The sequence below is a fragment of the Pipistrellus kuhlii genome, unplaced genomic scaffold (assembly GCF_014108245.1).
Source record: "Pipistrellus kuhlii isolate mPipKuh1 unplaced genomic scaffold, mPipKuh1.p scaffold_m20_p_101, whole genome shotgun sequence".
In the NCBI taxonomy this organism is placed as follows: domain Eukaryota; kingdom Metazoa; phylum Chordata; class Mammalia; order Chiroptera; family Vespertilionidae; genus Pipistrellus; species Pipistrellus kuhlii.
Window position 1 is genome coordinate 79,988 of NW_023425407.1, and position 264,721 is coordinate 344,708.

General features: G+C 63.4%; 17 protein-coding genes and 3 long non-coding RNA genes across 51 annotated transcripts in view; 11 read left to right on the forward strand and 9 right to left on the reverse strand.

The window, feature by feature from the left end:
* The first annotated feature begins 15,994 nt into the window (after window positions 1-15,994).
* Window positions 15,995-28,383, forward strand: ZBED4 (zinc finger BED-type containing 4). 3 transcript variants are annotated; one of them, XM_036430073.2, is made up of 3 exons: window positions 15,995-16,182; window positions 19,087-19,168; window positions 23,255-28,383. In XM_036430073.2, exon 3 carries the CDS (start codon window positions 23,584-23,586, stop codon window positions 27,106-27,108), a length of 3,525 nt encoding a protein of 1,174 aa, XP_036285966.1. In that variant the 5' UTR covers window positions 15,995-16,182; window positions 19,087-19,168; window positions 23,255-23,583; the 3' UTR covers window positions 27,109-28,383. The 3 variants fall into 3 exon arrangements, with proteins under 3 accessions (XP_036285966.1, XP_045434662.1, XP_045434663.1); XM_045578706.1 differs by lacking the exon at window positions 19,087-19,168; XM_045578707.1 differs by lacking the exons at window positions 15,995-16,182; window positions 19,087-19,168 and adding an exon at window positions 19,246-19,263.
* A 3,903-nt stretch (window positions 28,384-32,286) lies between these two features.
* ALG12 (ALG12 alpha-1,6-mannosyltransferase) lies at window positions 32,287-67,996 on the reverse strand. 3 transcript variants are annotated; one of them, XM_036430074.2, is made up of 10 exons: window positions 67,981-67,996; window positions 40,517-40,713; window positions 40,014-40,146; window positions 37,939-38,112; window positions 36,266-36,460; window positions 35,142-35,245; window positions 34,376-34,599; window positions 33,108-33,277; window positions 32,957-33,032; window positions 32,287-32,873 (listed from the first exon to the last, which is right to left on the reverse strand). In XM_036430074.2, the coding sequence occupies exons 2-10, from the start codon at window positions 40,682-40,684 to the stop codon at window positions 32,642-32,644; spliced, it is 1,476 nt and encodes a 491-aa protein (XP_036285967.1). In that variant the 5' UTR covers window positions 40,685-40,713; window positions 67,981-67,996; the 3' UTR covers window positions 32,287-32,641. The 3 variants fall into 3 exon arrangements, with proteins under 3 accessions (XP_036285967.1, XP_045434665.1, XP_045434664.1); XM_045578709.1 differs by lacking the exon at window positions 67,981-67,996 and adding an exon at window positions 56,005-56,008; XM_045578708.1 differs by lacking the exon at window positions 67,981-67,996 and having other exon boundaries at window positions 40,517-40,791.
* CRELD2 (cysteine rich with EGF like domains 2) lies at window positions 41,152-47,917 on the forward strand. The gene is made up of 10 exons (XM_036430075.2): window positions 41,152-41,378; window positions 41,743-41,825; window positions 42,292-42,402; window positions 42,668-42,759; window positions 43,910-44,086; window positions 44,738-44,833; window positions 45,096-45,179; window positions 45,762-45,857; window positions 46,798-46,947; window positions 47,645-47,917. Exons 1-10 carry the CDS (start codon window positions 41,253-41,255, stop codon window positions 47,692-47,694), a joined length of 1,065 nt encoding a protein of 354 aa, XP_036285968.1. The 5' UTR covers window positions 41,152-41,252; the 3' UTR covers window positions 47,695-47,917.
* On the forward strand, window positions 57,223-71,779 carry PIM3 (Pim-3 proto-oncogene, serine/threonine kinase). 3 transcript variants are annotated; one of them, XM_045578710.1, is made up of 8 exons: window positions 57,223-57,246; window positions 59,083-59,094; window positions 68,339-68,457; window positions 68,744-68,853; window positions 68,934-68,984; window positions 69,150-69,516; window positions 70,492-70,662; window positions 70,740-71,779. In XM_045578710.1, exons 3-8 carry the CDS (start codon window positions 68,373-68,375, stop codon window positions 70,928-70,930), a joined length of 975 nt encoding a protein of 324 aa, XP_045434666.1. In that variant the 5' UTR covers window positions 57,223-57,246; window positions 59,083-59,094; window positions 68,339-68,372; the 3' UTR covers window positions 70,931-71,779. The 3 variants fall into 3 exon arrangements, with proteins under 3 accessions (XP_045434666.1, XP_045434667.1, XP_036285969.1); XM_036430076.2 differs by having other exon boundaries at window positions 57,227-57,246; window positions 70,492-70,668; window positions 70,746-71,779; XM_045578711.1 differs by lacking the exon at window positions 70,492-70,662 and having other exon boundaries at window positions 70,746-71,779.
* Window positions 71,780-79,259: 7,480 nt separating this feature from the next.
* IL17REL (interleukin 17 receptor E like) lies at window positions 79,260-92,289 on the reverse strand. The gene is made up of 16 exons (XM_036430077.2): window positions 92,179-92,289; window positions 88,163-88,190; window positions 86,970-87,119; window positions 86,753-86,862; window positions 86,204-86,318; window positions 85,961-86,005; window positions 85,637-85,776; window positions 85,206-85,277; window positions 83,339-83,393; window positions 82,510-82,673; window positions 81,274-81,318; window positions 80,877-80,934; window positions 80,075-80,238; window positions 79,691-79,765; window positions 79,483-79,540; window positions 79,260-79,277 (listed from the first exon to the last, which is right to left on the reverse strand). Coding segments are annotated over exons 1-16 (1,389 nt in total). The 5' UTR covers window positions 92,287-92,289; the 3' UTR covers window positions 79,260-79,275.
* A 4,150-nt stretch (window positions 92,290-96,439) lies between these two features.
* Window positions 96,440-113,887, reverse strand: TTLL8 (tubulin tyrosine ligase like 8). The gene is made up of 13 exons (XM_036430063.2): window positions 113,726-113,887; window positions 109,678-109,757; window positions 107,014-107,152; window positions 106,546-106,619; window positions 106,215-106,343; window positions 105,939-106,053; window positions 104,101-104,226; window positions 102,904-103,087; window positions 102,419-102,567; window positions 100,407-100,647; window positions 99,052-99,487; window positions 98,471-98,674; window positions 96,440-96,663 (listed from the first exon to the last, which is right to left on the reverse strand). Exons 1-13 carry the CDS (start codon window positions 113,790-113,792, stop codon window positions 96,658-96,660), a joined length of 1,950 nt encoding a protein of 649 aa, XP_036285956.1. The 5' UTR covers window positions 113,793-113,887; the 3' UTR covers window positions 96,440-96,657.
* Window positions 113,888-116,967: 3,080 nt separating this feature from the next.
* MLC1 (modulator of VRAC current 1) lies at window positions 116,968-127,685 on the reverse strand. The gene is made up of 12 exons (XM_036430091.2): window positions 127,533-127,685; window positions 126,913-127,093; window positions 125,849-125,938; window positions 124,800-124,853; window positions 124,366-124,467; window positions 122,574-122,669; window positions 122,212-122,289; window positions 121,018-121,134; window positions 120,795-120,851; window positions 120,298-120,420; window positions 118,453-118,578; window positions 116,968-117,239 (listed from the first exon to the last, which is right to left on the reverse strand). Exons 2-12 carry the CDS (start codon window positions 127,087-127,089, stop codon window positions 117,165-117,167), a joined length of 1,095 nt encoding a protein of 364 aa, XP_036285984.1. The 5' UTR covers window positions 127,090-127,093; window positions 127,533-127,685; the 3' UTR covers window positions 116,968-117,164.
* On the forward strand, window positions 117,595-121,503 carry LOC123652012. Its single transcript, XR_006741030.1, has 3 exons — window positions 117,595-117,606; window positions 120,018-120,022; window positions 121,254-121,503. It is a non-coding gene; the product is annotated as an uncharacterized LOC123652012 (long non-coding RNA).
* Window positions 127,686-129,471: 1,786 nt separating the features above from the next.
* LOC123652016 (RNA helicase Mov10l1-like) lies at window positions 129,472-138,784 on the forward strand. The gene is made up of 6 exons (XM_045578746.1): window positions 129,472-129,582; window positions 130,325-130,622; window positions 134,444-134,701; window positions 136,182-136,294; window positions 136,634-136,821; window positions 138,640-138,784. Exons 1-6 carry the CDS (start codon window positions 129,472-129,474, stop codon window positions 138,782-138,784), a joined length of 1,113 nt encoding a protein of 370 aa, XP_045434702.1.
* Window positions 138,785-138,919: 135 nt separating this feature from the next.
* LOC118714723 (RNA helicase Mov10l1) lies at window positions 138,920-156,757 on the forward strand. Its single transcript, XM_045578748.1, has 19 exons — window positions 138,920-138,965; window positions 139,431-139,563; window positions 140,282-140,530; window positions 141,251-141,365; window positions 142,880-143,057; window positions 143,221-143,291; window positions 144,244-144,335; window positions 144,634-144,692; window positions 145,605-145,736; window positions 147,713-147,909; window positions 148,257-148,403; window positions 148,763-148,884; window positions 149,917-150,016; window positions 150,540-150,704; window positions 151,297-151,470; window positions 153,466-153,615; window positions 155,700-155,807; window positions 156,339-156,476; window positions 156,568-156,757. The coding sequence occupies exons 1-19, from the start codon at window positions 138,920-138,922 to the stop codon at window positions 156,661-156,663; spliced, it is 2,472 nt and encodes an 823-aa protein (XP_045434704.1). The 3' UTR covers window positions 156,664-156,757.
* Window positions 156,758-159,733: 2,976 nt separating this feature from the next.
* On the forward strand, window positions 159,734-166,858 carry PANX2 (pannexin 2). Of its 2 annotated transcripts, XM_045578721.1 has the most exons (4): window positions 159,736-160,024; window positions 163,548-164,796; window positions 164,842-165,029; window positions 165,669-166,858. In XM_045578721.1, the coding sequence occupies exons 1-4, from the start codon at window positions 159,799-159,801 to the stop codon at window positions 166,010-166,012; spliced, it is 2,007 nt and encodes a 668-aa protein (XP_045434677.1). In that variant the 5' UTR covers window positions 159,736-159,798; the 3' UTR covers window positions 166,013-166,858. The 2 variants fall into 2 exon arrangements, with proteins under 2 accessions (XP_036285978.1, XP_045434677.1); XM_036430085.2 differs by having other exon boundaries at window positions 159,734-160,024; window positions 163,548-165,029.
* A 3,414-nt stretch (window positions 166,859-170,272) lies between these two features.
* On the forward strand, window positions 170,273-179,066 carry TRABD (TraB domain containing). 3 transcript variants are annotated; one of them, XM_036430088.2, is made up of 9 exons: window positions 170,273-170,415; window positions 174,414-174,477; window positions 174,694-174,826; window positions 175,293-175,459; window positions 176,129-176,269; window positions 177,059-177,169; window positions 177,243-177,382; window positions 177,573-177,857; window positions 177,961-179,066. In XM_036430088.2, exons 1-9 carry the CDS (start codon window positions 170,288-170,290, stop codon window positions 178,136-178,138), a joined length of 1,347 nt encoding a protein of 448 aa, XP_036285981.2. In that variant the 5' UTR covers window positions 170,273-170,287; the 3' UTR covers window positions 178,139-179,066. The 3 variants fall into 3 exon arrangements, with proteins under 3 accessions (XP_036285981.2, XP_036285982.2, XP_036285983.2); XM_036430089.2 differs by having other exon boundaries at window positions 174,694-174,811; XM_036430090.2 differs by having other exon boundaries at window positions 174,694-174,772.
* Window positions 179,067-182,741: 3,675 nt separating this feature from the next.
* SELENOO (selenoprotein O) lies at window positions 182,742-193,566 on the forward strand. 3 transcript variants are annotated; one of them, XM_036430079.2, is made up of 9 exons: window positions 182,742-183,359; window positions 185,025-185,228; window positions 186,235-186,415; window positions 187,192-187,322; window positions 187,732-188,012; window positions 191,640-191,790; window positions 192,529-192,714; window positions 192,831-192,987; window positions 193,082-193,426. In XM_036430079.2, exons 1-9 carry the CDS (start codon window positions 182,791-182,793, stop codon window positions 193,253-193,255), a joined length of 2,034 nt encoding a protein of 677 aa, XP_036285972.1. In that variant the 5' UTR covers window positions 182,742-182,790; the 3' UTR covers window positions 193,256-193,426. The 3 variants fall into 3 exon arrangements, with proteins under 3 accessions (XP_036285972.1, XP_036285971.1, XP_045434676.1); XM_036430078.2 differs by having other exon boundaries at window positions 192,831-193,566; XM_045578720.1 differs by lacking the exon at window positions 187,192-187,322 and having other exon boundaries at window positions 182,744-183,359; window positions 185,029-185,228; window positions 192,831-193,566.
* Window positions 192,085-210,331, reverse strand: TUBGCP6 (tubulin gamma complex associated protein 6). Of its 5 annotated transcripts, none has more exons than XM_036430093.2 (25): window positions 209,306-210,319; window positions 207,899-208,062; window positions 204,989-205,196; window positions 203,347-203,520; window positions 202,250-202,371; window positions 201,242-201,305; window positions 201,023-201,132; window positions 200,680-200,771; window positions 200,451-200,590; window positions 199,686-199,835; window positions 199,200-199,281; window positions 199,027-199,115; window positions 198,829-198,944; window positions 197,779-197,917; window positions 197,450-197,521; window positions 195,907-197,281; window positions 195,698-195,756; window positions 195,454-195,592; window positions 195,197-195,377; window positions 194,980-195,121; window positions 194,712-194,906; window positions 194,501-194,633; window positions 194,208-194,421; window positions 193,864-194,063; window positions 192,085-193,744 (listed from the first exon to the last, which is right to left on the reverse strand). In XM_036430093.2, exons 1-25 carry the CDS (start codon window positions 210,044-210,046, stop codon window positions 193,653-193,655), a joined length of 5,193 nt encoding a protein of 1,730 aa, XP_036285986.1. In that variant the 5' UTR covers window positions 210,047-210,319; the 3' UTR covers window positions 192,085-193,652. The 5 variants fall into 5 exon arrangements, 4 of the variants coding, with proteins under 4 accessions (XP_036285986.1, XP_045434673.1, XP_045434674.1 ...); XM_045578717.1 differs by having other exon boundaries at window positions 204,989-205,225; window positions 209,306-209,442; XM_045578718.1 differs by lacking the exon at window positions 207,899-208,062 and having other exon boundaries at window positions 209,306-209,519.
* A 141-nt stretch (window positions 210,332-210,472) lies between these two features.
* On the reverse strand, window positions 210,473-215,880 carry HDAC10 (histone deacetylase 10). Of its 2 annotated transcripts, XM_036430084.2 has the most exons (20): window positions 215,621-215,878; window positions 215,412-215,546; window positions 215,157-215,253; window positions 214,828-214,925; window positions 214,635-214,739; window positions 214,442-214,510; window positions 214,138-214,264; window positions 213,602-213,667; window positions 213,430-213,489; window positions 213,266-213,355; window positions 213,058-213,164; window positions 212,917-212,984; window positions 212,593-212,839; window positions 212,394-212,478; window positions 211,958-212,049; window positions 211,761-211,817; window positions 211,440-211,518; window positions 211,102-211,284; window positions 210,856-211,015; window positions 210,473-210,710 (listed from the first exon to the last, which is right to left on the reverse strand). In XM_036430084.2, exons 1-20 carry the CDS (start codon window positions 215,677-215,679, stop codon window positions 210,700-210,702), a joined length of 1,995 nt encoding a protein of 664 aa, XP_036285977.1. In that variant the 5' UTR covers window positions 215,680-215,878; the 3' UTR covers window positions 210,473-210,699. The 2 variants fall into 2 exon arrangements, with proteins under 2 accessions (XP_036285977.1, XP_045434675.1); XM_045578719.1 differs by lacking the exon at window positions 213,602-213,667 and having other exon boundaries at window positions 215,621-215,880.
* On the forward strand, window positions 213,801-231,671 carry LOC123652013. Its single transcript, XR_006741035.1, has 5 exons — window positions 213,801-213,816; window positions 217,314-217,319; window positions 219,120-219,127; window positions 227,811-227,817; window positions 231,552-231,671. It is a non-coding gene; the product is annotated as an uncharacterized LOC123652013 (long non-coding RNA).
* Window positions 217,943-228,679, reverse strand: MAPK12 (mitogen-activated protein kinase 12). Of its 2 annotated transcripts, none has more exons than XM_036430101.2 (12): window positions 228,450-228,679; window positions 227,953-228,082; window positions 225,356-225,414; window positions 224,519-224,630; window positions 224,394-224,423; window positions 223,913-223,960; window positions 223,133-223,247; window positions 222,856-222,927; window positions 222,627-222,706; window positions 222,468-222,546; window positions 221,574-221,747; window positions 217,943-218,497 (listed from the first exon to the last, which is right to left on the reverse strand). In XM_036430101.2, the coding sequence occupies exons 1-12, from the start codon at window positions 228,572-228,574 to the stop codon at window positions 218,418-218,420; spliced, it is 1,104 nt and encodes a 367-aa protein (XP_036285994.1). In that variant the 5' UTR covers window positions 228,575-228,679; the 3' UTR covers window positions 217,943-218,417. The 2 variants fall into 2 exon arrangements, with proteins under 2 accessions (XP_036285994.1, XP_045434684.1); XM_045578728.1 differs by having other exon boundaries at window positions 228,509-228,658.
* On the reverse strand, window positions 230,670-237,209 carry MAPK11 (mitogen-activated protein kinase 11). 8 transcript variants are annotated; one of them, XM_036430103.2, is made up of 12 exons: window positions 237,016-237,203; window positions 234,618-234,747; window positions 234,265-234,323; window positions 234,075-234,186; window positions 233,629-233,658; window positions 233,509-233,556; window positions 233,307-233,421; window positions 233,021-233,092; window positions 232,710-232,789; window positions 232,350-232,428; window positions 232,080-232,253; window positions 230,670-231,832 (listed from the first exon to the last, which is right to left on the reverse strand). In XM_036430103.2, the coding sequence occupies exons 1-12, from the start codon at window positions 237,129-237,131 to the stop codon at window positions 231,753-231,755; spliced, it is 1,095 nt and encodes a 364-aa protein (XP_036285996.1). In that variant the 5' UTR covers window positions 237,132-237,203; the 3' UTR covers window positions 230,670-231,752. The 8 variants fall into 8 exon arrangements, with proteins under 8 accessions (XP_036285996.1, XP_045434682.1, XP_045434683.1 ...); XM_045578726.1 differs by lacking the exon at window positions 232,350-232,428 and having other exon boundaries at window positions 233,021-233,095; window positions 237,016-237,209; XM_045578727.1 differs by lacking the exon at window positions 232,350-232,428 and having other exon boundaries at window positions 237,016-237,208.
* A 6,244-nt stretch (window positions 237,210-243,453) lies between these two features.
* PLXNB2 (plexin B2) overlaps window positions 243,454-264,721 on the reverse strand; it is a 31,455-nt gene continuing 10,187 nt past the window's right edge. The window contains exons 2-39 of one of the 8 annotated variants that reach the window (XM_045578715.1): window positions 262,667-262,719; window positions 257,631-258,717; window positions 257,189-257,371; window positions 256,893-257,021; window positions 255,820-255,920; window positions 255,596-255,722; window positions 254,920-255,070; window positions 254,013-254,127; window positions 253,481-253,589; window positions 253,298-253,408; window positions 252,752-252,844; window positions 252,489-252,570; window positions 251,960-252,120; window positions 251,698-251,846; window positions 251,419-251,527; window positions 251,126-251,262; window positions 250,502-250,672; window positions 249,933-250,062; window positions 249,614-249,841; window positions 249,330-249,506; window positions 249,089-249,228; window positions 248,836-248,936; window positions 248,515-248,744; window positions 248,250-248,431; window positions 247,874-247,940; window positions 247,630-247,776; window positions 247,228-247,305; window positions 246,966-247,044; window positions 246,727-246,827; window positions 246,555-246,639; window positions 246,087-246,241; window positions 245,711-245,871; window positions 245,466-245,613; window positions 244,929-244,993; window positions 244,736-244,811; window positions 244,380-244,454; window positions 244,139-244,277; window positions 243,454-243,988 (exon numbers count right to left, since the gene is read on the reverse strand). In XM_045578715.1, the coding sequence (XP_045434671.1) occupies window positions 244,173-244,277; window positions 244,380-244,454; window positions 244,736-244,811; window positions 244,929-244,993; window positions 245,466-245,613; window positions 245,711-245,871; window positions 246,087-246,241; window positions 246,555-246,639; window positions 246,727-246,827; window positions 246,966-247,044; window positions 247,228-247,305; window positions 247,630-247,776; window positions 247,874-247,940; window positions 248,250-248,431; window positions 248,515-248,744; window positions 248,836-248,936; window positions 249,089-249,228; window positions 249,330-249,506; window positions 249,614-249,841; window positions 249,933-250,062; window positions 250,502-250,672; window positions 251,126-251,262; window positions 251,419-251,527; window positions 251,698-251,846; window positions 251,960-252,120; window positions 252,489-252,570; window positions 252,752-252,844; window positions 253,298-253,408; window positions 253,481-253,589; window positions 254,013-254,127; window positions 254,920-255,070; window positions 255,596-255,722; window positions 255,820-255,920; window positions 256,893-257,021; window positions 257,189-257,371; window positions 257,631-258,704 (5,532 nt within the window). In that variant the 5' untranslated portion in view covers window positions 258,705-258,717; window positions 262,667-262,719 and the 3' untranslated portion in view covers window positions 243,454-243,988; window positions 244,139-244,172. Of the gene's footprint in view, window positions 244,278-244,379; window positions 244,455-244,735; window positions 244,812-244,928; window positions 244,994-245,465; window positions 245,614-245,710; window positions 245,872-246,086; window positions 246,242-246,554; window positions 246,640-246,726; window positions 246,828-246,965; window positions 247,045-247,227; window positions 247,306-247,629; window positions 247,777-247,873; window positions 247,941-248,249; window positions 248,432-248,514; window positions 248,745-248,835; window positions 248,937-249,088; window positions 249,229-249,329; window positions 249,507-249,613; window positions 249,842-249,932; window positions 250,094-250,501; window positions 250,673-251,125; window positions 251,263-251,418; window positions 251,528-251,697; window positions 251,850-251,959; window positions 252,121-252,488; window positions 252,571-252,751; window positions 252,845-253,297; window positions 253,409-253,480; window positions 253,590-254,012; window positions 254,128-254,919; window positions 255,071-255,595; window positions 255,723-255,819; window positions 255,921-256,892; window positions 257,022-257,188; window positions 257,372-257,630; window positions 258,718-262,666; window positions 262,720-264,721 lie in introns of those variants that run through there. The other 7 variants (XM_036430094.2, XM_045578714.1, XM_045578712.1 and 4 more) reach the window with 7 other exon arrangements.
* LOC123652014 overlaps window positions 260,910-264,721 on the forward strand; it is a 9,601-nt gene continuing 5,789 nt past the window's right edge. Inside the window, exon 1 of the long non-coding RNA XR_006741036.1 lies at window positions 260,910-261,340. This is a non-coding gene — a long non-coding RNA (uncharacterized LOC123652014). The remainder of the gene's footprint in view (window positions 261,341-264,721) is intronic.

A 264,721-nucleotide genomic window follows, 5' to 3' on the forward strand; every position in this document is an offset into this window, starting at 1 on the left:
TCCTGGTGAGTTTCTTGTGACTCCATTTCTTTCAGAATCAATGGACCAAATCTCTCATGTTTAGCCTAGGGGGGCCTTATTTTCGGAGGGATGCCTTATATTTCACTCAGAAGGAAACCTGTAAGTAGGTCTTATTTTGGGGGAAACACAGTAAGTAAATACTAGAGGCCGTGCATGGTGGGGTCCCTCGGCTTGGCCTGCGGGGATCAGACAGAAACTGGCTCTCTGACATCCCCAAAGGGGGTCCCAGAGTATCACCTGAGAACTGGCAGCGCCGCAGCCCCTGCGTTGTCTGCCCCCTGGCAGTCAGCGCGTGCCATAGTTCTTGGCTGGACTATTCCTTAGGCTTTTTTTTTTTTAATTAATTTCTTTATTGATTAAGGTATTCCTTAGGCTTTTATATATATTTATTTTTTTAATATACTGATTTCAGAGAGGAAGAGAGAGGGATAGAGAGATATAAACATCAATGATGAGAGAGAATCATTGATTGGCTGCCTCCTACACACCCCCTATTGAGGATTGAGCCCACAACCTGGGCATGTGCCCTTGGCTAGAATCGAACCTGGGACCCTTCAGTCCGCAGGCGGACACTCTTATCCACTGAGCCAAAACGGTTAGGACTATATTTATTTTTATTGATTTCAGAGAGGAAGGGAAAGGGAGAGAGGGATAGAAACATCAATAATGAGAGTCATTGGTTGGCTGCCTCCCGCATGCCCCTCACTGGGGATCAAGCCCACAACCCCAGCAGGTGCCCTGACTAGAAATCAAACTGTTCATGGGTCGACACTCAACTACTGAGCCACACTGGCCAGGCTCCTTGGTTTTCTTGGAGGATTTGTTAGTGCAGAACTGGCTGTTTGGGCCGCCCAGACCCAGCCAGGGGAAAGGTGCCAAAAGGTGGACCCCCAGCCTGTGACATCAGGGAGGCTGCTCAGGAAGAGAATGGACATCCCCACACACACCCAAGGTCCTGAGCTGGTCAGACCTTACCCCACGACAGGCAAGGCAAAGTCATCTTAGGATTTTCCAACAAATGCCAGATTGGGATTGGCTTACCCCTGCCCACCAAGTGTCCTAAGTGGGGGATGGGGCCCCACAGGCCTTTTGCTGACCAGCACTTGTGCCCCACTGCACCCAGCGTATGAATGGAGTAGTGAGGCATGGAGGGAGGCTTAGGAATGCAGATAACACCACCCAGTGGTCAGTCCTGAGCTAGACCCAACCTCAAAGCTGGTGTCCCTCCAAACACGTCCTTGGGCCAACATGGGGCAGGCCCAGCACATTTGCACCAGACACAGGAGCTGCAAGCACCTCCTCTGCTCTAAATATGCCTGCTTCTCTGCATCCAGATGGGCCTGGGACAGCCAGCAATGGGGAGCAAGCAAGCAGGGGCTGCATCTTTCTTCCACCTTTTGCAAGCCTGATGCCCACCAACAAGCTGGAGAGTCTCACAACACAGAGCACAAGAGACAGTATCATAGAGAAAAGGGAGGACAGCAGCCCTTCACCATAGAGCAGGAGAAAAAATGGAAGAATGGCTTCTCAGGATAGAAGTTTGTCCAGGGAGTTTAAAAAAAGGCCTGTCACAATGACATTCTGGAATTCTAAGGATAAAGAGCTGAGCCCAGACACCTTCCTAAGGAAAGGTCTTTAATCAGACTGAACCTGATGGTCAGTTTTTTTGAGAGGAGAGAGAAACCTGGATGGTTCCTTGGCAAAGAAGCAATTGACTAAATTCTAAGGGAATTAAGCCTTAAATTCAATACCCAGTGAAACTAGCCTTAAAGTGAAACAGCAAAATTCAGGGTATTTCATAGCCTGTAAACACCTCACACAAAGTTTCTAAAAAAATTAATGAAAGATATACCCTAGCAAAATGAAAGGTGAATCTCAGAGTAAGATATGTATGACAGCAAAGAAACCAGTTCAGACTGTTAAAAGAAAATCAATCCAAAACCGGTTTGGCTCGGTGGATAGAGCGTCAGTCTATGGACTAAAAGGTCCCAGGTTCGATTCTGGTCAAGGGCATGTACCTTGGTTGTGGGCAAGAAGCAGCTGATCGATGATTCTCTCTCATTGATGTTTCTAACTCTCTATCCCTCTTTCTTCCTCTCTGTAAAAAATAAATAAAATATATTTTTTTAAAAAAAGAAAATCAAATAACTTGAGAGAAAATCCCAGATGAGCTGAACATGGCTATGACAAAAGGAGAAGGGAGCGGGAAGTAAAAGAGTACTAAAGTTCTTGTATTGTCAAAGGATATTAGGATATACAGAAAAAGGTTTAAAATATTAAAATATCCAAGTTTCCACTAAAAAAATGGAAACAGGATTTATAGACTTTAAGACAGCTGGGGAAAACTGAAATGAAAAATTGATAGTGCCAACAAAAACAAGATAAATACATCCTATAAAATAAAAGGCTAATATGGAAATCAAACGGTGGAACACTGGTTCCTCTGACATGCACTGAACACCAGGGGCAAATACTCAACATAGAAACTGCCCCCTGGTGGTCAGTGCACTCCCATAGGAGAACACTGCTCAGCCAAAGGCTGGACTCAGCTGGCGAGTGCAGCAGCAGGAGCCTCTCCCACCTCCGAGGCAGTGATAAGAACCCCCTCAGGGGATGTCCTACTGCCACAGGCCTAAGCTGGCAGTTGGACATCCCGCAAAGGGTACCAGACTGTAAGGGCACAGACCGGGCTGAGGGACCCGAATGTCGTGCTAGTAGTAAATTGGGAACATAATATGAGAAAACAGAAATATTGGGTCGGCAGCTAAGTAATTGCGGGTTTCACACATATATGGCTTCAGTTGAATTTTTAGGTTTGCAGGCGTAGTACAAATGTAAAACACATTTTGTTATTTGATAGTTGGCTATTCAGCTGTTAATCAGTAAAAAAAGTTTTTTGATCTGTTTTGTAGTTTTTGTTTGGCGTTCGTTGAAAAATGGAAAATCAAAAGGAACATTTTTGTCATATTTTGCTTTTTTATTTCCGCAAAGGGAAAAACGCATCCCAAGCTCATAAAAAGTTATGTGCTGTTTATGGTGACGAAGCCTTAAAAGAACGGCAGTGTCAAAATTGGTTTGCCAAATTTCGTTCTGGTGATTTTTCACTCAAAGATGAAAAACGCTCTGGTCGTCCAGTTGAAGTTGATGACGCCCTAATCAAAGCAATAATCAATTCGGACTGTCACAGTACAACACGTGAGATTGCAGAGAAGCTTCATGTATCACATACATGCATTGAAAATCACTTAAAACAACTTGGCTATGTTCAAAAACTCGATACATGGGTTCCTCACGAACTGAAAGAATCACAGTTAACGCAACGCATTAGCAGCTGCGATTTGCTAAAGAAACGTAATGAAAATGATCCATTTTTAAAACGACTGATAACTGGCGATGAAAAATGGGTTGTTTACAACAATATCAAGCGGAAAAGATCGTGGAGCAGGCCAGGTGAACCAACTCAAACAACATCAAAAGCTGATATTCATCAAAAGAAGGTTTTGTTATCAGTTTAGTGGGATTATAAAGGAATTATCTACTTTGAACTCTTACCACCCAACCGAACGATCAATTCTGATGTCTACATTGAACAACTAACGAAATTAAACAATGCAGTTGAAGAAAAGTGGCCCGAATTGACAAATCGAAAAGGTGTTGTATTCCATCATGACAATGCAAGGCCACACACATCTTTGGTCACTCGGCAAAAATTAATGGAGCTTGGTTGGGATGTTTTGCCACATCCACCATATAGTCCTGACCTTGCACCATCTGATTACTTTTTGTTTCGATCTTTACAAAACTCCTTGAATGGTAAAAATTTCAATAATGATGATGATGTCAAATCGTACCTGATTCAGTTTTTTGCTAATAAAAACCAGAAGTTTTTTGAACGTGGGATTATGATGCTGCCTGAAAAATGGCAAAAGGTCATTGATCAAAATGGGCAATACATTACAGAATAAAGTTATTTAGTTCCATAAAAAAATTGTCTTTGATTTTTTTAAAATACGCAATTACTTAGTTGCCGACTCAAATGTTTGAGTAATGGGAGGCATGATTGAATTAAAGTCATCTATTAAAAGTCTGAGACTCAAATTGAAATATACTATTACTGTTTACAAGAAATATGCCTAAAAATGTCACAGAGATTGAAAACAAAAGAATGGAAAGCATATATCATACAATTTCTGCTCCTCAAAAGACCATAAAAAGAATGAAAAACAAAAGACTAAAAGTTAAAAGATATTTGCAACAAATGTACTTTGAAAATGATTAGTATCCAGCCGAAACCGGTTTGGCTCAGCGGATAGAGCGTCTACCTGCAGACTGAAAGGTCCCAGGTTCGAATCCGGTCAAGGGCATGTACCTTGGTTGCGGGCACATCCCCGGTGGAGGGTGTGCAGGAGGCAGCTGGTCGATGTATCTCTCTCATCGATGTTTCTAGCTCTCTATCTCTCTCCCTTCCTCTCTGTGAAAAATCAATAAAATATATTTTTTAAAAAAAAGAAAAGAAAAGAAAATGATTAGTATCCAGAACATAAAAAGAATTGCCAAACCCGGTTTGACTCAGTCCATAGAGCATTGGCCTGTGGACTGAGGGGTCCTGGGTTTGATTCCAGTCAGGGCCATGTACCTTGGTTATGGGCGCATCCCCAGTGAGGGGTGTGCAGGAAGCAGCTGATCTATGTTTCTCTCATTGATGTTACTATCCCTCTCCCTTCCTCTCTCTAAAAAATCAATAAAATCTATTTTTTTAAATCATTTCAAATCCACTAGAAAAAGACAAGCCAATAGAATGATGAACACAACATATAATCAGACTCCTTACAGAGAAGAATATGGAAAGGACCAATAACTTTACTAGTAATTTAATAAAGACAAACTGAAACCACTCCAAATAGCACAAATGTTAAAGTCTGGCAATACCTAGTGGTGGCAAGAAGTTAGGTCAACTGAACCCTACTGGCCAGAATGTTAGGTGGTGCAATTATCTTGGTAAATATGAAATTACTGAATGAAGTTCGACATGTGTATCACTTACCATTACATAGCAAAACGCCCCAAAACTTTAGTCAGCTCAAAACAACAATCATTCCCTTTGCTCACAGATCTGCTATATCAGCAGGATTAGCATTCTCAGCTGTTCTGCTCCATGCAGTGCCAGCTAAAGCATCTTCACTAATGGCTGGAGGGGCTATGTCCAAGATGGTGCACTCAGGCTATGGGTTCTGGGCCTTGGGGATTTCCTTGTGGGATGGTGGTCAGGTTCCAAGAGTAAGAATCCCAAGGGAACCAGATGGGACCTGTATCACTTTTATTTGTACTTTTATTTATTTTACAAGGTGGCACAGTGGGCTTCCAGATCTGTATCACTTTTCATATTGTTACCCCAGAAGTCACATAGCATCACTTCTGCCCAAGTCTGTCCAGATTCAAGATTTGGGGAGGACGCCAGCCCCTACTTCCTGTGGAGAGAAGTGTTGATCGATCACATTTTAAGAGGAGCATGAGGTATAGGAGAAGTTGCTGTGGACACTTTGGGAAAATGCAAGCTGCCACAATGTGCACACCCATTCCCAGCTGTGGGGTTAAATCGATTCCTAGACAAAAATTTCATGCCTAGATGTAAGCTAGAGAAACCTGCATTTGTTCATCAGGGGACACATTCATTAAAGCAGCACTGTCCTTATTACCAAAAATTTTGGATAATCAAATGAGGTGTGTCCATACAATGAATGAATTGCAACACTTTGAGCCAGGTGCTGAATCTCAAACAGTAATACTGAATGGGAGAGACAGCTCACAGAAGACTGTAATGTGAAGTGTGCGTCCATTTACACTCAGCAGAGAGAGCTAGGAAAGAGATGTGTAAGTACACACACACCCACACACACACACACCCTTACCTCCTTCAATATCTATTACCAAACCTTGAGTTCATACTGATAGTTCCAATTCCAACCCAGCAAAGTTCATTCTCTCCATCCCCCTTTCTGTATAACTCTCAGCAGTGAGAAACCTCTTTGAGTTCACCAAAGGGCTCAGTTGACTGTGTATTGGGGCCATAACAACCAGAAATTTGTCCCCAGACACATCAAACCTTCCCCTCCATCAGATGCACCAACCAAAAGTTCAGCTCCACACCATTAAATCTTCTGCTGAAAGCTTGGGCCCAACAAAGGCCTGGAGAAGGGCACTGTGTTATTTTTTTAATGTCCTATTTCCTGACTCTTCGCTTTTAATATACACTGAGTGGCCAGATTATTATAATCTCTGAAAGCATAATAATCTGGCCACTGTGTGTGTGTGTGTGTGTGTGTGTGTGTGTGTGTGTGTTAATTAGAGGCCCGGTGCATGAATCCGTGCATTGGTGGGGTCTGGCCAGGGGGAGGGGACATGGGCAGTTAGCCACCCTACCTTCTGGTTGAACTCCTGGTCGAGGGGACAATTTGTATATTAGCCTTTTATTATATAGGATATACACTGAGTGTATATGATTATTATGCGTTCAGAGATCATCATCATCTGGCCACTCAGTGTAAATCTAGTTATTGGCACAGTTTCAATAAAAACCAGTCCTTTTTAACAGCATGTAATTAGACAAATCAATTGTGCAACCAAGGCCTTACATGGCTGTAGTATTTGAAATATGAAATCTCGTGATTTCATATGGCCATCTCAGCTTCAGAACAAGGGATGTGGCATCTGTGTTGAACCAACGTTCACACAGCCCTCAGACCCACATTGGTCTTACAAGTGGTAAGGGAGACAGGACCTGCGGCAGACAGAAACACGCCTGCAGTCACACGCACCGCAGGCGAACCTGAAGAAGGTTGGTTTGGTTCGGCTTTGTAACCTGGGAAGAGAAGAGCAAACAAGAGACGTTAAAATCTCAGGCATCACAGAGGCCGAGTCCTACATTCCTTATGATGACATCTCCAGACAGAAGTTGAATTTCCGGCCTCTGTGTTGGGCAACACCATGTGGCTTAGACGTGCTGGCCCAACCGGAGGCCCCTGCATCTTAATTACCACTTCTAGGGCACCTGTGTGGATGAGTCAGGTCCAAACACAATAAGCCGAGCTTTCTGTGCTCAGAAGGAACCTTTGGAGATCATCATGGGGGCGGGGGTGGGGGCGCGATAAAAATGTTCCAGAACATGAAAAGGCAGCAGGATGGCAGTGGGTCCTTGGGGCAGGAGGCTGAGAGCTGTGCAGCAGACCTGCCTGGGAAGTCTTCTGATTCTCTGAGGCGCACTGAATGTGTTACTTCCTATTGATGGTGATTTCTTTTCAGCTCAGGGAGGGGAGATTTGTAGAAAACGATGGCTTGGGAAAGTGATTCCTGTCTGGAAGCAATGCCCAGCAGTAAATGGTACAAATGATTTCTGTCTGCAGAAAAGATTGCAGTCAGGAGAGGTTGCTGTTTTATGGCCCTGCGGAACAGTGGCTGGTTCTTAAACTAAATTAGCAAGTTTACTCAAGCAAGCTTTTTCATTTGCTACACACACTTCCCTCTCTCTCTCTCTCTCTCCAACCTTTTGAAGCAGCCTCGCCTTCATGCTGGTTTCCTCGTGAATGATTTGAATAAATCTTTGACACAGCCTTACTTTAGAGCCAGAGAGTCATATTTTTAACTTCTTGGAAATTGTGCTTTGACAGCTCCCGTGTCTAGCTGCCTCCTCGGCATCTCCTCTGGGACATCTAGGAGGCGTCTCACACTTGACATGCCAGAGATCTAGCACCTCCAAACTTCATCTCCAAACTTCTCCTCGCCTGTCTTCCCCATCTGTTATGGGTTGAATTGTGTCCCCCGAAAGATATGTGGACACCCTAACCCCCAGAACCTGTGAATGTGACCCCCTTTGGGAATAGGGGCCGTACCTATTAAATAAAACAAAGTCATTCGTGACGGTTGTCCTGAGAAGAAAAGGGGAATGTGGACACAGACATACAAGGAGGAGGACATGCGATAACAGAGGCAGGGACCGGCAGGATGCAGCTCTAAGCCAAGGACCACCAGCCACCAGGAGCTGGGAGGGGCAGGAAGACCCTCCCATTCAGGTTTCAGAGGGGATGCAGCCCCGAGGACATCTGAGTCTCAGACTACCACCCCCCAGGACCATGAGACAAAAAAAATCTGTTTTGTTTTTTAACCACCCAGTCTGTGGTTCTTGGTTATGACAGTTACACCTTCTCAGTAGGTGGTGACTTCATGCTTCCTGAATGAGAGAGAATGCTTCCTGATCGTATCTGATGCAACAGCAAACCCTGTGGGCTCCCCTTGAAAATGTGTCCGAACCAGCCCCATGTCACCCCCTCCTCTGTTACTCCCTCAGGGTCAGTCAGTCCCCACCTCTCCCACCTGGCTATCTCAGTATTCTGACTAGTCTCTGTGCTTCACCAGGCACCTCTATGTTTTTTCTAGTCACAACAGCCCGAGGGATACCACCACTCCTGTTTTTAGAAGCTCCTTCAACTCAGCAACTGAAATAAACAACCAGCTTAAAAAAAAAAAATGAGTAAGGACTTGAATAGACACTTCTCCAAAGATATAAAATGGCCAATAATGCCCAGCCGATGTGGCTTAGTTGGTTGAGTATTGTCCCATGCACAGAGAGGTCACCAGTTCTATTTCTGATCAGGGTACATGTCTGGGTTGCATGCTCCATCCCCAGTGGGGGACATGCAGGAGGCAGCCAATTGATGTTTCTCTTTCATCAGTGTTTCTGTCTCTCTGTCCTTCTCCCTTCCTCTCTCCCTAAAAATCAACATAAACTTACTTTAAAATAAAATTACTGTCATAACAAGAACCAGGAAATTCAAAAGGAGAAAAAAAAACACAGATACCAACACTGAGATGAATCGGATGTTAGAACTATCTGACAGAGATTTTAAAACAACCATCAAAAAAAATTATCTGGAAACAAATTTTAAAAAAGAAAATTTTAGCAAAGAAACAAGTTATTAAAAAAAATGGAAATTATAGAACTGAAAAATACAATATACACCAAAATAAAAATTTTAAAAAAACTCCATGGCCTCCATAGAACACTTGATATGACAGCATAAAAATTCCATGAACTAGACGAAACCAGTTTGGCTCAGTGGATAGAGCGTCAGTCTGCAGACTCAAGGGTCCCAGGTTCGATTCTAGTCAAGGACATGTACATTGGTTACGGGCACATCTCCTCCAGTGGGGGGTGTGCAGGAGGCAACTGGTCGATGTTTCTCTCTCATTGATGTTTCTAGCTCTCTATCCTTCTCCCTTCCTCTCTGTGAAAAATCAATAAAATATATTTTTAAAAAAAAAGATTCCATGAATTAGAAAATAGAACAATAGTATTTCCCCAATCAGAAAAACAGAGATAAAATAAACTGAAAACATAAAATAACAAAGCTTCAGGAAACCGTGGGACTATAAAAAGAAAATTAACATTTGTATCGTTGGATCCTAGAAGGAGAGAAGAAAGCTTAAAACTGAAAAAGATATTTGAAGAACTAATGCCAGAAACAAATTTGGCAAAATACATAAACCTACACATTGAAGAAACCGAGCAAATCCCAAGCAAGATAAACTCAAATCTATGGCATGCATATAACCAACTTCTGAAAACTAGTGAAAAGGAAAACATCTTGAAAATGAACATAGAGAAGCAACACATTGCCTATAAGGGAAAAACCATTGGGATAACAGTGGATTTTTCATCAGAAACCACAAGGCCAAAAGGAAGTGACACATTTTTGAAGTGCTGAAAGGAAAGAACTGTCGACCATGAATTCTATATCTAGTGAAAATATGCTTCAGGCCAAAACTGGTTTGGCTCAGCGGTAGAGCGTCGGTCTGCGGCCTATAAGGTCCTGGGTTCGATTCCAGTCAAGGGCATGTACCTTGATTGCAGGCACATCCCCGGTAGGGGATGGGCAAGAGGCAGCTGGTCGATGTTTCTCTCTCATCGATGTTTCTAGCTCTCTATCTCTCTCCCTTCCTCTCTGTAAAAAATCAATTTAAAAAATATGTTAAAAAGAAAATATGCTTCAGGAACGAGGGGATGGGAATAAAAACACTCATAGACAAAAACAAAAACAAAAAACAAAAAAAAAAACCACACTAAAATAATTTATCACTAGCCGAACTTCCTATAAAGAATAGCTGAAGGAAACCCAGCCCATGTGGCTCAGTGGTTGGGTGTCAGCCTGTGAACTAGGAGATCGTGCAGGGTTCAATTCCCGGTCTGAGCACATGCCCATGGTTGCAGGCTCGATCCCCGATGCGGGGTATGCAGGAGGCAGCTGATGAATGATTCTCATCATTGATGTTTTTACTTCTCTCTCCCTTCCTCTCTGAAATCAATAAAAAATATATTTTAAAAATAGCTAAAAGAAGTTCTCAAACAGAAAAGAAAATATAACAGAAAACTTACAGCTTCAGGGAGTAAAGAAAAATGCTGGAATGGGTTAAAATAGGGGTAAATATAATAGATTATCCTTTTTATTTCAACTTTCTTAAATCATGTTGGATTATTGAAGCAAAACTCATAACTACCTAATATAAAATGAAATATATAAATAGAAAATATTTTAGATATCCATATTTTTTAAATGGGGGTGGGAAAGGAAACTAAGTGGAAGTAAGATTTCTACACTTTGCTCAAAGTGCTAAACTGAAATCTGTAGAATTTGATAACTTGTGCATGTATACTGCAATACCCAGAGAACTACTGAGAAAACTATTCAAAATGTTATACTCAAAAGCAGTATGAAAAAAATCAAAATAGAATTTTAAATAATGTTCAAGTATCCCACAGAAAGGCAAAGGAGGAGGAGGAGGAAGAGGACGAGGAGGAGGAGAAGGAGGGAATCAACAGAAAACAATAAAATGGCTGGCTAAAGTCCTAATATATCAAAACATGTAATGTCAATGTCCTAAATATACTGATTAAAACATAGATTGCCAGCCCTAGCTGGTTTGGCTCAGTGGATTGAGTGTCAGCCTGTGGACCGAAGGGTCCCAGGTTCAATTCCAGTTAAGGGCACATGCCTGGGTTGTGGCTTGATCCCCAGTGGGGGTTGTACAGAAGATAGCCGATAAATTATTCTCTCTCATCATTGTCTCTATTTCTTTCTACCTCTCCCTTCCTCTCTGAAATCAATTATATGGCAATTTGTGTGTGATATATATATATATCACACACAAATTGCCATAGTGGATTACAAAAAAACACGCAGCCCAACACATGCTATCTACAGGAAACTCACTTCATACATAATGACATAGGTAGGTTAAAATAAAATAATAGGAACTCACACAACTTAACAAAAGGGAGATAAACAATCCAATCAAATCTATCCCTCTCCCTTCCTCTCTGTAAAAAATCAATAATATATATGTATGTGTGTGTGTGTGTGTGTGTGTGTATATATATATATATATATATATATATATATATATATATATTTAAAAATGGGCAAAGTCCTAAATAGACACTTTTCAAAAGAGGACATACAGAAGGCCGAGAGACATAAAAAAATGCTCAAAGTCACTAATCACCCAAGAGAAGCAAATCAAAACAACAATGAGGTACCATCTCACACCTGTCAGAACGGCTATCGCCAACAAATCAACAAACAAGTGCTGGCGAGGATGCGGAGAATAAGGAACCCTCATGCAATGCTGGTGGGAATGCAGACTGGTGCAGCCACTGTGGAGAACAGCATGGAGTTTCCTCAAAAAATTAAAAATGGAACTCCCATTTTACCCAATAATCCCACTTCTAGGAATATATCCTGAGAAATCAGAAACACCAATCAGAAAGGATATATATACCCCTATGTTCATAGCAGCACAATTTACAATAGCTAAGATCTGGAAACAGCCCATATGCCTACCAGCGATGAGTGGATTAGAAAACTGGTACATCTACACGATGGAATACTACATTGATTTAAAAAAAAACAAAAAAACAAAAAACTCTTACCCTTTGCAACATCATGGATAGAACTGGAGAGCATCATACTAAGCTAAATAAGCCAGTTGGAGAACAATAAATATCACATGATCTCACTCATTTGTGGAATATAATGAACATAAACTGATGAAAATAGAGCCAAAGAAAAAAATATTTTAGAATATAATAGAAGTAATCTTTTATTTGCAGATTTTTAATATTTCCTACAACTTTTGGGCTATCATGCTGCATTAGTACAATTTTGATAATATTATTATACTTAGAATCCTTTTTTCTTGAAATATACATGTTTAATGCATGCAATATAATATTAAGATAGTTTTCTTGAGTAATTGGTGTTTATTGTATGTAACATTTTTATATTTAAAATTATTTGAAGTATTAAGGTTTATTGCATGTGACATTATTATATTAAAGATGGTCTTTCTTGAAATAATAAAAATAAGAATAAATAGTTGCAGGCACATCCCCAGCAGGGGGTGTGCAAGAGGCAGCTAATTGATGACTCTCTCATTGATGTTTCTAACTCTCTATTTCTCTCTCTTCCTCTCTGTAAAAAATCAATAAAATATATTAAAAAATAAGAATAAAAATAATAAATAAACAAACAAATAAATAAATAAGTTATAAGAAATACACATAACCTATATAATAAAAGAGTAATATGTAAATTAGCCATCACTCCACGGCAAAAATGGCGGCGCCCATAGCAGACGCTGGCTGCATCGCCCAGGCAACAGGAGCCCAGTATCTGCTGCTTGGCCAGAGGACTGTGAGCCGGACACTGCGCTCGCGTTGCCCGTGGTGTGAGCTCAGCGTCCAAGTCAAGGCTGTGCTCCGGGAGAGGAGGAGCCTGTGGAGCCGCGAGCCCAGAGTTTCTGGCCTGGCTTGCCGTGCTACGAGAAGGAAGAGGCATGTGGGGTGGCGAGCCCAGAGACTCAGTGCCCAGAGTCCACTTCCCGGCCGGCCCTGCAGCGGGAGGGGAGAAGCCTGTGGGGCCCCGAGCAGCGGCAGCCTGTGCCGGGGTCTCAGGCCGGCAGGGCCTTGCAGCTGAGCTGCACGATCCCCTGGCCACAGCAGCGGCCTGGGCTGGGGCCATGCACCAGCACCATGCGATCTCCCAGCGGCAGCTTGGGCTCTGGGGTCTTAGACCAGCAGGGCCTTGCATCCAAGTCGCTGGATCCCACAGCCGTGGCTGCAGCCTGGGCTGGGGTCTCAGGCTGGCAGGGCCTTGCAGCTAAGCCGCTCCATCCCCTGGCCACAGAGGCAGCCTGGGCTGGGGTCTCAGGCCGGCAGTGCCACGCACTCCCCGCCATGCGATCTTCAAAGCAGCGGTGGCAGCCTGGGCTGGGGCCGTGCACACTCACCTCGCGATGCCTGGCCAGGCTGAGGGGGCAGCCTGGGCTGGGGTCTCAGCTGGCCGGGGTTCGATCCCCTTCCAGCGGTGGCAGCCTGGGGTCACAACCATTGAGTCACACCAGCCAGGCAGATATAGAGGAATCTTAAATGTTTCTTTAAAAACTATATATATATTTTATTGACTTTTTATAGAGAGGAAGGGAGCGGGATAGAGAGCTAGAAACATCTGTGAGAGGGAAACATTGATCAGCTGCCTCCTGCACACTCCCCACTGGGTATGTGCCCCCAACCAAGGTACATGTTCGTGACCGGAACTGAACCGGGAACCCTTGAGTCTGCAGGCCAATACTCCATCTACTGAGCCAAACCAGTTAGGACTGCCCAATATGCTAAAGAAAAAAACCCTATCTAATAAAGAGGGAATATGCAAGGAAGGGCAGTTGGGAATGATCGGGATGGCAGGGAAGCGGTTAGGCATTGATCAGGCTGGCAGGCAGAAGCGGTTAGGGGCAATCAGGAAGGCAGGTAGGCAAGTAGTTGGGAGCCAATAGTCCTAGATTGTGAAAGGGATGTCTGACTGCCCCCCAGGGGTCCCAGATTGGAGAGGGTGCAGGTTGGGCTGAGGGACACCCCCCCCCCATGCATGAATTTCGTGCACTGGGCTTCTAGTTTAATATGTATAGGAATACAGGTAAAACTGGGAAGTGGGAACAAGATGAAGGCTTGTATCAATGTCAATGTCCTGGCCGTGATCTTCTACTGTTTTATAAAAGCTTACCTCTGAGGAAGTAGCCAACATGCACGAGGGTGCTTTCTGTGTTATGTCTTAGAATTGCATGTTTCTCCATAAAATTTCCAATTAGCCCTGGCTGGTCTGGCTCAGTGGATATAGCCTTGGCCTTGGATTGAAGGGTCCTGGGGCCGATTCTGGTCAGGGCACACGCCCGGGTTGTGAGCTCAATTCCTCTGTGAGGGGTGTGCAGAAGGCAGCCAATCAATGATTCTCTTTCATCATTAATGTTTCTCTTCCCCCCTTCCTCTCTGAAATCAATAAAAACATATTTAAAATTTTCTTTCAATTAAAAAAATTCTACAGCTAGGAATTATTTCTTTTTTGTTGTTATTATTATTGGTTTTAGTTTTTTTGTTACTCACCAGAGGTTATTTTTTCTATAGCTTTTCAGAGAGAGTGGAAGGGAGAGAGGAGAGAGACACATCAATGTGTCTCACCTTGATTAGTTGCCTCCCATACTCTCCCCAACCAGGGTGGGGATCAGACCTGCAACTCAGGTACGTGCCCTTAACTGGAATGGAACCCACAATCCTCCTGTGCTCAGGCAGAGGCTCTAACCACTGAGCACACTGGCCAGGGCAGAAATTATTATTTTTAAAAATATATATATTTTATTGATTTTTCACAGAGAGGGAGAGGGATAGAGTTAGAAACATCTATCAGCTGCCTCCTGCACACCCCCTACTGGGGATGTGCCCACAACCAAGGTACATGCCCTTGACCGGAATCGAACCTTTCAGTCCACAGGCCCACACTTTATCCTCTGAGACAATGCGGTTAGGGTCAGGTAGGTGTTTTACGGGAAAACGGCAGATTAGAAGAGATTACACACTAACATCTTTTCTGTAATCCACCAGCTTGTCTATGAAACCTGGGAGAGCTTTTATGGAAACATCGAATGTGTTCCCTGCGATCCTCCCGCTGAGGCGAGTGAGCGAATTCTAATCATCACAAGGACGTGTAACATGAGCACATTCACCCTATTTCATACAACGTGAGCTGTAGTCCAACCAGGAAGCCAAAACGGGTCTCTGAGGCGAGGTCCGCCTGGAGAACGTCTCTGGCCCCACAGACACGTGCACCAAGGATGGCACATCCCACGTCGACTTCTGACCCGCCCTGACGGACTGGCTGGGGTCCTGGCGGCCAGCACCTGGGGCTCCCCCTGAGGGGCTGCTCAGGAGCAACCCACCGCTCCAAAGCCTCGCGTGGGGGTCTTTCCATCGCAGTCCCCGCGAACGAGGCCGCGCATGGGAGCCCCTGATCGCCTTTAGACGGAAAGGCTCAGGTGCCCCCAGCACATGGCACCCAGCACCTGATCGCCCTGGAGGGAAAGGTTCAGGTGCCCCCAGCACGTGATCGCCTTCGATGGAAAGACTTAGGTGCCCCCAGCACGTGGCACCCAGCACCTGATCGCCCTGGAGGGAAAGGCTCAGGTGCCCCCAGCACGTGGCTGCCAGGCCTCGGAGCTCCGGTGCCAGAGGCGGGATGCTGAGCGCCGTTTCCAGGTGAGTGGCCTCCGGGCGCAGCGTCACCGGCGGAGGGCACGCGGGGCAGGTCTCCCGCGGGTGGGCGTCGCGTCCCCAAGGCCCGCCGGCTGGGTGCGGGCCGGCAGCCGGGAACCCGCCAAAGGGCCGCGGCGAGAGCACAGCTGCCCGGCCCGCGCTGGGTCCTCCAGGAACATTGCGGACTGCGCCTGCGCGGCCGGCCGCCAACCGAGACGGGGCTGAGCGCCTGCGCAGTCCGCCCTGGGCCCTCCTGTCAGCGGCACCCGGAGCGCGTCGCGGAGCAGGGTCCCCGTGCGCACTGCGCCTGCGCGCCACGGCCCCGCCCCCGGCCCCGCCCCGCGCCGCGCGGGGCCCTGGGAGGGAGCAGCGTCCGGCGGCGTCGCGGCGGGCGGGTGGCGGGCGGCGGCGGCGGCGGCGGCGGCGGGAGGGCCGCGGGGCAGACAAAGCCGCGGCCAATGAATGGGAGCGCGTCCGCCTGCGCGTCCGCGGCCCGCAGACCGCGGGGCCCGCCGCCCAGCCCTGCGCCCGCGGTGAGTGCGCGGACCGAGCCGGCCCCGCCTCAGCCGCGAGCTCGCGCCCCGCACGGCCGTCGTGGCGCCGTCGGGGCCGGGCTGGGGTCGGGGCGGGGGTCGGGGCGGGGGTCGGAGGTCGGGCCGGGCCGCGCCGCCGCGATGCTGTGTGCGCCGGGCGGGGCCGGGCGGGGCCGGGCGGGGGCCGGGGGACGCGGCTGTCGGGGCCTGGACCCCGCCCGGCCGCCACTGGGCCGCGGTCCTCAGCCCCGCCCGCCCGCCCGGCCCCGCTGACAGCGGGCGGCGCGGAGACCGGGGCCGCACGGCCGCCGGGGCGCGGGTCCCGGGCCGGGCGGTGTGGACGGGCCCCTGAGGGGTGAGGTGGGGCCGCCGCCCCGCGGGAGCGGACGCCGGTGGCCGGTGCGGACCGCGGGCCGCGGGGCGGCGCCTCCGCAGATGTGCCCGCGGGGCCGCGGGGACGGTGCCCCCGCGCGGCTCAGCGCCGACGCGAGTGTCGTTTGTGCGGGTCCGGCCGCCGGGGCCACGGGGACGGAAGTCACCGAGCGGAGGGCGCGCGGGTGGGCGGGCGGCTGTCCCGGGCCGGCGGCTGGGCGGCTCCGCCCGCGGGGACAGGTGTGATCCGGGTCTTTGGAGGCACCGGCCCGTCAGCGCCGCCAGCGCCGGACACACTGAGTTTTGGGGACTTTTCTGCAGATATTTCACTTCCACCGGCATTTCCAGGACCGTGATCGGCAAACCCCGGCTCGCGAGCCACATGCGGCTCTTTGGCCCCTTGAGTGTGGCTCTTCCACAAAATACCACGGCCTGGGCGAGTCTATGTTGAAGAAGTGGCGTTAGGAGCAGTTTAAGTTTAAAAAACGTGGCTCTCAAAAGGAATTTCAATCGTCCTGGTGATATTTGGCTCTGTGGACTGATGAGTTTGCCGACCACTGTAGGAAGCAGAGGCGATGAGGGCATTGCTGGGACATGCTTAAGCTTTCCAGCGTCCTGTGTGTTTCTAGGTATGACCATTCACGTTAATTAATAAAAATATGAATCAGCGCTGGCTGGTGTGGCTCAGTGTTTAGAGCATGGCCCAGGCACCAAAGGGTCCCAGGTTTGATTCCCCATTTGATCCCCAGCTCTGATCAGGGGTCAGGGAGATCTCAGGGTGCATATGGGAGGCAACCAATCCAGGAGTCTCACATGGATGTTTCTCTCTCTCTCTCTTTCTCTCTCTCTCTCTCTCTCTCTCTCTCTCTCTCTCTCTCTCTCTCTCTTTCTTTCTCCCTCTTTCTCCCTCTCTCTCCCTCCCTCCCTCCTTCCCTCCCTGCCTCCCTCCACTTCATTCCCCCTCTCCCTCCCTTCCAGTCTCTCTAAAAGAATCAATGGGGAAAAGTATCCTTTGGTGAGGAATAAACAACAAAATTATGCATCTATATAAACCAAATCGCTAAGCATAGTTTCAGATGTGTTTCCCATCGCTGCTGTTTACTAGGCCTGAATCAGCTCAAAGTCATTCGTGTGCCCCTTTCCTCCTCTGTGACCTCACCACCTCCATCGCCGAGCCCCACGCTCCCTCCCTGTGCCGTCTTCCCATTCTGGGGAGCACAGGCACCTCTGGGAGCCGCGCCCACCTCACCGGGCCTTCGGGAGAAGCTGCTTTTTAACGCGTTCTCCTGCCTGTAAAAAGGGGAAGTTGTTTGTTTAGAAGTTGGCTGGTCAGATCCAGTGCACAGTTTTCAATAATCCTTTAGACTTTAATGAGGCCAGTGTGCTAAATAAAGCAAGGACATCTCTGTGACTTGTACTATAGAAACACTAATGTTTGATGTTTTCTCAGTCCCAGTGATAAAAGGAGGGCACTAGGAAGGACTTAGTAGGACTTTCATTCTAGTGCCATGAATGAGCCAGATTCCAATGACGCATTAATTTTGGTGATGAAACAAAGTTGTCTGGGAGAGGAATCTGCTTAGGGGTTTGGCAGAGGCTCGGAGGGTTCCCACTGGGCTGTCCACGGGGATGTGCCAGCTGTAGCTTTAGGTTTTGTCTGCTTGTCATGATGGACATTTTCTCGGGGAAAGCTCTAGGACAAGTTAGAGATGGTCCACATAGCTTCACAAAGTTTCAAAGGACACAGTTCATCTGCATTGGAAGGAAGCTCAGACTTTTAGCCCACTGACTATTTGTCACTAGTTCAGTTATACTCTGTTCTTTAATGCACATGAGGAGGTTCGAATGCAACTCAAGCTGTGCAAAGAATATTCTTAGCACCTTGGAGAAAGATTTTTTAGTAAATTATCAGGGTTGACTGAACGCTATGCAAAGCAGGTGCTCTGCAGTATTTGCTCTGTGAAGGAAGTGTGTTGGCCCTCGGGGGATTCCACATCTGCTGACGGGTGAGAAAACACGTTCCTGCCAACGTACACTCTGGACTTGGGCCTGTGATGCCGCGTGTGCCTGGCTGGACATGTCACCGTCCCAAACAATGCATTGTAGCTACCGTTGGCATCGCATTAGCTGGAGTAAGGTGCTTTACAGGCTGATTCTTCAACAACAGGGCTTTGGACTGTGAGGGCTCACTTATATGTGGATTTTCCCCAGTAAATACTATCAATGTATTTTCTCAAGTTTTTCTTAACATTTTCTCTATTGTAAGAAAACAATGTACAAATACATGGATAGACTGTGTGAGTGGGCTATTTCTGTTACTGGTAAGGTTTCCAGGCAATAGTAGGCTACTAATAGTTAACTTGGCAGAGTCAGAAGTCATATGTGATTTTTGACTGCTGGGTGGGGATGGGAGTCAGCAGTACTATGCCCTTACTGTAAGGGACGTGAGCATGCTGGAGTTTGGTACCCGAGGTGGGTCCTGGCACCCATCCCCCATGGGCATCAAGGGGTGATTGTGTGTATCTGTTTCAGGTCCCTGCCCCTCGGGGCTGTCGGAGAGGGACCACCCCGATGGGGAAGTGGAGCTGTGGGCGCGTGAAGAGCAGTGATCATGGTCAGTGTGGTCCCTGACGTGGTACTCGCTGGGCTGCAGCCCCCGCAGTCTGGCCTCTTCTGTGTGAGGATTGCCTGGTGGGGGAACCAGAGTGGGTGAGTGACATGGGCCCCGAGGTGGCACAGACCAAGAGCCCCCCATGTTGGGTAGGCGCTCGTTCACTCTGCCTGTTCTGGGTTTCCTTGTGAGTTTCTTTGCCCAAAACAAGTAGTTTCAGAGTCAGCAGCTGTCAGTATTCCAATTGCTCTTGGATTTTTAAGGCACTTCTTACCTGTCAGGAGTTGGCTTGAGCCACTGGAATCTATTGTTCCTATTTAGGTTTTGCGTTCTTTCTGAATCTGGCTGCCCCTGTATGTGCCCCGAAAAGTGGCACAGCTCCACGTGGTGATGCTGAGTGCTCCCCACGGTCCTCAGCGGCCGTCCTCTGCGCTGATGCCAGCTTTCTAATGCTGCCGCTCTGCTTCCTCTGTTCCTCATTCGTTATGTCCCTAAGACGGGACGTGGTGAAAGCTCTCCCTTTGTGACCACTTTTCAGGGGAAGCAATTGGCTGGAATATTCAGCTCCACGTTTTTATTCTTCCTTTTTCATTTCTTTCTTCTTCTTTTTGTATATATTTTATTGATTTTTTTTTTACAGAGAGGAAGAGAGAGAGTTAGAAACATCAATGAGAGAGAATCATCGATCGGCTGCCTCTTGCACACCCCCCACTGGGTATGTGCCTGCAACCAAGGTACATGCCCTTGACTGGAATCGAACCCAGGACCTTTCAGTCCGCAGGCCGACGCTCTATCCACTGAGCCAAACCGGTTTCAGCTAGTCTTCCTTTTTCTTTGAATATTAGTGCAAGCTAAGGATTTATTCATTATATTGTAATCTGTTAAAGTGTGTTTTTGATTTTGATTATAACTCGAATGAGTTGAGATCCCCTTCCCACCCAGCATCCTCTGGGAGCACTTCCTTTTGGACCTTGCCTTCCTTTCCCACACTTGGGAGCCATTCCTCCAGAGGCGTTGGCTCCTTTCAGTGCATAAAGGTGCATCAGACCAAGCTCTGGTGTCAGATGTGTCACTATGTTCGTCTGTGAGCACTTCTCTGCTGTGAGCACCTCTCTGGTGGACAGAGCTAGGAAACATATTTTATTTTATTTTTTAAATATATTTTATTGATTTTTTACAGAGAGGAAGAGAGAGGGATAGAGAGTTAGAAACATCGATCAGCTGCCTCTTGCACACCCCCTACTGGGGATGTGCCCGAAACCAAGGTACATGCCCTTGACCGGAATCAAACCCGGGACCTTTCAGTCCGCAGGCCGACGCTCTATCCACTGAGCCAAACTGGTTTCGGCTAGGAAACATATTTTAAACATCATGAGTTCATACTGATATTTTTAGTACACATTTAAAATCAGTTTTACTTAAATTCTTTGATTTTTTTGTTTGTTTTTTTGTTAATCTTCACCTGAGGATTTTTTTTTTTTTTTTTTTTTTTTTTTTTGCTTCTTAGAGAGCCTGAAAGGGAGGAAGGAATGAAGGGAGAGGAGAGAAAATGAGAGCGAGAGAGAAATATCGATGTGAGAGAGACACATTGATTTGCTGCTTTCCCACCCGCCCCCACTGGGACCAGAGTTCAAACCTGCAACTGAGGTACATGATCTTGACGGGGAATCAAACCCAGGACCCTTTGGTACAAGGGCTGATGTTCTAACCACTGACCAACACCAGCAAGAACAATTTCTTGAATTTGTAAAATTTGTACCATTTTTCTATTCTGAAAATCTTGATTCTTCATACCATTGACATAATTACTTCTTTTATGCTAAAATGTACATAAAATTGCTAACTTATAATACTGTGTTACCTCTACTACTACTAGGAAAGTGTTAAGTGTTTTTGTTTTAAAGTTCTTTTTGTCCTTAATATACACAGTTGACTGTGAGTAATATAGGGGTTGGGAGCAACGACCCCATGCAGTTGAAAATCCACGGATAACATTGGATTCCCCCAAAACTTAGTTGGCTCTTGGTATCCATAGGGAGTCTGTTCCAGAACACACACACACACACACACACACACACACACGAATGCTCTCAGGTTCCCTGTATAAAATGGTGTAGATCAACACATACAGTGGCCCTTTGTATTCATGGACTCCCAACTACAGATCAGAAATACGACTATAGCTATTTATTGATTAAAAATCCACTTATAAGTGGACCTGTGCAGTTCAAATCTGTATTTAGTCACCTGTGTCCTCCTTAGGATGAATAAAGTACCATGTTTAAAAGCCCTTCATGGCCCTAACCGGTTTGGCTCAGTGGATAGAGCATCGGCCTGTGGACTGAAGAGTCCCAGGTTCAATTCCCATCAAGGGCATGTACCTTGGTTGTGGGCACATCCCTAGTAGGGGGTGTGCAGGAGGCAGCTGATTAATGTTTCTAACTGTGTATCCCTCTCCCTCTCTGTAAAAAATCGATAAAATATATGTATATATTTTTAAAAAGCCCTTCATGAATATTCTTTTGTTATTGTTACTAATCTTCACCAGAGGATAGTTTTTCCATTGCTTTTCAGAGAGAGTGGAAGCGGGGGTGAGGGTAGAGGGTGGGGGGGAAACAAACAATGAAGTGAGAGAGTTAAATCAATTGCCTCTCGAACTTGCCCTGACCAGGGAGCAGGGAACAAATCTGAAATCCAGGTACATGCTGTTGACCTGGAATCAAACCCACTAGCCTTTGGTACATGGGCCAACGCTGTAACCACTGAACCACCAGCCAGGGTGATGAATACTCTGTGTGTGGTTTCTCCCTCTGCCTTCCCCTCTCTCTCAAATTAATAGCATATCCTCAGGATAGGATAAAAAATAAAGATTTTGCTGGCTCCCCAGAATTCTGCAATGTGTCCTGTCCGTCACATCTCCCTCCCTCCTTCCTGACAAAAGTAACTGCTGACCTCACTTTATGGCAGTTACCCGCTTCTTCAGAGTCTCTTGGGTGAAGAGTGCACGTCCACGTAGTAAAGAGTTGCCTGGTCACATGATACTTAAGTCTCTATCATCTTTCACCTCCACGGACATGATTTGGGGAGGAGGCCTGTGGTTGGACCCATATTCCTCACTCTAGATTTTGCTGGTCGTGGTCCTCGGGTGAGTGTTCTTGTGTCCTTGGTTCCCTGCAAGTCTGTAGTTGCTCTAGAAGCTTAACCATATTCAGGTGTGACCTCTGGTGAGTCTCCTTCATGAGGGTGTGATGTGGTTCTGTGTGGAGGCTCTGAGGTGGGCATCTCGTTTGGATGTTGGCAGGCAGTGAAGCACATGCCTGTGTGCTCTCTGCCATGAGAAGGTGTGAAACGAGATGTTGGGCTCAGTCCCTGAGGGTGCCTGGTTCATGAGCTGGACTTCCAGCAAGAGAAGTCTGTCCTTCCCCATATCTGGTTATCTAATGTCAATGCTCACATCTCAAACTGAAGATCAGTGTGTAATCCTGTCTCTCCTTCAATTTTCAAAATAATGAATCATTTTTCTATCATCTTCCAAAGGTGGCCATTTGATTTTATTTTGGTATTATAAACTCATAGATTTAAACATATTGGGTGAGTTTTAAGCAGGGACCTCCTTGTCTGCATGACATTCAGTGTTTAGTCTGTGAATTGGTTGTTTCAGAGTTTAGCTGCAGGCTTCTTAGCTCCTAATTGATGTGTCCTTTCTGATAGCAAAGGGGAATGAAATTGATTTCAGAGAGTTCAGCTTTGCTGATTATAGGAGCAGCAGGTGCCTCCAATACATGGCTGGAGGGTGAAGCATCAACTCTAGCCCAAACCAACCTCTGTATGACATGGAGGGTTTTTTCTGTGTTGCCCCAATCCTTTATTAATAGATTGTTCGATTTTAAATTCCTGCTTTCATTTTCTTTTCTAGTTTTAAAGCATTTTGAAAAAGCGGCTTTTAAAAAGTTAAAGAATGAGCTTTTTTATTTTAATTTACCATTATAGGATTTTTTTTCTATGCAGATTGAGACTGATAGGTCCCTGGCACTACAGGGCTTGAAATGTGTAAATTAGTTGTGTTTGACCTGATTTCATCTTTTGTAGGTAATGCTGGACCATCAAGATGACGGCAATCCTGTTTCCAAGGCAACAAGCAGGTCTGCACAGCATGAATTTGCACCTGCACCAAGAAGTACTTCATATAACTCCTGGAAAGCAGTGGTCTGCACCCTGAGGTGATGTGCTCCTGAGTTACATATTCTGTTTTCCAGTAAAATGTAGGATTAGCCGTATACATGAACATCCTGAAAGATATAATTATTTTGAAAACACTGAAGATAATGCATGTCTGGGGGCAAATGGAGAACTTGGATCATTTTCTTACCAACCTAAGATAGCAACAGATGACAAAGCCAGAATAGTTATGGTGAGTCATGGAGAAGAACCAGGAAACCCATCCCCCCAAAGGGGATGGTGACTTTGTGTCTGATAAAATAAATTTTAAAATAGAAGAGGAAAATGATGGAATTCCAAATCACAGTCTGGAAAGCGTGGCATTTAAGATTGAACAAGAGGACAGGAAAGCAGCTGGCAGTGGTGATGAGCAGGCAGAGATCAGAGAAGCAAGCTACAGCTGTAAGCCCCCGGGAAAGTGTTTCCCTGCTGACCAGGAGGACGACTACGGGGCCCTGTTCTCACAGTACAGCAGCACGCTGTACGATGTTGCCATGGAAGCTGTGACGCAGAGCCTCCTATCCAGCCGCAGCATGAACTCCAGGAAGAAGTCTCCGGCCTGGAAACATTTCTTCATCTCTCCTCGGGACAGCACAAAGGCAGTGTGTGTGTACTGCATGAAAGAGTTCAGCCGCGGCAAAAACGAGAAGGACCTGAGCACAAGCTGTCTCATGCGGCACGTGAGGAGGGCGCACCCCACAGCACTCATCCAGGAGGAAGGCAGTGTGTCTACCCTGGCCTCCCTCTCCTCCCCTGCACTGGTGTTCCCTCCTCAGCCCATACCCCTGGGAGACCTGGGCACCGTACTGTCACCCATCAAACTTGTCCAGAAAATAGCCTCCAATGTCTCGTCTTCTGAGCAGGTGGCAGAGGAATCTGGATCTGCCCTATCTTCTGAAGAGGTCTCCTCTGATGTGTCCACCTCTGAGAAGTACAGGCAGGAAGAAGCCCTGATGGAGCCACCCCAAGCCCTCCCCACTCCCCAGCATGACGACTCCGCAGAGAGCGGGCCAGAAAAGAGCCTTCCACTTCCAAAGAGCACCTCTGGATCGCGCAGGTGGTCCGCAGTCTGGAAGCACTTCTACCTGTCACCTCTGGACAGCTCCAAGGCCGTGTGCATCCACTGCATGAGTGAGTTCAGCAGAGGGAAAAACGGGAAGGACCTGGGCACCAGCTGCCTCATCCGGCACATGTGGCGGGCACACCGCGCCATCGTGCTGCAGGAGAAGAGCAGGGGAGCATCCATGCCCCCACCCTACTCCACGCCCCCAACACTGCTGCCTGCCCTCCTGCCTCCTGAGAGAGATCCAAGCTTGGTGTCCTCATCACCAGGCAACGAAGTTCAAGAGCTCCCCTCGGCGTCCTCCTCCCCTGACCAGCTGACTGAGCAACTGCAAGCATATCTGAAGCCTAGGGATTCGCCAGTGGAAGATGCACCAGTGCTTTCATCCTCTGATGATGTGGGCGAGGCCTCGTTGGTGTCCTCCCCGGAGAAGCAGCAGGGTGATGGGTCGAGCCCTCACATGGGGGAATCTGGTGTTGTCTTCCAACAGAACCAAAAGGTGATGAAGAGACTGAAGTCGGAGGTCTGGCATCACTTTTCCCTCGCCCCCACGGACAGTCTGAAGGCAGTGTGCAGACACTGCGCCTGCGTCATCAGTCGAGGAAAGAAGGGTGATGTGGGCACCAGCTGTTTGATGAGACATCTCTACAGGCGCCACCCAGACGTTGTTGGGAACCAAAAGGGCCTCCTGGAGGCTGGTTTGGCCAATCCTCCGTACAACACCTCGGCCTCCACAGAAACTCCCTCCAGATTAACTGACCTTCCATCCGTGGTTACCAAAAGCAGTCCAGTTCTGTTTCCCGTTCACAGCAAAAAGACCTCCAAGCTGTGGAATCACTTTTCTGTCTGCTCTGCAGACCCCACTAAGGTCGTGTGCTTGCACTGTGGCCGGACGATAAGCAGGGGCAAGAAGCCCACTAACCTGGGCACCAGCTGTCTTCTGAGGCATCTGCAAAGGTTCCACGGCAGCGAGCTGAAGACCGATGGCCCCAAGACCGTGCTGCCCTCTTCTCCAGGCGTCAGTGTGCCCCTGAGTGCAAAACTGTCAGGAGCTTCCTCCTTTGACGACACTGGTGAGAAGTTGTATGATTCTCATCCAGTTGCCAAAAAGATAACAAGTCTCATAGCTGAAATGATTGCACTTGACCTTCAGCCATATTCTTTTGTTGATAATGTTGGCTTTAACAGGCTGCTCGAATACTTGAAACCTCAGTACTCTCTGCCCTCCCCTTCCTACTTTTCCAGGACAGCTATCCCCGGAATGTACGATAATGTGAAACAGATCATTATGTCACACCTTAAGGAGGCTGAGAGTGGTGTGGTCCACTTCACGTCTGGAATATGGATGAGTAACCAGACCCGGGAGTACCTGACACTCACTGCTCACTGGGTCTCCTTTGAGTCATCAGTCCGACCTCACTGTGAGGACCACCACTGCTCAGCACTGTTAGACGTGTCACAGATTGACTGCGACTATAGCGGCAACAGCATTCAGAAGCAGCTGGAATGTTGGTGGGAGGCCTGGGTGACCTCCACTGGCCTTCAGGTTGGCATTACAGTGACTGACAATCCCAGCATAGGAAAGACGCTGAATGAAGGGGAGCACTCCAGCGTGCAGTGCTTCAGTCACACGGTGAACCTCATTGTCCACGAGGCCATTAAAAGCCAGAGAATGGTGCAGAACTTACTGAGCATCGCTCGGAAGATATGTGAGCGGGTGCTGCGCTCTCACGCAGCAAAAGAGAAGTTGGCAGAGCTGCAGAAGGAGTATGAGTTGCCGCCCCACCATCTTATTCAGGATGTCCCGTCCAGATGGAACACGTCGTTCCACATGCTCGAGCGGCTCATTGAGCAGAAGAGAGCCATTAACGAGATGTCCATCGAGTGTAACTTCAGGGAACTGATCAGTTGCGACCAGTGGGAGGTCATGAAATCTGTGTGTCATGCGCTGAAGCCCTTTGACGCTGCGAGTCGGGAGATGAGCAGCCACATGTCCACCCTCAGCCAGGTCATCCCCATGATCCACATTCTGAACAGGAAAATTGAGATGCTGTTTGAGGAGACCATGGGCATCGACACCATGCTGAAGTCTCTGAAGGAAGCCATGGTGAGCCGACTGTCCGCCACCCTCCACGATCCCAGGTACATCTTTGCTACGCTGTTGGACCCTCGTTACAAAGCCACCCTGTTCTCCGAGGAGGAGGCGGAGCAGTACAAGCAGGATTTAATCAGGGAACTAGAAATGCTGAATTCTACCTCAGAGGACATACCTGTCTCCAATGGGTGTGCTCCAGGCTCCCCATCGACAGACTGCAGTGGGGACGAGAGCCTGTGGTCACTCATGGCCAAGATAAAAAAGAAAGGCCCAAGAGAAAAGATGAAGCTTCCTGAGGCCATGGTGCTTTCTTACCTGGAGGAGGAGGTGCTTGAACACAGCTGTGACCCACTTACCTACTGGAACCTAAAGAAGTCTGCCTGGCCAGGACTCTCAGCCTTGGCCGTCAGGTTTTTGGGTTGTCCCCCGAGTATTGTCCCTTCAGAAAGGCTGTTCAGCACTCCCACTGAGAACGGTAGCTTTGGCCAGTCCAGGTTCATGATGGAACATTTTGAAAAACTTATCTTTTTGAAAGTGAATCTTCCATTAATATATTTTCAGTATTGAAATCACAGTGGAGCCACCAGGCTACAGATGTTGTTGCTCTTTAGGCACCAGCTGTTTGGCACGGGCTGTTGGTTCGCACCAGTCGGTGCCAAGGAGGACATCAGACCAGGCACTCTCAGGTCCACACTGAGTTTCTCTGCAGTCTCACCGTAATGTCTCTATGTGCCTTACTCCTAGTCCTTCAAGCCAGGTACCGTGGTGTGTGTTTTTCGAAGCCACTAGAAATAGCCTGTCTTGTCAATTATGAGATATGGTGTTTAGGTTTTAATCCATAACTGTAATTGTTTTTAAAAGCTGGGGGTTAGTTATTTGTTTTACTAGAAAGACAGAAGATGTAAACAGTTTTATTCCACAGGCTTTTTATCCAGTTATGTAAGAACAACAAATCAGGTACTGTATTTTAGTTAAAAATTACTTTAATTGCAAGAAAGCAGCCTTTGTGGCTGTCAGATAAAATATGGAAATAGATGGAGTAGGAGCCATCCTGACTGAGTGGTTTTTACCTGCATCTCTGACATAATGTGAGGAGTGCAGAGAATATTGTGGAAGATGCTGTTCACTACAACAGAGATGTGGCATTTGAAGACAATACTAAACTTAAATGTATCATGGAATGTCAGTCACATAGTGCTGGTAAGAACTTCCCCATGTTGTGTTCGTGTTGAGGTTTCACTGGTCAGTTACATGGGAGACATCCTGACTCTTTAGAACGTGCTCCTTGCTACCTGTTGTCCAACACGTTTACAGCAGTTCTGGTGATTGAACCTCCAAGCTTCTGACTTAGTGTCTCTACTTTGAAACTATAGACTTCAAAATAGTGTCTCTATTTTGAAATGTGTGTAGTGCCCCCCCCCCCCATTGGTCAAATCACGTGTAAAATTCTTTTTAGAGGAGGTGGCTTGTTAACAGGGAAGAAGACTGTCACATGACAGTTGTAAGAGCAGCCTTCAGTGTTTCGTGACAATACGGAAGACTCAGTCATCACGGGTATTTTGGAATCCCAGGGACATCAGAATGAAATGCCAGTTGTCAGATTCTTTTAACAGTATGTCCTCAGTTTTTGCTTCAACATGTAGAAAAGGATCCCTTTTCTTATTTCATACCAATTAAATATTCTGGGTGAAACAAGTCACTCATTGCCTGTGCCCTTTTAGAAAAGTTGTTTCCTCAAAATACTGTACCTGTTATTATTCTCACTTTGCATTGACTATGTTTTGGTATATTTATAAATGGGGAACTCAGTTTCTAAAATTAAACTTTTTATTTGCAATTTTCCACTGTTGGAGTAGCTGGCTTTTTCTTCTTGGGATGATAAAGCAGTCATATCCTTTGGGTGCCAATGCACAGGGAAACCTCGTTCATGCAGCCCTTGAATTTGTACCTTAGTTCCAGATAGGACATAGGGAGGTGATGAAGTGGTCCTTCCAACAGTTTTCTGAGATGATGCTGACTTGTGTTGAGAATGATCGGTACGGACAGCTCCTAATGGTTGTCACGGAGACAGGCCCAGTGCCCATGCATAGTGCCTAAACAGAAGAGCCCATGGGCAGCCTCGTAATCGCCTTGTCCATGTAGCCTCTCCCGAGATGCTACGCGCAAATTCCCGAATCCAGCCTCTGTTCCGGGAGCACCAATTGGTGAGCCATGCTCATGTGATTTCTCCACAACTTACATGAGAATCCCTGTAAATGTGTGCTCAAAGCAATACTGTGTGTAAAGACGTCACCAGTTTGAGATCCAGGCTGTCATCAGTCTTCCCTGTGCTGGGTCTAACCAGATCCAGGTGAGTCCAGAAGGCCAGAATAAATTTCCTGGAGATTCAGTGTTGGACCCACAGCTTTCCTCATGGAAGAGTCCCTCAGCTTTTTATCTGGGTTGGTAGTGCCCTGCCTCACAAGGTGGAGGTCATGGGTGGCTCCTGGCTGGGGGCCCTGGCTCTTGAGTGCTCAGGTGAATTTGATATGGGAAACGTTTCCTTGAAGGATCTGTATACCTGGTGCCAGACTGATGGTCTCAGTCGTTCAGGTCTGTAAACTGCTCCTGTGCCTCCAGTTCACCAGTCACAAGCTAGGGCTCCCGACCCTCAGGAGCCTGTGGACCGTATGAGGCTCTGTGCCTGCTGAGCACCATTTGTCTCGGTTGCCCAGCTCACGTCAGGGATAAGCACTGATGTATCTCCTTTCGTACTCATGCTCCAATGGTTCAACGTGGGTTTCCACTATAGGGGAGGGTTCATCGTGTACGGACAGCTCCTAATGGTTGTCACGGAGACAGGCGCACAGCCGGATGTTTGCTGTTGGGTCCGTTACAGGACAAGCTTGCTCACTTCAGAGGACAGAGAACATGGCCCAAGGGATGGACCTCAAGTGATGGGCTGGCAGCGGTTCTTTGCGCATTCGCTCATGTTGACTAGAAACAGGTCCTGTGAGCGCTGCAGAAACAGTCAAACCTGTGTTCCTGTGCTGCTGACCAGGCTGCTGTGACAGGCCCAGTGCCAACAGCTGTCTGGTGTTGCTCATAGCTGGTCCTGATACCGATGTTTTCCTATAGAGCAGTGTTTCCCAAACTTTTGACATATGTGTACCCCTTCTATCATTTTTGTAACGCTGAGTACCCCTCATACTCATGAGAACGTAGAATTAGGCGCAGCTAAGCACGGTGCAGTGCATATTCCCACCAAACTCCGGTGCAACGTGTACCCCCACCAAACTCTTCCCGTACCCCTGGGGGTATGCGTACCACACTTTGGGAAACACTGCTATAGAGGAATGCAACTGGAAATGCGACTGCTCTTGGCCATCCCGCTATAGCTTGCTCAGACCGAGTACCAAGCTGTTCCCTTCCCTGCTGTAGGTGATATCTGGTCACTCCTAATAAAAAGCTTAGTCTTGGGAACTGTCTCATCTCAGTGAATGAATGCTGTTATATGTTAATAAAACGTTGGTGCCAAAACCAGTTTGGCTCAGTGGATGGAGCATTGGCCTGTGGACTGAAGGGTCCCGGGTTCGATTCCGGTTAAGAGCATGTACCTTGGTTGTGCGCACACAGCACCCTGGCCTGCCCAGCTCCATCCACAGAAGGGACCTAGAAGCAGACCTCCCGATAGCAGTGAGCATATTTTGTACCAGATCTTGGTTTCTAAAACCATTTCCTGCCAAATGGTGCCCTCAGAGAAATGGATGGTTCCAGAATGTAGACAGAGGCCTGGAAGAGCCAGAATGCACACCTTATGCCATGAAGTAGGACAGTGCTCCAGAAGTTACCATGATGGGGCATAGTGTGAATCCTGCACAATCTGAACACAAGAGGAGTAGACAGGGTGACTCAGACCATCAAGCCCAGCAACAACTCGCTCACACATGCCAATAACTGACACATATTTGAATGCTGAGAAATTATCCATGAGTTGACAAATGCCAATCATAGATAAATAAGTACTGAAAAATGGGCAAGGACTCACACACAGTGCCCAATGCTGACTGGCAGAGGTGGAGGCCCTGCAGACTGCTGGCCTCATGGTCAGCAGGTGCCACGTGTGGCACAGCTGCAGGAGGTCCTGGTCTCAAGGGTCTGAAGGCTGCCAGTCAGCTGCTGTGGAGCAAACAGTGACTGCAGTGCCTTTCCTGGACACATGGGGGTAGTCAAGGGTCCAGGCCTTGCGGTAGGCAACTCACTCTCGAATGCTCAGATGATAGCTTGTCTTTATGCACTTGTGTGTATGTGCATGTGGTATGTGTGTGCACACATGTGCAGTGACACCCCATTCTTTATATTAACTTTGATGTCAGACACTTTGGCTAATTAAAAATGTGGTTCAGTAAAGCATAAATGTGCCCAATCTATATATATAAAAGGCCAATATGTTAAGTGTCTGACCAATCGCTATGACGTGCACTGAGCACCAGGGGGCAGACGTTCAATGCAGGAGCTGCTGTGACATGCTCCAGCCATTTACAGAGAAATGGCATTGTGGACTTGGCGCTGACAAAGCAACACTCAGCTTCCCCCAAGTGGGACACAGGCCTTGCCACCACCCCAGAGCAACAGCCCACCAAATCGCAGCCGAAGCTGCCATGGTGCAAAATGTGGCCCACAGCCCAGCCCAGCCTGGAAACGGTGGCTGTGAGCACTGGGTGACATGTAGCAACGCCTGGCTTCCTCTCCATAGTGACCAGCCTCCTTGGAGTTTCTTCAGCCCAGGAATACAACTTGCTTTATAGCCAGGTGCAAACATTTTACACTGTAACCAAATGTTTGTGAAGCATTTTCCTGTGCCTCATCTCATTTGATCTTCACAGAAGTCCTGGAGTAGGCAGATAGGAGACTTGGGGGAATCCTATTTTCTTTTCATTAGCCAGAACATGGAGATTTAGAAAGTTTAGATACTTGACCTGACTGAAAAGTAAGAAATGGTGGACCTTAAAAATGACTTCAGGTTTTCTCACTGCGCAGAATATAGTCAGACACTGCTGCAGTTAAATGGTTTACCCTTTGTTTTTTCTGCACGATCTACAATAATAACCTGCTTTGTGTTGATATTTACTGATGTGTTGCTAACAATTACCTAAAAGAGAAGTTAGGGTGCTTCACTGGGCTGGAAAAAGTTTGGCTAATTCAGATAGCAGGTCTAATTAAGCAAGTTTATTCTATATATATAAAAGACTAAATTGGCTCGCACATATGCAATACATAAAAAGCTCTCACTGGTGCCAGTTGCAAACACATGTGTTGATCTGTCATAGTTGATCGTTAATTTGGTTGATGCTTCTATTACAGAGAAAGGGTGAATAGCGATATTAAAATATTTCTTATAGTTTCCTTTCAATATGCAAGAATCCATGCACTGTGCCGTAGTTCACATAAAAATAAAACCTAGCCCTAGCTGGTTTGGCTCAGTGGATAGAGTGTCAGCCTATGGACTGAAGGGTCCCAGGGTCGATTCCAGTCAAGGGCACATGCCCAGATTGCAGGCTTGATTCCCAGTAAGGGGCGTGCAGGAGGCAGCCGATCAATGATTCTCTCTTATCATTGATGTTTCTATCTCCCTCTTCCTCTCCCTTCCTCTCTGAAATAAGAAAACACACACACACACACACACACACACACACACATATTTTTTTTTTTAATAAAAAATAAAACCTAGGGGAAGGCACTCTCTGGAAACATCACATGTAAGACTGCTAAGAGGAAGATGTACAAACTTTAATTCTCATTCTCCTTGAACGTGTATGTCTGAAATATCCTCGCATGGAACTGTCCCTGGGAGGGTGGGATTAAGGGGGCACTCCATCCAGCAGGTGCAGAGGCTCCGACGTCACAGCCAGACACGCAACCTTCCCCCGGCTGCTCCTGTTAGGTGCCAGGCCCCAAAGCGGCTTCCAGGGCAGCCAGCAGCTTGGCCACCGCTCCGTGTGCAGGGCCCACGTGGGGCCCTCCTCGGGTGGCGGGTGGCGGGTGGCTTCGGGCCCGTGTAGGAGGCACGGTGCACGTGAGGCTGTGCCTGTGCTGTTCCTGTCGGCCGCTGGGCGTTCCCTCAGGAGGGCCCGCGCCGTCTCTCCAGAAGCACCAGCTTTGTCTGCAGGTTGACGCTGAAGGGAGGCAGCGCGGTCAGGTTCAGACTGACCCCCGTGGTGCCCACGACGCTGGCCAGCACCCGGTGTGTGTCCCGGTAGAGGGCCAGGTGCCCCGGGGCCGCCTCCATGAGCAGGTGCGTGTAGGCCAGCATGTGCTCCGACCCGGGCTGCACGTCCTCCCTCTTCTCGTATCTGCAGACAGAGCGGTGACCTGGCGCGGCCCCACGCCGGCCCACCCCCCCGTCCCCACCGCCGTCACCCTCGGCAGGACAGACCTCCAGCCGCCGTTGACCTCCAAGAACCGGGACACACCCGTCTGGGCAGCAGCCACGTCGATGTGCAGGACGACGTCTGGGGAAGACGAGTGGTTAGAGCCGGGCCGGCCGCCTGCGCCGGGGCCGGGGGGCCGGGGGGCCGGGCACCCACCTGTCTGGGGCGGCACCAGCTCATGCAGCCGCTGCATGGCCCGGCCGCCGGGGTAGTTGAAGTGGGACACGTACAGGGCCGTGGCCGAGTGGGCGGCGTTCAGCACCAGGTGCCCCAGCACCAGGAGGGAGCCTGCGCGGTGCAGCCAGGACTTCCTGCCGTTGTTCAGCCTGCGGAGAGCGTTGTGGAGTGAGCGACAGCAGCGGGTGGAGCAATGTCCCCACGAAGGTGAACTTGGCGTCCCCTCCGCTGAGTCCTAACGAGTTCATCCCCAGGTAGGTACGTGAATTACTAACGGAAGTTGCAGCTTTTCTCTGTGAAATTCCACCCAAAATGACAATCTAAAATCGCCATCAAAATGTGAGCACCCGGAGTTATGACTTGGATTCGAGCACAGCCCGAGGCCAAACACTGAATGCCGCATGGCCTGTAAGGCAGCCGGCGGGCGTGGCGGGCGGAGGCCACAGGGACCTGAGCCACGGAGAACACTGTCGCCTGGGCCGTCAGATGTGCCGGCCGGAGTCACCTCGGGGCCTGACCTGACTCCGCTCAGGCCCTGCCCAGCCTTTCGCACCAGGCGCTGGCCAGCGGCCTGCAGTCGGTGTGAACCATGTCACCGCACCGTCTTCACGGTTCCAGCCCGGCCTGGGGGGACGGGGCCCTGGGCCGCTCACAGGCTGTGACTGCAGAGCTTGTGAGTCTGAGTCCTGTTTCTGCCTTTTGAGGTGCAAACCTACCACCCACACCTTCCCCCTGGTCCCCGGGTCCATGTCCAGGGGGGGGGGGGGGGGCCAGTGCACCGCTGCCTCCTGCCAGACACACAGCTTGACCCTCTCCAGTCCCCACCCACCTGCTCTGCCCCCGACGCCAGACTATTGGTCAGGGAGGGTGAGTTCAGTGCGTGGAACCCTCCCCACCACTGCAGGGCGCCACGGAGGACTCCACGCTCACAAGGGGCTGGCTGGGGCCCGATGAACCGGGGCCCCTTTCTCAGCCCGGAGGCCAGCCAGCCTGCCGCTCTGAGCATCCGCCTTCACCGACCCGCCTCACACCCTCCCTGCCTGGCCACGCTCTCCTGCGCCCACGTGGCTGAGCCTGGACGCTTAGCACAGCCAGGCAGACAGGCCTGGGACACGCGTCCGGGTTAACCGGACAGACGGACGGAGCAGTGCCACTGGCCAGTGTGTGGCCCAAAGGCTGCTGGGCAGAGCAGGCTGCCGTTCCCCCGTGAGCCTCAGCGGCCGTGGCAGGAGCCCGGGGGCACTCACAGGCGGGCGCAGCCCCGGGCGGCCACGGCGTTCAGCAGGGGGAAGGTGTAGATGATGAAGCGCAGCTCCTTGTGGGGGAGCAGCGAGTACAGGGCCACGAAGCCCAGAGCCGGCAGGAGCAGCGCCCAGGCCCTCCTGTCCACGAGGCCCAGCGGCACGAACAGCAGGCTGCTGCCCAGGCCCCGTGGCAGAGCCGAGTAGAAGTACCACAGCAGCGGGGAGGTCTGCGTGGGAGGTCAAGGAGGCCACGTGTCAGCGACGGCCACGCACCCGTCAGCCAGGTTCAGGCCAGGAGCACAGAAGACACAGCTGGACAGTGTCTGTCTGGGGCGCCTGCAGCCCTGGGCCCCAGGGCACCACGGGGTCCCCTTCCCTCGGGGACGAGGCCAGGCCTGGGCCTGGGCAGCAGCAGCATGTCCAGGTGACCAGGCTGTGGGACCTTCCCCTCCCGTCCTCCTTCTCCGTGGAAACCGCTGTCCGGGTGATGGGTGCGCTGGGGACTCGGCCGTTTTCTTCCTGTGGGTTCAGATCCCACAACGAAGCACCAGGAAGCAGAGTCGCAGGGCTGAGGGGGAAGCTGGGCCCCGAACGCAGGCGGTTTCCACAGGGCGGGAAGCCGGAGCACACCCAGCCCCCTGCAGGGTCTCCTGGGCGGACAGGGTGGAGGTGCTGCCACACCCTCCTCAGGTGCCCCGTCGGGTGAGACGGCCCCTCGCCTGGCCTGAGCGAGGCCCCGGGCCGTCCCACAGCGACAGGTAAAGGATACGCCCCAGTTGGAGCTCTTGTTCTGGACGGTGTTGTACCAGAGCACGGTGCCTTCAGGCCACACGAGGTAGCGCCAAAACCAGGAGTCCACAGCCACCGTCAGTCCTGGCAAAGCAACGGGCTCCTCAGGACAGCGCCGGGCTCAGCGGGCGGCCAGGCTGCGGGGGAGGGTGTGTGTGTGTGTGTGTGTGTGTGTGTGCCGGGCTCAGCGGGCGGCCAGGCTGCCGGTGGGGTGTGTGTGTGTGTGTGTGTGTGTGCGCGCGCCGGGCTCAGCGGGCGGCCAGGCTGCCGGTGGGGTGTGTGTGTGTGTGTGTGTGTGTGTGTGTGTGTGCGTGCGCGCGCCGGGCTCAGCGGGCGGCCAGGCTGCCAGTGGGGTGTGTGTGCGTGTGTGTGTGTGTGTGTGTGTGTGTGTGCGCGCCGGGCTCAGCGGGCGGCCAGGCTGCCGGTGGGGTGTGTGTGTGTGTGTGTGTGTGTGTGTGTGTGTGTGTGCGCGCCGGGCTCAGCGGGCGGCCAGGCTGCCGGTGGGGGGTGTGTGTGTGTGTGTGTGTGTGTGTGTGTGTGTGCGTGCCGGGCTCAGCGGGCGGCCAGGCTGCCGGTGGGGGGTGTGTGCGTGTGTGTGTGTGTGTGTGTGTGTGTGCGCGCGCCGGGCTCAGCGGGCGGCCAGGCTGCCGGTGGGGTGTGTGTGCGTGTGTGTGTGTGTGTGTGTGCGCGCCGGGCTCAGCGGGCGGCCAGGCTGCCGGTGGGGTGTGTGTGTGTGTGTGTGTGTGTGTGCGTGCCGGGCTCAGCGGGCGGCCAGGCTGCCGGTGGGGGGTGTGTGTGTGTGTGTGTGTGCGCGCGCGCGCCGGGCTCAGCGGGCGGCCAGGCTGCGGGGGAGGGCAGCCGGTGTGCCAGGCCCGGGGCCCACTGGCGCGGGGCCTCAGTTCTCCAGGGGTCTTCCTCGGCCACATGACCTGGGCGCAGCGGAGGCGAGCGCCTTAGGGGGTGCCCAGGCAGCGTGGCAAGGGCTTTCTGATGCTGCTTAGGTTTCAAAGGAGTCACGTCTAGTGACAAAGCCCAACCCTCCCACCTTCTTCGTTTCTGCAGCGAGAGCAAGTCCTGCCTGGGGCGGAGGCGGCGCCCACTCACCGAGGCAGAGCAGGCCGGCGGGCACGGCGTGGCGCAGGGCCCTGGCCACGGACAGCCGCCGGGTGCAGAGCAGCAGCAGCAGCACGAGGCCCAGGAGCAGGCTCAGCTCGGCCCGGAAGACCAGGATGGCGAGCGCCGAGAGCCGGATGAAGCGTGCCCAGCGCTGCTGCAGCCAGGCCGCCAGGGCCAGCAGCACTGTGGACCCAAGAGCAGCCGTTACCCTCGTGAGAGCCACGCAGAACAGCAGACACGGCTCAGGACAGGCCCCCGGCCGGCCGGGCCCCCGGACCTGCCGCCCCTGCCCCAACCCCGCATCCTGCACCGTCTCACAGCCCGGACCCCGGGCATCTCCAGAGCCTGGGGCTGCGTGTGCAGCGCCCCCGAGGCCGTCCTCCCGCCCTCCCGTCCTCCCGTCCTCCACTCCATCCTGCTGCTGGCTCCGCCCGCGGTTCACGGGGAATGGCGCCCTGCTCACCCCTCCCCGAGTGTTCAGCCAAGGACCCCTCCCCAGGGCCAGGCCACACTCTACCGGGTCAGCACAGACCCCCAAACACACGCACCCATGGCCTCTCTGTGGCCCCCCAATCTGCCTGGAGCATCGCCAGAACACCCAGAGCGAGCTGCCACCTGCCCCAGTCCCTGCACAGGGAGCCGTCCCAGGTGCGCCCTCTCCTGGAAGTGCACCGCCACCAGCTGAGAGCAGACGCCACTGCCCTCCCGGCTGTCCTGTCCCTGTCCTGTCACTGTTCCCTCACAGGGCTGTCCCGTCCCCTCACAGGGCTGTCCCCTCACAGGGCTGTCCAGTCCCGTCACAGGGCTGTCCCGTCCCCTCACAGGGCTGTCCCCTCACAGGGCTGTCCCCTCACAGGGCTGTCCAGTCCCGTCACAGGGCTGTCCCGTCACAGAGCTGTCCAGTCCCCTCACAGGGCTGTCCTGTCACTGTCCCCTCACAGGGCTGTCCCCTCACAGGGCTGTCCAGTCCCCTCACAGGGCTGTCCTGTCACTGTCCCCTCACAGGGCTGTCCAGTCCCCTCACAGGGCTGTCCCGTCACAGGGCTGTCCTGTCACTGTCCCCTCACAGGGCTGTCCAGTCTCCTCACAGGGCTGTCCAGTCCACTCACAGGGCTGTCCAGTCCCCTCACAGGGCTGTCCCGTCCCCTCACAGGGCTGTCCCCTCACAGGGCTGTCCCCTCACAGGGCTGTCCAGTCCCGTCACAGGGCCGTCCCGTCACAGGGCTGTCCAGTCCCCTCACAGGGCTGTCCTGTCACTGTCCCCTCACAGGGCTGTCCCCTCACAGGGCTGTCCAGTCCCCTCACAGGGCTGTCCTGTCACTGTCCCCTCACAGGGCTGTCCAGTCCCCTCACAGGGCTGTCCTGTCACTGTCCCCTCACAGGGCTGTCCAGTCCCCTCACAGGGCTGTCCTGTCACTGTCCCCTCACAGGGCTGTCCCGTCCCCTCACAGGGCTGTCCCCTCACAGGGCTGTCCCCTCACAGGGCTGTCCCCTCACAGGGCTGTCCCGTCACAGGGTGTCCGTCACTGACGCCCACAGGGAGCAGCGAGCGCCTGGCAGGCGCGCCTCAGCGGACACTCACCTGTCACCCACAGGTGTGCCCGAGCCCAGCGAGAGGAGAGGCGTGGGAGCCATGGGGCCCGACGGTGTCAGCTACGTACCCACGGGCAGCGCCAGCACGTTGGGCAGCGTCCGCGTGCAGTAGAACATCAGGTGGAACTGCGAGGCCGTCATCCAGCAGAACAGGGAGGCCGCCGTGGCCCCGAAGTGCCGCCGCACTTCCTTCTGCCAAGTCCAGAGTCCAAACATCACCCCGAGTCCAAGGACGGCTCTGACTGGACAGAGGCGACAGGCGTGGGACCGGCCACGCGGTCTTCCACGCCGACGTGGCCGGTCAGGGACGCTGACAGGGCAACACCGGAGGGGAGGGTCTTCGGTGTTACTAAGGTGACCGGATGTCCCGGTCTTTGACAATTTGTCCCGTGGCGTTTTAAAAATCGGGACTTTTTTAAAACGCCACGGGACGCAGGACAAATTGCTAAAAATCGGGACTGTCCCACCAATCTTTCCAAAAATCGGGACTGCCCGCCAAAAGCGGGACGTCTGGTCACCTTATGTTAGACATGACTGCATGTGGGGAACAGATGGCCTGGCCCCTGCACCCGGGCCCGAGGCCTCACTGTGACTGAGACGCGGGCAGGGCAGGCAGGGTCTGTACCAGGGTGCCGCGCCCAAAACTGGCACCAGGAGCCCCCTCCTGGCCGGGACACTCCAGTGCCGCATGCTCAGAAGGTCCCCACCCTCCCGCCTGAGCTCCCAGGTGCCCAGGGACCAGCCGCAGCGGGTGTGACTGCAGGCTGCGGCCTCCCAGGCTGTCTCCGGAGAGCCAGCGGCTGCCCCCCAGGGTTCTGGCCCCTCGGGGTCCTGGCCCCTCGGGGACCTGCTCCTCGGGGACCTGCTCCTCGGGGACCTGCTCCTCGGGGTCCTGGCTCCTCGGGGACCTGGCTCCTCGGGGACCTGCTCCTCGGGGTCCTGGCTCCGGGGTCCTGGCTCCTCGGGGACCTGCTCCTCGGGGACCTGGCTCCTCGGGGACCTGCTCCTTGGGGATCTGGCCCCTCGGGGACCTGCTCCTCGGGGTCCTGGCTCCTCGGGGTCCTGGCTCCGGGGACCTGCTCCTCGGGGACCTGGCTCCTCGGGGTCCTGGCCCCTCGGGGTCCTGCTCCTCGGGGACCTGCTCCTCGGGGTCCTGGCTCCTCGGGGTCCTGGCCCCTCGGGGACCTGCTCCTCGGGGACCTGGCTCCTCGGGGTCCTGCTCCTCGGGGTCCTGGCTCCGGGGTCCTGGCTCCTCGGGGACCTGCTCCTCGGGGACCTGGCTCCTCGGGGACCTGCTCCTTGGGGATCTGGCCCCTCGGGGACCTGCTCCTCGGGGTCCTGGCTCCTCGGGGTCCTGGCTCCGGGGACCTGCTCCTCGGGGACCTGGCTCCTCGGGGTCCTGGCCCCTCGGGGTCCTGCTCCTCGGGGACCTGCTCCTCGGGGTCCTGGCTCCTCGGGGTCCTGGCCCCTCGGGGGCCTGCTCCTCGGGGACCTGGCTCCTCGGGGTCCTGGCCCCTCGGGGACCTGCTCCTCGGGGACCTGGCTCCTCGGGGACCTGGCTCCTCGGGGACCTGGCCCCTCGGGGTCCTGGCCCCTCGGGGTCCTGGCTCCTCGGGGCTCTGCTCCTCGGGGACCTGCTCCTCGGGGACCTGGCTCCTCGGGGACCTGGCCCCTCGGGGACCTGCTCCTCGGGAACCTGCTCCTCGGGGACCTGGCCCCTCGGGGACCTGCTCCTCGGGTTCCTGGCCCCTCGGGGTCCTGCTCCTCGGGGACCTGCTCCTCGGGGTCCTGGCTCCGGCCAATGAGCCGTGAGGACGTGCTTGTGTCCTGGGGGAACGTGAACACGGTCCGGGCTTGGACTGGACGATGGTGCTCCTGGCGGGAACGGAGGCTGCAGGGCTCGGGGCAGACAAAGCACCAGGCTCTGCACTGCAGCCTCGGGCGGCGGGAAGGGGCAGACACCGCAGGGCACGGTCGCGAGGGGTGCTCGGCTGGGCTCCCTGTCCTGGTCGCACCCGGAGAGGGCTGACGTCCGACCTCGCCCTGCTCTGAAGCGCCTGCTGTGTGGCCGAGGGCGCCGGGCCCAGGTGGACACAGCGGGGTGGCCTCGGCTGGCCTGGCCCCGGTCCCGGGCGGCCCTTACCTGCCAGCTGAGAGTAGAACTTGGACGAGCCCAGCAGAGAGAGCACGCACACCGCGGGGCTGGACAGCGCGGCGAGGACCAGCGGCCCCAGGAAGGTCCGGGGCACCACGCCTGGGAACTCCAGGTGGTCGTACTGTGGGGGGAGGGGGGGCCAGGGTCAGCGGCGGGGGGTCAGGGTCGGCGGGGGGGGGTCAGGGTCAGGGTCAGCGGCGGGGGGGTCAGGGTCAGGGTCAGCGGCGGGGGGGGGGGGGAGGTCAGGGTCAAGGTCAGCGGCGGGGGGTCAGGGTCAGGGTCGGCGGCGGGGGGGGGTGTCAGGGTCAGCGGCCGGGGGGTCAGGGTCAGCGGCGGGAGGTCAGGGTCAGGGTCAGCGGCGGGGGAGTCAGGGTCAGGGTCAGCGGCGGCGGGGGGTCAGGGTCAAGGTCAGCGGCGGGGGGGTCAGGGTCAGGGTCGGCGGCGGGGGGTCAGGGTCAGGGCCAGCGGCGGCGGGGCCAGGCCGGCCTCACCTGCTGCAGGTCCAGCCGGTGGTAGAGCAGGTCGTGCGCCGCCTGCAGGCTGAAGCTCTCCTCCACCTTGGTGTAGGGGCAGGCGGCCAGGTGCGCGGCGGCCACGGCCACCAGCAGCCCCAGCAGCCGGCGCTGGCGGCCCGCGTCCCGCGGCCTCTTCCCCGCCATCGGCGGCAGCGCCCGCGCCCCTCGGGGGCCTCCGCGGCGGCTCCGGGGGAAACGGGGGCGCCTTGAGCGAACCCGCGGCGCGGGCGCCGGGGGAATGCGGGTTCCGGGCCGCGGAGGAGGGAGGAGGCCGGCGGCGTCCCACGTGGACACGCGCGGAGGCCGCGGGAGCTTCGGCTCGGACCCCGCCGCCCACCCGCGTCCCGGAGCGCGGCCGGCCCTCCCGGCGGAACGCGGCGGCGGAAGCCGGGGAGCGGGCGGGGGAGCCCTTGCCCGACTCCAATATGGCCGCGGGCCCGGCCGGCGCCGCGGGCGCCCTGTCCGCCCTGAGTAAAGATGGCGCCGGGGGCGGTCCACTTGGACGCTGACCCGGGGCCTTCCTATTGGCCACCTCGTGGCGAGCCCTGATTGGGCCACATGCGGACGGGGCGGACGCTTCCGGCCAATGGCGTGGCGCGGGCTGGCAGGGGGCGGGCCCAGCCCGGCGCCGTCAAGTAGCCCCGGGAACCGCGGAGCCGGTGGGCGGCGGAGCCGGAGCGCGTTTCCCCCTCGGCCGCTGCCCTCGGCCGCCATGCGCCCCCCGGCCCGGGCCGCGCTGGGGCTGCTGCTGGGGCTGCTGCTGGGGCTGCCCCGCGAGGCCTCCCCGAGGCCGACGCCCTGCAGGCGCTGCCGGGAGCTGGTGGACAAATTCAACCAGGTGGGCCGCCCCCTCCTCTCACCCCGGCCCCCCGACCCCGGGGGACCGGGAACCCGCCATGGGCCGGGCCCCCCGCTATGGGCCGGGACACCCCACATGGGCCGGGACACCCCAGATGGGCCGGGACACTCCATATGGGCCCAGGTCACCCCCCAGATGGGCCGGGACACCCCACACGGGCCGGGACACCCTAGATGGGCCGGGGACACCCCGTTTGGGCCCAGGTCACCCCCCAGATGGGCCGGGACACCCCACATGGGCCGGGGACACCCCGTATGGGCCCAGGTTACCCCCCAGGTGGCCCGGGCCACCCCCGCGGTGCACAGGGCCCCCAGGGACGGGAGCCTGAGCCGCGCCCCCGCAGGGAATGGTGGACACGGCCAAGAAGAACTTCGGCGGCGGGAACACGGCCTGGGAGGAGAAGTCGCTGTCCAAGTACGAGTCCAGGTGGGTGCCCGCTCCGAGCGCCGCTGTCCTGAGCGCGGCGCCCCCTGGCGGCGTGCAGGGTCCCTGCAGCGCGGTCACTGCTCTGGCCGGAGCTGACCCCTGGCCGCCGCAGGCCCTGTGGCTCCCGTCCTCACAGCAGACTCGCCGGCCTCTGCCAGGCGCAGGGACAGAGTCCATCCCACGAGCTGTCAGCGCTGGCCTCCCCTCTGCCAGAGCTCCCACCCCCAGCTCCAGGTTCCCCTGGGGACCCCCTGACTGCCCATCACCCTGAAGAAGGAGAGGCCTCCCTGACACTCACCCCCTCCAGTTCATTCCTCTGCATAGCACCGCGCGTGGCCCCTGGTGAGGCCTCAGCAGTGCCCTGTAGGAGGGCTGACCGGGTGCCAGGCTGACCTGACCGAGTGCCGGGCTGATGGGTGCCAGGCTGATGGGTGCTGGGTTGACGGGTGCCGGCACTCCCTTGCAGCGAGGTCCGCCTGCTGGAGATCGTGGAGGGCCTGTGCGGGAGCAGCGACTTCGAGTGCAACCGCCTGGTGGAGGAGCACGAGGAGCAGCTGGAGGCCTGGTGGCTGCGGCTGTGAGTGTCCGCTCTGGTCACGGAGCCACACGCTCCCTTTTCGGTGACTCTGAAGTCACGTCACCCTCAGGGGAGTTATGGCGGCCGGTCAGAGGGCGTCCGCACCCCGGCTTCCCACCCCCCGGCCGGGACCCAGCGACCCAGTGGGGAGGGAGGGTGGCCGCCTGCGCCCTCGGGTTGCGAGAGGCCGCAGCGTGTTCGCGGTGACCTGCGGTTTTCTCTGAGACACGCGTGTGAGGCTTAACGGACACTCTTAACTCCCCAGGAAGAAGAAGCACCCTGACTTGTTTGAGTGGTTTTGTGTGAAAACGCTGAAAGTTTGCTGTCCTCCGGGAACCTATGGCCCCGACTGCCTCGGTACGGCTCCTGGCGAGACCCCGAGTTACCACGGCGATCCCGGGGCGGGACCTGGGTGCTGCCTCCTCCGAGCCCACCGGAGGGTCCGGCTGGCCCTGCCGGGGCCGGCACGCGTGGGAGGCGGCTCCGCAGCCCAGGCCAGCTCTTCGCACAGCAGAGGCCGTCTGAGGGCGCGGCCATGGGCGGCTGTGCCTCGGTGGGTCAGGGCTGAGCCCCCTCGGTTGGCATCACTCACGTCACTCACGTGGCCGGCGGGCAGTGCGGCGCGGTGTTCACGGTCAGGCCCTCGCTGACCGGAGCCGCTCCCGCCTGCCTTTCCCGCTTCTGGTGGCGTGTGGCCTCCTCCGGCCGGTCTAGCTGTCCATCGGCTCCACGCCCGCCCCCCACCTGAGCCTCCTCGTGCTGAGCTGCAGTGAGGCTGCCCCACGCCCTCTCCACGCTCAGGCCCAGGTGGCTCCAGGGTCTTGGCAGAAGGCTGCTCGGAGTGTGGCCTGATGGCTCTGTCCCACAGCGTGCCCGGGTGCCCTGGTGCCCTGATGGCTCTGTGAGAGTGTGCCCTGGTGCCCTGATGGCTCTGTCCCACACGTGCCCGTGTGCCCTGCGTGCCTTGATGGCTCTGTCCCACACGTGCCCTGGTGCCCCTGGTGCCCTGATGGCTCTGTCCCACAGCGTGCCCGTGTGCCCTGATGGCTCTGTGAGGGCGTGCCCATGTGCCCTGGTGCCCTGATGGCTCTGTGAGAGTGTGCCCGTGTGCCCTGGTGCCCTGATGGCTCTGTGAGAGTGTGCCCGTGTGCCCTGATGGCTCTGAGGGCTCTGTCCCACACATGCCCATGTGCCCTGGTGCCCTGATGGCTCTGAGAGTGTGCCCTGGTGCCCTGGTGCCCTGATGGCTCTGTCCCACACGTGCCCGTGTGCCCCTGCATGCCCTGATGGTTCTGTGAGGGCGTGCCCGTGTGCCCTGCGTGCCCTGATGGCTCTGTGAGAGTGTGCCCGTGTGCCCTGCATGCCTTGATGGCTCTGTCTCACACGTGCCCATGTGCCCCTGGTGCCCTGATGGCTCTGTGAGGGCGTGCCCATGTGCCCTGCGTGCCCTGATGGCTCTGAGGGCGTGCCCGTGTGCCCTGTGTGCCCTGATGGCTCTGTCCCACAGCGTGCCAGGGTGGGTCCGAGCGGCCCTGCAGCGGGAACGGGCGCTGCAGCGGAGACGGCAGCCGGGAGGGCGACGGGTCCTGCCAGTGCCACCCGGGCTACCGCGGGGCCCTGTGCACCGACTGCATGGACGGCTACTTCAGCGCGCTGCGGAACGAGACGCACAGCGTCTGCACAGGTACCGGCACCCAGGCGTGCAGGGCAGGGGAGAGGAGGGGCGGGACAGGACCAAGGCGCCGGGGAGTCGCACTTCCTGTCCCTACACAACCCCCAGGGAAGTGTCCCTCCCCCCTGACCCCCGGGGCAGCTCGGGGCAGTTCTGTGGCTCCCACGGGGCCTTTTCTCGTGACCGGCGGGCGCCTGGCGTGTCCTAGTGCAGGGCCTGCCCCTGCGCCTGGGTCCCTGCTGAGTGGCCCAGTGCATGGGGCGTGGGGTGCAGAGGCCAGGGGGGGGGGGCCTGCTGTCACTCAGGCGGAGCCCCGCCATGTCACTGAGGAGACGGTGGGAGGGCTGGGGCCGCATGGAGGACCTCCTGGTCCAGGTCCCTCTGCAAGGACACGCCATCTGCTCATGGGGTGCTGGAGGTGGGCCTTTGGGCCGTTACCTGGGCCCCCTCAGTGCCTTACAGGCAGACAGACCCTCCGCTGTGCTCGGCCCCACGGACCCCTCGGTGCCGTGGGCGGGCGCCCTCTCGGCAGCACGCCGGCTGGCTGCTGGGGGGCTGTTCGTCCACGGCTGGTGGCGTGTCAGCGCGCGTCCTCCTCGGAGGGAGACCCTGGCGTGCAGGAAGCCACCTGGTCCCCTCCTGACGGCTCCCCCTGCCCTTCAGCCTGCCACGAGTCCTGCAAGCTGTGCACCGGCCCCACCAGCAGAGACTGCACCCAGTGCCAGGCCGGCTGGGCCTCCGAGGACGGCGCCTGCGTGGGTGAGGCTGCTGGCCGCCCTGCCCTCCCCACCTGCCCGGGGGTTCTGCCCTCCCACCGCCCGGCCCTGCCCTCCCGCTGCCTGGGGGGTCTGCCCTCCCGCCACCCGGGAGGTCTGCCCTCCCACCGCCCGGCTCTGCCCTCCCCCTGCCCGGGGGGGCTGCCTGGCTCTGCCCTCCCCCTGCCCGGGGGGGCTGCCCTCCCCCTGCCCGGGGCCCCACTGCCCACAGCGGGAGGCCCTGGCTCACGGCGTGTCGGTTGCAGACGTGGACGAGTGCGCGGCGGAGACGCCCCCCTGCAGCGAGCAGCAGTTCTGCCAGAACGTGGGCGGCTCCTTCCAGTGCGAAGGTGAGGCGGCCGCCGCCTCTGACCGCTCCGGTTCTCAGCCCCGGCGCACTCCTCCTTTACAAGCCGGGGGCGGGGGGCAGTGCAGGAAGGTTCCAGAAGGCGTTCCACAGAGAGGGAGTCCCCACGGCCTCCTGGGGGCACGGGCTGCGGGGGACCGTCTCCGCGTCAGTCACCCCCTCCTCGGCCGACGTGGCCGTCACTGCCCAGCTGTCCGCTGTAGCCCCGTCGGTAGTTCTCACGCTCCCCCTGCTGTGGGGCCGCTTCCCAGAGCACTCCGTCAGGGACGGGGGTGCTGGGGCCTCGGGCTGAGGCTGGGCCGGGGGAGGCTGCCTGTCCCTGTCGGAGGGACCGTCAGCCCTGCTGCCCGAGCAGGCGAGCCGAGAGCCCCGAGGCTGTGAGACCACTGCCCCCGGGTCCCGTCCTGCCCCCTGGGCCTGAGCTGCAGGCCCATCGGCATAGATCCCCTCGCCCGTCCTCTGCGGGAGACGGGCGGATGTGGGCCCCTGTTCTCGGCTCGGGGGTTCAGACCCGGCTGCCCCGGAGGCGGGCGGCTGCTGTCCTCACTGTCTCTCCTGTTTCCAGAATGTGACCCCACCTGTGCGGGCTGCACAGGGAAGGGCCCGGGACAGTGCAAGGAGTGCATCGCCGGCTACACAAAGGAGAGCGGCCAGTGTGCAGGTCAGCGCGTGTCCGCGGGGCCCGGCCGAGGGGCCCCCAGGGACGGCCAGCGCCGGGGGCGGACCGGCTCAGGCTCCCTGCAGCCCCAGAGGCGGGGAGGGGGGCACGGCGACATCAGGGCTGCCCCGGTGCCCACACGGCCCTGCCCTCGTGCTGTCCGGCCTCGCACCCACATTGGCCGGCAGCTCCTGGGGCGTCCCCAAGGCCAGACGGCGGGGCCTCGGGTTCCAGGCTCCTGCCCGCAGCTCCCCTGGTGCCGCCTCTGCTTCCTCCCGGGAGCCCAGCATGGAGCTGCGTGTTACTGCTCTCCCCTCGCTCCCCTGCTGGCGTTTCCGAGTCCTGGGCGCGCACGTGCATGTGTGCGTGCGTGTGTGTGTGTGTGTGTGTGTGTGACACAAACATCACCTGTGGTGTGTCCGTGTATGTGTGTGCGTGATGGACCCTGTCACCTGTGGTGTGTCCGTGTATGTGTGTGCGTGACGAACCCCATCACCTGTGGTGTGTTCATGTATGTGTGTCCGTGTATGTGTGTGTGATGAACCGTCACCTGTGGTGTGTTCATGTATGTGTGTCCGTGTATGTGTGTGCGTGACAAACCCCGTCACCTGCGGTGTGTCCGTGTATGTGTGTGCGTGATGAATCCTGTCACCTGTGGTGTGTTCATGTATGTGTGTCCGTGTATGTGTGTGCGTGATGGACCCCGTCACCTGTGGTGTGTTCGTGTATGTGTGTGCGTGACGAACCCCGTCACCTGCGGTGCGTCCGTGTATGTGTGTGTGATGAACCGTCATATGTGGTGTGTTCATGTATGTGTGTGCGTGATGAACCGTCACCTGTGGTGTGTTCATGTATGTGTGTCCGTGTATGTGTGTGCGTGACGAACCCCGTCATCTGCGGTGCGTCCGCGCAGAGCACTGGCTTATCAGGGACTTGCTTCCAGACGTGGACGAGTGCTCGCTGCCGGAGAAGCCCTGCCTGAGGAAACACGAGAACTGCTACAACACGCCTGGCAGCTACGTGTGCGTGTGCCCCGAAGGCTTCGAGGAGACGGAGGACGCCTGTGTGCAGGCAGCGCAGCCAGCGGGGGAGGGTGAGTGGGGAGGTCTCCCTGCGGCTGCCCGCTGCCCGCTGCCCGCTGCCCCCTGCCCGCTGCCCGCTGCCCCCTGCCCCCTGCCCCCTGCCCCCTGCCTGGGGGTCACGGGCCGCACGAGCTCCCGGTTAAATCCACACGGAAAGCGTCTGGCGGTGGCGGCGGGGCTCCTGGCAGACGAGGGGCTTCTCTGTGGGGACAGAGCTCCCTGCAGACACGAGGTGGGCGATGCCAAAGGAAGCCCTGGACCATGACGTCAGGAGATGCTGCAGAGAGATGGGCTAGGGAGGAGGGGCGGGGCCTGGGGAGGAGGGCGGGGCCTGGGGAGGGATCTGGAGAGGGCGAGGAGGCTGGGGAGGAGGGGAGGAGCAGATCAGACCAGGGCTCTGCCCCCTCCGAATCCTTGGCTGCAGCTGTGTGTGTGTGTGTGTGTGTGTGTGTGTGTGTGGCGGGGGGGGGGGGGCGGCACAGAGGGTTTGGACGGCACCGTCTTTTGGGGCACAGTTCCTCCCGGGACGTCTAGAAGCCCTAGGAGCAGGTGGGGGTGAAGAGCAGTGTCCACAGGGATGCTGATGGGTGTCCAGCCTGAATCCGCCGTGTCGGACTCGCCCAAGTCCCAGCAGGACGCAGGAGCGAGCAGGGGCCCCCTCCCCGCCCTGCTGACGGTTTTCCCGGCATCCTGTTTGCTTCCTGGCAGAAGTCACAGCGGAGACCCCCACACCGCCGCCCTCCCGCGAGGACCTGTGACTGAGGAGCCCCGAAGCCAGACCCCTAAGTTATTAGCCGACGCCTGGACGGCCGCCCGCCCCAGCCGCCCGCCCTGGCCTCCCCAGGCCCCAGACCCCAGAGACGCTGCCTTCAAACGGTTGATGCCACTGGCCCTTCAAAAAGCTGCATTTCTGGTTCTTACACAGATTGTCTATTTTGATACCGTTCTTTATAATAAAACTCACCACTGAAGGTAGGCCTACAACACGTGTGCGTTGTCTCCTTGGGAAGTGTGTGCGCTGAGGCTGGCGTTGCCGTGCGGCTGCACCTGTCCTGCGGGAGCCGTGGCTGCGGGGCACAGGCAGGAGCAGCCTGCAGCTTCGGGGTCCCCTGACCCTCCCCGGGCCTCCGCGGTGCGCCCCTCACCCTCACATTCAGTCAGAATCTTAACTGGGTGCTGTCAGGGTCCAGCCTGTGGGCCCCTCGGGTGAGTGGTTGAGGGGTCCAGAGAGTGGGGCCCTCGGGCGGGGCAGCCAGCATTGGGGTTCTCAGAACCCCTGAGGAAGGGCAGGCTGTGGGATGGGGGGCTGGACGGGAGACCGCCCCCATGTTCTCAGGCCATTGGCAGGTGGGCTCGGCCTCTGCTCCGGCCCCAGCTTGGACACCCCGAGTGACGCAGTCTGTCCCCTGGGCAGCTTGCCTCTGGCTCTCCCTCTCCGAGTCTCAGTTCCGTGCCCTGCATGTCTGTGTGTCTGTGTGTGTGGGGGACACGGAGCTGTGTGTCTGTCTGTGGGGGGGGCGTGAAGCTGCGTGTCTTTGTGTCTGTGTGTGTGGGGGGACACGGAGCTGCATGTCTTTGTGTCTGTGTGGGGGGGGGACACGGAGCTGCATGTCTGTGTGTCTGTGTGTGTGGGGGACACGGAGCTGCATGTCTGTGTGTCTGTGTGTGGGGGGGACATGGAGCTGCATGTCTGTGTGTCTGTGTGTGTGTCGGGGGACACAGAGCTGTGTGTCTGTCTGTGGGGGGGGACACGGAGCTGCATGTCTGTGTGTCTGTGTATGTGTGGGACACGGAGCTGCGTGTCTGTGTGTGGGGGGGGGGACACGGAGCTGTGTGTCTGTGTGTGTGGGGGGACACGGAGCTGCATGTCTGTGTGTCTGTGTGTGTGGGGGGGGACACGGAGCTGCATGTCTGTGTGTCTGTGTGTGTGGGGGGGGACACGGAGCTGCATGTCTGTGTGTCTGTGTATGTGTGGGACACGGAGCTGCGTGTCTGTGTGTGTGGGGGGGGGGGACACGGAGCTGTGTGTCTGTCTGTGTGGGGGGACACGGAGCTGCATGTCTGTGTGTCTGTGTGTGGGGGGGGGACACGGAGCTGCATGTCTGTGTGTCTGTGTGTGTGGGGGGACACAGAGCTGCATGTCTGTGTGTCTGTGTGTGGGGGGGGGGACACGGAGCTGCATGTCTGTGTGTCTGTGTGTGGGGGGCACACAGAGCTGTGTGTCTGTGGGGGGGGGACACGGAGCTGCATGTCTGTGTGTCTGTGTGTGGGGGCCACACGGAGCTGTGTGTCTGTGTGTCTGTGTGTGTGGGGCACACAGAGCTGTGTGTCTGTGTGTGTGGGGGGGGGACACGGAGCTGCATGTCTGTGTGTCTGTGTGTGGGGGCCACACGGAGCTGTGTGTCTGTGTGTCTGTGTGTGGGGGGCACACAGAGCTGTGTGTCTGTGTGTCTGTGTCTGTGTGTGGGGGGGACACGGAGCTGCATGTCTGTGTGTCTGTGTGTGGGGGGGACACGGAGCTGCGTGTCTGTCTGTGGGGGGGGGGACACGGAGCTGCGTGTCTGTGGGGGACATGGAGTTGTGTCTGTGGGGGGGGGCGTGTAGCTGTGGGGGGGGCGTGGAGCTGCGTGTCTTTGTGTCTGTGTGTGGGGGGGGACACGGAGCTGCGTGTCTGTGGGGGACATGGAGTTGTGTCTGTGTGTGTGGGGGACACGGAGCTGCGTGTCTGTGGGGGACATGGAGTTGTGTCTGTGTGTGGGGGGGACGGAGCTGCGTGTCTGTGGGGGACATGGAGTTGTGTCTGTGTGTGGGGGGGCGTGTAGCTGCGGGTGGGGGGGGGCGTGGAGCTGCGTGTCTTTGTGTGTGTGTGTGGGGGGGGGACACGGAGCTGCGTGTCTGTGTGTCTGTGTGTGGGGGGGACACGGAGCTGCGTGTCTGTGTGTCTGTGTGTGTGTGTGTCTGTGGGGGGGACGCAGAGCTGCCAGCCCTGGGCTGGGGACCCTGAGCTCCTAGAGGGACCTGGAGTCTGGTGGGCTCAGCAGGGGACCGACTGGGAGCCCACGGGCATTCACCACCGATGCCATGGTGCCAGCTGAGGGGCGTGGCTGGGTCGGCCAGAGGCGGTGGGAGAGGTCCGAGGAGTGATGGTCAAGGGTGTGGAGGGGCGGGTCCGGCTGTGGGACCCTGGGGGGGGGAGGGGGGGAGCCTGTGGGCAGGAGGAGCTGGAGGAGGGAGATCAGGTGAGCGCTGGGGCAGGCGAGGGAGCCAGGGGGTGGCGGTGGGTGGATACGGAGGCCCCGGAATGCTCTGAGGAGGAGGGTGGGACAGGAAATTCTCTGGAGGGAGATGGGTGGGAGGGGAGGCGGGGCGGTGACTCAGGCCGGCTCCCAGGAGGGACAGGCCATGCTGGACACTCTGGTCAGCCAACCCCCCGCGGGCCTCATGGTCCGGGAAGCAGAACTGACCCCCCATTCCAGCCGGAACCAGGGAATCGCAGGCCTGGGGGACTGGACCTGTGGCCGCTGGGTGGTGCTGACGGCCCACCCTGGCCTGTGGGCACCGGTGTCCCCTCCGCCCGAGGCCTGGGGCGTCCTGAGGAGCTGGCAGCGCCGGGCAGTGGAGAGGGGCCTGTGTCCCCCCGCGGCGCCCCCTCCTGGCCTGTGTCTGGGCCCCTGAGGGCAGCAGCCCTCCCTCCTGCTGGGACCACCTCAGGCCTGTGGGGTCTGGGGAGGCACACACCAGGCTGGCCCTCACCGGCTCTGCTCTGGGTCCCCCATGCGGGGCCCCGGGGCCCCTCCCCTCCCCCCCCCTGGGCTCTGCCCAGCGGCCCCCTAGACCACTGCCCTGGCCCCTCGAGGCCCATCCTCTGTGCGGCCCCATGTCCTCCGGCCTCAGCGGGGACGGCTCCTCGGAGAGACCCCGCCTCAGGCCTGTCGCCTGGACGCAGAGGGAGGGACCCCGGCCTGTGGGGGGCTGGGGGGCACCTGACCCCACAGGACCTGGCAGGCTAGGCCAGGGGTGAGGGGCGCAGGCAGGGCCCTGGGACCACGGTGGTTGAGGGTCCGTGGGCTGCGGTGCAGGGACGTGAGTTCTGGGGGCTGGGATGTTGGGGCCCGGGTGTGGGGTCTGGCCCTGCCTGGGGTGTTTAGCGGGGGAATCCCCCCTCTGGCAGCGACCCCAGCTGGCCTTGCAGCCTCCCCTCCAGCCCTGGGGTCCGGGGGGCAGTGGGGACCCCAGCGGGGACCACACCACCTGGCCCTCCGGCTCCTGGGCCAGAGGGCGACGTGGCCAGCAGGTGGCGCCGCGGAGCCACGCGGGCAGCCCCTCGCCGGAGCGGGGAGCGGGGAGCGGGGAGCGGGGAGCGGGGAGCGGGGAGCGGGGAGCTGGGCCCGGCCGCAGGAGCGGTGGAGGGGAGGGTGCTGCGGGCGCTGCCCGGGTTCAGGGGCCCATCCCTTGGGGGGACCGGGCCGGGAGGGCTGCTGACCTGCTTCCGGCCTGGGCTCCGGAGGGGCCTCCTGGTCACCGTGGGGACTTCTCCTCGGAGCCCCCCGCCCCCCGTGTTCTGCTCCCCGCAACCCGGGCCCGGCCCTGGCCCGGCTGAACCTCACTGCTTTTAAAAAATACTTTATTGGTTTTTTACAGAGAAGAGGAGAGAGGGACAGAGAGCTGAACCGTCGATGAGAGAAACATCGACCAGCTGCCTCCTGCACCCCCCACTGGGGATGTGCCCGCAACCAAGGCACATGCCCTTGGCCGGAGTCGAACCCGGGACATTCCAGTCACTCCTCCCGGGCCGGGTCCGCCTGTGCCCCGCCCCCCCCCATCCCGCGGGGGTCCCCCCCCCACAGCGGAGGGAGGAGTGACGCGGGGTGACGCGGCCGCACTTCCGGGAAAGCGGGGGGCGGGGCCTGCGCACTCGTGACGTCACGGGAGCGCCCCGCGGAGGTGGCGAATGGGATGCCAGTTTGGGGGCTGGAGCACTGGGGCCCCCAGACCCCCCACCATGGGCTCAGCCCCTTCCCTGCTGGCTGAGGGCATTGGGGTCCCAATTCCTGCCTAATGTGACACGGCCCCCCCATACTCCAGGGGACCCCCATTCTCCACGGGGACCCCCACATTATCCATGGGGCCCCCCATTCTCCAGGGGGACCCCCATACTCCAGGGGGACCCCCACATTATCCATGGGGCCCCCCATTCTCCAGGGGGACCCCCCATACTCCAGGGGCCCCCCCATTCTCCGCGGGGACCTTCATTCTCCGCGGGACCCCCCATACTCCAGAGGGACCCCCCATTCTCCGCGGGGCCCCCCATTCTCCGCGGGGACCCTCATTCTCCGCGGGGACCCCCCCATTCTCCGCGGGGACCCTCATTCTCCGCGGGACCCCCCATACTCCAGGGGGAACCCCCATTCTCTACGGGGACCCCCATTCTCCAGGGGGACCCCCCATACTCCAGGGGGCCCCCCATTCTCCGCGGGGGCCCCCCATTCTCCAAGGGGCCCCCCATTCTCCACGGGATCCCACATTCTCCACGGGATCCCACATTCTCCCTGGGGCCTGATGAAGGTGTCCAGCACCGCCCTGCCCAGCCTGCCCGCCCCCCACTGCGACCTCAGGCCCTGCCTCCGGGATGTGGGGGGATGGAGGTGGGGGTGGAGGGGTGGGGTGTGGGGGGTTGGGAGGGAGCAGGGAGGCAGCCCTGCCAGGTGGGTCTCCGACTCAGCCCTCCCCCTCCCCCCGGCACCAGATGGGACCTCCCAGGCTAGGGTCGCGCAGGGAGCACCCCCTCCTGATGGATCTGGGGAGCAGGAAGGGGTGAAAACCTGGAGGGGTGTCCCCATTGCACCTGCACCCTGTGGTGCCCCCAGCTGGTACCCCGGGAATGAGGGCAGTCAGCAGGGGACGGCCACCCACACCCTCCACACCGACCTGGGTGCCGCCCAGCGGAGCCCCATTTACTGCGGGGCCACCTCGCTGTCCTGGCTGCCAGGACCCTCAGCCAGGTCGCTCCTGACCTCAGACGAGAAATGGGGCGCTCCCCAAGGTCCCCACGCCGCCACCCTCCCTGGGAACCCTCCCTGGGACCCTGCCTCAGGGCAGCGTGGCTGGGAGGGTGGGGGCACCCGCTGGAGACGCCCCAGCTGGTGAACCCCACACCCGCCTCCGCTGCCGCCAGAAAACAGGGGCCCTTGTCTGGCTGCGGGGGGAGGGCTGGTGCCAGCCTCCGGCATCCCGGCGAGAACGGCCCCATTAAGAGACGTTTGTCCATTCACCCTCCGGCCTCGCTATTAATAGCCGCGTCCGCTATAAATAGCCCCAGCCCCTTGCTCTGGCCGATGCTCACAGTCCCCCCACACACACCCCGCGCCCCGCGCCCCGCACCCCGGCCAGGGCCGGCCGCACCCCCACGCCCAGGGCCGCGCTCCATCCCCGCTGGTCCCTGGTGGCCGCGGGGGGGAGCAGGCCCGTGGCCCTCACTTCCTCTCTGCGGTCCGGCCGCCCCCTCCCCGGGTCCAGGCACACTCGCCTGCGCCTGGGGTCCCTGCAGGGGTCGCCTGGGGGCCGTTCCCTCCTTCCCGGCCCCTGGCCCCTCAGGGATCCCCTGGTGTCTGTCTGATTGAACACCAGGGCCCTCCGCCATGCTGGCGGGAGAGCCACCGAGGGAGGCCCTGGCCCCTCTGCCCACTCCCGGGAGGCCAGCCTCCGAGCCATCCCTGGGCGCTAAGGGTCGAGCCTGAGGGTCCCAGGCCCGGCCAAGCCCCAAGGGGCCCCGCTCCGCACGGCCTGCCCACTCTGGCTCTGGGGACCAGCCCCGGGCTGGGCGGGGGCCCTGACTGCCTGGCCCGCTTGCCCTCGGGATGGACCTGCAGGCTGGTGCCGGGCGGGCGGGGCTGGAGGGCTGTGCCCGTGCCAGGAGCAGAAGCGGCAAAGAGCCCTGTTTACGGAGACGGCGGAAAGGCGCGCCGCGCTGGCCGCGGCCTTCCCGGGGGACAGAGGCCTTTTGTTGGGAAAGCAGGAAGTGAGGATTTCCAGGACCCGCGGCCGCCCCCGCTTCCGCCCATTCTCAGCAGCGCGGGCGGCCGGCCGCCTGGTGTCCGTCCCCGGCCGCGTCCCTCTGACTGGCCGCTGGCCCGGGCCTCAGCTTCAGGGCGGAGCCGGTCCGTGCTGAGGCCTCGCCTCGGGGTCCCCAGAGGCCGGCCCGGAACCCGGGCACACGGGGCGAACACCTGCCCGCACCTGCAGGCCCCGCCTCCTGCCGGAGCCCGAATCCACGGACAGACCAGCCCCGGCCAGGAGCACAGGGGTGGCGGGCTCTGTCCATCACAGCCGGCCTCGGACCCGAGATGCCGGGCGCACAGAGGGCAGTGCCCGGCAGGGGAGGGCAGAGCGGGCTCAGGGGGAGGCGGAGACAGTCTGGGCCTCTCCCACCCCCATGCCCTCCCTCCGCCCCCTTCCCCCTGAGGGCACCTGTGGTCACATCACTGCTGCCCAGGCCGGCGTCCAGCCTGTGGCCCACACACTGCTCACCAGCTAACCCGCCACCGTGCAGCCACGTGTACACGGGCATGTGCTCACGTGCATGCACACACATGCAGCATTGTACATGCGTGTGCAATCACACACACACACACACAACCCCCAAGCAGACACAGGGACTCCCATGCCAGCCCCGGCTCCGTGTGCAGGGTAGATCCCCCCGCCCCCCGTCTCCCTCCGCTCCCCCCACCCTGGGGGCCGCCGGGAGGTGCCACGGGGCGCCTGGCACAGGATGCAGCTGGCCGGCCCCGGGCGGGTGGCATTGCCTCCCGGACCCAGGGCTTCTCTGACTCTGAGTGGCCGCCACCTGCGGCGCCCGGTATGGCTCCCCTGTGACCTCAGGGCCAGACCCCGGGTGTGGGTCAGGAACGGCTCCCTGCCCGCGGTGCGCTGCGGGGGGACCCGTTCCTGACCCACACCCGGGGTCTGGCCCTGAGGCCCATCCTCCTGGCCTCCGGGGCCTGGGCGAGGCCGCCCCACCCCCGCGGGTCCGGCTGGCCACTCCGCTGACCATGTTCTGTGCAGCTCGCTGAGCTCTGTGCTGTGCCCAGGAGACGGGCCCCAGGGACCCCGGCCTGCAGAACCCCCGCCCCCCGTCCCTGAGGGCGACCCCTTCCGCCCCCCCCTGCCCTGTGCACGGCCGCCCGGCCCCTGCTGGAGGCGCAGAGCCAGCGAGACGGTCGTGCGTGCGCGCGCGCGTGTCTGTGTGTGATGTGTGTGTCTGTGTGTGTCTATGTGTGTATGTGCATGTGTGTGTGTGTCTATGTGCCTGTGTCTGTGTGTGGTGTGTGTCTCTGTGTGTGTGTCTCTGTGTGTGTCTCTGTGTGTGTCTGTGTGTCTCTCTGTGTGTATGTGCGTGCGTGTGTGCATGTTTGTATGTGTGTGTGAGTGTGTGTGTCTCTGTGTGTGTCTGTGTGTCTGTGTGTGTCTCTGTGCGTGTATGTGCGTGCGTGTGTGTGTGTCTGTGTGTGTGAGTGTGTCTGTGTGTGTGGTGTGTGTGCGTGTGTCTGTGTGTGTGTCTGTGTGTGTGAGTGTGTGTGTGTCTGTGTGTCTGTGTGTATGTGTGTGTGTGTGTGTGTGTCTGTGTCTCTGTGTGTGTGTGAGTGTGTGTGTGTGTGTCTCTGTGTGTGTATGTCTGTGTCTTTGTGTGTGTGTATGTGTGTGTGAGTGTCTCTCTGTGTGCGTGTGTGTATGTGTGTGTGTGTGTGTGTGTGTGTGTGTGTGTGTTTCCCGGTGCTGTGCATGGCTGCAGGCTGAGATGATTGTATTTTGGAGATTTCAGTCAGACACCACCAGCCAGTGACAGGAATGTCACTGCTTTTTGCTGCTGTCGATCTCCCGTGCTGCCTGCACGGGGCTGTGCTGGTCCGAGGCCCCAGTGAGGACCACAGTCCGTCCCTTCGGGCTGGGCGGTGCCCTCCTCCCAGAACTCAGCCAGGCCTCCACCCCCACAGTCCTCCCCCCACCTCCCGCCTCTCCCCTCCCTGTCCTGCCCTCTGACCACCCCCTGCAGCCAGACCCCTCCCAGTGACACCCTCCGGGCTCACCGCCCCTCCCCTGCACCCAGCCAGGCCCGTCCCCCCTCCCCCGCTTTGTCTCCCGGTCCTGCCTGCCCCTCCTTCCCAGCCTGGCCAGTCTGCCGCCTCCCCGGCCCAGAAACTGGGGTCTGAGCACCCGGGGGTCTCAGAATCCCCCTGACCTGGCGGGGTGCAGGGTGGGGGGGGGGCCTTCACGCTGCCAGCAGGCCCAGGACTGGGATGGGAACGGGGGAAGGTGTTGTGGTGGGGGTGGCCCTGAGGGCAGCCTGGCCAGTCGCTGACCAACAGAACCACCTCCGGGACGCGAGGACCTGGGGGCGCTGGGCAGGACGCCCTGGCTGGTGAGGTCTCTGACAGGAGATTCTCTGAGGCCTGCAGCTGAGGGCCCGGGGCCGGGGGCCGGGTGTGGGGGGCCCGGGGCCGGGGGCCGGGTGTGGGGGGCCGCCTGCGGATGGCCGTGCAGGGGGCGGCTGCACAGCCTGGAGCAGGTGGGTGTGCCCTGCAGGGCGGGGTCAGGCCCGGTGCCCGCAGACCCGCACGGGCACACCCTGGCACCCACACGCAGTGGTCGGCTTCTAGGGAACCCATTTGTTATGCAAATGCCCCTCCCGGGTCCACGCCCTCCTGAGCCGGTGCTGGCTCCAGCCTGCGCCTGCTGGGCCCGTGACCCTGACCCGGAACGAACCCAGCGGGTCGCGCCCCTCCCTGCAGTGGTGGCAGCCGAGAGAGCCCCTTCTGCAGAGGTGCCACCTCGGCCCGGCCCGCCTCCCCACCCCCAGGCCCGCCAGCCGCGGTCCCTGTGGCTCCTGCACCTCCCTGGGTGGGCGGGTGGGCCAGGCCTCTCTCCCGCTGCCTCTTGGAGCCCGTGCCCACCCCACCCCCAGGGCCAGTCTGTCCACCGGCCCCGCTGGTCCAGGGCACCGCCTGGTAGGCCCCAGCGGGGTGCTCGCCTCCGTGTCTGACCGCCGTGGGGGCCGATGGCCAGGCCCCGCACACGGCCGTGGTGCAGCCTGCGGTGGAGCCCACGGTGGGGCCCGCGGTGCAGCCCGCGGTGGAGCCTGAGCCCGCGGTGGAGCCTGAGCCCCCGGTGGAGCCCGGAGCCCGCGGTGGAGCCCACGGTGGAGCCGTGGTGGAGCGGTGGGGCCCGCGGTGCAGCCCGTGGTGGGGCCCGCGGTGGAGCCCGCGGTGGGGCCCGCGGGGGAACGTGGTGGAGCCCGGAGCCGCGGTGGAGCCGTGGTGGAGCGGTGGGGCCCGCGGGGGAACGTGGTGGGGCCCGGAGCCCGCGGTGGGGCCCGTGGTGGAGCGGTGGGGCCCGCGGTGCAGCCCGGAGCCCGCGGTGGAGCCCGTGGTGGAGCGGTGGGGCCCACGGTGGGGCCCGCGGGGGAACGTGGTGGGGCCCGCGGTGGGGCGTGGCCGTCCTGGGAACGGCCCCCGCAGGGCCACGGCCTTGGACACCCTCGGACACCCGGCCGGCGGAGCAGTGGGAGCCCAGCGGGCACACACGGGCCCCGGGCCCCAGGCAGGGCCGCTCTGCCCTGGCCCCGCGCCCGGCCTCCAGGCCCAGGACACACTGTGCCGCCGGGCGGAGCGTGTGTTTGCTCAGGGCGCCTGGCAGCTGGACAAGGGCCCATTGTGTCCCAGGTGACCCTGCCCCTGACGGCCTACCCCTCCACACCCCGGCCGGGACCCTCACCCACACCCCACCCTGGCACCCTCCTCCACACCCCACCCCACCCCACCCTGGCACCCTCCTCCACACCCCACCCGGGACCCTCCTCCACACCCCACCCGGGACCCTCCTCCACACCCCACCCCAATGCCACACCTCACCCCCTTCCACACCCCCACCCCATCCACCATCCACGCCCCTGCTCTCCGGCCTTCTTGCCCCTTTCCTCGCCCCTCACCTGTGCCACCCCTGTCCCTCCTCCACACCCCACGCCCGGGTCTCCCCAGCCCACTGCCTCCTGGCCCCAGCCGTCCTCGGGCCCGGTCCCTCCCCAGAGCTGAGGAACGGGGTTTCCCACGCCCCCTGGGCCTGCCCGATCCACTGGCCAGAGCAGGTGTCCCTCCAGGTCAGGCAGGAGGGGTGTGGATGGTGGATGAGAAGAGAGCCCCCAGGGCCGCAGGGGGCAGGCCTCCCTCAGAGGGGACTGTGAGGGTGCTCGCACCCCGAATAGCTGGAGGGGTCAGGCCTCCCAGGCAGGTGCAGGCCCTGGGCACCGCTGTCAGGCCCCAGGCTGTCCATGGGGGCCCAGCCACACCGGCCGGGGGCGGGCCTGGGGGAGGTCACACCGGCCGGGGGCGGGCCGGGGGGAGGTCACACCGGCCGGGGGCGGGCCGGGGGGGAGGTAGGGGCCGGGCCTGGGGGAGGTCACACCGGCCGGGGGGGCGGGCCTGGGGGAGGTCACACCGGGCGGGGGGCGGGCCTGGGGGAGGTCACACCGGGCGGGGGGCGAGCCTGGGGGAGGTCACACCGGCCGGGGGGGGCGAGCCTGGGGGAGGTCACACCGGCCGGGGGGCGGGCCTGGGGGAGGTCACACCGGGCGGGGGGCGGGCCTGGGGAAGGTCACACCGGCCGGGGGCGGGCCGGGGGGAGGTCACACCGGCCGGGGGCGGGCCGGGGGGAGGTAGGGGCCGGGCCTGGGGAAGGTCACACTGGCCGGGGGCGGGCCGGGGGGAGGTAGGGGCCGGGCCTGGTGGGGGACCAGGCCTGCGGGGAGGCCAGTCCGGCCACGAGAGCCGCTGTCTGGTGTCCCGGCCCCTGGACCTCCCGGTGGAGAGCCGGGCGCGGTGGCCACAGCCTCCAGCTGGGGATGGCGCTCAGGCTGCTGGTCAGGCAGGACACAGGCCGCTGGCCCAGGCCCATGGCTCCACACGGGCCTCCCAGTCACGACTCAGCACCCCGGGGCCCCCAGGGTCCTCACGCACCGGCCCACACAGGCACCTGGGGCACCCCCCACGCTGTCACTCAGCGGCTGCGCACACGGACGCACACACTCCAGCTCCCACACGGAGGCCTCGGCGCCCGGCCTGGAGCACGGAGCTCGCCCGGAGCGGGGACAGGGACAGCCCAGCGGGCGGGGTCACCTCCGGCCACAGGGACTCGGGGGGCAGGGCAAGACGCGGGCTCCGGGCTGTGGGCACCGGGTTGTGGGGGCTCCGGGCTGTGGGCACCGGGTTGTGGGGGCTCCGGGCTGTGGGCACCGGGTTGTGGGGGCTCCGGGCTGTGGGCGCTCTGGGCTGTGGGCACCGGGCTGTGGGGGCTCCGGGTTGCGGGCACCGGGCTGTGGGGGCTCCGGGCTGTGGGCACCGGGCTGTGGGCACCGGGCTGTGGGGGCTCCGGGTTGCGGGCACCGGGCTGTGGGGGCTCCGGGCTGTGGGCACCAGGCTGTGGGGGCACCGGGCTGCGGGCACCGGGCTGTGTGGGCACTGGGCTGTGAGGGCACCAGGCTGCGGGCACCGGGCTGTGGGGGCTCCGGGCTGTGGGCACCGGGCCTCTCACTGCTCCTCCCGCCCCGGCTCAGGCTCCTCCTGGGCCCGGCCCTGAAAGGGCCTCAGATGGGGAAACTGAGGCAGGGCCCGGGGGAGGGGCCCTGCACAGGCCTGAGGCCGGCTGGCTAGGCAGAACCGGTCTGACCAGGTGCGTGTGCGTGTGCTCGTGCGTGTGTGCGTGTGCGTGTGCGTGTGCGTGTGTGTGTGTGTGTGTGTGTGTGGTGCGTAGGCACACGCGCAGGAGGCCTGGGGCCTTGCCAGGAGCAGGCGGCTGAGGTCACAGCCTGCGTCATGGGCAGTGCCCGGGGCGCTGGCCAGCGGGGTTGGCAGAGCCGGACCTGGCCGAGCCCGGAGGCCAGTCACGGGGTGGGGCTGGCAGACTGCGGGCCGAGGCCCAGCTCGGGGTCCTGCCGGCTCTGCCCGCCCACCCTCCTCACCCAGCAGCCTGGCTGGGGGCCGCTGCTCCCACCTCCGGCCATCCCCCCCAGAGGCTCCGCCCGGCAGCTGTCAGTCTGCAGGAGCCCGGGGCCCCTCGCCCTGTGCAACCACCTCCCCTTCCCCCCCTGCCCACCCCAGGGGGCTCCTTCTGCCCGCTGGGTCCCGCCCCAGCAGGCCCACCTCTCCGAGGCCGCCTGCTCCCAGCACCCTGGCCTGGCCTGGTCCCTCTATCCCAGCCTCCACTCCCCACTCTCCTGACCCCCTGTCCTCCCCATGAGACACCCCAACTTCTGTCCTGATGTGCCTCACTGCGGAACGAGCACAGGGCCGGTTCAGGGGGCGCCCCAGCGTCCTGGCCTTGGGCTCTGGACCCCACGTCTCCGCCTCAGCCCGTTAGCTACCCGGGCCCAGCTTCCTGCCTGTGTGCTGGCAGCACTGCCCAGCGGGCTGGCAGCTGGAGCCTGTTCCCCGTCTGTGAATGGGCTCAGGAAAGGGCCTCAGCAGACGCCTCAGGAGGGTGCGGGGGCTGGGACCCAGGACCTGGAAGGGTGCCCAGCCTGACCCCGAGGCCAGTCCAGCAGCCCTGCCGCCCCGGCCTGGCCCAGTGGGTGCTGGTCTGGAGGTAGAGAGGCTGGCAGAGGGCTTCTCCGCCGGGAGGGGCTGGAGAGGCAGGAGCGGGTCCCCCTCAGGAGCCACCACCTGCCCAGCACACAGGCACCGCCCCGCCACCCACACCTCCCCCCGAGTCCTGGTGCTCCCCGAGTCCTGGTGCTCCCCGAGACCTGGTGCTCCCCGAGTCCTGGTGCTCCCCGAGTCCTAGATCCCCCCGAGGACCTAGTGCTCCCTGAGACCTGGTGCTCCCCAAGACCCATTTTACAGTTGCAAAAACTGAGGCCCACACACAGCTCTGCCTTTCCTCCCCAGGAGAGAGGGACCCAGGGCGGGTTCTGAGCTGGGGAAGGGGGGGTGTTCAGAGCTGCTCCAGACTCTAGAAGAGGGAACATAGGATGGGGTGGGGGGGCTGGAAGTGCTGTGGCTGTGGCCGGGACCGTGGCCGTGGCTGGGGCTGGGGCTGGGGCTGGGGCTGGGCTGTGGCTGTGGCTGTGGCTGTGGCTGGGCTGGGGCTGTGGTTGGGGCTGTGGCTGTGGCTGTGCCTGAGCCTGTGGCTGTGGCTGTGGCTGTGGCTGTGGCTGTGGCTGTGGCTGGGCTGTGGCTGGGCCGGGGCCGGGGCTGGGGGCTGGGGCTGGGGCTGGGGCTGTAGCTGTGGCTGGGGGCCACAAAGGTGGGGCTGGGGCTGGGGCTGTGGATGTGGCTGGGGCTGTGGTCGTGGCTGGGGCTGGGGCTGTGGTCATGGCTGGGGCTGGGGCTGAGGGCCATACAGGTGGGGCTGGGGCTGTGGTCGTGGCTGGGTTGGGCTGTGGATGTGGCTGGGGCTGTGGTCGTGGCTGGGGCTGGGGCTGGGGGCTGGGGCTGGGGCTGTGGTCATGGCTGGGGCTGGGGCTGGGGGCCATACAGGTGGGGCTGTGGCTGTGGCTGTGGCTGGGGCTGTGGTCATGGCTGGGGCTGGGGCTGGGGGCCATACAGGTGGGGCTGTGGCTGGGCTGTGGCTGGGGCTGTGGCTGTGGATGTGGCTGGGGCTGTGGTCGTGGCTGGGGCTGGGGCTGGGGGCCATACAGGTGGGGCAGGCGGATTCAGGGTCAGTGTTGTGGGCGGTGGCACCTCAGTCCCAGGTCACAGAGGCGCTGACTCGCCTGCCGGGGAGTGAGGGAGGGACTGCAGGTCGAAACCCCGAAGCTGTGTCCCAGAAACCAGGAGTCAGCCTCCCCCGGCCCGGCCACCCACGGGAGCCTCTGAGGGAACCGCGCAGGGTGGGGCCAGACCCAGCGAAGGATGTGTGTGTGTGTGTGTGTGTGTGTGTGTGTGTGTGTGTGGCACTGCCTCCAGCTGTGCGGGGAGTGGCTGCAGACCGACCTGGCGCCAACGGGAGGGTGCCCCGTGTGGACCCCAGGGCCCCGCATTGCTGTGCGGCGATGGGGGAACCAGAGGCACCGAGCCCTGCCTCCCAGCACAGCTCCCCGGGCCCTGCCCTGAGTGGGCCCAGCAGAGAGGCTGAGGGGTGGTGGCCCAGGTGGGCCGGGCAGTGCCAGGCTGTCCCAGCAGCTGGGCACACCCCCAGGCTGTGGGGCCGACTCGGGGGCTGCTGTGGGGACGCTGCCCTGGGGCTGGGGCCGGGCCGGGAGGGTGGCCTGCAGCACTGGCCGGCCTGCAGGGCCCTGACACTCCACCTCCAGGGGCAGGAGGCAGGAGGGTCTGGGCAGGGGAGGGGCGGGGGCGGGGAGCCTGAGTTCCTGCCATAGTTCTCATTCCTCTGTCCTCGGGGTGACTCGGCCGCTCTGCACCAGCGGCAGCACCCCCACCCGCCCGCAGTCCCACCACGAATGCACTGCTGTGTGTGTGCGTGTCCGTCTGTGTGCGTGTCCGTGTGCGTACATGTGTGTGTGCGCGCGCACCTGTGCATGCCCTGCCCCCACGCCCCCTCCCTCAGGGGGGCCCCCGCCCTGCCCGGCCCCGTCCGCGCTCCGGGCTCCTCTGGGGAGTTGGTCCAGCTGCGCTGACAGGGTCCGGCCCTGGGTCCCGGGTGGCCCTTGGGCCTGCCCACGACCCCACCGGGGCCGGGCCTCAGTTCCCCATCTGGACGGCGGGCAGGTGGCCAGACGCCGTGTCCAGCCCTCGGCCACACCCAGCACAGCTACATCCCCTCTGCCAGAGGGGCTGGGAGGACCCCCTGCCCTGGGGGAGGGGAGCCAGGAGGCCTGACCGGCGGGAGGACTGGAGAGGGCAGGTGACCAGGTGTGAGCGCAGGCCCTGCCATCCTCGTGGCCAGCTGGCAGCCTCTGCCCACACCGAGTGCTCACCTGCTCTAAGGTGAGGGCACAGGTGTCCTGCCTGGGCCCTGGGCCCGGCTGGCCAGCCCCGGGGTTCTGGGTGTCCTCCCAGCTCCTGGCTCCGGAATCCCACGCCACTGCCACCCCCTGCAGGAGGCCGGCAGCGTCCCGTCCTGCGTGGGGGGCACCTCGCCGTGCGCTGGGGCACCTCCTCGTTGGGGTCCATGTGGCCTCTGGCCTGGCCGGGGGCTCCCACTCTCACTCCCCAGGATGGGGGAGCCCTGAGGCCGGAAGGAGCCCGGCCACGGCCCAGCAGGCTCTTTCCTGGTCACAACCCCGGGGTCAGGGCGCCTGAGGAAACCGGAGGCCCAGCGAGGGCAGCGCCCAGGTCCCCGGGGGCCCTCGAGACTGCCGGTCCCGCTGGAGCCTAAACTCGGGTGGTGGGGGGCTGGCCAGCATCCCCACTCCTCCTCCTCCTCCTCCAGGGGCTCCCCTAGGACAGCAGGCTGAGGCGGGAAAGCCTGCAGCGGGGTGTGGCTGGGTCCCCAGCCTCCACACACACACACACACACACCCCGTCCCACACCGGCCGGGCCGGTAGCCGCGGAATACGGGCGTCCTCGGTGGTCACTGCTCCCCCATCCGGCTCTGCCCCACTGCATCCTGGGATCTCAATGCCCAGTGGGCGCGGGGGAGGTCCCCAGGAGCCGGACTGGTCCTTTTCCCAAACCCACAGCCAGGGTTGTGGGAGGTGGTGCAGCCGGGCAGCTCGGCCTCCCACAGCTGGCCGGGGTGGGGCAGGGGAGGGGGGCGTGCCCCCCCCTGGCTGGGCTCCACGTCCAGGACCTGCCCCTGCCCCCCCGGCTGCTGGCTCCTGCAGACGGGACGGGAGAGGGCGCGTGGGGCAGGCCCAGGGAGCTCGCATGCCAGGGCCGCCTCCGGGTGCTGGGTGCCACTCAGGCCCTGCCCCCTCGCTCAGGAGTGGGGCCCCTCCCCTCCCCTGGCTCTCCTGAACCATCGAAGGAGGGGACCATCGAGGGCGTGTGGGCTCCGAGCTTGCGGGTGCTGCCTGGGGCTGCGGGCGGGGACAGATCGAGCCTGACCTGAAGCCGCCTTCCATCTGCCGAGCTTCTCTCCCACACAGCTGTCCGACCGGCCGTCCGGCCGTCCGGAGTGGGCTCCTGCCTGGCGCTGACCCTCTCCCCCAGGCTGTGCCCGAGGGGCGGACGGGGCACCAGGGCGCTGGGCGCAGGCAGGGTGCCGGCTCACTGAGGGCGCCTCTCCGAGGCCATCGGGGGCTCCCGGCCCGTCTCTAAGGGGTGGCTCCTCCGTGGCCGAGGTCAGCGTGGCCGGTGGGGCTGAGCAAAGCCCCTCGGAGCCCCCGCGGTGCCCGCACAGAGCGGCCCTTTCTGCTTTTTTTTAACTTTAAAAACATATTTTTATTGATTTTGGAGAAGGGAGGGGAGAGGGAGAGAGAAACATCAATGATGAGAATCGTGATCAGCTGCTTCCTGCACACCCCTCACTGGGGATGGAGCCCACAACCCCGGCCTGTGCCCTGACCGGGATCGAACCGTGATCTCCTGGTTCAGAGGTTAAAGCTCCACCACGGAGCCACGCTGGCCAGGCCAGAGCACCCCCTCAGAGAGGAGACCTGGCTGGCTCCAGCTCGGACCCAAACCCTGGCCCCGGGCAGTCGCAGGTGCCGCCTCCAGAGTCCGCTGAGCAGTGCCCGGGGGAGGGGGGTCCTCCCCTCAAGGCCTTCTCCTCATCCTCACCCGGGCCTGTGCCCACAACAGCCAGAGCCCCCAGGGCTGCATCCACCAGGCGCCCACTGTGTGCTGGGAGCCACCTCCAGGCCCCTCCTCCGGGCTGCACGGGGTGACCGAGCCCCCACGGACAGGCAGGGGGGCCAGGCGGGCATGGCCAGTCAGTGCCGGGGGGCGGAGAGACCGGCTGGCACTGAGGCTGGGCCGGGGTCCGGGGGAGGCTGAGGAGGGAGAGACCGAGGTCTGAGGCACCAGAAGCGTTGCCAGGGACGAGGCCGGTGCAGACGCGGTGCCCAGTGTGGCCTGGCCTGTCCCAGGGCAGAGTTCAGCAGGCTCTGTCCACCAGCTCCCACGGACGCACCCCCAGCCCCGGCCCCGCCCGGCCGCCTGTGGGGAGCATTGCAAAACCCCGGCGGGGCCCCTGGCTGCCCTCCCGGCGGGTGAGAGGCTGCAGTGCGGATGTGAGGCCAGTGGAGGCCAGTGGAGGCCAGTGGAGACCGGGGGGCGGGGGGGTTTGCAATGAGGGGGGGGAACCTGGTGTGATTGTGTGTGTGTGTGACTGTGTGTCCCTGTGTGGTGTGTCTGTGTGTGTGATGTGTGTATGTGTGTGTGTGTGGTGTGAGGTGTGTGGCTATGTGTGTCTCTGTGTCTCTATGTGTGTGGTGTGTGTGGGTGTGTGTCTGTGTGGTGTGTCTGTGTGTGTGGTGTGTGTGGGTGTCTGTGTGCATATGTGGGGGGGGGCTGTAGCTGTGAGAGACAGTGTGAGTGGCCTGGGCCCTTTGTCCACTCTCCTCTTCCTCCCTAATCCAGGGCGGCCAGCCCGGCCGTCACCATGGGGACAGGGCCGCTCCTCCCCTGCAGGACGGGATGGCCTGGGGGCTGGCCGTTTCTGGGGTCCCTTCCACAGCCTCTCCGTCACCCTCACCCCACGGGGGACGGGGTGCAGCCTGCGGTGGGATCCAGCCTGCTCCCCTCGGAGGAGGGGAACGTGAGGAGGGCGGCCCGGTCAGGGTGTGACCCGGGGTGGGCAGGGTCCTGGGGCGCTGTCACTGTGGGGGCACCTTGGTGGGGGTGGAGGCCAGCCCTCCTGTCAGCGGGGCTGCAGGGTCAGGGTGCCTCCACCCTGGCCTCCCGCCGCCTGCTGCCATGGAGGAGGGAAAAAGGGCCAGGCCTTCCTGCACTATTTTTTTTTTAAATAAATTTTTATTGTTCATATTATTACAAATGTTCCTTCTCACCCCTCCCCCCCCCATTGCTCTCCTCTTCCTGGACTATTTTTAAGGCCCAACGGACGGACGGGCCTTCCAGGAACCAGGAAAAAAACAGATGACCAGCGTCCGGTGCGGCAAAGGGCGTGGCTCAAGCCTGCGGGCAGGGGGGTGGGGGCCGGTGGTCACTCACCAAGGGCCATGCCCAGGGCAGAGAGCAAAAGGCTCTTGGGTCTCAGACTTGGCTCCACCCCAGCTGGGCTCTGCAGCTGGGGAACCGCTCCGGCCTCCGGCCTGCCCCCCTGCAGGGTAGGGGGCCGGGTGAGGCGGGCACTCACCGGGCAGGGTTGTCTGGCACACCAGGGCCCCCAATATCCTGGACATGAGGCCCCTGTGGCTGCACCAGCAGAGAGATGCCAGGCCCCCTGCCCAGCCCCCTCCTTGGGCCCTGGAGGGCACAGGCCGACTGACCCGTCATGGAGCTCACAGCTGGTGCAGGATGCTCACACACGCGCTCTCTCTCTCACACACACACACACACACACACACACGCTCTCACACACGCAGACAACAGCGTGCCTGCAACACACACAACTGACTGGGGAGAGGAGGAAGGCTCTAAGGCACATGTGTCAAACACAAGGCCCGCGGGCCAAATCCGTCCCGCCAGGCCTTGCAATGTGGCCCGCACCGCGCTGTCATCACTGCACTCCGCTGCGTTTCCATCACAATGACAGTTTATGACTGTTCAGTAAACCATTCGGCCCGCGATTTAGGCTGGATTTTAGATTTTGGCCCCTTCTCTGATTGAGTTCGACACCCCTACTCTAAGGGATTCACTCAGGAGAGAGGCTGCCTCCTGCTGTCCAGGCCGGGGTCCCGCCCACTCAGGAGGCCCCGTGGGGCTGGGAGGGAGGAGGGCAGAGGAGCGGGCACGCACACCGCCCCTCCCGGCCGCTGAGTGAGTGCCCGCTGCTGAGCGGGGGAGACTCCAGGTCTTCAGGTCAAGCTGGTAGGGTTCACGGAGTGCTGGCTTCCGAAGGTGGACTCCAAGGCCAGAGGCCAGTTGGGCGGGGCCACTGGGGAGGCCCCGGGGCCCTCGGCCCCTTTCCAGGACCCACACTCTGCCCCGAGCTCCCTTAGGTCCGGGCCCTCAGGGCTGGAGGGAGCTGGGCAGGTGCCGCTCCAGGAAGACAAGAATCTAAGCTGTGCGGGGGAGGGGTGCACGCGGGGGAGGCTGCAGTGGTTGGTGGAGCCTGTGGGCGGCCCTGTGCACACTGGGGGTCCCCCGGGCCGTCCCCGGGGCCTCTTGGCTCCCCCAACCCTCAACCTTCTTTGGGGCCCGCGTGGAGGCATGGTCGTCCGGCTCCGACCCCGGGCTGGCACAGGATGCCCACACCGAGCCCCGAGCCGCTCAGGACAGTGGCCTTGGCGGGCAGCCGTGGGGCCGGGTCGCACCGCCGCCCAGGCGAGTGGCCGTGTAGGAGGTTCGGGTGGGTCTGGCTGGCCGGGCGCTGACCGCGGTGGTCAGGGGGCCTGTGGGCGCGATGGCCAGCCCCGGGCCCGGGGGCAGCCAGGTGGGTGCAGACCGAGGATGGCGCACAGAATGGAGGGGGGGGGGAGGCGGGGGTCAGCAGGGCTGAGGTCCCAGGAAGACGCGGGAGGACCAGCCCGGCTAGGAATGAGCCCCGAGGGTGGGCAGGGTCCGGGGCGCTGCCGCGGAGCCGGTTCCGGGAGGGGCAACGCCGCCTCCCCGCGCGGACTGCCGGCCACGCACACGTACGGGCGTGGGGCAGCGCGGGAGGCGCCCTGGGGACCCCGTGCGTCCTGGGACCCCCGTCCGCTCGCAGCAACGGACGCCCCAGCCTCCCTCCCGGTCGCGAAGGCGCGCGTGTCGCCGGTGACCTTCCCGGCGCAGCCTGGGTGGACCCACGGGAGGCCACGCCCCTCCCACGCGCCACGATTGGCCGAGGCCGCGGTGCCCTTTGAAAACAGAGGCTCCCATTGGCTCCCGCGGCCCCGCCCTACGCGCCTGGGCACCGCCCGCGCGAAGCTGCGCGTGCGCCGAGCTGTATGTGCGCGCGAGGCGGATCCCTCCGCGCCCGGCGCCTCCGCGGTCCACTGAGCGAGGTAGTCCCGGCGGCCGCCGCGCCCCCGCCGCCGCGCCCCGCCCGCCCGCCGCGCCGGCCCCGAGGCGCCGCCCGGGCGCTCGCCGCCGTCCCCGCAGCGGCTCCGGCGGGCTCCCGGGGGCGGCCGCCGCGCGGACCCGGCGGAGGAGGGCGGTGTCCCGCTCGCCCCGCCCCCGCGGAGGGATACGCGCGTCCGTGGACCAAAAGCCCGGACGAGGCGGCGGGAGTGCGAGCCGCTCAGTCTGCCGCGCGCCCACGCGGTCCACGCAGCTCGCCGGCCGCTGCACCGCGTGACGGCCTCGCCCGCGCGCGTCTCGGCCGCTGCGCCAGGGACCGGCGCTCCCGCCGCGCCCGCCGCCCGGGGCTCGGGGTCCGCGCGGCCGCGGAGGCCGCCCTCCCGCGTCCGGAGCCGCGCCCGCGCCCCCGCCCGCCGCCGCGATGCTGCTGTCCAAGTTCGGGTCGCTGGCGCACCTGTGCGGGCCGGGCGGCGCGGACCTCCTCCCGGGGAAGACCCTGCCGCCGGGTACGCGGGGGCCGGGGGCCGGGGGCCGGGGGCCGGGGGGCCGGGGGGCCGGGGGCCGGGGAGCGAAGGGGCCGGGGGCCGGGGGCCGGGGAGCGAAGGGGCCGGGGGGCCGGTCGGGGCTCCGGGGGGGCGGAGGTGCCGGGGGGCTGGGGCTCCGGGGCTCCGGGGTCGGAGGGGCCGGGGGGCTGGGGCTCCGGGGGGCGGAGGGACCGGGGGGCTGGGGCTCCGGGGGGCGGAGGTGCTGGGGGACCGGGGCCGCACCAACCCCGCCCTCGCGGCCCCGCAGGCAAGGCGGACAAGGAGAGCTTCGAGAAGGTGTACCAGGTGGGCGCCGTGCTGGGCAGCGGCGGCTTCGGCACCGTCTACGCGGGCACCCGCATCGCCGACGGGCTCCCGGTGAGTGGCCGCCGGGCGGGCAGGGTGTTCCGCCCCGCGCGGCGTGGCCGGGCCTGGCCTCACCCCCGCCTCCCCCGCAGGTGGCCGTGAAGCACGTGGTGAAGGAGCGGGTGACGGAGTGGGGCAGCATCGTGAGTGCGGGCGGCGGGGCGGGGGCCGGGCCGGGCCGGGCGCTGACCGCCGTCCGCCGTCCCCCCCACCCCCAGGGCGGCGTGGCGGTGCCGCTGGAGGTGGTGCTGCTGCGGGCGGCGGGCCGGGCCGGGCCGGGCGCTGACCGCCGCCCCCCCCCCCCCCAGGGCGGCGTGGCGGTGCCGCTGGAGGTGGTGCTGCTGCGGAAGGTGGGCGCGGCGGGCGCGCGCGGCGTCATCCGCCTGCTGGACTGGTGCGAGCGGCCGGACGGCTTCGTGCTGGTGCTGGAGCGGCCCGAGCCGGCGCAGGACCTGTTCGACTTCATCACGGAGCGCGGCGCCCTGGCCGAGCCGCTGGCGCGCCGCCTGTTCGCGCAGGTGCTGGCGGCCGTGCGCCACTGCCACGCGTGCGGCGTGCTGCACCGCGACATCAAGGACGAGAACCTGCTGGTGGACCTGCGCTCCGGCGAGCTCAAGCTCATCGACTTCGGCTCCGGCGCGCTGCTCCGGGACACGGTCTACACCGACTTCGACGGTGAGCGGCGCGGGCGCGTTCCAACGGCCGTAACGGCCGCGGGGGTGGGGGGGCGTTCACACGCAGCCCCCGGCGGATCCCGAGCCGGTTCGGTTCAGTTTGGTTTGGTTCGTGGGGGGGGGCGGGGGCGGGGAGGGGAGAGGTGGGCTCAGACCGCTCCCTCTGGCCGTGTTAGGGCGCACGGGTAAGGGGGGGGTGGCTGGAGGGTCGCGGTGTCTGCGTGTGTGTGTCTGTGTGTGTGCCTGTATGTGTGTGTGTGCGCCTGTATGTCTGTGTGTGTGTCTGCGTGTGTGTGTGTGTCTGTGTGTGTATGTGCCTGTATGTGTGTGTGTGTGCCTGTATGTATGTGTGTGTGTCTGCGTGTGTGTCTGTGTGTGTGCCTGTATGTGTGTGTGTGTGTCTGCGTGTGTGTGTCTGTGTGTGTGCCTGTATGTGTGTGTGTGTGCCTGTATGTATGTGTGTGTGTCTGCGTGTGTGTGTGTGTGTGTGTGTGTGTGCCTGTATGTATGTGTGTGTGTGTGTGTGTCTGTCTGTCTGTCTGCGTCTGCGTAGGGAGTGCCGGGCCCCGCGGCGCTGCGTGGGCTCCCCTTCCTGCGGGCGCTGCGTGCGGGGAGCGGGGGGAGCGGGGCGCCGGCAGAAATCCCCGCATTGCGGCGCCGGGGAAGCCGGGGCTCCCCGCCCGCCCACGCCTCCGCCCTCCTCCCCTCCCTCCCCCCTCCCCGCTCCTCCGCAGTCCCCCCTCCCCTCCGCCCACAGCTGTTTGTTGTGAAACCCGAGCCGGCGCCCACGTGACCGCCGCGCCGCCCCCTGCGCCGCCGCCTTCCCAGCCGTCCGGCCCCGCCTCTCCGCCCGCGGGTTTTTCCCGGCGGAGACTCCCTCTCCTGGCACCGGCCGCACCGGGCTCTGCGGGCGGAGCGGAGAGGAGCGGGGGCCGGGGGGCCGGGGTGGGCGTCCTGACCGCGTGTCCCCCCCCAGGCACCCGCGTGTACAGCCCCCCCGAGTGGATCCGCTACCACCGCTACCACGGCCGCTCGGCCACCGTGTGGTCGCTGGGCGTGCTGCTCTACGACATGGTGTGCGGCGACATCCCCTTCGAGCAGGACGAGGAGATCCTGCGGGGCCGCCTCTTCTTCCGCCGGAGGGTCTCCCCGGGTGCGTGCGGGGCGGGCCGAGGGGGGGCCGGGCGGGGGACACCCGGGGCCGGCCCGCTGACCCCCCTCCCCCCGCAGAGTGCCAGCAGCTCATCCAGTGGTGCCTGTCGCTGCGGCCCTCGGAGCGGCCCTCGCTGGACCAGATCGCCGCGCACCCCTGGATGCTGAGGGCGGACGGGGCCGCCGAGAGCTGTGACCTGCGGCTCTGCGCCCTGGACGCGGACGACAGCGCCAGCACCACCTCGAGCAGCGAGAGCCTGTGAGGAGGGACGGCGTCTGCCCAGCCGGCCGCAGGGCTCCTCCGGCCGTCTGCCCGGACAGCAGTGACCTCTGACCCGGTGACCGTCACCTTGGCACTGGGCGGCTCCTTTGCTTTGAGTGCCTTTCGAACGCTGCTCTCACGGGACTGGGTTTGCTCAGCTGTCTGTCCAAAGACCCCAGGGCGGTCCGTCTGTCCAGGCGGTGCTGGACCCGAGCCTGTCCCTGTCCTGTGCTTCCGGAGGCGCCCGGGCCAGGCTGGACCAGGAGCACGTGTGCCCCATGGCCTTGTCTGGACCACGAGCACGCGTGTCCCGTGGCCTCCTCACAGCCCAGGGTCCTCGTGCCCACCTCCCGCACCGCCTCCGGGTGTCTGCGGGCGTCTGTGCACAAGCAATGCAACGCGCAGGCTCTGCGCCGGCACAGCGCCCCGTCTGTGTGCGGCAAGCCTGCGAGCGTCTATTTATGGTGACCCCGCGGAGGGCTATTTATTGTTAATTTATTTGTCGGGGTCCTCCCTCTGCGGGGCCCCTGGGGCGGGTGGCTGTGTGGACCCCAGCCGGCCCCACCTGCCTCTGGCGGGTGGGCTTGTACAGTGGCTAATTTAAGGGGTGGGTGACCCCCGTGGGGCTCTGCACCCGGGAGTGGGTTTAAATTATTGACCTGTACAGTCTGCTTGTTGCTCGGAGGGCGGGGGCGGGGGGCGGGGGCGGGGGCGGCAGAGTCTCAGGCCGTTAATTTATTTTAGCAGCTGTTTGTGGTCCTGGGCACCGGGACGGGGTTCTTCCGTTTAAAAGCAAGATGTCTGGAAATGGTATTTTTTATACAAGCATTTCATTAAATTGTTTTGTATAGAAGGACGTCCTGTGTGTATGGGGCTGGGGAGGGCGTCCTGTGAGGAGTGGCAGTGGGGTCCAGGCCGGTTCCCCCTCCCGGGAGGCCTGGTGTCGCTGCCCCGGTTGCAGCTGAGGGGGTGGCATTGCCTGGCTGAGCCGGCCGGCCTGTGGGGGTCAGGTAGCAGGCAGGCCTGGGGGGGCGTGGGGGTGACATGGGGCGGCCAGCTGGGCGGGCAGAGGGCCCTCGCTCAGACCACGCAGGTTGGGGGGGGTCATGCCCTCGGCCCCTGGGAGGTCAGGGTAGCAGGAGACCAGGGGGACAGGCGAGGCCTGGGTGCAGAGTGGGTGATGGGTGTGACGGGGGGGTAAGGCAGTGTGGGAGGCTGGCTGGGGAGGGTCTGGGTGTGTCCCCCCCCCCGCCGGAGGTCCCCATGCCAGGCTGCCTGTTTGCTCTCGAAGTCGGACTGGACGGAGGAGTGTCCGGGGGCCACATGGGAAGCAGGGCAGGGAGTTTGGTGAAGTAAAGCGGGCAGGCAGGGCGAGGGTGCTGCTCCTGGCATGGTCTGTCTGGGGGGCCTGGTGCACCCCCGTCCCAGGAGGAGCCACTGTGGCCCAGGAATTCCCAGCAGAGCCGAGTGGATGGAGGGAGATGGGGTGCCAGTTCCCACGGCCCTGCCGGCCCACCTGCTGCTGGGGGTGCTCCCGGCCGCCAGCTCCTCCCGGCTCACCCGCTGCTCCCAGGAGGGGGACCCAGGGGAGGCGAGAACAGCTCCCCTCCACTCCCCCCACCACCCTGTGACAGCCACCCACCCCAAACCAGGATCCTGGCTCCCCACTGGCCAGCCCAGGGTCCTGGGCACCAACCATGCACCTACCTCCACAGTCCATGATCCATCTGTCTGTCCGTCCACCCGCCCACTGCACAGCCAACAACCAGCCACCCACTGAGCTCGTCTCCGGGGGATCCTGAGTCAGGCCCTGGGGCGGCCAAGGCGCCCACTTAGTCACCAAGTGCCGAGAGCTGGTTCATAGCAAGACATCTTTATTTTTTAAAACATTTTTACTAGTTTCAGAGAGGAAAGGAGAGGGGGAGAGAGAGAAACATCCATGATGAGAATCTTTGATCGGCGGCCTTCTGCACACCCCCTCCTGGGGATCGAACCCACAACCCAGGCTTGTGTCCTTACTGGAATGGAACCTGGGACCCATCAGTCCCCAGGCTGATGCTCTACCCACTGAGCAACACCAGCCAGGGCTCAAGGCTCCTTTAGAGCCACTGGCTCGGGTTTTACACGGCACCTGTGGCTGTGGGACTTTCCCCGGGGACTACACACAACCCCGAGATCCTGGTGGAAAGAACCGAGTTCTGCTTGGCACCAGCCTCGGCTCCAACGCCCGGCGGCCGGCCAGCTCGTATCTCTGCTCTGGCCCCTGCCCGGCCGGCAGCGCGGGTTCACACCTGTGGGGCCTGACCTCTGAGCGGCCAGCGCCCAGCTGGCCCCCTCCCAGCCTCCTCACCCCGAGGCCCGCGGCAGCCCGGCCAGAAGAGAGGCCGGGGCGACGAGAACTGCTGCTCCCCTCCCTCTGGCAGCCTGAAACGGAACCTCAGCGGCTGCTTCTAGGAAAAGGGAAGTAACCACAGGAGCCCGGCCCCCACGCCTGCAGCCGGCAGACCCCGGGGCCCGGCCCCCACGCCTGCAGCCGGCAGACCCCGGGGCCCGGAGAGGACTCGGAGGGACGGGCGGGTCCCCGAGGCGGCCAGGGGGCTCGACAGCGGGGCCGAGGGGTCCTCCTGCCCGGGAGCCGCAGCCACGGCGCCGTGGCCGGGAAGAGGGCAGCCAAGCCTGGCACCTGCCCGCAGAGCCCCTCCACCTCGGACCGGGCCGGGGCTGAGCGGGTGAGGCGCAGCCAAGCGGCTGGCTCGGGCACCTCGATGGCCCGCCCTCCCCACGGCGGCCTCGGACGGGGCGTCGGCACGGGTTTCCAGGCCGCTGGCTTTCCAGGCAGACGTGGCAAGGCCTGAGCGTGGAGCTCCCATTACACACTGACCCCCTGTCCAGGCCGCTGGACCGTCTGGGCAGGGCCCGCCTCTCAGCACTGACCACTGCCCTCCCCAGCCTGGTCCCCACAGGAGAGCTGTTCCTGGAACCAGGCCCAGTGCCAGGCGGTGGCCGGGTGGGGAGGCGTGAGAGCCCCCTGGGGGGAGGGGTACCGGTCCCTGCACTGACTGGGCCTGGCAGGTGTGGAAATGGGTATGGGGGCCCCCCAGAGGGCCAGGGCATCTGTAGCTGAGGGGCTCCCATCCCGAGAGGAGGAGGGTCCCATCTCCCTGACCTGGGGCTCAAGGAGTGAGCTGACTGGTCTCTGGCCCCTGCCACACCCCTTCCGCCAGGAATCTGCCTGCCCAGACCCTCAGCGGGCTGGCACCCTACTGTCACTGGCACCATCCACTCCTAGGGGAGGCAGGCACCTGCCCTGCCCCAGGGTCTCAGACCCCGGCCCCAGGCCCCGGCCCCAGGTGCTGCTGCTGAGCAGGAACCGGTGCTTAGTGACGGCTGGTTCCTCCAGCCTTGGGAAGGGGGGCAGAGGAGAGGTGGGCAGGTGCAGAGGAGAGGGGGGCGGGGTGCAGAGGAGAGGCCAGACCCCCTCCCTGTGCCCAGAAGGAGGCCCCAGCTAGGCCTGGGCGGGGAGGGGAATGGGGGGACAGGGCTGGGCCAGGAGACGGAGAAAGCACCCCCATGTCCCTCAGCGAGGCCCTCTGGTGAAGATGCCTGCAGTGTGGAGGGCATGGAGGGCATTGTGGGGGGCAGTGTGGAGGGCTGGAAAAGGGCGGGGTGATGTGTGGGCCAGTGGCTGGCAGGGGGGCCCGGGCCCAGGAAGGAGGGGTCCTGAGACCAGGAGGGGTGCGGTCTGGGAGGTGGGGTTCATTTGGATGCAGGAGTGGAGCCCGAGGGTGCGGGGATGGAGATGGGGGTGCATGTGCTCAGTGAGCCCCCCAAGGTGAGAGCGTGAGAGCAGGCGGGCGGTGCCGACCCCCTGGCCCCGTTGGCTCCGTGCTGTGCCCCGTCCCCGGCCACCCAGCCCGGCGCTGGGACTGCCTGTCCCGTCCGCACACACAGGACCAGCACCGGCCTGCCAGCTCCCTCCACGCCTGGGGCTGCCCGCCCGCCGTGGCCGCCGTGCCCTACGGCCAGCCAGTGTGGGCGCCCGGAGCCTGCCCGCTGGGCACTGCCCCAGGCCCCGGCCCAGGTCCCATGCCCACAGCACAGCCCATCTGGGGGGCCTCTGGGCACCCACAGCCGACCAGCTCCCGGCTCCTGGCCCGGGAGCCCAGGCTGGGGTTCCATCTCGGGGCCGCGGTTCCCCACTGGGCGCCTCCCCGTCCAAAAGGAGCTGAGACGGCGTCCCCGGGCAGCGGGTCCCTCTGTGGGAGGAGGCAGCGCTGGGTGGGGCCGGCACACAGAGGTGCGCCCAGCGGGACGAGTGCCCGTGTCACCCACGCCTCTCCTGCGGAGCCAGGGCGCCTGGAGGAGCAGAGCCTGGCGGGGGCGGGGGGCAGCCTTGGGGAGCCTGCCCCTCAGGAACAGCTCTGCTGACTGCTCCCCCACCCCCGCCCTCCCAGAGCTCGGCTTAAACTCATACCCGGAGCCACTTTAAACATCTCTCAGAAAGTGAAATCGAGCTGATACCGGTCTGGCTCAGTGGATAGAGTGTTGGCCTGCAGATTGAAAGGTCCCAGGTTCGATTCCCATCAAGGGCATGTACCCTGGTTGCAGGCACATCCCCAGTAGGGGGTGTGCAGGAGGCAGCTGATCCATGTTTCTCTCTCATCGATGTTTCTAGCTTTCTATCCCTCTCCCTTCCTCTCTGTAAAAACTCAATAATATAGTTTATTTTATTTTATTTTTTTAAGGAAGAAAGTGAAAGGGAGGTCTGAGGGAATTCATGAAAAGTATTTTTAGAAAATAATTTTTAAAAAGAAATTTCAGAGGAAAAAAGAGATGGAAACATCAGTGATGAGAGAGAATCACTGCCCCACTCTGGGGATGGAGCCTGCGATCTGGGCCTGTGCCCTCAAACCTGAGTCACACGGTGACCTGCTGCACAGGTCAGCGCTCAGCCCGGGGCCACGCGGGCCACGGGGAGTATTTTTGGAACCGCTTCATGGAGGGACATTCATGAGCCATAAAGTCACCACTTCCCACCCACAGCCAGGACGGAGCGAAGCCCCGGGGTGCGCCGCCCCAGCCCTAGGCTGATGTCAGGGCATTCCGGCCCCCGCCTGGCCTTCGTTCCCATTAGCGGCTCCCCGCCCCCGCCTTCGCCCTGGTCCCCTAGTCCCCCCGCCCCCTCCTCCGCTGCTGAACGCGCGTCCCTGCTGGCCTCGCCCTCCCGCCGCCAGGCCTCGCTCAGGCCTCCCCAGTTCAGCTGGGAGGGGTCCCCGCACCTCCAGGGGCCCCCTGGCCTGGCCCCTCAGCGCCCCCCTCCTGGGCACTCGCCCCGCCCCATCCTCCCTAAGCCCCGCCCCGCCCTAAGCCCCGCCCCTGGACACCCGCCCTTCCTTTCCTAAGCCTCACCGTCTCCTAAGCCCCGCCCCTCCGCCCTAAGCCCCGCCTCCCCTTCTCCCCCTCCCTCCCCATCCTCTGCTGGTGCCCCCGGTGCCCAGCGGCCTCTCCATGGTGGAGACAGGAAAAGGCTGGAGCCTGGGGCACCGCCCCCTTCCTCCCCTCCCTCCTCCTCCCTTCTCCCCCCCTCCCTCCCCCTCCCTCCCACCTGCATCTCCGAGGCGCCAGGCCCAGCGCCCCGGGGCTCAGATCAAACAGCAGAGCATCCCTGGCTGCTCTCCAGCCCTCAGCCTCCTCCAGGAAATCCTGTTGGCGCCAACATGGCACACTCCAGTCCGCCGCCTCCAGGCTGCCGCCCTGCCCCCCTCTCTCCTTCCCTCCCTGAGGGGACCCTCCACCTGCACCCCTGTTCTCACCCGCTGGGGGTCATTTACAGTGACGTCAGAGAGGAAGGGAGAGGGAGAGAGAGAGAGAAGCATCGAGGATGAGACTCATGGATTGGCTGCCTCCTGCACGCCCCCTGGGGATGTGCCGGTGACCAGAACTGAACCCCGGCCCCTTCTGGCCCCCCTGCCTCCCCACCTCCTGTCCCTTCCCCCCTCCACTCACGCACCTGCCCCAGGGCCTTCGCATGGCCCCCCCCCCTGCCTTCAGGTGCTCTAAGGACAGATCTGAACTTTCCCTGGTGCCCCTGAGGAGGCTAAGAGCCAATCCCACTGGAACCCTGATATTCAGGGCTAGTTATCTGAATCCACGCCAGCAAGCTCAGTGCACATTCCAGATAACCTGTAAGTAATTAAGTCCCTCTCTCCGTCCCAGACACTGGTCCTGCAGAACCTGTCACTGTGGACAGTGCCTGCCTGGAGGGAGGGGAGAGTTATCAACGCGGGCACCAGGCCAGACCCTCAGATACGCCTGGAGACCCCAGTGGCCTTCTTGCAGGCCCGAGAAAGGACTAGAAGCACAATCCATCTTTGCAGGACGAGGACCACAGGGAGATTGGGGTTTGGAAGGCTGTCCCCCGAGCCGGCCGGGGTGTTAAACAGTGTCCCTCCGCTCCTCTGAGGCGTCCTTGGTTTTCCTTTGGTCTTCGGCAGCACCCAGTGGAAACAGGTCCCCTCCCCTCCCTTGGCTTAGAACCTTCTTCAGAAACCTGTGTGTTCTTTCCGTCCCTGTGACGTGCCTGCAAACCTGAAAAGCTCCTTTCTGGGCATTTTCCTGGAACACCGGGAATGTTTCTCTTCGGCGTCCCAGCCGTCTCTGAAACGTGAACCAGAATGGCGCCCCTCTCTCCATCTCTCTCTCTCTTTTTTTTAAAAAAATATATATTTTATTGATTTTTTACAGAGAGGAAGAGAGAGGAATAGAGAGTTAGAAACATCGATGAGAGAGAAACATCGATCAGCTGCCTCCTGCACGCCCCCAACTGGGGATGTGCCTGCCACCAAGGTGCATGCCCTTGATCGGAATCGAACCCGGGATCTTTCAGTCACAGGCTGATGTTCTACCCACTGAGCTAGACAGGTTAGGGCTGCTTCTCTTCTTGGTTTGCAGATGGCTGCACTCTCGCTGTGTCCGAGTGGGGGCCAGGGAGGAGGGAGAGAGATTCTCTGTTCTTTTTTTTTAATTGATTTTTTACAGAGAGGAGGGTAGAGAGATAGAGAGTTAGAAACATCGATGAGAGAGAAACATCAATCAGCTGCCTCCTGCACACTCCCTACTGGGGATGTGCCTGCAACCAAGGTACATGCCCTTGACAGGAATCGAACCTGGGACCCTTCAGTCCGCAGACTGATGCTCTATCCACTGAGCGACACTGGTCAGGGCGAGGGGGGGTGTTATTTCTTGACCCTTCACTCTCTTCTGTTGGCCTCCATGTCTGTTCTCAGGCCGGGACCACCCTCCGTCGGTCACTGCTGCTTTGTAATAAATTTTGAACTCGGAAGGTGTGAGTCCAACTTTGTTCTTTTATTTTTTAAAAAATATTTGTATTGGTTTCAGAGAGAAAGGGAGAGGGAGAGGCAGAAACATTAATGACGAGAGAGAATCCTGGATCGGCTGCCTCCCACCCTGGGGATCGAGCCTGCAACCTCTGCCTGTGCCCTGGATGGGAATGGAACCGTGACCTCCTGGTTCATAGGTCAAAGCTCAACCCCGGAGTCACGCCAGCCGGGCCCGGCTTTGTTCTTTTCCGAGATGATGCATCCGTTCAGGTCCTCTGTCACCCGCCTGCATTCAGGGTTTCTGAGGGAGACGGCGTGAGGTCTGGATGCCGCATCGGCGGGTTAATTACACCGTCTTCCCGGAGCGCCAATGCCTCCTCCGCGGAGATGGTCTCCCCGTCCTCCCGGGGCTGGGCCCCGTGCACACGCCCCGCCCCCGGGAGGCGTGCGCCTCAGCCTGGCGCTCCCTCAGGGCTTTTGCACGCGGCGCCGTTTCCGTGGCCGCCCGTGGGCTCGCTCCGTGGGCTGGAGGTGCCCGGGGCCGCGGGGTTCGCAGGCCCCGCCCCGTCTCCTGTGTGGTGCACCCACACCCATCCCCACTGGGAGACGGGGGGTGGGTGGGGGGCAGGGGCCAGGCCGCTGGGCGTGCTCGGAGCTCCGCGTTCTTCGTGGGTTCCTGAGCGTTTCCTATGCCGGAGCCACGGCGTCTGCAGAGGCTCCTCGCTCCTGTCCGGTTTGGGTAAAGGTGGGCAGAGGCCCCAGAGGAGGCGTGGTGAGTACGGGCCGCAGCCCCCGGGGCCACCTCCCCCTCCCACCCCCTCCAGCCCGGCCCCTCTACGAGGACGGGGTGTGCAGGGCCTCCAGAGGGCCACACTCTCCCTCCCCCACACGGGGGGCGTGTGGAGGCTGGGAGGGTGCTGGCACCCAGCTGTGGTGTCCGGACGCAGAGCCTGGGGGGGGGGGGGGGGCGGAGGTCTCCGGAGTCTGGCCTGAGGCACCTCCCGGCTCCTGGACAGAAGGAGGCAGCGCCCGATCAGGGTGGTGGACACTCGGGAGGGGCCGGGCACCCAGGGGGCCCAGGCCTTGCCTCTGTCTGGCCTGACTGGGTGGTGACCCCCCACCCCATCTCCTGTGTGGTGCACCCCACACCCATCCCGACGGAGACGGGGGCAGGGCCAGGCCCCCATGCCCCGCGGAGCAGGTGGGCACTCACAGCACCGGGCGCCGCACAGCTGCTGGGGGGCTGAGAAGTGCAGGTCGGCTCTCCAGCCCTGCAGAGGGGGGTGGCAGCTGGTCAGTGTGGCCCGGGCCCTGCTGTGCCCCCCGCCCCGTGCCCAGAGGGGGGCCGCAGAGGCTGCTGGGGCAGCGGGGGGGGGGGGTTGCAGAGACAGGCTGGAGTGGGGGCTGGGCAGGCACCGCACCTGGATGCACGTGTCAGGCCCACAGGCCTCGTCCCTGGGAACGTCCACAAAGGCAGGGTCCTCCGTGCCGTCAGCCTGGGAGGGGACAGGCGTGGGGACAGTGCAGGGCCCTATCCCTGACCCTCATGCACACCTGTGTGTCTGTGCGTGTCTGTGTGTCCATGTGTGCATGTGCGCGCCTATGTCCGCATGTGTGTGTGCATGTATGTCTGTGCGTGTGCGTATGTGCGCGCGCGCACGCGCGTGTGTGTGTGTGTGTGTGTGTGTGTGTGTAGCATGGGGTCAGCCCCCTGCTCACTCCCCCGCAGGCGGCCCTGGCCTGGCAGAGGGCGGGGTTGGAGGAGGACTGGGGTCAGGGGTCAGGGGTCAGGGGTCGACGCTCACCGAGGCTGCGGGGAGGGTGGGGGCCTGCAGGGCTTGGTGGCAGGCCGGGGGCCACGTCTCCCGCCCACGGCACAGGCTCACTCGGAAGCGGGCGGGGCCGGGCGAGGAGAAGGCGACGCGGAGGTGGGTCCCGGACGGTGCTGGGCCGACGGTCATCTTCCAGGCTGAGGGTGGAGGGCTGAGGCCTGCCGCCCCTTCCTCCCTCCCCTGTCCTCCCTCCTGCTGTCCTCCCTCCCCTGTCCTCCCTCCCACTCCTCCCTCCCCTGTCCTCCCTCCTGCTGTCCTCCCTCCCACTCCTCCCTCCCACTTCTCCCTCCCCTGTCTTCCCTCCCCTGTCCTCCCTCCTGCTGTCCTCCCTCCCCTGTCCTCCCTCCCACTCCTCCCTCCCCTGTCTTCCCTCCTGCTGTCCTCCCTCCCCTGTCCTCCCTCCCCTGTCCTCCGTCCCACTCCTCCCTCCCCTGTCCTCCCTCCTGCTGTCCTCCCTCCCCTGTCCTCCCTCCCCTGTCCTCCCTCCTGCTGTCCTCCTTCCCCTGTCCTTCCTCCCCTGTCCTCCCTCCCACTCCTCCCTCCCACTTCTCCCTCCCCTGTCCTCCCTCCCCTGTCCTCCCTCCCCTGTCCTCCCTCCCACTCCTCCCTCCCACTTCTCCCTCCCCTGTCCTCCCTCCCCTGTCCTCCCTCCCACTCCTCCCTCCCCTGTCCTCCCTCCCACTCCTCCCTCCTGCCTCCCCCCTCCTCCTCCCCCCTTTGCTGCCTCCCCAGGCAGAGGTCACAGCTGGGGGGGCGGGGCACAGGGGGTGCTCACCTGGGAAGCGTGGCTGCTGGAAGGGGCACCTCACATGGAAGCCCAGGCTGGTGGAGAACTGCAGGGAGGACGGGGGCTGGGTGCGCCTGGGGGAGGGCAGCTGGGGGAGGGCGGCTGGGGGAGGGTGGCTGGGGGAGGGCGGCTGGGGGTGCTGCTGGGGGTGTGAGCTGAGGGAGGGCGGCTGGGGGTGCCTGGGGGAGGGCGGCTGAGGGTGCCACTGGGGGCGTCTGCCCAGCCCTCGGCCCTGACTCCCACCCCAGCCCTGCGCACCACCCACCGTCAAACCGGGAGGGGCAGAGGGTGGCCCAGGCTGAGCGAGGCCTGCAGGGGGGGGTCCTTGGGTGAAGGGCTGCTGGCCTCCTGGCTGTGGCCGCCCTCTCCCGGCCCAGCCCCTCACCTGGAGGCAGAGCTGGGGCTGGGTGTCCACCAGGGAGTACTGCACCTGAGGGCGGGGTCAGGGCCTGAGGCCTGTGCACCCCCGCCCCTGCCCATGGGCACCACCCCGCCCCCCAAGGCCCTCACCCCGCCCCCCATGGCCCTCACCCCGCCCCCCATGGCCCTCACCCCGCCCCCATGGCCCTCACCCCGCCCCCATGGCCCTCACCCCGCCCCCATGGCCCTCACCCCCATGGCCCTCACCCCGCCCCCCATGGCCCTCACACCCATGGCCCTCACCCCGCCCCCCATGGCCCTCACCCCGCCCCCCATGGCCCTCACCCCGCCCCCATGGCCCTCACCCCCATGGCCCTCACCCCGCCCCCCATGGCCCTCACCCCCATGGCCCTCACCCCGCCCCCATGGCCCTCACCCCGCCCCCATGGCCCTCACCCCCAAGGCCCTCACCCCGCCCCCATGGCCCTCACCCCCCAAGGCCCTCACCCCGCCCCCATGGCCCTCACCCCGCCCCCCATGGCCCTCACCCCGCCCCCATGGCCCTCACCCCCATGGCCCTCACCCCGCCCCCCATGGCCCTCACCCCGCCCCCATGGCCCTCACCCCCATGGCCCTCACCCCTCATGGCCCTCACCCCCATGGCCCTCACCCCCATGGCCCTCACCCCGCCCCCATGGCCCTCACCCCCATGGCCCTCACCCCTCATGGCCCTCACCCCCATGGCCCTCACCCCCCATGGCCCTCACCCCCATGGCCCTCACCCCCATGGCCCTCACCCCCATGGCCCTCACCTCGCCCCCATGGCCCTCACCCCCATGGCCCTCACCCCTCATGGCCCTCACCCCCATGGCCCTCACCCCCCATGGCCCTCACCCCACCCCCTATGGCCCTCACCCCCATGGCCCTCACCCCGCCCCCCATGGCCCTCACCCCACCCCCCATGGCCCTCACCCCTATGGCCCTCACCCCTCATGGCCCTCACCCCCATGGCCCTCACCCCCCATGGCCCTCACCCCACCCCCTATGGCCCTCACCCCGCCCCCCTGGCCCTCACCCCCATGGCCCTCACCCCGCCCCCATGGCCCTCACCCCCATGGCCCTCACCCCGCCCCCATGGCCCTCACCCCCATGGCCCTCACCCCCATGGCCCTCACCCCGCCCCCCATGGCCCTCACCCCCATGGCCCTCACCCCGCCCCCATGGCCCTCACCCCCATGGCCCTCACCCCCATGGCCCTCACCCTGCCGTGGGCCGGCCGCCGGGAGTCCTGCAGCTCCAGGCAGCGGGGCCCAGGCCCCGGGCGCCAGCACAGGCTCACGAGGCCGCTCAGCGGGCAGGCCGGCTCCCAGCTTAGCGCCTGGCTGGCCGGATGGTAGTGGACAGCTGCCCACAGCGCCTCTGTGTCTGTAGGCCCCCCCCCCCAGGTCAGCCGGGCCCCCAGGTCAGCCGGGCCCCCAGGTCAGCCGGGTCCCCCAGGTCAGCCGGGCCCCCAGGTCAGCCGGGCCCCCAGGTCAGCCGGGTCCCCCAGGTCAGCCGGGCCCCCAGGTCAGCCGGGCCCCCAGGTCAGCCGGGTCCCCCAGGTCAGCCGGGCCCCCAGGTCAGCCGGGTCCCCCAGGTCAGCCGGGCCCCCAGGTCAGCCGGGTCCCCAGGTCAGCCGGGCCCCCAGGTCAGCCGGGCCCCCAGGGCAGCCGGGTCCCCCAGGGCAGCCGGGCCCCCAGGTCAGCCGGGTCCCCCAGGGCAGCCAGGTCCCCCAGGGCAGCTGGGCCCCCAGGTCAGCCGGGCCCCCAGGGCAGCCGGGTCCCCCAGGGCAGCCGGGCCCCCAGGTCACCCGGGCCCCCAGGTCAGCAGGGCCCCCAGGGCAGCCGGGCACCCAGCTGCAGTGGGACCTCTGCCTGCGAGAAGGTGCCCCGGGCCGAGCCTGAGGGGCGGGTCTCCCTCGGGGGTCCTGGCCCCCCCAGCTGTGCCCAGCCTCGGCCGAGGACCCTCCTGGCCTCACCCCTCCCCCTCCCCGTTACCCCTGCCCGCCCCCGCCCCGCCCCCTCCCCCACCCCCCACCACGGGGCACTCGCCGAGCTCGAAGGGGCAGGTCCAGGTCCGCACTGCGTCCGGGATCGCAGACCAGCTCTGTGGAGAGGAGGGTCAGCGCGGCCGTCCCTGTGCCCGGGGCCGCGGCCGCCCCACTGACCTCCCCACCACTGACCTCCCCCCCGCACTGACCTCCTCCCCACTGACCTCCCCCCCCACTGACCTCCCCCCACTGACCCCCCCCCCACTGACCTCCCCGCACTGACCTCCCCCGCACTGACCTCCCCCCGCACTGACCTCCCCCCACTGACCTCCCCCCACTGACCTCCCCACTGACCTCCCCCCCACTGACCTCCCCCCACTGACCTCCCCCCACTGACCTCCCCCCCGCACTGACCTCCCCCCCACTGACCTCCCCCCACTGACCTCCCCCCCACTGACCTCCCCCCCCACTGACCTCCCGCACTGACCTCCCCCCACTGACCTCCCCCCCACTGACCTCCCCCCACTGACCTCCCCCCCTGACCTCCCCCCACTGACCTCCCCGCACTGACCTCCCCCCACTGACCTCCCCGCACTGACCTCCCCCCGCACTGACCTCCCCGCACTGACCTCCCCGCACTGACCTCCCCCCGCACTGACCTCCCCCCGCACTGACCTCCCCCCCACTGACCTCCCCGCACTGACTCCTCCACTGACCCCCCCACTGACCTCCCCCCGCACTGACCTCCCCTCCACTGACCTCCCCCCGCACTGACCTCCCCCCGCACTGACCTCCCCGCACTGACTTCCCCCCCACTGACCTCCCCCCACTGACCCCTCCACTGACCTCCCCGCACTGACCTCCCCCCGCACTGACCTCCCCCCCGCACTGACCTCCCCCCACTGACCTCCCCCCACTGACCCCCCCCGCACTGACCTCCCCCCGCACTGACCTCCCCCCGCACTGACCTCCCCCCACTGACCTCCCCCCACTGACCTCCCCCCCACTGACCTCCCCCCCACTGCCCTCCCCGCACTGACCTCCCCCCCACTGACCTCCCCCCCACTGACCTCCCCCCCCACTGACCTCCCCCCGCACTGACCCCTCCACTGACCCCCCCACTGACCTCCCCCCCACTGACCTCCCCCCCCACTGACCTCCCCCCGCACTGACCTCCCCCCGCACTGACCCCTCCACTGACCCCCCCACTGACCTCCCCCCCACTGACCTCCCCCCGCACTGACCTCCCCGCACTGACTTCCCCCCCACTGACCTCCCCCCACTGACCCCTCCCCTGACCTCCCCCCGCACTGACCTCCCCGCACTGACCTCCCCCCGCACTGACCTCCCCCCTGCACTGACCTCCCCCCACTGACCTCCCCCCGCACTGACCTCCCCCCGCACTGACCTCCCCCCGCACTGACCTCCCCCCGCACTGACCTCCCCCCGCACTGACCCCTCCACTGACCCCCCCACTGACCTCCCCCCGCACTGACCTCCCCTCCACTGACCTCCCCCCGCACTGACCTCCCCCCGCACTGACCTCCCCGCACTGACTTCCCCCCCACTGACCTCCCCCCACTGACCTCCCCGCACTGACCCCTCCACTGACCTCCCCCCGCACTGACCTCCCCCCGCACTGACCTCCCCCCCACTGACCTCCCCGCACTGACCTCCCCCGCACTGACCTCCCCCGCACTGACCTCCCCCCGCACTGACCTCCCCCCCACTGACCTCCCCCCCACTGACCTCCCCGCACTGACCTCCCCCCGCACTGACCTCCCACCGCACTGACCTCCCCTCCACTGACCTCCCCCCGCACTGACCTCCCCCCCAGTGACCTCCCCCCCACTGACCTCCCCGCACTGACCTCCCCCCCACTGACCTCCCCCACTGACCTCCCCCCGCACTGACCTCCCCGCACTGACCTCCAGGCACAGGCAGGGCAGCTCCTGGCTGTAGGGCAGGGCGACCACCCCCGAGATGCTGTTCGCAGCCACCTGCAGGGACGTTGGCTGAGGTGCTGCAGCCTGTGGGCGGGGCCTTCACTGGGCGGGGCCTGCTATGGGCGGGGCCTATGGTGGGCAGAGCCTGCAGTGGGCGGGGCGGGGTCTGGGTGGGCGGGGCCAGGGGGACAGCAGTTGAGGGATGGGGCTCGGACGTGGCTCGGGCTGGGGGCGGGGCTTGGACCTGAGGGGCGGGGCTTGGACGTGGGTGAGGTCTGGGTGGGTGGAGCCAGGGGGACTGAGAGCAGCTGAGGGGCGGGGCTTGGACATGGCGCAGGCTGGGGCGGGGCTTGCGTCGGGGCGGGGCCTGTTCCGGGCTGGAGGTTGTGCGCAGGGCCTGGGCCTGGGCTCACCTGCACCAGGGCGCCCGCGTCCTCGCAGGCGGACCACTTGAGGCAGAGCCGCACATAGTGGTCGGTGCCCTCAGGGGCCTCGGGCAGCTGCACCAGGACGACCTTGCGGCTGCGATCCACCCGGTAGGACAGCTTCCCGGCTGTGGGGTGAGGGGGGCACCCTGGGGCCAGAGGCACCAGACACAGGCTCCTCCTGTCCTGAGAGCTCGGGGTGGCCCTGCAGGACCCCGTCTTGATTTCGGAGGCGAGGCGGGGTGGAAGAAGACCCAGGGGAGGGTGGTGGCGGCCCCTCAGGGAGGCTGTGTCCCCCTGGGGTGGGCTTACCACGGCATTCCGGCAGGTTCCGCCTCACGTCCTCGTCTCCACAGTCTGCAAGTGACAGGCAAAGGGGGCTCAGCCTGCGCGGCCAGGCCATCCCCCACCGGGCCTCTCCGGAGAGGCAGCGCCCCAAATTAGCCAGATGGCGGCGGGGATGGGCCTGCCCCCGCCCGCCGCGTCTCCTCTCCATCAGGCTGCAGAAGCCAGATGGCAGCTCCATCCGGGCCGGCCGGCCCCCTGGGCCCTCACCTTCCACGTGGTACTGCTGTTCCAGCTGCACCCCGCAGAAGTGGGGGACAGGCCTCAGGGTGACGTGGACGCTCTGGGCTGCACTGACCTCGAAGCAGTCGAAGTGCACCTGGAGCTGGGCAGATAGAGGTGTGACCCGGCCCCTGCCCGCCCTCCCCTCTCCTGCCCGCCCTCCCCGACCCTGCCCGCCCTCCCGGCCCCTGCCCGCCCTCCCGGCCCCTGCCCGCCCTCCCCGCCCCTGCCCGCCCTCCCGGCCCCTGCCCGCCCTCCCCTCTCCTGCCCGCCCTCCCGGCCCCTGCCCGCCCTCCCCTCCCCTGCCCGCCCTCCCCGCCTCTGTCCGCCCTCCCGGCCCCTGCCCGCCCTCCCCGGCCAGGCCAGCTCCACTGGACACAGCGGGAAGCAGGGTCTGGAGGCAGAGCGGAAGGGGCGTCCGGCCCTGGGTGTCGGTGGCAGGGCTGGGCCGGGCGGGGACAGGCGGCGGGCGGCGGGCAGCAGCAGGCGAGGGCAGTGCCTGCCGCTTGGCTAAGGCCTGGGCTCAGAGCTGCCCACCTCCTGCCCCGCCTGGCGCCGGCGGGAGCCTCCGGGGACGCGCACGCCCTGGCAGCGTGTCTCCTGCGTGTCCATGCTCTGGGCGCAGGCCTCCAGGCCCCGCAGGCTCTCTGTGGGGGGGCGGGGAGGCCGGCGGCCGTCAGCCCGCGGCGGGGGTGCAGTGACCGGGCTCCCTGCCAGCCGCCCCCCAGCCCTCCCGTCCTGGGTGACCCCTCACCCTGCAGCCGGACGGAGGCCTGCACATGCAGCAGCAGGGAGCAGCCGCCCGGGGGGGCACAGCTCATGGCGGTGGAGACGGTCAGGGCCCCCAGGACCGGCCGGGGCACGGCCGCGGGGGGCTGCCGGCAGAAGCTGCTCAGGACGTCCCCTGGGGAGGGCGCGGGGTGAGGCACGGCTCCCTCCGGGGCCAGGCTGCGGGGGGCGCTCCGGTGCACGGCGGGAGGGGCCTCAGGGCCTGGCCCAGGGCAGCCAGGGCCGGTCCCCGGGGGAGTGCGGGCGGCCGGCCCGGTCAGCCTGTCCGCTGGGCATCAGGCGTGGGACCAGGCCGGGGCGGGGGGGCAGGCCGCCCCTGGAGCTGAGCGAGCGGGCGGAGCAGAGGGGACAGCACCCCGCACCCCGGGCCAGGGAGAGGCCTGCTCCCAGCTGCAGGGAGGGCCGGGGGCAGCAACCAGCAGAGGGCACAGTCAGCCCCACACATCTGTCTGTTTTTTAAAACCCTCACTGGAGGGTATTTTTCCATCTTCAGGGAGAGAAGGAGGGAGAGGGAGAGGCAGAGAGAAACATCAGTCGGCTGCATGAGCTCTGACCGGGGCCCAGGCCGGGAGGAGCCTGCAACCAAGGGGTGTGCCCTTGATCGGAATCCAACCTGGGTCTGCAGGCCAACGCTCTACCCACTGAGCACACCGGCCAGCGCCAACAGATGTATTGTATTGTATTTTTTTGGGGGGAAAACCTGGTTTATTTTCTTTGTTTTCAAGAAAAGCTTTTAAATTTAACAATGTTACATGCAATAAGCACTAATATTTCAGGAAAAGGATTTTGAATGTAACAGGTGCATTTTAAAAGGAGGAATGGACCCAGGCCGGCTGGCTCCGTGGCTGAGCCGAGCACCAAGGAGGTCAGGGTCCGTTCCCGGGCAGGGCATGTGGCCAGTGGAAGGTCCGATCCCCAGTAGGGGGCGTGCAGGAGGCAGCCGACGGTGATTCTCATCACTGATGTTCTCTCTCCCTCTGCCTTCCTCTCTGACTTCAGTAAACGTGTATCCAGGGACTGAGCTGAAAGAGAAACGCGGCCGGGCACAGAGGACGGGGGAGGCGAGACCCCACACTCGCCGAGCCCGCGCCCCCGCCGGCGAGGGGATCCCGCTGTGGGCAGACCTGACCCAGGGGACCCCCACCCAGAGGCACTCACGGGTCACGTGACGCCTGCAGACGAAGCCCTGGAGACAAACAGAGAGAGGGTGAGAGGTCGGCTCGGCCCCCCTGTCCCCCCTCCTGGTTCCGCCTGGGGGAGGCCGGGCAGCCCGGCCCCGCAGACTGGGGGGCCCGGGGGGCCCAGTCCCTGGCTCCTCCTCCGAGCTGTCTGGACGCTGCCCCTGAACGCCCAGCCAGGGGTCACAGTCAGGGTGCGACGGGGCCCCTGACCCACAGGCCCTGCTGCCCCACCCGGAGGGCGAGACCCACGGGGACACGGAGACAGCCAGGGCGACAGCGGGGGCCTCCGTCCCTCCCCGGAGAGAACTGGCCTCGAGACCCCGGGAGCTGGGGGGGGGCTCCAGATGAGACCTGGCCCTGCGGGTGCCCCGTGGGGGCGGGAGGAGGGGAAGTGGGAGCCCCACCCGCTGCTCCCCCGCCCGGTCTGGCCGTGCGGCTGCCCAGGGGGGAGGGCAGGAGGTCAGGGACGGGGCAGGGAGCACGGACGGGGCAGGGAGCACGGACGGGGCAGGGAGCACGGACGGGGCAGGAGGTCAGGGACGGGGCAGGGAGCACGGACGGGGCAGGGAGCACGGACGGGGCAGGGAGCACGGATGGGGCAGGAGGTCAGGGACGGGGCAGGGAGCACGGACGGGGCAGGGAGCACGGACGGGGACAGGAGGTCAGGGACGGGGCAGGAGGTCAGGGACGGGGCAGGGAGCACGGACGGGACAGGAGGTCAGGGACGGGGCAGGAGGTCAGGGACGGGACAGGAGGTCAGGGACGGGGCAGGGAGTATGGACGGGGCAGGAGGTCAGGGACGGGGCAGGAGGTCAGGGACGGGGCAGGAGGTCAGGGACAGGGCAGGGAGCACGGACGGGACAGGAGGTCAGGGACGGGGCAGGAGGTCAGGGACGGGGCAGGGAGCACGGACGGGGCAGGGAGCACGAACGGGGCAGGGAGCACGGACGGGGCAGGGAGCACGGACGGGGCAGGAGGTCAGGGACGGGGCAGGGAGCATGGACGGGGCAGGGAGCACGGACGGGACAGGAGGTCAGGGACGGGACAGGAGGTCAGGGACGGGGCAGGGAGCATGGACAGGGCAGGGAGCACGGACGGGCCGGAGGTCAGGGACGGGGACAGGAGGTCAGGGACGGGGCAGGGAGCACGGACGGGCCGGAGGTCAGGGACGGGGACAGGAGGTCAGGGACGGGACAGGAGGTCAGGGACGGGGCAGGGAGTATGGACGGGGCAGGAGGTCAGGGACGGGCCGGAGGTCAGGGACGGGACAGGAGGTCAGGGACGGGGCAGGGAGCACGGACGGGGCAGGGAGCACGGACGGGGCAGGAGGTCAGGGACTGGGCAGGAGGTCAGGGACGGGACAGGAGGTCAGGGACGGGGCAGGGAGTATGGACGGGGCAGGAGGTCAGGGACGGGGCAGGGAGCACGGACGGGGCAGGAGGTCAGGGACGGGGCAGGGAGCACGGACGGGGCAGGAGGTCAGGGACGGGGCAGGGAGCACGGACGGGGCAGGAGGTCAGGGACGGGGCAGGAGGTCAGGGACGGGGCAGGGAGCACGGACGGGGCAGGAGGTCAGGGACGGGGCAGGGAGCACGGACGGGGCAGGAGGTCAGGGACGGGGCAGGAGGTCAGGGACGGGGCAGGGAGCACGGACGGGCAGGAGGGCAGGGACGGGGACAGGGGTGTGGCCTCACGGCAGGCCTTCCGCGCCCTCAGCGACAGGGACATGGGACCAGCCGGAGGCCGAGGCCAGAAACCCCCGGAACCCGGCGTCCTGGCATCCGGCCGCCCGGAGGGGGGAAGTCGCTGGGGTTTCCCACTGGGCTTCCCGGGGGTTCCCGGCCCGAGGCCGATGGGGGGTGTCTGTGGGGGGACCCCGAGGTGCGCATCTCTGAGGTCTGGTCCCCTCTGCGCCCCCACCAGCCCAGCCCATCAGTCAGAGCTGATGGGGAGGAGGGTGTGGGTGCCCCGTGCAGGGGGAGGAGGGTGCGGGCCCGGCGTCTGGGGCTCACCCGGGGGACAGCACCAGTGAGTGGGACGGGGCCCCCGAGGCCCAGGCACCCCGAGGCCCCCCCTCCCTGCTCCCGGGGGTGACACGTGACCTGACTCTGTCCTGGTCCCCCCAGCCCAACTTCAGGTCGGCGAGGGCGTGGCCCAGGCCTGGAGCGCCCTCAGGGACGGGAGGGGACAGAGGTCTGCTGTGTCCTCCTTTCCCCCTCCCCCCACTTCCCCTCCCTCCTCCTCCTGCAGCTCCGTCTGCCCCCAGCACCCTCCTCCCCCTGCACGGGGCACCCACACCCTCCTTCCCCTGCATGGGGCACCCAGATCCTCCTCCCCCTGCACAGGGCACCCAGCACCCTCCTCCCCCTGCACGGGGCACCCAGCACCCTCCTGCTCTGACCTTCTCCCCACCTGGACCCCCTGTTCCCTCACAGCCCGAGGCACCGCCCCAGCCCCAGGTCCCTGCCCCTCCGAGGCCCAGCCTGGCCCTTCCCACGTCCAGCCCCTCGCCCTCCCCGAGGCCCCGGCTTATTGGAGCGGCCGCCCCCCGCCCGAGGCCTGGGCGACCCCGGTGTCCGGGCCGTTTCCGGGGAGGCACCGGCGGCCCCCCCCCTCTCCCCTCTCCCCCCTCGCCCGGCCCGGGCCCGTGTGGGGGTGGCAGGGGGTGCAGGGTCAGCCCCCGGCGGCGCCCACTGAGCCGCCGCTCGGCCTGGGGCACCTCCCCCGGCAGATGTGCCAGGCCCCTCCCCCCGCTGAGTCACCTGCTGCCCTGAAAGTCCCGGGACGCCCCCGCCCAGCGCTTCCCGCCCGGCCCCTCCCTCCCCGACAGAGAGTTCCCCGAAGCACTTCCTCCTCGGCATCCGCAGCTGCAGGGGAGCCAGGAGAGCGGGGGGGCTGGGCCCAGGCCCCCCAACCGTCCAACCATCCAACCGTCCCCTCATCCCTCGGAGAGGCCGGCACAGGGCCCTCAGCTTCCGACCACCCCCTGCACCCACCTCACCCACCTGCACCCCCTCCACCCCTCCACCCCCTGCACCCCCTCCACCCCCTGCACCCACCTCACCCACCTGCACCCCCTCCACCCCTGCACCCCCTGCACCCCCTCCACCCCTCCACCCCCTGCACCCACCTCACCCACCTGCACCCCCTCCACCCCTCCACCCTCTCCACCTCCTGCACCCCTCCACCCCCTGCACCCACCTCACCCACCTGCACCCCCTCCACCCCCTGCACCCCCTCCACCCCTCCACCCCTCCACCCCCTGCACCCCTCCACCCCTGCACCCACCTCACCCACCTGCACCCCCTCCACCCCTGCACCTCCTGCACCCCTCCACCCCTGCACCCACCTCACCCACCTGCACCCCCTCCACCCCTGCACCTCCTGCACCCCTCCACCCCCTGCACCCACCTCACCCACCTGCACCCCCTCCACCCCTGCACCTCCTGCACCCCCTCCCCCCCTGCACCCACCTCACCCACCTGCACCCCCTCCACCCCTGCACCTCCTGCACCCCCTCCACCCCTCCACCCCCTGCACCCACCTCACCCACCTGCACCCCCTCCACCCCTCCACCCTCTCCACCTCCTGCACCCCCTCCACCCCCTGCACCCACCTCACCCACCTGCACCCCTCCACCCCTCCACCCCCTCCACCCCTCCACCCCTCCACCCCCTGCACCCCTGCACCCCTCCACCCCCTGCACCCCTCCACTCTCTCCACCCCCTGCACCTTCTGCACCCCCTCCACCCTCTCCACCCCCTCCACCCCCTGCACCCCCTCCACCCTCTCCACCCCCTGCACCTTCTGCACCCCCTCCACCCCTCCACCCCCTCCACCCCCTGCACCCCTCCACCCCTCCACCCCCTGCACCCACCTCACCCACCTGCACCCCCTCCACCCCCTGCACCCCCTGCACACACCCGCCGCTCCCCGTGCCCTGCCTCCCGGCCAGCGCCCACCCCGAGCCAGATGCCTGCGTGGGGGGCTCACCGGAGAGCAGGCGAGGCTGCAGTCTGTGACCCGGGGCACGGCCAGGCCCCCGCGGGTGCTGCAGGTCAGGGCCAGGAGCGCGAGGGCAAGGGCTGTCCCGGCCGGCATGGCTGCGTGTGTGCGTGTGTGTGTGTGTGTGCGTGTGTGTGTGTGCGTGTGTGTGTGCGTGTGTGCGTGTGTGTGTGTGTGCGTGTGTGTGTGCGTGTGTGTGTGTGTGCGCGCGCGTGTGCGTGTGTGTGTGCGTGTGTGTGTGTGTGCGCGCGCGTGTGCGTGTGCGTGCGTGTGTGTGTGCGTGTGTGCGCACGCGTGTGCGAGTGGGGATGGGAGCCCGCAGGTGCCGTGGCCGCTCTCCTGCCTCCCCGCCGACACTCCACTCAGGCTCCAGTGGAGCAGAGCCCAAGGGGCCGGCCGCCCGCCCGCCCCGCCCGCCCCGCTGGCTCCCAGGGCGCTGGCTCCCAGGGCGCTGGCTCCCAGGGCGCTGGCTCCCAGGGCGCTGGCTCCCAGGGCGCTGGCTCCCAGGGCGCTGGCCGGACGCCCTGGGGTTCGAGCTGCCAGACGTAACGGGTTCCCCGGAGTGAGAGGCAGGGAGGCGGTCGGGGACACCCCACCCCTGTGGTCCTGGGTGTGACGGTCTCCCTGAGGGCAGGGGTGGGCAGGGCCAGGAGGGCTCTGCCGTGTTGGCTGTGGGAGCGATCAGTGCCCCCCTCCCCCTTCCCCAGGGCAGGACAGCACCCCTGAGCGGCCGGACTCCACTCAGCCCTGGAGGCCCTCTGCCCCTTGGGCTGGGAAAGGCTGTGCCGGGGTTCACGCAGCCCCCCCCCCCCCCCGCAGCCCCTCATCCTATCTGGGCTGGGGTGGGGGCGGCTGGAACACCCCAGCCTGTGCTCAGAGTCCCAGGGCCCACCACCCCCGCACCCCCGGCCACATGGCCCCGTGGCCCGCTGACAGCACAGCCCAGCTGCAGGGCAGGTGAGGGGTGGCCCTTGCTCAGCGGCAGGGGTGGGAGGCGGTGCAGAGCCTGGGCCAGCAGAGTGAGCGAATGACCGGCCGCCTTGGCCCTGACCTCCAGCTGGGGCTCGGGGGAGGGGCTGGTTCTGACCTGCCTGTGGGCGTGGGGCCTTCGGGCTGGGTCTTGGCAGCTGAGGGGCTTGGGTTGTGGGGCGCAGGCACCTGGATGGGGTGGAGGCTCCATAAGAAATAGCATAGCCCTGGCCAGGATGGTCCAATGGTTAGAGCGTCAGCTCGTGGGCTGAAGGGACCTGGTTGGGGAGGGTGTAGAGGCCAGTGACAATGCAGACAAGCAGCCCTCCGTGGGCCTCCCGTCCCCCCCTCCATCCTGACCCCCCTCCCCTCTCTCAGATCCTGCGGCTTCCCAGAGATTTTCAGTTTCTCAGACACCTGGGCGGGGAGCCAGCAGGCAGGGGACTGGGCGCCTCCCGGAAGCCGGGCCTCTGCTCATCCGTGGGCGCTACCCTGGCTCCAGGCACCCCAGGCCGCTGGCCCCTCCTCGGGGAGTGGGGTGGACTGGGCCGAGCCCCTCCTCTCAGGCCTCCAGGCCCCGTGGGGAGGATGGGGGGGGGAGCAGGGGGCTCCCGGTGTCTGGCCTTGGGGCCGGCGGGTACTCCGGGAACACACGTCTGCAGCCGCCCTCTGCCGACAGCCTGGCTGAGTCACGGCTCCAGGTTCAGGTGGGGTCTGAGGAGGGGGCCCCGGTGCCAATGCAAAGCAGCCGCAGCTTCCGGGAGCCGACGGGAGCCGGAGCAGCCGCTGAGCGGGAACCGGGCCCGGGACAGGCTGGGGCCCGCGCGTGAGGCAGGGGCTGGGGCTGGGCAGGCACGGGGGTGGGAGGGGGTGGGGTGGTGAGCAGGCACAGCACCCCAGGTGGCAGCTCTGTCGGGCGGTTCTTAAAAAAGAAAAAAGAGCTGGGACCGGTTTGGCTTAGTGGATAGAGCGTCGGCCTGCGGACTGAAAGGTCCCGGGTTCGACTCCGGTCAAGGGCATGTACCGTGGTTGCGGGCACATCCCCAGTAGGGGGTGTGCAAGAGGCAGCTGATCGATGATTCTCATCGATGTTTCTAACTCTCTATCCCTCTCTCTCCCTCTCTGTGAAAAATCAATAAAATATATATTTTAAAAAAAATTTAAAAAAAGAAAAAAGAAATCTCACCCAAGGGTATATTCTGTAGATTTTTAGAAAGAGAGGGAGAGAGAAGCACCCATGGTGCTTGCCCGACCGGGGGCTGAGGCGCAATCCAGGCGTGTGCCCTGAGCAGACCCGGAACCCACAGACGTGTTGTGTCCAGGACGACCCTCCAGGCTGGTGGCGGCTCTGGCCCCGGGCACCCCGAGGCTAAGCGGGGCCCAGGGAGGGGCTGGGGAGGGAGGCCGGCCAGCTCCCCGCTGTGGGATCAAGACCGGCTCCGCCAGAGGCGCTGATGGAGCGGATGTGTGGGCGCCCGAGAGGGTGTGTGGAGGCGGCGGAGGCCGGAGCCTGGGCCCTGGCGGGTGAGGGGCGACAGGGGCAGCCAGGAGGCCCCCGAGGGCAGCGCCAGGTGGCTCGGGTGCCCAGGAACTGGTGTTCTGGGACCCAGACAAGCCCTTCTGGGAAAACCGCCAACCCCAGGGCACTGAGTGTGAAAAGCATCAGAGCGTCGGCAGGGAGCCCCAGGCACTTCCTCCTGAGACTCCCGCCTCGGTGGGCGGGGTGTGGGCAGAAGACTATCCCAAGAATCACCCCCAACCCTGGAAGGAAGGCTGCCCCTGCCTGCCCAGGGCCTGCGGGGAGCTCCCTCCCCCTGCTGAGCCATGCGGGACCGAAGCCAGCCATGCCCCTGGACCTGCTCCGCAGGCTCTCCTCCCTGCGCTGGGGGGCGGGTGTCAGCACCCTCCTCGGGCGGAGGGACAGGACCTGCCTTCTGGAAGGGATTCAGAGGACCCCACAATCACGTGTTTGAAGAAAACGAGCCATTTATGAGAAAAGGAGAGAGCCGCAGGCCAGCAACAGCGCAGACCGAGACCGGTTATGACAATCACCAACCTCACCAGACACCGAAGCTCCTTGGCACGGCTTCCATGCCGTTTAGAAAGTGCAGGCCAGGGAAAGGACCCAACGCGACGCCCGATAGCTTTATCCACAGAACTTCCGAACACTGACCCTGGTGAGTGCTGACCTAGGAACCAGGGCACATGCCCGGCTTTCAGGCTCAATCCCAGCCCTGGTTGGGGCACATTCAGGAAGCAACCGACCAACGTGTCTCTCTCACATCGATGTTTCTCTCTCCCTCTCTCTCCCCCCACTCCCTTCCATTCGCTCTAAAAATCAACAGAAAAAATGTCCTGGGGTGAGGATTAACAGCAAAAATAGAGCAAAGGACTGGAAGGTGATGACGACCTCTCAGCTGAATAAAAAGTTCCTGAGAAACGTGGCTGCTCGTGCGCAGTGTGACATCTTGGCGAAGATGAGAAGAATCCTGGGCATGTGGAGTGCCCTGCCTTCCCACCTGCATCCACACCAAACAGAGAAAGATGCAAACTGACCGTACCTTTGTGATGCCCGCCAGCCAATCAGGAGTGAGTATGCAAATTAACCAAAGATGGCAGGTTAATTTGCATATGCAGGTGCCGAGTGTCCCAGCAGCTCCAGGCCTCTGGGCAGCTTGGGAAAGCTCCGGCCTGAAGACAGTGCCAGCAGCCAGAGGAAAGAAGGCCCGTTCTTGCACAAATCTTTGTGCACCGGGCCTCTAGTCTATGATAATAAATGTGCAATATGCTAATGTCCTTCTGGATGACCTTTTGGATGGAGCCAGGGCTCCAGGGGAAGCCCGGGGCCTGGGTGCCTGCTAGCAGCCGGGGGGGAGCCGGTGCCAGCAGCCGGGGGGAAGAAGGCCTACCCTTGCACGAATTTCGTGCACTGGGCCTTGAGCATCTTTATAAAGACCTGGGCCTGTGCGTTATGGACGAGGAGACACTGGGAGCTGTCACTTTAACACCACGGACTCCCAGCAGTACGGGGAGACACAGCAGGCACACCGAAGGCTCTGCGCGCGATGGGGCTACGTATGCAGACAAAAGACCACACACACACATCGTTAGGAACAGCGAGAGCGTGGTGAGCTGTGGTGGCCAAGAAAATTAATACACAGAGGGTCCCCCAACATGTACGCACACGTCGAATGCTTATAAAGTCAGTGTTTATTAACATACAGCTCATTTTCAAAATTTAAAAGAATCTCCAGGAATGAATAAATTTTTTTTTTGGTCAACACCTGTTTTCACACGATGACGGCTCTGGCCCTGGCGCTGCTGGTCTCGCGAAGCCGTGGAATCAGAACATCAAGAATCATTTTGCTCGGTGTTGGTGTGCCCACCCTTCGTCAGCTGCTGCCTGTTTGGTATCGTAAACTTCATCTTTCATGCGTCCCGTAAAAAAGTCTAGTGGGTCAGTCTTTTTGTCTGGCTTCACCCGTAGTTTCACATCAGTTAAACCTGAAAAGGAGTGAAAATCCAGTGAGTTGTCCACGGTTAAAAGTGAGTGTATCACCCTGGCCAGTTGCTCAGTGGTTAGAGCATCGGCCGCTGCCAGAAGGGGTCAGGTATGGGTTTGATTCTTGGTCGAGGGCGTCCGCCTGAGTCGCAGGCCTGATTCAGGCCCAGGTTGGGGTGTGTGCAGGAGGTAATCGATTGATGTGTCTCTCTCATTTCTATGTTTCTTTCTCTCTCCTCCCTCCCTTCCATTCTAAGAATCGATGGAAAAAAATATCCTTGGGTGAGGATGAACAACACCACAAAGTGTGTATACATCTTTTTGTCCCCCAAAATACACACTTTGAATAATTATCAACTGTGTTTTCAACTTTCCAGGAGTATTTTAGGGTGAATTTCCTTTGTCCAAAGCTTAGCTGGGTGATAAAGAAACGTCAGTGGAGCTGTTACAGGGTGTGTACACCAAGCATGTCAAACTCTCGGCCTGTGGCCTGTATGTGGCCCAAAACGAATATTTTTGTGGCCCAGCCAACGTAATGGCAGGTAAGAAACGTTTTAATAAAAATCTCTTAATTTTTACAATCTCCTGTCACACATAATTATTAATAACAAAGTACAATGTTTGCTAATGACTGATGACTATAATTGTGTTGCATTCATTTCTCTTACGCGCCTTACGCACAGATGCACCATTTCTCTTCACTAATACTAGTAGAGAATATTTTAGCAGCCGATGGCAATGTCATTAGTCTTGGACTGACTTGTTTGGTGCACAACAGGAAATATTTTGCTTTCGGAGAACAAGAAAAATAGGTTCAGTGTCTGACAAGTTAATGTTCAAGAAAAAATATTAATGTTTATTAAAATGTTCTATTATTTTACATTAAGAATGACTCATTGATTTCAGCCCTTTGTAGACAGCATGTCACTATCGAAAAAACCTATGTTTCTATGCCACGTGAAGCTTTTTTTTTTTTGTGGCTCACATAAACATAAACCTTGTTTGTTCGGCCCGTGTTGGCCTTTGCGTCTGACATGCTTGCGAAGAGTCCGTTGCGTTTTGGCAGCAGCAGCAGCAGCGAGGGAATTTAGAGAATTGACAACACATGTGGTCGTTCAGCGCGTCAAGTAACCAAGAACAGATCTAACGAAGGACATACACTGAGTGGCCAGGTTATTATGATCTCTGAACACATAATATATATATATTAGAGGCCCGTGTATGAGTTTGTGCATGGTGGGATCCAGCTAGCCTGGCCAGAGGGAGGGGACATGGGCGGTTGGCCAGCCTACCTGCTGGTTGAACTCCTGGTCGAGAGAACAATTTGCATATTAGCCTTTTATTCTATAGGCTATATTCTGAGTGGCCAGATTATGCGTTCAGAGGTCATCATCATCTGGCCGCTCAGTGTGCACGCCACTGGGAAAGTGACACAATTTAAGATCTAAGTAAACGGAGACACGTGTCGTGTTCTGGGAGGGAAACACAATGTCACTGGTTAGTGTCCCCGAGCCGAGACCATGGATTCCACAAACCCCAAGTCTCAGTGGGTTCTTGTGAAGCCTGATTAGAGATTGACATTCACAGAGGAGGGAGGCCCAGGGGGGTGGGGGCCCTTGGCACTGTGGTGCCTGACACCGACAGGAGAGCAATCACCGGGAGTTGGGGGGGGACAGGCCTCACGTGCGGGAAGGTGGGAGGGTGGGTTTCCATAGGTAACTGGGAAGGAACGCGCCCTTCGGCCTGATTGCCTCCAGCGGCCCTAGGAGCGCTGAGCCGGGGGCGGAGGGGGCGGAGGGCGGCACCCACCTTCCCGAACTTGAGCTTCAGGGCCGGCGGGGCCCGCGGGGGCGCCAGGTCGGGCATGGCCGGGGGGCCGCGAGCCTTGAGCGGGTCCAGCAGCGGCGAGAAGCGCAAGTGCGGGATGGGCGGCATCTGCTTCTTGCCTCTGCGCACGCCCACGCCCTCCACGCACAGGTCCGAGCCGTACACGGGCGGCAGGTCCACGACGGGCTGGGGTGCGGGACAGGGGGCCGGTTAGAGGGCGGCGGGGCTGCCGCCCTCCAGGGAGGCCTCGGTGCGGGGTCCACCCACCCAGCAGGCGCCCCAGCCCGGGCGGGGAAGGCCCTGAGGGGGTGCAGTTTCCCCAGAGAGAAGGGCCCAGAGGCATGGACAGCCCGCAGGCCCAGGGACCCCTGGTTTAGCTTGAATGAGGGGGCCAGCCGGCGGGGCAGGGCCAGGCCGGGAGCCCCCCCTTCCCTCCACACCCCCCTCTTCCCTTCAGCCCCCCCTCCATTGGGAACTGGCCCCGCCCCCGTGGGACCTGGCCCCGCCCCCGTTGGGGACCGGCCCCGCCCCCGTTCGGCACCGGCCCCGCCCCGCGGCCGCACCTGCTTCCACAGCAGCTCGAAGTTGCCGATGTCGCAGCTGCGGTCGCCCTTGCGGTCCAGCACCACCTTGATGGTGTCCTCCTGCACCTGCGCGCACAGCTGGGCCGTGACGGGCGTGGAGGCGTGCATGGTGGGGCTGGAGTTGATCTCGATGAGCCAGGGCTTCAGGTCCTGGCCCAGGATGAAGTCGGCGCCATAGAGCTCGAAGCTGCTCTTGCGCGGCTCCACGTGGTCCTGGGCCACCTTCATGGCGTGGGCGATGGCCTGCTTCATGGCGGGGTAGATGACGCTGCCCCAGGCGGAGCCGCGGCCGCGCTTCTGCAGGTACTCCTGGAAGCGCGTGCTGGTCCACATGCTGTGGTAGGGCAGCAGCGGGCTGCGGCCCTTGTCCACCTTGAGGTGCTTCTGGATGGAGTTGTTGCAGAGGTGGATGGCCCTGCGGGGCCAGCCAGGTCAGGGCAGCCGCGCCCCCACCCGCCCGGCCCCACGCCCTCAGCCCAGCTCCATCCCACCCCGGCCCGGTCCTGGCCCCGGCCCCGCACCAGGTGGCTGCAGGAGGGACCCCACCAGGTCAGGCCAGAAGCCCATGCCCGGCCGGCCTGGCTCCAGGGTTGAGTGTCCACCTATGAACCTGCAGGTCACAGTTTGATTCCCATTAAGAGCACAGGCCCGGGTTGCAGGTTCAATCCCCAGTGTGGGGTGTGCAGGAGACAGCCGATCCAGGATGCTCTCTCATCACAGATGTTTCCATCTCTCTCCCTCTCCCTTCCTCTCTGACATCAATAAGAACAAGTATTTTTTTAAAATCCCACCTGTCCAGGGCCACCAACTAGGGACCTCCAGCGAGTCACCCTCCCTGAACCTCCGGGCCCCACGGCCGACGGCCTTTCTGGGGGAAGATTCCCAGCAGGACTTCCGGTTCGCTCACTTAGCCGAGGGCCTGTGCTAACAGAACCGCTGCCCCGAGGTACGTCCTGCACGTGTGTCTGGGATTCCCATCCGGCCCCCCCCCCCCTGGTGACTGTGGGTAAGTTTACTCCGTGGGACCCAGGCACGGCGCTGGGGTGGCGGACCCTTGGGCTTCCCTGCCTGGCAGAGCCACGCCCACTCAGAAATGACTTCAGGGACGCCCTTGCCAGCCGGGGGTCCCAGATGGAGAAGCAGGGGAGGGGCAGGGAGAGGGGTGCTTCCGGGATTTCCTGAAGATACACACTTCGTGGGCGCGCAGAGCGCTGGCTTTGGGGGGCCTCCTCTCTGTGCCTCACGTGGGGGTTGGTGGGCAACAGCGGACACCGTGCCCGCCCCGCCCGTGCCCGCCCCGCCCGTGCCCGCCCGCGCGCGGACCCGCCACTCACCCGTCCAGGTTGTCCAAGGAGAAGCGCCGGGTGGAGAAGCGCAGGTAGCTCTCCTTGTAGAACCAGATGGTCAGGGGGTTCCAGTCGGTGACCAGGAACCACTGCCGGATGTCGAACTTGGTGTCGTAGATGAGCAGAGGCGTCTCGATGTACTTCTGCACCACCCACTTGTCCTTGGGCGACAGGTGGTCCGCCGCCACCAGCTCCAGGATCTCCTCCACGCGGTTCATGCACACGATGTCTGCAAGGGGCCGTGCTCAGCGGACCTCACGGCCACAGCCCACTGAGGGGGGGGAGAGGACTCTCTGGGAAGCCAGCAGGCAGGGGTGTGGGCTGCTCCGCCTGTGGAAGGGCCCAGGGAGGCCTTATGCTCACGGGTGACAGGACAAAGGGGATGGGCTGGGTGCACTAGTGCCTACCACAGTGGGCCCTCCTCTACTCTGCAGGGGGGTTATGGTATCTCAAGTTCACACACACACACACACACACACCCCGTTAGGTCACGTGACTAGTCATGAGCAGTGATGTCTGAGCAGAAGTGACATCACTACTCCTGCCACAGCCTTTGCTGTCACCTACAGGCCCTGTGCCCACTTCCCAGAAGCAAGTGGTGCCATCGAGGGTGGGGGACGTTGGTGGGCAGAGCCCCCCCTACACCACCCTCCCAGGCCAAGCTGCATGGGTGACGGGCGTGAGAGGGATGAACGTGGGGAAACTCATGGCCTCGTTGAGAGCCACTGAGGTTTGGGGACTGTTTGTTACGCGGCACAAGATGGCCCATCCTGACTGACAGAGGGTGGAAAGGGGCCCTTTGCCCAGTGCAGAGGCACAACACAGGCAAGCTGTCCTCATGAAAGGACAAGACTGGTCCCTTCGTCAGATGAGACCTCTCCACCCTGAAGTAAATGCTGGGACAAAGCAACAGCGATGGCATGACGTGGAGCTGAGAGCACGGAGGCCACAGAGGCGGGGACACAGCCAGCAACCGGGAGGAAAGTGGGGCACGGGGTCTTGAACAGGTGAGTCTGTGGGCATCCTGGGGTGCAGTGGGAGCAGGTCTGGCCTGAGGGACAGGAGCAGGGAGCCACCAGCAGATAGCGCTGCCGTACAGAGCCGTGGGCTCAGGACAGAGCCAAGGCCTAGCACTGCTCCGGCCGGGAGAGCAGGCAAAAGCCCGGGAGAGAGAATGTTTCAGGACAGACGATGTTTAGGACTGGATGCAGTAACATCAGATTAAGAGATCTTTAAAAGTCACATAAAAGTTAACCACTTGTGAATTTAAAACAAGGACAATGAAGAAATAATTCAAGAGGCAAACAGAATATCCAAATGATAAGAAAAAATATATTTAGAGGCTCAGGAAAATAAGAAAATTATATAACAAACAAGGGGGTGCAGCTAAGGCCACATTCAGAGGAAATTTCATAGCCTTGAAGCTTTTAGTTGCACAAAAAATATTGAAAATAAATGCATAGCATTTAAGTTTGAGTCAAGAGAATAAAGTGTTCCTTACAGAAACAATGAACACAAAAAAATGTAACCAAAAGTTGTTCTTTGGAAGCACAAATTCACTTTGAAATCTTGTTTAAAAATAAAGAGAGAAAGAAGCACAGCGTTGACCATTGGGAATAAAAAGAAGAATATGGTCATGGTGCGATGCAAGAAGATGAGGCATAGAACAGACACGCAGTCACCGTGGACAAGGCTTATAGGGGGCTCAGGCCCCCGAGCGCACCTGGGGCTCAAGGTGGGTTCTTAATGGGCCGGAGGAGTGGGCACGCCTGCTGCCGAGCAGGAGGTCCTTCAGCCGCTAAGCGGCTGCATAAGCCTGTTGCCAAGATCATTCTTATGCACAAGGAGACGGGAGACCCGTCTGACGTAGGAATAGGAAGGAGCGTCCTAAGGAACTAGCAGAGCTCAGGACAAACGCCGGGAGGACAGTCCTGAGGTGCCGGGAGCCTGGTGTCCAGCCGCCTCCTCACCGGTGGTGGGCGGCGGCACTGGGAACTCACCGCGGCCCCGGGACTTGGCCGCGGGCTTGACGATCCACACGTTGCGCAGCCCGTCGATGTCGGTCTGCGGGCTCAGGGAGGAGATTCTGTTCAGCAGCGCCTGGCATTGCGAGAAGTGGGTCCTCGGGCTGGAGAGGAAGGCATTGCCACTACGAAGCAAGGAGCAGAGCGCGGGTCTCAGGGCAGCACGTGGGCTCCCCCGCGGAAGGCGGCTCCGGCCGGGGCGCGGACACGGGAGGATGCGGGCCTGGCCGAGGAAAGGCTGCAGGAGACGAAGGCGGGCTCCCGAGTGGGGCCCAGGTCAGTGTGGCCCTTGCCGCCCCTGTGTCCGACGGGAGGTGGTGTCTGGGATGCATCCCCCTATGGGACCTCCTGACAGAAACGCCAGCCTGGCCCAGATGGCGACCCTCACACCCAGGCAGGCATCGCGACGTCAGGGAGGCTGAGTCCCGGGCCTCCCAGCCCGCGCCCTCGGCTGCTCTTACTGGATGAGGGCGTAGTACTGCTGAGTCAGCTCCTTCCATTGCTCCTCCGTCAGGTCCTTGGCGGCGTCCTTGGCGACGTCGATGTCCTCGTGCTCCCGCTGCGCCAGGTAGGCCTGGCACACCTGGCACGCCATGTCCACCAGCTGCCCCGAGAGGCCCAGGGGCTTCGCGTTGTTCTCGGGAGCTGAAACCAAGCGCAGGCGCGGGGAGTGGGCCCCGCCCAGGCCACATGCTTCGCCGGGGATGCGTCTTGGCAGCCACCTGGGTGCCATACGGTCTGGGCAGGTCCTCCCACTGCTGGGTGCCCACCCAGTGCCCCCACCGCCTCCAGCAAGACAGCCCTTCCTACAAACTCTCCCGGAAACATGCACTCCGTGGAGTTTAGTAAACGCTCTGTGACAAGCCCGCGGGGCAGCGATGGCGTCCCAGAGCTGGCACGTGTGGGCTCAGCGCCTCGCACAGCAGCCTCCTACTCAGCATCGCTCGGTCCCTGGAATCCGGGGTCGAGATCGCTGGGGGTCTCGCGAGGCACTGACCACAGGGAGGGCCCTCACCCAGGGGCCCGCTGCCACCAAAGCCACTGGCCCACGTGGGGCATGGGGACTGAGCACAAGGTGTGGGCAGGCCCTGCGGGGAGGCGGCCGGGGGCGCAGACCGGGGCCCAGCGGCCCAGGCCCGGCCCGCCGCCCGCCGCCGAGCAGGCCGGCTTGTGTGCCTGGCGGAGAGGTTCCTCAGGCGGCTAAGCATGTGCTGAGGCGGAAATGACGTCAAGTGACTATTTTTAAAGTGAAAAGCGGTGGCTCAGGCCTCAGTCTGACACTGGAGCTCAGAAGTCCGTCCCGTGTTAACCGCCAGCAACGCCGAGCAAACGCAGGGCCAAAGTGGCGTCAGGTCCTCGGCACAGGGAGGCCGGCACCCAGCGTCTCTGGAGCTGCAGTGCCCGGCGGGCGGGCACACGCACAGCGGCCGGACCAGGCTGCAGCTGCCGGAGGCTCCGGTGGGAACCCCCCTTTTCCCTCCAGGAGCTTGAACAGCAGAGACACCCCCGCCGCGCCCCGCCCTCTGGCCTGGGGAGGGGACACAGCTGTAGCGCCTGCAGGAGCCCAGCGCCCAGCAGCGGGGCAGGAGGACGAATTCCACGCCAGCCCAGCAGCCTCCGGGTGTGGGAACAGGCTGGGTCGGGTCGGGTGCACGCACCTTTCTGGCTGCCGGGGTCGGCGTCCTGGGCCTCCCTGGGCCTGCCCGGGGCCTGGCTCCGGGGGCAGCGCTGGTGGCTGACCACCCACTTGAGGATGCTGGTGGCCGCCGTGCGCCGGAAGTCATCTGCAAAGGCACCGAGGCCTCGCCCCCTCCACCACGCTGGGCCCGGGGTGGCGCCTGCGCCAGCTGCCCTCTGCCCGGGGTCCCACACCCCGGGGTCCCACAGCCCGGGGTCCCACAGCCCGGGGTCCCACAGCCCGGGGGTCCCACAGCTCGGGGTCCCACAGCCCAGGGGTCCCACAGTCTGGGGGCCCTCTGCCAGGGGTGCCCGGGGTCCCACAGCCCGGGGTCCCACAGCCCAGGGGTCCCACAGCCCGGGGTCCCACAGCCCGGGGGTCCCACAACCTGGGGGTCCCACAGCCCAGGGGCCCTCTGCCCGGGGTCCCACAGCCCGGGGTCCCACAGCCCGGGGGTCCCACAACCCGGGGGTCCCACAGCCCAGGGGTCCCACAGTCTGGGGGCCCTCTGCCCGGGGTGCCCGGGGTCCCCACACCCCGGGGGTCCCACACCCCGGGGGTCCCACAGCCCGGGGGTCCCACAGCCCAGGGGTCCCACAGTCTGGGGGCCCTCTGCCCGGGGTGCCCGGGGTCCCCACACCCCGGGGGTCCCACAGCCTGGGGGTCCCACAGCCCGGGGTCCCACACCCCGGGGTCCCACAGTCTGGGGGTCCCACACCCCGGGGTCCCACAGCCCGGGGTCCCACAGCCCAGGGGTCCCACAGCCCGGGGGTCCCACAGCCCGGGGGTCCCACACCACGGGGGTCCCACAACCTGGGGGTCCCACAGCCCGGGGGTCCCACACCCCGGGGGTCCCACACCCCGGGGTCCCCACAGCCCGGGGGTCCCCACACCCCAAGGGTCCCACAGCCCGGGGTCCCACAGCCCGGGGGTCCCACAGCCCGGGGGTCCCACAGCCCAGGGGTCCCACAGTCTGGGGGCCCTCTGCCCGGGGTGCCCGGGGTCCCCACACCCCGGGGGTCCCACACCCCGGGGGTCCCACAGCCCGGGGGTCCCACAGCCCAGGGTCCCACACCCCGGGGGTCCCACAGCCCGGGGGTCCCACACCCCGGGGGTCCCACAACCTGGGGGTCCCACAGCCTGGGGTCCCACAGCTCGGGGTCCCACAGCCCGGGGTCCCCACACCCCGGGGGTCCCACACCCCGGGGGTCCCACAGCCCAGGGGTCCCACAGCCCAGGGGTCCCACAGTCTGGGGGCCCTCTGCCCGGGGTGCCCGGGGTCCCCACACCCCGGGGGTCCCACAGCCTGGGGGTCCCACAGCCCAGGGGCCCTCTGCCCGGGGTGACCAGGGTCCCACAGCCCGGGGTCCCACAATCTGGGGGCCTTCTGCCCAGGGGTCCTACAGCCCAGGGGCGGACACCTGCACCCGCCTCCCCCTCCGACGCTCTGCAGAAGGGTTCCACCTGCCCCCCTGGACTGAGGTCCGGGAGCCCCACCACCTTCCCTGCTCCAGGCTCTCAGCCCTGCCTCCAAGGGCTCCACCAGCTCCCTCTCCAGTCCACCCTGACGGTCCCACTGCCTGGGCATCTGCTCCCTGGAGCCCCCGTGGGGTGAGGCACAGGGCAGGGTGCGGCAGGTGCCACGGCTCCATGGCCCGAGGGCCCTCGCCGTGTGCACGGAGCTGAGCCCCAGGTCCGGGTGGGACAGTCCCTCCGCCAGCACCTGGCCCCGGCCTGGCCCTCAGCCCCGGCGGCCAGCTCCCTCCCGAAGGCCCTGCAGTGTGGAGTTCAGGGTCCGGGCGCGGGCCAGCTACCCACCCAGGAACTCCTGCTTCTCGCTGTCGGAGCCCAGGCCGTAGCAGCGCGGGAAGAAGGTGTCGGGGTTGGCCTGGACGTACCAGGGCAGGTTCCTCATGTTCAGGCACAGCCCGATCTGCGGGGACAGCGAACAGTCAGGCTCCACCTCCGGCCCTTCTGTCCGCCCGCAGCCCGCCCACCCCGGCCAGCCGGGCCCTGGGCCTCGGCTCATCCTCCGTCAATGGCAGGTCCAAGGCAGGGGCAGGGCCCCCGAGGGCACTGCGCTCCCGCCCTCACCTTGGTGGTGAAGGACGCCGTCTTGCCGAAGTGGTTGAGCATCTGGTCGCCGCTCAGGCTGTGGTAGTCGATGGAGTCCCTCTTGATCGTCCACAGGAAGTAAGGGATCTCGTTTCGCACCAACCTGGACTGGCAAGAGGCCTCCGTCAGGACCAGCCCGGAGGGGTCACTGCGGCCGTGCAGGGTCCACCCGATCCGGGGGGGGGGGGGCCCGGGGTCCTGCTCTCCAGCCCAGAGGCCTCGTGCGGGGCGTGTCCCCGCCCCGGGCACAGCGGGGGGCGCCGAGGCCACCACGGCAGCCGATCCCCTGTGACTCGCGCGGGGGACCTACCATCACATCATGGATGTCGTCCGTCTCCTCAAAGGCCACGTCCTGGTTCTCTTTGCCTTCAGCGCGTTTGGTTTCTGCAAACACAACATGGGGCGCCCCTGCGTCATGGCCGGCATCACCTGCCTGCCGGCGGCCTCGTCTGCGGGGTCCTGGCTGGAGCAGGTGCAGGGCTGGGGGCAGGGGAGGCAGAGGGATGGGGCGGTGGTGGGAGGACCCTGGGGAGCCGAGGCCGGAGGAGAGATGTCAGGGCACACACGGTGGGGCCGCTGAGAGGTGGTCAACACCGGGGTGCGGAAGCGCCTGCCATGTATGGGTGCCTGGGTGGGAGGCGGGGGTCCTCTGCCTTCGGGGGAGGCCCAGGTCCCAGGACGGGGGGGTGGGGGGTGGGGGGTGGGGGGAGGGGCTGGCACATGCCCAGAGCCTGGAGACCACACGCACGTCTCCGGAGGGACGAGGGTCGATATCTACCAGCGGCCCCTTCGCTGTCGCCATCGCCCCTGGGGGAGCCCTTGGGCAGGAAGTGCAGCTTCTTCTCCACCCAGCCCTTCCTGCGCAGCAGCTCACGGATCACCGGGTAGTGCCCGTGGATGGAGAAGATCTTCTTGTCCTGAGGGAGAGAGGCAGGGTCAGCGACGGGCAGGGAAATGTGTGTGTGCGCATGTCAGCAAGGGAGGGGGAGGGAGAGGCATCAGTGATGAGAGAGAACCACTGACTGGCTGCCTCCTGCATGCCCCCTGCCGGGGACCAAGCCCACAACCAGGCCTGTGCCCTTGACTGGAATCGAACCCAGGACACTTCACTCCACGGGCAGACGCTATATCCACTGAGCCATAGCAGCCAGGGCAAGAAGTGCAATTTTTAAAAGCAATCCGTCCAGCCCTGGCTGGTGTGGTTCAGTGGAAAGAGCATCGGCCTGTGGACCAAAGGGTCCCGGGTTCGATTCCAGACAAGAGCATGTACCTCGGTTGCAGGCTCCTTCCCAGCCCGGGGCCTGGTTCAGGATGCGTGCAGGAGGCAACCAATCAATGCTGTTTCTCTCACATCGATGTCTTACTCACTCTGTCTCACCCTCTCTCTTCCACTCTCTAAAAATCATTGGAAAAATATCCTCGGGTGAGGATTTTAAAAAATCAAATGAGCGTCACTAAAGACAATCTATATATGTAATAGAGGAATATGCAAATTAGCAAGGACTCCGTAACTTCACGACTGAACGGCAGGCACCTGAGGCTGCATGGCGCCAGGCCGGGGGACCTCAGGCTGTGCCCCCTGCCCGGCAGGGCTTGATGGGGGACCTCAAGCTGCACCCCTTGCCCCTGTGCCAGGCTGGGGGACCTGAGGCTGCACCCCCACCTGGAGGGGCTGGCCGGGTCTGGGTCTTCTGAGTTTTCGAAGGGCGTGCGGGTGGTGGGAGGGGACTCGACTCTGGGTCCCGTGGTGAGCCCCAGACTCTGGATGGAGGGAGACTTTCATATACATTTTACTAATTTTCTTTCATCTCTGGCACTTCTATTACAGAAAAAGGGCAAATGGCAATCTTAAAATATTTCCTCTAACCAATCCCCTTTTAATGTGCATGAATTTCACGCACCGAGCCACTAGTTACTTAATCACTGAGAGGAAAGTGTGGGTCCTGCAGAACGGTGCCCTCTGTGCACCTACTGATGGGACCACACGTTATCTGCAGCGAAAATGGGCAGAACGGAAGAGCAGACACGTCCCCAGTGTGACAGGCGCTAACACCTTCTCCCGGGAAAGGATGGGACAGACAGGATCCTGTGGCCACAGGACACGAGCAGAGCAAACAGCAGAGGCCGCCCAAGGGCAGTGGAGAGACCGCTCACCCCACCTTTTCTTAGTCACAAAACGGGCACAAAGCACCTCAGCAGGAGGGCTTCACACAGCCTGCATTCTCGGCCGCCATGCAACCTGCAGCGGAATCGGCAACAAAATAACCAGGAAAAGCACAGCGCTCAGAACCAGGCTTGCAAGTGGAGCAGGGAGGAAGGAATCACAGGGACTACACGATACTTTCCACGGACTCGCAATAAAAACGCTACAAATGAAAGTGCGTGAAGTGCAGCTAAAGCCGTTCTCTGAGGGATGTTTGTAGTCTGGCACGTTGATGTGTGTGCAGGCTGCAGAGGAGAGTTGAGTCACTGAGGTGCTCTGGGTCTCTTTCTAGGAATTCCCAGAAAGGATGGTGAGCGTGGTCATGGAAGGCACTGTGGGAAGGATGGGGGGGGGGCAGCAGGATTGGAGAGGGGGAGCAGCTGCCAGGGGTGATGGACGTCTTCTCAGGGCTGGTGTCTGCTGCCCCACAACACGTGTCATGTGTGTCCTGGTTCTCTCCCCAGGTGCATGGCGAGCCATGCAGTTGGGTGACCAGGCATGTGTTGTGCTGAGCACGGGCTCACGTAACCAGGTGCCTGGGTCCCTCGGGGCTCCCACAGTCCTGGCCTTCTGCACAAGGACAGAAAAGGTGATGGGTCCAGGGTGGAGGGGGCCCCAGGAGGGGCGGGGGCGTGTCTGCCGGCCTATCCCTCCTGCGATGCACCTAGAGGGGCCTGGGGAGCGGGGCCGGCACACGGGCCCCAGGGTCCTCGGGAGCCAGGCCGGGAAGTGCGCCCATGGCCTGAGGCAGCATGGCGGGAGGGGGCAGGACAGGCTTCCATGGCCCATATGTCTGCCCGCGCCCCATGTTGAGAGTATTTCCAGTGTCCAGCTTAAATAAAAAGTAACTCTAGCCCCAGCTGGTGTGGCTCAGTGGATAGAGCATTGGCCTGCGGACTGAAGGGTCCCAGGTTCCATTCCTGGTTAAGGGCACACGCCTGGGTTGTGGGCTCGAGTCCCAGCAGGGGGCATGCAGGAGGCAGCCGATCCATGGTTCTCCCTCATCTTTGATGGTTATCTCTCTCCCTCTTTCTTCCTCTCTGAAATCAATTTTAAAAATTTTTTTAAAGTAACTCTAGTGCAAGCTTCCACACAGGGACCAGGCCTGGGGGTCAGGGACCAAGGCCGGCCGGGAGGGGGGTGTTGGTGTCAGAGCTCTGAACTCACTCCCCAAATTCCAAAATCAAACCCCGTATTTAAAAGACAACCCCTCCCCGCTGAGTCCCCAAGAGCGTTCACCTTGATGGCCTTTTCCGTCAGCTGTCTCGCCATTTTGTATCTGTCCAATTTGGGGGAAGAAGATACGTCTCGTTTTAATTCTGTAAAAGAGAAAGCAGATACGGAGGCAAATGGGAGACACAGGCGGGTTAACAGAGGCCCAGCCGCCCACAGCCCCGGCCCCCGGCCTGCACTCCATTCGGGGACGGACCCAGGAGCCCCCAGCCCCGAGGCACTGCCACATGGAGCAGGCGACCCACGACCCCGCCTGGCACCACACAGGAACAGGTCTGCAGCGCCTGGGCCTCCGAGAGGGAGCTGTGCCGAGGCCCCGAGAAGGACGGCGTGTCCTGTGGAGTGGGCCATCGGGTGACACTGGCAACGGGGCGTGTCAGAGTTGCCGTGTTCTGCTCCGTGGCAGAAGCACAGGTCCCGGGCTCAGGCACACACCGGCAAGCCCACACCTGGCCCGACACTGGGCCTGGCTCCTGGATTCCATTTGTGGGACGTCTGCACTGGGAACAGTGGTCCATGCAGACAGAGTGGCAGCTGGGGAACGGGCCTCACACACCAGAGCGGCTGTGTTTTCAGTGACTGACGGACAGACGGACAAGCCACCAAAGGCAGGCGAGGACTGAGATCTGGATGTGATGGTCTGAACGTCGCCTCCCTAGCTCCACAGCCACGCGCCGTGACCCCCAGACACTGACAGGGACCCATGTGGTCCCCACAGGAGATACTGTCTGCCCCCCTCTCCCCCCGCCAGCCCCGGCTCCGTTCAGTTCGGGATCGAAAACAGGACCAAGTATCGGGCAGAAACCACCCCTGTGACAGGCAGGCTCCCCACCCCAGCGGCCGAGGAAGCCTCCGGGACAGAGGAACGGGAACACTGTGCCAGCATCAGCCCCAGGGGCCGTGAGGGCATGTCCACGGCGGGAGTTCCAGCCCCCACTGCGAAACACTGAAGGCCAACACACGGGGAGAAGAGACGTGAGACAGAACCAAGTCAGCATAAACCCCGAATCACAAGAAATATTTTTAATTCGATAAAGAGAATCGACCAAGCCCGACTGGAGACTCGTCGGATTGGTGAGATGGGTGACTGAGTTGCCGACAACGGAGAGAGGCAGCGAAGCCGTCATGGCAGGAAGGCCCCGCCCGCAGGTGTTCAGAGAACAAGAGGATAGTGTAAACTTCGGGCAGTAAACCAAGAAACTTAGAAAAGATGGGCCGTTGTGAGGATCAAGGGCAGGTGGAGGCCATCCTCAGAAATTCCCTGAAGCGGACAAGGCGGGGGAGCCATTCCAACAGAATTCAGCTCGCCACGGGTTCGGACAGGCTGCCCCCATGGGCCACTGCCAGGTGCCAATCATTATGCATTAAATTATGAATCAGCTGGGCTCAGCAAGTCCACTCCTGGATAGATCCGAAGCTCCCGAAAGAATACACGCACCTGTACACTCACTGCAGCTTCATTTACAGAAGCCGAGGTCGGAAGCAGCCCAAGTGCCCGTCCGCAGGTGAGCAGACAGAAAGGCTGTGGCACACCTACACCACCGAACGCCACTGATCGGTTGCCTCCTGTGCGAGCCCTGACCGGGGCCAGGGCACAACCAAGGTCCATGCCCTTGACCGAAATCGAACCCGGGACCCTTCGGTCCGCAGGCCAACGCTCTATCCACTGAGCCACGCCAGCCAGGGCAGCAGCCCACGTCTAAAATAAAACATGAATCAAAGCCAATTTTAACATGATTTGAATCAAATGAGAATGAGAATGTGACCTATCAGAGCATTGTAACACTGCTCCGTGGTGATGGGGGAGTGTACAGATTTTAAGCGTATACGTTAGAAAAGAAAACAAACTGAACATTATCTAAGCTGCCATCTCAAGAGGCTAGAGAGACACCAATTAAACGAAAAGAAAGAGGAGGTAAAAAATAATAGAAGGAAGACAAGACTTCCATGAAATAAAAAGCAGTGGGAACCTCGTGGAGGGGGGAAGAAATGAGGAACCTTTGTAATAATGTGAATAAAAATTGATTTAAAATAAATAAATAAATAAATAAATAAATAAAAAGCAGATGTACTCTAGAGAAAATAGGCCAACCCAAAAGCTGGACCTTGGCAACACGCTTTAAAGGGATAAGCCTCCGCATGGACGGGTCAGGAGGGGGAGAAACACGGGCTACCAATGGTAGGGATGCAGGGGCACACGTATTAAAACGACAGTCAGTCTGTGCGCCTCCACACGCCAGTAACTGACAGCTCATGTCAAACGGTGTTCTCCTCGAGAGACACGGCTCACCCACACGGACATAATAGGACATGGATGTGCCTATTTCTGTTCAAGAAATTCACCATTTACGTGTTCCCCAGTGAAACTCAAGGTCTGAAGGCATCACAGGTCCTTTTCCCCAAAGATTTAAGGGGGTAGGGAGGAATATCTAAAAAGCAGCCAAAACAAGAAAAACAATTTAAAAACTTAAAAATCTTATATAAAGCCTTTCATCGAATGGGGAAAATGGACTCTTTTCATCTCTTTTTATGAAGCCATAAGTTGAACACCCAAACCTGACAGGAACGTTACAAGACAGGAAGTGCAGGCCGATCTCACTCATAAAAGGAGACACAAGCTGTGCCCGAGTGGTTCAGTTGGCTGAGCATCGTCCCACGAACTGAAGTCACCACTTAAGGCTCGATCCTCAGTAGGGGGCATGTGGGAGGCAGCCAAAGTATGTTTCTCTCCCTCCCTCCCTCTTCCTCTCTCTAATAATAATAATGATAATAATAATAAAAGCTTAAACAAAAAAACTTTAGTCAAATCCAGTGACATATAAAACACAACAGCATGACCACGTGGAATGTGGTCCATGAGTACAAAGTTGATTTAATATCTGACAATCCCTCAAGATAACCCACCACATGCAGAGATGAAAGGAACAAATACAATGAGTGGCCAGTTGATGATAATCTCTGAACACATAATACTCTGGCCTCTCTGTATATATCCTATGTAATCTTATATAATAAAAGGCTAATATGCAAACTGTCCCCTCGACCAGGAGTTCAACCAGCAGGCAGGTCGGCCAACTGCCCATGTCCCCTGCTCCTGGCCAGGCTAGCCAGACCCCACCCATGCACAAATTCATGCACTGGGCCTCTAATGTATGTGTGTGTGTGTGTGTGTGTGTGTGTACACACACACACATATACACATACACACATACTGAGTGGCCAGATTATTACACGTTCAGAGATTATAATAATCTGGCCACTCAGTGTGTATTATCACCTCAACAGATGCAGAAGAACGTGTGTGGTAAGATGTAATGGCTGTTCATTTAAAAGTTCTTAGTGAGCCACGTAAAAGGGAACCTTCGGTAACGTGCAGAGCGATATCATACCTCACGGTGAAATACTGAGCACTTGGCTTGGAAAAACAACAACAAAAAAGGTTCCAGTCTCTGGCCTGTATCCGGCATTCCATGGGAGAGCAGGCCAATGCAGTAACGCAGGAAAAAGAAATAAGATGCACGGAGATGGAGAAGGCTTACAGAGGCGTGTGCACAGCACAGATCTCCATGGATCTCTGCTATTGTAGTAGTAAGTGTGTCAGTAACATCACCAGACTCCAGTCAGTAAAATGAAGTCAATTGTTTTCATAAATACATGAGAATCGATCAGAAAGGAACGTTAAAATGCCACTGACAGCTGCCTTAAAGGAGGTCTTTCGTTCCTGCACTGAGACCACAAAACACTGATTGCACCTGCGGGAAGACGGTGTCACCACGTTCCTTCTCGCCCAGACCACTCTGCAATCAACGAGCTCACACAGCCCGCAGGCCTCGTGTCTGTGCATGCGTGTGTGCATGCGTGTGTGCGTGTGTGCATGTGTGTGTGTGCAAATCAACCACTCACACCCACAAGCACAGGGCAGTGCCACGGCCCACGGAGGCCGAGCAGGTCTCCAGGAGCAGCAGGCGGCAAGTCCTGGTCAGAGAGAGACACCGAGTCTGATCTCATAGAGGCCCAGGGGCAGCAGGAACATGGGCGGGCGGGTGATACTGACTGTTTTCTTCTCTCCAGTCTCCTTCCGACGAGGCGGACAGGAACCTCTTCCTCTCCCCCTGCTCCATTCCAGGCTCCGGCAGTTCGCCCTTCCTCCCTCCGGCTCCGGCTCCGGGTCCGGCTCCAGCTCCTGCTCCGGCTCCAGCTCTGGCTCCAGCTCCCGGTTCTGCTCTGGTTCCAGCTCCAGCTCCAGCTCCAGCTCCAGCTTCTGCTCCTCCTCCTGCTCCAGCTCCAGCTCCTGCTCCAGGCCCTGCAAGGAGGGGGATGTCAGGGATGGATCCCAGCGGGGAGCAGGGGCAGGTGAGGGCTGGTGGGGGGGGGGGGGGAGAGCAGGTGTGGGGTGGGGAAGGTGTAGGGAGGGCAGGTGAGGAAGGTGCGGGTTCAGGTGTGGAGTGGGGCCAGTGGGGGAGATTGGGCTGGGGCAGGTGTGGGGAGGGCGGATGTCGGGTGGGGAAGGTGAGGGGCGGGGGAGCACACATGAGGGAGGTGTGGGGCAGGAAGGGCAGGAGAGGGGGTGGAGGGGTGGGAGGAGGCTTAGAATGCGGTGGGGTGTGGGGCTGGAATTCTACCGGGAGGGCGGGTCAGGGGCTCCTCGCCGGGGCGGGGCGGGGCGGAGCCTCCTGTCTGGGGCCGGCAGGCCCGGCCGTGGGGGGCCCGTAGGGGGGCCGAGCTCACCCGGGGGTGGTCCGGCTGCCCGCTCCCCGCCCCCGCAGCCCGCCACCAGCGCCCCGCGGTCGCCCGGGGAGCCCGGCGGCGCGCATTGCGCAGAGGAGGGCCGCGGGCGGCGGGGCCGCGGGCGCGCGGGGCGGAGGCCGGTGCGGGGCGTGGGGTTGCGCGGGCGCGCGGGCGGCGTGGAGCGCGGGGCGCGGCTGCGGGGGCGGCGGCGGTGCTGGCGGCGCGCGGAGCCGCAGGCGGGGGAGGCCCGGCGGGGCCGGCCGGGCTCGGGGCTGCGGTCCGCGGGGCTGCGGGGGCTGGCGGCGGGGGGGCCGGGGCCGCGGGCGGTGCGCGCCATGGAGGCTCGGGCGGAGGGTCCGCGAGTGACCTCGCCGCCCGCCCGGGTCCTGCGGTCCCAGCAGCGCGCTGCGGGGGTCACACTGGCGCCCCGCGGTCAGAGCCCCAAGTCACAAAGACCCGAGGGTCACAAGCGGTCCCGCCCCGGGACCGGGCGCCTGGCGGGCTCCGCCCCCACGCCCCCGGCCCCGCCCAGGCCTCTGGCCTTCGCCAGGGTCCCCGGCCGGCTGGGCGCACCGCGTCCCCCTGGGGATGAGCGCGGGGAGCTGCGCGCTGGGGTGGGCTGGGGCGAGGGGGCGGGCGGCCCCATCCCGCAGAGGCGTCCTCGCTCCCAGGGTCCCCCCACCTCTCTGCCCCTCCCTCCCCCAGTGCCCACGTGGTGACTTCTTGGTTTGGGTTGACATCATTTCGGCAAACCGAGGGCGGCCTCCACTTGGAAGTGTGTGGGGGGGTGGTAGTTGGGGGCGGTGGGACCCTGGCCTCTGCCCTGGGCTCTCACCACTCCCTCCTGGCCTCGGGGTCACAGAATAAATGGAAGGCGGTGCCAGTCCACCGCTGTCCTGGGTCTGTGCTCAGCTCTCCCGGGACCCGCAGGGATCAATGGGCCACAGGCCACAGCTATCGCCGGCAGCATTCACTAAATGAAAGAAAATGTAAACTGACAGAATTTTAACATTTTCAAACCCACACGTCGGGATTTCTCAAGTTCTCTCTGAACTCAAGTACAAGCCAGCAGGAAGCCCACGGATGCACAGTTCCGGCTCTAAGCCCCCTGGGCCCCCAAGAAGACCTGGGCATTGCCTGGGGTGTCCCTGGGGTCCTGTGCCCGCCTAGGGGCGTCCCCACCTGCCGCCCCCTGGGAGCTGCAGGGAGGGAGGTGGCTGGCGGCCCTATGTGTGAGCGGGGAGAGCCGCTGGCGGAGGCTTTGCCAGCCTGGCCCCTCACCCGCTGCCTGCCGCGCCTCTGGAGCCCCAAGGACAGCAGGAGGGGTGCGGGGCAGCCGCTGCGATGGCCCTCGCCACATGCTCACCTGCCAGGTGTCAGTGCAGCTCCTCCGTCTGATCATCTCAGCAGCTGGCCACGTACTCAGAAGGGAGCAAGCAGGGAAGACCCTGTCCCCTCACCAGGTCCGCACCGTCTCCCCCCCCCCCCCCCCCCAGCCCTCATCTCCCGGGCAACTGGTTCTTTGGTTCCCTGGCCCCGGCCTCTCTACCAGCCCTGGGACACGCATGGCCTGCCCTCCCCTCCTGGACTGACGGACACGGCCTGGGAGCGACGTGCTGGCCAGCCTGGACACAGTCCCCACAGACATGCTCTCAGCTCGTGGTACCATGTCAGTTACTCTGGGGATTTAGGCGGCCTCGACAGACACACACAGACTGCTTCTGGGCCAGGATTTTAATCAAAGCAAATGTTATTCTCACACCCACACTGCCTGCAGCACGGCAGGTGGACGGCGACAGACGGAGACCCCAGCCCAGGCCAGACCTCAGGTGAGTGAGGACCGAGACAAACTACTTATTAGGAGGTGTGAGGACTGCGGGGCAGTGAGGGCAGCGGCCTGGCCAGGGGAGTGGGGCCCTCAGGTCAGGAGGGAGGGGTGTGGCCTGGCCCAGGTCACCGAGGCTAATGGCAGCCGGAGACGTGACCCAGTCAGTTTTCAAAGCCTTCAGTGCGCCCCCAGCAGTCACTGACCACACAGTGAACAGGCCATCTCCATGTGGCTGACCAGGGGCTCAGGAGCTGGAAAGAGGGGTGCCAAGTGCCAGCAAGTGCCCACGTGGACCAGCGCCCTGAGCAGTCAGGCCCTTCTGCAGCGGCTGGCCGGTGGAGGGCAGCAGTGGGCGGTGGACGGCCATGGAGAAGTGTGGGCTCTGGGCACAGGACAGAGCAACAGCGTGGGCAGAGGCTCAGTCAGGAGAGAAAGACCAAGACAGGCTGAGCCAGTGGCCTGCCATCTGCACACAGTAGGTGCTCAACAAAAACAGGGCAGGAGCCCAGCTGGGGTGGCTCAGTGGTTGAGCATTGACCTATGGACCAGGAGGTCATGGTTCAGTTAGGGAACATGCCAGGTTGTGGGCTCCATCCCCAGTGTGGGGCGTACAGGAGGCAGCTGATCAATGGTTCTCTCTCATCATGGATGTTTCTCTCTCTCTCCCCCTCCCTTCCTCTCTGAAACCAATAAAAATGTATTTTTTTTTTAAACCACCAAAAAACGGGCAAGAGCCAGGTGAGGTACCGGAGGTGGGAAGCAGGCAGCAGGTACAGTGCCCAGAAACTGCACTGACCAGTGCCCACGTCCAGCCCCACGAGCCCTCCTTGCCCGCACCGAGCTGCCCGCCAATCAGAATGGTCAACCTGTGGGAAACAGACACTGCAGCTGGCCGCCCCCGGGGAAGGGGTCAGAGGAGCAGGCAGGTCTCGGGGCCTCACTGGGCCATCTGCACCACCACGGCTCTCCAGGCGCGCTCCTTGTCGAACTCCCTGGGGGGGCTCTTGGGCACCTGCGAGGAGATGGCTCTGGTCATCGCGGGCAGCTGGGCACGGAAGGCAGCGGCAGGCCTGACCGCCCTCAGCCGGGAACCGGGGGAGACCCAGCCCTCTGTGCCCCCAGCTGCCCCAGCCACCATAGGAACCACAGAGCATGGGCTCGGGTGAGCTGTCCCCGTGGCCACATGCTGGCTCTGGGGGTGGCCAGGGTCCCAAGGCCTCTTCCTGCCGGTTCTCGGAGCGGCTGGCCCCTGGTGGAGCCACATCTGTAAACAGTAGGCACTCGATGAGCACTGGCTGACGGGGGAACGATACACACAGTGCAGGTGTAAATGGGACCTCCAGGCCCTTCCTGGGGGCAGATGTCTCCCCACAGAGCGGGTCTGGACCTGGCCAGGGACTCTGATGCCACTGGCCGGGGCCTGGCACCATAGAGGGAGGATGCTCCAGGCAGCGGTCCCCCCTAAAAGATCTACAGAAACAGAGGCAGCTGCGGGCGGCTCACCAGTCCTCCCCCCAATGCTATACCCTGGTGTCCAAACACAGGACCAGGCCCATCGCCCATACAGCAAGGGGCAGAGCAGTCCCCACAGCAGCAAGGCCACACCAGGTCACAAGGACAGCGGCTCTGAGGCGTGTGGTGGAGGGAACAGCGGGGAGGATGGAGGTCACCGCTGAGGATGGGCTGGGCAGGAGCCGGTCCCAGGAAGACCAGGAGCAGCTTGGTGGGGACACAGCGCCAGGGCGTGCTGAGCACAGGATGTGAGGTGTGAGGGGCCAGGGGTGGCGCCTCCAGTGCACCGGGGCCACAGGACCCTGCTCAGGGCATCGTGCACCTGGGGTGGGGTCCCGGTGAAGCGGGATGGGGTGGGCCCCTCAGCCCGTCTGGTGTGGGGACATGAGGGGGTCTGGGCGGAGTCTGGGAGGTCTGAGCTGAGCCTGGCAGAGTGGCTGGTGAGCAGCGCCAGCCAGAGGTGGTGACACCACAGGCCTGTCAGGAGCGTGGCCCCTCCCAAAAAACCACACCCCAGAGGCGGGAGGGACGGGGTGACCTCGTGAACCTGGCATGTTTGCAGGAGTAAAACCATTCAGTCGGGAACACTTTTTTCAGGACAGACTTGTTTGCCTGGCTGGCTTTAAAAACCGCCTATTTCTCTTGTTGCAAATGTTTGCTGCGTCTTGAAAGAGGCGGCGAGGGCAGGTGTCACCTGCGGGGCTGGGACTCACCTCTGCGGGGCGCTCCTGCGGGCGGGCCCCCGTGAAGCGGGCGCACTGGACCACGGTGGCTGTGTGCAGACTCGCCTGCAGCACCAGCTCCAGCAGCAATAGCAGCAGCAGCACGTCGTAGGATTGCTGGTGGGAAAGCGTGAGCAGCTGGGCCACGCCCCCGCCAGGCCCTCAGCCCCTCTGTGACCCCTGACCCCGACCCACTGGCCAAGGAGACCACTGGGGGAACCTAATCAGAGGACGCTGGATGCTCAAAGCCATTTGCCACACGCAGGCGCCAAGGCAAGGACCCGCGATCTCACTGCACACACTGCTCAGGTGCCTTCCCACAACCCAGGGCCGATGCCACTGTCTGGCAAGAAGCCTCTATTGGTTGAAGATGGTGGTGGACAGTGGGCTGCTGCTTGGTGGCCTCTGTGACGGCAATGGCCGCTGTGTCTATGCAGCTGCCTTGAAAAACTGTTTTGTCTGCTGGTTCCTTGACAGCAATAGCTGCTTCTTCTCAATAAAGCCTGTCACATGCCTAGACTGTGCATGGCTTCTCCACCAAACATGGGGGTGCGGGGACCTGTGCCCACAGCCGGCGAGCAGGGTCGAGGAAGTCCCCCCACAGCCTCCGGCCAGCTTCCTAGGTGCCATGGGGACAGGCCCTGGAACCTCAGTGACGGAAGCAGGAACCTTCTGCCCAAAGCAGCGGAGGCCTCGGCTCTGCTCCGGTTTAACAAGCACAAAGGGCCCAGGCGCCGGTCAGTCTTCCTGTCCCCCCACAACTGCACATACAGCAAGGGACCTCGAGCTCTGCCCGGCCACGCCCACAGGGGCCTCTTAAGAGCATCTGGAGAAGCGGCGGCCCAGCGAGGTCCCCACAGCTGTCCCTGTGACAAGGGACCGCGCAACGCACAGACTGAGGACTGAGGAGACGGACGAGAGCCACCCAGTGCGGGCGCCGGGCCGTTCAGGAGAAGCAGCGCTGCCACGGAAGCCCCTGGGAAAGACGGGGTCCCTCTCCGCTTGCCCAGGTAAACCAGGGCACAGCACTCGCCGTTCTAATTACAGCTTAACCCCCAGGAGCAACGCAGGAGACGTCAGTAAGTTTAACCACACGGGACAGACCAAGACGCGCGCACGCAGGAATCACGGCACAAGGAGCCGAGGCCACGGCTCGGGATGTCAGCCACCAGAGACACCGCCGGTCAGAGGTCATGGGAAAGGAAAGGCAGACGCTGCCAGCCCCTCACCTGATTCAGAACAGGGGACAGCTGCTCCTGCCACAGCTGGCAGGTCAAGGGGACCCCTCACCAGGGGGGGCTCACGGCACAGATGCCTCTCTGGCCCGGCAGACCCTGCAGAGGGTCTGCAGTGACAGGATCAGAGCAGCCGGGCCCTCCCTGGGGAGCAGTGGTGACTGGGTCACGGGACTGCACGCGTGTAAAAAGGAGACAGAACACGTGGTCCCCCAGTCGGAGGGAAGGCAGGAGAAACGGTTCGGTTAGAAGAACAAAGAACCAGGTGTGCACATGTGACAGCCGACTTCAGAGCCATGCACGTGCTCCATGGATTCAAAGACACGGTCAGCGGGGAGAGCACCACACCTCAAGGCGGAACATAGAGGAGCCGAGCCGTAAGGAGCGTGTGGCACCAACAGACGGGCCTTTCCCACCCGGAGCCTGAGCGGAGGGCCGAGCCGGCTCGGGGCTCGGAGGGGCTTGGAGGGACATGGTGTGCGCCAGACACGGACCATCCCCCGGGGAAGCAAGTGGGAGCCGCCGCCCGCCCCTCCGACAGGGAGCAAAGCCCCGTCCCAGAGACACTGCTGGCACGTGGCACGGTTCCGGGGAGACGCACCTGGAGGGCCGGCGGGTAGTCTGCAAACACCTCCACGACGCGCCTCACGCTCAAGGTCAGGTAGCCCGCGGCCGTGAAGAGCAGCGGCGCCGTGAGGCTGCAGATGGCGATCAGCACCTCCACCTGGGGAGCAGGCGGCGTGGGCCTGTCAGCCTGAGACGCCGGGGTCCGAGCATCCGTGTGTCTGCTCCCCGTGCAGCTCCTGCTAACGGGTCCGGCCAGGCTCCCGCGAATCCCAAGTGCACCACGGTCAGGAGTTTCCTCCATGTGGGCACCACTCTGTTCGCAGGTGAGGTGGCATAGTGGCCGCCAGCCTCCTGCTGCTGCCGAGACCTGCCCCACACCGGTTCCCACACGGACAGCGGACAGCGAGGCCGCAGTCGCTATCTGACAGACACGGAATGAGGCGAGGCTGGGCTCCCCCTGCCCCTGCACCCACCCCCACCCCCACCCCCACCCCAGGACAGCCCCACCACCCACAGCCTAGTCCCACCTACCAGACACCTGCTGGGACACTCAGCCGTCACATGACTGGCAATGGCGCTTGGGAAGCACTGAGAAAGAAGAGGAAAGGAAGTCATCAGAGGGATAGGCACGGAGCCGGCTCCCAGCCATGCCCTCCTGCCCTGCGTTTGACGGGAGCCTCGGTGTGGCCAGCAGCGGCCGGCAGCGCGAGGCCCGTTGCCGTGACAGCGAGGAGGGCCGGCCGGCTGTACTCACGGCCACTAGGATCCAGAAGAAAGTCACTGCGAGGTGCGGGCTCACGGCGGCCTCGTGCACGTTCAGCGTGATGACCCCGCCCAGCACGGCAGACACGCCAGCAACCACCTCGATGACCTGTGGGGGACAGTGGAGGCAGCGTCCCCAGAACACGCGTGTCCCTGATGTGGCAGGCAGGGTGTGGGGGCCGAAGAGCTCGGGGCAAAGGAGCGACACCGTCCAAAGTGTGAGGAGAGCACCCTCTTACCGAGGTCAGCGGGGAAGGAAGGCGCCCCACCACCACGGTGGGCACAGGACAGGCGGACACACGTGTCCACAGGCGCCTCCAGTGGGTGGCTCAGCTCAGAAGGCCCCGAGGACACACACAAATGAAGTGGTCGCTCACAGACCAGCAGTGAGGAGGGAGCCAGGCAGACAGCAGCCAGACATGGATACTCTCGGATCTTGTGGCAAAACCACCCGTGACGGACTGCTCTGTGATTATGGGAAAGCAGCTCCCAGAAGAGATCTAACCTTGTTGTAAACAAACCCAACCCCTCCTGCCCACACTGCAGTCACAGAGAGAAGCCCAGCACACAAACTCCGCGTGGGAGGCGAGCAGCCTTGTTACGGGACAAGCAGAGACTTAGCCCTGGACGGTGTGGCTCAGTGGATAGAGCATCGGCCTGCGGACTAAAGGGTCCCTGGTTCGATCCCCGGTCAGGGTACAAGCCCGAGTTACAGGCTCCATTCCCAATAGGGGGCCTGCAGGAGGCAGCAATCAATGATTCTCATCATCATTGATGTTTCTCTCTCCCCCCTCCCTTCCTTTCTGAAATCAGTAAAATATATGTTTTAAAAAGACTTAGTGAAATGAGAGTGTGGGCATGTGATGTGGCTCAAACAGGGCCTGTGAGAGTGACAGCGCCATGGACAGCAGGTGTCAGCCAGGACTGTGTGCCAGTGACAGCGCCAGGGACAGCAGGTGTCAGCCAGGACTGTGTGCCTCACTCACCCCCACATCTGGAGCTGCCTGCACCCCACCTGCACCCACACCCCACCCGCACTGACATCCATCATCCACACCTGGCAGCTTACGATGAGGTGCCTTGGCACCAACCACATGGACATAGCGCAGGCCACGCGCTGACGTCTGTCCAGCCCGCCCTGCCCTCCCCCATAAAGCGGCCGGAGCAGGAGGACGGACGTCCTTACGGAGTAGGCCTTCAGCACCCGCACAGGGAGTGCCACGCCGTGCAGCATGCTGGTGCCGTCGGAGCTGGAGCTGGAGCCCTGGAGAGAGAGCCAGCTGGCCTGCCTGCACCCCGTGCCACCCCCTTTCCCTCCCCACACTCCTTCCCCCTCTCCCCACCCCCAGCTCCGGCCAGTGACCGCCAGGTGTGGGCAGCTCGGATTAGCATCTTTCTCACATGTGGGGAAACGTTCCTGCCCCAGCAGCATTTTCCACAGACAGACTGGTCTCTCCACATGCTCTGGGGAGCCCGGCACAACCCCGCCCTCCACACGCCTGCACACGGCCCGCACACAGCCCTGCACGTCTGCCCATGGCTGCCCACCTTCCGGCGGGACGCCTCGCTGACCCGCGCGGAGACGATGACCGTGGCCGCCATGAGCAGCTCCAGCAGCAGCAGCAGGATCAGGTTGAAGTTGATCTGGAGGGCCGAGGGGGCGGGAGGGGGTGGGAGGAAGCTGAGCGCCTGGCGCCTCTGACCTGTGACCTGGATGGACCCTCGGCAGGCGGGGTGCCGCCCATGGCTGATCCAGCTCTGGCCCCTGTTCCACCTTCCCTGCTACCGGGCCCTCCAGGGTCCTTGCTCTAAAGAGAGGCACACCCCCTGGCTGGTGGCTCAGTGGTTATAGCCTCAGCCCATGGACCAAAGGGGCTTGAGTTCGATTCCCTGTCAAGGGCTCGTGCCTGGGTTGCAGGCTCCCTCTGTGGGGGAGGCAGCCAGGGGTGTGTCCCCTCTCCTCCTCCCTCTCCCCTCTCGGAAAGCCATGGGGGTGGAAGCCTCAGGTGAGGACTTGGAAGTGACGATAGTTACAGAGGGAATGACGTTCATACCGAACCTGTGCATGCTGCCCGTGGCTCTGCTGCCAAAACCGGGGACACGGTTCTGGGTGCTACCCCTTCCTGGCTGTGCTGGCAGTTACACACACCTGCCTCTGTGCTAGCGTTCACAGTCATGTCCTAAACACGTCAATGTCACGTCCATTAGCATTCAAAGCCGCTCACTAAAAATGTCAGCTTGTGCACAAATGGGCCAGCCCAGGGCCTGCCTGCCTCTACTTTGGGGGCTCCCCTCACCGGCCCTCATCACCTGGGGCCAGAACCCCAACAGCCAGGGCAGCCCCTGTGCCCAGAACCCCAACACTCTTCACACAGCCGTCCTCAGCCCACTCCTCCCTGAGCTCCGTACCCAGGCCCTGCTCCCTGCACCCCTATTCCTGCTCCCTGCCCTGCTCCCCTCAACCGGTGTGGTCTCCTGGCCCCCACGGCCCCTCCTCTTGGGAGCTGTGAGCACGAACATGTCTCGGTGGTCGGTGTCCCAACCTGGCCTCCCCTCCCTGAATGATGGCGAACCCACATCTCAAACCCAACGCCATCGTGCGCTTGCTCTGCAGAGCCCGCATCAAAGGACAGCCCGTCTGCCCACGCTGCTAGGGCATCTGGGGAACTGGCTGGCGGTCCCAGGCAATCCGTCCAGACCAGGCCGTGCCTGCTGACAGCATGGGCCTGGGGGTGGTGCTGAGGGGGCGCCTCGTAAAGAACCAGCGGGCAGGCTCCCACGGCGCCTGGTGCAGCCGCAGCAGCCCTGCGTCACCAAGCAGCCAACCGCCTCCCGGGAGACAGGCGGCCGGCGGTGTCCCTGTGGACGTGAGCGGCTCAGCCTTCCTGGGGCCGCCCCAGGGGCCGACGCCGGCCGCCACGGCGCCCACAGCAGGCGGCTTCAGGGGAGGACGCCCTGGTGGGTCCTCATGTCTGAGAACCGTCTGGGCTCTGGGATGAGGATGACAGCTCTTCCTGTTCTCAGAGCCCCTCACCACCAACGCGTCACAGACGTGATGAGACCCGGTGTCCCCCCAGGTGTATACGCACTGACGACTGTCAATTCCAGCGGGGGAGCCGCCCGCTGCTGAGTGTGTGCATATTCTGGGGACACACCCTGCACCACTGTGCTCCCCTTAATGGCTACGGACCCTGTGAAAGGCTCTAAAACAGCATCAATAAGTCTACCCGCTGAGTCAAAACACGTGACAGACAGTTCTCTCCTTCAGAAGGATGAACTCCCCCACAGAGACTGCCACAGGGAGGAGCGGGAGCGGTGGCCGTGTGGCCCAGGGACTCACATCGATGGCGGACGGGTTCAGGACCAGTTTGCACCCGAACCAGATCAGACAAGTCGTGGTGATAGCAAACGTGGAAACAAACAGCAACTGGAAGTTGGGGATCTGAAAGAGAGGCCGGGGCCTGTCTCCTTCCAATAACATTAACCCTGACCCAGGTCCCTCGTGGAGCCCCACGGCCTCAGCTCGCAGGCAGAGGGTGGGAGGGCACAGGACGCCCTGCACGGGGGCACGGGCTGCTGTGGGCAGTGAGGTGCATCCCACCCAGGCACACGTGTGTACACAGCACGCACACACACACACACACACACGGGCGCATACACGTATGCACACACACGTGCGCACACACACGTGCCTGTCTGCCCACAGGGCTGGCCCCTTTCGCAGCCAGGCCGTGCGGCTGCCCAGGGCACAGAGGCTGGGAGAGCTGGACTCACCACGGCGGCGTTCCTCCGGGACACCGAGAGGCTCACCACGGCGGCAGGGATGCACTGGAAGAGAGCAGAGCCCGTGAGTGGCCCTGCCACGGGCCAGGCCCCGAGTCTGCGAGTGGCTGTCTGGAAAGGACATGTGTGACGCTGTTCCCAGTGGAGGCAATCCCTGCGGAGACCAGGCTTCGCTCACGTAGGCAATTACCCAAAGGGGCCGCACCGTGTGCAGGGCGTGGAACTCAGGAGCCCGAGCCCCAGGCGTTCTTGTCGGGGCCCCACCGTGACCCTCACAGGAGCAAAGGAGAAGGGAAGAAGGCAAATGTAGAGCATCGGGGGGGGGGGGGGACAGAGGGGAACAGGGGGCCTCAGAGGGCCTCAGGGCCACGCCAGGAGCTGCTCTTGGGGGTGACGGGCCTGCAGGCGCTGCCTTGGGTGCAGCACGAGCTGAGGGGCGGGGTCTTCGGGGCCGCAGCTGTGGTTGGATGGGGCGGGGGCTGGGCCACTGAGGGCTGAGGGGGAGCCCTTGGGACCCCACGACCCGTCACCTGAGGGCGAAGGGCACCGCCAAGATCTACACCGGGACCCCCAGCCTAGGCTGGCGCTGCCCTGAGGCCATCAGGGTCAGAGGTCAGGTCACCGTGGCCCCAACAAGGGCTGCTCCCGTGGTGAGGACAAAGGTCACCTGGAAGGTTCTCCCTTGAGAGGCAGGGTGGGCAGGTGGGTCAGAGCTTTGTCCTGAGGCAGCAGGGGCCACCGGGCAGGAGGGAGGGAAGCTGTGCTGCGGCTTCAGGTGTTGGAGGAGGGGCCGGACCACCCGCGGCCTGCAGCGCGGCACAGCTGGGAGGCGTGGGGGCCGGCTCCGAAGCCAGAGACCGGGGAGCCAATTCCAGCCCAGGAGCACCGAGGGGCTCAGCCTCGCTCATCGGTCGTTTTCAAACGCTCTGAACCCGGAGCAAAGCCCCGAGGAGGGTCCCTGAGCCGAGGCCCAGCACACGTCCCGGAGCACAAACCCGCGGCAGGCGAGCTTCGGTCCAGGACGCCGGGGCGCTGCTTACCGCGCCTGCCGCGCAGCGCAGGTAGTCCATCTCGGAGGGAAACACGTTCCCCAGGTACAGCGAGCAGCCCGAGGTCACCAGCAGGCAGCCCTGCAACACAGCCGCGCCTCAGGGCAGTGCCTGCCGATGCCTCACGGCACCTGATCCCTGGGCCCGCTGCCCGAGGACAGCCACGGCCCTCCCGGCGCCAGGCCCCGGGCTTCAGCGTTCGTTTGGGAACGAAGGACGGGCCGTCAAAACTTAAGGCAAGAAATGAAGCCTCTCCCAGAAAACGCCCTCCCCGCTCCAGGGGCAATTTCGGGCCTCAGGACCCTCTCCTGGGGCCCAGGTGAAGCCCCTCCAGCTCAGGGCTAGAGATGGGTTAGGCTGCAGGGCAGGGGTCAGCGTTAAAGGTCACTCAGACCCACGGTGACGGCGGTGCTGGGCAGAGGAGAGCACAGCCACACCTCAGGGAGGTGGGGCAGCCAGGGCAGGGGCAGGGGCGCAGCTCCGAGTGCAGGGCCACAGGAGCAGGAGGGAGGTGGAGTTTCCTCAGTGCCCTGTGGGGGGTCTGATCTCAGTGGGATGGGGTCCTGGCTGGGGGGAGGGCGAGCAGGACTATCGGGGTGCTGCCCAGGGGGCGGAGGCCCAGGGTTCCCAGGTGACCAGGCGTCTGAAAGTGAACGTCCCCTCAAGTGTTTGGTCTCCTGCTCCCCGCCCCGGCCTGACTCCCGGCTCCCTGCTGGCCGGGTTCCTTGGCCCCGGGCCTGCTCTGACACCATCGCCCTGCCTCCCACCAGGGGACATGCCCCTAGTCACTCTGCCAGAGGCTCCCCCCACCCCTGCAGGGTGACTCTAGAGGGTCCCAGAGGCCACCCTAGCGCCATGCATGACCCTGCGGACAGTCAGGTGGGCCTGGGCTGTCCCAGCTGGGGCGGGACTCAGAGCAGCCAGAGCCCAGTGGCCAGGGGAGCAGGGGCCAGAGAGGGGGTGAACGGAGGACAGTGTTCGGAGAGCCAGCCCCACGGGGCTCTCTGGAGCCGGATGAGGGAGCGGTGCCTCGTGGCCCTGGGGCGGCGACTCACCCCCATCAGCACAGAGAAGACCCACGTCTTGTGGCTGAAGCAGGGCGGCAGCCTGGACGACAGCTGCAGGTCGCCGGCCTTGGGGTCCGTGTAGCCCTCGGCGTCCGGCCTGCCGCGCTCCAGGGTGGCCACGCGGTCGTAGCCGAGCTCCTCCCGGCAGGACTCCTCCCGCGGCATGGCGCTGGGGACAGACCGGCCTCGTCAGTGCCGCCCGAGCTGTGCCGGCGCGCTGCCCACTGTGCTCCTCGCCGTCGCTCTGGAAACGCTCCGGTTAAAGCGAGTTCCCAGGGGGAGGGCCGCTCACAGCGAGTCTGTGAACCTGAACAAGAGACCTGCCTGCTTCCTCACTCAGCCCGACAGTCGCACCGAGCCCCTTCCCGGCAGAGCGAACCTGCCGCTGGGTGCGGGCGGGTGCCGGGCTGGGGGTGCCGCGCTGGGGGTGCCGCCGACCGGCCCGCCTTCCTCCAACCCCCACATCCCAGGAAGCCCTGGCTCCTCCACGGCCTCCAGTTACTCAAGGTGGTAACTGAACCATCACCCCCCCGCCCCCATACACACACACACAAACACACACAGGCACACGTCAGGTCCCGTGCGTCCGTCCGACCGTCCGTGCTCACCTCCCTGGGCGGGTGGCGCTGGTGTCCGGGTGGGGGGCTCGCTGCTGCCCAGTCACCCTGCGGGGCTCCGGCAGCGACTATTCAGGGGGAACAAAAGCCCGGCAGCTCGGCGCGGGGGCGGGAGCAGGAGCGCCTGGTCCTGAATGTCAATGAGGGGAAGCCGTGACCTGGGAGGTTCGGTGGTTGTGTAACCGCCGGCCTTGCCAGGGCCTGAATTCGCTCCCGGAAACGGAGGCCCGCTCAGTCCCACGCAGCACAGGGAGGGCGTGGGCGCCCGGTGGGGGACGGGGGCGACTTGGAAGGAGTGCACCCGAGGGGGGTCCCTGGCAGGAGCTCTGTCTTGGAGACACTTGTTATTCCGGGCACCCTTTTCCCAGCCCCTGCCGTCCTGAGGAAACCTACACAAGGGCATGCACACGCAAAACACACATGCACACGCCTGCTCGCAGCCCGGCCGGGAGGATGCTGGCGCCGGCGTCACAGCGGCAGGGTCTGTGTGTCCACGGTGAGCTCAGGCGCCCTGAACACGGGCTCCGCACACGCAGACCCATGGGAGATCCCCATCACGGGGTGCTCTGTTTTTTGTCTCAGTGGGTTTTTTTTAAAAATGTTTTTATTGCTTTCAGAGAGGAAGGGAGCGAGAGACACAAACATTAATGATGAGAGAGCACCATGGATCCGCTGCCTCCTGCACGCCCCCCACGGGGGATCGAGCCGCAACCTGGGAATGGAACCGGGACCTCCAGGTTCACAGGCTGCACTTTGATGAGGTTGAGACTTCTGTTGGGCGGCCGAGAGCATCTGCTGGAGAGCTGAGCCGAGGAGTCCAGAACCGGGGATGTTTTTCCCACTGAATTTTAGAAGGCAAGCGAGCGGAGCAGCCACGTCTCACACACACACACACACACACACACACACGCCCGGCCAGGCCCGGCTCAGACCTGCAACCCAGGTGCGTCCCCTTGAGCGGGAGTCGAACCCGCGACCCTGACCCCGAGTCGACGCTCTAACCACGGAGCCCGGCTCGGGCTCGGCGATAGTGTGACTCCTTGTCTGACACGGACAGACCCCCGGACAGGAGGTGGCGCACGGCCGCGTGTTGCCCGGGAACGTGGAGGGGCCCGGGCGGGGGAGACGGTGGTGTGACAGGAAACGTGCCCGCGAAGGAGCCCGCAGCCGCGCCGGGCTCACGGCGGCGGCCACCCGCTGCGAGTCCACGTTCCGGCGCCCGGGCCTCGGAGCAGGCGGCTCACGCCCTGAGGCAGCAGGAGACGGACGGACACCGCGGCCTGGGCACCCGCAGGGGACCGTCCGGACCCGGGAGCAAAGACGCAGCCGCGACCCGGCGAGTTCCCTCCTGAGAGCAGCGAGTTTGACGCGGAAAAGCTGCCGGCGTGACGCTGTCGGGACGGGAGAACCGGAACAAGGGCCGCATTTGCAGCAAAGCATCCGGGACACCCGCACCAGAGAAAGGGCGGGAACCGAGGCGACGCCTGACAGCAGCCAATGGGAAGGAGGCCAGGGGCCCACCTGCGCGAAGCCCCGCCCACCAGCACGTGCCAAGGGCAGGGCATGACATCACTCCCACACTGCACTGCGCCTAGGCACACTAACGGTCGCCAACGGCTGCACGCTGCTAACGTGATCCCATTGGCCAATAGCGATGGGATATGGGCGCAGGCGCAGTCTCTGTGATTGCCATTGGCTAAATCCCCGAGGCGCAAGCGCAGTCCCAGAGAGGGGATGCAACCCCATTGGCCAAAGGCAAAGGGGCTCTGGCGCATACTCCAGTGCGGCAACCCCATTGGCCAAACTCCACGAACAAACAAAGTGCAGGCGCAGGCGCAGTCACCCCATTGGCTGAGGGCGGTGGGAGCAACGGGCCACGTGCAGGGGCCTCAGGCAGCTGGACGGTTCCCGGACGAGGCTGCGGCCAGCCATGTTGCGCCTCGCGGCCAAGGTGGTGGCCTTCTTCTGGAGGAGGGCGGACAGCCCCGAGGAGGAGACCGGGCTGCGGAGGCTCGAGCCCGCGGAAGGTGCTTCGCAGGCTGTGGGCCAAGGCCGGGGCTGCGGGCGGTCCCCAGGAGGGAGGCCTCCCCCGGGGAGAGCACCGTCAGGCCAGGGCCCTAGTCGACCTCTCACCTCCCTCGCAGGCGCGTCCTGGCTCTGACCTGCGGACGTCGCCCCCTCCCTCCGGGCTGTCTGCACCCTGTGGGCTTGGAAAGGCAGTTCGAGCCCGGACTCCTCTCCAGGGGCCGCTGGGCGGATGTGGCCTGTGCTCCCAGGTGTCTCCGTGTCTGGGAAGCCGCAGGGCAGGTGCAGGGAGGACCCAGGACGCGGGCTGCCGCAGCCTTGCGGCCAGCAAGTGGGGAGGGTCCCCGGACTCCCCAGGCCAGGCCTGGAATCTCTCGTTTGGTGAGAGAAACAGTCTCCTAATGCTGCCCCCAAAGTTGTTGGTTTTTTTTAAAAAAAGAAAACGGTAGGGATAACAAGTCCCCGGATGCTGTATCATTAACTAGCCTGCGCCACTTCCCGGGTCTAGGCATCGCGCCCGCGTCTGTCCCGCAGGCAGCTTCCTCGGTGACGTCACCGCGCCCCTTTTGTGTGTGTTGGGGGGGGGGGGCCAGGGAGCAGGCACGAGGCGGTCAAGGACCTACCGAGGGTTCCACGTGGCCTTGGAAGAGAGAGAGCACCAGGCAGCCTGCCTCCCACACGCGACTTCCTGGACTCGCCCCGGGAGGGGGAGGGACCCCGCAGCCCCCTTGGGTGCCCTGCACCGCACCTCCTTCTAGCCGGGCGGAGGTGTAGGCAGGCTTGTGCCTGTGGTCAGTGGATCTGCCTCATGTATCCCTCCAGGTGACACCAAGTTGAAAACCGTCCAGGGCGTGGTGACGAGGTACTGCAGCGACTACGGCATGATTGATGACCTCATCTACTTCTCCAACGACGTGGTGACCAGCAAAGTGCTCCTGAACGTGGGGCAGGAAGTGATTGCGGTGGTGGAAGAAAATAAAGTGTCCAATGGCCTGAAAGCCGTCAGGGTGAGGCTCGCCTCGGTGTGGGCGCTTCCTTGTGGGGGGGGTGTTCCCCGTGCCATCCCACTCAGGTAGCCCCTGGAGACGCCCTGGCTAAGGGAGAGAGTGGGTGTACCTGCCTTTGTTCTGACGGCGGTTTCTGTTCAAAAAAAATCAGGGGTGGTCACTGTAAATTGAACACCATAGAAATGTGTAACTAATAAGTTTGCCTATGTTTTATAGTGTAGAGATGAACACTGTTAACATTTCTATCTTCTAATCTTCAAAAAGTATTGTTAAAAGGAGTAGTTATTGCCCTAGTGGTTGGCAAACTGTGGCTCTTGAGCCACGTGCGGCTCTTTGGCCCCTTGAGTGCGGCTCTTCCACAAAGTACCACTGCCTAGGCAAGTCTATTTTGAAGAAGTGCCGTTAGAAGAAGTTTAAAAAATGTGGCTCTCAAAAGAAATTTCAGTCGTTGAACTGTTGATATTTGGCTCTGTTGGCTAATGAGTTTGCCAATCACTGCCCTAGCCAGTTTGGCTCAGTGGATGGAGTGTCGCTGTGGACTGGAGGGTCCCAGGTTCGATTCCGGTCAAGGACACATGCCCAGGTTGCGGGCTCAGTCTCCTTGGGTGACATACACGAGGCAGCCAATCAATGATGCTCTCTCATCATTGATGTTTCTCTCTCCTCCCTCTTCCTTCCTCTCTGAAATCAATAAGATAAATACATTTTTTAAAGTAGTAGTTATTGGACCCTGTGCTGTCTAGTTAGCAAAGACAATTAGCGGATTCTATTATTCAGCAACTTTTTTATTTACAAACATATTTTTGTAATTTCTTGGCAGTAGAATTGTTAGGCAAAGGTTATGCACGTTTACATTTCCATGGTTGTCGTCTGATTACTCCCCAGTAACATGGCACTAATTTGAACTCTCGGGAGCAGGTGCAAGGCCCCCCGTTACCCAAGGTTGACAAGGAGGTGGATGTCCTCACTTGGAAATCTTTGCCAACCTGATCAATGAACAGTTATCTTGTAATTTTATTTCTCACTTAAATTTTAAAATAGTTTGATATTTCACCACTTTTTTCCTATGGAGTATTTTTGTGTCCTTTGTCCATATTTTTTATGGGGCTCAACTTTTTAATGAAAATTCTATTTTAGGGAAATTAGATCTTTTAAAGGAAAGTTAGTATATGAAAGTGTTGCAAATATTTCCCCCAAGATTATCTTTCGGCTTTGTTTCATAAAGGTTTTTTTGCAGTTAAATGTGTCTGTCTTTTCATTGTAGCTTCGGAGCTCTGTAAGAAACCTCAGGCTGGCCAGGAGGTCACAGTTCGATTCCGGATCAGGGCACCTGCCTGGGTTTTGGGCTCCATCCCCAGTGGGGGACATGCAGGAAACAGCTGATCCATGATTCTCCCTCATCATTGATGTTTCTCCCATCTCTCCCTTCCTCTCTGAAATCAATTAAAAAAATTTTAAAAAGTTATTAATCCAAGAGCATGGCCATTTTCATCTATTTTAAGAGTTTTATAGTTTTAGCTCTTGAATATAAGTCTTTGATGCACTTTGAGCTAATCTCTGAGTCTGGTATGGGGTAAGGGTTTGACTTCATTCTTTCATATGTTGGTATCCAGTTTTCCACCATCATTTTTCACCGTGGGGAAAGCCCTTTCTACATTGAATGGTCCTGGGACACTGGTCAGGTAGCTCAGTTGATTAGAGCAGTGGTAGGCAAATCGCGGCTCTTTGGCCCCTTGAGTGTGGCTCTTCCACAAAATACCATGGCCTGGGTGAGTCTATTTTGAAGAAATGGTGTTAGAAAAAGTTTAAGTTTTAAAAATTTGGCTCTCAAAAGAAAATTCAATTGTTGTACTGTTGATATTTGGCTCTGTTGACTAATGAGTTTGCCAACCACTGGGTTAGAGTGTTGTACCATTACACCAAGGTTGTGGGTTAAATACCCAGATAGGACACACAAGAATCAATGAATGCATAGGTAAGTCGAATAACAAATCAATGTTTCTTCCCCTCTCCCTCTGCCTGCCTCCCTTCATCCACCCATCACTCCCTTCCTGCCCCTCTTTCTCTGTAAAATAAATAAGTTTTAAAAGAAAATCAATTGACCATATATGTCGTTTATTTTTTCCTGGAACCTGTGCCTGTCCTCAGGCCAGTGCCGGTGTTTGACGACTATAGCTCTGTAGCAGGTGTTGAATTCAAATGTGGAGCTTGCAGCTTTGTTCTTCCTTTTCAAGATTGCTTTGCTATTTAAGGCCCCCGAGAGACGCTGTGAATTTTAGGAGTGTTTTCTATTTCTGCAGGAAGGTCGCAGGGCTTTTGATGGGGATTGCAGTGAATTTCTAGGTTGCTTAGCATAATATTGGCATTTTAATATAAGTCTTCCAGTTCATGAACACAATGTCTTCCCTTTTCTGTCTTTAGCTTCTTCCAGCCACTTTTTATAATTTTCAGTGTATAAGTCTTCCACCTCCTTGGTTAAATTTATTCCTAAGTTTCTTTTTGATGTTTCTGTATGTAGCAAATTGGCATGTGTTTTTTTTTTAAATATATTCTATGGATTTTTTACAGAGAGGAAGAGAGAGGGATAGAGAGCTAGAAACATCGATGAGAGAGAAACATCGAATCAGCCGCTTTTTGCACACTCCCTACTGAGGATGTGCCTGCAACCAAGGCACATGCCCTTGACCAGAATTGAACTCGGGACTTTTTAATCCACAGGCTGACACTCTATCCACTGAGCCAAACTGGATTCGGCGTGAATTGTTTTTTTAATTTCACATTTTGGAATATTCATCACAAGTAATTTTTTTCTTTATTGGTTAAGGTATTGCATATGTGTCCTTATTCCCCACATAGCCCCCCTCATCTCACTCATGCCCTCACCCCCTGTTGTGTGTGACCGTTGGTTAGGCTTATATGCATGCATACAAGTCCTTTGGTTGATCTCTCCCCCTTACTCCCACCCTCCCCTAACTTCCCTCTGAGGTTTGATGGTTTGATCGATGCTTCTATGTGTTTTTGTTCATCAGTTTATGTTATTCCATCGCAAGTAGTTTTTGTGTGTTGATTTGTATCCTTCAAATTTGCTGCATTCACTTATTAGCTGAAACAATTTTTTAATGGAATAGTTAGAGGATCTTTACATATAAGATCATGCCATCTGTAAACAGATAAATTTACTTCTTCCTTTCCAGGTTAGATTTCTTTTTTTCCCCCTTGTTGCTCTGGCTAGACCATCCAGTGGTGCTTTGGTAGGAGCGGCAGAAAGAGGCATCCTCATCTTGTTCCTGATCCGAGAGGAAAGGCTTTCCGTGTGTGTGTGTGTGTGTGTGTGTGTGTGTGTGTGTGTATCACGGGCGGGGACGTGCGCAGGGTGTTGTACACATGGCCTCATCATGTCTGTTCCTACTTTGTTGAGCGTTTTTTTTTTGTTTTGTTTTGTTTTGTTTTAATATTTTGTATTGATTTTTCACAGAGAGGAAGGGAGAGGGAGAGAGAGCTAGAAACATTGATGAGAGAGAAACATCGACCAGCTGCCTCCTGCACACCCCCACCAGGGATGTGCCCCCAACCAATGTACATGCCCTTGACTGGAATCAAACTGGGACCCTTCAGTCCACAGGCCGATGCTCCATCCACTGAGCCAAACCGGTTTCGGCTTGGTGAGCGTTTTACCATGAGAGCAAGTTGAGCTTTGTCAGAGGCCTTCTCTGCACCCCAGAGGATGGCTTTTGTTTCCTGGCTCTTCCAACGCGGTGTGTCACGGTGATTTACTTTGTGAACCATCCTTGCCTTCTGGGATAAGCCCTCCTTGCTCGGCATAATCCTTTTAACAGTTTACTGCATTCAGTTTGCTCGTATTTTATTGAGGATTTTTGCATCTCTCTTCACAGGAGGTATTCATCTTCCTTTTGCTGTTCCTGTGGGCCTCTTATTATGCGTTAACAGATGTTTGTCTGTCTCAGGTGGAAGCTGTTTCTGATAAATGGGAAGAAGACAGCAAAAACCAGGGCGAAGGGCTGTCTGACTCCAGCCCCCGAGTGCTGATTGGCTGTGTGACATCGCTGATGAAGGGTGCTGGCTATATCAATCAGACCACATACTTCTCTCTGAAGAACGTTTGTGAAGGTAAGCTGCGTGGTTCTCCCTCACAGTAACTAACAAGTGGGTTTCTCCATTTGTATGTCTTGGATTCGCGATGGTTATGCGCATCCTTGAGAGGGTCAAACCAGGACACGTTTTGTCTGTGGAGAGAGCCTGAGAGACTGGACATCCGTCATCCATGCTCATTCGTGGAAAGCAGCCACCGTTTCTGAGTAATTGTTTCTTCCACATAATTACTGCTGCTGCAGACACACAGAGGAACTGTTGTTTTCAGGCACTTCACATGGTTTAAGTGGGACTTGGGGATAACCTTGTACCTTCCTGAGAACATGTGCCCACGTGCAATCGCTCGTTTCAGCTGATGTAAGATTTTGTTTGCACGCCTGAAGAAATAAGTTGTCGGTGTCCTCAGCTGGGTTTACCTCGCAGCCGTCTGGGGTGCTGCTGCGCGCAGTGGTGGGAGGGCAGCAGCAGGGGCGCCGAGACATCGCTCTTCCTCCCGAGCAACCAACCGTCCCATTCGGAATCCAGCAGGACCTGGCAGAGCTGTCGGACGGGGTGAGGGGGTGCTTTCTGAGCTGAACTCCAGCCACAGGCCCTGCAGGTCTCACCTGAGACTCCAGCTGGGCTGCGCTGCCAGAAGCATCAGCTCGTCCTGTGAAGCTGGCAGTCACTTTCCCGGCCACAGAAGCTGGGAGCACCTTGATGGCTGACCTTGGGCGCCCAGAGTGAAAGGGGCAGGAGGCGGGTGCAGTGGGTGTCATCACCAGCTTCCATAGAAACAGCTCGGTGTCCACTGCCGTGTTGCCTTTGAGCCTGTTGCTGTCAGGAGTATTTATGGCAAGAGCACCAGAGGCTGTACCTGGTGGTGGCTTTCCACGGGGCACCTCAGCCAGCCTGCCCACACGGCTCTCCCTGTCTGTGTCAGGACTGCACTTCATGCCGCTGAACCCCAGCCTGCCAGAGGGCCGTGGCACAGGCACCCACACGGCTGCCTGGCATGCCACAGGGCTGGCCGGCTGCCTGCTCCCACCTGAGCTGGCAGAGACATAGCTGCCAGCCCTCAGTTCCCCTCCTCCCCAGCACCTGGGTCCCTGAGTGGGAGGGCACTCACTGCGCCTGGGCAGAGCTGGCAGGGACAGGGCGTCGCGAAACCGTCCACCGCACGTGCGCCCACACCTTCTAGAAGTTGGGGGTGATGACAGGCCTGCTGCTGAGCTTTGGCTGCTAATAAAACTTGGGTTTTAATGAAAAGTGTGGGGAATATCTGTAACCAGGTGGGCTGCTGAGACTGTGCCCACCAGCTTCGTGGCTGCCCAACCGTGGGCCTGCCTGGCAGGGTGAGTCAGGCTGAGGGGAGGAGGCCTGCAGCCAGGTGGGTCTGGGAGAGACTCGGGGTAACAGTGTCCCTGTGGACAGAGCACCAGTGCCCCGTCCCTTCCGAGGGGCTGGACACTGCGGGCGGGAGGGCGGCCCTGGGTGACGCTGCCCTCCTGCCTCGGAGGTTTCGAGCCATGCAAGGGCGACTGGGTGGAGGCCACCTACTGGATCCGGCCGGGCACGTGGAGCAGCGAGGCCCTGTTGGTGAAGCCGCTGCGGTACAAGCGTGTGGACAAGGTAGTGCTGGCCTCGCTGTCCCAGCTCCCGGGGGCACTGGTGGTTGCTGTCAGGTGCAGTGTTGGCCAGAGAAACACACCTGATGGCTGTCCTGGTTTAGTCGCAGGGCCTTGCCCTGCTGTGGGCAGTGGGGTGCAGGACGGGCGAGGGGGCTGGCAGCATGTGAGGGGCCTTGGCTCTGAGGCCCCACAATGCGTGATCTTCGGGGCATTGCTTGTGCTCTGAGAGCAGGGTCCCTACTCCCCCCGAGGTCCCGGCGAGGGGAGGCAGGGTCACAGGCCTTGGTTGGGGGCCAGTGGGCTGGCAGGTTGGTGAGGCGTCTGCACGCTGTGCCTGCAGGTCTGCATTTCCAGCCTCTGTGGGAGAAATGGGGTGATCGACGACTGTGTCTTCTTCACCCTGGACTCTCTGAAGCTCCCCGAGGGGTATGTGCCACGAAGGTACGACGTGGTCAACACCGTAGTGGTGGAGAGCAGCCAGTCCTGCTACATGTGGAGGGCCCTGTGCGTGACCCCCGTGAAGAGACGGTGAGGACCCCTGGCTGGGTGAGAGTTACCTCCTAGCCCCGTGGCGTCTGTGTCCACGCCTGGGGGAGGAGGTGGGCGGGAGGCGTCTCCCCGTGTTCATGGTGTCCATCAGAGGCGGGCTGCAGGCTCCCTCCTGTCTAGGTCTGGCCTTGGTGACTCCTTACTTGGTGGGCTTGCACCTTGCTCGTCAACACGTTGGCGTTTTGTGGGGCACACTGGGCAAGCCACCTCCTATGTGTCTAACTCCGTGTCGTGTCCTCCTGCACCGCCACCGCCCACTTCCCAGGTGGTGGGCTCCCAGGAGAAGCACTGGCTCTCCCTGCCTTTCCTCAGCACCCACTTCCAGGAACCTCACCACCCAGGGCCCCCGTGATGCCGCTGTCACCCATCTCCTCACTAAATGCAGGCTCAGCCTGGGCGAGGGGTGTCTGTGAGGGGCAGGACGGCGGGCGGGACAGACTGACTGCGCTCAAGCTGTGGGAGTGCTGGACGTGGCCTATCACTCCAGCCTGGCCCATCCTGTCCAGCTCAGGATCATGGTCTCTGCCGGATCCGCCCTGTTCTCTCCCAGTGCTGACCTCAGCACACGCCGTGACTTACTAACTACGCTTTCGGGGGGGGCGGGGGGAGGGGTTGGCCCACAGGAGCACCAGCTCTGCTGTGTGCGGAGGGGGTGCGCTCAGCCCCCTGGCAGGGCCGGTCCCTTCCTGCTGAGCCTCGTCAGGCAGCTGTCCAGGGGTTGCTGTCCTCGCTGGGCCTGCTCCACGAGGCTCCTCCCTCATCTGCTCAGAGCCATCTTCCCGGGGCACCGGGAGGCCCACCCTCAGTGCTGGGCTGGCTGTAAGCTGGCCCCATCCTTGAACTTGGGTGTCCTTTGCCCCTCCAAGTGGGGCTGGGGGCTGAGGGGGGAGGAGCTTGCTGGACGCCTGTTTGGGCAGCACAGGGTCAGGGCTGCTGCCTGTGTGCCAGCACCGTCCCAGCCACAGGAACGGGCCTGGCACCGAGAGGCCATGCCCTGCCCACCAGGATGTGCTGCCCCCACCCCGCTCGCTGTCTGAGCGTCTGCCCTGCGCGTGCGTCCAGATGCCACAGTGGTAGCCACTCAGACCACCATCCGGCCACCAATTCCCAATTCAAGTGTCCATAGCCCGGAGACCCAGCGGCTCCAGTGCTGCCCCTGCGGCCATGGTCCTGTCGGCACTTGTACAGGAGAGGAAGGAGGGGGTGGGAGGCCTGTGTAGTTGGGGAATTTGAGGGGCAGCGGCCAGCAGGGGGTCCCTGGTGTGTGAGACTGTCTGCATTGGATGTGGGTCGGTAATGCCAGGCGTACGTTGCAGAAGGCTGCGCTCTGAGTGCCCCCCTGGGGGGGGGGGCGGGCGTGTGCCTGGCGGGCCTCCTGGAGGTGGTGCTCAGGAGAGCAGTGTCTGTGGGATAAAGGGAAAGGGGTTGGGTAGGAAGAGAACTTCTCCTTTAATTGTTCAGATACTGTAAAGCCACAAAGGAGAGTTTGAAAGCCTGCTGTCCCTAATAACCAACAAACACACCCCCCCCCCCCCCAGGCCCAGGCTCACCTTCACGGTGCCCCCACGGCCTCGCCGCCGCCACCTGGAGCTGGTAGGACTGTCACTCACCCTCAGGGTGGCTGTGTCCTGGCAGGTCCTCAGCACCAGGACCAGCCCGGTGTCTGTCCCTCTGGGTGGACTGCTCCTCACCCAGCACCTTGCCCTTTGGTGCCTGGGAGGAGAGGCAGGTGAGCGGGGGCGGGGCGGAGCGGGGAGGCAGCCTGCAGGGTGACGGGCACTCTGTGGGACTCTGCAGAGACCACGCCTCTGCCGAGGCCCCCGAGGAGACCTGCGAGGCCCTGCTGCTCATGAACAAGGGTGGTGTGGAGGTCACCAGCGCGACCAGCTTCGGCACGCTGCGGGAAGGGGGCAGCCGGAGCCTGGTGGTGTGCATAGAGTAAGCCCCCTCCCCTTCGGCACTTTCCTGCTGTGGGCTTTCCCTTCGTGAAAGTGCTGCCCACAAAACCTGCTTGTACTTACGAAGGCTTCGGCGTCCCACGCCCCCGCTCCCTGGGACTGCCCTGCGCTCTGCGCTGATGGCAGCCTCCGTGCAGGAACAAAGGAGATGTCCCTCAGAAGCTGGTGAGCTGCAAGCTGGCCGGCTGGGACAGGACCAGACAGTTCCGGCTCCACTGGCTGCAGGGGACCCAGCATGGCCCCCCGGCACCTGCTGCCGACCCGGAGACGCGGGAGAGCTCATTAGACAGCTGCCCGGGCAGGACCTACCAGACGGCGGAGAGCAGTGTGGCCCCCAGCAGAGCAGTCTCCCCAGGTAGACGGGGTCCTGCCAGAGCCCCCCAGTCTGGGGACCCAGGGGCCCTCGATGCTCTGGGCTCTGATTTGGGGCTGGGGAAGGGACCGAGGTAGCTGGCGACCCCAAAGTGCATTGGACATGATGCTTCCTGCAGATAGTTCTGAATTGGGAGAGGCTGCCTGCTGTCAGCTTTCTGTCCTGTCCGTGATGGGTGTGCTTGCGCGTCCATACGGGAGTCCACAGGCATGGGCCATGACCACCGCCAGCTGACCGCCGGTCTCCTGTCCCCTCAGAGGACTGTGCCTGTGAAGGAGAGGAGGAAGGACGCAGACGGGACGGCTCGAGGGGGCAGGTCACGGAGCCGGAGCCCAGTGGGCTCATCCCTCCCGGAGGAAGGGCCCTGATCATGGTCACGTGTGAGGCCAAGTACGTGCTGCTGGGTTCTCCGGGAGTTTGATTGGGACATGTCTCTTTCAGGTCCCATGTGTGGTCCTTCTGGGTTCAATTTATAAACAGGGTTTGTAGCTCTTTTGATGGGACAAACTCAATAGCGTTGGTGGAGACGGTGGCTTGAGTGAGTTCAGCTGTGAGGCAGTGACCCCCTTCCCTGATTTGTGAGTGACAAGACAGCCAGGCGCCCTCAGCCTGGGCCGTCTCCCCTCTGCCGCCTCCTGCATGTCCCGAGCCCCCGCCACTGCTGCTGGGTGCCTGTCAGCTGGACATTTGGGCCCCGGTCTGCAGTCTACGTTTGCTAACGAATTGTAAACCTGTTTGAACGTGGATCTGAGTGAGTGTTCCCGCCTTGCTGTGAGCCCAGCAGTCTCCAACCACAAGGCCTCAGGGCTCCTTCAGCCGGCATGTGTGCGGCAGGCTCTCCGTGACCTCTGGGATCCTGGGGGGGGGGGGGGGGGCGGGGGCCCTGGGGTCCAGGCCACAGCAGTAGTGCGGGCAGGAAGCAGTGAAAACCGTGTCTGGTCGTGCCGGACAGTTCTGATTGAAATTTGGGAAAACTGTTCTGAGGTTGGACAGTTAAAGAGGTGACTGTTTGGGATGCTTGGCTGTCCTGGGAGCACATGGCACTGTTACTGTGGAAAGTCCCTTTTCCTGCAAAAGAACTATTAACCACAAAGGCCTCTGTCCCCAGAGCCGACTGCCTCTGCACGCGGAGGCCCGCGCTGACGTGTCTTGTCTGTCCAAGGACTGCCGGCCGCTGCAGGGAGCTCCTGCTGCTCTGCTTCTCCGGCTTCCTCATCGGGCGAGTCCTGGACGTGGGCGTGGTGAGCGCGGAGGAGGCGCTGATCGCCATACGTGAGCCCTTCCTGTGGAAGAAGTCCAAGAGCCCCCAGGCGCCGGCGCCCACGAAAACGACAGTGGTCGTGACCACGCAGAAGAGGTACCGTGACAGGAAGGACCGCGGTGTGGCCTCGCGGTGTGACCGCTGGCCGAGGGGAGGCGGTGTGTGGGGGCTCCTTCCACCTTTACTTGGGGGGATGGTGTGTTGATACAAAACTGTCTGCGGGTGGCCGGGTGCACCCCACAGTTCGCATGAGGACGGGGAAGGGGGGCTGCCTGCCACGCCCTGGCCGCCACTTCACTCAGGTCCCCCCACCTCCTGTGTTCCCGACCGCCCGCCTGCCTCCCAGGGCACCGCCCTCACCCACGTCGGGTGCCCCTGTGCACTGAGGCAGCCGCACCTGGACACGCACCGCCGCTCTTCCCTGGTCCCCGCTCCCGCTCCCCCTCCCTCATCACGTGGCGCCTCAGGTTTGCCCTCTGCAGCGGTGGTGCTCTTCCTGCGCGTGGCCGACGAGGTGACGCCCGTGGCAGCCCCTCCCAGGGGAGGCAGAGCTGGAGGGGACAGGCGAGGAGGAGGCCGGGCGGAGCAGCCGTCAGCGGCGCACCAGCGCTGTGGTCCCTGTAGTCGGTGCGGGCCCCCTGGTTCCCAGGGTCCTGTGCATCGGCCGTCTGCGGTGGCGGGAGGGTGGCCGCAGTAACTGTCAGCGCCCGCTGACGGGCAGCGGTGGCCGTGTCGTCCCTGCGGTGACCCATGGACTTGGGTCTGGCACAGAGGTCTGGGAACGAAGAATCACTTCCAACTGAATTTCTTCCTCAGGAACTCAAGACGCCAGCTCCCAAGTTTCCTTCCCCAGTACCCAATCCCCGACCGGCTGAAGAAGTGTGTGGAGCAGAAGATTGACATCCTGACGTTTCAGCCGCTGCTCGCCGAGGTAGGAGGAGCCTTGGCTGCACGCGCTCTCCCGGCCATGGGCTCCGTGGCCTCGGGCTCCGTGGTCTCGGGCCTTGGGCTGGAGGAGGGGTGTCAGCCTGAGGCGGGTCCCAGAGTGTGTGCATGCGGCTGCTTCACTGAGGAGCTGGCCGCCACAGCTCTCAGCTGTCGTTCCGTTTGGTGTGAATAGTCAGAGGTGAAGGCCTGAGCCCAGCCCCTCGCTGCCACAGGAGCCTCAGGAGCCTCCATCCTCTCTCCGAGGCGTCTCTGCTAACGTTGTCAGAAGTTTGACTTCTGCGTGTGTTTTGAACTCGGTGACATGGGGTGTCGTTTTATGAGGCATAACCGGTTCTTGTTAAGGCATTTAGAGTCCTCGTTGACCTTTTCTGGTTCCGTGGGCCTGCGAGGGCCTCCTGGGCGCTCATTGGCTTTGGTTTTGGAAAAGTCTGAGGAGGCTGCTCCCACTCGGCCACTCCTGACAACTCACCTGCTCTGCCTCCGGCCTCGGCTCTGGGCACACAGTGGGCTCTGTCGCTGTGTCTACGACACGTCATGGGCCACGGGCCTCCATGCCATTTTCTTCATGTTCCTGGGGGTTTCCCTCCCACCCATCCCTGACACTCAGCTCCTTTTCCTCTCGCCACTTCCCCTCTGCGCGGGGTTTCCGACAGGTTCTATTGCTGCATCTTCACGTCTGCTCGTTTTGTCTGTCTGCTCTGTCTGCGCATACAAGCTCAGTCTTGCCTCGCCTTTTTTAACATAAAGGACGCAGTTAGGGCGAGGCTTTCACTCCTGTCTCCTGAGTGGGGCATAGGCTTTGCTGGGGCTCGGTTTTTCCTTCTCATGGGTCAAGTTCCGCCTTCCAAGCCAGGAGGTCTCGTGGCTGCCAGACATCCTGCATTTCCCCTTGTTGAGCTCAGTTTTGGGGCCCCGATGAGTTACTCGGGAAAGCCGGATACTTTCCTGCATCAAAGCTCGTTAGGTAGGAACAGAGGGGCACTTGGGGGCTGGTGCCCTCTGACCCTGCCCAGGGCAGCCTGTTGCTCAGCTTTGTTGGCGCTGGCGGCCACTGTCCGGGCCCTGTGTGAGCTCTGGGAACCGGCACACTCCACCTGTGACAGTCTGCCCCTGGAGATGTCGTTGGGGTCACACCTAGGGTGCTGCAGAGGCCAGAAGCGCTGCTGAACACCCTACGATGCCCGGGAGGGTCCCGCTCTGACTGCGGTGCCATGCCGCCAGGCTGGCAGCCTCCCGTTCTGACGACGCTGCTCTCACACGGAGCACTGCCCCCTAGGCCTCCCTGAACCCCTGCTCCACCTCACCACCCAGGCCACCCAGCTCCCGGTCCTGTCCTGTGCCAGGGTCTGCCAACTGTCCAGGTTGCCATGGGCGGTGGGCTCACAGAGACACGGCCCGTGGTCACCACAGTCATCCCTTCCCGTGTGGCGTGTCAGCTGCTGTCTCCGGGGCATGGTGCTCCCGTGCTCTGTGCTCACGGCGTGCTGGTCGTTTCAGCTTCTGAACATGTCCAACTACAAGGAGAAGCTCTCCACGCTGCTCTGGCTCGAGGAGATCCACGCGGAAATAGAGCTGAAGGAGTATAACATGAGCGGGGTCTCCCTGAAGAGAAACGGGGAGTTACTGGTGCTGGAGGTCCCTGGACTGGCTGAGAGCCGGCCTTCCCTGTACGCAGGTGGGCATGGACCTGCCGGGAGGAGCAGTTTAAACTGGCACCACGTGGTCCTGTTAGCTCGTCCTCTTGGTTTGGGTTAGAATGTCACTTAGGGCACGGTCAGGGCCCAGCACCTGTCTCCTGTCCTGACACCGTGTGAGGCGGTGGGTCTTGTCTTCTCTAGGTGACAAGCTGGTTCTGAAGACGCAGGAGTACAACGGGCACGTCGTCGAGTACATTGGCTACGTGGTGAAGGTGAGGCGCCGGCGGGAGGTCCCCTGGTGTGAGGAGGGCGCAGGGAGGGAGGTCCCCCGGGGTGAGGAGGGCACCAGGCGGGAGGTTCCCGGGGTGAGGAGGCGCAGGGGGCCAGGCGGGAGGTCCCCCGGGGTGAGGAGGGTGCCAGGCGGGAGGGTCCCAGATGTGAGGAGGGTGCAGTGGGCCGGCAGGGGCAGTTCCCCACTGGAGGCGATGAGCAGGGGCTTCTGGGAGCCACCGTGTGGAAGGTCATAGCGGAAGGCCTCGGGTGTGAGTAGGTTGGGCTGAAGGAGCTGCCGGCCGACAGAGCAGGTGCGTTTCCAAGTGTTGGGGCGTGATGGCCTTTCCTCCCTGTGCTCGCGCTCTTCCCAGAAGCGGGGCCCCGTCGGGCGGCTGTTGTCCAGGCGCGCTGCTGGGCATTGGGTGGGTCTCGGCTCACTTAGTTTTGTCTTTCACTCTGTACCTTCCTGCCCGTCTCCCGTGTTTCTGAGGGACAGTGTCCTCAGGCCTGAACCCGATGCTGGCTGTGCTGGCCTCTCTGGGCTCCTGCCAGTGATCCCCACCGCCTCCTGACCCTGCCACCCGTGCCTAGCACCCCGGCTGCAGCCCGGCCAGTGAAGGGTCCCCCCCCCACACTTCCTCAGAAACACCTTTCCTCCATGCTGGTCCGGGATCGTTCCCTGTAGGATAGCAGTTTGGCTGGAGGGTCCCAGACCCCTGGGTCCTAGTTCCATGGGGAGGCGTGGACCCTGGCAGCCTGGTGCTGCGGCTGTGCTCATGCTGTGCAGACCCGGATAGAGCCAGGGAGGCAATCGGGAAGCGTGTATGGAAATGGTGTCTTGGCTGTGGTCACACCAGTTGCCCCTCAGGCCTGTGGGGTCACCATGGGCCACAGAGACCGCCGCAGAAACCAAGTATGAGGGTGGAAGTTAAGTGTTTGCTTCTCCTTTAGATTCACGAAGAAGATGTGACTCTTAAACTGAACCCGGAATTTGAACAAGCATACAACTTTGAGCCTATGGATGTGGAGTTTACATATAACAGGTGATGCTCCACCGTTTATTTTTCTACTCATTCACTCACACAGTGAACACTCCTGGGAAGAAAGGAGTCTGCTGTCCTGACAGGTGCGATATTGGGATTTTCTCATGAAACAGACCCTGCACCATCCTCGGTCCTCGGACTCCTGGCCTCTGGAGCCGAGAGAACCCAGGAGCTGGCAGTGTCCACATACTTTGTAAAGCTGCGTTAGCATTCGGCACGGTCGCCATCAGGTCCCAGCTCCGCGCGGGCCCAGGTGCGCAGCCTCGACAGCAGGGTTTGTGCTGTCCTCTCCCCGCAGGACCACGAGCAGGCGCTGCCACTTCGCCCTGGAGCACGTCAGCCACTTGGGAGTAAAAGGTACTGTGGTCCAGGGGCGCCCAGGGGGTTCTGTAAGCTTCATGGACATTTGTATGAAACAGTCTGCTCTGTCACACACACACACACACACACACACACACACACACACACACACACACACACACACACACACACCACACCACACCACACACACGCCCACACACACACACACACACACACACACGGCACACACACACACACCACACCACACACACACACGGCACACACACACACACCACACACACACACACACACACACACCACACACACACACACACACCACACACACACCACACACACACACACACACACACACACACACACACTAGAAGTAAAGCTGGGGCCTGGTGGGTGCGCTCAGTGATTAAGAGCGTCAGCCTGTGCACTGAAAGGTCACGGGTTCCGTCTAGTCAAGAGCATGTACCTGGGTTGCAGGTTCCCTGTGCTAGTCTGGGTGTGTGCAGGAGGCAATCAATTGATGTCTCTCACATCCATGTTTCTCTCTCCCCCTTCCCTCTTTCCATCCACTCTCAGGTGAGGATTAACCAAAAAAAAAAAGAAAAAAAAAGTGAAACTGTGATTTCCAGTGTTGCTTTTTCTACTGGGAAGTGTCCATGTTATCTTATTTCAATGGTTTAAAAATAACACTTAAATTATTGAAAATGAAGCGACTGCACTCTGCTCTCCCTCTTAATTTAATTCCTTTCATACCTACAAGTAGACGAAGCGTGGCTTTTGTTCCAAAGCACGTGCTGGGCGGGCGTAGCTGTGGCTGATGTGTCCACGGGGCCGGAGTGTACAGGGCGTACGACATGGGTACTTGGGGCTGCTGCCAACAGCTTTTCCTCCTCTTCTCATCTTTTTAACACTTTGCAGTAATGTCTATCTTGTTGCCCTTTCTTGTTTTAAAAGTGTTATTTCCAGAAGAAATCATCTTACAGTCTCCCCAAGTGGCAGGCAGTTGGAACTGTGCACAAGACAGCAAGCACGAGGGGCAGCCCACCCCCGAGGTACGCCTGTCGCCATCTCAGCCTGGGGGAGCGCGCAGGTGGGCTGGGCGCGAGCCACAGGCAGGACGGAGCTGGGTGCCGGGAGGCAGTGGGAGCCCGTGGTTCTGTGGAGTGCGTGGGGGTTGCGCACGTTCAGACAGGCCGTCATGGGTGACTTGTGCTTCGAAGTGCCTAACCCCAGCGGGTGTCAGCATTTGTACGTGACCGTCATGAAGGTAGTTTGATTTTACTTAAACAGTCCGGTCTCTAAATACTGAGCCAGGCACCAGGTAAAGCTCTCCATGTGTTTCCATGGGTTTGTTCTTGGTCCTGTGTCCAGTACAGAAAGCCTCTTCTCCCGGGAGCGTGTCTCCCAGGGCCCTGGTGCTTTGTGAGCATGTTTTAAGCGTGTGCTAAGTGCAGGTTTTTTTGTTTTGTTTTGTTTTTTAAAGGAAATCTGGCCAGATTCGGGGCAGAGCTGAAAGGGAGGGTGATTTTATTTTTTAAAAAATTATTAAATATATTTTTTTGATTTTTTACAGAGAGGAAGGGAGAGAGATAGAGAGCTAGAAACTTCAATGAGAGAGAAACATCGACCAGCTGCCTCTTGCACACCCCCCACCAGGGATGTGCCCGCAACCAATGTATATGCCCCTGCCCAGAATCGAACCTGGGACCTTTCAGTCCGCAGACCGATGCTCTACCGCTGAGCCAAACCGGTTTCTGCTAAGTGCAGGTTTTTAAATGGTATCCGGTGTTATGTGGATCTGTGTTGTTCTTTGGCCACCGAGAGGCGTCCCCCCGTCCGCCCGGTCTGCCTGGTCTCGGAGGCTGCCATGCTGCGCCGTTCGGTGACTCGCCTTCCACGTGGGCTAAGTCGTGATGCTTTTAAACGCAGAGCGTTGTCTTTTCATGGGTTGGCTGGGCGGTGGGTAAACTTGGAGGCATTGCACACGTGAGGCAAGGTGGGCTTGGATTGGATTGACCTTCCAGGCAAAATACGTAACCCCAGAGTTTCAGACACTGCGTTGACATCCCCGGGCACACCTGCCAGGAGGCCCGGGAGGCGGGCCCTGTGACCGCAGTCAGCCCGGGAGAGGGGAGGTCACAGGGCAGAGAGGCTTCTGCGGGGAAGGACCCTGCGCCCACAGCCAGCAGGGACCGCGGACGTGGGCACTTGCTTATCTGAGGGGGTTGTCCCGGGAGCTCTCGCACTCAGTGCCCAGTGCGGAGGAGGCAGGGCCCAGCTCCACTCGCCCTGAGCTGGGCGGGAGGCGCACTCTGAGTCAGAGGGAAGGCCTTGGTTTCGGAGCCGTCGTCACAAACTTAGTGACTTGGGTTTCTTGTAAAGGTAACTCGGAAGAGAACCGTAGACGGTGTGGCAGCATTGTACCGGCCGTCCTGTGTGTGCCACGCTTTCAGGGGGGCTGGCCAGGACACCACGCTGTTCCGGACACGAAGCCCGTGCTGCGTGGGGAGACGTTTTCTCTTTAAACGGAGCCCTGCAAACACACAGCGCTTCTTAAACCATGGGGGGCGTGGGGGCTGTCGTGATTATTTCTAGATCAGGGAAGCTGAGAAGGAGCAGCCTGATCCTGCCACCAAGACAAGCCAGGCGGGTGCCCAGGGCACACAGGGGCCGGCGGCCTTGGCTGCAGAGACGAGTCACCTGGGTGCGTATGCGGGACGGGGACCGCGCCCGGGACCAGGCCCCTCAGGCTCGCTGTCTGGTTGGGTGGTCACGAGGATGGAGTGACGGGAAGATGAGCGAACACTCTTGTCACGACCAGAGACTTCCGGTTGTGGCCTTCCTGGCGCTGCTGCCGTGAGGGGGACAGGGAAGGTCCTGTCTGCTCTCAGACGCTGACTCTCCCGAGCTGGCAGGTAGCGCCAGGGCAGGTCCAGGCACCGCCTCCGCCGCGGCCTCCTGCCCCTGGTCTGCGGGAGCGCCCCCCTGGCCGGTTGTCCCACGGCCTCCGGGCCAGTGCTGGTGCCTGTGCCCGCTGCTCGGGCTGCTGGCTGTCGCCTGAGCCTGTGCCTCCCTTGGGCCAGGCGAGGGGCTGCAGACCCCGGGGGCCCGGGAGGAGTTCTTCAACCCCCTGCTCAACGAGAACCAGCAGCTGGCCGTGCGCAGGATCCTGAGCGGCGACTGCCGCCCCCTCCCGTACGTGCTCTTCGGACCTCCTGGCACCGGGAAGACCGTGACCATCATCGAGGCGGTGCTACAGGTGGCGGAGGCAGCGCGGTCACCTGAGCTCGGCTGGGGGCGGGGGGTTGATGGCAGGAATCTGTGTCTGCCACTTGTGGATCCGAGCTTGGAAGTCCAGCTGTGTGTCTTATGGGCTGTCCGTCGTGTGTTGCTTATGAGCTGTGCACGGTGTGAAAGCTGGTGTCAGGGCAGAAGGGAGCCTCCCGGTCATCACAGGAAGGGAGTGTGTGTGGGGTGCCTGGAGCGCGGTGTCACAGGCTTGGGGTTAGCACACGTGTGCAGAGCACCCAAAGGCCTCCTGCAGGCGAGCGGGTGGGTCCTGGGCAGGGCCCAGCACTGACTGCCCGTCTCCTGTGCCCAGTGCAGGTGTACCACGCCCTGCCTGACAGTCGGATTTTGGTGTGTGCGCCCTCCAACAGCGCAGCTGACCTCGTGTGCTTGCGGCTGCACGAGAGTGGCCTGCTGCGGCCGGGCACCATGGTGCGCGTAAACGCCACCTGCCGGTTCGAGGAGGTGAGCCTCCCGTCACGGTCCTGAGCAGCAGCCCCTCCCTCACACCCCCGGCCTTCCGGGCCGGGGACAGGTGTGGCTGGTTGGCTTGTAGACCAAAGCTGGGAACGAATGATGTTATGAGGAACGTTTGCGGGGGGGAGGGGGTCTGCAGGATCACATGTCACATTCATAGCTGCAGAGTCCTTCACATGGGGACTAAGCCGCTAAGAAAACGTATTTTTACTTAAGAAGACAGTCTTAGGCTGTTACTTAGTTGTGCCTGAGAAGTGGACCAGGACAGTGAGCTGGTGGGAGTCCTGACATGATCACGTCTAATTTAAAGACACTTGGTAACTGAGCACACACTGCCCCTCCCCCAGACTGTCATCGAGGCCATCAAGGCGTACTGCAAGGATGGGGAGGACATCTGGAAGGCCTCGCGCTTCCGCATCATCATCAGCACCTGCAGCAGCGCCGGCCTCTTCTACCAGATCGGAGTGCGGTGAGCGCGGTGGGCAGCGTGGCGCGGAGGCCTCTGTCCTGGCAGCCGGTCAGGGGGCTCCTCCAAGAAGGGGCTTGTGCTGAAACCCAGAGTTGCAGGGCCCAAGGCTCCCAGGAGGGTGACCCTGAAGGAGGGGGTAGAGCGAACATGCGGGTGCACTCAGACCAGAGGCAGGAAGCCCCTGTTGCGCTGGAGGGGCAGGAGTGCCCAGGGGACAGTGCAGGACCCCCCTCCCCCGGTGGGCAGTGCTGAGGAGTGTGAACGAGGAGCAGCACTGTCTGAGGGAAGAAGCAAAGGAACTGTGGGCCGCACAGTAGCTCAAGTGTAAGCGCTTACGTTCCGAGAAAGGCACCTACTGTCACGCTTCAGGGCGTGCCGTGAAGAGAACGAGTGTGCTGCCCGTCCTGTGGGGGGGCAGGAGGGCAGGCAGGCGGCGGCCATTGAGATGCACAGACTCGGGCCTGTGCCTGAGCGAGCTGACTGCCAGTCAGGGCAACGGGCCCCGCACTGCCGGTGGCTCCACGGGAGCAGGGGCCCGCACTGGGGTCTCAGTCCCTGGTCCACTTCTCTCCCCGCAAACCTGGCTCTGCCCAAGGCTGTCCTGGCGGCAGCAGCTCCAGCCAAGAGCAAGGCTCAGGCAGCCTACCCACATGGGAACGGTACCCAGTACCCAGCTTGACCAGCTTACCCTGTCGCACTCCACCCAACACATTGGGGAAACCAAGGCACAGAGAGGGGACAGGACTTACCCAAGGTATCCCAGCTGCCCAGGGAGGAAGCAGGGCTCCAGCCAATGCCTCTGCTGTGGGCAGCAGTCCCCAGCCTGGACCGCAGGCTGCCCAGCAGCTCCCCACCATGCAGTCCCCTCACCGTCCCCCCAAGTCTCTCTACACAGGTGTGTAGGGTAGGTCCAGTGGGGAAGGGTCCAGTGGGGATGGAACTCAATCTACTGATGGGCTGCGGTGCCTCCTGGGCTGGCCACCACGCCCCAGGGACACTGACTGAGGTGACCACTTACGTCTTTGGCTCCAGAGTCGGACACTTCACACACGTGTTTGTGGACGAAGCCGGCCAGGCCAGTGAGCCCGAGTGCCTCATCCCTCTGGGGCTGGTGTCCGATGTCAGCGGCCAGGTGAGGCCTCCTGTGCTGTCCTCCTGTCGGCACCGTCCTGGTCCCCAGGCACACGGAGGGCTGCCTCCCTCCCTGTCCTCTCACACACGTGTGCACTCACACATGCATTCTCACATTCACACATTCTCACACACATGCACTCACACACACGCCCCCTTACACACACACACACACACACGGCTGCTGGCACCGTGGTGGGTACAAAGACTACCAGCCCTGGAGCACCCCTTTGCCCCCACCCGTCCCTGTCCTGGCTGAGCACTGGCCTGTGGTAGGGTCTGGGGTCAGCCCAAGCCCCCCACACACACTCACTGGCTGAAGGAGGGGACACTCGAGTCCCACCTCCTCCCTTGGTCCCCAGGGGTCAGGCCGGGTCCAGCAGGGGTGGGGCCTCGCCAGGTGGCTGTATCCAGGCCTGGGGCTTGCTCCTGCCTCCGCCACCCTCCCTCCACGCACGCTGTGGCTGACGCTGTGCGTGGGTTGCAGCCGCTGTCCCTGCACAGCGGGTCCGTCTGTGTGGCAGATCATCCTTGCTGGGGACCCCATGCAGCTGGGGCCCGTGATCAAGTCCCGGCTCGCCATGGCCTACGGGCTGAACGTGTCCATGCTGGAGAGACTCATGTCCCGGCCTGTGTACCTGAGGGATGAAGACGCCTTCGGTGCTTGTGGCGCCTACAACCCCCTGCTGGTGAGCCAGACCCCTCGGGGGGTGGGCCCTGAGGGACAGCAGAGGGCGCCCACGGGGTGGCCAGTGCAGGTGGGGACCACGGGAATCGGCACTGCAGGGCCCAGTGCTGGAGCCGAGCCGGGTCGTGAGCCCCTTCCCCCTCAGACGGCGAGCGAGTGAGCGAGTAAGCGCTGCTCTCTGAACCCACGGGGCAGGCCACCAGGGAGTGGGGAGGACCCGGGGCCGGGTCCACAGGAGCCACAACTGCCCCACAGGAGGGCTGCTGTGGCCTGGAGCCTCCTGGCCTGGGGGAGGGCGTCTGCCTGCCCTGTGCCCCTGTCCCGGGGCTGGGCTGGGCTCTGCTGGGCGGCAGGACGGGCCCTGAGGGAGAACACCCTCTTAGGGCCACAGGTTGGGCGGCCGGGCCTGGCCGCCTGCTCTTGTTCTCCCGAAGGTCACCTTTACTGGAATGGCCTTCTGGTCACAGTGGCAGCTGGGGCCACGGTCGCTTTCTGCTCAGGCAGCGATGAGAGGCGGAAGGGGGTGGGGGCGAGGGCATCACTTCCCTTCGGCAGGAAGGTGCGGCTGACGGCTGCCCCTGCATGCCCTGCAGGTGACCAAGCTGGTGAAGAACTACAGGTCCCACGCGGCCCTGCTGGCCCTACCCTCCCGGCTCTTCTACCACAAGGAGCTCGAGGTCTGTGCCGACCCCAAGGTTGTGACCTCCTTGCTGGGCTGGGAGAAGCTCCCCAGGAAAGGCTTCCCCCTCATCTTCCACGGAGTGCGGGTGAGTGAGCCGCCTCCCGCGGTGCTTGCTGGCTGCTGGGCCCCCTGCCCGTGCGCCCGCTGGAGCCCAGGCTGTGCACCTGTCTGTGTGGAAACCAGCTTGGGGCTCATTCTGTGTCCTCCTGCTCCTCTTCTGCTTCACTCACTGCAGCTTTTCGGTCCTTCCTGCCCCCTTAGCCTCAGTTGTAGGCCCCCTGTCCTCACTGGTCCCGAAGGTGCACCCAGTTCTCTCCGTCTATGCAGGAGGCAGGGCCTGGGCGTCAGCTCTGCTCCACGGCGCCCCCTGGTCCCGAGGCTCCATTTTCTTTTCGATCCGAGGGTTACAGACACGTGTTTTTCTTGACTTCGGAGGGGCTGGAGGGCTGTGGTCACCTTGTATGCTGCGTCATGGGCTCTGATGAGGGCCGAGGCCTGTAACCCCGGCTCTAACGTCTGTGGCCAATGGACGGTTCCCGTGTCCTAAGGACACCAAAGCTCCCCTCTCTGTTGAGGACTGAGGTTCACGTAGGTTTTTATACTTCCTGTGGGGCCTGTCTGTCAGCTCCTCTGTGTCCTGACCTGGTGCTGTCCGCTCAGCATCCCCCTGGCGGGGCCGTGACTGCCCATGGCTCCCGTACTCATCCTGCCGGTGCCTGAGGCCTTGCCGCGGCTCCCTGCTGTGCATGCTGCAGAGGTCCTGGCTGTCCTGGTTTCCCTCCAGGTCCACCTGCTGGACACGCCGCCCCTTCCCTGGGCTCGCCCTCCTCCCTCGCTCAGGGCGCTCTGCGCAGCGGCGGGCTGTGCTCCCATCCCGTGGAGAGCCTGTTAGTGCCATTCCTGCCGCTGCCTTCGTCTGTCTCCCTTTCTCTGGGCGGCTGGTGCCGTCGGCTGGTGTCCCTCCTTGCTGCTGGTTACCGACCTCGTAAACCCGGGCCAGTCAAGTCCCCCAGCGAAAGCGCCTGAAGTCAGGGCACTCTTCTTCTTCTTTATTGATTTCAGAGAGGAAGGAGGTGCGAAAGAGGGAAACATCCACGAGGAGAGAGACTCATGGATCGGCTGCCTCCTGCAGGTCCCCCACTGGGGATCGCACCCACAACCCAGACACGTGCCCTTGACCAGAATCGAACCTGGAAACGTTCGCAGGCCAACAGTCTATCCACTGAGCCAACCCAGCCAGGGCCGGTCAGTGCGTTGTTACTGCTCTGTGTGCGCTGTTTACCTCGTGGAGAAGCACCGAGTTCGGGCGACTGCCTTTGCCAGCAGGGCCCCTGTGCTAGTCAGTCCCACAGCTCTCCATCTTCCCAGACGGACACTGTTCCACTGACCCTCACCCCCCACCCTGGCGCCCCCGTTATCCCTGCGTCTGCTCTGAGCCCTCAGGCTGCGGGCCATGCGCCGTGAGGCGGTCCCGTGCCTGCGTCCTCCCTCTGGTGGTCTTCGTCTGGCCGCGTGGAGCCCATGTGTGCACAGACCACGTGTGCTTCCCACGCCACCATGGACGCTCGGCTGCTCCCTGTGTACTTGTCTGGGTCCCGCGTTTGTTCTGTTTTTTTGGGTGAATGCCCAGAAGTAAACGTCAGCCAGATGGGAACTGCTTTCGGGCCTGAGGGCCTGCACGTCCTCGGCGGCTGCACCTCCTCACATGCTGGGCGCTGCTGCCCCCCGTCCGCCCCGGCAGCGTGTCTGTCTGCCGTCCTGGTGGGCATGAGGCGGGCCCTGGAGTTTGGTTTGCGTGTCCTTGGCACGCAGTGATGGTCTGTGCTCATCGGTCCTGTCTTCCCTGCAGGTCGGGGAGGAGGGCACCTGCCCCAGGAGGGGCAGCCGGAGCGAGGGGCCGGGCGCAGCCCGAGGGGCTCCGCACTGACCACACTCGTCACTGCCAAAGGGCTGTCCCCACCGGCACGGGCGCCCTCCCCATCGCTGTCCTCACGGGACTCTGCTCGTCCTTGGGCCGCACTGCAGCTGAGCCGGTTCCAGTTCCATAGCCAGGCCCCTCTCTCGTCTCCCCACCTGACAGGGCAGCGAGGCGCGGGAAGGCAGGAGCCCGTCCTGGTTCAACCCGGCCGAGGCCGTGCAGGTGATGCGCTACAGCTGCCTCCTGGCCAGGAGCCTCAGCGGCCAGGTGTCTGCGCAGGACATCGGCGTGATCACGCCCTACCGCAAGCAGGTGTGGCCCCTCCCCAGCTCCTGTGCCTCCTGGTCCACGGAGGACATGCAAGAACAGGACACAGGCTCATCCGTGGCCCTTGGCGGGGGGGGGGGGGGGGGGGCCGGGACAGGCTCCCACTGGCCTTCCACACCGGGCCCTGGGGCTGGGTGTCCAGGCACCTGGGTGACCCCTGCTTCAGCGGCTCCTCTGCCCGGGCGTGAAGCTGTCACCCGTGTGCTCGCCGTGCACATCCTCCATCTGCCGCGCAGCCCACCTGGCCGCCCATCTCCCCAGTCTGTAGCTCCCACTGCCCACACCCACAGCCGCTGCAAGGAGCAGAGGTGTCCCTGAGCTGTCAGGGACTTGAGGGTCTTTTCATGTGTTTACTGGCCTTATGTTTCATCAGAATCCCTGTTTCTCCTGCTCAGATGGCGCAGTAGCAGGGCTGATTCCCAGCCCGGGCACTGCCCTAGGTTGCGGGCTCGTACAGGATGTTTTTCTTCTCTCTCTCTCTCTCCACCTCCTTCTCTCTCAGTCAGCAGAACAGCCCGGCTGGTGTGGCTCGGGGGCTGAGCATCCATCTAGGAACCAGGAGGTCACAGTTCTATTCTGATCAGAGCACATGCCAGGTTGTGGCTTTGATCCCCAGTGGGGGGCATGCAGGAAGCAGCCAATCTGGTTTTCTCTCATCATTGATATTTCTAGCTCCCTCTCCCTTCCTCTCTGAAATCAATAAAAATATAGATGTTCTTTAGTAGTCAATATGACATTCCCTCCCTCCGGTGAGGGTTTGTAACCTGTTTAAGTCTGGTGCCCTCTGTTGTTCTGAGGTGGGGCTGCAGGTTGTGCTGAGTCGGCATTATTTCTGCACTCGGCCCGTGGCGGTCACGAGCTCCAGACCGTCTCAGCAGGCCTTATCCCTGGTTCCTTCCGTGTGGGTGTGTTTCGGTTCCATGTAGTCACACACACACGGGACGTGTCAGCCGTTTCCTATAGGGTTTGTGCTTTTTGTGTTTTATCTAAAATCCTTCCCTGTTGTGATGCGAGGTATGTTTTCCCACTTTGTTCTGAAGGTTCAGGCCTCTGGGTGTGTGTGGGGTGGTCGTGGCAAGGATCTGTCCAACTTGGGTCTGTGTGGTGTGTATCGTCCTGCACACACGGTGCCACGTGCACGTCTGGGCTCCGACTCCCTCGCGGCACCCCCCTCCCCCCATACCCTCGCCCCAGTCCCTCATGGTGAGCCTCAGACCTGCCCCCACCCTAGTTCTTCCTTTGTGCTCTTCCTGGTGAGTTTTAAAAATTCCACCTTTCATCAACACACATTTTTCTTCTTGGGACAACTGGTCAGCATGCCACCTTGCTCGGTGGGGTGCTCACCAGCTGCGTGCACCCCTGGTCTCTGCGTCCCCGTCTCCTGAGGGGTGTCTGCTAGTCGCTGCGGAGAGGCCTGTGCAGACTCGGGCACTCCACCTCCCCGACCTCGGGCCCCGCGGCAGGTGCGCTGCCTGCTGTTGTCAGGAGCATCCTTCACCTGTTAGCACTGCCCTGGCCTCTCCCTGCGAGTCTCACCACCCCGCTGGGACCCGGGCCTGCTCTGGGCCTGCTGGGGCGCCGAGCCCTGCTCTGACCTCAACCCTTCCCGGTGTCCTGGGGAGGAGTCGCCTACCGTCGAGTTTTCTTTCAAATACACCCTTTTCCAATATTTTTTTCCCAACGCCCATTGGAGACCTGGTCCCCCAACACCTGGAACCCACTTCGTCCCGAGTCTCGCCACTTGACTCGGCCGTCCCCGCTCCTTGAGGGCGAGCTCGCCTTCCCCTGCTCCGTGCCACTGGTCATGGCGTCTGTCCTCCTGGCGGCCTGGCTCCAGCCGCGGGCGTGGAGAAGGCTCAGGCCGGGAGGGCCCCATGGGGCGTCACTGCCTCACCCCCATAGGAACGGTGCTGAGCCTGGGTGTGGGCTGTGCCTGGGGTGGTCGGGTTAAATACAGTGGGGATCGAGAAGCCGTCTGCACGTTGTCAGACTGCACTTTTGCTGCGATATGGAAAGAAAGGGTCAGCTATGTAACATTTTATCTTTAATCTTTTTTCTCTGCTTCAAAGGTGGAGAAGATAAAAATTCTTCTGAGGAACGTGGACCTGATGGACATAAAGGTCGGATCAGTGGAGGAGTTCCAAGGGCAAGAGCACTTGGTGATCATCATCTCGACCGTAGGTGCCCTGCGCTGGGGCCTCGAATCAGGAAGGAACCCTGGCCCGAGCCGCCCCTCCCTGTGCTGAGCCCACAGGTGGGGGGCTCTGCAGGCAGAGGCGGCGAGGCTCCTCCCCACCCCCTGCCACCTTTTTCCTTTTTTTCTAGCCTCGCCCCAGGGTGGGGGTATTTGGATATATTTTTCCACTTTTTTTTAGAGGATGGAAGGGAAGGGCCGGAGGCGGGGGAGAGAGAAACATTGATGTAACAGACACATCGATAGGTTGCCTCCCACATGTGCCCTGACGGGGGCGGGGATCAGACCTGCCACCCAGTTCCGTGCCCTTGATCAAAATCGAACCCCAGACCCTCCCGTGTGTAGGCCGATGCTCTAACCACAGCCATGTCTGCGAAGGCTACTTTTTTCTTTTTTAGCCAAAAATGAGGTCCTACTGATGATGTTTAGTATTGCTAAGTGTGTCTTACATGTCGAGAGTTTTTTCCGTGCCACGAAACGTGAGCACCGTGTTTCTTCGCCGTGGTGTTTCCAGGTGCGGTCAAACGAAGACCGGTTTGAAGATGATCGGTATTTCCTGGGTTTCTTGTCCAACTCAAAGAGATTTAATGTGGCCGTCACCAGACCCAAAGCCTTACTGATCGTGGTGGGGAACCCCTACGTCCTGGTCAGAGTGAGCTGCCACCTGGGACAGGAGTCCCCTAAGGAGGGGCTGAGGGTGGGGAGCTGCCCGCCTGCCCACTCTAAATCCTGTGTCCCCCCAGGACCCCTGCTTTGGCGCATTGCTGGAATATAGTATCACCAATGACGCATACACCGGGTGCGACCTGCCGCCCGAGCTACGGCACCTGCAGGGGTGAGCCCCGGCCTCCCTGCCTCCTGGCCTCCCCAGCCTCACTCCGGCTCCGGCTCCGGCTCCGGCTCGGGGCCGAGGCGGCACTCTCGCACCGCTTCCATAGATACGTGCTCCTCATGGAGCCACTCTGCAGAGAGGCCCCTGCCCAGCCCTGCGGGAGTCCAGCGCACTGGCTGCGCCTCCCACAGCTGAGCTGGGCGAGGTGTGCAGCCTCCCTGCTCGAGAGCCAGGAGCCCGGGGACCAGCGACTCGCCCGGAGCCCCTGCTGGTAGGGAGGGCAGGAGCCCCTGTCTGCTGTGGTCACGGGGCCGCCTCCTGCTGTCGGCCACAAGCATTGATGCCTGCCCAGCCCCTTCCCGGCACTGCAGTTACCACCCCGCCCATCACCAAATAAACCTCCATGAGACCCTGCGTGGCTTTTCACTCAGAGGGCTCCAGGTGGGGGGACAGTCACGCCTTCCTCCGGGTCCTAGAGCCGTGAACTCTGCCAGGGCAGCTGGCCGGCCCACAGAGGTGGTAGTGCCTGTTTCGGCCTCTGCTGTCCCCTTAGCCAGAAGCTGCCCTCGGGTGCAGACCCTTAGGGACCCGTTTCCAGGAGAGGCTGGGAATGTTCACACGTTGGGTATGCCCTCGTGAGCGGCGCCAGCCTGGGGACTAGCACCCCGGGCCCAGGGAGGGTGTCTCAGGCCCAAGGAGTAGTGCAGAGGGGCTGGAGCTTGGGCCTGGCCTCAGGGTAGCCTGTCAGGGAGCAGAGACCTGGCTGGGGGACCACCCAGTGGCGCCTCAAAAGCCATGTGATGGACAGTGAAGCTCGGACCTTCAGCCCGTCACAGCCAAGGTGTCTGGGGTCTGACCTGGTCTGTACCCGCCAGCCCTGGGGATGGGACAGCGACCGCTCAGCTTCCTCCCCAGGTCGGCTCCTCACCATGCAAGCTGCGTGCCGCCCGCCTGGGGGGCAGAAATCACAGCTGTCCACCTGTGGGACCGGAGCACAGCGCCCCCCTCAGCCCTCAGCTCCACTCCCAGCTCCCTCCGTCCTGGGGGGGGCTGTGGCTGCTGCCTCAGGCAGGCAGCTGGGACAGTGAACGGGAAGCCCAGGCACCGAGGGAGGTTGGACAGGGCGATGGGAGACGCCAAGAGCCTTTCGGAGGCTGCAGAGCCCACAGGACTTCCTGAGGGTCCCACAGAGGGCGTGGGCCAAGGCCCGCCCAGCCCCCAGTGCTCCTGGGGTACGCAAGGCCCAGTGGCTGTGAACTCGGAATACCTGCTTCCTGTTGGCCCAGCCCAGGCCCAGACTGCCTGAGCCGAGGATGGGGCTCTGAGGATGCCCCACACACACAGCGGCCCGGGGTCAGAACCTGGGGAGCTCTGCTCAGAAACGGTCGTGCTTGGTCGCCTGTGTGGTGTCCCTGTCCCCCGTTTGCCTGGTGACGGTCACCGTGTGCCCTCACCACAGCAGCTGCCACCACAGCCGCCTGCGACTGGGCCTGCGGGTGAAGGGGGACCCCAGGGCTGCCCAAAGACAGCACCACGCCCCCCACAGCCACCCAGGTGCACAGGAAGGAGCTGTCTGGCCGGGAATCGGGCCCTGAACACTGTCCAAGGCCAAGGGCTGGGGCACCCGAAGGGAGGGGGAGGGCACCTGCCATGTCCGCCCAGCTGGGCCGTGGGGCAGCACCACTCGGAGTTCTCGGTGGCCGCAGGATGTCTGTGCCGAGTAATGGGGGGAGTTAGGTCATCTGGGGGTCTGGCTGTGTGGGGTATCTGGAATTGGAAGCAGTGATTAGGGGGAGAGGGTAGAACCTTTTAGACCCATAATACTGTGGTCCTATTAGCCCATGTCACCCCAGGTAATTTAAGAAAATGATGGCCCTGGCACAAGCCATGCTCCCCCTTAGCCCTGTCTGCGCCCCCACCACCCACTCCACCGCACCCCGGAGGCAGGGCCGTGGTGACCCAGGCCAAGTGGTGCTCAGACATGTTCGCTGTGGGGCTGTGAGGGAGGGTTACCCCCCCCACACACACACACACACACACACACGATGCCTGTCACCCCGGTGCGCGCATCGCATCAATGGGACGGGAGGAGCCTCAGGAAAATGGAGAGAGGACCCACGTCTGCGGAGACCTCTGTCCCAGTGCTGTCGCCGCCGCCGTTCTGAGGGCGCCGCGGGATGGATGCGGGGTGTCGGGTTGGGGACGGAGGCCGGGAGGCGCGGGGAGCCGGGCGCCCAGCCCGGGAGTGCGCGGGCCGCGGGCGGGGTGACGGGCGGGAGGCCGGCAGAAGCAGGCGGCCGCGGCAGGTGATGTGGGGCCGGTGGTTCGCTGGGCACCGGCGGGGGCTGCGAGGGAGGACGCCCCAGCTGGGAAAGGGCGCCCGGTCCCCGCCGTGTCCGCAGCGCCCCGGAGGGAGGGGCTGGGCACCCGCAGGGCGGCCAGGCTCCGGGAGGAGAGGCGGCACCGCAGGACCAGGAGCCGGGTCCCCGCGCCCCCGCCCCGGGGCGGCCCCCGCGGTCCGGAGGGAGAGGAGGAACCGGTCCCCCGCGCTGATTCCTTTATTGAATTTGAATATTTCTGCCAAGTCACCGCCGGCACCGCATTCTGCGGGGAGGGGAGGGGGGGGCGGAGCCAGGCGCCGGGGCCGCCGGTAAACAGCCCCCTCCCCGCCGGGCGGGAGCGGGAGCGGGGCCGCCGCCCGGCCGGACGCCGCCGCCCCCGCGAGGACGCGCAGGCCTGAGCCCGGCGGGGGCGGCGGCCCGACCCCTGCCCGCGGGGGCGGCGGCGGAGCGCCTCTCCCCCGGCCCCTCCCCGGCCCCTGTGCCCCCGTGAGCTCCCCCGGGCCTGCCCCGGCGCCCCCCGAGCCCGGCGCCCGCCCAGCCCCGCGCGCCCCCCGAGCCCCCGGCGCCCGCCCCGCCCCGGCGCCCCCCGAGCCCGGCGCCCACCCCACCCCGGCGCCCCCCGAGCCCCCGGCGCCCCCCCGAGTCCCCGGTGTCCGCCCCGCGCGCCCCCGGCGGCCCCCGGCGACCCCCGGCGCCCGCCCCGCCCCGCGCGCCCCCCGAACCCCCGGCGCCCCCTGAGCCCGGCGCCCCCCGAGCCCGGCGCCCCCCGAGCCCGGCGCCCGCGCCCGCCCGCGCCCCCCATGCACCACCTCCTGGAGCAGCCCGCGGACATGGCGACGGCGCTGCTGGCGGGCGAGAAGCTGCGCGAGCTCATCCTGCCGGGCGCGCAGGACGACAAGGCGGGCGCGCTGGCCGCGCTGCTGCTGCAGCTGAAGCTGGAGCTGCCGTTCGACCGCGTGGTCACCATCGGCACCGTGCTGGTGCCCATCCTGCTGGTCACCCTGGTCTTCACCAAGAACTTCGCAGGTGAGGCCTGGGGGCGCGGGGCGGGGCGGGCGGGGCGGGGGCACGCCCAGGGCCTCCAGCAGCCCCTCCCATCGCCCACGCTCGCTCGTGTCCCGCTGCTCCGACCCTCTGCTCCTGCACGGTGTCACCTCCCGCCCGCTCACTCAGACCTCGTGGTCCATCGGGCACAGATGGGAGAGGGGCTGGCGTGGTGGGGAGCTCAGGAGGGAGGGGGCAGGGTCTGAGGGGAGGAGGAGTGGCCAGTGAGCCCCCGAGGCCTACAGGGGACGGAGGAGGGCAGAGCCGGGCCTGATGGCGGGGAGGGTCCCGGGAGAAGCAGGCCAGTCCTGCTCAGCCACAGGGTGAGGCCTCCCCGAGGTGGGCACCCAGGGTCTGGCTGGCAAGGGTTCCGGCCCAGTGCCATGTCTGAGGGGGGGCCTGTCCGTGGCAGAGGCTTGGGGTTCCCCAGGAGGAGGAAGTGCAGAGTCGTGTGTCGTTCCCCCCCCCCGCCCGCCCGCCCGCCCCGTGACATTGCACCGTCCTTGCACTCGGCACCAGTCCCAGAGGCCTCACCGCGCAGGGGACACCCAGTGTCCACGATGCCTACCCCATCCCAGCCGGGGGCACCCAGGACCAGGCCACGGCTGCTGGGCTGGCCGAGTCGGGTGTGGGTGCTGCCACCCACGGGCGTCACTCGGGTGGGCCGGGGATTCGGTTCCCAGGCTGCTGGACAAATCAGCACTCACGTGGCGCTCAAACCGCAGGACTTGACTCGCTCTCATCTGGGGTCCAAAACCAAGGTGCAGGCAGGGCGGGGGCCCCAGAGGCTCTGGGGAGGGGCCCCTGCTTCCCTCCAACTGGGGGCGGGGGTATGTGGCCTGGCGTCCTCTGCCTCCCCTCTGGCCTCCCCTCTGCCTGCCTGTGTCCAACTTCCCGTCTCCTGGAGACACCAGCTCCTGGGTTGGGATCCCCTCCAGCGTGGCCTCGTCTGGACGGACTGCGTCTGCAGAAACCCTGTTCCCGAACAAGGCCCGGCTCAGACAGCGGGACTGAGGCGGGACTGCCTTTCGGGGGAGGTTCCCAGGAGGATGCCCTCAGAGGGGAGGCTGGGGACTGAGTCCAGCTCCGCCAGGCGGGGTCCTCCTGAGCTCCTGGTCCAGGCAGGCCCGCCGTGCAGCCACCACCTGGGCCTGCTGCAGGGTGGAGGGCCGACAGGGAGCTGCCAGACGCCAGGCCTCGGCCCCGGCTCGAAGGTGGTGGACGGCAAAAGACCCATCACTCCTGGTCAGGGCTCTGTGAGTGACCCACTGCATCCACTCTCAGTGGGCGGAGGGGTCAGGCGGGTGTGTGGCCACCACAGGGGAGAGACTGAGTTCAAGGGTTACCCGGGTCCTTGGACACACGTGGGCCCAGGGCAGAGGACCAGCATCTCCTGAAACAGCAAACAACGGGGTTCCAGCGTAGCCCAGGCGCCTCTCCGCCCACGGCAGAGTGTCCCCCAGGCCGCTTGTCCCTTTTCAGAAAGGGCACACACATCTCTCTCACACACACACACACACTCTCTCTCACACACACACACTCACACACACTCACAAACACACACACACATCTCACACACACACACACACACTCACACACACACTCACAAACACACACACTCATACGACACACACACTCACACACATACACACACACTCACACACACATCTCACACACACACAAACACACACACACACTCACACACTACACACACACTACTCACACACACATCTCTCTCACACACAAACACGCTCACACACACACACACAAACACACTCTCTCTCACACACACACACTCTCACACACACACACACACACACACTCACAAACGCACACTCTCACACACACTCATACGACACACACACTCATACGACACACACTCACACACACATCTCACACACACACACACACACACACTCACAAACACACACACTCATACGACACACACACTCACACACATACACACTCACACACACATCTCACACACACACTCACACACACAAACACACACACACTCACACACTACACACACACTACTCACACACACATCTCTCTCACACACAAACACGCTCACACACACACACTCACACACATACACACACACACTCTCTCACACACACATTCACACACACAAACACACACACACACATCTCACACACACCCAAACACACTCTCACACACACACTCACTCTCACACACACACACACTCACACACACATCTCTCACACACACACTCACACACAAAACATACTCTCTCACACACACACACACTCTCACACACACACTCACACACACACTAACACACACACACAAACGCACACGCACACACACTCTCACACACACTCTCTCACACACACACACACACTCACACACACTCTCTCACACACACACACTCACACACATCTCACACTCACACACACCTCTCACACACACCCCAAGGACCGGCAGCTGCACCCTCCCCCTCTCCAGGCTGGGCCTGAGCAGTGAGGCCCCCCCTCCCGGGGGGCCCAGCGCCCTGGGGCAGTTTGTCCAGGCCCCTGGGGGAGGCCAGCCCACACCCGCAGGCAGACTCGTGGCTGGAGATAGTGCGAACGGACGGACGCTCACGTCTGCAGCCCAGAAACCCGAAATGTGTCGGGGGCTGGAGCGGAGGTGCCAGCGCCTCTGGAGGCTTCTCCTTACACCTTCTTTCTTCACAATTTTTTATTGATTTCAGCGAGGAAGGGAGAGGGGGAGAGAGACAGAAACATCCATGAGGAGAATCACGGATCAGCTGCCTCCTGCAAGCCCCCTGCTGGGGATCGAGCCCGCAACCTGGGCCTGTGCCCGACCGGGAATGGAACGTGACCTCCTGGCTCCTAGGTGGACGCTGGGCCGCTGGCCGGCCCTTACGCCATCTCTGCCTGAGCTCCTGCCGGGTCCCCCGGGCCCATCGCCCCACCCAGCACACCGCAGTGGCCTGTCCCAGGCTCCGGGCAGCCGGCTGCACCCCACCGAGGCCTCCGGGGTGGGGTCTGGGAGGGCCGGGGGAGAGGCTGAGAGGAGGGGCATGAGCCAGGCCCGGGCGGCTGGGCGGGTCCGGCGAGGGGCACTCCGGGGAGTGGGGGGGACCCGTGCGCAGGCGCACGCGCAGCTCGCTCCTCCCCAAGGCCGCCCCCCAGCGGCTCTCCGTGGTAAGGATGCTGCTGCCTGTGGCCTGGCCACTCAGCCACGGGGTCTCCAGGGGAACCCAGGGCCACTGTCCTGGGGGGGGGGGGCTGGCGGGGGGCATGGCCTGCCCCGCTCCTCTGGGGCCTGCTTTCCCCGTTCACAGACCTGGTGGCCTGGGAGGAGGGCCTGGCCCTGCGGGCTGGTCCCGGGTCCCAGGTGCCGTGGGCGCGGCCTGGCCTAACCGGGGGCAGCCTGCTGCTGGGGCGGTGCCTGGTGTGACCCCGCCCCCGGGGGGCGTGGGGGCGGGCTGGCCAGGGAGGGGCCGGCGCCCCAGCGCCCTCTCCTCTCCCCCCAGAGGAGCCCATTTACTGCTACACCCCCCACAACTTCACCCGCGACCAGGCGCTGTACGCCCGCGGCTACTGCTGGACGGAGCTGCGGGACGCGCTGCCCGGCGTGGACGCCAGCCTGTGGCCGTCGCTGTTCGAGCACAAGCTGCTGCCCTACTCGCTGCTGGCCTTCGCGGCCATCATGTACGTGCCCGCGCTGGGCTGGGAGTTCCTGGCCTCCACCCGCCTCACCTCCGAGCTCAACTTCCTGCTGCAGGAGATCGACAACTGCTACCACCGCGCCGCCGAGGGCCGCGCGCCCAAGATCGAGAAGCAGATCCAGTCCAAGGGCCCGGGCATCACGGAGCGCGAGAAGCGCGAGATCATCGAGAACGCCGAGAAGGACAAGAGCCCCGAGCAGAACCTGTTCGAGAAGTACCTGGAGCGGCGCGGCCGCAGCAACTTCCTGGCCAAGCTCTACCTGGCGCGCCACCTGCTCATCCTGCTGCTCAGCGTGGCGCCCATCTCCTACCTGTGCACCTACTACGCCACCCAGAAGCAGAACGAGTTCACGTGCGCGCTGGGCGCGGCGCCGGACGGGGGCCCGGCGGGCGGCGCGGGCCCGGCCGTGCGCGTGAGCTGCAAGCTGCCGTCCGTGCAGCTGCAGCGCATCGTGGCGGGCGTGGACATCGTGCTGCTGTGCGCCATGAACCTCATCATCCTCGTCAACCTCATCCACCTCTTCATCTTCCGCAAGAGCAACTTCATCTTCGACAAGCTGCACAAGGTGGGCATCAAGACGCGCCGCCAGTGGCACAGCTCGCAGTTCTGTGACATCAACATCCTCGCCATGTTCTGCAACGAGAACCGCGACCACATCAAGTCGCTCAACCGCCTGGACTTCATCACCAACGAGAGCGACCTCATGTACGACAACGTGGTGCGGCAGCTGCTGGCCGCGCTGGCGCAGTCCAACCACGACTCCTCGCCCGCCGTGCGCGACGCGGCCGCGCAGACCGTGGACCCGAGCGCCGACCCCGCGCAGCCCGACGGCGCCGCCGAGCCGCCCGTGGTCAAGCGGCCGCGCAAGAAGATGAAGTGGATCCCCTCCAGCAACCCGCTGCCGCAGCCCTTCAAGGAGCCGCTGGCCATCATGCGCGTGGAGAACAGCAAGGCCGACAAGCCCAAGCCCGTGCGCCGCAAGACGGCCACCGACACGCTCATCGCGCCGCTGCTGGACGCGGGGGCGCGCGCCGCGCTCCACTACAAGGGCGGCGGCGGCGACGCGGGCCCGCCCCCCGGCCCGGCCCCCTGCCCGGCCCCCGGCCCCGACAAGAAGCAGGCCCGCCACTTCTCCCTGGACGTGCACCCCTACATCCTGGGCGCCAAGAAGGCCAAGCCCGAGGAGGCCTCGCCCGCCGCCCTGCCCGCCTCCCGCAGCCAGGAAGGGGGCTTCCTGTCCCAGGCGGAGGAGTGCGGGCTGGGCCTGGCGGCGGCCCCCGCCCAAGGTAGGCGGCAGGCACCTGGGAAAGGCTGGGGGCGGCCTGCGGTGGGGAGGGGGGAGGGGGAGGGGGAGCTGGGTGGACACAGGTGGCTCTGCAGGGCGAGTTCTGGCAGCACCTGGAGCCCTGTGGGCCAGGCGCTGGAGGGCAGGGCAGGGAGGGTGCTGGGGCCCTGGAGAAGGTGCTGGGAGGCCTGTGCTGCTGAGGGCCTGCCCCCTTGTCCCCACCCCCACCGGGTGGCTCAGCGGCTGAGCATTGACCCAAAGGCCCCAGTTTGATCCCCAGCCAGGCCCAGGCCCAGGCCCAGGCTGTGGGCTCCATCCCCAGTGTGGGCCCTGCAGGTGGCAGCTGATCAATGACGTTTCTACCTATCGTTCCCCCTAAAATATTAATTAAAACATATTTTTAAAAACAGGGGGGGGGTTAGGGCATATGTAGGGAGGGGTTTGGGATGGGATTGGGAGGATGAGGACAATTATGTGATACCATAACCAGTAAAATAAAAAATTAAAATAAAAGCAGAGGGTCTGGCTGGACCCCGCAGGCTCAGAGGCTGAGGGAGAGATCAGCCCCTCCCGGAGCCCCAGCCGGCTCCGGGGGGCAGGGGGGAGGGCCTGGGGTGACGATCTGTGTCCTCAGTTCCAGACGCTCCGCTCCCTGAGGAGGACATCCTGTACCCGGCAGAGCCGGCCCGAGCTGCGCTCCCCTCCGGCCGCCCCTTCCGCGTCCGCTCGCCCCCCGCGGCCCCCACCACGGTCCCTCTGTCCCCCGCCGGCCTGGGCAAGCCTGACCCCATCGCCATCCTGAGCCGCAACGCCACCCACCCGCTGCTGCACATCAGCACGCTGTACGAGGCCCGGGAGGAGGAAGACGGGGGGCCCCGGGCACCCCCAGACATGGGGAGCCTCATCGCCATCCCCCCGCCCCAGCAGATCCTCATCGCCACCTTCGATGAGCCGAGGACCGTAGTGAGTACCGTGGAGTTCTGAGGGCGCATGGCTGCCAGGGCCCCCGGGACCCTCTGCATGGCCAGGGTACACCACCGCCCCGCACTGCCGCCCCAGCCTCCCACCCGCATGCCTAGGGGCCCAGCACCCGCCTCCCCTCTGTGGCATTGTTGGGGTGCTGGCTGGGCCAGGGGCAGGCCGTGAGCACCCGCCCCTGCATCAGGCGCTCGCTGTGAGACGAAGAGTTTATTTTCTTAGTAGTTCGTTTTGTCTGGGCCCAGGATGCTGGCCAGAGGAGATGGTCTGTGGGGACGTGTGGGTCCAAGGTGCACAGGAAGCTGGGGCATGGCACCTCAGGCCTGGGATGCACAGCCGCTGAGCCACACTGTGCTCCTGGCTGGCCCTGGCAGGGGCCTGACACCCTCGGGTCAAAGGTCAACATGCACTTTCTCCCTGTACCCCGACTGCCTGTACGTCACTGTGGTTACTGTAACCCGCAAGTGTCTCTCTCGTCAGGAGACTTAGGGTGCGTTTAAAACAAAGGGTGTGTGTGTGGGCGTGTGTGTGGCCAGATGGGGGGGCGCCTGTGTGCAGGTGGACACGGGTGAGTGTGCAAAGCATGCGTGAGTGGGCACCGGCGTGTGAGCCAGTGTGGGCTCGGGCCCAGGCTAGCGTCACGGTGAGGCCAGGCGCGGGCCGGCGCGGGAGCGAGGAAAGGAGTCCAACGCAATAACCAGTCCCCCCGGACGCAGCCCCTGGCCCCGGCCCACGCCGCGTCCCGCGGAGCCCGGGCCAGCGCGGCCGTCTGTCCCTATTACCTCAGCCACGGCAACAACGTGACAGTATGAACAGGTAGCACCGAGCATATCAATAAAGACTATTCTGATACGTCCGCGTCCGCGTGGTCCGCGCTGCGGGCCTGTGCTCTGGCCAGGCCTCCTGTGTCCGACTGCATGCCGACCCCTGACCCATCCTTACAGGCCCCGGGGGCGCCCCTGCCTTCCCGGTCAGCCCTGGGGTGCGGCCGACCCAAGCGAGGCCGACGCTCCTGGTGGTCACGCCAGGGCCTCTTGCTAACTGGCTGCAGGCGCCAAGAGACCAGGTGAGCCCTCCGGGCGCTCAGGCTCCACTGAGACAAGACAGGGGCCCAGAGGATGGGGCTGCCGGGTACACTCCACGGAGCAGGGGCTGCTGGGTACTCTCCGCGGAGCAGGGGCTGCTGGGTACTCTCCGCGGAGCAGGGGGGGCTGCTGGGTACACTCCGCGGAGCAGGGGCTGCTGGGTACACTCTGCGGAGCAGGGGGGCGGGCTGCTGGGTACACTCTGAGGAGCAGGGGCTGCTGGGTACACTCTGCGGAGCAGGGGGGGCTGCTAGATACACTCCGCGGAGCAGGGGCTGCTGGGTACACTCTGCGGAGCAGGGGCTGCTGGGTACACTCTGCGGAGCAGGGGCTGTTGGGTACACTCTGCGGAGCAGGGGCTGTTGGGTACACTCTGCGGAGCAGGGGCTGCTGGGTACGTTCCGCAGAGCAGGGGGGGCTGCTGGGTACACTCTGCGGAGCAGGGGGGCGGGCTGCTGGGTACACTCCGAGGAGCAGGGGCTGCTGGGTACACTCTGCGGAGCAGGGGGGGGCTGCTGGGTACACTCCGCAGAGCAGGGGCTGCTGGGTACACTCCGCGGAGCAGGGGCTGCTGGGTACACTCTGAGGAGCAGGGGCTGCTGGGTACGTTCCGCAGAGCAGGGGGGGCTGCTGGGTACACTCCGCGGAGCAGGGGCTGCTGGGTACACTCTGCGGAGCAGGGGCTGCTGGGTACGTTCCGCAGAGCAGGGGGGGCTGCTGGGTACACTCTGCGGAGCAGGGGGGCGGGCTGCTGGGTACACTGAGGAGCAGGGGCTGCTGGGTACGCTCCGCGGAGCAGAGGGGCGGGCTGCTGGGTACACTCCGCGGAGCAGGGGCTGCTGGGTACACTCTGCGGAGCAGGGGGGCGGGCTGCTGGGTACACTCTGAGGAGCAGGGGCTGCTGGGTACGCTCCGCGGAGCAGGGGCTGCTGGGTACGCTCCGCGGAGCAGGGGCTGCTGGGTACACTCTGCGGAGCAGGGGCTGCTGGGTACACTCTGCGGAGCAGGGGCTGCTGGGTACGCTCCGCGGAGCAGGGGCTGCTGGGTACGCTCCGCGGAGCAGGGGCTGCGGGCCGGACCAGGAAGGCTCCCGGCGGAGGCATCCAGGCCGTGGCCTTGAGAGGGTCCAGGGCAGGGTCTCCCATCACCAGGCCTAGGATTCGGGCGGGGATAAAGGGGCCCTGGGTAGAGCCACACGGCACGTGGCCCTCGTGCAGGCAGGTGGCCGGCAGTGGGCCGGAGACCTGCAGGCAGAGCAGGCAGGCGAAGGCCCGGAATGGCGGGGGCCCCGCGCGGGCAGACCTGACCGCCCGCCCGGCCTGGAGCCCCTGCACCCACCCAGCGGCCAGGAGCCGGTTGCCGGTCGTGGGCAGGCTGCAGCCCACCAGGGTCTGCAGTGGGTTTGCTGTGGTTCAGGTGTGAGGCGGGGCCGGGGCAGGGGCCGCTGAGAGGACTGTTTGGCTCCCGGCCTCCAGGAGGCGGGGCAGCACCGGGCGGGCGAGGCGGGCGCAGGGTCCGCCCTGTGGTCTCATCGGGAGGAACAGACGGGGAGCAGTGAGGACTGCAATGTGAAGTGTCGGGGCTCGGGGCACAGGGCTGCCCTGGCTGTCGGGGTTCTGGCCCCGGGAGATGAGGGCCGGTGGGGGGTACGCGGCACCTGCACTCGTCCATGGGAGGGGTCCGTGTGCCCACAGGACTGAAGCAGGCCGCCCGCCCTGCAGGCACGGGGAGCCGCGGCTCCAGGCGCACCCCTCCCCTCCGGGTCCCACACTGGCACCTCGCTCCATGGAGACGAGGGGGGTCTTGGGGACCCGCCAGGGAGCACAGGTCATGCAGGCCTCGGTGTCCACATGGCCACGGGCCCCTGCCCCGCCTCCCGTGGCCCTCACCACCCCACACCTGCACGTGTGGAGCCCAGCTTGTCCGCTGGCGGCCGCCTGCTGACCCTGCCCCCCGGGGTGACTCCACTCAGTGGAGACGCCCCGAGTCCCGCCGCGGGTGTGCCACCTGAGCACGGCCAGTGGCTCACGGGGCGCCCACGGATCCAGGCGGGGCTGGGGACCCCTCCCGGGGGCTCTGCATGGGTCAGGCTGCCCCCATCTGCCCCCTGGGCCAAGTTCTGTCCCTCGGGGTCAACGCCGGGCCCTTGGTGTGCAGGGACATTTGCTGAGTCACTGCCCGCAGAGGCGGCACCTCACTGCAGGGGCCGGTGGGGACCGTCCCCCCCCCACAGGGTGCGGAGGCTGGGGAGACGCGGCAGCCCCCCTCAGCCAGGCCTCCGCCCGCCACGCCAGCCCCACGTGGGCTGCCTCTCAGCGCGCTCCGCCCCGGCCGAGTGGGCCACGGCACAGGGCCTGTCAGCACCGTCCTCCCGGTGGAGGGGCCCAGGGGCCGGGGCCGCACTCAGAGCCGGTGAGAGCCGGACCCAGGGCTGCGCCGGCAATGCCCGGCCAGGAGAGCAGGCAGCCCTGGGCCAGGAGCCGGGGAGGAGGGCCCAGGGCACCGGCACACTCAGTGGTGGGAGCAGGAGTTTCCGGGGAGCTGGGGTGCGGGGGGCGCCCGTAGGAAGCCCTCACCACACCCACCAACTGCAGCGCCCGGCCCGCAGCGGGACGTCTCTCCCGAGAGGGGCGAGGCCGACAAGGGAGTGGAGGGGAAGGGAGAGGCTGCCTCTGGGCAGTGGGCGGGGAGGCCGGGAGGACTGGGCGTCCCACACCCACCCTGCGCCCCGAAGCCGCTGGGCACCGCCCCTCGTGCCCTGGGGTCCGAGGGAGGTAGGGCCCCTCCGCTGGCAGCGGGCGCAGGGCTCCAGCCTGGCCGCGCGCCAGGAGACCGGGTCCCCAGCCAGAGTTCTCCACTCTCTGGGTCGCCCCTTTCGTCGTTACCATTGGACGCAAAGCCATCCTGTGGACGCTGTACGAACAGCATTCGCATTTGACAGACTGGGAGCTGCCATCAAAGAGAATTTAAGGGCTTCGCAAGGCCTTCCCGCCCGGTCGGCGGGCCAGGGACTCGAACTCGCCTCACCGCCGACGGTGTCCCAAGACCCGAGTCTCCGAGGCGGAGCGACGCTTTCCCGCACGCGGCCTTCTGGGAGTTGTAGTCCGCGGGCGCCCGCGCGCGGCTCCCTGGGAAATGTAGTCCTCCTGTGCGCCGAGGAGGCGAGCTGGCGGCGTGAGGAACTGTGCTTCCCGGCATGCCGCGCGCTCCGGGCCCGGCCTCCGGCCTGTCCGGCCGCCCCGCCCCGCGGCCCCGGCCCGCCCCGCCCCGTCCGGTGGGGCTGCGAGCCGCATGGAGGCCGGCTGAGGAGCGCCGCGCGCCCGGGTACGTCGCGCGGGCCGGCGGCGGGGGTCTCGGGCCCGGCGGCGCGGCCGGGGCGGGGCGGGGCGGGGCCCGGGCGGCGGGGACGGGGTCCCCGGGTCCCGCGCCTCGGCGGCGGCCTGGCGCGGGCGGAGCGGGGCTGCCATATGGCGGGGGAGCCCGAGGGGCCGCTGACAGCCCGGCCCCGCGCGTCCGGGCAGCCGCCTGTCGGTGTAACTCACGTGCCGCGAAGTTCGCGTCTTGGTGGGACCCCCGCGGGGCGTCCCGCGGCCTCGGGGGCCGGGCGGGTGCAGGGGCCCGGCTGCCCGCCCCCGGGGGCCCCCGGCTCCCCGCTCCGGCCGGGCCCTCCTGCCCCTGCGGCTGCCCCCCCCCCCATGTGACGGGGCCCGGCTCCGGGTCCGGCGGCCGCGGGGCCGTGTCCGAGGCCGCGGCTGCGGCTGCGGCAGGTCGGCCGGACAGGCCCGGGCGGGCGGCGGGCCGGGGCCGCGAGGTGGTCGGTGCGGCAGCAGCACCGGGGCTTCCGGGAGGGCGGCCGGGGCTGGACCGGGAGCCACGGAGGCCCGGACTGGGCCGGCGTGTCATCACCGCGACCCGCGTCCACCCCTCCGAGCCGGTCCTGCCAGCCCGGGCGCCGGCCGCACCGCCCGGAAGCAGCTGGCAGGGAGGCCGCGGGTCGCAGTCCTTAGAGGGAAGGGGCGGCCGGCGCTCAGGCCACCTGTCTCCCGCTTGGAGGCCCACGATCGAGGGGCCGGCTGCTGGGGGCGCGGGGAGACCCTCCTCCCGGCTGCAGGGGGCCAGCTTCTGGGCCTCTTCTCGGGGCCCTCATCCACCACCCACCACCCCCCCCCCATCTGAGCCTGACCACCTCCCAGGGGCCCCGCCTCCTGACACCGTCACGTTGGGGCTAGGGCTTCAGCCACGTGAACCTGGGGAGGGGACAGCCAATGGCCTGTCCTCACACCGTGAACTGTCTGACAGCCTCAGGTTCTGCCCTGCAACCGGATAACCCCCACGCACACATAGGACACGTCACCTGCTGCTCTGATTGTGTCCCTGGTCTGCACACCACGGTGGGTCCCTACCACACAGGGGATTCTTCCCAATAGATAGATAGATAGATAGATAGATAGGTAGATAGGATAGATAGATAGATAGATAGATAGATAGATAGATAGATGATAGATAGATAGAGAGATAGATGATAGATGTCAGAGAGGGAGTGGGGGAGAGAGAGAAACATCAGTGATGAGAATCATGGATCAACTGCCTCCTGAACTCCCCACACTGGGGATGGAACCTGCCTCCAGGCCATGTGCCCTGACTGGGACTCGAACCCTGAGTGAGCCCCACAGGCCAGGCTCTCCCTGCCTTCTGAGCCAGCCCCTCCCACAGCGTACTTGGCAAGACGGGATCTCCCACAATGTGGGTCTGTCTGCTGTCCCCGGGCAGTGCTGTGATCCCGTGTGGCAGGGACAGGCCGAGCTTCCGTGTTCGCTTCTTCCCAGCAGCGGGAAGCCGGAGGGGCCGAGTCATGGGCCGAGGGGCGTGTGTGTGTGTGTGGCGTGTGTGTGGCGTGTGTTTGGTAGCCTGGAGAGGCCCTGCTGGGAGGACTGGGCGGCCGGAGGGAGGAGTCCATGCTGGTACACGCGTCCAGCCAGCCACAGGGCACTGAGGCTGCTGAGAGCTGGCCGACCGGTGCCCGTCGCCCGGAGCACAGCTGCTGGCAGGTGGCAAACAAGCCCACCTGTTGGCCGGACAGACTGGCCGGGCGGCCCTGCTCCGCAGCTCCCTCTGACAGCTGTGCCCAGCACCTGCCCGGGCTGTGCTCGATGGACAGGGGGGCGAGGACGGGTCAGGCAGAGGCTCCTGCTGGCAGGGGCTGGCTCTGGAGCCTGGTGTGGGAGGGGTCAGCAGTGTCTGCTGTCCCTGCAGCCTGCAGCCCCAGGGAACTGGTGGGACACAGGTGCCCCTCCCCCCCGCCCCCCTTCCCTCCCCGCAGCAACGTGGGTGCAGGGAGGAGGCTGGGCCCGGCGGTCCATGGGGCTCGGCCCTGTGCCCCTCCGGGGTCCAGCCGTAGATTGGAAGGTGCTGATCAGGGAGCGGGGGGACGGGGGGGGGGGGAGGGGGGCTAATGACCCGTCACCTCCGGCCTGCGTGGGCATCGCCAAGGCCCTGCCGAGGGGCGGGAACCCAGCGTAGGAGGTGGTGCTGCGTGCGATGAGGCCAGAGGGTGCCTTGGGCTGGGATGGGCTCCGGGAAAGGGGACCCGGGTCCTGCTGCCGCCTCCCTCCTGCCTGGCCCCCTCCGGCACTGGCTTCCTCCTGGCGTCAGAGGGTGGTCTGGCCAGGCTGAGGGCGAGGAAGCTGAGGACAGAGGCCGGCCGGCCCTGTGGCCCCCGAAGGCTGGGGGGTGGAGGCGCCGTGGGCCCCGTTGGATGGCTGAGCACAGTGGTTCCCCGAGCTGTTTCAGTCCTCGTGCTGCTGGGAAGGGAGAACAGGCTGCCTCCCTCCGGGGTCTGACCGCCTCCCTCCTCGCCCCAAGGCCCAGCTTCCTGTTTCTGTGGGGGCGGTGCCTCTTCGGGCAGAGCTGTGTCAGGCCAGTTGTGCCTGGGAAGCTGGAGGAGGAGCTGGGAGGGGCGAGGCCCAGGTGAGCCGTGGCCGTGGCCAGGTGCCCGTGCTGCTGCGCTGCTTCTGGCAGGGACACCCCGGGGAGGCCGGGCCAGACTCGGCCCGCCGGGTCCCTTCCTGTCCCGCTCTGACTGCCCCCTCCCACTGGCCGCCCGGCCCGTCGTTCCTCTTCCTGGCCTTCTCGTCCTCGGGACCGGCCGCCCCTTCCCGCCAGCCCAGGCCCCTCTGAGCACCCTGGACGGAGCACCCTGCCCGGACAGCGCCTCCCTGCAGGGGAGGAGAGGAGCTCAGGCCCTGTGTGGCCGGTCAGCACTGAGGCAGGGACAGAGCTGACACGGTATCATGCTTATTCTACTCTCTGCTTTTCCTTTTTTAAAAACATTTTTTATATATTTTTATTTATTTCAGAGAGGAAGGAAGAGGGAGAGAGAGAAACATCAGTCAGTGGTGGGCTCCTCCTTACAGCAGGCAGCCCGGGCCTGTGCTCTGACTGGGAATCGAACTGTGGTCTCCTGGTTCACAGGTCGACCTCAGCCACTGGGCCACGCCGGCCTGGCTGTTTCCTGTTTGCCATAGAGTTCTGAGCTGAACCTGAGTGTCATCCTCGCTCGCCAAGGTGGCAGGTCCGGTCCTTGGCCGGGCGCTCACAGCCTCGGCCAGTGAACGATCAGCAAGCGGGGAGCAGGTTGATATTTCTCTCCCTCTCTCTGAAATCAATAAATAAATTTTAAAACTTAAAAAAATAACTAGCCCTACCTGGTGTGGCTCAGTAGATAGAGCCTTGGCCTTCGGACTGAAGGGTCCCAGGTTCGATTCCGGTCAAGGGCATGTACCTTGGTTGTGGGCACATCCTCAGTGGAGGGTGTGCAAGAGGCAGCTGATCGATGTTTCTAACTCTCCTCCTCCCTTCCTCTCTGTGAAAAGTTAGTAAAATACAATATATTTTTAATAAAATAGGGAGCGTTGGCCTGTCTGGCCCTGGCCGACAGGCTGGGAAACCCCACGCCTCCAGCCGCAGCTGTAGCCAAGCAGCCATCCCTTCCTCGGCAGCCCAGTCAGTCTGGTGTCTGCAGCCTCGTGGGTCTGGCCAGCGTTCGTTCTCCCTTCCTGAGCCTGTGCGGCCGCCAGTCCGGGCAGCGGGAGGTGAGGCGGCAGCCCTGGGCGCAGGCTGGCTGCTGCTCATGGCGGAGTCTCCACCCTCTGCGTCCGGCTGGGACCCTGGTGGCTGGTGATGCTGGTCCCACCCAGGGCCGTTCATGACGACCGACCAGACCCCGTGCCCTGACGGAGCCCTCCTCCCTTTCCCCCCCCCCCCCCCCCACCGAGCCCCCTGCACGGCCTGGGCTCCGGTGAGGATGGCCCTGTCTCCTCAGGCTCCCTGGTCGGTGCAGAGCCCCCTGCAGCCATGGAGGAGGAGGAGGAGCGGCCGGCTCAGGAGGTGAGGCCCGCGGGGGGCGGGGGCGCGGCCAGGGCGCGGCCAGCGGCTGGGGGAGCTGTTCCCAGGGGGGCAATGGCCACGCAGAGCTCCCGGTCCTGCGGGTGCTCCCAGCCCCGGGTGCCTGAACGGGGTGCCTGTCTGGGCGCGAGGATGTCTGCGGCTCAGGCAGCCCCAGGCAGGGGGTCCCCAACTCAGACACACCCCTTCCCTCTGCAGACCAATGCGGACTCCGCGGAGACCTCGGCAGCTGCAGAGGTGGCGCCCAGGGTGCCTCCCGGGGAACCCCAGAACCTGTGTTCCTGCTCCCGAGACCACGCGGTGCTGGCCGGCAAGGGGGGGCCGCGCCCTGGTTTGTGGACGGGCCCTCTGCCGGGGGCGGGGCTCAGCGTGGGGAGCGGCTGTGGGTGGGGAGCTGCATGTCAGAGCCTCCCTGTGCTCCCCACGGGGGCGAGGGCACCCCCCACGGGGGCATGGGCACCCCCCACGGGGGCGAGGGCACCTCCCCACGGGGGCGAGGGCACCCCCCACGGGGGCGAGGGCACCCCCCACGGGGGCGAGGGCACCCCCCACGGGGGCGAGGGCACCCCCCACGGGGGCGAGGGCACCCCCCACGGGGGCGAGGGCACCTCTCCACAGAGGGTGTGGGCACCCCCACGGGGGCGAGGGCACCTCTCCACAGAGGGTGTGGGCACCCCCACGGGGGCGAGGGCACCCCTCACTGAAGAGCGGGAACGGGGCTGCGCACCTGTGACCTCTCCCTGGGACGTGCCCCCGTCTCCGGGCCTCAGCACTGAGCGGCTCCTGTGTCCTTGCAGCCGACGCGGACGCCTTCCACCTGCTGCTGGAGATGAAGCTGAAGCGGCGGCGGGAGCGGCCCCGGCTGCCGCGCACGGTGACCGAGCTGGTGGCCGAGGACGGGAGCCGTGTGTACGTGGTGGGCACAGCCCACTTCAGCGATGACAGCAAGAGGGACGTGGTGAAGGTGACCGCCCCGGGCGGGGGTGAGGGGGCGGGGGGCGGGGGTGAGGGCGGGGGATGAGGCAGGAAGAGGGCAGGGGGGTGAGGTGGCGGGGGGTGAGGGCGGAGGGGTGAGGGCAGGGGGGGGCGGGAAGAGGGGACAGGGGGATGATGAGCGGGGGGAGGGGGGGGGCGCCGGGGGGGGGGTGAGGGCGGAGGGGTGAGGGGCGGAAAGAGGGGGCAGGGGGGTGGGGGGGCGCGGGGGGTGGGGGTGAGGGGGCGGGGTGTGAGGGGGAGGGGGCTGAGAGGGCGGGGGGTGAGGCAGGAAGAGGGCAGGGGGGTGAGGGGGCGGGGGGTGAGGGCGGAGGGGTGAGGGCAGGGGGGGCGGGAAGAGGGGGCAGGGCGGGTGAGGGGGCGGGGGTGAGGGCGGGGGGGGGGCGGGAAGAGGGGGCAGGGGGGTGAGGGGGCGGGGTGAGGGCGGAGGAGTGAGGGCAGGGGGGGCGGGAAGAGGGGGCAGGGGGGTGAGGGGGCGGGGGGTGAGGGCGGAGGGGTGAGGGCAGGGGGGGGCGGGAAGAGGGGCAGGGCGGTGAGGGGGCAGGGCGGTGAGGGGGCGGGGGTGAGGGCGGGAGGGGTGGGGGTGAGGGCGGGAAGAGGGGCGGGCTGCTGGGGACAGTCAGTGACGCCAGCCCCGCAGACCATCCGCGCGGTGCAGCCGGACGTGGTGGTGGTGGAGCTGTGCCAGTACCGCGTGTCCATGCTCAAGATGGACGAGCGCACGCTGCTGCGCGAGGCCAAGGAGCTCAGCCTGGAGAAGCTGCAGCAGGCCGTGCGGCAGGTGCGTCAGCGGGCCGCGCCTCAGCCCCGCCCGCCGGCCCGGGACGGTCACCCCTGCCCTGCCCGCCCCTGAGCCCGGCCCTGGTCCCGCCCCTGAGCCCGGGCCCCTGCCCTGCCCGCCCCTGGGCCCGGCCCTGGTCCCGCCCCTGAGCCCGGGCCCCTGCCCTGCCCGCCCCTGAGCCCGGGCCCCTGGTCCCACCCCTGAGCTCGGGACGGTCACCCCTGGTCACCCCTGCCCTGCCCGCCCGTGAGCCCGGCCCTGGTCCCGCCCCTGAGCCCGGGCCCCTGCCCCGCCCGCCCCTGAGCCCGGGCCCCTGGTCCCGCCCGCCCCTGAGCCCGGGCCCCTGGTCCCACCCGCCCCTGAGCCCGGGCCCCTGCCCCGCCCGCCCCTGAGCCCGGGCCCCTGGTCCCGCCCCTGAGCTCGGGACGGTCACCCCTGGTCACCCCTGCTCTGCCCGCCCCTGAGCCCGGCCCCTGGTCACGGGACCCAAGGTAGACCCCGCCTCTGTTCCACGCCGGGAGCCAGCCTGTCCGGCTCTCCTGTCCAGGCCCCTGCGCCCTCTCCCTCACCGAGTGTCCGACAGGAGGAGGCGGTGGGGACTCGGAGCAGGTGGGGGGGTCCTCAGTGTCGTCCTGCCCTCGGCACTGCGCCGGCCGTGGCAGTGGAGTCCTGGGCTGGGCTGAAGGGGCGTCCAGGGCAGGGCCAGCAGACCGTCCACCTGCAGCCCTGGGCGGCCTGCTGACCGCGGGGCCCACCAGGGCCTGGCTCAGGCCGGCGACCTCTCCGCAGAACGGGGTCATGTCGGGGCTGATGCAGATGCTGCTCCTGAAGGTGTCGGCCCACATCACGGAGCAGCTGGGCATGGCGCCCGGCGGCGAGTTCCGGGAAGCCTTCAAGGAGGTGGGCCTGGCTCGGGGGAGGGCTCGGGGCGGCCCCGGGGCCTGGGCTCCCCCACTAACCTCCCTCTGCCCAGGCCAGCAAGGTGCCCTTCTGCAAGTTCCACCTGGGAGACCGGCCCATCCCCGTCACCTTCAAGAGAGCCATCGCTGCCCTCTCCTTCTGGCAGAAGGTCAAGCTGGCCTGGGGCCTGTGCTTCCTGTCAGACCCCATCAGGTAGGCCTCGCCTCCTGCCAGCCCGGCCCGGTGGTGGCCAGTAGCCCGGGGCGACCCCAGAATGACCGGGGTCGGCCTACCCCACGTGCGCAGGGCCTCGTCCTGCGGCCGAGCCTCAGCTCCCAGCCCCGCCTCCGGCTGCCCCCCACCCCCACCCCCACCCCGGGCTGGCACCGCCCTCTCCCCCCAGCAAGGACGACGTGGAGCGGTGCAAGCAGAAGGACCTGCTGGAGCAGATGATGGCGGAGATGATCGGCGAGTTCCCCGACCTGCACCGCACCATCGTCTCGGAGCGCGACGTGTACCTGACATACATGCTGCGGCAGGCCGCCCGGCGCCTCGAGCTGCCCCGCGCCTCCGACGCCGAGCCCCGCCAGTGCGTGCCCTCCGTGGTGGTGGGCGTCGTGGGCATGGGCCACGTCCCCGGCATCGAGAAGAACTGGACCACGGACCTCAACATCCAGGAGATCATGACGTGAGTGCTGCCGCCGCCCTGCGCCGAGGGCTGTGGGGGGGGAGGGGGAGGGGCCGGGCGGGGCGCACACCGGAGCCAGGCCCAGCCCGCCCTCCCTCCCCAGCGTGCCGCCGCCGTCCATCTCCGGCAGAGTGTCCCGGCTGGCCGTGAAGGCCACCTTCCTGGGCCTGCTGGGCTACGGCCTGTACTGGATGGGGCGCCGCACCGCCAGCCTGGTCCTGTCGCTGCCCGCCGCCCAGTACTGCCTGCAGCGGGTGTCCTCGGCCCGGCCGGAGCCCTAGGAAGGACCAAGGAGCCACCGCAGCTGAGGGCCGCCTGCCTGCCCCCACCCACCCAGTGAAGGATCATTAACTCTGCGGAGGCTTCCCCGCTCCCCGGACGGGTCACGGCTTGTGGGCGTCGGGCCAGGGTGGGCGTGAGCTGCATCCTGCTCCCTGAGCCAGCGGCGGGCGTGGGGCCCGGCTGCCAGCCCCCTCACGTGCCTTCGCCGGCGCCAGTGGCAGGAGCAGCCGCAGGCTCTGCCCCGGCCGGGAGGCCGGGCACCCACAGCTCTGCGTCGGCTCCGGGGGCGTCGCCCCAGGGGAGCAAGGGGGCCAAACAGGAGCCGGGCGCTCGCCTGCAGAGATGGTGTGTTTTAGGCTTTTTAAATTTATGAAATTTTTTACTCAGGTAATTTTAACTTAAAAGAAAACAAACTGAAGCAAATGTCAGGAAATTCTCGCCTTAAGTCTGGTTGGGACAGAGGGTGGCTCTTCCCTGGTCTCGGTCCTGAGGGTGAGCATGGGGCAGGTTCGGCCTGGCCGTGGGCCGGACACCCTCCACCCGGGTGCAGGGTGGGAGCCCGCCGGCTGTGAGGCTGAGCCTGCTCCCTGGGCGTCTGGTGGGGCCGGGTCTCCCGGCCGCCGTGGCAGATGGTGTGTCCCCAGGGCTTGCCGGTTTGCACGCATGCCAGCAGGTGCCCCCATCCCCGCACGCCCACCTCAGTGGTACAGACAGGCTGAGCCGGCCCACCCAGCACCTCCGCCTTCGGCACCACCCGTGTGTCAGTCGATCCTGTTGTGTTTATGGCGTCGCGTCCCTGCAGCCGGTCTGGCCGCGCGTGATTGTGTCGACAGTCAGTGCTGGGTCTGGAGCCTCGGCTGCCCTGTCCTTCCTGTCCTCTCGCTTGTGTGCGTGTTCCTCAGAAACAAATAAAAGCTAATTTTTGAAGCCCCTGTTTTGTGAAACGTGTGACGACGGACTCAGGCGACCAGGGAGGGGTGCTCCCTGGCCCCGGCGGGGAGGGCCGCGGGCCCCTGCGGGGAGGGCTGCAGCGGGGAGGGCCATGGGCCCCGGCGGGGAGCGGCGGGGAGGGCCACGGGCCCCGGTGGGGAGGGCCACAGCGGGGAGGGCCACGGGCCCCGGCGGGGAGGGCCGAGGCGGGGAGCGGCGGGGAGGGCCACGGCCCCGGCGGGGAGGGCCATGGGCCCCGGCGGGGAGGGCCACGGGCCCCGGCGGGGAGGGCCACGGGCCCCGGCGGGGAGGGCCACGGGCCCCGGCGGGGAGGGCTGCAGCGGGGAGGGCTGCGGCGGGGAGGGCCATGGGCCCCGGCGGGGAGGGCCACGGGCCCCGGCGGGGAGCGGCGGGGAGGTCCATGGGGCCGTGCTAGGGAGGGGCGGTGCTGTGATGGTGGGAGGACCTGAGTCAGGGCAGGGCCAGCTCACCCTCGTCTTAAGGGACCTCCAGGTCCAAAAGAGAAGGTGCCTGAGGTGGTGTCCGTGCTGAGGAGATGAGGTACCATCTCAGGAGGAGGTCCCACCACCTGCTGGGTTCTTGGGGAGCCTGCGGGGGGCTCTGGTCCAGGCGCCCAGAGAGCACTGTGCCTTCCCGGATGCCAGCCCCTGCCCTCAGCGGCCACAGGAGAGAACTCGGATGGGTGAGCATGGGCTCCCAGAGGTGAGACCACCAGCTGGAAGGAGCCGGAACCCAGGCGTGGGGGTAGGGGGTACTGTGCGTGGATCACTTGTAAAAACCGAGAGGTTACTGCCCATGGCTGGCAGGAAGGGCTGGGCCCGGCAGCTCACCTTCATCCTCAGACCTCACACCTGGCACAGATGTCACCGAGTGGTTCACGGTCAGGAAAGACGGGGAGAAACCTAAACATCCCTCAGGGAACCCACAAAGACGCCCAGGATGCAGCCTCAAGGTGGGTGTAACCACCTCATCACACTGGGCAGGAGCTGTGAACTGTCACCTGTTGAATTTGTTGCGTTGCTAGTTTGTGTTAAATTGAGAAGAGCCGAAATCGGTTTGGCTCAGTGGTAGAGCATCGGTCTGCGGACTGAAAGGTCCCGGGTTTGATTCCACTCAAGGGCATGTACGTTGGCTGTGGTCACATCCCCAGTGGGGGATGTGCAGAAGGCGGCTGGTCGATGTTTCTCTCTCATCGACGTTTCTGGCTCTCTATCTCCCTTTCTCTCTGTAAAAAATTCAATAAAATATAAATAAATAATGGTGCCTTAAAAAAAAATTGAGAAGAAAAACAAAAGTTTCCACTTTTTCCAATAGCACTCTCCCTTCTCTTGGAGAGGAGGGCACACGGGCCAGGCTGCCGGGACCCTGGGCTCTCTGGGACGCCCATACACAGGTGGTGGGACAGCGACAACATACAGACTGGTCTTTGAGAAATGCCACAAAGACTACAAACAGTTTAAGTTACCGCAACCTTAACCCTAACCCTAACCCTATACTCTAACCATAATCCTAAACTCTAACCCTAACCCCTAACACTAAACTATAGCCCTAATCGTAAAGCTAATCTCCAACCCTAACCCTAACCTCTTACCCTAACCCTAAACTCTAACCATCACCCTAAACTCTAACCCTAACCCTAATGCTAACACTAACCCTAAACTATAACCCTAACTGTAAAGTTAACCTTTAACCTGACTCTAACCTCTTACCCTAACCCTAAAGCTAACCTCTAACCCTAAGCTCAAAATTAACCCTAGCCCTAATCCTAACCCTAACCTCTAAACCTAAATTATAACCCTAACACTAAACCTAAGCTCTAACACTAATGCTAACCCTAATCCTAATCTATAACCCCCAACCCTAACCTTAAACCCTACCCTGAATTCTAACCCTAACTTATAGCACTAACCGTAATGCAAACCTCTAACCCAGAATCTAAGTTCTAACCCTAACCCAAACCCTAAACACCAACTTTAATCTCAATCCTTACCTCTAACCCTAAATTCTAACACTAAGACTAACTTTAACCTCTAACCCTAACCCTAAACCTGAGCTCTACTCCTAACTCTAACCAAAAGCTCTAACCCTAACCCAAACCCTAAGCTATATCCCTAGACTTAACCTTTAACCCTAACCCTAACACTAAGCTCTAAACGTAACCCTGTCCTTTAACCCTAAGCTATAACACTAACACTAGGCCTAAACTCTAACCCTAAATCTAATTTCTAAGCCTAACCATAAACCTAACCCTAAACGCTAACCTCTAATTCTAAGATCTAACCCTGATCTTTAACCCTAAACTCTAGTCCTAACATTTAACCCTAACTCTAACATATAACTCTGACTCTAAACTCTAACCCTAAGCTCTAGTCCTAACATTTAACCCTATGCTCTAACCCTAAACTTTAATCCTAATCTCTAACACTATCCCTAAACTATAACCCTAGCCCTAGCATCTAACCCTAACACTAAGCTCTAAACTTATCCCTAACCTTAACCTCTAACCCTAACCCTAAATTCTAAGCCTAACCCTAATCTCTCTAATCCTAACCCTAAACTATAACTCCTACCCAAACCCTAAACTATAACCCTAACACTAACCTATATCACTAACTATAATGCTAACCTCTAACCCAGGCTCTAAGTTCTAACTCTAGCCCTAAACTCTAATCCTAAACCCAATCCTAAATTCTAACCCTAAATTCTAACCCAACCCAAACCTTAACCTAACTTCTAACCCTAACCCTAAACTCTAATCCTAATTTCTAATCCTAAAATCTAACTCTAATCCTAACCACAACCCTAAGTTCTAACCATTACCATAACCCTAACCTCTAACCTTAAACTCTAACATTACCCTAAACTCTAACTCTTGCCCCAACTCTAAGCTCTAACCTTAACTCTAACCACAACCATAATGTCTAGCTCTAAGTTCTAACCTTAACCCTAACCTTAAGCTATAGCCCTAACCATAATGATAACTTCTAACCCTGACTCTAAACTCTTAACCCTAACTCTAATGCCAATCTCTAACCCTATCCCTATCCCTAAATATAATCCTAGCACAAGCCTCTAACCCAAACCCTAAATTCTAACCCTAACCCTAACTTTTTACCCTAAACTCTAGCCCCAACCCTAACCCTAAGTCCTAACCCTAGCCCCAACCCTAACCCTAACTTCAAACCCAAGCTCTAACCCCAATGCTAACCCTACGCTATAACCCTAACTGTAATGCTAACCTATAGCCCTGACTCTAAGCTCTAGCCTTAACCCTAATCCTGACCCTGACCCCTGACCTCTAACCCTTGCAGGCCCTACCCCCCTGGGCACCTATGAGCTGTTCTCTGGGCCTGGCCGTGTCCCCCAAGTCACAAGAAACAAGAAAGCGGGGACACGCTCGTTCCTCAGAGAAGGGCTGTGCGAGGAGGCAGGGGTGACACGGGCGCCAAAGACCCACAGGCCCCCCCTGGGCAGCCCTGCTGGATCGCCCGGCGCCCTGTGCCCGCACCAGCCCCGCCGCAGCCTGAGGACCCGCAGAGGCGCAGAGCCGGACGACGTGACTAATCAGAATCCAGCTTTAGCGGGCGCGGCCCGCGCAGGCGCAGCGGCGGACACTGCCTCTCTGGCGATTGGGTGGCGAGGCGTACGGGGCGGGGCTTCCTGTCGGGGCGGAGAGGTTTCCGCCGCAGCCGCGGCACTTATGGCCTCGCTCAAAGCGGTGCTCGGGACGTCGCTCCCGGCCGCCCGCGCCGTGTGGCTGCTCTGCGGTTGCCGCCCGCTGCCCGCGCCCTGCTCCATCTCGGCCGCCGCCATGGAGCCGGCGCCCCACTGGCTGGCGGGACTGCACTTCGACAACCGCGCCCTGCGCGCGCTGCCCGTGGAGACGCCGCCGCCGGACCCCGAGGGCGCCGCGCCCGCACCGCGGCTGGTGCCCGGGTTCTGCTTCAGCCGCGTGCGGCCCGCGCCCCTGCGGCAGCCGCGCCTCGTGGCGCTGTCGGAGCCCGCGCTGGCGCTGCTGGGCCTGGGCGCGCCGCCCGCCGCCGCCGCCGCCCGCGAGGCCCGCGAGGCCGAGGCCGCCCTCTTCTTCAGCGGCAACGCGCTGCTGCCGGGCGCCGAGCCCGCCGCGCACTGCTACTGCGGCCACCAGTTCGGCCAGTTCGCGGGGCAGCTGGGCGACGGCGCCGCCATGTACCTGGGCGAGGTGTGCACGGCGGCCGGCGAGCGCTGGGAGCTGCAGCTCAAGGGCGCCGGCCCCACGCCCTTCTCCAGGTGGGCGCCCTGCAGGTGGCACGGGGGCGGACCCAGGCCCCCGGGGCTTGCCCCCTGGGTGGGCTGAGATGCCACCCCGGGACGGAGGACCCCTGGGTAGCAGCGTCCCGGAGAAGGGAACAGCTTGTGGGGAGGTCCTGGGGCCGGGACGGAGGGGCTGGCCGGCCTCCTGTCCTGCTTGCCCCGGGCCCGTCCCCTCTGGCCTTTGAGCCAGGCGGGGCGCCTGACCCCACAGCCCTGGCAGCTGCCCACTGTCTGGTCTCACAAGCCGTCCGCGGACTTTGCACGGGCACACTGTTCACCGGTGCGCAGGGAGCCTGGGCGAACTGGCCGGCATGCTCACGGCCCAGCTTCCTCTGGTGCTGGCGGCGGCCTGCTTCCTGCACCGCGCGCGCGAGCAGCTGCCTGTCCACTCACCTGCGCCCGTGCCCGCCAGAGGGACGAGATGCCTCGGATCCGCCTTCCAGGGAACAGTCCCCCAGGCACAGGCTTCTAAGCCCCGCATGCCTGGCCTGCTCTGACAGCCCCCCCAAAGGGGGCGGGGCCGGGCCGGGCCGGGGCGTGTCCTATCTGGGCAGCCGGACCCAGCAGAGCGCCTTCCCACAGCTGTCTCCAAGAACTGACCAAAAAATGAGCTGATAAGCAATTAGAGTGAGGTTAGAAGATAGAAAGTTACCGTATAAAAGCCAATTACTATATACCAGCAGTGAACAATTGGGGACTTGGGCTGAGGAACAGCATCCAAGGGGTCCTCCCTCAGGTGACGGACAGGGAGCTGCCCCTCCAGACAGTGGATGTTACTCAGCACCAAAAAGAAGTGAGCTGTGAGGGCAAGGAGAGATGTGGCGACGCCAGTGCATGTGACTGAGTGCAAGAAGCCAGTCGGAAAGGGCCACTCGGCCTGATCCCGACTCCATGATGCTCTGGAAAAGGCAGAACTGGGGACAACAGATCAGGGGGTGGGGTGGGGTTAGTAGGGGGGCGCAGGACTGTAGGGCAGTGAAATTACCTGTGACTACAGTGGGGGGTACATGTCATCATACGTTTGTCCAAACACATAGAACGTAGGACCCTGATGTAAACCCTGGACTCGAGGAGATAGGGCGGGTCAGTGTAGGGCCACCCATTGGAACAAATGTCCCCTCTGGTGAGGGTGCTGTGGGGAGGCGGTGCATGTGGGGCTGCAGGGGCTGATGAGGAATGTCTGCACCTTCCACTCAATTCTGCTATGAACCTAAAACTGTTCTGAAAAAAGTATTAAAAGAGGCTTAGTATGAAGAAAAGGTCAGAAGCATCCAAGGCAATCGAAGTCGTGTCCCACCACAAAGAGCGCTGTTGTGTTGTTTTTGTAAAATGAGTAAACGTAGAATTGCAGTCCCGAATGAGTGTGTGTGTGTGTGTGTGTGTGTGAATGAGAGATGGGGGAGGGGGGGACATGGCGGCAGGCTGGGTCCGTGTGGGTGTCGGGGCCTTCACTGCCCTTCCCCTCCAGCTCCAGGCCACGCGCTCACTCTGGCTCCAGACCTGGGACGACGTCGGGGCTGATGTTAGCCTGGCCGTGAATTGTTTTTAATGGCTGTTAGCAGGCTGTTTCCGTCCTGCGTCTGCACTGAGCCTCGTGTGGAGGGCCCCGCCAGCGCCACAGTGACCCGTGTCTGATTCCAGACAGGCTGACGGCCGCAAGGTCCTGCGCTCCAGCATCCGGGAGTTCCTGTGCAGCGAGGCCATGTTCCACCTGGGGGTGCCCACCACGCGGGCCGGCGCCTGCGTCACGTCCGAGTCCACGGTCGTGCGCGACGTGTTCTACGACGGCAACCCCAAGCACGAGCCCTGCGCAGTGGTGCTGCGGATCGCCTCCACCTTCCTCAGGTAACGCTCCCGCTGCCTGCGGCCTGGGGGACGCTCGTGCGGCTCGGACACACTGAGGGCCGGCGCCCGGGACGGCGGAAGCTGGCTGCCCGGGAAGGTCCCGGGCGTTCTCTGGGTCAGGAGCCCGTCCTGCGTGTGGACAGTCGGGCCTCCCAGATTCCTTGCCCGACACTGATGCTGCCAGAAGGGATGGGGGGGCGGAGGCCGTGGCAGCGAGTCCCAGGCGCCCCGAGCTCTGAGAGGCGGCTGGGCCCGGCGGGGGGGGGGGGGGGGGGGGGGGGGCTGTCCAAGCAGGCGTCTGAGAGGCCACGAGTCTGACCGGAGCCCGAAACGCTCCGAGAACGTGGCCGCGCGTAGTGTCGTGGTGAGTAAGGGGCTGTCACCGGCCTGACGTGCTGTGTCCCTCACACCCCTCACTCGGCAGACTCCTCTCTGGATCCGTCTCTGATAGGAGCCCGTTTGTCCGTCCAGATGGCACCGTGCTGCCTGGCGTCAAACCCAGTGTGTCAAGAGGTGGCTTTGGGGCCGAACCAACCCTGTATGTGTATATCTGGGCACCCAAGATGGCTCGGGAGTCGTCTTGGGAAGAGGGCTGACCCGGGCCCTCAGCCCCAGGGTCTCCGGGCCCCCAAGGCCCAGGGCAGGCAGACACCAGTCCCCAGAGGGAGACCCCTCGGTGGCGCCGCAGGCATTGCGACCCGTCACTGCCGTGGCAGCATCCCTGGCCTCGGCCCACCAGCTGCTGGTAGGAGCTGTCAGGACGACCACACGTCTCCGGGCACTGCACTGCCCAGGGCGCAGTGACCAGAGTGCCCGCTGCAGGGTGTCAGTCCCGCACGTCCTGGGTGTGGGCGGACGGGCACAGGGCCTCCCCACCTCCCCTCAGCGGCCGTGAGCGTGGCCAGAGGCGCCTGCTGTGCTGTGTCACTGGTTGGTGTCCGCTGTCAGCTGCGTCCGGGGGCGGGACGGGTCATGGCTAACCTGTTGAACCCCGGGCTCCCTGCAGGTTCGGGTCCTTTGAGATCTTTAAGGCCGAGGACGAGCACACTGGCCGTGCGGGCCCCAGCGTGGGCAGGAACGACATCCGTGTGCAGATGCTGGACTATGTGGTCGGCACTTTCTACCCGGAAATCCAGGCCACGCACGCCAGCGACTCCGTGCAGAGGAACGCCGCCTTCTTCCGCGAGGTGGGTCTAAGGTGCCAGGTCTGCCTGCCCTGGGCCTTGGGGGCCCGGAGACCCCGGGGCTGAGGGCCCGGGTCAGCCCTCTTCCCACCAGAAGTGGGCGCCGGCCGAGCAGGTGTTTGGGGGCTGTCCTGTGCGGTCATCGCGCCTGCTGCTGCAGCATTGTCTCCCTCAGCTCACACCTGCCGAGGGGCCGCTCTGACCGTCTGTTTGCAGCCGAGAAGGGTGCTGCCCAGTCAGTGCCTGGAGTCCTCAGCCTCCGGGGAGGGTGGCACCTGTGGGCCAGGGTCTGGACACAGGGCACTGGGGATGTCTTGTGGGGTTCCCTGCTCTCCCTGTGGCCGGCATGTCCCCACGGCTGCATGGGGTGCTGAGCAGTGGGCCTGGGGCATGAACAGCAGGGCTGGTGGCCGGACAGACCACTTGAACCTCCTTCCTGGGCAGCCCGCGGGGCCAGGCAGGCCCGGCACAGGCGCCTGGACCAGGGAGGGTTTTGCCTGACGATGTGTAACTTCCTTGTTTCCACGTGGTCTTCCCATTGGGCCCGAGCCAGGCTTCGTGTTTTTCTGGTAAAAGTCCAAGCCAGTGAGGATCTGAAAAAAGTAGATGGTGTGTGTGGGGCTAGAGCCCTCCTCACGTCTCAGGTCCTCCCTACGGCCGAGTGTTGGTCGACACGACAGGATCCGGGCCAGGGCGCCCCAGAGGAGCACAGCTGGCCCCGGGGAGGGAAGACGGGCGGGAAGGGGCTGGAGGGAGCAACCAGGCCCGTCCTGCCCCAGGTGACACGTCGCACGGCCCGGATGGTGGCTGAGTGGCAGTGTGTCGGCTTCTGCCACGGCGTGCTCAACACGGACAACATGAGCATTGTGGGGCTCACCATCGACTACGGGCCCTTTGGCTTCCTGGACAGGTGGGCACACCCCCACAGCGCCCGAATCGCTGGGCAGGGGAGGGGCCTGCAGGCCAAGCTGGTGGGAGTTCCCAGCAGTGGAGTCCCCTGGAGGGTTTCAAGCTGAGAAAAAGCATTTTAAAAGGGTGCCCCACCCTGGCAGGTCCTGAAAGGGACTGAAGGGGCCAGGCGAGGAGCAGGTGGTGAGCGGGGCAGGCAGTGCCGGCCTGGGCAGGTGCCCGGGGGCAGCGCCGAGGACGTCTTCCCTGCTGTGGAGGCGGACCTGTCGGGCTGGTGGCTGATGGTCAGCTGGCGGCAGGAGAGTGTGGAGGACTCTGCAGGGTCCTTGAGCTCAGCCCTTAGGGCCAGGACCCCTGGGGGACGGCAGGAGACAGCAGCCACATGGGCAGCACCTTCTCCCCGTGTGCAGGTACGACCCCGACCACGTGTGCAACGCCTCGGACAATGCCGGGCGCTACTCGTTCAGCAAGCAGCCCGAGGTGTGCAAGTGGAACCTGCAGAAGCTGGCCGAGGCCCTGGCGCCCGAGCTGCCCCTGGAGCAGGGCGAGGCCATCCTGGCCGAGGAGTATGACGCCGAGTTCCGCAGGCACTACCTGCACAAGATGCGCAGGAAGCTGGGCCTCGTGCAGGCCGAGCGGGAGGAGGACGCCGCGCTGGTGGCCAAGCTCCTGGAGACCATGCACCTGACCGGTGAGCAGGGCGGGCGCGCGCGTGTGGGCTCGGCATGCTGCTGTGGCCAAACAGACGTGAGGCGAAGTCCACCTCTCACCGGTCCTCGGTGTGCACGCCAGGGGCACTGGGTACATTTCACTGTGATGCAGCCATCCCTGCCATCCGTGTCCAGAACTGTCCATCTTCCCCGCTGCCCTGTGAACGGACCCCTTCGGGCCCTCGCCGAAGCTGAACCCCACAGCCCGTGTGTCCGAGCACCGGGTCCTACAGGCCCCCAGCTGCTGGAGGCGGAGGCTGCTGTGTTGTGTGCTGGGCCTGCTGTGCTCAGCACCACCAGCCTGGCTGTCCCTCTCTGCTGTGAAAACAGCCCTCCTGGTCCTGCACTTGGCAGTGGGGCCCGGGCGTGTAGGCTGGCCGTGCTCTGGCTGGAAGGGGAAGCTTCCTGTCGCCACCACAGAGCAGGCAGACTGCGCCTCCTCATGCCGCTATTTCCAGTTTGGGTGCTTTTTACCATTTTGTGTCAGTTGAGACAACCACGTGGTTTTATGCCTTCATTCATATCCTGTCTTAGTCCGTGTGATCTATAATAAATTGCCACAGCCATTCGTCTCGTTCTGGAGGCTGGAAGGCCAAGACGGAGGTGGCAGCGCAGGGGGTTATTGGTAAGGCCGCTGCTCACCCACAGAGGGTCCTCCTGGCAGAGCAGGGAGGGTGCTTTGTCTCTCCTCACACGGACAGGTCCCACAGGAGGCCCCACCTTCATGACCCGACTGCCTCCTGGCCCTCACGCTGGGGAGAGGTCACAGCCCCATGTGCTCCTGGCAGACCTGCTGGTCGTGGGCCTGGCCCTCTGAGTAGATGGGCTTGGCCTGTAGCTTTCTTTCCTTGCAGTGTCTGTGGCTTTGATGTCGAGGCAGTGCCAGCCTCACAAAGTAAATTAAGAATTGTTTCCTGATTTTCAGAAGAGTTTGAGGAGGATTGGTGATAATTCTTTAAGTATATATATATATATGTGTATATATATACTTAAAGAATTATCACCAATATATATATGTATATATATATTTTTAATATATTTTATTGATTTTGTACAGAGAGGAAGGGAGAGATAGAGAGTCATCGATCAGCTGCCTCTTGCACACCCCCCACTGGGGATATGCCCACAGCCAAGGTACATGCCCTTGACTGGAATCGAACCCGGGACCTTTCAGTCCCCAAGCTGACGCTCTATCCGTTGAGCCAAACTGGTCCCGGTTCTTTAAGTATATTTTTATTGATTTCAGAGAGGGAGAGTGAAACATCAATGACGAGCATCATTGATCAGCTGCCTCCTGCTTGCCCCCTACTGAGGATCAAGCCTGCAACGTGGGCATGTGCCCTGACAGGGAATCGAACCTGGAACCCTTCAATCTGCAGGCTGACACTCTATCCACTGAGCAACACCGGCCAGGGTGGTGGTAATTCTTTAAATGTTTGATAGAATTCACCAGTAAAGGGTCAGTGCTGGGCTTTTCTGTCTTGGGAAGTATTAGATTGGGAGTTGTTTGTATTCTCACCAGTTACAGAACTAGATGTTATTTCTTCTTGAGTCCGTTGTAGTTTGTGTGTTCCTAGGAACTTGCCCAGTTTCACCAGGTACCTGACTTATTGGCATGTAACTCTTCATGTGTTCTTAGTCTTTGGGTTCTGATTTTCGTTCTTTGTATCTTCTTTTTTTTGCCAGTGTAGTTAAGTTTATCAATTTGTTGATCTTTTCAGAGAACAATTTGTGTCATTGGTTTTTCTGTTTCATTATCTCTGTTATAATCTTTAGTTCCTTCCCTGCTGCGCACTGGTCTTGCTGTTCTTTTTCTGGTTTGTTAGGTATGATGTTAGGCAATTGATCTGAGGTCTTTAATTGGTACAGTTGACATGCCGTGTTCACTTCAGGTGTACAGCACGGTTTGGTGTTTGTGTATATTGCAATATGAGCCCAGTGACTAGGGAACAAGTGGTCACAAACTGGTTTTGTGAGGAGAGATCCGTCTTTCAAAGTTGGCATCCATGGCTCGCTCCTGTCTTTCTGCGTATTTTACCATTTCCCTTGTGATTTCTTTGGTGGGCCCTTGGATTATGTTGATTTCCACATTATTTATAATTTCCCATTTTCCTTGTTTGTGGTTTCAGCTTCATGCCTCTGTGGCTGGTGAAGATTCCAGCCAGCCCTCGTAAACGTATCAGACTTGTTTGGTGGTCTCTGTGGCCTTCGGGGGCGTGTGGCTCCCAGGAACAGTGTTGTGGCCCAGGGGGCTTACTGCCGTTCGGGTGTGGGTGCTTGAACGTCCATCTGGACGCCACACCCCTTGTTGGAAGGGGACGTGACTGCTTTCTCCCTTCAGTTGGATGGGCGTTGGCCTTGCCCATCAGGATCTCCCACGTGGTGTGCGGGTGGTCACGTGTGAGGGGCATGTGCCCATCCGAGCACATCATACAAAGCTCCTCTTTGCCCTTAGACATTTGTACTTAAACCTGTTGCGTCTGACGTCAGAGCCACCAGGCTCTAGGCTATTTGCACAGGACCTGTCCCCCACCTCCCATGCTCACCTTGATTCTAAAGTGCGTCTCAGATGGTGTAGTGGATTTGTTTTACTCCATCCTGCCAATCTCTGCTTGTTGATTGGAATTAAACTCATTTACTTTTTATGTGATTGATGAGAAGGAAGCACCCCTGGCCATTTGCTGTTTGTTGGCTGTGTCTGACACCATTTGCCCTCATTCTTTCCATTGCTGCTTCCATGTTTCGTTGATTCTTTGGTAACACTCTGAATTCATTTCCTTGTTTCCTGTGTGTGTGTGGGGGGAAGGTGTTCCATTTTTAAAATTTTTTTTGTTGATTTCAGAGAGGAAGGGAGAGGGAGAGATAGAAACATCAATGATGAGAGAATCACAGATCGGCTGCCTCCTGCAAGTCCTCCACTGGAGATCAAGCCTATAACCCATGTGCCCTGACCAGAATCAAACCTGGGACCTTGCCGAGACCGGTTTAGCTCAATGGATAAAGCGTCGGCTTGGGGACTGAAGGGACCTGGGTTCGATTCCGGTCAAGGGCATGTACCTTGGTTGCGGGCATATCCCCAGTAGGGGGTTTGCAAGAGACAACTGATCGATGACTCTCTCTCATCGATGTTTCTAACTCTCTATCTCTCTCCCTTTCTCTCTGTACAAAGTCAATAAAATATATTTTAAAAAAAACAAACAAAACCTGGGACCTTTCTGTTCACAGGCCGACGCTCTACCCACTGAGCAAACCAGCTAGGGCTGGAGGTTTTCTTAGGGGTTATGGTGACTGTGTTCTGACAGGTCAGACTGAGTCCTCTGGGCATGTTTCAGGGGTCTGGGCACACTGCAGCTCCTGAGGCCAGGAGCTTCGCTGTTGTACCCGTTTTACAGATGAAGAACCTGGGGTGGGGACCTTGAGGACTGGTCTGGTGCTGAGTTGTGGCTGAGCTGGGTAGGGGCTGAGAACACACTGGACCTGACAATGCAGTGTGGCTCCCACCGGGTAAGATGGACGTGTGTGGGTCAGCCTGTGAGCAGAGAATGCTGCAGGAGGGCAGCACAGAGCCTGGCCTCTGCCCCCCGTCCCTGAGCAGCTGTGTGTTCCAGGTGCCGACTTCACAAACACCTTCTACCTGCTGAGCTCCTTCCCAGTGGGGCCAGAGTCCCCGGGCCTGGCCGAGTTCCTGGCTGCGCTGATGGAGCAGTGTGCCTCCCTGGAGGAGCTGCGGCTTGCCTTCCGGCCCCAGATGGATCCCCGGTGGGTGCTCGGGTCTTGCTTCCTTGGAATGTGTTTAGAACAGAGCGTGAGGGGCTGCCCATCGGGGTGCTGACACAGTTGGCTGGATGCTTGGGATCCGGGCAGCTGCTCCCCTCCCAGTAATGAGTGGTGGTCAGAGGAAAGGACAGCAATACAGACGCTGGACGGGGGGCCCAGGGCCCGGACTGGGGGATGGTGGTCTCTGCTCTCCGTGGCCTCAGGCACCATCTCCCATCGGGAAGAGCACACACGTCCACGGGGTGCAGCCCACACTCAGGGCAAGACCTGGGAGGTGTGGTGGCACATTTCAATAAACAAGCCTGTAGACTGGCCAGAGGAATTTAATGCGGCCGTGCAGGGCCTCGGGACCCAGGTGGACTGCTGGCAGGACCTGCCCCTGACTTCAGTGAGCTTCTCCCAGCAGTCAGTGCTGGGTGGGGGCAGAGACGGTGCCTTGCCCACCCTAGGGCCGCCTGAGTCAGTCTGTGGCACGTCCTTGGGTGCAACTGTGTCCCATCACATGGAGGGGCTGCTGAACAGGGTGGCCCGCTGGCAGGTGCCCACAACTACCTCATCCACTGGGGCTGGGCTCCCCTTCAGTCAGGCTGTAGTGGGGTGCAGCAGGGCCGCTGAGGCCATCCCTCTGGGGCAGCCAGATGTTCAGAGTCCCAGGCTATGTGCACAGCCAGGGAGGGCGCTGCAGCCTCCTGGACACGCTCACAGCCACTCCCCACCCAGGCAGCTCTCCATGATGCTGATGCTGGCGCAGTCAAACCCGCAGCTCTTTGCGCTGATCGGCACCCGGGCCAACGTCACAAAGGAGCTGGAGCGCGTGGAGCAGCAGTCGCGGCTGGAGCAGCTGAGCCCGGCCGAGCTGCTGAGCAGGAACAGGGGCCACTGGGCGGACTGGCTCCAGGCGTACAGGTGAGCCGGCCGAGCGTGCATGACGGGCACAGTGTGCCTGCCGGGGCACCATCTCGGGGAGCCCGACGGGGGAGGTGGGAGCCGAGGCTGCTGCCAAGGTGGGCTTGTGGTTGCAGGGCCAGGCTGGAGGAGGACAGGGCGGGTGCCGCTGACCAGGGCGCCTGGCAGGCTGAGCGCACGCGTGTCATGCATGCCAACAACCCCAAGTACGTGCTGCGGAACTACATCGCGCAGAACGCCATCGAGGCTGCCGAGAACGGAGACTTCTCAGAGGCAAGGACACACCCGTCCCTCCTCCCCTGGGTCCTGCAGGAGGGGCTGGGCCAGGGAGGGAGGGTCCCCATAACCCCCCCTTGCTCCTCTCCAGGTGCGACGGGTGCTGAAGCTGCTGGAGGCCCCGTACCACAGGGAGGGGGAGGCCGCCGAGGTCCCGGAGGCCGCCGAGCCCGAGGGGGCCGGCAGCCCAGCAGAGAGGCGCCGCTCCTACAGCAGCAAGCCCCCGCTCTGGGCCGCGGAGCTGTGTGTGACGTGATCTTCGTAACCGCCTTGGTGGCCGAGGCCCCGAGGCAAGTTGACCCCGAGTCCATGAGGCGGTGCCCAGCAGCGAGCAGCCCACCCCGTCTCTCCATGACGGCAGGGACGTCCAGTCAGGACCTGACCCGTCTCTGTCTGACACCGACTCAGCAGCCCAGCACAGCAGCATGCTCCCCATGAAAAGCTGCTTCGCGCAAGGACAGGGCAGCAGAGGGGCCAGACCCAGGAGGACCCAGCAGCCACAGCCCCCATGGCAGCCTGGGAGCGCTGCAGGCCCCTGCTTCTCGGAACAGCCCCTAAATAAACAGCAGCTCCAAGGCCCATCTGTGTGTGGTCATTCTACCCAGCCCACCCCTGGGACCTGCCCCAGAGGCACCTTAACTGGCCTGCACCCAGGCGAGCAGCTAGGCGTCCTGGTAGTAGTTGTTGAAGTTGATGCGCAGCAGGAAGTCCTCCAGGTGGGGCTGGTATCCTCTGTTCACCAGCTTGGTCACCACTGGGGGGAGCAGTGAGTAGATGGGTGGGAAGGACAGTGAGTAGATGGGGGCCCTCCCTGGGCCCTGCCCTTCTGCCCCGATGCCGACGGCAGCCCACCTGCCAGTGCAGATGGCTCACCTTTGAAAAGGAAGTGGGAGTAGTACTTGAAGGTGTTGTAGGACTGCTGCATGAGAGCAAAGTTGGGGTGCTCGGCGCCGTGGGGGCCGCCGGCTGGGCCCCAGGGCTGGGAGATGAGCTGGCTGCGGAACTTAAGGACCAAGCTGAAGACGCTGTGGATGATGTTCATGACGGGAGCCGCCTTCTCTGTCAGCAGGCCCCTGGGGAGCAAGGGCGATGCCGGTGGGTGGGGTGATGCCCTCAGGGTAACCCTGATGCCCCCCCCCCCCCCCGCGTGTCCCCGCCCCGTGCCTGAGCCTCCCCTGAAGACCGGCTGGGCCCGCGCCCCCGTGCCTGAGCCTCACCGGAAGACGGCCTTGTGCAGGTACTCGGCGTGGGCGCGCTGGATCTCCTCGAGGTCCCCCACTGTGGCCAGCCGGGCCCGGAACTCACACCAGGTGACATGCAGGATCTGGTTGGCGATGTAGCCCTGGATGACCTTCACAAAGTGCTGCATCTCGTGTTTGAAGAGCTGCAGCTGCCGGAACTGCACGGAGCCAGCTGCGGGGCTCACGAGAGCTGTGCAGGGGGATGAACAGCTGCTGCACGGCCAACGCCCCAAGCTGAGGGCATGGGCGTGGGCGTGGGCAGGCCTCACCTGTGCGCTTCAGGTGAAAACAGACGTCCTTGAGCGTCCACATCATGAGCTTCAGCTGCAGCAGGAAGGAGAAGATGCCGCTGTACCTGCTCAGGCAGCTCTCGGTGATGACGATGTTGAGGGGCCAGTCAACCTGCAGGGCGTTGGTTCAGCACTCCTAGAGGGCCAGACCAGCCCAGCCGAGCCCACCCACACCTCCAGCTCTGCTGACCTTGTACCTGAGCTCCAGGCAGCTCAGCACGTCCGGAGCGTTGGGGACGAAGGCCTCCGGCAGGAACTTGAGGGCGAAGGAGAGGTTGGCGGCGAGCGGGGAGTCGCCGTGCAAGCTGTACTGCAGCGCCTTGCGCAGCACCGCGTTGAGCACCAGCGGGTTGAGGAGCTCCCCGGGCGTCTGCCCTGCGCCCAGCTGCAGGAGAGGAAGAAGGTCCCGAGGCCGTCCAGTCCAGCAGCCGCTGCCGCCCCCACCGCCCCAGGCCCACCTTCTCAAAGAGCAAGTCGCTCAGGGACTGCGCGAACTCGCCGTCCTCCATCAGCAGGAAGTGCCGCAGCGCCTCGAAGTGCGCCTCCAGCTGCAGCTCCACGAAGAAGTAGTCCACGGCAGCCTTGTTCACCAGGGACACGCTGCGGAGGGGCTGGGTCAGGCAGGTGTGCGGGGCAAGTGGAGGAGGCGGGGCCAGGAGGCGGGCGGGCACTCACTGGGCGGCCAGCGGCGCAGTGACCGAGTGCTTCATGAGCACAGGCAGCGGCAGCAGCTCGCTCAGCTGCACGGCGGTCTCCTCCGTGGTCTCCTCCGTGTCCGACGGGCCCCGGTTGTCCTCAGGGAGGGAGAAGGCCCGGGGAAGCCCGTGATGTAGGAGGCGTGCCACCGGAGGCTCTGCTGCAGGGACGGCACAGCTCATGTCGCCAGGGGCGCCTCCCGGTGCCCGCCCCCTCGCCCCCATGTGCTCACGCACACATGGCCTCGTAGCTGTCCGGGTACTGCTCCAGGTGGTACTGCTCCACCAGGCCTGCCAGGTAGGCCTGCTCCCTGTCCTGGCGCCTGTCTTCCATCTCCTCTTCCAGGCCCGGGCTGCTTGGGGTGGCTGCGCATTCCTAAGACAGCCCAGCGTCACAACCATGCCCCTTCCCTTTGCCCAAAAGAGAAGGGCAGGTGGCTCAGTGCCCAGCAGAGCATGCCCCCACCCTCCTCGGCCTGACCTGGGAGCCTGCAGGCTGACTGGAAGAGCTGTCCTCAGTGTCCCCGCTCCTCCCTGGGCCTGAGTGGCACAAAAGGGCCGGGAGGGGGGTCAGGGGCACGTGCCTGCGGTGGGGCAGCACCTCCCAAGCCCCCAGGACAGCGACTTCTCACCCTTCCTCCTCCCCCTCCTGGACCACCACCACCAGTGACAAGACAGCTGTCCACTGACCTGGCTCACAGGTGCTGCCTCCCACAGCACTGGGTCCCGCCTCAGCACCCGGCAGGGCCTGGAGGCCACCTTCTTCCCCAGAGCCACCCACCGGCGTGCAGGAGCTGGCCACGGCCGGTTCTGCCAACAGCTGTGAACCGTGTTCCCAGGTAGGGCTCTGGGTGCCCAGGCTGAGGCCTGGCTGGGACATGTGGTCGGGGGAGCTCTGAAGGGGCCTGGGTGTATCATGCTGGGTTTCCCCCGGGGGTGCTCCCAGCAGCACGTGGGACTGAGATACGTGTCCGTGGACGTTCCAGCGTGGCCGGGAGGGTGCCACGTCCCACATGTTCTCCCCGACCTTGATGCTGGCATCAGACACGTGTCCGTGGACGTTCCAGCGTGGCCGGGAGGGTGCCACGTCCCACACGTTCTCCCCCACCTTGATGCTGGCATCAGACACGTGTCCGTGGACATTCCACCGTGGCCGGGAGGGTGCCACGTCCCACACGTTCTCCCCCACCTTGATGCTGGCATCAGACACGTGTCCATGGACGTTCCACCGTGGCCGGGAGGGTGCCACGTCCCACACGTTCTCTCCCACCTTGATGCTGGCATCAGACACGTGTCCGTGGGCGTTCCAGCGTGGCCTGGAGGATGCCACGTCCCACACGTTCTCCCCCACCTTGATGCTGGCATCAGACACGTGTCCGTGGACGTTCCAGTGTGGCCGGGAGGGGGCCGTTCCATGAGTATAACTCCCTGTGAGACTACTACCCTCAGACACATGCCCAAGAGGCTGTCCCATGGCCTGGCTACTCCCCTCCTGGGGGAGGCTATTCCTGGGTGGGCATGGGTGAGGCAGAGCCACCTGCCCATCCGGGACACTGGTGTCCAGCGTACACACGTGAGTGTCTCCCCACAGCTGCGGCCCCTCGCAGCCTAAGCTGCCTCCCATAGTCTGGAGGGACCCTGGGGCCGAGGTGACCAGAGCTGGCCTCAGGACAGTTCTGAAATCGTACTCCTGTGGCCCAGAGCAGCCTGTGCCCGCTGTGGCTGATGACTCAGAGGCACGCAAATCTGAGCCGATGGTCTGCAGGGCCTCCTCCAAGACAGGGGCCACCCCAGTGTCCTCAGGCTGCTCAGCAGCCGGGCCCGCGGGCAGGAAATCTTGGATACTGAGGCCTGCAGAGAACAGCCCCGGCCCCTGGGCCTGCCCTGGCTGCAGGCCTGCTCCCAGCTCTGAGCCGCTGCAGGCCCCCAGTGCTGGGGGTGTGGGGGGCTGCGGCGTCAGCTCCCTTGGCTGGCCTGGGCCATCCCAGGCAGCCACGTGCTGCTCTGCAGACCCAGAATCACAGCTGCCACCTCCATCAGGGTGCCCAGGGCCCAGAGACGAGGCCTGAAACAAAGAGCATGTTGGACCCCTGGTTACCTGGCTTTATCCCCAAAGTCAGTTGTGGGGACTGTGAGGACACAGGACAGGCACCACTGTGTTCCAGGGCAGCACAGGCCTGGGACCCAGCTCAGAGCCCCACGCGGCATCCCCGGATGCAGCCTGGCCCCTCACCTGGGAGCATGCACTGGGGCGCACTGCCGGCGGCTCTGGGGGCCTCCCTTCGGACGCGTCTCTCAGCATGGCCTGGAATTCAATTACAGGGCGAGGTGGCGGCTGCACAGAGAGCAGACCCCACCCTCCGCCCGGAGCCACCCGGCCCGGAGCCTCTGCGCCCACCAGCCCCACTGCAGCAGCACCGAGACCACAGGCTGTGCCCTCGGCCTATAGACAGCCCGCACGGCCCCACACAGCACGTCCGGGAACTGAGGGAGTTACCGTCCCTTCCCCAGGGCACACGGGGTCCTGGGGCCTCAGGCCCAGAAAGAGGGCCCCTGACACACCTGAATGTGCTCCTCATCTTCTAAGAGAAAGCGAGCTCGTGTGCTCGCAAGCCTGTGCCTCTGGATCTTCCACAGCGCCTTCTGCTCCCGACGGGCTGCCTCTGCAGACAACTTGCTATAATGGTCAACCAGCGCCTGCCTGAAGCCACATCCAGAGAGGACAGGTCACCAGTCACCCCACACTGTCCAGCTGGCTCCCCTTGGGGACAGTTCTCCACGACAGAGGCCCCGGCAGGTGGTCTGCACAGCCTGGCACCTCCCCAGGCCCCAGGTGGACCCTCTGCACCCACAGCTCCTGCAGGGGCCTCACCAGGCTAGCTGCTCTGCCCACAGGGCAGGCCCCCGGCCAGGGCCCGCTCACGCCTGCTGATGACCACCAGAATGCGCCTCTGCACCGTCTGAGGCAGGGGCCCTCTGGGGCAGCCTCCTTCCTCAGCTGCACAGGACGGAAGGAGAACAGCTTCTACCCACACGCACATACCCACACACGTGCACATACACAGACGTGTGCGTACATCACTCGGGCTTCAGGGCTCAGCTCTACAAACAGTATCTGAGATCAGGCCACCAAGGCCATGAGCAGGAAGGGACAGCCCCTCCTACGAAGAACCCCCTGAGAGGCCACTCTGCTCCCAGCTCTCCCCTGGGCGTGGGGGACTCAGAACCCCCGGAGGGTGGGACGAGTCTGACACAGTGAGAGCCCGACTGTCGGATGCTGTGCTGGACAAACACCCAACTCTTTCAGGCTAGCAGGCTTCACGTTAAATGAACAGGAGCTGTTTAACTCCAGAGGCGAGAGGCGGGGTGTGCAGATCTGCCTGGACTCCAACCCACACACCCACCAGCACATCCTGATGGCTGAGGACACACGGATGTGCTCATGTCTACATCCACGAGCACCGAGGCCAAGTGGTGCTTGGAGTCAAGACAAGACTTGAAAGTTTTCCAAATAAAAAGTGAAACCACCATCACCAAGATCAAACCTGTCATGGGGCCTGCCGTGCCCTCACCGCGGAGGATCAGCCGGAGTGACCACCCGCAGCCACCCACCTCGCCTTCCTCTCCAGCTGCTCCTCCAGGGCCTGCAGCCTCCGCTCCCGGGCCCGGAACTCTCGGGCGTAGCTGAAGTCATCATCCAGCTCCTCCTGCCGGGCTGCCCGGCGTCGCTGCAGGACAAACCACAGGCAGCCTCAATGCTAAACCCAGCTCTGCAAGCCGCCCCCACCCCAGCACCCACAGCCTGCCCACCTCCTGGTCCTTCACAAACTGCTCCTTCAGCCTCTGAAACTGCTCTCGCTTCCGGGCGTCCAAGGCCATCCGTTCCGACATCTGCCGGTCTGCAGGAGACACAAGCGCCGTCCTGAGGAGCCCCCACAGGCCACAGCCAGCATCCCAGAGAGGGACCCGGAGCCGACACGCACCGCTCAGCGCACTCAGGACCCTGGACGCCGCTTCTCGGGCCTGGACGATTAACTCCTGCTTCGCAATCTCCATTCGCAATTCCTGGAAAAGACGGGCGGTGAACCCAGCCACCTCTCTGCCCGCCTCTGGGCTGGAGGACCTGCAACAGGCTGCTCAGACCCCAGGTGGACCCCCCGCAGGGACCGCGCCCTGCCCCCCACCCCCTGCCCGCCCTAAACAGTGACATCAGACACAGGGCCCTGCACAGGAGCTGAGCTGTCGCCAGGTGTGTGTGTGTGAGCTCAGGAGTGACATCCCTTCAGGGACAGAGGGCCAGCGCCCAGCCAGCTCCCAGAGAAGAGGGGACAGAATCCCTGCCCTTGGATGCCCGACCCAGACACACACCTAGGACCGAGACCGCTGCACCGTCTTGCACACCCCAAACCCAGCACCCCTGGGAGCGGAGGAGGGAGTGAGGGAAGCCCCCGGGGCTATGGTCCTTGAACCTTCTCCTCCTTGCTGATGGAGCTGTGGCGCGCCACCCTCTCCATCCGCCCCACGTAGATGGCACAGTCCTTCTCAATCTCCTTCAGCTCCTCAAGGCTGAAAATCACCGAGATCCGGGGCACGGGGACGTCAGACCAGCAGAGATAATGCTGCAACAGAGGGGCCCACACCCAGCTCTGCTTCCGTGCTGCCGGTCACCTCATGGGCAGCCCACTCCTTCACAAGGGGACAGCACCCTCCACGGCTCCGAGCTCACACCTGGCCGTCTGCCCTGGTCCTCCACCCCCACTGACCCTGGTCAGCCTCCACACAGTTCTGGTCCCTGGAAGCCCTAGGCCCACCTGGCCAGCGCCTGCCTCTGCTCAGACAGCAGACTGCTCCTCAAAAAGGCTGCCCCAGCCTTGGCCACGTGGACGCTGGCACAGGCCTCTGTCCAAGCCTGTGCCCAGACACAGCTCCCTGAACCAGCCTGTCCATTTTCCTGCAGATGCAGGCCCTCCCCACCGAGGGGCCGCTCTCCCGAGGGGGAGGGGAGGGCTGCCCCTCGGCCTCAGGACGCCTCTGCTTTCCCTCCATCTGAGTGTGAGCCGGAGGCAGGAGCCCTCATCAAACTCAGGGGCCCTGAGGGAGAAGTCACCACGTCCCAGCTCCAACGTGCTGGCCCAGCGGCAAGAACCGATGGCCTGGTGTTGGGGGGGACCTCACTCTGAGGCCAGAGGACGAGGCAGGCGAGGAGCAGAGGGGGTGCGTGGCTCCTCACTCACCCGGGGGCAGCAGAGCTTCAGCAGGTTGATGGTCTTCCCGCAGACGTACACGTCATGGGCGATGTGCTTCAGGAAGGCGGGCACACAGTCCTCGGCCTCCTTGGAGAGGAGCACGTGGCCGTGGGTCCAGTAGGACTTGTCTGAGCGTGGGACAGGACACGCTGGGCTGCGTCCAGGACCCCTGACCCCGGACAGCACGGAGCCCAGCCCACAGCCAGCCACCACCTACCTCTGAAGCCCAGGTAGTCGTGGTTCACCTGGATCATGAACTCGCCGTACACGTCTCTGAAGACCCCACTGTACACCCAGTCGTAGATGAACCTGCCAGGGTGGGGCCAGCAGTGAGATGGGCGGGGCGGCCACAGGGTGGAGCCTGTGCAAGGAGCCCGTCCCAGCCCTGAGGATGCCGCACCCTCCCCATCGGACATCCCTGCACTCAGCAGGTGTGTGTGTGTGTGGGGGAGGGTCCCCAAGGGAATTCAGCTCAAGCACCTGCAGAGACAGAGTGCAGCCCGCCCACCCCGGCCCCACCCCGGGCCCCACCCCGGCCCCACCCCGAGCCCCTCGCCCACCGGGTGTAGGGCTCGCAGCTAGTCTTGAGCAGCGACAGCAGCACCGGGTAGTGCTCGTTGCTGCAGTTGTCCAGGGCCTCCTGGTAGAGGTAGGAGAGCAGCTTCACGCCCTGGAGACCGCAGAGGGCGGGGCTGAGCGCATGCGACAGCAGAGGGGACAGGCTGCCCACGGCAGTCACACTCGGCCTCGCCCCCTTTCCTGGGTCCCACACAGCTCACCGTGGGGAAGGGAGCCCGGGCCTCTCCTCCGCAGGTGCCCACACCACAGAGCTCAGCCAGGTACCTAGGCAGGCCAGGGAGAGCGGGTGCTCAGAGCCCAGGCCGGGGAGAGCGGGTGCTCAGAGCCCAGGTCAGGGGAGAGCGGGTGCTCAGAGCCCAGGTCAGGGGAGAGCGGGTGCTCAGAGCCCAGGCCAGGGAGAGCGGGTGCTCAGAGCCCAGGTCAGGGGAGAGCGGGTGCTCAGAGCCCAGGCCAGGGGAGAGCAGGTACTCAGAGCCCAGGCCAGGGAGAGCGGGTGCTCAGAGCCCAGGCCGGGGAGAGCGGGTGCTCAGAGCCCAGGCCGGGGAGAGCGGGTGCTCAGAGCCCAGGCCAGGGAGAGCGGGTGAGCAGAATATGGCCCAGCCCTTCCCTCCACCTTCACCCTCTGGCTCTAACACCAGCTGCCCCCAAGCATCTCCACCCTGAGCGCCCTGCTGGGTTCCTCTGCAGGCACCCCTGCCTCTCCCCCTCCTCCCACTCAGCCAGGGCCTCCACCACTGAGTGTGCCCTTTCCCCGCACCCGGGCTCAGCCCCGAGCCCCCCTGGGCTCCCGCCACCTCCCAGGCTGCCGCCCTCACCCTCTCCACCACGGCCGTGCACATGCAGCCCGGCACCCCCACTGCCTCCCTGACGGCCCATGTCCAGCCCTCAGAGGCCTCCACCCTCCACCCCTCGGCCCGAAAGGCCTGCTCTCCCCGAACCCTCTTCTCCAGCGGCACCTGCGGACATCGCTCGCCGGGTTAGCGAACTGGCTCCTGAGGGCCAGGGCCCAGCTCTGTGGGGCTGTGTGTGCCTTCAGGCAGAGCCCCCACATGGTGGCCGAGCCCTCTCCCAGCACCGGGACCTTTTCAAGCCAACATCACAGGCCCAGGCCCAGCACCTGATGAACTCACTGCCCAGACGGCTCTCAGGAGGCTGTTCTCCAGGCCCGGCCGCCCCCACCACCCCCGAGGCTGCTGTGCTGTGCTCACCTGAGCTGCCGGCCCAGCTTCTTGAAGAGAAAGCCAATGGTGAGGAGGCTCAGAGTGGGCGGGGTGGAGAGCACACACGCCCGGTAATACTGCAGGTACCGCCTCAGGCCGCTGGTGAAGGCCTAGGGGACAGGGGACTGAGAGGAGGCAGTGGGCGCAGACACCGCCGCGCTCAGAGCTGGAAAGGGTCACTGGGGCTAGGAAAGGCCTCGGCTGCCATCCCTAATCCTGGGCTCTTTTCCCAAGGAATGTGCACCTGTGGGTCCCACCCAGGCACCCCCAGTCCAACTGGGAGCTAGGAACGAGCCCTCTGCAGATTCTGTCCCTGCAGCCGGGACCAGCCACACCAGGAAAATGGGCAGTGAGGCCTGGAGGTCCTGAGGGTGGCAGGCACTGACACAGGCTACGGCTGAGGTCTCAGTAACAATGGGCCCCAGCTCAGCTCACGTCTCTGCAGGAGCCGCCAGAACCAGCGTCCACCCCACCAGCGAGGAGACGGCAGGGCTGCCCTCACGTCCCTGATGGCGGGCAGTCTGCCTGGGCCAGTTTCCTTCTGTCCCCTACCCCCACCCCTTTTCCACACCACCTGACCCTCCCCCCTTGGCAGTACCAAAGCATGAAGGACTCGCAGCCCAGTGCCGCTGGGCATGGTGCCCTGCCCCCTCTGCCTTCTTCCCGATCAGTGCTCGCAGATGCCCCGCTCAGCTATTTGCCTGTCCCTCCCATGGAGCTGCACACTGTCCTGGGGGCTGTACCCAGCGCAGGGGCAGTGGGAAGGCTTTTGGGGAGACCTGGTCCAGCCCCGGCTCCTGGAACTCAACTCGATTGCATAAGATGCACCAGGACCCGGTGGGGAACAGCAGCCTGTGCCCACCCCCCCGCATGGTCCTGCCCCAGGCCCCCCACATGTGGGCCACACCCACCTCCCACTATCCCAGCCCCCCGTCAAGTGACGACGAGACACCTGTTCCTGAAGGGTAACGGTCAGCTCCAGGCATTACGGGAGACAAGGCTCAGTGGCAGGCAGGCCCTGGGCCTGCTCCCCGCTCCTGGGCGCAGCGCCAGGGAGGCCGCGCCCTCCCAGGAGGCCGGCCTACCTGGAACACGAGGCCCTTGCTGCAGGAGGCGTCCAGCACGGGCTGCAGGGAGAAGTGGCTCAGGCGGGCGTAGTGGGTCCCGCACACGGCCACCTCCGAGAGGAGGCTGCTGATGCTCTCCGGCGACGTTCCCGACACGTGGGTGCCCTGCTTCACCCCGAAGGCCTGAGCCGGCTGGAGAGGGCAAAGGGGTCACTGAGGCCTGACGTTCAAGACCCCTACCCATGTACCCAACCACACTCTGTCCACAGAGCCCAAGACACAGAGCAAAAAACATCCGGATTTTTGGGTGCCAAAAGAAGAGAGGACAGGATATTGAAGGCCTATTTGAAGAAATAATAACAGAAAACTTTCCCTACCTAGTGAAAGAACTAGACTTACAAGTTCAGGAAGTGCACAGAACCCCAAGCAAGAGGAATCCAAAAAGGACCACACCAAGACACATCATAATTAAAATTCCAAGGGAAAAAAAAAAAAAAAGAATCTTGAAAGCAGCAAGAGAAAAACAGTTAGTTACCTACAAGGGAGCACCCATACGACTGTCAGCTGATTTCTCAACAGAAGCCATGCAGGCCAGAAGGGAGTGGCAAAAAATATTCAAAGTGATGAACAGCAAGAACCTACAACCAAGATGACTCTACCCAGCAAAGCTATCATTCAGAATTGAAGGTCAGATAAAGAACTTCACAGACAAGAAAAAGCTAAAGGAGTTCATCACCACCAAACCAGGATTACGTGAAATGCTGAAGGGTATTCTTTAAGAAGAGGAAGAAGGAGAAAAAGGTAAATGTAAAAATTACGGACAACAAAAAGACATCAAATACATACCTACCAACAAGTGAATCTAACAATCAAGTGAATAAAAAGTCTGAAGAACAGAATGGACTGGTGAATATAATAGAATCAGGGACACGGAAAGGGAGTGGACTGACAATTCTCAGGGGGAAAGGGTTGTGAGTGGTTCGGGAAGAGACTGGACAAAAATCTTATACCTATGGATGAAGACAGTGGCAAGGGTAAGGGCATGGGGTGGGGTGAGGTATCAGGTGGAGGGGAACTATGGGGGGAGGAGGGGAAGAAGAGCACCTGTAATAATATGAACAATAAAGATTTATTATAAAGATAAATAAATAATAATAATAAAATAAAGTATTATGGGGGAAGTGGGAGGATGAGACAAGGACAATGCTTGCCCTGGCTGGTGTGGTTCAGTAGGTAGAGTGTTGGCTGTGGACTGAAGGATCCCGGGTTCAATTCCAACCTTGGCTGCAGGCTCAATACCCAGTAGGGAGCATACAGGAGGCAGCTGACCAATAATTCTCATCATTGACATTTCTCTCTCTCCCTCTTCCTTTCTCTCTGAAAAAAAAAAAAAAAGATGGTGCGCCAGGATGAAGGAATGAAGGAATGCCAGGACAGTTCCAGGGGAATCAGTCACTGTAACACACAGCCAGAGAAGGAATGAGAGCACCAAGCACCTTACTCTTGTTTGGTTTGTAAAGGTCATTAATAAAGGCACAGTTTCTAGGACTGAAATGAGAATGCATCACTGCCATTGCCTCAGAGCCGGCCCCCAGGCCCAGCGGCCTCCTCCTATCCTGTGGAGTGCTCGGGCAGTGACCACGTGCCAGCACCCCCTTACCTGGCAGAGGGGAAACGTGGCCGACATGACCCCAATCAAGACATTCAGCACGTCCTTCACCAGCTCGCACTCTGGCACCAGCAGGGGCGGCGCGGCCGGCGGGCCCCCGCCCAGCGCCTGCAGCTCCCCGCAGCACAGCCTGCAGAAGCTGTCGAAGGCGTCCCTTCCCGCCTCCGTGAGGTAGGGCTCTTCTCTGTGGCCAGGCGGGCTGTGGAGACAGAGCCACAGGCATCTCAGCTACACAAAAGGCAGGAGAAAGTGACTCAATACAACCCAACGTCTAAGAAACAGAGTGGGCGTGTGTCCGACCAGCCCCCAGCCTCGCAGTCAGCTCTGTGGGCTCAGCCCCGGCTGCGCTGGGTCAGACAATCCACAGAGACCCACCCCCAAGCACCCACCGGGCCCACGCGATGGTTCTCAGGGTGACCGACACGCACGTATGTTCATCTTAAAAACAAGCACGAGGCTTACACACCCGTGTGCACAGCAGCACATTCACAACAGCCCGGAGATGGAAGCAGCCTGTGTGTCTGCCTGTCGACTGGTGCGTGGATTAAAAGCACAAAGGCCTAGAGCACATGTGTCAAACACAAGGCCCGCGGGCCAAATCCGTCCCGCCAGGCCTTGCAATGTGGCCCGCACCGCGCTGTCATCGCTGCACTCCGCTGCGTTTCCATCACAATGACAGTTTATAACTGTTCAGTAAACCATTCGGCCCGAGATTTAGGCTGGATTTTAGATTTTGGCCCCTTCTCTGATTGAGTTCGACACCCCTAGCCTAGAGCATTCAGCCTTCAAAAGGAAGGACACTCGGGACCTGCTACAATAGGTCCTTGATGAAGCTTATGCTCAGTGAAATAAGCCAGACAAGGAAGGACTGCAGACTCCACGTAGAGGCCCCTAGATCGGCAGATTCAGAGAGTAGGGGGTGGTGCAGGGGCTGGGGGAGGAATGGGAGTGTTTCATGGGGACAGAGTTTCAATTTGGAAGACGGAAAGTTCTGAAGATGGTGGTGGTGGTGCCTGCACAGCAATGTGAATGTACTTAATGCCACTGAGCAGCTGTATACTTAAAAACGGCAAGAGTGTGCATCTTACACAAACGATGGACAGAGCAGTCTCATGAGTTTTTAATTTTTATGTCAGAGAGGGAGAAGAAGAGGGAGATAGAAACATCAATGATGAGAGAGAATCACTGATCGGCTGACTCCTGCACGCCCCTTACTGGGATCCAGCCCACAACCCAGTCCTGTGCCCTGACAGGGAATCAAACTGTGACCTCCTGATTCACAGGTCAACACTCGACCACTGAGCCAGACAGGCTGGGCCAGCACAAAGCAGACACACTGGGTCTTGAGTGCGGCTCCGGGCACTGGGCTCTGGGCACCACCAGGGCTTTGCCTCACCCAGTCACATCGTTCAAAATCAGCCAAAAACATGGTACATTTAAAAACCTTCCTTTGAAAACCACCAACATCTACTGAAAAGTATAAAAACACTGTCTTTTAAAACCCCTGGGGAAAGTAATTTCTTAGTGAACAGAGGCCAGGAACACAGGCCTTTCTGAGACTTTTCTTCTCGTTTGTACTATCTGACCAGCTCTTTCTCCTCTTCCCAAAAGAGCCTGGGGTTCAGGTCTAGCAACTCAACGGGCTCCAAGCTGCTGGACATTCTAACGTTGACGGGTGTCGGACCCCAGGACATGTTCACCTCCACGTCGGGCGTGGAAGATACAAGAATACGTTTCAGCTGGGACCGGTTTGGCTCAATGGATAGAGCATCGGCTTGGGGACTGAAGGGTCCCGGGTTCGATTCCGGTCAAGGGCATGTACCTTGGTTGCGGGCATATCCCCAATAGGGGGTGTGCAAGAGGCAGCTGATCGATGACTCTCTCTCATCGATGTTTCTAACTCTCTATCTCTCTCCCTTCCTCTCTGTACAAAATCAATAAAATATATTAAAAAAAAAAAAAAAAAGGAATACGTTTCAGAATCGTTCAAATCACGGTGTTTTAACTGACAGTGCCGTCATGGGCTCTCCCATCACTCAGGACTCTGAGGGCTCCTGCAGGACTCTCCTGCCCGCTCCTGCAGGCTCGCCCCAGCACCCCTGTGCCCTCAGACCAGGACTCAGAGCCGAGGGAGAAAAGCCCAGGCAGGAAACTCTAAGGTCCTGCCCCCCAGAGGACTCGCCCCGACAGAAGGAAATGGCTTCCCCAGAACCGCGGCACCTGTGGAGTCTCGGGAGACACAGGTGGGCCTGCCGCAGGCCCAGGCAGGGGCGGCTACAGCCCAGCCGGGCCGGCAGCCAGCTCTGCTTCTGGTGGGAAAAAGCTTCCCCAAAGGCCCACGGCAGGAACCAGGGGGCTGGGGTTTAAATGGAAACAGGTTCTAATGACTCAGCAAGTAACCCTGCGTGCGAGGCCTCCTCCCGCTCCGGGAGGTTTCCAGACACAAGGCCGTGGCAGAGGGGCCCCCTGGCCCCGGCTGAGTGACCAAGGAAACACCGCCACCGCCACCACAGCGGCCAGCCGGAGAACAGCGCTCCCATCCTTCTCGACGACGGACAGCAATGGGCACGGTGAAAGCTCCCTCTCAGCACCCAGGCCTGACCGCACCCTGCAGCCGACCTCCACTCCTCAGCCCGGAACCTCGTGGTGCGAACGTGGCTCTGCGCCGGCCGAAAAGTGTGACCTGCAGGCGCTGGCCCACGGGAACCTCCGTGAAGCCGAAGTCCTTGCCTCCGCCCAGCATCCCTCAACGCCCAGAACAGAGAATTTTGTGCACCAACCACGACTGACATCCCAGGTCCCCAATCCTGTCAGCGGCTTCTGCCAGCAGCCCCCCCGGCTCTCCGGGTAACGCACTCACGGCCGGGGAGGGCAGTGCGGCGAGGGCCTAGGCGCACGTACCAGCCGACCTGTTCCCAGCACCGCCGCCTGCTGGCCTCGTAGGTGAGCACCGCGTCCCATGGGTCGATCTCCGGGGTCGTGCCGTGCTCAGACTGGGAGTCGGGAGTCAAATTGGATGCCGACTGGAACCCTTCGTCTTCGGACGGATCCACGCTCTGAGGCACCTGGAGGCCAGCCGAGGAGAAGACACCACGTGTGCCTTTGGCCTAAGCTTTCCCCGTGACGGGAATTCCAGGCCTTCACACGTTTACTCACACGGGAAAGACCTGACGGTGTTTCCTGTTTCTTTCTTTCTTTTTTAATATATATTTTTATTAATTTCAGAGAGGAAGAGATAGAAACATCAGTGATGAGAGGAAACCACTGCTGCCTCCTGCAAGCTCCCCCCGCCACCCCCCCAGTCCCCACTGGAGACCCAACTCGCAACCCGGACATGCATCCTTGACTGGAATCGAACCGGGGACTCTTGAGTCTGCAGGTGGACGCTCTATACACTGAGCCTAACTGGCTAGGGCTCCTGTTTCTCTTGAGCACGTATGCACTACAGTGCTTCTGCCTCCATTAAATAACTTAAGAAGGCTCTCAATTTCCAATTTCCCTCAACACGTAAGCCTCCATATAACTCACAATGAAAAGCAACCACTCTGGAAATTCCAATTTGGGGAAACCAGCATGAAATCATGCGAGCAACACAAAGATGTACGTGGACCAAGGTGTTCAGCATTGGGTGTGTTTGCAGATGGCCTGTCTCGCAGTGCGAGATCGAGTGAGCAGTGACAGTGCATCTCTTCTTTCGGGAGCGCTCACAGAACCACTAAACGCACAGTCCAACGTGCATGAAAAGCCACGTCACAGGGGGAGAAGCATGTAGAACTGCACGTATAGTACGAGCAAACATCTGCCACGTGTGGCTACTGAGCACTTGAAGTGTGGCTTATGTGACTGAGGGACTGGACTTGTTACTGCACTTTAATTAACTCACGTTTAAGCAGCACCTCTAGAGAACTAGGACTTAACAACACACCCTGTCAGGCCAACCATGAAAAGCAGCATTTGGCCGAAACTGGTTTGGCGAACTGGGCGAGCATCGGCCTGCGGACTGAAAGGTCCGGGTTCGATTCCGGCCAAGGGCATGTGCCTTGGTTGCAGGCACATCCCCAATAGGGGGTGTGCAAGAGGCAGCTGATCGATGTTTCTCTCTCAAGGATGTTTCTAACTCTCTATCCCTCTCTCTTCCTCGCTGTAAAAAAAAATCAATAAAAAAAGCAGCATTTGCCTGGCTTACAGCTGGGCAGCGGCGTCCCCGCCCAGGTGGTGGGTACCAGTGGCCCCACCTCGCCACAGCTCAGCCTCCCAGTGGCCTGGACTCCGGAGCTTCCCATGGCAAGAGGCAGGAGCTGCGCTTACCTTGATGGCCAGCCCAGAGAGGCCTGCGCTGTCCGGCACGGGGGGCAAGTCCAGCCGGACATCCATGTCGTAGGTGCGGCTGTGCACGAGGGCTCCGAACAGCGAGACGCGGGTGTCTCTCTCGAACCTGTCACCACAAGGGTCTCCGTAGGAGAAGAGCCGGGCCGTGGGCAGGCCGGTGCCCGGCGTCGCCTCCATCACCTGAAGCGCTTTCTGGATCATGTCCTGGCACAAGTACTCCTCTCTGGAGATCAGCGACTGCACGTCCATCTCAAACACGCTCAGGTCGTAGCAGTCGTAGCCGCCGTAGGGCACGTTCCTCCCCACGTGCTTGTTGTTCAGGAAGTAGTCCCGCCGGCGGGGCAGTGGCTGCGGGGGCCCGGTGCCCGCCAGCCGGACCAGCAGGTCCAGGGCTGAGTCCAGCTCCGCCAGCGGGCAGCCAGGGGCCGCCTCGAGCTGCTCCACCAGCGCCTCCAGGCGGTCGGCCTCGGGCCCCAGGCCGCCCACGCGCAGGTCAAATGACAGCATGAGGATCTTGTTCTTCACCGGGAGCCTCGAGGGGTCGGGCGGCCGCCCCGGAGGCTCCTCCTGGAAGAGGTGCGTGAAGAGGGCGTTGTAGGCCACCCGCTTGAGGCTCTGCTTCGCCCGCCGGCGGCTCGGGCCGCGCTGGCCCAGGTGAGCCCTGGCCGCCGGCAGGAGGGCCTCGCACAGGTCGTCGAACAGCTGGGTGATGCTGGCCATGCCCACCCCGCCGGCTCCCGGGCCTGACAGCCGCGGGGCGGGGCCGGCGGGGTCCGCGGCGGCCCTGTCCTCCCTGCCGGGCACCAGCGCGGCCCGGCAGCCCGCAGCCCGCAGCCCCCTCTGAACCGTGACAAGCCGACGGGGACGCGGGCGGGCGGCACACGGAGGACACGGGAGGGTCCTCGGGGTCAGCCCCGCACGGCCGTCACGCACCAGGCCGGAGCAGAAACGCGCGCGCCTCTGCAACTCCCGCCGCCGCGCGTCACCGCCGCGCGACCCGCAAACCCGCCTGGCTGGCGCACCGGAAGTGCGTCACGAGAGGGCGGAACCGCTGGTTATAGAGCACTTCCGGCTTGGAGCGGCGTTCCGCGGGTGGGGAAACTGATGCCAGGTTCTGCGGACACAATAACGGAGGCGGAGGCGGACTTTCGCTTAACTGTTTACTGACCGGCGTGCAGGGAGCCTGGGCGGGGCCCCCGTGGGGAGGCGAGTGCGGAGGGCCCTGGGCGCCGCAGCCCCCTGAGCCCGCAGCCCCGGGCAGCCGGGTGCTGCTGAACGTTTCACCCCCGGCTCTTTGGGGGCTGTTTTGCAGCGTCATTGCTCGGTATACATACTCCCACCCTGGCCGGTTTCAAGCCGCAGGGTCCCAGCACTCAGGCAGGAGCTGCGAAGAGGCGCGTGATCACCAGGGCTGTGCCAGTTCCAAGACGGGAACCCCTCGCCCCCAAGAGCCCTCTCCCCACGGAGCTCTGAACCAGGACGGTCCCCAGGGCCCCAAGCACTGGGCCTGACCTTGCTCCCAGTCTCACCCGCCACCTGCAGCAGCTTCCACTGCGGCTCCAGCTGCCCTCGCAGGCGCACCAGGGCCCGCGTGTCTTCTGGGGAGGCCATGCCTAAGGGGCCCAGGCCGGGGGGTGCCTCTCCATGCAGCACCTGGGCCAGGATGCCTACAAGCTGTGGGGTGGATCCCTGGGCCAAGGGCGGAGAGGAGAGCTGTGAGTCACCGGCCTCTCCCTCATTCCCACCCCACGGCACATCTGCTCTGCTCAGCTCACCTCATCCACAAGGGCCAGGACCCGGCACCCCGCTGGGACCCTCAACAGTGAGGCCAGGAGTGCAGCTTGGGGGGCCCGCAGGCCATGGTCCGGCCCCAGAGCCAGCAGCACCAGGTCAGGCCAGAAGCTGTAGGCCAGGGGCAGCACCAGGGCCAGGAGGAAGTTCAGGAACCCGCCAGCTGTCTGTGGAGGAACAGACTGCGTGACCCCATCCCCTCATCCAGGGGACACCCCTCCTGCCATCAGGATGTCGGGAAGGGTCGGTGAAGGCCAGGGGCCTGGCCCTTATGGTGATACCAGTCAGCAGCCATGCCTGGCCCCAGGACACCACCACTTACCCCTGGCAGTGGCATGGAGACGTGGAACATGGACAGGGCGGCTGCCTCCTTGCCCCTGATACTCAGCCACAGAGTCGTCCTTTCAGGGGAGAGTGGTCACATGGACTTGTGTGTGTGTGTGTGTGTGTGTGTGTGTGTGTGATGCACTCACCCTCTAGAGCCCGGACGACAGGCGAGGTGCAGGAGAGTTCAGGGATGGGTGCTGAAAGTGCTGACCCTGTGCTGGAGACCCTCCTGGCCTTGCTCCCAGGGCCCACCCACCAATCTCTCCTGGGGACTCAGTGACATGCCCACCCCCATGCAGGAACCCAGGGGGCATACCCATGGTCTGCCAGGTGTGAGGGTCGGTCCAGCTGTCCCACGGCCACACAGAGAAGCCTGGAGGAGGAGTTGGTCCCACACAGGCTGTTCTCACCCACCGGCAGTCCATTCCCGAGCCCTCCCACTGTGGCTGCCGGGGCAGGGGTACCCAGGAACCACGCCCTCAGAGACCGAGGCCAGCCCGCCAAGACGCTCACCTCTGAGCCCCCCGGGAAAGGCTGCGCCGAACAGCCACATCCAGAGTGGCAGCTGCGGCAGAGGCCGGGGCGGCTGTGATGCCGCTGCTCACCTGCGAGGTGAGAGACAGCCCTGGAGAGCAACCCCCAAACCAGCAGTCAGACCCATCCGTCCTTCTCTCTGTCCCGGTCTCCATGGCTGTCATCTGGACACTCTGAGGTCAAACTGCTCCACTTCGGAAAATGAGGTGCTTAAAGCTGCCCTCTACGTCACCGCCTTCCCCTCTCAGCCAAAGAGCTCTTAGCAGTGGGGACGGAGGGCGCGCCCGTCACCCTCTCCCCAGGGGCTCTTCTGGGAGGGGTCCTGGGCACAAGGCAACACTCACACCCACAGGTCCGCACCCCCCAGCCCTCCCCTGGTCCTGGGCCCTGCCCCAGCCCCTCCAGGTGCCCCCACCTTCCCATCCAAGATCCTATCCAAAAGGTACAGGAGCTTCCCAAGGGCGCTGGTGGTCTCGTCCGTGGCCAGGGCCTCATGTAGGCTGTGGTAGAAAAACCGAGGAAAACCGACACAGGGCGACACAGATCACAGGTGAGTCCACAAGGGTGCATGGCGGACACAGCCTCACCCGTCTGCCCAGGCCCACTCTGCCCACCTGGCCCAGGACTGTGTCTCCTCCTCCGGGGCGGGCCCCTCCTGATGGGGGATGTCAGGGGGCAGGACCGGAGCAGCGTCCAGTGAAGTCAGAGCCACAGCGGTGCACACAGGGGGCATGGGGCGGAGGTGCAGCCCGTCCAGGAGGGCGCTCGGGGCCGCTGCAGCCTGGGATCCGGGCCCCTCAGACAGCAGAGGCGAGGGCCTCTCTGGGGAGCGGGTGCTGGGGCTCAGGACGGGGGCCGAGTCTAGGGGTCGTTGAGAGTCACAGCCATTCGTGAAAGCCCGGGGCGCAAGCCCACCACCCGGCCCAGGCCACACCGACCTTGCTGCTGGAGGCTCGTCCAGTGAGGGGCCTGGGCTGCCCGGACACTCTGGATGGACTCCAGGGCGCTGCAGGGAGACAGGTGTGGTGAGACCTGGCCTTGCGCCCCCAGCCTTCCCGCCTCCCTGCAGCCCCTCGCACCTGCGGTGTGGCACCATGGGCCCTGACAGGGGCGGGGCGGGGTCGCCCAGCAGGGCCTGCACTGTCATGCACACAGACTCAGAGAGCGACTCCAGGTTGTAGCCACCCTGGAGGGAGAGAGGAGGGCAGAGGTGTCACCGGGGCAGAAGGCCCCTCCGACGGCACCTCGGCCCTCGGTCCCTGGACCCTCCCTGCCGGCCACAGTCACCTCCAGCATGGCGCAGACCCGGCCCCCGGCCAGCGCCTGCAGCAGCTGCGTGAGGTGGGCGAAGCACTCCGGCGTGGCCTGCATCTGCCCCTGGAACCAGAGCCGGGTAAGGTGGGGGCTGGCCACGGACACCACAAGCCCCCCAGGACAGGACAGGCCCTCACCTCAGGGTCCCCGATCGCTGAGTCAAACCCTGCGGAGACCAGCACCAGCTCCGGATCAAACTGCAGGCAGGCCGAGGGGGAGGGAGTGAAGGAGGCCCATGAGAGAGCCCTCCCCCCACAGGATTTGTTCTTCTCCGATGGGGTGGGAGGGGGGACACCCCCACATAGTCACCTCAAACGCCAGGGGGAGCAGCACGTGCAGGAAGGCGGCCAGGTAGTCGGCATTTCCCATCCCAACCTGCAGCCATGAGGGTCAGGGTTGGGCCCAGAAGGGCGAGTTGTGGGGTCTCCCCAATCATGTCTGGGCTCAGGGGGTGACTCTGGAAGGGCACCCTGAACTACACTCAGGAGGCCTATTGGGGAGGGGGGATCTGGGTGGGAGGTGGTGTGTCGGAACCCACCCATTGTCCTCTGATGGAGACATTGGTAGCTGAAGCAACTCCCACCTGTCAATCTTAGTAAACCCTTGCTGATTGGCTCCTATTGGAATTGCCTGCATCTATGGGCGGATCCCAAAGTCTTAATAAAAGGGATAAGCAAGGCGGGGCGGTGTGTAGTCTTCCCCCTAGAGATGGGTTCCCTCCTAGCCCCCAATTAATACTTTTCTAGTCTCTCATTTGTGTGCGGCCTCCTCCAGAACCCTGAGCCACGCAGGACGCGAAGGGGTTCCCGCAGTGGGGGGTGGGGGGTGGGGGGTGAAGGTGGCACCTGGTTCCAGGGCAGGTTGACAGTGAAGCCGCGGCCTGGCCCCTGGCCCACGGCCGACGCGTCGGACTCCGGCAGGTAAGGCCAGAAGCGCCCGTGCTCGTAGCGGTGCCAGGAGAAGTAAAGGACGCTGTGGGTGACCGCCGGGGTCAGAGTTCAGAGGTGACCCTCAGCCCCACAGCTCCCCGCAGAGCTCTGACCCCGGAGCACTCAGCTGGGTCACCGGCTAGGACTCTCCCAGGCCAGGCCGTGAGCCCCAAGAGTGGGGTCCCAGGGAAGGGTTCCTTTCCGTCCCAGCCCAGCTCACCTGGGGTCGTCCTCAAAGGTGTACTGGATGCCCTGGCCGTGGTGGATGTCCCAGTCCACGATGAGGATCCTGCGGAAGAGGGCACTGGGCTCACCACGGCCAGGCCTCCCCTCCAGGCCAGGAGCCCCGCCAAGCTGGGAGGGGGCAGGGGCAGGGGTGGGGGGACCCCGCCTGCGGCCGGCCCAGCACGCACCTGCGCAGCCCGTGCGTCTGCTGGGCGTGCCTGGCCGCGATGGCCACGTTGTTGAACACGCAGAACCCGTTGGCGGCAGCCCGCTGGCTGTGGTGCCCGGGAGGCCTGAGGGTGAAGGAGCACGGGCCCCGTCAGTCACCCTCTGCCCACGCGTGGGGGCAGCCAGGGGAGGGGGCGGCTCTCAGGCTCTCACCTCACCAGGGCGAGCCCGTTCCGCACCGCTCCGGTCAGCACGGCGTCCACCAGCTGCAGCCCGGCCCCCGCGGCCAGCCGGGCGCTGTGGAAGGTGCTCTGGGGGCAGAGGTGCAGGTGAGTCCTCACCGGCTACCCCTCACCCTCTGCCCACATCGGTGCCAGGCTGCAGGGCACCGGGTGCTGAACGGAATGGGTCAGGATAGTCCCAGGTGCCATCTGCAAGGTGTGGGCACGTCCGTGAACACAGGACTTGGGCCAGGTTGGCAGCCACGGGCACAGGCATGGGCACGGGCATGGGGGTGGTGGGTGGGGCCCCAGGGCACAAACCGGATGGAAGTAGACGGCATCGAACTGCCCAGACAGCGCCTGGAGCTCCTCCGTTCCCAGGGCCTGAGTCCCCCGCAGCAGGGCCACGTACTCCGGGCTGCAGAGGGGCAGGGAGGCCAGCAGAAATGGAGTGGGGAGGAGAAAAAGGGGCTGGACCCTGAGGGGCCGCCTCCCTCACACCCACCAGATTGAGAAACGGAGGCACTGTGAGTCCTGGCAGCTGGGTGGGCTCGGGTGTGGCTGAGGGGGTCCCACCTGTGCACCAGGCCCAGCTCTGCCTCCGAGGCCTCTCGGGCTGCCACCCGCAGGCACCTCTGCTCCAGGCCCCGCTGCCGCAGGAGCCCCAGGGCGGAGGTCAGGCGCTCCGGACGCTCGATGGCACACTCGGGGCTGTGTGGACACAGGGCTCAGACTCCAGTCTCTACCCCGCCGCCACCACCCCCCCTGGGCCAGGTGACACTCACTCCTCCCACAGCAGCCTGGGCGCCGTCATGTCCTCGTGGTACACCAGGGCGGTCCGCATGGCCCCGCCGGGCGGGAGGGCCCAGCGGCCTCGCTGGAGGTGCCTGCACTGCCCTCCCCGCCGGGCAGCCCGGAGCAGCGCCGCGCGGGGCGGGCGCGGCCGGGCCGCGAGTGGCGGGACGCTGCGCCCGGCGGGAAAGGGGCCGCAGGCTGTGCTCGGAGGGACGGAGAGAGCGAGGTCCACGGGGCGGCCCCTGGGCCCGGCTTCCGGCTCCTCGGCCCGCCCCTGCCCCGGCCCGGCTCCGCCTCCTCCCCGGGGCTGGAGACCGAGGGCCTGCGGTAGAGCAGGTGCCCGGACCCGGTGTCTCCCGGCCCCGCCTGCCCGCAGCCCGGGCTCCGGGGAGCGCGGGGAAGGAGGCGGGGCCGGGGCCTCCGGAGCCAGGCGGGCAGGAGGGCGCTGTCCGGACCGGTCGGGGAGAGGGCTGGGCGCGGCCTGAGCTGCCCCGGCGCCGCGCTGCCCGGGTTTAGGACCGGGGACAGGGGTCTGGCCGTGTGTCTCGGCTGGTTGGAGCGTCGCTGGTTCCATTTCCCACCAGCACCTGCCCGGGCTGCGGGTTTGATCCCTGGTCCGGTATGTGCAGGAGGCAGCCGATGGCTGTGTCTCTCCCTCCCCTGCTCTCTCTAAAATCACTGTTATTATTATTATTATTATTATTATTATTATTATTATTATTTGTTTTAATAAGCCCACCGGTCAGGCTCAATAGATTGAGCATGGACCCGTGCACGGAGGCGGGTTTGGGACGCCATCCCCAGCTCCTCTCGCATCGACGTTGCTATCTCTCCCTCTCAATAAAAATCAATAAAAACATTTTTTTTAAAAAGTGACAGGATCCAGGAAGGCCCCTGTGAAGAGCGGACCAGTCGGAAGGTCAGGGCAGTGGTCGGGAAGCTGGACCCAGGATGCGGGAGGTGGGGCCCCGAAAGGCGGGTGAAGCGGGAGGACCGGGCGAGGGGTGAGGCGGCAAAGGAGGCGGCACAGCCGCCGAGCACGAGGGCCAGACCGGAAGCCACGGCGCCGCGGGCCTGGAACTCGGGAGCTCCGGACCCGACCGGGCCGGTCTCTAGGAGGCGGGGCCTGGGTCTGGGAGGCGGGGCCTGGGTCTGGGAGGCGGGGCGTGGGCGGGATCACGGGGCTGGTGCCCAGGAGGAAAGGCCATGGGGCGGGTGTCTGGGGGCGTGGTCACGGGCGGGGCTGTGGGGGCGGGGCTGTAGGAGGCGATGTGTGGGCGGGGCCTGAGGCGGGTGTCTGGGGCGTGGTCATGGGCCGGGCTCTGGGGGCGGGGCTCTATGAGGGGCGGCCATGGGGCGGGGCTCTGGGGGCGGTGGGGCGGGGCTCTGGGAGCGGTGGGCGGGGCCAGGGGCAGGGTGTAGGTGGTGAGGCGTGGGCGGGGCCTGCGGCGGGGCGGGAATCTGGGCGCTGGGACCCGGGGCCCTGGAGCAGGACTGCGCCCTGTCCTGTTCCTCAGTTGCCCCGTCATTGCGGGGTTCTGGGGAGACTCCAGTTGGGTCACTTGAGGTCAGGCGCCCGCCAGTTACCGCGGCCAGGGAATGGCGTGCTCTGATTGGCCACCCCGCGACACGTGGCCACGAAGGGCCCGTGGGCGGGGAGGACCCTGTTTGGATTCCAGAGAGAGGAGGGTCCCAAAGGCGCGGAGGCCTCGGGTCCGAGGGGCCGGTGTCCGCTGTGGGAACTCAAAGGACCGCCTTTGGCTGGACCCCCTGCGCGTGCGCCCAGCCCGACCCCGGCCGGAGACCCGCCCGGCCCGCCCGCTCCGCTCTGGGCCGCCTGCGCCGCGGGCAGGTCGGGGCGCCTGGGAAGTCAGGACCCCGGGGGCTCCGATCCGGAGGCGGTGCTCGCAGACGGCACGCGGCCGGCAGAGGGCGCCCCGGGCTTGGCGATGGTGCTGGGACGTGGCCGTGGGCGGGGCTGGAGGGTCTCCGGAGACACTGGGATGGCAGTTCCTCACTGGGAACCTGGCCTTGGAGGGCGCAGGGCGCATGGACCCTAACCACAACCCCACTCCCATCAGGCTGCCCCAGGGTCAGGCTCCGGAGTCCACGCCAGGAGAAAAAGGTCTTCACCCCAAAAGGGAGAAGCTGCCCCAGTGTGGGGGCTCTGGCCCGGGCTCCCCGGCACAGAGCAGGGGAAGTGGGCACCAGCTCTGTGGCCTGGGAACGAGCCTCCTTCCTCTGCCAGGCGGCAGCTCAGAGGCCGGAGGCGGAGGCCCCGCCGAGGAATCAGGAAGTGAAGCCACAGCGGGAACTCTACAAAAGGGTTTATTTCCTCCCAGCCCCGTGGGCACCACAGGGACAGTGTACATTCCAGCTGGGCTTGCAAGATCGTCCCTGAGTCAGCGCCTGCGCCCTTCCTGTCCTTCCTCCCAGCCCTGAACCAGGCCTCGCCGACCAATCAGGCAGGGCCCGAGGCCAGGCTGCACCCCACGCCCCGCCCCGCCCCCAGGCTCTGCGGCTTCCTGTGCACCCAGCTCAGGGACCACTGCGGAGCCAGCCCCAGGTCAGGAGGGTGTCCCTGCAGGAAGTCTACATGCTCCTCCAGGTTGAGGCCGAGCCGGGGACCTGGGAGCAGGGCCGCAAGCCTGGAGGATGGAGCGCATGGAAGGAGGTGTCTCCTGGGATGCAAGCTCCAGCCGAGGTCACAGGATTTCCCCCCTTCCGGGCGGAAGTGCCGGCCAGGGTCCCCGAGACGTCCGGCCACGCCCTCCGGGCCGGGGGTCCTCACAGGGATGTCTCCTTGGAGAACTTGGCCGCCAGCTGCCGGGGAGGCCTGAAGCTGAGCACCTCTTTGTACGTGTCACCTGGGGTGGGGCGAGAGCGGGAGAGATGGAGAGTCAGGGAGAAGGAGCCCAGTCACCCATCAGAATCAACACACACACATCCTATCTGATAAAGAGGGAATATGCTAATTGCCCATCACTCCGTCACAAAAATGGCTGCACCCACGGCTGAGGCCAAGTTCCCTTAAGGAGGGTTAATGAGCAATCAGCAGGCACCTGAGGCCATGCCCTCCTCCGCCCCCATGGGGCTTGACAGGGAATCTCAGGCCACGCCCCTCCCACCCCCACCCAGCAGGGCTTGACTGGTGACCTCAGGCATGTCCCCCCATCCTGGCACCCGGCCAGGGGACCTGAGGCTATGCCCCCTGCCCAGTGGGGCTTGACAAGGGTGGACTGACCAGGTCTGGATCTAACCCAGTGGGGGGGAGGCAGCCAGGTCTGGGTCTCGCTCGATTTTGAGGTGCATGTGGGTAGATGGGGACTTGACTCTGGGTCCCCCTTTTAATGTGCACGAATTTCGTGCACCAGGCCACTAGTACTAGATAAATAGAATCAACCCCCACGGTTCACGCCACTTCGGACACCAACGACCCAAGGTAAGTGCTGGGCCCAGCCCCCGGTGCTCACGCTGAGCAGCAGTGAGTCCAAGGAGTGTCCACTCAGGGTGGGGTGGGGAGAGCTCCCGGCCCACACCGCTGACTCAGAGCACCGATGCCCCCAAACATCAGGGTCACAGGTCATGGCTGGGGTGTGGGGGCCGGGTGGGCTTCTCCGTCCCAAACCCATACTTCGTCCCAGGCCACAGCGCTGTCAGGCCACCCGATTTGTCCTCAGTGACTCTCCACCCTGAGGGGCTCCTGGAATGCAAGACTGCGGCCCCTGGCGTGGCCAGGTGGGCTGGGGCCCCACGGCCTGCCTCTACGAGCAGGGACATCCCAGGAACGCAAACCTCGTCCCGTCAGGCAAGTGGCAGATTCTCTGGAGCAAGTGTCCCTCCTGAGGCTTACATGAGAGGACGAACCTCCAACTACCTCACCAGGTGGCCGTGTTCCCTGAACTGTGTGCCTGCGGTCAGCCCTCCAAAGGGGAGGTGGAAAGAAAAAAGAAAGAAAAACAAACAACAACAAAAAACAAAGATGGTGTGTGTAGGGGGCCTGCTCTGCTCGCCTCTGGCCAGTCTGCAAATGGACAGGGTCTGCCCAACTGGGTGTAGCTCAGCAGTTGAGCATCTACCCAGGAACCAAGAGGTCACGGGTTCGATTCCCCGTCAGGGCATATTGCCTAGGTTTCGGGCTCAGTTCCCAGTGGGGGGCGTGCAGGAGTCAGCCGATCAGTGATTCTCTCTCATCACTGATGTTTTTATCTCTTTCTCCCTCTCCCTTCCTCTCTGAAATGAATAAAAATATATTTTAAAAAATAAAAATAAAAAATAGGTTCTGCTCAGCCTGCCCCGGCCGTTCACTCTCCCCTGGCTGAGGGAGTGCCAGCCTGGGGGACACGGGCACGTCACAAGCCCAATCAGAACGCGTTGCCCTTAGCGGGGGCCTGGGAGGCGCCCCCTCCCCGCCTGAGGCAGGGCTGCCCACACGGCAAAGGTCGTGTGAAGAGGCCACGGCTGCTGCGTGGGCCTTTTCCCCGGGGAAACAGGAAGTGATGAGGGTTTGCATCCTGACCCAGGGCTCGGCCACAAGAAAGGCCACGTGTCCACCATGGTCTGTGTGGGCGGGGACCACAGGGAGGATCCAGCGGCTGGCGGTTTTCAGATCTTTTTTTAGCAACAGAAAACTCACCAAACCGAACCAAATGCATAAGCACAAAGCACAGCACAGACAAGGGTGGCGTCCCTGCTGGAGGCACCAAGGAACCCAGGGGGTCCTACGGAACGTAGTTTGGGAACTGCAGCCCCACTCCTGCCCCCTAGAGCAGGGCTAAGGCCCTGGGTCCGAGGCAAAGCCAGGATGGGGCCTGGCACACCGAGGCAGCCGTGAACCATGGGGGCAGAGTGCTAACAGCTGCTCCCACACATCCCTGCACCCAGGCTGGCCCTGCAACCACACAGACAGAAGACCCGCCCTCGCGGCCTGCCCTTCCGCAGTGCAGACGGACAAGGCCAGTCCCAGCGCGGGCATCAGGACCACAGCAGAGGGAGGCCTGGGGACTGAGGCTGAGCAGGGCTAGTGTGACCTTCAGAAGCGAGGGGAAGGGCCCTCGGTGGAAGGGGGTGCCCAGTGCAAAGCCTGAAGGTACAGGCAGCCCTAGGGAGGGGTGGGAACTGCTCAGGGGGGCTGTAGGAAGCAGGCAAGGAGGGGTGAGGGGCTTTGGCTGGCTGGGGGGCCGGTCCCACTGGCAGGAAATGAGGGGCATGCAGTTATCCAGGTGAAAAGGATCATGAAAGGGGCAAGGACAAGTTCAAGAGGCATGAGCACCCTGGCCAGTGTGGCTCAGTGGTTGAACATCAACCTGGGAACCAGGAGGTCATGACTAAGGGCTTGATCTCCAGCAGGAGGCGTGTGGGAGGCATCAATAGGTGATTCTCATCCTTGATGTTTCTCTCTCTCTCCCTCTCCCTTCCTCTTTGAAATCAATAAAAATATTGAAAGAGCCCTGGCCAGTATGGCTCAGTGGATAGAGTGTCAGCCTGCAGACTCAAGGGTCCCAGGTTCGATTCCAGTCAAGGGCATATACCTTGGTTGTGGGCACATCCCCAGTGGGGGTGTGCAGGAGACAGCTGATCCATGTTTCTCATTGATGTTTCTATCTCTCCCTCTTCCTTCCTCTCTGTAAAAAAAAAAAAAAAAAAAAAAAAAATCAGTAAAAAATATATATGTGGGGTTTTTTAAATTGAAAAATACTAGAAGAAAAATAAGAGATGTGAGCAGAGGCCTGGAGACTGGGCGTGTGGGGGCGCAGGGTGGCCCGGGTCTGTGGCCTGCAGGCGGGAAGCGCTCACACTGCCCTGAGCTTGGCGCTGCCCCTGTGTGGGGTCCGTGCTCCCGTGGGTGCCGAGCCCCTTAGTCCTTCTGCATCCAGAGGTCAGGTTGGCCAGGACGCCCTCTGACCTCCTGGGAACCCAGGACCGGCGCCCGGCCCCACTCACGCTTCCACTCGTCCAGTGTGCGGTCCACGTCGTCGAAGGACTCGTCGTACTTCTGGGCCCGGGGCTCGTCCTCGGCCTCGTGCAGCGACTCGAAGTACGGGTGGGTCAGCGCCTCGGCCGCCGTCACCCGCTGCTCCGCGTCCAGCACCAGCATCTTCTCCAGCAGGTTCACGGCTGTGGGGCGGGCCGTCAGGCTGGGCAGCCGAGACACACACACACACACACACACACGCACGCACACGTGCACATGCACACACACACACACACACAAGCACGCAGGCACGCGCACAAGCACACATACACACTCGCACACGTGCACATGCACACACACACGCACAAGCACGCAGGCACACACACAAGCACACATACACACTCGCACACACATACATGCGTGCACACACGTGCACACGTGCACATGCATACACACATGCACATGCACACGCACGCACAAGCATGCATGCACGCACACAAACACACATACACACATGCACACACATGTGCGCTCGCACACTCACACCGCGTACACACACATGCACACACGCACACATACACACACTCGCACACACACATACATGCACACACATTCGCACGCACACTCGCACGCACACGCACACGTGCACATGCACACACACACGCACAAGCACGCAGGCACGCACACAAGCACACATACACACACATACACACACTCGCGCGCACACATACATGCACACACATACACACGCACACTCACACACACACACGTGCACACACATGCACACACGCACACATGCACACATACACACTCGCGCACACACACATACATGCACACTCACACGCGCACACACGCGCACACACGTGCACACACATGCACACGCCTCGGGTCACGGACCCCTGCTCCCCCGAGGCCCACCCTACCCAGAGGGCTGGCGTTGGTCAGAATGGAAGCAAAATCCTTCTTCTCCAGCTCGGGGAGGCCCTTCATGTAGTTCTTGGCCTGTGTGGGCGGCAAGGGTGAGGGCCCAGCTCCCGGGGGGCATCCCCCAGCCCCCCAGCCCCGCCCAGCTCCCCACTGACGTCCGCGCTCTGCAGCCTCTGCACAAACTCATCGGGTGGCGTGCCCGTGACCTTCAAGATCTCCTTCAGCTGGTCCAGGTCTCGGCCGAGCTCAGGAGCACCGTGTGGGCCAGAGAGCAGGGCTCCCCGTCCTCCCTCCCCCACCCCACCCCACCCCAGTGGGACAGTGCCAGCCCCTCCCCCAAACCCCCCCACTTCTCGCCCACCCAGCCCCATGGGTGTAGGATACGGTCATTGCCCTTGAACAGCGTCTTCCCCGTGATCATCTCGGCCATGATGCAGCCCACAGACCAGATGTCCACTGAGAAAGAAGCCCCTCATCAGGGCTGTGAGACAGGGGGGTGGGGGAGGGACGCACAGCGGGGCCCATGGACACGGGGGCCATCTGGCCGGCCACACCCTCCTGGCTCCATCCCAGCTCAGCAGCATGGGCGGGGGGGGGGGGGGGCGGCGGGGGGTCCAGCCGGGAGGTGAGGCTGCAGTGGCCCCGTCCGGGCGCCTCTCACCTGTCTGTGTGTAGTGCATCCAATTCAAGATGACCTCAGGTGCCCGGTACCACCGAGTCACCACGTACCCCGTCATCTCGCTGTCCGCCTGCCTGGCCAGCCCAAAGTCCAGGATCTGCAGCCAGAATCAGGGGCCCCAGGAGGGAGTGGGCCAGCCTGTGGGCCTGGGGGTCCCGAGGGGCTGGGGACTCTGGGCTCCTGCCCACCCTCCAGGGCCTGAGGTCACAGCCACAGACCCTCCAGCCTCCCCTGGGCCCTCCCCCCGGCCGGTGCACTCAGAGCTCATCCCCCACCCTCAGGACCAGACACCAAGCGTCTCCTCTCCCTGTTCCTCCACTCCCCGCCCCCTGGATCCTGGCCGGCACCTTTGGGAGGGTCTTGTTTTTGTTTTTTTTAATTGATTTCAGAGAGAAGAAAGGAGAGGGATAGAGAGAAAGAAACATCTGACGAGAGAGAGCCACATGCCCCCACACTGGAGATGGAGCCTGCAACCCAAGGACATGCCCTGACCCGGAATCGAACCGCGACCTTCTAACTGAGCCACACCAGCTGGGCTGGGAAGGTCTCTTAGGCCCTGCCCTAGCTCAGGAAGGAGGAGCCACTACCTGCCCCCCTCACCACCTCAAGCAGAGTGAGCCCATCTGGCCACCAGCGGCCTGGCACCGCCTCAGGCTGATCCCACTGCCTGGCGGGGGCCAGCCTGCCTCCTGGTCTGGGGACGAGGGCGTGGCAGGAAGACGGGCAGGCGGGAGGGAGCCGGAGCCCAAACGGGACACGTACCTTCAGCTCACAGTCCTCGTTCACGGCCAGGTTGCCGGGCTTCAGGTCCTGGGGTGGAGAAAGGTGGGCAGGGGCAGGGGCCAGGGCAGGAGCCGGGGCGGGGGGGAGGCCTGGGCGGAGCTGCCCAGGCCCCGGGCTGTGTGCAGACTGTACAACACCCTCTGACCCCACAGTGCCCCCACAGGCGAGAAACAGGCTCCTAGCCCCGTGGTCGGCAAACTGCGGCTCTCAAGCCACATGCGGCTCTTTGGCCCCTTGAGCGTGGCTCTTTCACAAAATACCACGGCCTGGGCGAGTCTGTGTTGAAGAAGTGGCGTTAGAAGAAGTTCAAGTTTAAAAAATGTGGCTCTCCGAAGGAATCTCAGTCGTTGTGCTGTTGATGTTTGGCTCTGTGGACTGATGAGTTTGCCGACCACTGTCCTAGGGGTGGATCCCCGCCAATGCCCGCTGCAGGGGAGCTCCCCCCGCCCCCCAGACTCACCCTGTGAATGATGCCGGCAGCGTGGATGTACTGCGGGAACAGAGAGGCCCAGGTCAGCCGTGTGGCTCCCAGCCCTCGCCGCCCGGGCCGGCCAGGCGACGGCCCGCCTGGCCCACAGGCCTCACCTTCAGCCCCTTCAGCATCTGGTAGACGAGGAACTGGACGCGGTCCTCGCTCAGCGTCTCGTGCTTCATGAGCTTCCCCAGGTCCGTGCCCATGAACGGCATCACCAGGTAGCTGAGGGTGGGGCAGGCTCAGACCCGGGAAGACCCCAGGCCCGGCCTCCAAGCACCTACTGCCCCTCCAGCCACCACCCCGGAATGCTAGGGGGCAGGGACGGTGCCAGGCCAGGGGCTGGGACCCCACGCCCACAGGCAGGGGAGGGAGGGCCCGCGGGGGTGGCGGGAAAGCGGGACACCGGGTCTGAGGGTGGGGTGGAGGGGGACGGAGCGGGAGACATTTAGCTCCCGGCCAGTGTGGGGCCTTGACCTCTGCAAGGTCAGGCGGCAGGAGCCGGTCCTCCCAGCCCGTCCCCGGCCAGGCCCCTGGCTCCAGGCCCACGCAGTGTGAGCCCAGGGCTGCTGCCCAGACAGCCACCGCGCCGCCCCGCCCCCTCCCCCGCCCGGAAAGGTCAGCAGCTTCAGTTATGGCCACACTCCGGGTGCCAGGGCCCAGGGGCCAGGTCCTGCCTGCTAACCAATGCCCACGGCCCGCACCTCCCGCCCCGAAGACAGCCTGGGCCAGCGGTGATGGGGAGAGGCCGTGCCCGGGCTGCGGGTCCCCGGGAAGGGCCCTGTGGTGTGAAGACAGGGTGGGCAGTGTGCACCCTGACCCCCATCCAGGCTACAGGGAGCGGCCTGCCTTCAGCCGGTCCCCCCACGCCAACCCAGAATCCGGAGTTGGCGCCCAGGAGTGACCCAACACCCTCCACCCTGCCCGGCCGGCCCCAGGCCAGGACTCACAAGTCTGTGAAGTCATCCAGGCTCTCATCCGGCGTGAACACGTCCAGCAGCCCGATCACCTGGGGAGGCAGCCGCCGGAGCGCCAGGTGGGACAGGGCCCCCGCCCGCGCCCCCCTCCCCAAAGGCTGGCACCGGGCTCCAGGCAGGAAAGCCCCCTGCAGCTGTCCCCATCTTCCCCCCTCTGTCCACAGGCCAGCTCTGCCCGCTGGCAGCACCACCCAGCCCTGGCACACCTGCCCGCAGATGCAGGCTATTTTGGGATGGTGACAGCTGGGATCCTCGGGGGGAGGGGCAGCCCCAGTCTGGATCGGCTCCGGGCCATCCCAGGAGCCCCAGTCCCGGCTCTTCCTGCCCATTGAAAGTCTGGGACCAGGATGGGGCCAGCCTCCCAGGGGAGAGCCGGCATCCGGCGGGTCCTTCCTCTGCTGGCGAGGCCCCAGCCGGCACCGTGCCCAAACCAGCCGTCAGACCGACCTGCAGACAGACCCCGGCCAGGGCGATGGGGAGCAGGCGGGGACGGGGACAGCTGGGACTCAGGGATGCCTGCACCTTTGAGCAGGTGGACGGGCCTGGCAGAGGCCGCACCTGTCAGAGGCTGCGGGGATGGAGGCGGTGGAGATGGGAACCCTTTGAGCACTTGAGGAACACGGGGAGGGAGGCCAGGTGGCCGAGGCCCAGGCCGGGAGCAGCCGGGCAGAGGCCGAGGGAGCCAGGTGGAGGCTTGGCTTCCGTCCTAGAGCCGGCGAGGAAGGGTTCAGGCCGGCGCGACACGAGGGCAGGGGCAGACCGGAGGGAGGCGAGGAGGACACGAGGGGAGGGGACCGCGAGGTGACCCCTGCGGCCTCCGCACCAGGGTCACGGCAGGGCCGGGGGTGTCCCGAGAGAGGCCTGGAGGCAGGGGGGGCCCAGGGATACCGGGGGAGTGTCCGAGCCGGAAAGGGATGGCGCCCTGGGGGTGAGGGGGCCGTTGGGCGGAAGGAACAGGAGAGTCTGTGCCTCTGAGGTGTGGATGGAGCCAGAGTGGGGGCTGGATGGGGAGGAGGCAGAAGTGGTGGGAGGAGCAGAGCAGGTGGGTGTGGGTGGCAGCTCCTCCACCTGCCCTGCCCTCGGCCCCTCAGAGACAGTCCTCCCCCACCTCTTTCCCGGAGGGTCCACAAGGGCCCAGCTCCTGGCTGGTGTGCTGTGGGCCCGGAGGCTGCAGGGCGCACCTGCTGGTGGGGCCGATCGGGGGCCTGGGAGGATCCACGGGCACCGGGGGAAGGGGCAGCACAGGCCCCGGGGAGAAGGCCTGAGAGGGGTCCTGCCAGGGTGGGATGGGGGGTGGGAATGGGGGCGATGAGGGGGAAGGCGGATGAAGCCTTGGGTAGAAGAGTCTGCCCTTGTGGGGGGCGTTGGGAGACAGGGTCCGGGCGTGCCCAGGTGTGACGGGGAGACGGGAGCCCCAGGCTGGGCTGACATCCACCGTGAACAGACCTCACCTGGGAAGAGGGAACCAGGCTCCTGGGGACCATTTCCCGAGGGGAGGCCTGCGGCTCCCAGGACCCAGGAGGGGCCAGACCAGGTGTCAGGAGCACGATTAGCCAGGGCTGGGGGCCCACCCTGCAGCCCTCCGACTGGGTGCAGATGAGGGTGAGGCAGGGTGCTGGGGTGGGGCAGGGACTAGGGGTGGGACAGGGTGCTGGGGGGGGCAGGGTGCTGGGGGGGCAGGGTGCTGGAGGGCAGGGTGCTGGGTGGGACAGGGGCTGGGGTGGGGCAGGGTGCTGGGGTGGGGCAGGGTGCTGGTGGGTCAGGGTGCTGGGGGAAGCAGGGTGCTGGGGTGGGTCAGAATGCTGAAGTGGGCAGGGTGCTGGGGGGATCAGGGTACTGGGAGGGCAGGGTGCTGGGGGATCAGGGTGCTGGGAGGGCAGGGTGCTGGAGGGGCAGGGGCTGGGGTGGGGCGGACTCTTGGCCGCAGGATTCTGTAAGGAGAAGCAGTGAGAGCGCCCTGGCCGGGCACGCAGCAATGGCACCAGCGCCAGGCCTCTCGGCCAAGGGTGGTGCCTGTGGGCATGTCTGGAAGTGAGGGAGGCCTCTCTCTGGTGGGGCCAGGTCTGCCTCCCCCCCACACACATCAATGAACCCCGGCCAGAGAGCAAAGGCGGCGTCTGTGTGTTGGTCACTGTGCCCCGTGGCCTCCCCACACCAGCTCCCCAAACCCACCCATCACCGGAGACCCCAAGGCCCTGCGGAGACAGGTCCACGCCCAGCTCTGCCTCTCAGGCCCCAGGCCCCAGGCCCGGCCGCTCAGCAGGGGAGGCAGGAGCAGAGTGAGGACTGGAGGGGCCCTGGGTGGGGCTGCGGGAGGCAGGGGAGAGGCTCAGCACCCTTCCTGGAAAGAGCTCCACAGGATTTGGGGCGACACCTGGGCCATCTCCTCCCCGGGCCTGAGCGCCAGAGCCAGGGGCGGCCCAGGGAGAGCCGAGGTGGGTCCCATCCTTTCCAGGGACGGCCCGCCCGGAGGAGAGGGTGCCTGGGGGCCGGTGGGGGGGCCGGTGAGGGGGTGGTCTGGGCGGCTGTGGCGGGAGGCGCGAAGCCGGCTGTGGGGGCGCCGCACTCACGTTCTCGTGGTGCATGTGCTTGAGGAGGCGCAGCTCGCGGTAGGCGCGCTTGGCGTACAGCTCCGACTGGAAGGGCCGGTACAGCTTCTTGATGGCCACCCTGGCGCCCGTCCGGCTGTCCACGGCCGAGCTGCGGGCGAGCGCAGGGCTCAGCGGACGGCGGACCCCCGGTCCCAGCCCCGGACCCCCGCCCCAGACCCCCGCCCCGGACCCCGCCCGGACCCCCGCGCAGGACCCCCGCCCGGACCCCCGCCCAGGACCCCCGCCCCGGACCCCCGCCCGGACCCCCGCCCGGACCCCCGCCCCAGACCCCGCCCCAGACCCCCGCCCGGACCCCCGCCCCGGACCCCCGCCCGGACCCCCGCCCGGACCCCCGCCCCGGACCCCCGCCCCAGGCCCCGCCCCGGACCCCCGCCCGGACCCCCGCCCCGGACCCCCGCCCCAGGCCCCGCCCCGCACCCCCGCCCGCACCCCCGCCCCCGCCCGGCCGCGCTCACCACACGGCCCCGTAGGCGCCCGAGCCCACGGGCTGCAGGTCCCGGTACTCGGCGCGCACCTCCCAGTCCGTCTTGGTCACCTCCTGGCGGTAGAAGCCCCTGCGGGCGGGCGGCGGGGAGCTCATGGGCGGCGGGCCTCCCGGGTGCCCCGACCGTCCCGGTGCCCCGTCCGTCCCGGTGCCCCGTCCGCCTCTGGCGCTCCCTCCGGCTCCGGAGCTCCCGCCCGACGCCGCCGGGCGGCGCGCCCCTCCCTGGCCGCCGGACCAACCGGCCCCCGGGCCGCGCGCACGTGACGCCCGCCGCCTCCGGCTCCGGCCCCTCCGGAAACCGGGCGGCGGCGGAGAGGCGGGAGGCAGGGGGGGGTGCGGGCGGCGGACACGGGGGAGGGCGGCTCAGGCCCAGCCTGAACCCTGAACCAACTCGGCACCCAGACCCTGGCCCATCGTCTCCACGCCAGGCTGGACGCCCTGCCCGGGTCAGGGTGTCTGGGCTCCTGTCTCCTCCTTCCTAACCAGGCCCCTAGGGAGCCGCTGGCCCTCGGAGGGGACGCCCACCCGCAGCACCCCCGCCCCCACCGCCGCGCCCCACCCCGAGGCCCGGAGCTGAGCACGGAGCTCCCGGCCCCCAGCACGCCCCCTCCCCGGGGCTGGTCCTCCATCCTCAGCTGAGGCTCCCCAGCACCTGTCTTGACTGCATCCCCTTTTCCGAATGGGGGAGTCGGTTCCGTCTCCCAAGCCTAAGGTGCCTCCCCAGCACCTCTCCCTGCGACCACTGACCCCAGGCCTCCCTGACTCAGAGCCAGAGAGGTGGTCCCTCTGCACCCCCAGCTCCCGCTCTCCTCCCCCGGCATCTGGGGAGTCCTCCTGCCCGGCCACCCCCCGGCCAGCTTCCTCCCTCCTCTCTGTCCTTCAGGGCCCTGAGCCCCTCCTCCAGCTCCGGGCTCGGGACAGTGTGCCTGACCAGGGTGAAGGGGCCCCACGCCAGCTCTCAGCACCCCCTCGCTCCCCTGGGTGTGGGTCAGACCCTGTCTTGGATCAGACAGGGTTTGGAGGGCAGAGCCCCCGCCCCGGTGAGCCGGGCTGAGAGGGAGGGGGTAACAGGATCCCAGGGCCCCGCCGCCCGCCCTGCCCCGCCACCATGAATCAGCAGCTCAGCCGGCCAGCCAGAGCAGCTTTACACCTGAGTGCCTGCCTGCAGGATGCTGAGCCCTCAGGACCGGGAGACTCCATGGGGGCAGCCTGGGGCCCGGAGCCAGCGCCGCCTGCACCCCCTGCCCTCATGCTCTGGCGCCCGAGGCTCTCCCGTCTCCTCCGGGGAGCCCCGACTCCCTGCAGGGGGCCCAGGGGGCCAGCGGGTTCTCAGTCAGACCAGACCCCCAGGGGAGGCACGCCCAGTTCTGCTGCTATCTCCCCACACACACACACAGGTCTGGGCACCCCTTTTTCTCCAGGGGTTCCCTGGGACCTGAAGCCCAGAGCCACACTGCCCAGGCTCTGGAGGTGCAACTCCCAGATGGTCCCAAGGCCCAGAGGAAGGGCACAGGATGTCTGCCCCGGAGACACCCTGCCTGACCCCCCACTGGGGCCCAGGCCCAGCCCACCTGAGCCACAGTAGCTCTGTGTGGCCAGGGAGCTGAGTGACCCTCTCCCCCTAACCAGGAAGGAAAGCTACGTCCCTCACTCCACCCGACCCCGGGCAAGGGCCGGCCTTGGCTCCCAGACACCCTCACCCCCCCCCCCCCCCCCCCGGCCTCCCTGACCACCGAGGGAGGGGCCGGTCTTGATCTGGACCAGATGCACCCGCCCCCCACACTAAGCTCATTGGCCTGGGCGGGGCAGGGAGGGCACTGCCCACAGAAAGCTGCTTGTCAGACGGGAGACCCAAGGGAGCTGGCCAGGGCAGGGACAGGGCAGGGCCGGGCAGCTGGGGGTGTGATGCAGGAAATCCAGCCGCCATCCCGGGCAGCAGGCCATGGGCAGCACCTGGAGCCTGGGACACACGCTGAGCGAGAAGAAACCTTTTTTAAAATTATTTATTTACTTATTTTTTATTGATTTCAGAGAGGAAAGGAGAGGGGGGAGTGAGAATCATTGATCAGCTGCCTCCTGCACGCCCCCCACTGAGGATTGAGTCCAAAATCCAGGCATGCACCCCTAACCGGAATCGAACCCGGACCCCTTAGCCACAGGCTGACGCTCTCTCCACTGAGCCACACAGACAGCGTGAAGAAATGGTCTTTATTGCGACACCAGGTGCAGGCACTTGGCCCGTAGCCAGCCCTGCGGCCCTCGAGGTCGGAGGCTGCAGCCTGGCACCTGAGGCCTCCGCGGACAGCGGAGACTCGCCCTCCTCGCCCTCCTCCACTGTGCCAGAGGCTACAGTCAGCTCCTCTGGAAGGAGGGCGGGTCAGAGCGCCCCAGCTTCGCAGAGGGGCCTGGTCCAATCCAAGCGCCTTGATGTGGGCCAGCCCCTTAGTGCCCCAGCCCCCGTGACCGCAGCTCCCCAGCTGGCGGAGCCCTCAGGCTTCGGAAGCCAGGAGAATGCCCCGGCTTTTTTGCTCACGCGGCTGTCCCTGGCCACTGAGCCCCTCGCGTGGTGCACGGCAGGACCTCAGCACCCGCATGCCAGCGGGCCCTGGGGAGGGAGGGGAGGCAGGGACAGCCACCCCGACGTGGGCCTCTGCTCATACGACTCTGGCCCCGGGCGCCCCTAGACTCCCACGTCTCTTCCCACGTAAATGCCAGGAACACGCATCAGGGCACGTGTGCCCCACAACACAGGAAACGTGGCTCCGGGCGGTCCGATGTGACACTTGGTGGCTGTCCCTGCCCTGCCACCCGCCAGGGGAGACCAGCTCTCAGGCCTTAGGATCTCAGCATTTCCCAGAGCAGCCCCCCCACTTCTGGGCCAAGCAGCGTAGACCACGGAGTCCCTGCCCTTAGGGTCTCCAGGGGGCCCTGGTCCCAAGGCACCACCCCCAAGAGACAGCCCCCTGAGGGGGAGATCTGGGGACAGACACCTCCCCAGGGGACCCCTCAGGCACTCAGGTCTCCACAGCGAGTCCCAAGGGAGACAGAGCCTGTTGCCGGGATGTGGTAGGAGGACACTGTCCAGCTCCTACGCCCGCGGCTTGCACACGTTCATGCATTCGTATGTGTGCGCAGACGCCCACAGAAGCGGCATGCAGGCCAGGGGTCCCAGGCCAGGGCTCATGTGGCAGGAGGCAACCCCGGTGGAACCCGGCGGGCTGCGGAACCGGAACCGGACCGGAACCGGAACGGGGTGGGCAGGCTCCAGAGCGGCTCACTGCTCCATGTCCAGGCTGCCCGGAGGCTGCGGTGGCCCCGGGGGCTTGAAGCTGAGGACTTCCTGGTAGGTGAGCTCTGAGGAGTGAGGGGAAGGTGAGCCCCTGCTGCCTCCCCCAATACCCCCCCCAGGGCACACCAGCCACCAGCCCAGGCCCACCGCCCTGCCAGAGCCTGCCCTGTGCTGCCCCTGCTCTGCTGGGTGTGCCAACCCACCTCTAACCAACCCCTGGAGTTGGCGGGGGCATGGGGGGGCGTGCTGTCCCCCTCCCAGACCACCCCTGGGTGCCACCTCCCCCCATTTCCCTCCACCCCCCAGGCCCACCCTTCCACTCCTCCAGGGTGCGCTCCGTGGCCTCCACGCTCTCGTCATAGGGCTCGGCCTCGGGCTCGTCCTCGGGGTCGTGGTACTGGCTGAAGTAGGCGTGGGCCAGGGCCTCGGCCGCGCTGAGCCGCTGGTCGCTGTCCAGCACCAGCATCCTCCCCAGGAGGTCCACGGCTGCGGAGCGGCCAGGGAGGGAGCGGTCAGCCCCGCACCCGGGGCCGGCCAGACGTGGCGCCCAGCAGGGGCCCGGGGCCCGGGGCCCGTCCTCACCCAGGGGGTTGGCGCCACGGAAGATGCTCCTGAGGTCCTTCCCGGGCATGGGAGGCAGGGACTGGATGTACGTCCGGGCCTGGGGCACAGGGCAGGGCCTGAGGGGGCGGGACCCGCCTCCCTTGGCCCTGAGCCCCCTCACTCACTCACTCCTACCAGCCAGGGCGAGGGCAGATCTGGGCTGGTGCTGCCCTCCTTCCTTGGCCAGGGCACTGCCCTCACTGTCCCTCACGCCAGGAATGTCCTCCCCCTTCACGTCCTTCCCCCTGACGGGCCCGGCCCCGAGCTGGTCCAGCCCCTCAGGCCCTTCCTCCAGGCACCACGGCCGGGGCAGCAGAGGCGCCGGGGCTGGTGACTCACGTGCTCCGAGGAGATCTTGGCCAGCACCTCAGGGCTGGGCGTGCCCACCACCTCCATGATGCGCTTCAGCTGGTCAATATCTGCCTGGCTCAGGAAAGGCCCACGGCCAGGCAGGAACCCCTCTCAGGCCCCCAGACCTCAGGGACACTGCCCAGAACCTGCTCTCCTACAGCCCGGGACAGCGAGCCCAGGTGGGGGGAGAGGGAGAGAGAAGCAAGACTAGCCAGAAAGGGCTGAGCCACCCCCTCAACACCCCCCCAAAGGAAGGGATCCTGGTGCTCAACCCTCCCCCCCACCTGGGCAAAGGATACAGTCACTTCCCGGGAAGAGGGCCTTTCCTTGGAGCAGCTCAGCCATGATGCAACCCACAGACCAGATGTCCACTGCTGGGGAGGCGTCTCCATCAGCGTGTCCACCCCAGTCCTTCCTCTGGGTCCCCTCCTCCTCCAGCCGAACCCTCTGAAGGTCTGTTCCTGAATGCTGGCCCCAGGCCTTGGGTCCCCACGATTGGAGCTCCCAACGTCCTTGGCTTTGTCCCCACCCCACCCCCAGGCCCTGGCATGGGCTCTGCCCGCCGCCCCACAGGGCTGACGTCACCTGTCTGGTTGTAGTGCATCCAGTTGAGCATGATCTCAGGGGCCCGGTACCAGCGCGTGGCCACGTAGCCCGTCATCTCCTCGTCTGCCTGGCGCGCCAGCCCGAAGTCCAGGATCTAGAGCGGGCACCCCGGTGGTCAGCGCCCCCGGAACACCTCCTCCATGCCCGCCGCCCCCCCACGCCGTGCCCATCCCGCAAGCACCCTGAGCTCGCAGTCCTCGTTCACCGCCAGGTTGCTGGGCTTCAGGTCCTGCGTGCGGGGTTAGGGTTAGCGGGCCGAGGGCAGGAAGAGCGGAGCGGGCGGCCCTGCAGAGCCACCTACCCGGTGGACGATCCCGGCCGAGTGGATGTACTGCGAGCGGGAGAACAGAGGTCAGGTTCCCGCCGCCCCGCCCCGCCCGCCCGCCCGCCCCGCCCGCCCGCCCGCCCCGCGCAGTCCCGGGCCCCGCCCACATAAGACCCTGCCCACCGGCTCCACCCACCTCTGGCACCACCCACCCGCGAACACGCCCCGCCCATCCGGCTCCACCACCTCCGGTCCCGCCCTCTGTGAACCACGCCCACTCGACCCCCGCCCATCCCGTGACACGCCCACCACAAGCCACGCCCACCCCATCCCCCGCCCACTTATGGACACGCCCACACACATCCGACACCCGCCATTCACAGACACGCCCAGCCCCTACCCCCGCCCTCCCCGGCTCCACCACCTACAGCCCCGCCCATCCAGCGGACACGCCCTCTTGAGCCCCACCAGGCCCCGCCCACCTTCAGCCCGCGCAGCAGCTGGTACACCAGGAACTGCACGTGCTCGTCGCTCAGCGCCTGGCACTTGACGATGTTGTTGAGGTCGGCGCCCATCAGCGTGGTCACCAGGTACCTGGCGGGTCGCCCGGTGTCAGCACCGGCCCGCCGCGCCCTCCCCGCCGCGCCCCGCGCCGCCCCCCGCGCCGCTTACACTTCGCTGAAGTCCTCGATGGACGTGGCCGGCGTGAAGACGTCCAGCAGCCCGATGACCTGGGGGGGTCAGCGTGGGGTCTGGCCCAGCAGGCGGCCCGCGCCCCCCCGGGAGCCCCGCCCCCGGAGCCCCGCCCCCGCCCGGAGCCCCGCCCCCGCCCGGAGCCCCGCCCCGCCCGGAGCCCCGCTCCCGCCCGGAGCCCCGCCCCGCCCGGAGCCCCGCTCCCGCCCGGAGCCCCGCCCCGCCCGGAGCCCCGCCCCGCCTGGAGCCCCGCCTGGAGCCCCGCTTGGAGCCCCGTCCCGCCCGGAGCCCCGCCCCGCCCGGAGCCCCGCCCCGCCCGGCGCCCCGCTCACGTTCTCGTGCTTCAGGTGCTGCAGCAGCCGCAGCTCCCGGTAGGTCCTCCGCGCGTGGACCAGCGACTGGAAGGGGCGCGACAGCTTCTTCACCGCCACCTTCTGGCGGAGCCGCGCGTCGTAGGCCGAGCTGCGGGCGGCGGAGGGGGCGGTGGCGGCGACCTGGGGGCGCCCGCCCAGGGCCGTCTGGGCCGAGGGCGGTCCGCACACGGAGGCCCCGCCGCCTCCCCTCCGCGGCCTCCCCTGCCGGCCCTCCGCCGGCTCCCCTGGGAAGCCCTGGGGACCGGGCCGCCATCCGGGGTCCCCAGGGCCTCCGGTCCTGCTCCCTCCTCGAGGAGCGGCTCCCCCTGCCCCCACACTGCCTTCCCCCCAGCCTTCCAACCCCAGAGTCCGCCCGGGGGAGCCCAGGGCCCCAGGACCCGGATGGTTTGCCCCCTCACCCCCAACCCAGAGGAGGCCAGGATGGAAATGACGCCGACCGGGAGCCCAGGAGGGCCCAGAGCCGCCTCCAAGGCCTCTGGACATTGAAACATTCCTCACTGCAGCGTGAGGAGCCAGGCAGACAGAATGCCCAGCGGAACGTGGTGTCTCCATCCCCCGTGCCCAGCCCCAACCCCAGAGGCAAGACCCTCCACCCCACCCCACCCCACCTCACCCGCTCTTCACAGGGGACTCAGCAGCCCCTGGCATCGTCCTTAGGCCCAAATCTCAGCTCTGGTCTAGTCACACACACACCTACCTGCGCCCCCCCCACCCCCTCCAGCATGCCTCATGCTCCTCCCTCCATCCCTCCATCCTCCCACTCCATCTCCCCTCTCTGGGATCTGCTTCCCCAGAAGGAATGGAATCCAGTGTTTGGAGCCGCTCCTGGGAGACCAGGGGTCCCTGCTCGCGGGCCAGGTAGTGGTGGGGAAAGCCAGGAGGGAGCCTGGGCACCTGTGCCCTCTCCCTAGCCCGCCACTGCAGGGGGAGGTCCAAGTCATTCCTCAGTTGGGACCTCTGGCACCGCCCACCCGCGAACACGCCCCGCCCATCCGGCTCCACCACCTCCGGCCGCCAGGTGGGGCAGCAGATGGTTTTGCCTAATCGTGTCTGGGGACCGGCCTGAGTAGGCAGCTTCTCGGGTGAAGGGGAGCCCAGGAGAGCCCTCACCTGCCGGCACGTCGGGCTGAGTGCAGGAGAGACCCATTGGCCCTCTGAAGCTGGCTCACTGGGAACTCCCAGGAGACAGGCGGGGCGGGATGTGCTTCCAGCAAGGCTCTGTCAGACCCCTGCCTCCCCCAGCCACAGCACCTGGCCCTGACCCCCTTCTCGCCCCGGGAGAGGCCCGTGGCCGGCTGGAATGCCTACAAGGGCCGGCCTGAAGTTCCTGCCTGCAGCCACAGGGTGAGCTCAGGGGCCCCAGGCACTTCAGGCCCCTGCTCCAGGATCCAGCACTGGGCCTGAGGCCTGGCCCACTCCTAACTTCCAGCCAGAGCCTTGGGCAGAGACATTTGTGCGCTCCTCCCTCCCCAGGGCCGCTTCACCCCCACCTCCAGGACCCCCACCTCCAGGACCTCCACCTCCAGGACCCCTGCAGTGGACAGCAGCCACCTGGCTCTGGCCTCGCAAGGAACCAACCCACTGGGTGCTGGTGGAGGGCACCTATCACATCCACACCCAGCCAGCCTCGCCGTCGGCATGGCAACTCACACCAGACTTCCCGCAGCCGCCTCACCCCGGGCCCTCTGCCTCCCCACCCCCAGAGGGACAGGCCTCAGGAGCCTGGCCCTCCTTCCCCTTCCAGAGTCATCCTCTGTCCGGGCCCAGGGCCTCGCTGCAGGGCTGTAGTCTGAGCTCTTATTTGGAGCAAAAAAAAGGTGGCGTGGGGTAGAACCCCCTAATTGTAGGGGTCGTGGTAAGCACTTTGCTTAGGGCTACCCCCCCCCCCGCCCAGAAGTCAGAGACCCCTTGCAAAGTGGAGGGAGGGCACAGGCCCCCCAGGGCCATCCTAAGGGGAGGGGTTGCCCTCTCTCCCTAGCTAGGCTTTTCTTGTTCAAACAAAAGTACCCACCCTAGGGCGGGGCCTCTGCCAGACCCTGGGGCTGCCTGACCCCAGCCAGGGGCGCCCCAGAGGCGTGCTCAGACCTTTGGGGGCCGGGAGACCCGCCCTCTCGGGCTGTGACGCCGTAGGCTTCAGGCCCCGTGGGGGCAGGCGGGTGGCCCTTGCCCCCGCCCGGAGCGGGGTCTGGGAGGAAACTTTGCTCCCCGCCCCCACCCCCGTGCATTCCCACGGAGCCTCGCAGCGCCGTGGGCGGTGCAGGGCGAGGTCCCACCCCGCGCCCGGAATCCGGCCGGGCAGGTGGAGGGCGCGCGGCCCCGCCCAGCCTCCCGCCCGCCCCGCCCCGCCCGCCCCTACCAGACGGAGCCGTAGGCGCCCGAGCCCACCGGGCGCAGCCCCTGCAGCCGCTGCGGCACCTCCCACACCGTCTTGTTGAGCTCCTGCCGGTAGAAGCCGGCGCGCGGCCCGGACATGTCCTCCCGCGGCCCCGCCGCGCCTGGGCGCGCGGGGCGCGGGGCGCGGGGCGGGGCCGGCGCGGGGCTCCCGGGGCGAGGCGGCTGCTGGCGCGGCGGAGCCGAAACCGGCCTCCTGGCCCCTCCCGGACGGTCCCGGCGGATGGGCTGTGCCGGGGGAGAGGGAGCCGGGCCTGCCCGCCAGCCCCGCCCGCTTCCCCCTCCAGGGCCCGCGCGCCTCCCCAGGGATGCGCCCCCGTCCCGCCCCCGCCCGGCGCGGCGGATGGAGGCCCGGCCGCCGCCGCCTTTCCCAAGACTCCTCTCCCCGCACCCTCCCCGCTGGCGCCTCCCCTCGCCCCACCTCCCGCCCCGCACCCCGCCCCCGGCCGCTCCCTGGAAATCAGTGCCGGGCAGCCATCGCCCACACAGGAGACCACCGAACAGCCAGCCGCCGCGCTGGGCAGAGGGCACGGCGCCTGGCCCTGGGCCGGCCGGGCCTCCCTGCGGAGGCCGCTCTGGCGCGGCGGGCGGCCGCCTCCGGGCAGACAGACCTCGCCCAGCGCCTCTCCGGGGCCAGGCCTTGGGTTTGTCAGGACCAGGGACAGCGGCGGCACCAGGGGGTCGGGGGTATTGTGCCCATAAGAAGCTTTCCTTCCCTTCAGTGGGCAGAGCAGCGGTCTGCGGACTGAGGCGTCCCAGGTTCGGTTCCAGTCAAGGGCCCAGGCCCAGGCTGGGGACTTGACTCCCAGTGTGGGGCGTGCAGAAGGCAGCCGATCAATGATTCTCTCTCATCATTGTCATTGATGTTTCTCTCCCTTCCTCTCTGAAATCAATATAAAATATATATAAAGAAAGATTTCCCCGAATGAGTCTTCTTTGGTGCCTGGTACCTTCCTTCTTTTTGAAACAACCGCCCCCCTCCCCCCACCTGTCACCTCTTCCAGGAAGCCCACCCTGATTTGCCTAGATACTGAGGAGTCCCAGGGCTGCCAACACCTCCTGAGCCGAGGTTTGCTCTCTCGGTTTAGTTCCCACTTGCTGTCCCACCAGGTGTCCCTGGGGCCAGCAGGCGGGCACCCTCATCTACCCAGCACCCACGGGTGAAGATAATGCCTGCCCTGGGGCAGCGGGTAGTGGCTGGGCTGCCCCTCCCCCCAGGAAAATGGGAAATTAGGCTCTCGCCCAACATCCTGGTTGTTTTAAAAATCCTTCTTTACCGATTTCAGAGAGGAAGGGAGGGAGAGAGAGAGAAACATCAATAAACAAGAGAGAACCTCCTGCAGGTCCCCTACTGGGGACAGAGCCTGAAACCCCAGAATGTGCTCTGACTTCCTGGTTCGTAGGTCGAGGCTCAACCACTGAGCCATGGTGGCCCGGCCCAAAGTTCTGGTTTTTCAAAACAAGTTAAAACCTGAGTTTTTGCCCTAATGGTTAGCACTTTCTGGTTTGGCTCAGTGGATAGATAGAGCGTTGGCCTGCGGACTGAAAAGTCCCAGGTTCGATCCCAAGGCACGTACCTTGGTTCTGGGCACATCCCTAGTAGGAGGTGTATAGGAGGCGGCTGATTGATGTTTCTAACTCTCTATCCCTCTCCCTTCCTCTCTAAAAAAATCAATAAGGTGTGCTTTTTAATAAACAAATCCTGAGATTTTATGGAAATAACTGATTTTTAAATATTGACAACAAACAAAAATAAAGCATATGAACGCAGTACCAGGCAAACGGTCACTCTGCCTAGAGTAGTGGTTGGCAAACTGCGGCTCAAGAGCCACATGCGGCTCTTGGGCCCCTTGAGTGTGGCTCTTCCAAAAAAAAACACGTGCGATTGAAACTTCGGTGTTCGGCTCTCAAAAGAAACTTCAGTCGTTGTACTGTTGATGTTTGGCTCTGCTGACTAATGAGTTTGCCGACCACTGGCCCAGACTCTAGAGAACCCGACCTCGGGAATCGGCCGAGTCCCAGCGCCAAGGCCATGACCGTGGCCAGTCCCCCGCCCCCAGGAGCCCCCGGCCGCCCGCTCCCGCTCCCGTTCCCGCGGGGAGCGGAGCCCCGCCCCTGGGGTCCCCTCCGGCCGCGCCGGAGCCTCCCGGCCGCGGAGGGAGGTTTGTGCGGAGCTAATGAGGCTGCAGCTGAGCCGGGCCGGAGCGGGCCGGGCTGTGGGAACCGCCAACCAGCCAGAGGCCGCCTTTGTCTGCGCCCCGCGCGCCAGGGCGTTCCCATGGCGACCGCCCCGCCCCTGCGCTGTTGGCGGGCAACCCCGTGCTCCCCCCGGGGTGGGTGGGGTGTCTGCGACCCTGGGGCGCCCTGCGGTCCTTGCCGCCTGGAATCCCACGGGTGGGCGGTCCGGGCTGCCGCGCGTGGAGCAGCCTCCCTGCCCGACTCAGCGGGTGGGGGAGTGGAGACCGTCCTCATTCAAACCGGCCCGGGCACACCGCCCCCCCATCCCCGGGGGACAGGTCCCCACCTGCCTTCTGGGGAGGATCTGGGTTCTCACCTGGAGAGGTGACCTAGGCAATCCTGGCTTTTCGGGCTGAGCTTGGCTTCAGGAACAGAAAGGCCATGGCTGGGTGGGGCATGATCAGATTAAAAAGATTTTTTAATTGAGCCAAAACCGGTTTGGCTCAGTGGATAGAGCATCGGTCTGCGGACTGAAAGGTCCCGGGTTCAATTCCGGTCAAGGGCATGTACATTGGTTGTGGGCACAACCCCGGTAGGGGGTGTGCAGGAGGCAGCTGGTCGATGTTTCTAGCTCTCTATCCCTCTCTCCTCCTCTCTGTAAAAAAATCAATAAAATATATTTTTAGCCAAAGCCGGTTTGGCTCAGTGGTAGAGCATCGGTCTGTGGTCTGAGGGGTCCCGGGTTCGATTCCGGTCAAGGGCATGTACCTTGGTTGCGGGCACATCCCCGGTGGGGGGTGTGCGAGAGGCAGCTGGTTGATGTTTCTCTCTCATTGATGTTTCTAGCTCTCTATCCCTCTCTCCTCCTCTCTGTAAAAAATCAATAAAACATTTTAAAAAAAGATTTTTTAATTGATTTCAGAGAGGAAGGGATAGAAACATCAATGATGAGAGAGCATCAATGATCGGCTGCCTCCTGCCCGCCCCCCACTGAGGATGGAGCCTGCAACCAGGGCCTGTGCCCTCACCTGCTGGTTCATAGGTGGACACTGGACCACTGAGCCACGCCGCCGGGCAGATTTCCGGTTTGTCCTCGGGGAGCTCGGCTGGACATGGTCAGTGTCATCAGGCCACCAGGCCCAGGCTCCCTGTCCAGGTGGGATGACTGAGTGGTGAGTGGTGTGGGGCAGGGGCAGCAGCCGGAAGTGATAGGATCATGGTGTGAGGGTGGGGCTGAGGGAGGAGCCCTGGCCTCCCTCTGCCCTGTGTCACCCCTGAAAGTGGAGCCAGCCCTTCTCTCCTCGTCCACTGGCCCAGGTCACCCCTTTTCCAGCCCCAGCCAGTCTGGGTGCACTTCCCCCTGAGGTCACAGTGAACTTCCTAAAATGATCATCAGTCTGTGTCTGGGGTGGGGTTCATGCTCTTTCTTTCTTTCTTTCTTTTTAAAAAAGTTCTTTTTTAGCCAAAACCGGTTTGGCTCAGTGGTAGAACGTTGATCTGCGGACTGAAAGGTCCCGGGTTCGATTCCGGTCAAGGGCATGTACCTTGGTTGCGGGCACACCCCAGTAGGGGGTGTGCAAGAGGCAGCTGGTCGATGTTTCTCTCTCATCGACGTTTCTAGCTCTGTATCTCTCTCCCTTCCTGTCTGTAAAATATCAATAAAATATATTTTCAAAAAAAAAAAAGTTCTTTTTTAAAATATATTTTATCATTTTCCATAGAGAGGAAGGAAGAGAAATAGAGAGCTAGAAACGTCGATGAGAGAGAAACATTAACAAGCTGCCTCCAGCACACCCCCTGCTGGGGATGTGCCCGCAACCAAGGTACATGCCCTTGACAGGATGGAACCTGGGACCTTTCAGTCTGCAGACTGACGCTCTACCACTGAGCCAAACCGGTTTTGGCTTTTTCTTTCTTTTTTAAAAATATTTTAAAAAATATATATTTTATTGATTTTTTTACAGAAAGGGAGAGGGATAGAGAGCTAGAAACATCGATGATGAGAGAAACATCAACCAGCTGCCTCCTGCACACCCCCTACTGGGGATGTTCCTGCAACCAACCAATGTACATGCCCTTGACTGGAATCGAACCCAGGATCTTTCAGTCCGCAGACCGACGATCTATCCATTGAGCCAAACCGGTTTCAGCTTTTTCTTTCTTTTTTAAAAATATTTTTTAAAAATATTTTTTATTGATTTTTTTACAGAAAGAGAGAGGGATAGAGAGCTAGAAACATTGATGATGAGAGAAACATCGACCAGCTGCCTCCTGCACACCCCCTACCGGGGATGTTCCTGCAACCAATGTACATGCCCTTGACTGGAATCGAACCCAGGACCTTTCAGTTCGCAGACTGACAATCTATCCACTGAGCCAAACCGGTTTCAGCTAAAAATATTTTTAAAAATTGATTTTACAGAGGAAGGGAGAGAGACAGAGAATTAGAAACATCAATGAAAATATGGATCAGCTGCTGCCTCCTGCACGCCCCCTCCTAGGCCTTGAGCCCACACCAAGGTACAGGCCCTTGGTTAGAACTGAACCTGGACTCTTCAGTCCAAAGGCCGATGCTCTATCCACTCAGCCAAACTGGTTAGAGGGGTTCATGCTCTTAATAAGCAAGCGGGGTGTAGCCTGCCACTTGGGAGGAAAGCTCGAGGTTGGACCCTCCCTGGAGACACCCTGACCATTCAAGGTCTCTACCCTTCACCACCGAGACAGGACAGGACAGGGACCCCCCCCTCCCCAAGAGGGTGGTCCTTCCCCCGTCTCCGAGCTTCAGAGCTCCCACTGACTCCTCCATCTTTTGTTTGGGTTAATCCTCACCCAAGGATATTTTCCCGCCGATGTTTAGAGAAGTGGAAGGGAGAGGGAGAGGGAGAGAACCATCGAGGTGGGAGACACGTTGGTTGGTTGCCTCCTGCACTGCACCTCCACCTGGGCTAGTGATAGAGCCTGCAACCAAGGTACATGCTCCTGACCAGAATCGAACCCTCGACCCTGAAGTCCCAGGACGGGTGCTCTATCCACTGAGCCAAACCAGCTGGGACGTTTCCCAGCATCTTGTCCTGATCCCCTGACCAGCTGGTCCTTGGGAAGGGGTGGCACTGTCACTTCAGGGGTCCCCGGGGGATGTCAGCTGTTTTCCCAGTACCCCTTTCTTGTGGGAGACACCACCCTTGTTCCAAGTGGTTCCAAGGAGCCACCCACCCTTGTTCCAAGTGGCTTATGATTAAGGCGTCACCTACCGAGACTCCCTCCACCTCCAGCCAGGGGTGTGCTCACGTGGAGGAGACACAGGCTGGGGCTGCCTGCCACCAGCAGCCCTGCTGCCCCAGGGTAAACCAACAGACAGGTGAGTGCCTGGATGCAGCCGTATCCGAAGCTGGACCCTCTACGTCCTTGCTGTAGTCACCCTTTCTGCTGGCTTGGGTGGTATTTGTGGGGCAGGCCCGGTGTGTCCCAATCGGGGGCCTGACACACAAGCACACGCCTGCCTGATGGCTGCGGGGACACGTCTCCGCTCTGCGTGGGACACGGAGGTCCGGAGCAAACCCGCCCCCATCAGCGGAGTCCAGACAACCCCTGTCCCGGCAGCAGCCAAGCACCACGTGCTCTCTGGTACAGGGTCCGAGGGCCCTGCCACGGCGAGTCACTCTGGGCGGTTCAGGGGGCAGAGGAGCCGCCCCCGTGTCCAGTGGGGTCTGCATACAGCAGGAGCTTACTAAATGGGCACTGGGTAGACCATGCCTGGGAGGTACCCCCGCGTCAGGAAGGAGGACGCGGGTCCCGAGACCTCAGGCTGCCACCCCACCTGCCCTGCCCCCATGGCTCCTGGTGGCTCCGTCCAAGGGAGGCAGAGAAACACCGTGGCCACCAGTGCCCAATGCCCACACTTCCCGCCTGGCGGGCTGCCTCCCGCACCCTCCGGACCCATAACCCGCTCCAGGATCACCGAGGCCTGAGTGCCCCGCCTGCTCCGCGCCAGAGCCTCACCTCCCAGGCCCTGACCATCCTCCCCTCAGGGTGGACTGAGCGCAGCCGTGGCTGTGGGTGGGCCTGGCCCAGAGGAACCGGGAGGTGGGGCATGAGGCCACCAGGCCCACCGGAGGGTGAGGTCCTAGGGGTGGGGGGAGGCCGTGCGCAGGCAGGGCCGGGGCGGGGCGGGGCCGGAGAGCAGGGGCAGCCGCCCTGCGGCCCCAGGAGGAACGGAGCCGACCAGCAGAGTGAAAAAGACGGCTGTATTTGATTTACAACGAACATGATTTACAAAAGGGGTGGGGGTGTCCTAGCCGCGCTCCTCCCGGCCCCCCAGACCGGGCGGGGCCTCCAGGACGGCCTGTCTGACAGGCCGAGGCCGGGACCGCCTCTGCCAGTCCCCTCTGGCCGCGGGGCCTCGACGTCTGACATCCGGCGTGACCTTGGAGGTGAGGCCCGGGGCGCAGAGGCCCCCGGGTGCTGGTGCCCCGGGCGCGGGCCAGGCGAGGTCAGGAAGGCATCGTACCGCTTCTCTCTCCCGTCGGGGGACGCACAGTCTGGGCTCCAGGCCCCGGGGGCTGCAGGCACTCAGGCCCCCAGGAGGCCGGACCCTCGCCGGGCGGCTGCTGGTGCTCAGGGAGGAGGGGCGAGGCCCGGCGGGCCCTGGCCACGGGGGGTGGCGGGGCGAAAGGCACATTTGCGAATAGCTCGGGAGGCGCCACGCGGAGCCAGCGCCCGCTGCTGGTGTTCCGGGAGGGCTGGTGCTGGGGCGCCAGGCACTGTTGCTCGGGAGAGAGACGCTACGTGGCTGCCTCGGCGGAGGTGGGGTCCCCCCGCGCCCACACACGCGCGTCCGCGGGCGGGGGCCCCGCCGCCTGCTCCGGCCGCCTCCCCGGGGCCGCCCAGTGCCGGCACTGGGCATCACACACCTGTGCCTCGGGACGCGGTGCCGGAGGTCAGAGGTCAGAGGTCGGTGACCTTGTTCTCGAGGGCCGCGGCGATCTGCTGCAGGCGGTAGGCCAGCTGCATCTTCTGGGCGGCGGGGTCCTCCTCCAGGGCGTTGATGATCTGCGGGAGGCTCAGGTCAGCGCCCAGCGGGGACGGGCTGCCCGGGCGCCCCCTCCCCCTCCCTCGCCGGGGCGGGGGGGGGGGGGGGGCGGCGGGACCTACCTCGTCGTAGTACTTCTGCGTGTACTGGTAGAGCTGGTGCAGGGCCACCAGGGTGTTCAGGGAGTCCGTGTGCGCCTGGGAGAGGGGGCGTGTGACCCAGGGGAGCGAGTGTGGGACACAGGCAGACTCAGGGCCACAGCCTCACAGCCCCCAGACACGGGGCAGCCACACACGGACGCGCCCACGCAGGGGCGTGCCCGACACGGCTGGCTCAGAGCGTGTACACACTGGTCACTCACATTCGGGTCCCGGCCCACCTGGCCCGCCTCCTGAGGGCACGACAAACTGCCCCGCAGTGCAGTCGCCTGCCCCCCCCTCCCCCCGGAGGGTCCTCGGTGCGTCCCCGCGGCCCTTACCCGGGAGATCTCCGCCAGGTGTGTGTTCATGTCCTGGTCGCTGACCTGCACCATCTGTCTGATCCCCTTGTAGTAACTGTGGGAGAGGGCAGTGGGGAAGGGGGACACGGTGGGTCCCGGAGGCTGGACCCAACGCTGCCCTCCAGGGGTGCCTCCCCCCAGGGACCCCGCGGGCGGGGGCGGGGCCACTCACTCCTCCACCATCTTCTTGTAGGTTGAGATCTCCTTGGCGTAGAGCAGCTTGTTGCTGGGCGAGTCCTGTGGGGTCACAGCCACGTGAGGCCCAGGACACGGTGGGCTGCCAGGCCCCGCCCAGCCAGACCGGACCACACTGACACTGCATGGGGATGTGGGGCAGCAGGAGGGGAGGACGGGGTGCCATCACACCCTGGCTCGATTGGCTCAGTGGATAGAGCACTGGCCTGTGGACTGAAGGGTCCAGGGTTCAAGTCCAGCGAAGAGCACAGGCCTGGGTTGCAGGCTCGGTCCCCAGTAGGGGGCGTGCAGGAGCCAGCCGATCAGTGATTCTTTCTCATCACTGATGTTTCTATCTCCCTCTCCCTCTCCTCTCTTCTATGAAATCAATGAAAACATATATTTTTTAAGAAGCCACACCCACAAACGCGGCTCAGCCCAGCTCGGCCACGGCTCCCCTCCCCCATGGGCACGGCCCGTCCGGGCCTCCCGGGCGAGGACCCCTCCCCGGCCCTGGGAGCCGCCGGACGCTCACCCGGCTCAGCTTGTGCTCGGTGCGCGTGCAGGCGTCCATGAAGGTCTGGGCGATGACGGACAGCGAGGCGTCCACCACCTCGTGGACGTGCACGTCGAAGATGAAGTGCGGGTTCTTGAGGATGTTCACCCAGAACCGGAGCGGCAGGCTGAGGCGGAGTGAGGGCGGGTGAGGTGAGGGCGGCTGGGACGGGGGACGGGGCACCGGGGCGGGTGGGCGCCCGGGAGGGACGCACGGGGCCCCACCTGTTGGTCTTCCAGATGTGGATGGTGTCCTCGTCCTTGATGTCATGCTTCTCCGCCTGCTCGTCCAGGAAGTCGAAGAAGTACTTGACGGCGGGCGGCACGGCCAGGCTGGGTGCCAGCACGCTCTGGAAGAAGTTGTCCACGAACTGCTGAAGCGTGCCCTGCGGGGGAGGGGAGGGGCTCAGACTCAGCGTCCGGCCCGCCGCCTGGCGCCCCGGCTGGCCGGCCTGCGGCTGCTCGCCCACCGCCCGCCCGCCGCCCCGGCCGGCTGCCCGCTCACCCGCCTGCCCGCCCGCCACCCCCCGCCCCGGCCAGCCGCCCGCCCACCACCCCGGCCGGCCGGCTGCTCGCCCACCGCCCGCCCGCCCGCGCCCACCTTCACGGACAGCAGGCGGGTCAGGTAGATCTCGGTGATGGCCTTGGTGCGCTCCTTCTCCTTCATGCTGCCGCGCTTGCTCTTGCCCTCCTCCACCTCGTCCGTGGGCCGCACCAGGTGCCACACGCGGTTCTCATCCTCCAGGAGGGCGTGGCCTGTGGGGAGGGCCAGGTATCACGCTGGGCTCGCAGCCCCAGAGGGTCCCCCTTCAGGGGCCAGAACCACACCAACCCTCGTGGCTCAGGGACTGAGCATCGACCTAGGTACCAGGAGGTCACAGTTCGATTGCCGGTCAGGGTACAGGCTCGGGTTGTGGCCTCCATCCCCAGTAGGGGGCGTGCAGGAGGCAGCCGATCCATGGCTCTCTCTCATCATCAATGTTTCCATTTCTTTCTCCCTCTCCCTTCTTGTCTGAAATCAGTCGAAACCAAACCAAACCAAACCAAACCGCACGAGGCAGGGACTCACGCTCGCCGGGCAGGTCCTGCTGGTTGTCCTCCGGCTGCTGGGAGACGCCCACCTTGGACAGGATGAGCGTGGCTCCATCCCGGACCTGGGGAACAGGCTGGTGAGGGAGGCCCCGCCGCCCCCGCCCCGCGTGCAGGAGGGCGCCCCCTCTGCCCCCGAGCGCGGAACTCACGTTGTAGTGCATGAGCGTGTTGACGCGCTTCCACCGGCCGTCCCGCTGGGAGGTCAGGTCCAGGTCAGACAGGATCTGGGCCGTGGACCCAGGGCGCCACTCTGCGGAGGGACACGGCAGCTCCAGGACCCAGCACAGACCGCCGGCCCTGAGGGCGCCCTCACTGTCCCCCGCGCACCCTCGCCGTGTGTGTGTGTGTGTGTGTGTGTGTGTGTGTGTGTGTCGGGCAGAGCGCTCACCCAGGACCACGCTGTCCGCCTTGGGCCAGCGGGAGCAAGGCTGTGTGCGGTACACCTGGTCGATGATCTTCTCCTTGACCTGGGACGGTGGTCGGCAAACTCGTTAGTCAACAGAGACAAACGTCAACGGGACAACGACTGAAATTTCTTTTGAGAGCCGGAAACCGACCTCTGCGCACAGGCCACGAAGCTCCCATCGCCCGGACGTGCGCCCGCGGAAGAGCCGCATGTGGCCTGAGAGCGCAGTTTGCCGACCACTGACCTGGGAGATGGTGTCGCAGTTGAGCACCTTGACGGGGATGGCGTCCACCCCTTCGTCCTGGACGATCACGCTCACCGTCTGCGGGGGGCGGGGAGGGAGGGGGAAGGGGTGAAGGGCCAGTGGGCGGGTGGGAGTCCCCACGGCACCCAGCCGGCGGCCGGCAGCCTCGCCTCCCCTGCAGACGGAGCAGAGGCACGAACAGCGGCCCCCCGTCCCTCGCAGCTCATGGGGCAGGGGGGGCACAGCCCGCTCCCTCGGGTGCCCGGGCCCACAGGCCGACAGCAGGCCTGGGCCGTGGCACCTGGGGGTCTCCCCAGCGCAGGGAGGTGGTCCGGGTGGGCGTGACCTAAATGGGCGTGGCCAGGGAGGGCATGGTCCCGGGAGGGGCGGGGCCCGGCTCACCAGCGGCGCGTACTCCACGTCGTCCCCCAGCAGCCCCGTGTCGTTGAGCGTGTACTTGGCCTTCTTCTGCACCGCGTCCACCGGGCCCTTCTCCACCTGGTGCTTGATGGCCTTGAAGAGCTTGTACAGCGGCTCGCCGGCGCTGTCCTGCAGCAACGCGGCGGTCAGCTCCCCGGAGGGGCCGCCGGGCGAGGGAGTGGGGAGCAGCACCCCCTGCCCCCCCACCCCCCGTCGGGGGGCCCACCTTGAGGTACTGGTACAGGCAGATGGACATCCAGTTGGACAGCATCCTCTCCACCACCGTCTCCGACCTGGGGGTGCAGACAGGCCTGGCACCCGGGGCCCCCCAGTGCCTGCCAGCCTGGCTGGCTCTCCAGGCACCCGGGCCCGCCTCCTGCCAGGATGCCCAGGTCCAGCCTGCAATGAGCCAGTGCCTGGCCCCTTGGGGGGAGGGTGTGTGTGTGGCATGTCACCCCGTCCTAGTGGGTGATTCTAAGGGGAGAGCAATGGCTGCCAGGATGCCACCCCTGCCCACCCTCCCTGCTCTTCCAGCTAGCTGCCCCCCCCCCCCCCAGCAAACCAGGTGCCCGCCCCCCACCTCCCTGCCCGGCCGCACGCACCTGCGCAGCATCAGCTTGGGGTTCTTGGCCACCACGTACTGCTCCATGAGCTCCAGGAAGAGCGTGCGCATGATGTCGGTGTAGTACTCCAGCTTCCCGTGCAGCGCCACCGTCAGCAGCGACGCGAAGTACACCTTGGCGCGCGCCGAGAACTCGCGCTGGTTCTCCAGGGTGTGGATGAACTGGGGGCGGGCGGGGGTCAGCGCCTGCGGGCGGCCAGGCCCTGCCCGGGCCCCCTCTCCCGCCACCCCGCCCCGCCGCTCACGTTGATGAGGAAGGACTTGCTGTTGAGCAGGTTGGAGAACTGGTACAGCGCCTGCTCCACCACCGGCCGCCGCGCCTCGGGGATGTCCAGCTTGCCGGTGATCATCACGTCCTTGTCGCCGTCCTTGGAGGGCAGGAAGAAGACGCGGTCCGTGTACGTCTTGTAGTCCAGCACCGGGATGCCCGCCTCGTGCACGTCGTTCGTCTGGTCCTCCATCTCGATCATCAGGTCTGAGGGGACAGCGCCCCGTGACACCCCGCCCGGCCCGCCCCGGCCCGGCCCGGCCCGCCCGGCCCCGCGAGGGCGCCCTCCCGCCCGCACCGGTGAACTCCTTCTTGCAGCGGTCCCGCACGCTCTCCTCCAGGCCCTCCAGCTGCGACCGGATCTTCTCGTACTCGCGCTCCGCCTGCTGGCTCTTCCTCCTGCGCACGAGGGGGCGCTGCTGGGACCCGGCCTGGCCGCCGCGGCCGGGCAGTGGGTGTGGCCAGAAGGTGGAGGGGCGGGGCCGGGGCTGTGGGCGGGGCCCACATGCGGGGCGGGGCCGGGCCGCAGGCGGGCGGGCGGGCGGGCTCACCAGTAGCAGTAGACGGACAGGGCGATGACGGCCACCATGGGCACCATGATCAGCGGCAGGATGAGGCTGAGCGGCACCTCGCTCACGCGGCTGTCGTACTCCACGCGGCCCAGCACCCACTCCCGGGAGCCGAACTTCACCTGCGCGGAGGGGAGGCCTCAGCGCGCACAGGCGTGGCCGAGAGGGGGCCCAGCACCACCCGCGCGGCCTGGCATCGCCCCGCCGCCCCGCCCGCACGTACAATGAACTCGGGCAGGTTGAGCGTCGTGTCTCGCTTCTGCCGCCGCTTGGGGGGGGGCTGCACCTCGGGGGGCTCGCAGTACAGGTCCGTCTCCGTCAGCGTCTTCATGACGCAGCGCTCGGCGCCCACGAAGGCCTCGGCCTCGTGCAGCGTCATCGCCTTGTTCAGGTTGGTGCCCTGGGGGCGGGCGGGGTCACATGACCAGGAGGGACTGGGGGCACCTGGACAGGCTCCGCCCAGGCTGGAGCCGCCTGCCCCCCAGCTCCCCGCCGCGGAGGCCTCACCTGGGCGTGGATGAGCTTGTTGACCTGCTTCTTGACGCCGCCCGTGAAGTTCTTGAAGGTGGGGTCGGGCACGTACTCGAAGGCGCCGGCCTCGGTCCTGAGCAGGACCCGGTGCCCGTCCATCTGCACCAGCGCCGTGAGGTTGTAGGCCTCGGGGTCCTCGGGCACGGCCGGCGACAGGAACACCACCCTGGAGTCGTTGTGGCGCGTGTACTCGGTGCCCACGATCTGCAGGCCGAGGGCTGCGGGTCAGGCCGCGACAGGCCCCGTCCCCGCCCCGGCCGGCCCCCGGGCCCCGGCCGCCGGCAGCAGGACTGACCGTGTGCGGCTGCAGGGGCCCGGCCTCCCGCCGGCGCCGCCAGGACCGCAGCGGCTCGGCGATGACCACCATGGAGAAGTTCTGGATCAGGCTGAAGCCCTGCCCCGTCACGTTGATGCTGCGGCCGCCACTGGGGGTGGGGGGTGCCTGAGTGGGTACAACTGGGCAGGGAGGTGCCCAGCCAGCTCCAGAGCAGGTGCCCCGCAAAGCCGTGCCCCCACCCCCTTGCTGGGAGGGAGGGCAGGGCTGAAACCCCTGGCCCCAAACTGGTTTTGGGGGCACACGCAGGTCCCCGAGCCCGTGCCTGCCGCAGGGTGGGGGTGCTCAGGGCCTGTGACTGTGAGCCCTGCCCTCCTGGGGCGTCTCTGGGCCGGGGCGATGGGGCTCCCTGTCAGGATTCCCAGGAGGAAGTGGGTCTTGGGGTGCAGCAGGGTTTTTATGGAAGCTTCCTCCCGCCCAGCCCCCCAGCCCCTCCCATCCACACCAGGCCGTGGGCACAGGGCACCTGGGAATAGCGGGGGTGGGGGGGCACGGGGCCCGGCGGGCGGAGGGCAGGGCAGAGGCCACACCTGGCAAAGCTGCGCAGGGGCTGGAAGGCGCGCAGCACGGGGTTCTCGCGGTAGGCGAAGGCGATGCCGGAGCTGGGCACCGGGGAGCCCCCGTAGGAGATCTCCAGGGCCAGCTGTCCCGGGGCCGCCTGGGGGCCCGTCACACACTGGAGCTGCGCCCCAAACTGCGTCCTGGAGGGGAAGGCGGCTCCTGTCACCCCCACCCCGAGACCAGCTCCCGCCCGGGGAGGGGCGAGGCTCCGGCTCAGCGCAGCGCTCCCTCCCGGACACACGCAGGGTCCCGGCCAGCACACCGCCCTGCCCCCCGGACCCGGGCACGCCCGCCGGGGACACCCAGCCAGCACACCGCCCTGCCCCCCGGACCCGGGCACGCCCGCCGGGGACACCCGGCCAGCACACCGCCCTGCCCCCCGGACCCGGGCACGCCCGCCGGTGACACCCGGCCAGCACACCGCCCTGCCCCCCGGACCCGGGCACGCCCGCCGGTGACTCCCTCCCGGACACACGCAGGGTCCCGGCCAGCACACCGCCCTGCCCCCCGGACCCGGGCACGCCCGCCGGGGACACCCGGCCAGCACACCGCCCTGCCCCCCGGACCCGGGCACGCCCGCCGGGGACACCCACACGTTGCAGGGGACGCCCCCGATGGTCACGTGCACGTCTTCCTTGGAGCCCGTGTCCAGGTGGGTGCCGTTGATGGTCAGTGTGGTGCCGCCCGCCTGCGGCCCCTCCCTCGGCTCCACGCTGAGGGGCTGGGGCTCCTGAGGAGGGAGAAGGGTGCTTTCGGGTGGGGGCCGAGTGGCAGCCCCCCCCAACCTTGACTGCTGCTGAAGGGGCACAGCCCCCAACCACCAGGAGTCCGCAGCGGAGCCAGACCCGCCCCCGCCTGTCCCACCCGGTCGGGGCCGGGCACTCACCTGGTAGGTGAACTGGACGTGGGGCGGCGAGTGGCCGAGCTTCCCGTTGATGTCCACCTCCACGCCCCCCGTGAGGGGCGCCTCCGTGGCCTCGATGGCACACACGATCCTGGGGGCAGCGGGCGGGGTGGGGTCACTCAGGCCCTGACCCCCGACCCTGCCTGACGGGAACGTCTGATGGGGAGCCCGGGGCACCCACAGCCCCCGGGCCCCCTTCTCCATCTGCCCCGGCCCCCATGAGCGGGCTGGCCCGGCCCACGGGGCCGGCCGGCCACTCACCGGGTGGACACGGAGTACCGTTCCGGCTCGAAGGTGCAGTTCCGGCCGGCCACGGCCACGCTCTTCACGTCGTCCGCCTTGACCCCCAAGTTGGACCCGAGGATGGTGACGCGGATGCCGCCGCCCAGGGGGCCCGTCTGCGGCTGGATCTGCAACGGGCGAGCGGGCTGACCCACGGCCTGGGCCGCGGGTGATGCGCTGGGCCGGGCTCAGGCCGGGTCCCCCCTCCCCCCCCCCCCGCGGGGCCCTCGCCCGGGCTCACCGCGGTGATGACGGGCGGCGGGCACTCGGAGGTGGCGTTGCTGCACAGAGCCTCGTACACGCACCGGCCCTGCCCGCCGCACCACACGCACTGGTAGGCGGGGTCAGCGGCCAGGCACAGGCTGCAGTCGCTGCGGCCGAAGGAGCAGTTATAGAGGGTCACTGCGGAGGGAGCAGCCGGCCGTCAGCAGGGCCACCCCCACCGGCCCAGGCCTGCCCGGCCCCACCCCGTCCCCACCCCAACCCCACCCGGCCCCACCCAACCCTGCCCCGCCCCAGCCCAGCCACCCATCAGCCCCACAAGCCTGCCCGGCCCCACCCCGTCCCCACCCCCAACCCCACCCGGCCCCGCCCAACCCTGCCCCGCCCCAGCCCAGCCACCCACCAGACCCACAAGCCTGCCCGGCCCCACCACATCCCCACCGGCTCCCGGCTCCAGGCCTGCCCGGCCCCACCCAGCCCCGGTCCGTCCCTGTCCCTAGCACTGCCGCCCACCAGACCCCGCCCTGCTCCCGCCAGGCCCCGCCCACCTTGGAGCTTGCTGTCAATGTATTTGCCGTAGGACTTGACGTACAGGTGCAGGGGCAGCGTTTCGTTCTCGTCGTGGGACAGCTGGAGGGACACGCAAGGAAACACTGCACTCTGACCGCCCCCCGCCCCCGCCCTAGAGGGCGATCACTGTGCCCAGAGAGGGGTCCCCTCTTAGCAGGGGGGCAGCAGTGGAGGGGCCGGGGTCTCGGAGACACGGGTGAGCGTGCCGCCTGGCCCAACAGGCCCAGCCTGGGAGCTGTACCTTCGGGGTCCGAAAGTGGAAGGTTCCGAGGTCCCGCGTGTTCACCTGCACCTCGAACTTGGGGAGGTCACTGCCCACGTGCAGGGAGGAGACCTGCAGGACACACCGTCAGGACCCCCGCCCGGCCAGCCTCCCCACCTCCCGCCCCGCCCCGCCCCGCCTGCCCCGCCCCGCGGCTCTCTGTGCCCACCCTCTGTGCCAGCTTCGGTACTCCCCTCCCAGCTGACCCTCGGCCACTCCTGGACCCCCGCCGCCTGGTCCAAGCCTGAGCCAATCGCCCTGCCCACCGCCAGCCCCTCGGCAGACTGGCCTGCCTCCTTTTCTCCGCCCGGGTTGTCAGCGCCCCAGACCTCCCGCCTCCGCCTGTCCCCAACACTGTTTCCTGAGCAGCTGCCTCCTGTGGGGGCCCTGAGCCAGGGCGGCCTGCAGGAGCCCAGTCCCCCTTCCCGCCAGCAGGATGGCTCCGAGCAAGCCCACGCACACCCAGCCGCCAGCGCCGCTGGGCACAGGCTCTCTGCCCGTCAGCCATGCCCTGGGCAGCCTCACCGGCCCCATCTTCATGGTGTCCAGGTTGTTGCCCTGGAAGGTCACATCTGTCTCGTAGTTCATGGGGATGACCAGCGGGCTGGGGTCCAGGAACTGGGGGCAGCTGTCCTCCTGCAGAGGAAGGCCAGTCAGGCCCTCGTGCCTGGGACGGGCAGCCACCCCCACAGGGCCCAGGGCCCTCACCATGTGAGCGGGCACGATGCCCTCCTCGGGGTTGGGCGAGGCCTCCCGGCACTCGTGGTAGCGCATGTCCCACTGGCAGGTCCAGCGGTTGCTGGCACAGGAGATGCACCTGCGAGAGGTTGGTGAGGGTGTGTGTGGGCGCCACCGGGGGCCAAGCTGGAGGAGCTGGGGGATTGGCTTGAGGAGCTGGTGGCAGGGCTGGATCTGGGGGCGGGGCTGGAGGAGCCTGGGGCGGGGATTGGCTGGAGGAGCTGAGGGCGGGGCTGGATGGAGGGCGGGGCTTGGGGGGCGGGGATTGGCTGGAGGAGCTGAGGGCGGGGCTGGGATGGAGGGCGGGGCTGGAGGAGGGGGCGGGGATTGGCTGGAGGAGCTGAGGGCGGGGCTGGGATGGAGGGCGGGACTGGAGTAGCCAGGGGCAGGGATTGGCTGGAGGAGCTGAGGGCGGGGCTGGGATGGAGGGCGGGGCTGGAGTAGCCAGGAGCAGGGATTGGCTGGAGGAGCCGGGGACTGGCCGGGCCGGCTGAACACTCACGGCAGGTTCTTCTCCAGCTTCATGGCCTCGCCGCAGTCGTAGAAGGGGTACTGGTGGGAGGTGAGGAAGACATCGCTGTGCTGGAACTTGAGCTGGATCTCCACAGCCACGTGGTCTGCAGGTGGCGGATGGGAGTGTCAGGCGGGGGCCGCAGAGCGCAGGGCACTGCCACCACGGCAGAGGTGGCGTCGGGAAAGCCTGGACCTGGACCTCTTCCCGCCGAGTCCTGGCAGCGCCACAGCTCCCAGCAGGCCATGGGGAGGACAGCCCCCAGTAGCTCCCAGCAGGCCATGGGGAGGACAGCCCCCAGTAGCTCCCAGCAGGCCATGGGGCACAGACAGCCCCCAGTAGCTCCCAGCAGGCCATGGGGCACAGACAGCCCCGTGGGAGAGCCCCTGATGTGCAGCCGGGCTCAGCACGCCGGCACCCGCCCTCAGATCTCGGCTCAGGTGTCGGCTCCCAGGGCTCCCTGGGGCCAGGTCGCCGTCCCTGCGGGTTCCTGGGTGTCTGGGCAGAGCGCCCGCCGGCTCCCCGCACGTCACCGTGTGGTCCCAGCTGCGCGGGTAGCTGCCCTCCACGGCCCCGACGGCTCAGGGACAAAGGCTTGGCACCTCGCCTGGCCCACTTTCACAGCCGGCCCCTGGGGACAGCCTCGCCTGCATGAAGCTGGCCGGGGTGGGGGTGGGGGGTCTGCAGGCACCAGAAGCCAGGGCCTGGCACCGGGTGGTGGGGAGACGGACAAACAGCGCAGGGAGGGGCCACGGGGCACAGCTTGGCTCTGGGCGCCTCTGCCCTGCTGCACCCTGGCAGGTGCCACCGCCCTCCCTCCACCTCCGCCCGCCCCGTTCGGGCCAGGAAGGTCCCTGCTGTGCGGAGCGGAGGGAGAAGGGCCAGGGCCCGGCCTCACCCTGGCCGGGCGGCGTGCTGGGGATGCTGCTCGGGGAGCTGCACACCACGGTGTCGCCCTCCACGCGGGCAGGGTGTGCCGGGGAGTCGCCGAAGAGGCACAGCAGCTTGTCCTCGCCCAGTGCCGGGAGGGGGCTGACGGTCAGCTGCACCTGGGGGACCACGCAGCTCACATGGACCCCTCTGCCCAGCCCTGGGGGCGTGGGGACCAGGCCTGGGGGCGTGGGGACCAGCCCTGGGGGCGTGGGGACCAGGCCTGGGGGCGTGGGGACCAGGCCTGGAGGGGTGGGGACCAGGCCTGGGGGCGTGGGGACCAGCCTGGGGGCGTGGGACGAGCCTGGGGGCGTGGGGACCAGCCCTGGGGGCGTGGGGACCAGGCCTGGGGGCGTGGGGACCAGCCCTGGGGGCGTGGGGACGAGCCTTGGGGGCGTGGGGACCAGCCCTGGGGATGTGGGGACCAGCCCTGGGGGCGTGGGGACCAGGCCTGGGGGCGTGGGGACCAGCCCTGGGGGCGTGGGGACCAGCCTTGGGGGCGTGGGGATCAGGCCTGGGGGCGTGGGGACCAGCCTTGGGGGCGTGGGGATCAGGCCTGGGGGCGTGGGGACCAGCCCTGGGGGCGTGGGGACCAGCCCTGCGGGTGGGGGCTCCAGCCCACGTCCCACCCGCCGGCCACGCACCGGCCCCTGGGCCCGCCGGCTCATGTTCTGGGGCTGGGCCCCCGTGATGGTCACACAGGACTCCTCGCGGCTCCAGAGCCAGTGTCCACTCTCCTCAGCCCGTGGGCACTCAGCCCTCCTGGTGCATCTGCAGAGAAGGGGCAGGCTCAGCCCTGGCACCTGTCTGCACAGGCGGGACTGCCGCCCGGCCTCCAGGGGGAGCGAGAGCCTGGCCCGGCACTCACCGCCCCTTGATGATGCACCATCCGCAGTAGGGGTCCCGGGAGCCGAGGCACTGCTTGCAGTTGAGGTAGCTCGCGCACTCCTGCACAGGAAGCCGGAACGCCTGGGGGCGGCAGGGCCATGAGCAAGACTGCAGCCAGCGGGACCCCCTCGGACCCGGTTCCTGGGGCCACCAGCTGGGTCCCACCTGTAACTCTGAGCCTTAACACTCAGGTGCCACCTGGCTGGCCTGGCTCAGTGGCTGAGCATTGACTTGTGAACCAGGAGATCACGGTTCGATTCCTAGTCAAGGCACAGGCCCGGGTTGCAGGCTCCCAGTAGGGGGCTGCAGGAGGCAGCCGATCATTGATTCTCATCATTGATGTTTCTCTCTCTCTCTCTCCCTCTCCCTTCCTCTCTGAAACCAATAAAAATACATTTAGCCCTGGCTGGTTTGGCTCAGTGAATAGAGCGTCGCCTACAGACTGAAGGGTCCCGGGTTCGATTCCAGTCAAGGGCACATGCTTGAGTTGCGGGCTCAATCCCCAGTATGGGGCATACAGGAGGCAGCCAATTAATGATTCTCATCATTGATGTTTCCATTTCCCTCTCCCTTTCTCTCTGAAGTCAATAAAAATATGTATTTTTAAAAAGTCTCAGATGCCAACTCAAGGCATGGCAACATGCTCCAGGCAGCAGAGAGGAGCACAGGGCCCTGTGGCTGCACCTGCCCAGCACCCACGGGGCACGGTCCCAGGAGACCATGGTGCCAGGGTCTGGCCTCCCCTTTGCTCCACTCCCTGGGAGAGGCCCTTGGGTGCCCAGGCCCAGGGCTCTGGAGGCCGGTTCGAGGGGCTCCTCCCGTTTCATGCCCGTCCACCCTGGAGGAGCCCCCTCAGAGCAGCCCAGCCCTCCCTTCGGCAGGGGTCCGAGGCAGGACGTGGGGAGCAGAGCTGCAGACGGGGGAGGTGCTGGGCGGGACAGACTGCCAGGAGCCCAGGGGGGAGGGCTGCCCTTCCCGGTCCGCGTGGGCACCCTCGGGACCTGGGACAGCGGACCGGCCACCGGGCCCTCCCTGGGGCCTTCGCAGGCCTACCTTGTCCTGGGTCATGGCGTACAAACTGGCCTGGTCGGCGGACAGCACCAGGTCCTTCTTGATCCTCTTGTTGATCTCCACCAGGATGGAGCCGTACTCCACAGAGCTGCCGTCGGGGGCCAGGTACACCTGTGTGTGCGGCAGGCAGGGGCGTGAGGGTACTGTTCCCTCAGAGAAGGCCCTCCAGCCCAGCCCACCCCACCCCGTCCCATCCCTACCCCCTGCCCCACCCCCACCCCGCCCCTGCCCCACCCCGCCCCTGCCCCACCCAACCTCGCCCCTGCCCCAGGCTTCACCTTGAGGACCTGGCCGTCCGAGGTGCCCAGGAAGGCAATGGTGTGGCCGTCCTCGGTGGCCACGGTCACGGCCGTCAGGTTCAGGCCTCCACGCTGCAGCACGGCCGTGGCGTTGAGCCCCTTGCGGCTGCCCAGGGGGTAGGGCAGGTGCTCGGAGCCGCACTCGAAGTCCTTGCCGTCGCCCTGCGGACCGCCCACGGCGTCAACGGCCTCTCCCACGGGCCCCTCCCAGCACCCTGTGGCCCCGCCACGTCCCGAGAACGAGGACCAGCTCACGGTGGACGGTGCCAGCACAGCTGTGTGGGCACACCTGCTCCCCCCCCGGCCACAGAGACACCGCACACGCGTGCACGCTCACGGGCCCTCCCGAGCAGGGAGGGCCGGGACACGCCCGCCAGCACACGGCAGTTCCCCGCATGGGGGCCCCGCGGGGCCGCGCTACCTGGCTGAGGCCGCCGCACTGGATCTCCCCGTGAAAGGGCTTGTAGAAGTCGGGGGGGTCCTTCTTCGGGCTCGTGTAGCAGGCGTTGCGGATGGCCAGCATCTGGTCGTTGATCTCGTCCAGAGCGAACAGGCAGAGGCCGGCCCGGGGCCCCCCGCCGCCCCGGTCCTCCCGGGCGAAGACGGCGTAGAGGACCCGGCGGGCGGCAGCGCCGGGGGCGGCGGTGGCGGCCAGGCAGGCGCCGAAGGGGGCGGCCGGCTCGGCGGGGTCCAGGCACTGCAGGTCCATCTCCAGGTAGGAATAGTAGTAGGGGTCATGCTTGCACATGCGGGCCAGCAGCGTGCGGCTGCGGGGCGGGTGCTTGTCCTGCTGGTTGAAGACGAAGAAGACGTACAGGCCGTCCTCGAAGGCGGCCACGAACTCCTGCGTGTTGGGGGCCAGGTAGCCGGCCTTGTAGGTGGCGTGGTCGGTGTAGGCCTCGAAGGCGTCCCGGCCGCCCGCGCGGTCCAGCAGCCGGGTGCTCACGATGACGCCGTTGTCGTACAGGCCGTTGCCCTTGCCCACGAACAGCATGCGCCGCTCGCCGCCGGGGGCCGTGGCGCTCACCAGCCCCACGGTGGCCACGCCCTCGTCGTTGCTGGCCACGAAGGACCGCTCGCCGCTGCTGTCCTCGTAGAAGAGCCGGGTGGAGACGTTGCTGAGGGCGCGCAGGGCGCAGATGCCCTTGAAGAGGCTGCCGCACTCCACCAGGCGCCCGCCCGGCGGGTCCAGCAGCAGCAGCTGGTTCACGTTGTCGGTGAGCACAGCTTCGTGGCACTGGCCGATCTCGATGGGCGGCGTGCACTTCTTGTTGTCCAGCCTCGGGCCCGTGTCCGCCTTCTGCTGCAGCTGCAGGTCGGCACTCAGCTGGTACAGTGCGTTCACCGCCCCCACGTACACCGTGCCCGACGCCTCATCCACCACCAGGTGGTTCAGCTCCGTCTTGCTCTGGAAGAAGTCCAGCTTCCGGGGCCGCAGGCCCGAGCCCGCGCCCAGCAGGCCCAGGAGGGTCAGGGCCCAGAGCGGCAGAGCCATCGCCCCCCGGCCCCTGCGAGAAGAGAGGAGGGTCAGGGCGGCCCCAGAGGGTCCAGGCCCTGACCGGTCGTGGCACATGCCCGGGACGCGGGCTGGAGCCCCAGGAGGGGGCGTCCCCCCTCGGGAGGACCTGTCCATGCGTAGGAAGTCCCCCTGCAAAGGTCGCCCAGACCCCCTCCTTGCTGGACCCTGACTGAGTGATCAGGACGCAGCCCGGGGAGGGGCACGGCTGGCTGCCCATGTGCCCGAGTGCCCAGCCTTTCCCCACCGTCCGTGCGGCAGACACGCCCACTCTCACCTCCGAGGGGCTCCCTGCCCAGCAGTCCTACCGGTGACGGGGCCTGGCCACCTCGAAGGCACGGGCGGGCCTGGCGGGGGCCGCCCCAGGTCCGCACCCTGGCCTCCGCCTCCTGCAGGCCCCAGGCCCCAGAGCAGCTTCTCGGGAAGCTTCCACGCCCCCGCGCAGGCCCAGCCCACGCCGTGACCCGGGAGGTCCAGGTGGCCCGAGGGGCACTGTCCCCAGAGCCCAAGCCCTAGCAGAGGGCCAGGCTGACCAACAGCCCGGCCAACGCTCAGTGACTGAGTGTCGACCTATGAACCAGGGCAGCGGTCGGCAAACTCATTGGTCCACAGAGCCAAATAGCAACAGCACAACGATTGGAATTTCTTTTGAGAGCCAAATTTTTTAAACAACTTCTTCGAACGCCACTTCTTCAACATAGACTCTCCCAGGCCGTGGTATTTTGTGGAAGAGCCACACTCAAGGGGCCAAAGAGCCGCAGTTTGCCGACCACTGAACCAGAAGGTCATGGTTCGATTCCTGGGTTATGGGCTTGATCTCCAGTAGGAGGCATGCAGGAGTCACCGATAGATGATGTTTCTCTCTCCCTTCCCCCCTCTAAAAAAACAAAAACCAACCAAACAAACAAAAAAAGCCCACAAACAACAACAAAAACAATTAAAAAAAAAATTCCCAAGGATACGTTTTGATTGATTGATTTTTAGAGAAAGAGGAAGGGGGCAGGGAGAGAGAGGGCAGCATCAGCTGGGCATCGAACCCACAACCCAGGCATGTGCTTTGACCAGAATGGAACCCACAGCCCTTTGGTGCCCGGGAAGACGCTCCAACCAGACAGCCCCGGCCACGGCTAAAAACACGGAAAACTTAAAGAGAGACCCACGGGCAGGCCACTCCTCCCGGCACACGGCGCTGCCTGACGGGAAGCCCGGCTCAGGCTGCTTCTGTGCCCAGAGCCACCAGCAAAGCCGGGCCTGCCTCCTGGCCCCCGCCCCAGTCTGAGCTGGGAGACCCGGGGTCCGAGGGGGCAGCCCCCAGGGCTGGGGCGGGCCGTGTCCGCGTCCCTGTGCAGGGGTCTCTCCGAGCACACGGCCTGCGGGTAGGCGGGTCCACACGCCTGCCCACAGGGCGAGGGAGGAGCCGCTGAGGCTGGCTCCAGGCCCCCAGGCGAGGGCGGTCAAGGCCCACGAGTGGTCCTTGGAGAGCACCCACCCTCGGCTCTCTCTCCCCAGCCCAGCGGGGCTTCTGGCCGAGCCCCTCACCCTGGGACCACCCCCTGTGCTGGTCAGAACCCCACACCAGCTCCCACTGCCACCCCAGACTGCCCTTCCTGGTTCCGCACCAGCCCCATCCCGGCTGGCTGCCATCTTCCCCGACGGCTCCTGTGCCGGACGCCACACCTTCGCAGCCCCGCCCATGCCCGGCGCCTGAGCGAGCCCGGCCCCGCCTCCCGGCCCCCACCGGCCGCCGGCCCTTCCGGAGGAGCTGGCACCCCTCGGCAGCCGCCTCAGACAGCATCGCCTCCCCAGATGCTTACTCCCCGAGCAGTAACTGCTGTTCCAGCCCCTCACCCCGTGCACTGGCCCACGCCGCCTGCTCCAAGAAGCGGGCAGGGGCAGGGCAGAGGGCTCCCTAGGTGAGCAAAGCTGTGCTCACTGGGACCCCGTGGGCTCACGTGCCACCAGCTTCCTTCTTGCTTGGGCGCGAGGAAGCCCTCGGTCAGGCAGCTCCTGCCTCTGCCCAGAGCCCCCTCCGCCCCCCGGCGCGCGCACACACACACACACACACACACACACACACACACGCTGTGCCCTGAGGGCCAACCCCCCACCACACACACACACACACACACACACACACGCACACGCTGTGCCCTGAGGGCCAACCCCCCCCACCACACACACACACACACACGCACACACACACACACACACACACGCTGTGTCCTGAGGGCCTGGGAAGAGGAGAGGTGCCCAGGCAGGGTGTCCGGAGGGAGAGGACCCAGCAGGGACCTGGGGGCAGGAGGCTGGGCGGGGAGAGGGGCAGGGCCCAGCGGAGGCTGTGAGAGGAGGAGCCAGGGGAGGGGAAGGAGGGGGCTCTGGTCAGAGTGAGGACGACTCCACAAGCCCCATGGACCGTGTGTAGCAGGCCGGCCGGCCAGCCCTGGGGGGAGGGGTCCCCACCACACAGTCTCTCTAGGCTCGGCTGCCTGTCCAGGGGGCGGAGGAGTCAGCTGGGGAGACCCCCAGACGTGGGTGTACCACCAGGAGTGGCCCCAAGTCCCGGGCAGCAGCCAGGAGTCCCTCCTGTGGGGCCTCCGGGAAGGAAAGGACCTGGAGTCCCCACCCCTGCGTCCAAAGTCCGCTCTGCACCGAGCGCCGACCCAGCCCCTTGGCCTCAAGCCTCACTGGCCCTGCCTGCCCGGCCCCACTCACCCCAGAGAGCTGAGGGCCCACGAGAGCCCCAGAGAGCCCCAGCCGCGGTGCTACACTGCCTGCCTGGCTGCTGGCTGAGCCGGGAATGAATGGAATGTTACCCGCCTGGGAGGGAACTCAGCAGTGGAGGGGGCGGGGGCGAGGCGGAGCCAGAGCTGTGGGAGCCCAGGCACCCCAGCAGTCTGGGCCGGGCTGGGGGACCCCCCTTCTGAAACAGCTCTCAGCTCCGACCCTGACCCCTCCCTCAACCCTGCCAGCTCACACCTGTGGTCACGGAGCGTGAAGAGAGTGCTGCGGGCTTCCTGTGGTTAATGTCCACCTGACCGCGCCCCCAGGCTCCCACAGGGCGAGGGCCCGGCCTGTCCCTCCACGCCCCCCGGCCCCCCCAACCTGGCCCGGGCTGGTCAACCGGTGCTCAGGGAGTGCCTCCTGTGGTCAAGGACCTGGCTCAGCCACCAAGCACTGCCCCTCGCCCCCCCTCGGAGCGCAGGCCAGGGCCACCGGGGGCCCCTGCCCCAGGGCCGTGTGGGTTTCCGGCAGGAGGGCGAGCCCAGCCAGGCAGGCTGGCGGGAGGGGCCGTCACCTCCACAGGTAGCTGCTCCTGGCGCGTCCCGCACAAACAGAGCCTCAGGTGACCCGCCTGGCAGGCCCCGGAGAGGTGGCCCACCTGACCGGAGCCCTCGGGGCGGGCGGACAGACAGCAGGCCGGCGCAGGAAGTGCCAGGCACGGCCGGCAGGCTTCCTGCCTCGGAGTTCCTGGAATGGCGCTTCCTGTTTTGAAGGTGGCCCAGACCCCCGCTGCCCCTGCCTACCGGGAAGCAGCCGTTCTCGCCCAGCCCGGGAAGCGGCCGTTCTCGCCCAGCCTGGGAAGCGGGCGGCGGGGATTTCCTCGCGGCACCAGCTGGCTTTCCTGGCCGGAGTCCTGGCCGGCGCCCGGAGGTGCGCTTCCCAGAAGTCAGGCCCGTTCCCGCCTCTGCAGCTGGCCCAGGGAGGGTCTGGACAGCAGCCCCTTCCCACAAGCCCACACTCAGGCTCCAACGCACACACCCTGCCAGCCTCCCCGCAGCCCCCCCCCCCACACACACACCAAGCAAAACCTGGCTCAGGGAGCGGGACCTGGCCGTGCTCCGCCGGCAGACGCGTGAGCAGGCGTGTACCCACAGGCCCCGGCAGGACCAGGGCCGCACCAGCCGGCGGCCGCACCTCTGGCCTCCCTGCCGCCCACTCACCCAGGCTCCAGCGGTCCGGCTCAGGCTCCGCTCCCGGCTGGCATCCAAGTTCTCTAGGAAGCAAAGGGGAGAGTGGTCTCACCACAGGCCCAGCCCAGGTCCGCCTGTCCCCTCAGCTCCGCCTCTGGGGGTGGGGAGCCGCCCAGGGGACCCCACTGGCGGCCTCTGCCATCCTGAGCAGGAGACCCCAGATCTCCTTCCCCACCTCCGTGCCCTTAGCCCAGCACCCTGTTGGGGGGGGCACACATGTGGTCCTTTCAAAATACAAGCCTGATACTCTCCTCTTTCCTCTGCTCAAAAAAAAAGGCAAAAAAAAAAAAAAAAAAGAAGGGGGAAAGAACCAGTTTTCTCCTTACTAGTCTACAGGTGGCTCAGCTGGTTGGAGCATCGTCCCTCACACAGGAAGGTTGCAGGTTCGATTCCCGGTGGGGTGTGCATGGGAGGCAAGCAATGTTTTTCTCTCCCTTCCTCTCAAAACAAACAAATAAAAAACCAACAGGGAATATCCTCGGGTGGACACAATAGGGTTCAAGTAATAGGCTTAAATATTATAACAAAATAAAAATTGCTTTTAAAAAAACGTGCATGCCCCTGACCCCTGCACTTCTGCTCACGAGCTGTGTGACTGTGGGCAAAGGACTGAACTTCTCTGGGCCTCGTTTCCCGCCTGTGAAACGGAGACCGCCCTCCCGGGCCCCTCTGGGGTTTGCAGGGACGGAAGGGTTCATTCAGAGAAGCCCCAGGAGAGCGTGTTACACTGTAGCGCTCAGCGAGGCTATTGTATCCGCTCGGGCGAGGCCCTGTCCAAGGCCACTTCCCAGATGGCCGTGACGGCGAGAAGCTGGCCACCACCTCCAGCGAGAGCGCCTGGGACCCACAGGGACCACCAGGGGGGCCCGTGCTACCCGGGGGAGCCCAGGCGGCTGCAGCTGGGGACTCTGGGACCTCCCCAGGCGTCCCTGTGGGCACACAGGCGTTTCACTGCTGAGCTTCCACCAACTTGGAAACATGGTGGAGCCCAGGGGCAGGGCGGGGGGCGGGGCAGCAAAGGAGCTGCATTTGTGAGACGTTTTATAACATATATTCCTTCAGCCCTGGCCCAGTGGCTCAGGCTGCTGCAGTGCTGCCCCTTGCCCCAAAAAGGGCATGGGTTTGATTCCCGGCTGGGGCTCACACAGGAGGCAACCAATAGATGTTTTTCTCACATCAACGTTTCTCTCCCTCCCTTCCTCTCCCTAACAATCAATAAAAATATTTTCTTGGACCCTAACCGGTGTGGCTCAGTGGATAGTGTCGGCCTGTGGACAGAAGGGTCCCAGGTTCGATTCCAGTCAAGGGCATGTGCCTTGGATGCGGGCACATCCCCAGTAGGGGGTGTGCAGGAGATAGCAGATTGCATTTCTGGACTAAAGAGAGGTACATAATAATGACCTCCCCATTCCCTCCAGCTCCCCTCAGCCTCAGGGACTCCTCCCTCCTCAATCCCTCCAGGCTTACCCCAACCCCCCACACCCAGGCTCGGCCACTGAGCCCTGTGTGGTGCCCCCACTACTCCTCCACCGGGGTCAGCCCACCCCACTCTCCACCCTCTAACCTCCTGCTCCACCGGCCCTATGCTGCACACCGCCCAACGGGGTCACCCTCACCCACACTCCGAGCAGGACCAGGCCTGGACCCGGGGGGGACAAGGGGGTCCAGAGGGACAAGGAGGCAGGAGGCGGGCCCAGGGGCAGCAGCACTTCCCTTCAGGTCCTCAGCCCCTGGCTGGTGGGAAACGCTGACCCTGGACGGAGGGACCCAGGAGGGACCGACCCAGGAGAGGGGGCTGAGGCAGCCTTTGTGGAGGCCACCCTCGGGGCACAGCCCACATGGCGCCTTCATGTGCCCATGCCTGCTCTCAGCCTCCTCCAGCCCCGACCTGGACCCCACGGCAGGCTGTGGAGGCCCCGGCCCTCCACTGGCCCTCCCTGCCCCCCACACAGCCGCCCACAGGGCCTGACCGGCTGGGCCTCCGTCTCAGATGCCCCCAGAGGCAGCCCCTGGGTCCCCTCCCAA

Coding starts and splice junctions, on each gene's coding strand:
- ZBED4 (XM_036430073.2), top strand. CDS start 23,584: ATGGAGAAGAACCAGGAAACCCATCCCCCCAAAGGGGATGGTGACTTT.
- ALG12 (XM_036430074.2), bottom strand. CDS start 40,684: ATGGCGGGGAAGAGGCCGCGGGACGCGGGCCGCCAGCGCCGGCTGCTG. Junction 36,461..37,938: donor CGTGCTGGCGCTGCCCGTGG/GTACGTAGCTGA, acceptor TTGGGTCCACAG/TGCTGCTGGCCCTGGCGGCC. Junction 35,246..36,265: donor CGCCGGCCTGCTCTGCCTCG/GTGAGTGGGCGC, acceptor TTGCTTTGCCAG/GACTGACGGTGGCTGTGGAC.
- CRELD2 (XM_036430075.2), top strand. CDS start 41,253: ATGCGCCCCCCGGCCCGGGCCGCGCTGGGGCTGCTGCTGGGGCTGCTG. Junction 42,403..42,667: donor GAGGCCTGGTGGCTGCGGCT/GTGAGTGTCCGC, acceptor TTAACTCCCCAG/GAAGAAGAAGCACCCTGACT. Junction 44,087..44,737: donor GACGCACAGCGTCTGCACAG/GTACCGGCACCC, acceptor CCTGCCCTTCAG/CCTGCCACGAGTCCTGCAAG.
- PIM3 (XM_045578710.1), top strand. CDS start 68,373: ATGCTGCTGTCCAAGTTCGGGTCGCTGGCGCACCTGTGCGGGCCGGGC. Junction 68,458..68,743: donor GGGGAAGACCCTGCCGCCGG/GTACGCGGGGGC, acceptor GCGGCCCCGCAG/GCAAGGCGGACAAGGAGAGC. Junction 69,517..70,491: donor GGTCTACACCGACTTCGACG/GTGAGCGGCGCG, acceptor GTCCCCCCCCAG/GCACCCGCGTGTACAGCCCC.
- IL17REL (XM_036430077.2), bottom strand. CDS start 92,286: ATGCCGGCCGGGACAGCCCTTGCCCTCGCGCTCCTGGCCCTGACCTGC. Junction 87,120..88,162: donor CTGCAGGCGTCACGTGACCC/GTGAGTGCCTCT, acceptor CGCCCTCCCCAG/GGGACGTCCTGAGCAGCTTC. Junction 83,394..85,205: donor TGCCCTGCCTGTGCCTGGAG/GTCAGTGCGGGG, acceptor TCCTCTCCACAG/AGCTGGTCTGCGATCCCGGA.
- TTLL8 (XM_036430063.2), bottom strand. CDS start 113,792: ATGGAGCAGGGGGAGAGGAAGAGGTTCCTGTCCGCCTCGTCGGAAGGA. Junction 107,153..109,677: donor TGACGGAAAAGGCCATCAAG/GTGAACGCTCTT, acceptor TCTCTCCCTCAG/GACAAGAAGATCTTCTCCAT. Junction 106,054..106,214: donor CGGCGTCCTTCACCACCAAG/GTGAGGGCGGGA, acceptor CTGTCCCCGCAG/ATCGGGCTGTGCCTGAACAT.
- MLC1 (XM_036430091.2), bottom strand. CDS start 127,089: ATGCCGCGGGAGGAGTCCTGCCGGGAGGAGCTCGGCTACGACCGCGTG. Junction 124,468..124,799: donor CCCGGAGGAACGCCGCCGTG/GTGAGTCCAGCT, acceptor CCTCTCTTTCAG/ATCCCCAACTTCCAGTTGCT. Junction 120,421..120,794: donor AGTGTCCCAGCAGGTGTCTG/GTAGGTGGGACT, acceptor CCTGCTCCCCAG/GTGGAGGTGCTGATCGCCAT.
- LOC123652016 (XM_045578746.1), top strand. CDS start 129,472: ATGTTGCGCCTCGCGGCCAAGGTGGTGGCCTTCTTCTGGAGGAGGGCG. Junction 134,702..136,181: donor TCTGAAGAACGTTTGTGAAG/GTAAGCTGCGTG, acceptor CCTGCCTCGGAG/GTTTCGAGCCATGCAAGGGC. Junction 136,295..136,633: donor GGTACAAGCGTGTGGACAAG/GTAGTGCTGGCC, acceptor CTGTGCCTGCAG/GTCTGCATTTCCAGCCTCTG.
- LOC118714723 (XM_045578748.1), top strand. CDS start 138,920: ATGGCAGCCTCCGTGCAGGAACAAAGGAGATGTCCCTCAGAAGCTG. Junction 148,885..149,916: donor TTCTACCAGATCGGAGTGCG/GTGAGCGCGGTG, acceptor CTTTGGCTCCAG/AGTCGGACACTTCACACACG. Junction 151,471..153,465: donor TCATCTTCCACGGAGTGCGG/GTGAGTGAGCCG, acceptor CCCACCTGACAG/GGCAGCGAGGCGCGGGAAGG.
- PANX2 (XM_036430085.2), top strand. CDS start 159,799: ATGCACCACCTCCTGGAGCAGCCCGCGGACATGGCGACGGCGCTGCTG. Junction 160,025..163,547: donor CTTCACCAAGAACTTCGCAG/GTGAGGCCTGGG, acceptor CTCTCCCCCCAG/AGGAGCCCATTTACTGCTAC. Junction 165,030..165,668: donor GGCGGCGGCCCCCGCCCAAG/GTAGGCGGCAGG, acceptor CCTCAGTTCCAG/ACGCTCCGCTCCCTGAGGAG.
- TRABD (XM_036430088.2), top strand. CDS start 170,288: ATGCCGCGCGCTCCGGGCCCGGCCTCCGGCCTGTCCGGCCGCCCCGCC. Junction 174,827..175,292: donor CAAGGGGGGGCCGCGCCCTG/GTTTGTGGACGG, acceptor GTGTCCTTGCAG/CCGACGCGGACGCCTTCCAC. Junction 177,383..177,572: donor TTCCTGTCAGACCCCATCAG/GTAGGCCTCGCC, acceptor CTCTCCCCCCAG/CAAGGACGACGTGGAGCGGT.
- SELENOO (XM_036430078.2), top strand. CDS start 182,791: ATGGCCTCGCTCAAAGCGGTGCTCGGGACGTCGCTCCCGGCCGCCCGC. Junction 183,360..185,024: donor GGCCCCACGCCCTTCTCCAG/GTGGGCGCCCTG, acceptor GTCTGATTCCAG/ACAGGCTGACGGCCGCAAGG. Junction 191,791..192,528: donor CGGCCCCAGATGGATCCCCG/GTGGGTGCTCGG, acceptor CTCCCCACCCAG/GCAGCTCTCCATGATGCTGA.
- TUBGCP6 (XM_036430093.2), bottom strand. CDS start 210,046: ATGGCCAGCATCACCCAGCTGTTCGACGACCTGTGCGAGGCCCTCCTG. Junction 200,591..200,679: donor CGACTACCTGGGCTTCAGAG/GTAGGTGGTGGC, acceptor TCCCACGCTCAG/ACAAGTCCTACTGGACCCAC. Junction 199,282..199,685: donor CCATCAGCAAGGAGGAGAAG/GTTCAAGGACCA, acceptor CGTCTTTTCCAG/GAATTGCGAATGGAGATTGC.
- HDAC10 (XM_036430084.2), bottom strand. CDS start 215,679: ATGCGGACCGCCCTGGTGTACCACGAGGACATGACGGCGCCCAGGCTG. Junction 213,668..214,137: donor TCAACCTGCCCTGGAACCAG/GTGCCACCTTCA, acceptor TCATGGCTGCAG/GTTGGGATGGGAAATGCCGA. Junction 213,356..213,429: donor CAGCGATCGGGGACCCTGAG/GTGAGGGCCTGT, acceptor CTCTGGTTCCAG/GGGCAGATGCAGGCCACGCC.
- MAPK12 (XM_036430101.2), bottom strand. CDS start 228,574: ATGAGCTCCCCGCCGCCCGCCCGCAGGGGCTTCTACCGCCAGGAGGTG. Junction 224,631..225,355: donor CTGGATGACTTCACAGACTT/GTGAGTCCTGGC, acceptor CCCCACCCTCAG/CTACCTGGTGATGCCGTTCA. Junction 224,424..224,518: donor AGATGCTGAAGGGGCTGAAG/GTGAGGCCTGTG, acceptor CTGTTCCCGCAG/TACATCCACGCTGCCGGCAT.
- MAPK11 (XM_045578722.1), bottom strand. CDS start 235,211: ATGGAGACACCACGTTCCGCTGGGCATTCTGTCTGCCTGGCTCCTCAC. Junction 233,557..233,628: donor CGGCCGGGATCGTCCACCGG/GTAGGTGGCTCT, acceptor CCCCGCACGCAG/GACCTGAAGCCCAGCAACCT. Junction 233,422..233,508: donor ACGAGGACTGCGAGCTCAGG/GTGCTTGCGGGA, acceptor TGCCCGCTCTAG/ATCCTGGACTTCGGGCTGGC.